Here is a 288358-nt window from a genome sequence, read left to right on the forward strand (position 1 = left end):
AGCCTTTCCCAAAGACTAATGTAATTCTGTGAATAACTCTAAAGACATGAAAACATCCACCCTATTAAAGTATTCACTTCAACTGATGTTTATCAAGTAGCTACTACATACCAGGTTCTGTGCTGGATACCATGAGCAAACATTAAACTCCAGGGTTACCTCAGCCTCAAGAAATTTAGGGTTTCAAAGAAAAGGTGAGTCACATGCAGTTGGAATTACCTTGAATCATAATGTTTTATCAGTGAGAGAAAGAATTTAGATAGATGATGAACAAAATCTTATTTGTACATTATGTAGTTTATCATTAATCTCTTTTTTTAGGAGAAATGTCACCAATACTGGCCAGCTGAGCGTTCGGCGAGATATCAGTATTTTGTTGTAGATCCTATGGCTGAATATAACATGCCACAATATATCCTAAGGGAATTCAAGGTCACAGATGCCAGGGTAAGTTGGCACAATCTTCAGCTCTTAATCATTAGCTAAATTAGTTTAAAATATACTTTGCTGGGAAAGGCATTTGCCAAGTGACCATACTCCCAAAGAGAAAAGAAATCACCCATTTTGGATGACATTATTTTAAAAATATAAGAACAAATTTCCTCTGTCTGGCAAGCCTGCTCAGAAACCCAGATTTGGCTTCCATTCAAACGTAACATCTGGCAATGCAACTTTGGGGATGTGTTGGTGAGTGTTTGTGCTGGGAAGCATTTATGTGATTGGTTGGCTATGCTTACATTCACCTTCTCAGCTCAGTTTTCTTTGGAGGTCTTTTTTTTTTCTTCATTACTTGAGGCTGTAAATATGTTGTTGGTTTGCAAAGCCCTTTAGGTCATGTGGGCTTAGAGGTTAATTTGGTATGATTTTAAAACTGCATAGCAAATGGCATTCCTTACAAGAATCTGACAAGCTTTGCACATTCTAATTTGATTCCTGGCATAGTTTATTCCTCCTTGTGCTAATGTGTCTGTCTATGAGAGCTGTGCACCCATGACCCCAGCTGGCTAATTTTCATTCTGTGTTGCTTATCAAGATTGCCAAGCCCAAGGTTCAGCCCTGATGTAAGATGTTCTATGCATACACTTTAATATCTTTGCCTTTGGCAACTCTCAGACAGTAATGACAAACACATCTTAGGGGCAACTGGATTACATCAAAGTCCTGCTTTACTTTGGGAACTGTCACAGTGGGTGGGTTGAATAAAACTTGACGGTAGAGCCATAGGCTGTATCCATTGTTTTTGCTGGAAAGTAGCTTTCTCTAAACTCATGTTTGTACATTTTCTGCTAATCCCCAAAGGCTGACTCTGGCTATTGACTTAAAGAGAGAGAGAAAGTGGTTAATGAAAGCCTTGGCCCAGGTGACAAGCCTGTTAATCCTAGAAAGTCTAAAATATTAACTACCCTAAAGGTGACTGCACTCAAGATAGCCATTAAGTTCCTAGGTCTCATTTTTTAGTTTTCCAAGCAAGCATGCCTTAGTTATCTGCCATCTTATTTTTGTTTTGGTTCTTTTGAATTTGTTTTTGTTCTTTAAAATATCCTTTCAGCATTTGAAGTTAAGTATGTGAATGCAACTTTTAAGTGCCCTAGAAATAAACTCAACAAGTATTTCTGATGACAGAGACTAAAAGACAAACTCTGCCAGTGTAGGATATCACCTTTACGACACCCAATATTACCAAATTAAAACTGACCATAATAAGCTAAACGCTGAAACTTATTCACATTATATATATATATATTTTTTTTTTAATTTCCCCATGCTTATATCATTTTCTTAGCTACCACAAGCACCTACTGTTTGTGTTCCTGCTGTGCTTCTAATCTAGTTTCCTTGATTTAGAAAGCAACTTGGCACTGGAGACTTAAGTGTTCTTAAACAAATAACCTGTAAATGAAGTCAGGCAGTCATCTCTCCTCTAAAAAGTAGAGTGTGAACACCTGACCTCTTCTTGTGACTAAAAGTAAGATTTCAGAAATGGAATCTCCAGGACTTTTGGATTGAACCAATCTTCATTACCTAGCCTTTGGCTCTCTTTTCTGTGCTTTCCAAACCTTTTCCAGGAGTCAAGCAAAGTAAATCATGCTTCCATAGTAACCATCCAGAAGTTGATTTTAGGGACAGTTATTTCTGTACCTCTGTTTGTCAAAAAAAATGGTGTGATCCTCCTATTTTATCTCCATCCCTAAATGATGTTAGTCAGGAATCTACATTGAGACCCTGAGAGACATTAGGCTAGTTGATAAATGCTAATCTTAAACTGAGCCCACTTACCTTCTTAATGCTAGTGGTTGAGACAGATTGAGTCTCAGACCGTGACGTTGGGAATTTGCATGCCTGTCTCTAAAAAAGATATTGAAAGAGAAAGGATGTTAACAAGGGTGGGGGAAAAAAGGATGATTCCTCTAGTGAAAGAAGCAGTTTGGCTGTCCCTTTTCTCTGATTTGTCAAAGGAGAAATTAGATGGGCATTGTTGTTATCTCTGATTTTGGAAAGAAAAGGTCCCTTTAGCTCTTCCTGTGTTTCAAAAAAAATTCCTGAATCAGAAGTGCCTCAGTTATCTTCTTTTTATACCATTATATTTCCTGAGTTAGAGCAATTTTACATGGTCACTTCAGAAAAGAAAAATTCCTCTTATATCTGTCTTGGTTTGTTTTATTTCTTTTTTTTTCCCCCTGCCCTTTGGGTTGTTTGTGTAAAAGCCTCCTCTGGTGTACTAAATTCCCATGGTCAGCCAGAAAACCTCTTTTTACAGCAGAGGGCATTTATTTCCAAAAAAGTATCTTTGATCTCCTTCAGGGGTGTTTCACTTTCTGCTTCATTATCATCACGTGGCACATGCTGTATGTCCTGGCATGCGTAGATGCTGCATACCTCTGACACATATAGGGCATCTAGGTTAAAAGCAACGAACGGTCTATGTCGATTCCTTTAAATGTCACCATTTGTCATTTGACAATGCCAGAAATAAGCAAGCATGGCAGAGGTGAAGTTATCAAAACCTCTGGGCTAGATGATATGCCCAGATACTCCTTTCAACATGAAGTTATTGTTTCTAAATTAGAGTATCTATGTCCTATTTTAGAAAGAATGGAGACATGATCCATTGGGTCTCAAAAGCATTTGCTAAGAGTCAATAGCTACACAGTTCTAGCAGAAAAGTTAGCTCTTTGACAGGGCATTGTGACAGTGAATACACTCATAATTTAAATAGATATGAACATAGACACTGTTAGTAGCAGATAAGACACACAGAGTTAACTTTCCAATTGAATGATTTCCTAACTTTTTCTACCCATTTCCTTTTTGGCAAACAAACAAACAAACTATGTGTATATATATTATGATTGCTCTTGTGGTCTGCGTGCTTGCTGAATCCTCCTGGCACCCGCTCCTGTGGCCGGGTATGTGGCTTTCCCTCTAAAGGACGGCCAGTCCCGAACAGTGAGGCAGTTCCAGTTCACTGACTGGCCAGAACAAGGAGTGCCAAAGTCTGGAGAAGGATTTATTGACTTCATCGGCCAAGTTCATAAAACAAAGGAGCAGTTTGGTCAAGATGGACCCATTTCAGTCCACTGCAGGTAAGAATCACGAATACCAGCTTTACATTTATGATTAATGCAATGGCCACTTTAAAACTAAGTGTTGTCTGGTTACATTTTATACACATTTCTTGTAGAGAATCTATGTAGCCAAATACATTGTGAAATGTCAAGATTTACTTCTTGTTCTTTCCATAAAATAAAATATTTTAATCCCTAAAATTTACCCCTTGTAAAAAAAACCAAAAATGAATTACCTTTTCTTAAAAAACAAACAAGGAAAACTAGTTTCCTTGTCAGTTTGCCTTACTGAGAACGGTTGGTATATCCCACAGTAATAATTTATTGTGGTAATCATTTTTTTACTTGCTCTGCTTTGAGAGAATTGCACTAATAACTACTTCTCTGTATCTCTTGGGTTTGTCTTCTTGGAAACACTATAAATAGCTATCAAGCTTTAATGACAATACTAATTCTTATCAGTCAATAAGAGATTAGAATGGTACCTCAGTTAAAAATGCAATTTGCTTGAAAATTGTTGCTATGCCAGAAAATGAAGCACCTTCAATTTAATTATTTTCAACAGTTTCTAAAGCATTTTATAATTTAACTCAATGAACTTGATAGAAATACTAAATAAATGGTTTAGTCATTCCACATAACTTTAGTGCTTTAGAAATCACTGTAAAAAAACTTACAATGAAAAGTATACATGTAATTTATTTAAACTAGTATATTTCTGAATTCTAGGAGACTGAAATCTTAGTGTCTACATATTTTTATGGTCAAAGTCTTCAAAATAATGTGAAAGAAAAGATGTATTTTGCTTCAGGGTTTCATTTTTAAAAACCACACTATATTACTTAGTGATACATGGAATTCATGATCACAAATAAACAAATATAAAAGTTGAACTTCAAGACGTGTTCTTGTCCTAATTCTTCTATTGTATAGCACTATGAGAATAGGAAAATTTCTCTAGGCTTTACCTTTTTCCCCTCTGATCCCTAAGATTCTCAGTAATGATATATTATATGAAAATACATTTGTTTTGTACTATTAAAATTTTTTGTACAACCAGGCATCAGTGGCTCATGCCTATAATCCTAGGTACTCTGGAGGCTGAGATCTGAGGATTGGGGTTTAAAGCCATCTTGGGCAGGAAAGTCTGTGAGACTCTTATCTCCAATAAACCACTCAGAAAACTGGAAGTGATACCATGGTTCAAGTGGTAGAGGGCTAGCCTTGAGCTGAAGAGCTGAGGCACAGTGCCTAGGCCCAGAGGTCAAACCCCACAACCACACACACACACACAAAATTACAACCAGAGTCTGCAGGAAGTGACACATGGACTGAAATATTCAGAAACTGGATATTTTGTACTGAGCTAGAAATACTGGTGTTTCTTTGAATTTTGCACATAATATCCCCAAGTGCTTATTTAAGGCTTTTCAATATGACCTGTAAGGAAAAATATATTTTAAGCACCCTGTGTTTAGACAGTCCTATAAGCAGATGTATTGTTATTTTGTATTGTATTGTCATCATTTTGTCATCACAAAATGACTTGAACAGTCTTTACTATAAATGCTGAGATAGCATTCATATATCATAAACATATCTTGAATACTTCTAGGTGTTTTCTGTAGGAAAGTCCTGAAAATATTTATATTGTAACTTATTTATCTTAGTTATATTTATATTTATCATATTTATTTATCTTATTTATATTATAATATGGGACAGTTAAATGCAGAAGTTACTAGGCCAATGCCCGTTCTTTACTTGAAAGTACTTAATAGAAAGCCAAAAACACTTCGTTGGTTACATTTGAATGATCAATCAAAGTGAGATTCTGGAGTGCCTAGCCCATTCAACAAAAAAAGTTGTAAATCACAGTCTTTGAAGACCAGAAGACTTTCAAGGTTAAAAGGACTTTTAAGGTCATCCTCTCCATCTTATCAGAAACTTTGGCTTTCATTGGAGTCCAGCTGTTTTATTAAGGAGTACCCTTGGGTTTCACAGCCTCACTTAATATTTCTCCTTAAACTCTTAGAAATTGAGGTTTATAAAGGGACACACTATTTATATATGCCTGTCAGCTACATCACCAAGTAAATGACTCCATCCATTTTCTACAGCCTGTGCCCAAGCGTTGCACATGCCATTTAATTAGGATCCAAAAATGTAGGGATTTTTCAGATTATGCACTGTTTTTCTCATTACCTAAACCTCCAGATGCTTCCTACTTGAGTGTACAAGAGCTATGAATTAATTTTCTTCTTACTGCTGTGAAGTTTCTGGAATTATCTTAAAATAGTAAAGACAACTGAGAGAAAACCTTGTAAATGTGGTACAAAGACAATTGGAGTTTTACCTGTTGGCCAACCAACAGATAAATGCACAAATCAGTGGCTGGGTTTTTTTAGACTAAAGGTTGCTGTTTTGTAGATTAGAGATTCAGAACCAGTCGAAAGTTATGAGCCTTGTGAAATGAAGCAAGATAGGGCATTTTCACAATCTATAAGTACAGGATATTCACAGACCTTCCTGAACACTAAGTAAAAATCCTCTTATATAAAAAAATCACATTGTGTAGAATTTTACTTTTTTTCTCTTTATATATATATATATATATATATATATATTATTGTAAAGATACTGTACAGAGGGGTTACAGTTACATGAGCAAGGTAATGGGTCCATTTCTTAATGAGCATTGTTACCCCCTCCTTGTTTAAATTTTTATTTTATTGTGAAGATGCTGTACGCAGGGATTACAGTTACATGAGTAAGGCAATGAGTACATTGTTGATCATTGTTACCCCTTCCCTTCTTTGTTGCCCATTATCCCTTCTCTCCCCAAGCCCCCACACTCCTATCCCCCTGTCCCCCTCACTGCCCGAAGTTGTAAAGTTCATTTCCAATATATTGTCCAGTAGGAATCTTTGTTGCAATGGGTCATCCACTGTCCTTGTTTCAGTGTTTTGTTGTTCCCCTTCCTCTTTCCAGATTAGACATATGTATATACAAGATACAGAATATCAAAATTGAGTACAGTGACAATGGTATATGCCATAGTGGAAAGAACATACAAAGGAAACAACAACAAAAAAATAATAAAATCACATAGTACACTTAAAACAATAACAATAAAGACAGACCTCTTATGTTCATATTTTGGTGTTCATTTCACTTAGCATCAACTCTGATAAGATTATCCTATATGGATGCTAATTATTGCAAATAAGGGAACCCATGGAACCTAAATTTCTTTGGGACTGGGTGTTACCCCCTCCTTTATTTTTCCCCTACTATCCCTTTCCTCCCCACCTCCCCAATTTCTCCCTCCCCTGACCCCACCCCTGAATTTTATTTATCTAAACCTGCATCAGTATTTTAACTAAATATTTGCCTTGTTACATACTTCCATGAGGATTTAAATGACAAAACCCCCTACACAGACTAATTACCAAGTGACTAACGCATTACAAGAGTTAAACAGGCCCATTTTGTCCCATCTTACTCTGAATTATTTCTTACTTCCAGCATAGGCAAGGACCAGTTTCAGGATCTCTACTTATAGGAATTTCACCCATACTTATTAACTCACACTTTTAGCCATTTATTTTTATCCCAAGTAGGTTTCTATACCATTTTGGAAAGTCATTGCATTATGTTAGACTGAATCCTAATTATTTATTCTCATATGTTCTCACAACACACTCTCACAAGAGGGAATCAGGTGGTGAACTCAGTTCCACATTAACTTGATAGTGCTGTGGAGAAACCTTGGAGGGAAAAGCTGGTGAAAGCATGTGTAACTCCAATCCAATGGATCAAAACTATGAGCAATCTCATTATTATTTGGCAGTGCGGGCGTTGGAAGAACTGGTGTCTTCATAACACTGAGCATTGTTTTGGAAAGAATGAGATATGAAGGAGTTGTAGACATCTTCCAGACTGTCAAAATGTTAAGAACACAACGACCAGCCATGGTGCAGACAGAGGTGAGAAAAATCTCCATGTTGTTTGTCATCTCATGAGCCTAGATTTCAGCAGAGGGACCAAGAACACACAATACTAGATGCAAAATGCTATGGTAAAAGTAGGAGATTGTTTAATTTATTTTAATCTCATTTGCCTATCTTTATATGGGATGACACTGTCAGCATCTTTAGGCTTGTGGTGATTATGTGTTATTCTGCATTAGATTGAATTTTACTTTGTTACCCCCATTTGACCTGTTAAATGTCAGATTCACATATTTTATTACATATGCATTAATATTGATAGTATACCATTTTATATGCAAGTATATAAAATATGCTTTTGTAAACAAGTATTTAAAAAGCATATTTGGCACATAGTATTCACACATTCTCTTTCTGTATGCCTACAGAAGGATCAACTGTTTTATATTTCATTTCTTGATCACCTATTTTAAATATTTGGATCCCGAATAAATTGAGAGAAAGTACCCTTCCATTGTCCATTCTACTAATTGATATTGAAATTTCTCAGAATGAGTCCAAGATTTAGACAATCTGGTTTATTGATAAATTTGAAGTATAGTATTAAGTGACAGTGTTTAGTTTCCTCAAGCAGCCATCAGGTCCTACAATTTATATGTGTTCTTTAATTAAGCACTCACAATATCTTCTAGACTTGGATTTAAAAATAGTATGTGTTTGGCCTGCAATACTCACAAGATTATGTTAACCTGACAAACTTCACACGTATTCGGAAGAGGGGGGTGACAAAGGGAAGTTGGACATTTAAAAATCTTTTACCCTTAGCCAAGCAACTCATTGTGACAAGATAGGGAAGCAAACACCATTTATTTCACATTACCATTTTTATTGTGGAAAAATGCACATTTAAGCAAAATAGAAACTATCTACTTTCAGCGGCATTGGCTACTAAAGATGTTTCTTTTATGGGGAAAATCCTACTTTTTCTCCTCCCTAAAGTCATCTGTAAATTGTAATTTTTCCTTCTCCCCAACAATGCTCCAACTAATTCTGTCATAACAGTGTTCTTCCTTGTCAGAAAAAGGGCACATATCATGCTGCTGAAGTCTGGTGTGGGCCTTTCTAGAACAGACAATTTGCAATCACACTGAATTAGGCCAAATGGCACAGGTATATTTTTATGTGGGCAGTCAACCTTTTGATGCCATTTTCAGAAATGAAAAGCTTTGAAGTCCCAAGCCCTATGCCCAAGGCTTTGTATGCTTGGTACTCCTCACCAGCTGCCTTTGGACTGCTTCTATCAGAAATGATAGAGAATAACTTGTACTGCAAACAGTAAGGATCATCGCATCAGAATTTGAGGGTTTTTTTTTTTTTTTTAGTTTTGCTGTTCCAATTCAGGTGGCAGTAACACAGAAAACATAAATCCAGATTTCCTTCAGGACAATTTGCATTTAACCCCCTCCAAATTTTTTTATTTGCATTTTTGTTGTAGAAAGGGATTTCATCCTAATATGTCCATCTATGCATGTAATATATTCAAGAGTCCTAATCAAACTCAACCCTCCTCTCACCAATCTCAACAGGCTTCATTGCTCTATTTTCATACATGTACAGGTAGAATTTTGCACCATATTCAACCTCCATCGCCCTCTCTGTTTCCCAGCCTCCCTCTCGTGTCCTTTCCCTGGAAAGGACCTGTTTTATATTTTTGTCTTTCTTTAGTTCAAATGTATAATAATTGTCCAAAGGGTTTCCACAGTGGCATTGGTACACATACATATATAGCATTTTAGTTGAATCAAGTAATTCATCCCTGCTTCTCCCTATCATCATTTTCAGGGAGTTTTGTGTTTCATTCATAGATGCAGCATATTTCATCATTTTCCACCCTCCAACATTCTGTTTTCCCCTCATCTCTATCCTTCAAACAGTAGTTGATGTTTTGTTTGGGCAGTCTTGAGATTGGGACTCTGGGCCTACGCGCTGGCTAGTCAGGCACTCTACTACTTGAGCCAGTCCATTTCAGTTATTTTTCAGATATGGTCATATGTTTCTGGCCCAAGGCTGTTCTCAAAGTACAATTCTACATATCTTCCCCAGTAGCTAGGATTACAGGCATGCATCACTATACCCAAACCCCATTTTTTTTAATGTTAGATTTTCTCAGTTTGCAAACTGAGAAACAGTTATCACAAATATAAAAGATGACCCTAGCACATAAGCGATTAGTATGCTCAGTGATGGGGTGGTAACTGGTTGTTACTACTTGGCAAACAGTGATTCTTCGTCTGGAAGATAATCTTCACTGAAGCTTGTACTACTTGGAGTTAGGAGACTATATTTAGTCAAATTGATTGGTGAAGTTAATAAACACCCCATGTGTCTAATTGTGTTTTTTTTTGTACCCTCACTGATTGGTCATTGGGTTGAATTGATTAAAGAAAGTAATGATTTTCTTCTCTTATATTTGTACTGATTTTTTTTCTTTTTCTATTATGATCTACTCACAGTACTTTGTCCTCTTGTCCCCACGCTCTGTCTCCTGCAGGATCAGTACCAGTTCTGCTATCGAGCCGCACTCGAATACCTGGGCAGCTTTGATCACTATGCAACATAGAAACCCCTGACCCTTTCTGGATTTTTACTACAGGCCCTTCAATATCCACGGAGTCTCTTCTGAGCCATACAGGGCATTTGAGAAGTCCTTCTTAACTTCTAGCTAACAACCACTTAGTGGAACTATTACACACAAAACAAATTTAAAACAAACTCCTCCAACTGGACCAAGCATTCACAGTTTAATAATCTAACCTGGAAAAAAAATAAGGAGAATCCTGACTTACGAGGAATCTGGAGGATTTTATTTACAGATACCTCAAGGATTCAAAATAACAGAAGAACTCACAGCAAAGAACCATCATCCTGTTCAGGATTGCTTGATAAGATACAAAGAGAGATTGGCCAGCGAGTTTCAGTTCACACAGGGGTTCGCTGGTGTGGCTTCTTACAGTAAGATCGACTCTGCTTCTCCATTGCCCTTCCCACCATACTGCTCATAATTACATTTTAGGGGTCAGGGTGGGGAATGTTTAAAACAAAAACGAAAGTCCTTGATTTAGTTTTCTAGTATTGTAAAGATACTGCTGACCTGTGTTTCATTTCTAACTGTGTAAACTTTTTTTTTTTAACAAAATGTATCATTCGATAAAGTGAATTTTAAAATGAGTTACATAACTCTTCATTTTTTTATTTCCAAATTGTAGGGAGTTTTTTTTAAGCTGTAGAACTGTTACCTGTAATATCCTGTAGAAATATCAAAGAATTTGAAAATTTGCACATTTTTGTGCAATACTCTTAATCTACAGTCTCAGATTCAGCAACTGTTACTTTTTAGACTTCTGTTTAGTTCTAACCGATGAGCAATTGCCTATTCTCTTCAAATAATCAAAGCCAAGTTTTGTTGTGGTTTTGGAATCAACAGGGAAGCGCAAAGTATAAAGTTGCTACTTACATATATACATATATATCCATATTTTACATAAGGATGTCTATGTATGTATAGTATCGACACAAAGACAGAGTTAGCTATCATTCAGTTCTTCCATGATTTAGTTTTCTGAAGGGTAGAAAAGCCAATGTAAACATCTTTTTTCAGTTGCTTCTTAATTTTACAACATATTGGTATTTCTTAATATCACAACTTTTATTTTTGAAGGGAAATGAGGAATGCACATCAATGATGGTCAAACCTCACCCCCTATTGTTATACCCAAGATCCGCCCCCCTCCACCCCACCGACCCCAACATATTCACAAATACCATTTTGTTAGCCAGGCTTCCAATGAAGTTCAATATTTCTAACACTCTAGTGCAATAAAGATTATTAAATATCTAAGAGGTGTGCATGTGGGAAAAGGTCAGTGCAAATCCCTTTGGGAGGGGAGAATGTTGTAATATATCAGCTATCAAGTTGTTTTTTAAAAAAAAATTGTATTCAATCGTATATCGTCTATAGTATGTGCTATGAAATTTGCATTTATGATATGTAACAGGGGCAAAGCCAAACTCATGTTACTTCCTTCAGTCAGAAGCATTTTGTGGCATACAGCATTCCTGGGAAGTGCTGTACTTTGTTTTGTTTTAGTTTTAGTTTTGCATTTAGAGTGCCTTATAATTGATGCCTATTTTAATAGACTTTCTTTTTTAGCTTTTGGTTCGTATTTCCATTAGTGTTCGTATCTGTTACTCTTTGAATTAAAGCATTATCTGTTTACCACATGTACAAAAACTCTTTGAATAATATGCATTCCTAGTTTTCAACCAAGTCGGGGATGTTAGCAAATGTACCAGCCCAAAGCACTTGGATAATCAGGGCCCTTCTGTTCCTAATCTCTCAACATCAGGAAAAGAAAAAAATCTATTGATTTATTTATAATCCTTTCCAAATCAGTTCTGGAACATGCAGTAACTGCACCAAACGTACTTTAGTAACAAGCATCACTGGTGACTTTGGGATGTACTGGATAGTCCACAACTAGCTGGAATTTTTCTGAAAGAGGAAACAAATATTATAGACCTCCCCCAAATCTTCCAACAGTATTTTTCTAGGAAGCTGTGGGTGGTGGCATTAGTTGGCCATAGATTCCATAACTTTAGGGAAACCTCAGAAAAATCTTAAGACCAATAAAAGAGTTTCAATACAGTACCATTTGGGTTAGGTTTTAGCTTCCAGGATGTGCTGAATGAATGGATGTTTGTTTTCACTTTTTTTTTTTTAACCCATCAACTGGCGGAGTGAAATCCAAGAGACCAAACACTTGCAAGCATCGTATTTGAGCACTTTTGTAGAAAAAAATAAATAAAAGAAAAAAGAAAAAACTATATATATGTATAATACTTAAAAAAAATAGTATCTAGAAGGCTACCTCAGAATGAGACTCTCTAACCTTCATCAGAACCAGAGAAGAATGTGCACTATGTGGGTCTGTTGTTGTTTTCTTTTAGGTTGTTATCTTTTAAGATTTATCCAAGTGCCAGATTACTCAGTGCTGTAACTTTCCTTTAGTGAAACAAGGGGGAGGGGGGTGTCAGACATCACATCATCCACACACGCCATGCTGCACATGGGGAAATGATGCAGTATCGCACACCAGAACAATTGGCCCATGAGCAATTTGTCTCCCTGAAAAGCAACAACAACAAAAACCAAACCTGCCCCCATGGCAGAAAGAATGAGGGAAAGATGTTCATGAATGGGATACATACCATAGATGAATGAGGCGGAGACTATTCCAGAAATCTGACTGTTCAAGAGCTGTTTCTAGAACTAACTCCCTTACTGTCATTGATGTGCATTCCACTCTGTAACTTTTCTGTATAACCATCCAAGGTTTTAATTTCCCTGGTAAACATCTTTATCTAACATTCTCATCGACTTTCAAGTTTCCAGTTATGTTCATCCTCATAACCAGTACGGTGCTATTATTTACCTATGTATGTGTAGTTATGTATAATTTTGTAATTAGTTACAATGGTAAAAAAAAATCAAAATATATAAAAAGTGATTTGTACAGAACTTTATTTTAGCTCTTTTTTAAAAATTATTTGCATGGTTAGACAATGGCAAGGACAGCCAGGGGAGGAAAGGGCCTCTAGGGAACTTTGCACTTTCTCTACCTTTGTACTATGCACTGCCCTATTGATTCTACACCCAATAATGTTATTACTTGAACCCATCTGTAAGAAACTGCTTCAGAAATTCATTTATGTGTATGTAAATAACACAACACAGAAACAGGAAAGAGAAAAACTATGTGCAGTGATGCACAGAGAAAAGATGTGCATCTGTGTTCATATTTTTCCTGTCCTGTTTCTTTTTGGTTTTTCAGTCCTTCTTAAGTGTTTTTTTTTCTTGTTTGGTTTTTCTTTTTGGATTATTGTTTCATTTGGGTTTATGGGTGCCCTGATACTCCAGCAGAGATCAGAAGGCTACAGGTCCATCCTATCCATCCGTTATGTGGCTTTGCCATCCAAGCTTGGAGTGTCTTTACAAAGATAAAAACAGTTGTGTTCTTTGCTCTCGTTTTGGATGCATAGACTGAAAACTTAAAAAAATAACTTGTAAAATGGCTTGTTAAAAAAATACAATTACCTCTAATTAGTAGTACGCGTAAATGTTTTACAGAATGAAAGGCGTGCTTTTTATTTTCTTACTTCGTTACATTGGTGGCGAAAGAAGTCTGTATGAAAATCAGTTCTTTGCTGACACAAGTTCCATTTGTTACAAATGAATTCTAATAAAAATGTCAGTGTTATGCAGCCCTGGCCTATGCTTTTGTCCACTCAAGCACATAGCTTTTGAACCTATTGAGTGTTCCCTCTTCCCTCTTATGTATCTAGTTAGTTTCTTTTGTACTGGTAGTAAGTCTGTTTACCAAGAGCATGTTATTTGCAAGTGCCTACTTTGAGGTAAGCATTTTCCACTCATAAGCAAACCACAGCTCAGAGAAACAATTTGCAAAGAAATAGGCATTAGTTTCCTTCATGTTAGAAATTATAAATAATGCTCAATTTTGTGGAAGACGCAGCACATCGCAATATATGCACCTTGAATCACCTCTTTGAAAGAGCACACGCACACTAAAAATAGCTTCATGGCGTTGTTACTAAAACCTTTGAGGACATAGTTAAAAAAGTAGTTGACTTATATTATGTATTCAATCATTCAATATTACTGAGTACTAATAAATCAGAATTATTCTAGGTGCTAGGAAAGTGACTGGAACAATTTACAATCTGATGCTATTTGCATAGAGACTACAGTGTGGAGGAAAAGAGATATGGAAGGAATGATGAAGTTATACTTGACAAATACTGTGCAAGAAACCACACACAGTGTGATCAAGGTAGGCCTCTTAACTGTAAATGACAGAAAGTCTGTTTGAATTTGGTCTGGATAAGAAAGATATTTATTTATTTACTATTTATTTATTTATCATTTATTTATTTTTGTCAGTCTTGAGGCCTGAACTCTGGGCCTGAGCGTTGTCCCTCAGCTCTTCAGCTCAAGGGTAGTGACCTACCACTTGATCCACAGCACCACTTCCGGCTTTTTTCTGCTTATGTGGTGCTGAGGAATCGAACCTAGGGTCTCATGCATGGGAGGCAAACACTCTACCACTGAGCCACCTTCCCAGCCAAGAAAGATGTTTTATCAGCTCACAAACAAACAACAAAGAAAATCTGAGAATGGACTCATACTAAAAGAGCAGGAAAACATAATCATCTTTAGAAACATGTATATTCAGGGCTCTGGGGATGACTTGAAGACTTGGACCTCTTTTTTCATCTACTTTCTACTGTTTTCCTGTCTGTTTTATGCTTCTCTTTGTGGTACCTTGAAGCATCAGAATTATAGCACCACATGCCAAATGGAAGATTTTATTTTCCTGATACCACAACCAAAACACCTGAGAGGAAAGCATTCTTGTTGACCTAACTGATCTGACTAGGAATGAGTGATCACCTCAGGAACAAATATAGTTAGGAGAAGGAAATTTACTCACTGAGTAATCAGATCAAGAAGGTTTTAGGTGACTGTCGCTTTGTCCAATAGCAATGTCTTCTGTGAGACCAACAACTAGCTGTAAGTTAAACTAATGAGTTCAGGTATATACAAGTACATCTGTTAGTCATCACCATAGAGAAGGCTTATTGCCATGGAAATTATGATAGAATGAAGCAATCCTTTATTCAAACATTACTTTGAAAGTCCTTATACTGAATAAGCACATAGTCTTTTCCTCCTGTCTGCCTAATTAGACAGAATTAATCTTGCAGATTGGTTACTTGAGTAGACACTTAATTCTTTACATATCTACTCACAAGCAGAAAATGTTATTTAATATTTTAGTAGAAATACTACTAAATATCACTAGGTAATAACCAGTCTAGGGCTCTTTTACTTAATGTTATTCATGTTTAAACTTTTAAGGGAATACTTCTAAAATTGTCATAAAAGAATTTCAAAAAATTATAATTGGAAAAGACAGAGTGTAATGGCATCTCAGCAAAATTCTTCAGGGATCTTTCCATATAGACAGCACAAATAAAAAGCATTCATACCTAAATAGATCTTCCTAAGCGCTAAGGCGATCAGATGTGTGCCCATTCTGCCTGATTTTAGTATATATAAGTGGAAAGACACATAGAAGAAGGCAAAAAGCAAAGAGTTGTCACACTAGGCAGCCCAGAAAAGTGATACATACCTACAACTAGAGGCAGACAAGATATAAGTCCAAGCCCTAGACTGGAAACTCAGTGCTGAACAAAGGCCCACCCTACCTCCAAGCTAATACCCATGGATACAGTCACTGTATCTGTGTAGGGAAGGCAGCTAACTATCTCTATTTCTCCAAGTTTGGGTAGAAAGAGTCAGTATGCTGGGTAGCAGGACAAGAAGGCAAGCACTTAGTCTTAGAGTAAAGTCATAGGTATACTTGGCTCAATTGTAATACCTGATAGAAATTGAAAGCTCTGTACTCTGGTCAGAGCTTACTGATGGTGTGTTTAGGCCAGCCTGGCTTGAAGCAGAGGGTGGGACAGACCTGTGTTTCTGTTGCATCTGCTCCAGCCTTGTAGCAAACATTGGTTAATAGGAGAGTGAAAATCAGGTATGACCCAGATTAACACCAAACTTTGGCCAGGGACTGTTCTACCACCCAATCTTACCCCCCAACCACAGCACACACAGCTATCACCAAGCAAGTGTTCACGGATGAGACTCCAAAAGAGACCCGGCATCAGACATCGGCCAGTGTCCCTGAGATATGGACTTCTATCTTTGTCTGCATCACCATCAGTTGTGGCATGAACCTTCATGTACTCCTGTGACTTTTCAGGTTCTTGCAGCTGTGAGACGCTCAGCTTTTCCTACAAAGGGACAGTTTTCACTAATATTATTTCAGCTTTATATCATGATGCAAAACTCTATTCACTGGCAGTAGGATATAGTAGTAGGCACAAGACTTTGCACTGGAACTTGGTGCTAGGTTGTTACAACTGAATACCAGATAGATCCCAATGGCTTCCATTGCTCAACTAGACTGGAATCTCTGAAAGAGGTCCAGTGTCAGGAGAAGATATGCAGCCCCAGTTGATTGGCTTCTGTTCCAGCTACTATCTATCATTGTAGCTCGCTGCAGTAGTGTTAGGCCATGAGACCACCTCAGGAATGACCACTATTCACAGCACTGGTCTTGATCCTATCCAAGTGTCATACTAGTCTTGGTGGATGATGGGTTCAAGGTGTGAAATGTTAGTTGCATTGGTGGTCACAGATAGGACAAAGGATCCAAGGACTGGTCTATCCATAGTGACCACACAAAACTGATAGGAATGCTGCAGCATCTGACCATAGACTGGTGTGTGTGAAACATCTGGTTCTACCTCAGAGAGAGGCTTGTGAAGACGAACAACTTTATGTAGGTACTCTCCTATTTTCTTCTGAACAATAAATACATCAATAGTCTATTTAGAATAAACCCTGGTTGGTTGCCCACTGTTACTGAAAACACGACAGTATGTAAAAAAAAAAATGGCAGATATGGATAGATGTACCATCCAGTACTAAAACAGGGGAAATGACTAAGGTCTCAGATAAGCAATGTCCAGACAATTTCCTGAAATCAGGACTAAACAAACCAGATTAGAAAGACTGGACTAAATACCTAGTCCTTCAATAGCCATCAGTATCACTGGTCAACAAGTATGAAGAACTATCTGGAAACGATATCACCTCATGCTAAAACTGATCCAGCAACAATCAGTATGGAAAACAACAGCTTTAAGGAAATTCAAGTTTAAAACAAATGTTTCAATACTCTTTTTTTTAAAAGAAACTTTTTAAAACAAATTGACAATCTTTCAAAGTCAAACAGAAATTCTTCTTTTAAATTTTTGTAAAGATACTGTATAGAGGGGTTACAGTGAGGTGTAAGGTGATGGTACATTTCTTGTTGAGCATGGTTACCCCCTCCGTTGTTTTTCTTCTATTATCTCTTCCCTTCTCCACTCCCCCCATTCCTCCATTCCCCTCACCCCAAAGTTGTAAAGTTCATTTCCAATATAGTGCCTGTGAGTATCATTGCTGCAATGGGTCAAACAGAAAATCTTGGGCTGAAAAATATTCTTAGCAAAATGAAAAAAAAATGAGTCATTAAGAGAGCTTCAGCAGAACAGAGAATTGTTGAGCTTAATAACAATGTACTTTAATTGCACAACTAGAAGAACGGGGAAGAAAGATAAAGAGCTCATAGGATCTCTGTGGCAGTATTAGAAGAATAAACATTCAAGTCATCAAGGTTCAAAGACTTGAGAATATCAAAAATGTAGAAAGTTCATTCAGAGGACAAAAAAACAGAAAACATCCAGCACTTAGAGAAAGACACAAATATCTAGGTATAGTACGGTAAAAGTTCACCAATCAATTTAACCCAACCCAGACCACCCAAGATACCTTATAAGAAGACTGTTAGATATTAAAGATTAAAAAGACTTGAAGGTCTGCAAGAGAAGAAAAAAATACAGCACACTCTAGAGGGTATCCCAATTCACCTGAGAAAGACTTTGCAGCAGAAATTTTACAAGCTAGTGATGAGATTTGCAAGGTATTGAAGGGAGAGAAGGGAAAGGAACTTCAACTGAGAATGCAATAGCTAATGATCTACTGCGTACCTGCTTTGCAAGAAATGCTAACAACAATAATAATAATAATAAAAACTCTTCAAACCAAAGAGTTAATGAGTAAGACCAAAAAAAAAAAATCCAAAAAGCACGGGAGGTAGAAAATTCACAGATAAAAGCAATTATACAAATCTCGATTGTAAAGCATTATAAGCTAAGGGAGTAACAGTTGTTAAATTATTTAGTTTGTTCCAAAGTAGCATCTATATTTAATGGACTACAATTTAGATGGTCTGGTAACAATTGTAAATCTAACCTAAGAATGACCAATTGTAATGAAGCAACTGAGTCTTAACCAATCTTTCATGGCAGCAAAACCTCCAGCCAATCAGAGGCCAAAACGTGCCAAAATATGATCATGTCAAGCGAATCAGGTTTTTGTGTCTATCTCTTGTTTTCCTGTGGCTATAAATATCTGCACATGTGGCTCAATGGATTTCAAATGCGGCAAAGTAAACTGTTAATTGGTCTCCATTTGTCTCCTTTCTTTTAATACACTGAGGATTTTAATAATTATTATGACTGAAGGTTTTATATGCAGAGAAATCAATTTTTAAAAAGTGAATAATTCCATACAAACGAGGGATTCAGCTTGAATGGATATTTTGCAGAAAAGATAATGAAAATTGCTCAAACTATATATGAAAATCACTCAATTTTATAAATAATAAGGCATATTAACATACTGACAAGAGAACGAATAGTGAGTGATACTACCTTTTTACTGCCAAGGGCCATTTAGATAATATAGTTCACAAGCCATACAAACTTATCGAAATAGGCAGATGGGCTTTGAGCAACTGTGGAGAAGTCTTATGTATACCTTTTAATGTGTTACATGATTTTGTGGGCCTTATATAAGAAACTTAGGCCAAATGTTCCTCCCCAAACAAACTATAAAAGGTGCTGGTAATTTCTGAATTATATATGGTTCTGTAAGTGTTTAGTTTTTACTCTTCTCTCTCTCCCCTTCTCTCTTCCTCTCCTCCTCTCTCTTCCTGTTCTCCCTATCTTAGTGCTACTTGGATTTGAACTCACGGCCTCACAATTGCTAGGCAAGCATTCTATCCCTCAAGGTACATCCTCTGTCCTAGGTATTTTCTAAAACCAAAAGAACTGGGAAGCTATACTTTTATGCTGGGGCACATTTCCCTGTTATTTATATTCTAATAAAGTTTTAAATTAAAGACTTCTGTGTACACACAGTCAGATATATAAAGCAAATTGGTGTCCAAAATAGGACATGGCCATACATGAGAGAGTGAACATCTGTTTTGCATGATTACTAAGAATGGAAAAAAGCAGAACTGTGCTTAAAATTCTACTTAGGAATATGATAGTCAAAATATGGATGTCCAGCTGAGGATGACGACCATGGCAATGAGTTCCTAGTGGAGCTGCCGGTCTCTTTGGGGCAGCTGGCAAAGAGATAATCACAGAGTTAGACTGAAAATAGTTGATGAAAATAGTTTTTGAAAAGCAACTCTAGTCAGTATTCAGCTGTGTTTGTTAGCGCACAGGATCTAACACAATGTTAGACCACAGGGGATGTGTGAATGGCCCACAACTATAATTATTTCTTGGTGAGTATGAGGGGTTGAGTCCATGATACTCCAGGGTTATACAACTCTGTGAGTGTTTTAAGTCCCTTATATAAATTGTATCATATCTGCATATAATGTATGCATATCTTTAAAGTATCTTTAAATTATTTACCATAGCTAATACAATGTAAGTACTCTATATATTATTTTGTTCAGTGAGTGACAAGAACCTGTACATGTTTAATATAGATGCAACTTTTATATATTTCAAATAATTCCCCCTCCCTCTTCTCTTCTCTTCTCTTTTCTTTCTTTCTTTCTTTCTTTCTTTCTTTCTTTCTTTCTTTCTTTCTTTCTTTCTTTCTTTCTTTCTTTCTTTCTTGTAGTACTTGGGATGGATGGAACATAATGTCTTATACTTTCTGGACTGGTACTCTAACACCTCTACCACTTCAGCCATGCTTCTACCAGCTTTTTTGTTGGTATTTTGGAGATGGAATCTAATGAACGTTTCTGAAAAACCTGTATTTTAGCCATGATCTTCTAGATATCAGCTTCCTAATTAAGATTACAGACACTAGCCATGGGAACCTGGCTTAATTTTTTCAGAAAATTTCAATCTTTAGTTTGTTACATCTGCAGATACGACTTGTGGTGCCTAGGATATTTTTTTTCAAATAATTTCAAGCTCCAGTTGGCTGAGTCTGTAGATATAGTATAGGATTCACAGACAGCAAAGGACAATTGTTCACAAGTGAATGTTCAGGTGGCAAATTATACTCATTTATAACCTGGTAGAGTCATTCAATATTGCTAAAAGTTGTTGCATAAGTTTTTGTCAATAAACTTGGTACAACCAAAATAAATTTGGTCTCCCTAGTACTTCGTATTAACCCTAATTATGCCTACTGGAAACTGGAAATAAACGTAGATGTAGATGAAAGGGAAAGACCTATAATCTAAATTGGATCACAAAGGCTAATCCAAGTATTTGCTTTGAATTGTGATTTCTAGGAAATATCACACAAGGAGAGAATTACTAGACAAAGACTTAAAAAACTGTTTCAAGGAACTGCAGTAAGATGTGGAAAAAGCCAAGAAAACTATATATGAAAACATGGAAGTATCAAGAAATTGACAAGTCTGAAAAGAAACTAAAAGCAAAAAGTACAATAATTGAAATTAAAACTTCAGGTTTTCAAAAGCATGTTTGACTAAACAAAAAAAATATATAGTGATGATGGCTCAAGTTTGTAATTCTGGCTACAAGGGAGGCTGAGAGGATTTGGGTTTAAAACAATCCTAGGCAGAAAAGACTACAAGACTTAGCATCCAAAATAAGAAGCCAAAAAAAGGGAAAATAGATCAGAGGTATGGCTCAGGAGATGAGAATCAGGCAAGCAACATTAGTATTCATGCTCAAACTTGAAGATAAGACAACAGAAAAAATCTTGAAGAACAAAAGAAATAAAGTATTTGTTTTTATAGGCAAGAATATAAAAGTAAACAGAAGTGTGATATGCCAATATACCATCATTCAGACCAACACACATATTTTAGGAATCTATCTCAGTAGCTTTATCTTGAAAGGCAAAAAATTCTAGATTTGGGTATGATTATATGACATATGATTAGATTGCATTATGGATATATTTAGAGTCACTCAACTGGATTCTATATGTCTTTTTTTTTTCCAGGGCTGAGAACTAAACCCAGGGCCTTGCATGTGCCAGGCGGGCGCCCTTCCACTGGGCTAAGCCCCCAGCCCCTCAACTGGATTCTAGATAATAAAGTTGCACATTGGCAAGCCTATGATCCCAGCTACTTAGAAGGCTGAGATCTGAAGTTCACAGTTTAGAGCCAGCCTGAGCAAACAATTCTAAGAGATTCGCATCTTCAATTAACCAGCAAAAAGCCAGAAGTAAAGGTGTGGTTCAAGTGGTAGAGCACCAGCAGAAAAGCCAAGTGAGAGACCCTGAGACCCTCAGTACCAGCCTCAGTTCTAGTACAATACAAACAAACAAATAAAACAAAACAAATGGGTGGGTAATAAATCAAAATCTGTGCCACACATATTTACCATGATTTAATTACCAAAAACTGGAGAGAAAAACCCTATGATGAAGAAATTAAAAAGAGAATTACCCATAGTTACTAAACTAGAAAGGTTGTCAGCAAAGTGGGAAAAGAGCATTACAGTAATATATCAAAGGCCTACCACCCAAGATATACAAGGACATCAAGAAAATAACCCTCCCAAACCTAAGAAACCAATCACTAAATGGGCAAGGGGGCTAAGGAGAGACTTCTCAGAAAAAGAGGTAAGAATGGCAAGAAATATGAGGAAATGCTCGTCATCCCTAGCCACAAAGGAAATGCAAATCAAAACAACTCTGAGATTCCATCTCACCAAAATTAGATTGGCCAACATTGTGAATTTGAACAACAAATACTGGTGGGGATGTAGGGAAAAAAGGAAATGTAATGATGGAAATGTAAAGTAGTACAACCACTCTGGACAGCAGTCTGGAGGTTCCTCAGAAACAAAACATATACCTTCTCTATGATCCAGCCATAACACTCCATAGCATCTACATTGAACATCATGAGTCAGGATATGATAAAGACATCTGCACATCCATACTCATTGCTGCACTATTCACAATAGCCAAGATAGGGAAATAACCCAGATTCCTCCACACCAGATAAGGGTGAATCCAAAAAATGTGGTACCTAACCACAATTTTACACAGCCATTAGAAAAAATAAAATAATGTCATTCTCAGGGAAATGGATGGAACTAGAATAAATCATGCTAAGTGAGGTAAGCTAAGTTCAGAGAGATAAACGGTACATATTTTCTTTCTTATGCAGAAATTAAGTCTAAAATATAATGGGTTATGATCAATTGTACAGGATTCTAGATACTCACAAATGGCCTTATGTATGGTGTACCCAAAAGTACATCTTCGTAAGAGTTGGGGGGAGAGTACAGAACTTGAGGGAAAAGGATGTAAAAGTGCAGTAATGAAGCTCACTCGACATTGATGAAAGTGAACTATACAACTGATGGGTGGAGATGGGAGGGAGGGACTAAGAGAGAGGGAGGGAACAGAAGACACTGTTCAAAAGTAAATGTACTCATTATCTGACTCATGTAATTCTGATCCCTCTGTATATCACCTCTATAATAACAATAAAGTAAATTAATACTAAAAGAGAGTTGAAAAATAAAACAGAAAAAAGAGAACTGCAAAGTAATCTTGCTTTGCTACTCAGATATATATCCAAAGAAATGTGAGTCAACATTCAAGAAAGGTTATCTACATACCAATGTGTAGAGCATCATTTGCAATAACCAAGAAGTGGAACCAGCCTAAATTCTCCATAAATAATGGTTGAATAAAGAAAGTGTGGTACACATATGCAATGGAGTACTATTCAGCAGTAAAAGGAATAAAAATTTCCCATTTGCTGGGAAATGAAGCAAATTGGAGATTATACTGTTGTGATAAGCTAAGTTCAGAAAGACAACTATTACATAGTTCCACTCAGATATAGAATCTAGCCATTAGAAAATAATAGCATGCTACTATTTTGAAAAAGAGATTGATTGGTAGGTAAACTAGCAGTAGTTTAGGGGAGGTGGAGACAGTGGTTATGGGTGAACAAAATAGAAATGCATCATACACAAGAGTATGAATGAATTTCACTAAAATCTCTCCAAAAGGAGGAGGCAAGTGGGAAAAGATATAATAAAGAGCAATTTATGTTAAAAATTTGATAAGAGTACTTTGTATGCCTGCCTGTAAATATAACAATAAAACTACTATTTTATGCTAGTAAAAATAAACATCAAAACAAAACCCTAGTCAAATATATATATATATATATATATATATATATATATGTTCTATTGTTGCCTTCATAACTTCTTATCTAAAATGGTATTTACCCAGTTACTTAATCTTCTGAACTTCATTTTGTCCTATCCAAACAATAAAGATGTTGCACATCTGTGGCTCATGCCTATACTTCTAGCTACTCAGGAGCTGAGATCTGAGGATCACTATTCAGAGCCAGCTTGGCAGGAAAAATCCATGAGATGCTTATCTCCAATGAACTACTCAGAAAATACAGGATATAGAGCTGTGGCTCAAGTGGTAGAGCCTTAGCCATGAACACAAAGAAGCTCAGGAACAGTGCCCCAGCCCTGAGTTCCAGCCCTAGGATTGGCAGGGAGCGGGATGGGGGGTTGGGGGGAAGAAGAGTATGGATAAATTTACCTACCTTTCAGGCTTATCATTTCCAATTAGCAATATTAGCAATAGTTTATAGAATATGCATGATAGTTACTGTCCGTGGTAGATTTGTAGCCATTACTGATAAAATTGATAATTTCTGCTTTCTTATTGGAAAGACACACAGGTCTTAAAGGACAATAGTAAAGAAGGAAAACAACAGGACAAAAAAAATCCTTGTAACAAATTGATATGCACAGTTTGATTCTCTTTTCTGTCTGTGGGAAACTAATTTTTTTTAGCATACAGAGGAAATTGGCATTTCTGTAAAGTCATGTAGAAATTGCTAGACTAATTTCTCTCTTGTTGAATATCAAATTAATTACTGTGAAATAAACTTGGTTGTGTCATATTGATATTTATACAGTGCTGTGTATTGCAGAGTTTTATAGGTATTAATTATTGTCCTTATAGTTGCTCTGGGAAGTGGACCACTCCAACCTTCGTGGAGCATTAACTAGAACTTTGGCACAGATAGATCACCTAACTTGTTAAGGGACACCTACTGAAGAAGACACTGAGGGCTGCAGGCATAATGAGAGAACTAACTGCAAAGAAAAATCCAGACCTCAGGTATCCAGGCTCAGCCTCCACTACTCACTTTGTAATCTATCTTACTCATGTAAAAAGAAAAAAATTATCAGAAAGGTTCATAGAGCTCCTAGAGGCTTGAGTTCTACAATTATCATAGCCTAAAGATTCAGGACTTTGTCATTCAAATGTGTGTTATTGTCATAAAAAAGTGATTCAATGACTCTTCGAAGCATCTCCAGCTCAGAACAACAGGTAGGCATAAATGTAAGACTAACTGGAACAAGGCTACGTGGAATTTTGGAACTGTTTAGCCTTCAAAAATTAGCCTTGTTTAGGAGACATGGCTGTGGCTCAAACAGGTTGTATATTTGGGATCTTTTATTTAATAACTATGTCACTCAAGCCTGTCAAAAAGCAAGATGTTGACTGGATGCCAGTGGCTCATGTCTGTAATCCTAGTTACTCAGGAGGCTGAGATATGAGGATCACAGTTTGAAGTCAGACTGGGCAGGAAAATCTAGGCAACTCTTATCTCCATTAACCACCAAAAAGCCAGAAATGAAGCTGTGGATCAAGTGATGGAGTGCTAGCCTTGTGTACCAAAGCTCAGGGAGAGCATCCAAGCCCAGAGTTTAAGTTCCAGAATCAGCAAAAAAACAAAAACAAAAAGTAAAACAAAAAAATTGCTACATTTAAATATTCAGATTATATGTTGTAAGAGAAAAAAATGAGCTAGAATGATGTCACTGGCTCATTCCTAGAATCCTAGCTACTCAAAAGGCTGAAATTTAGAAGATGTTGTTTGAATACAGCCTGGGTAGAAAAGTCTATGAGATTTCATTTCCAAAATAATAAGAAAAAAGCAGGAGTGGAAGGATGTTTCAAGTGGTAGAGAACCAGTTCTGAACAAGCAAGCTATGCAATTTTGAGGCCCCCAGTTGAAACCCCAGTATCCTAATGAACTAGCTACGGAAAAAAAAAATCTTGATATGTGTCTTCTAAATCCTAGTGAATCTGACAATATAAAATGAGTCAGTAGCTTGTGAGCATACTAAATATTTTAGCTTGCCTCCTTGCCTTCAAAGAATTTCAATGTAACAGGAAAAGTACACAGGACTGGAAATAATATAAGTTTAAGAAACATACAAATAGAACATGATACAAGTTGGGAATATTCAGACTCAGGTCAGAGGGATTATTTTGGTCTATCAAGTTATAAGTCTGTGATTTTAATCTGAGTAGAATTGTCTACTTTGTACACAAATGCTTTGTATTCCAGATTTCTGTAAAGCATAAAGGATAAAGAGAACTTCAATAGATAAGGTACAAGATGAAGGAATTCTGCTGAAGGTTGTATGTAGAGACCAAGCTTTGAAGACAGGAATGTGTTTTGGTTTTTTTTCCATTGTGGGGCCTGAACTCAGGGCCTGGGCGCTGTCCCTGAGCTCTTCAGCTCAAGGCCAGTGCTCTACCGCTTGAGCCAAGGCACCAATTATGGTTTACTGGTGCTTTATTGGAGATAAGCGTCTCACAGACTTTCCTGCCTGGGCTGGCTTTGAACTGTGAACCTCAGATCTCAGCCTCCTGAGTATCTAGGATTACAGGCATGAGCCACCGGCACCAGGCTGTGTCGTCATTCTTTACAAATGGAAACACCAAGCCTGGGTGCCTTCCATCTATTTCTTCAGAAATATTCAATGTCTTTTCCAATTCTTCGATGATCTCTCAACAAGTCAATGTATCCCTTAGCCTTTCCTACTTTGTATCCAGATGATATTTTATGAATTGTCTTTTCTGCTTTTGTGTCTCTCCTGCTTTTCAACAATGATGTTTACCTTTGCATAAATATCTCTTAGGAATCCTCTCTCAAACTCTCCCTCTCTTTATTATATAGATGACTGAAAAACCTACCAAATTAAAGATCCCACAAGAAATGCCAGAAAAATGGTCTCTTTGTAGGAATCAAAGAAATAAAGAAATAACAAATCAGGGATTGTTCAACAGCATCACTAAATTATTTAGAAGTGCACATGGAATGGTTATCAAGTTCTTCTTAAAGTAGGGTCTGTAATATAACTAGCAGCCTATGACCTCCAAAATGTCCTCTGGCTGGACACACCACCAGCCTGTTCTCTGTGGCTCTATCCAGGGTCAGTTCCATTCTCTATGTAGTAGAGAGGGCTTTTGTTTAAACTCTCAGGACATTCTGCAACATATTCTCAGAAGAAATCCAGGCACCAAGCAGTCTTAAGCTTTCCCATTCTCTCCTTGGTTAGAAAGGCCCCTTATATACACCTGTCAGACTACAGGATGATAACCTGGGAATCCAGCATTGCAATGAAGAGGGATCATTTGGCAGTACGGCTATAAATAACGTGTTTTAGAACCCAAAATACATCAGCCTGCTTCTGTCAGCAAAGAATAAGAAAGGAGACTTTATTATTATAGCAAGAAGCAAGCAAACAGGTTTCCATGCTGGTAAATACAGTGCATAATACACTTAATATGCCTTTTGGAGCTGGAGCATAAATCACATGGTTGGCTCTGACTGGCATAGAAAGGGCTTTCCCTTATCACAGCTATTAAAGCTAAAGAGCACACATAGGCAAGCCATCTTTGGGAATAGAAAATTAAACGTGTTATCTTCTATATGTTCTTTGGATGCTTTTATCCTTTGTATAGGTTGGATGCAGACATGGCTTTCTAGTCTTCATTTAATATCTCTGGGAAGAGAAGAAGGCATAAGTGAGTCAGTAAGATCCTGGGCACATCGAAGGGGGGCTTCTGAATAGAAGGGAGATGCATCAGATCGTGCTAGATGACCTAGACGAAAGGATTGCAGCGAATGAGATCTTTCCAAAAAAGACTTAACCTCCAATGGAGGCATTCTAGCAGGAGTTTGATCAGACACTTCGTCTAAAGAATAAGAATATAAACAAGATGCTAAATTGGCTAAGAAGACAGGAAGAGGCTCAGGGTAAGATATTATAGATTAAATATTCACTTATGACCCCTTCCATTCATTTCCCTATTAAATCAATTATGCCCATAAAAGAGCTCATTCCCATTTATTCAGAGAAATACACTCATTTTTTTCTATGATCTCAAATACTTACAAACCTCCCTCATCTATCCATTAGGCAAAATCAAGCTCTTCAGCTGCTCAAGTGCTTGGACTCTTTATAATTTATAGTTCTTTCCTTTGAGGGTGATAATGTATTTTAATGAAATGTGTTTAAATGTTGTATTCAAATGTCAATGTGTGTATTTACAAAATTAAAGGAGTAATAAAACATGAGAAATAGATTTTACATTTCAATAAAAATTATAACTGAGCACCACGGGTTAGACGGGATAACCATTTGACAGTATGCCTACTCTCATGTGCCACAGGAGAAATACAGCAGGGTCAGCCTCAAGATCCCCAAGACCTTCTTTGCAGGAGTTCATCATAGCTTGACACTGGCATTAAGCTCTTCCTGTCCTCATAAAGTACGGATGCTGAATCTAACCAGCACCATCTTGGCCTTGTGATGGATGGTAGGGGATTAGGTTTAACTGGCTCCATCTTGTCTTCATGGTGGAGGAAGGGAAGTCCCATTGCCCAGATAATGTGTTGGAATTCCTAGAGGATGGGATGGGGACTTGGAAAATAGGTTACTTGACCTGCCAGTCCTGGGTCTTGAATTCTCAAGCTCCTTGTGACCCTGTCCCCTTTATTTAGGCCCCGACCAGCTCAGGCACAATTACACCATGCCATGTGTCTCCGTGCTTCTCCTGTCCTGTGTCCTGCCTCCTGGCTTGTCTCCAGTCACCATGGTATCCCACTTCAGCTCTCCAATAAGTTGATCTGGTTTCATGGTATTGTTTTTCTGTTTTTCCTTTCCTCTCCTGCCCTCATGAGTCCCTTTTCTGACAGTGTTCAGTGTATTTGCAGGGTTGTTGGTCTTTGAGATAGGAGTTGCCCCCACCTTTCCAGGATGACCCTCAATTTGACCTCTCAAAATGTGGCTTCTCTCTTTTCTTGCCATACAACACTCATGGTCTGGAAGGTGACCACGTATAGCAAGCAGAGGTGGATAGAGATTAAAGGGTGACATGTGCCAGAATGTAAAAAGCAGAAGAGGGGGTCACTGAGGAGTGAAACAGGAGCAACAGGATCCTGGAATCTTGCAGTGGGGTGAATGAAGGAGGAAATAGGAAAGGGTGATCTGAGGTGATCTACCAGGGAGCAGCTTCTGTTTCCATTAGAAGAGGGATACGTTTCGAGAAGTCTAACTTCTGAGGCATGTTTTTGATTACACTAAAGATACTTGTTAAATAATTGTTTCCTGGGGAAACTTCATCCAGATTAAAGGGTCACTTTATTCTGCTTAAATCCATGTTATGATCACTTAGTGAAGCAGAGGGAACCTCTCCAAGGTTAAGCTCAAATTAGTGATCTGTCTGTCTGTCTGTCTGTCTGTCTGTCTGTCTGTCTGTCTGTCTCTCTCTCTCTCTCTCTGTGTGTGTCTTTCACATACACACAAACACATACACACATATGAGTATATGTTATTAAATATATAAGTAAGGTATTCCTCTCAATCAGGTAGAAATTCAAGGGAACAAGAAAGAAGAAAGTAGACTTCCTCAAATTCTGTTATAATTAGGAAGTAAGGCTGGGAGGAGAGTTCCTTCATGGCAGGGGCTTTATGGTTTGAATCAAAGAATGTGTACCCAGGAATGCTTACCTGCTTGTCTAGATATTGTGTACAAGAAGGATATGGGAGATGGAAGCTGGGTGCCAGTGGTTCATGCCTGTAATCCAAGCTACTCAGGAGGCTGAGATCTGAGGAACATAGATCAAAGCCAAACTAGGGAAGAAAGTCCGTGAGACTCATCTCCAATTAACTACCAGAAAAACGGAAGCGGTGCTGTGGCTCAAGTGCTAGAGCACTAGCCTTGAATTGCTGAGGGACAGCATCCAGACCCAGAGTTCAAGACCCACAATGGTTGGGGAAAAAAATAAAAAGAGGGAGATGGAGAGAAGAGGTTTAAAGGTGGCAGTAGTCAGACACTCCTTGTTACAACTCATTATAATCGACAAGGGTTTCTTTGCATTTGGTTAACTCCCATTTAATTCACGCATAGGTTTAGGAAATCCATCATGTGGATCTTATACAGAAAGAAGTAGAGATTTGCTTTCCAGATTCCAGAAGTCAAATGACCTAGCCATCTTCTTTCTTCATAATCTGGAGGATGACTGAAGACTGGTGACTTGAACTAAGTCAAGCACAGACAATTCATTCTGGGTATGTTAGAGTGATATGCAGTGCTTCCAAAAGCAGGAATGCCAGAAGGGATAACCAGCAACAGTGGCTGTGGTGTGTCTGTGTTTCCCTGCCCCCCCCAAGTGGTAGTACTAGAATTTGAAAACAGGGCCTCATGCTTTCTGGAGAGGAGATGCTCAACCACTTGAGCCATTTTCCACCATTTTTGTTTTACTTTTCAGATAGGGTTAAACTAGATCTTGGGCTTGGATTGGGATTGGCCTGTAATCATGATCCTCTTATCTATATCTCCTACAAAGCTGGGATAATACATGTATGTCACTATGTACAGCTTATTTCTTGAAATGTGTGTTTAATGAATGTTTTCTCAGTATTGATCCTCAGGCCACTTTCCTTAGACTTCATGCCCCCAGAGTAACTGGGATTATAGACATCAGTGGCTGCACCAAGGCTGAGGTCACTAAAGGGCCTGACTTTAGTTCCAGTTCTAGGAGGTAGCTCATCTTGACTTTAATCTCCTTATAAGTATGGCTCACTAATTTTTCCATCTACCTCTGAGCCAAATAACATCTTCCCACAAATTATTTCTACTTGTGTTATCCTAAGTTAATTTCTGTTGTTCACAATGATGAGTCCTGAGAGTGGAATACTGTATAGTTGTATTCATGTTCTCTCTGCCTCCCTCTCTGCCCCCCTCCCTCTCTCTGTGCAAGGCTACCATACCTACAATTATAAGTAGAGATGCAAGAGATATACAACTTAACTTTAACTTTTCAACAAGTCTTTATCATGTTGCTCAGTAACTGTATTGGCTATAGTGATATTTTCTAAAGAGAAGTATAAAAGCAAAGAATTAAAAAAAACTATAAGCCCTTTGCACTCATCAATTATAAAAACAATTTGTTTTGACACAATTGACTTCACACCCAATCTAGTCATAACAATATTTGGAAGATGATGGGTGAAAAAACTTCCTTGTAGGATGCAAGGCACTAGGCTAGTGAATATCCAGATAAGTGTTTATTTAAGCAAGATCAATATTTTGACAATCTAAGATGGAGTTTACAGGTGTCTGTTGAAGGGAATGTCATGAATCTCTCTTACAACATGTCTTTAAGTATTATGTCTTATTGTTATTTCTATATCATATAACCCTGAATCTTGAAGCTTCAATTACGGGAAAAATAACCTTCTGTATTTGTTCCTGGATGTTATATTTACTCTCTGTTTGTTGCTAGATGAACCTATTTGTTAGAATAAGTTTGTTGTAGCAAATTGAATTCAGTCATCTAAGTTGCAAAGTACATATCAGTTCTGTGGTGGTTTTCTTTTTACAAATTATTTCACTAACTCTAAGTACTGTGTTCATAAAAATACCTTGAGTCTCTCCCCTAGTCAAAGAGTATTAGGGTCTTTGTTTAAACTTTATTTCTGCATCTAAGTTTCAGAAAAGTAAGCTTGTAGAATTAAAACAATGCTTGATAGGAAATAGACTCATTACCTTGCTCATGTAACTATAACCCCTATGTACAGTATTTTTACAACAAAAAACATATAAAGAAGGAATTACTTATGAAGGCAATGCGAAGGGCTTTTCATCCACATTGGAAAAAAGAAGTTATTTCTCTCTAGTAATAAGCAGTGCAAAGTTAAATTTATTCATGCATATAGATACAATTGTGGTAGAATTTTCTGAGACTAGAAACTAATATTTCTGAAAATTGTATATTTCAGTAACTTTGTATGACAGATGTTTTTAAAAGTGATACTCCATTGGGCTTTCCTATTGTCATACATATGCTCAAGAAGTCTGAGCAGAGGTGACTTGTGCATGATTCTGCCACAGAAAATGACAGAATGTTCAGAAGACTGAGGCACAACTATAGAATTTAGCAAGTGTTTAGAAATCCTAAACATCAAATGGCATCAGTCTAGAGTTGTTTTTAAAGTAAATTTTAACTTCTACCCCAGCTCCTTGGCAAAGAAGATTCCCACAGCACTGGGGAAGAAGAAGCAAGAAAATGCCAGCAACCCCAATCATAGCCACCAAACTAGAGATTCTAATTGCAGAATTCTATGGTCCTTTTATGTTCTAGTCCAATTTGGACAGCTACAACCCACAGTTCCAGTAAAGTTGTACCAGGTGTCCTCATTCCTGGCACTGCCTGCACTCACCTGGTAGAAACTAAATGTCTTTTCCCAGCTATTCTTATAGGACTGCAGCTGCTAGTACAAAAAGCTCTGACAGCATCCAAGCTTTTCCTTAAGAACAAGGAGGAAGCATCTTCCATTTTCTGCAGCTCTAGAACCATGGCTACAGGTGCCACAAGCTCCCATTCTCACCAGAGCTTGCTCATGTGACCTAGGGACATTCCTCATGGCATCCTGAAGCTTCCATTTTGCACATACCAAATCCATGTGCTCTAGCATAGCCCAAGATGGAATAGTAATGCATAGAGAAGGCCTCCACCATCTCTGATTCAACCAGGAGTGTTGAAATTAGTGTCACTAGCCCAAATGTTACCTGCTGATGCCACCGGAGTCCTAGGGATCCTCTCCTCCAGTGCTCACAGATAAGACCAAAGATACCACATGTCCTCAGCCTTTTGGACCTACAGCTCTATGACTGTTCCAAGCAACTCTACAAACTGTAGCATTAACCATAACCACACCACAGAAATAAGGAAAGTCTCAGTTGTGTTGCACCATCTTGAGTCTGTGGTTTCTGATACCATAGACCCCAGCATCACCTGTACTCATACCATGGGAACTGAGAATGGTCCCATCCCAAGCCATTTCTTCTGTTTACAGAGACCAAAGCATCTCCCATGTTCACCCTGTGAGTAATGGGGAAAGTTTCCTTTATAACTCACAGCCCAAAGATCGTGGCTTAGTAGCTACAACCCTTGGCATTACATGTGCATGTCCTGGGGACAGTTGTTTTTTTTGCTATATCAAATGCCAACAAGACTATGGCAGCTGCTGCTACAAACCTAGCCTTATGAATAGTAAATCCACTGAACAACTGTTTAACTACCTTCATAATCTGTTGCAATCTAGTTCAAAAGGCACTGCTGATATCAATGATGAAAAGACTACAGAGACCACAGTTTTTGCTGTCTTACAACTGACATTCTATATCCCAACTAAATGAACAAATCTTTTCTTAAAAAGTTACTGAAGATAAGATTATAAAAGGATACAGGTTGTCTCATTGTAATAATGAGATGTACAAGACACTATGTTGAAAATGAACTTTACAATGTCGGGGGTATAGGAGGGAGGAGTTGGGGAGGCAGGGAGGGAAGGGATGGTAAAGGAAAAACAAAGGAGGGGGTGACAATGCTGTATAGGAAATGGACTCATTACTTTACTCATGTAACTGTAACCCCTCTGTACAGTATCTTTACAATAAAAATATATATTAAAAACAAAAAAGTCTCCCATCAAAACAAAAAATGCAGCCAGGTTATAGTTCCTAACAACTGTAATCCTACCTACTCAGGAGGCTGCAATCTGAGGATAATGGTTCAAAGCTAGCTTGGGCAAGAAAATCATTAAACTCTTATCTCCAATTAACCAAGAAAAGCCAGAAAGTGGAACTGTGGATCCAGTGGTGGAGTACAAAATTTAAGCACAAAAGCTTAGGGACAATGTTCTGGCCCTGAGTTCAAGTCCCAGGACTGACACAAAAATAAATGTAACTGCAATCCCTCTGTACATCACTTTTACAATAAAATAAAATAAAATAGTTAAATAAATTAAAATTTTCAGGACCTGATGCTTTCACTGTTCATTTCTAGAAAACATTGAATAAAATCAATTCTATTCTCCATAAACCAACTTAGTTCTGGCATAAGAAAGAGACATAAGTCTTTGCAACAGAACAAGGAATCTAGGAGCAAATCCACATATTGATAGTCATCAGAGTCTTGACAAAGATGCCAAAAACATACACTGGAAAATAGATAACCTTTGCAAATATATATATAGTGTTGGGAAAACCATTGACATGCAAAAACATTGAAATTTGACCCTTTAGGGGCTGGGACGGTGGCTCAGTGGTAGAGTGCTTGCCTTGCATGCAAGGGGCCCTGGGTTCAATTCCTCAGCACCACATAAGCAGAAAAAGCCAGAAGTGGTGCTGTGACTCAAGTGGTAGAGCGCTAGCCTTGAGCTGACAAGCTGAAGGACAGTGCCCAAGGCCAGAGTTCAGGCTCTATGTCTGACAAAAGAAAGAGAGAGAGAGGAATTTGACCCTTGTCTCTTAGCCTGTACAAAAATCAAACCAAAATTGATTACTGGAAAACGAAAGGAGCCGGCATGATTTCAATTCCTCCTTTCCAGTTTTCAGATGGTATGCATAGAGAAATCCAAATGTTCTAATAACAGATTACTAGAATTGATGAATTCAGCAAAATGATAGGCTAAAAATATCTTGAACACCTAAGATTCTGAAGATGAAAAGTTTCTGCACAGCAAACAAAATAATCAGCAGAGTAAAGAGATAATCTATAGAATGAGAGAAAGTATTTGTAGTTATGCATTTAATGGATCATGAATGGCCAGAATTTCCTTTAAATTCACTAATATAAAGGAAAAACTTAACAATAAAGAACAAGATATCCAATTAAAACTGGATAGATTATTTCAATAGATGGATTTCAGAAAAAACACTCAGAACGGTCAATAAATATATGAATAAAATGCTCAATATCATTAGCTATCAGGGAAATGCAAATCATGAGATAGCATCTCATTTCATTTAGAATGGCTATCACCAAAAAGACACAAAATAAATGATAGTAGAATTCAGAGAAAAACAATTCTAACTTATACACTGTGGATGGGAATGTAAATTAGCTCAGTCACTGTGGAAATAAATATGGTAGTTCTTCATAAAACTAAAATTAGAACTGCTATACATGATCCATATATCTCACTCTGAAGCAAATTGGGTGAGAACATAAAAGAAAGACCTTCATACTCATTTTTAGTTTGGTCTTATTTGTGATGTCTAAAATATAGAATCAGTCTAGGTCCACACAGCTGATAAAGATTGAAGAAAATATGCATTCTTTTCTTTCAAATATTACTCTACAATGGAGAAATAGTCAGACTTAAGGACAAAGAAATCTTGTCATTTCAGCAAAATAGAAAGTAAAATAACATTCCACAGACACAGAAATACCAGCATTACATGTTCTCCGACAAATGAAGGAAACTAAAAAGTTGACATTAAGTTAGAATAGTGACTACAAGAAACTAGAAAGGATACTCAGGGGAAATTGAGGAAGAAATGGAAAAATGGTTGAATATGACCAATATACATTCTCTGCATAGTTAGAAATATAACATTGAATCCAACTAACAGTTATTATTAATATGTGTTAATTTAAGAAAACATGAACAGGGCTGGAAAGTTGGCTCAGTGGTAGAGCGCTTGCCTTGCATGCCTCACACCACATAAGCAAAAAGAAAAAAGCCAGAAGTGGCGCTGTGGCTCAAGTGGTAGAGCACTAGCCTTGAGCTGAAAAGCTGAGGGACAGCGCTCAGGCCCAGAGTTCAGGCCCCACGACCTGGACCCAAAAAAAAAAACAAAAACAAAGAAAACATGAACAATACCACCTCTGACTATTCCAATGAAAAATGAGTTATAGAACTAAAGAAAAGCCCTGTAACATCCTCTCCCGTAGAAGTTGCTGTCATATTAGATACTATCATCATGACAACATCCTGAGTCTCCATGGAAATATTTCCTCATTGTAATCTGTTCCTCTTGGACATCTCAGACTTTTTAGCACTTCGGTAGGTTATTGTTAACTTCCCTTAAAAATGAGTTGATTAGAAATCTCTTGATTAAGGGGAAAAGATGGAGGGTATAAATATACTTTTACTTAATGTCTAATGACATTTTTCTGAGAACACATATGCCCCAATTATGACTACTATTAATTTCCTGTGGAAGTGTAAGGTAGGTAGTGTGGAAAAACTCTCGAAAGAATACATCAAGGGATGCATTCTTGATTTGAACCTTTTTTCAAAGAATATCTCTTGGAATTTTACTTAGGCATAGGATTCCCTATAAAGGATTCCATGGTTCTATTTGTTAGCCACAGAGCACTGCTACTCTCAGCCTTTCCCAAACTCTTTTAAAAACCACAATATGTTTTCGCACTTCCTCTGAGGTGTATACTCTGCATTTATCTGGAGAAAAAAAAAAGCAAAGCCCTTTGACTAGATTAAATGATGTCCAGAGGCTACAAGCAAGCTTCTGGGATGTTGTCCAAGGTTGGCCTAGTATTCAGGGTTTTTGCCTTGAGGACTGGCAGCAATGTCTCGTCTGTGGAGATAATTGATCCTTAGCCCAGTGAACAGATGTTACTAGAAGGATGACATGTGTGGCAAAGGAAAGCTCCTGGCCTTTGATAGCTTCCATTGTGGTTTCAACAGGAAGCTAAAGAAGTTGGCACTGGCGAGAAGTCATTACCCTATTATTAATACCATCCCTGTGATGAGGAAACGCCCCACTCCCCCCACTTAGCACAATGAAACTTCCACAAGTATGGCCCCATTTCTTTACCCCCAGGAAGCTGGGGAAGATGGAAGAACAAAGGGTGAGGAGGAAGAATCTTAGCTATATGTCATTGTAAGGTTTCTGCTGTGCTGATGAGGAATCCTGCAGCTAGATTTTCCTGTGCTACAGAATAAGTGAGTCTCCCATGCTTGCTATACCTAGTCTGTGGCTCACACAGGGGCCTCCACAGTGTGTAGAGGGCCAGCAGCTACAGCTAAGGGTCAATTACAATAACTAAGCACTCTATCAGAGTAAACTACTTTCACCACTACCTCCGAAAGCTCTCAAGCTTACATTCTTCACTTTCCTCCACTGGGAAGATTGATGCTTTTGTTTTAAATTTTGGAATAACCTCTATTCTCCATATCTAGGTGGCCTGGTTTGATTAGGTACTTCTCTTGAGTTGTTGAAAGTGATTTATCTTGGGAATTATTTAACTAACTTTCCATCATTATGATCGAATACTTGAAAGAAGTCCACTTAATAAATAAAAGATTTATTTTGTTTCAAGATTTCATTCTGTGGTCTGGTAGCAAGGCATTATATCATAATGAAGAGTACATGGTGGTGCAAATCTGCTTATATCATGGGAAGCAAGAAGGAAATGGAGAGAGGAAATGAAAGAGAGGGGAAGAAGGGAAAGAGAGAGGCAGAGAGAGAGAGAGAGTCCCAAAATACCTTTCAAGTCCATGTCCTCACTGAACCAACTTTCCTTCCACTTAAGCCCTACCCCTGGGTATTTCCAACATCTCTAAATAGGGCCACAGGCTAGTGACCAACCATTCAAAACATAGTCTTTGGGAGACAGTTCAGATCCAAATAATACTGGTATATAATCAAGCTAGATCTTGGAGTTCCTTAATACTGGATTGTTTCTACCAAGATTAAGGAAAAGAATCAGCCTTTGTCAAGGGACCTTTCCTACTATATACTGGGAGGCTTTTCTTGGAAAAAGGGATTCATGTGTCATCATCACCATTACCCTCTTACACTGTGGTTTATGTGTCTGCATTGCTGAAAGAACCCTAGGGTGGCATTGGAAAAGATGGTTCCTTCAGTCCTGACATTCCAGCTGTAACAATAGTCCTTGAAGTCATCCAAAGTTCCTAAAATAAATCATTCCTTTTACTATAAGCATACAGAGTTTCTATTTGTCCCACTTGGCTTTTAAAATAATCCAAATAAATTACAACATGTAAGGAGCATAAAATAGACCTGAACCTATGTTCAGTAAATGCTCAGTAGATGTTAGTCATGATAGTTGTTGCTATTGTTGGTAAGGTTAGTGTCAATCATAAATGCTTCTCTGCTGGATTTCATGTCAAATATCATCAGAGATTTTTTCATGGATGTTCTAGCACAAGAACAAGTCCCTCTTACCATGAATGTCTGGCAAGTAGTCAGTCCTCTCTTGAAGATTGCCCTGAAGATAAGGCTTCTGAAGTATTGGGAACTTGCATTTATAGCAGCTTGTGAGCATTTGCTCTGCAGACAGGTCTTTATTACCCATGTATTAGTCTCATTCTTGAATTAGACACAGTCCATGTTTAATCCCCTGACACAAAAATGCTTCTGGGACTCTGTGCTGAACTGGGATCAGTTGGGAAAAGAAAAGTAATTTTTATAATTAGCCCATGCAGAGCGTGATCAAAAGGTTAATGCTCTACTCCCCAAAGCATACAATGCAGATAGAAATGATTATTAGATTCTCTACCCATTTCTCTCTTGCATTAGGCTAAACAACTAAAGGTTTCTGATTTTTTTTAAAAAAAATCAGAATTATTGTTTAATCAATGAAAATACTGGAAGTCATGATCTCTAGGTAGTAGAATGCGAGATCGTTTTTATTTTCTTCCATTTTGTAAACACTTTCTGGGTTATTTTTTAAAACAAGAACATTCACTTTGTTTAACAAGAAAGTCCCTTTCTTCTTTCTACCTAACTACTGTTTAATTGTGTTAGAATAAATTTCATGGTGTTCATAATGACTCCAGAATAAATTAATTAAAATTAAATAAACTACTGTGTGACCTTGATTAAGTTATTTAGCTTCTTGGTGTCTTAATTTTCTCATCTGTAAAAATAAAATAATTCACTTAAAAACCAGTATGAGAAATAAATAGCACATAGTGCAGCTCACAGTTCATGTTCTTTGAATGTTTTAATTTTCTTTTTTTAATAGCCACACACCAGTGGCTCATTCCTATAATCTTAGCTACTGGGGTGGGGGGTGGGGCTGAGATCAGAGGATGGCAGTTTGAAGCCAGCCTGGGCAGGAAAGTCTCTGTGAGAATGGTATCTCCAATTAATTACTCTAAAACTAGAAGTAGCACTGGCTCAAAGTGGTAGAGTGCTAGCTTTGAGCAAAAGAGCTGAGGGACAACAAAGGTCATTGGAGAACATACTTAAGCTATAAGGGCACATAATACAAAGATGCCCATTCTTATGGGAATGAAGATTGTCTTCTTGAGGCCACTGCCAGAAGAATAAAAGGATTTTGCAACACCTGTTTGCCTCATCCCCTGTTCTCTGAAGAGAATGGGAAGTTGTTGTTAAGCCATGTGGATCTGGAGTACTGTGAACAGCACCTGTGCTTGCATAAAGACTAACAATAGACTAGTAAGAAAAATGCTCTACATCAGACAATTTGCTTTATGCCCCGTAGGATTGCGGACCCTGCCCACAAAGGCAGATCAGGAAATGTGTGAGGAGTCACAACTTCTACAAATAACAATAATGATGATAAACATCTCATCAGAACATTTTATTGGGGGCAGTATTGGGGATTAAACTTGAGGCCTTGTGTTTTCTAAGCAGGGGGCTCTACCACTTCAACAATGACTCCAGCTCATTTTTGCTTTCTTTAGTAACCAGATTCATGCTGTGTTTTTTGTTGTTGTTCTTCTTCTTGTTTTACCTACTTTATTCCACGGTTTTCCTACCTATATTTAGCTCACATAGTGGGGATGACAGATATGAACCACTGTGCTGTTTATTATTGAGATGGGGGTCTCTCTAACTTTTTGCCAATGGCTGGCCTTAACCAGAAATCCTTTTCATCTTTACCTCTCAATTAGCAAGGATTTTAGGAAGGGATTACCAGGCCCAATGAATATTTTTGAGTCATTCCTATGTGCCATGCAGATATTGATTGCTGACGCGTACCACAGATTAACAACAAACTTATACAAACTAATACCACATGTAATGGTCTTTGACTATGGAGCCTTCGGGAGATAATTAGGTCAAAAAGCTTGAACAGGATTAGTACACTTTAAAAAAGAGCTCTGAGAACCAGAAAACTCTCTTTTCACTGTGGAGGGTGCAGTAATAAAGCTGCTGTCAGCAGCCCAAGGGGGCATTCCAGAAAAGATGATGCTTCATCCTGGCTCCATCCTTCACAGCTGGGAGTAGAAATACCTGATGTTTGCTAGCTACGTAATCCATGGTACTATGTATAGCAGCTGGAAGAAACTAAGATCAACATTGTACCTTCTTGTAGATCAAAAACCAAAACCAAAACCCCTCAAGTTTTGAAGGAGTAAACGTCTCCTCTAGGATCACACAACTAGTAAAAGTCAGGAATCTGAACCACTGGTGTGAGGGTAGAACTGCATAGACCTGACTGCCTAAAAAAATGGCACTATGTAAGAATCATGAAGGGAGTGTCCCAATTTGGATGAGGGACACAGCCTTTGAACAAAGTAATCAATATACATCTAGTCATTTTACATGATCTGGATAGCTATTTCCAGACATATTGTGAAAGATTATTTTCATGCCATGTTGGCAAAGCATTATTATACTCAGCTATATCCCAATGCTTGTTTTTCAGTGTCTTGGATGACCCCCTGCCCCAGGCTGCCTCTGCGTAATGAAAAATAATCCATTGTAAGGGATCAGCTGGGATCTGCCATCAGGGAAGCCACTTGGATGCAGCAAAGACAAACACAGCAATGGTAGCCACACAGGTGTGTGGGTCCACTCGGAAGTTCCTGTTGCAGATGTAGGGCTCTTCAGAGTCTTCACTGTTCAGGTGGATTGAAGGTGTCATTATGCTCAGGCTTTAACTTGGGAAATTTGCAGTGGAATTGTCATATGATAGAACATCTCACCCTATGCTGGTTCAATGTGTGTGTCATGGGATCATAATCAGCAAGAGTAAAATGTCTTTCTTCCTTCTTTTATAAAAAATAGTATTCCTTTGTAACTTGTCATCGTGTCCTATCAGAAACAAACTCTCATTGTAAAACCTGAAGCTGAAGATGTTACTTATGTAGTGAGGATGATATTATTGTAAAACATTATGGCAAAGAGGGAAGAAAAATCCTCAACTTAGAAACTCTGGGCTGTTCATTACTCCTAAATACACACAGCTGCAGATTGTCATAGAACAAGAAACTTGCCTAACCAAACTTAATGAGGGTGGCATATCTCTGCTGAGATTATGCAGGAGAATCAGTTTGCCTGCTGGGGTGTGAACAGTCATCCAGAAAAGAAGAGACTGACTTAGTTTTGTACATCAAAGAAGACCTAGACCAGAAGGTCCTACTAAAATCCCTCATTACTCAAATGGATATGGATGAAACCTTCTGTGAGAACGGAAGATGTAAAAGACAGGAATGAGTTTTAATTCATGTATTCCACAAACAGGTAAGGAGTTCCAAAGAAGAAATAATAGTAGAGAAAACCCATGTTTTAAGACCTGAGATGATGCTTTTTATCCCATTGAGAATCCACCTTCCAAACCTCAACACCTGGACCAAGTTGATAAGGAGCCATGATAGGCACCCTGGGGTACCAAAATTGGTATTCTATAGAATTTAACAAACACGTGATTAAGAGTTCCTGCTATTTGCCTTAGCAGCATGGAAACTCTGGAAATAACTTCCCTTTTTATGGGAAAACTTTTCCAATGTTGTAACTCCATTGCTTGAGACAGTCAATAAATCAAATGCGAGAAGTAGTTCATAGGACAGCCACAATCTTTCTTGGGTAATTATAAACATAAATTCACCTTCATAGAAGGCTGCCCCTTGTTGAGGAAATGGTATAATTGTGTTAACTTAAAGAGGTACCATGGAGAAAGGCTGATAAATGGGAAAGAAAAATCCTTTCCTTCATTCATACACTGAACAAGAGTATATTGCTTGGCTATTTAGCAGCTTTGTGTGCATGGGCATATTAATCTACTTCTCTGAAATTCAATTTCCTCCCCCCATATAAAGTAGGAAATAATACCTGCTTTACAATATAGCAGATGTTATCATCTTCCATAATGGAGTTCAAGGTAATCTAGATAGACTATCTGACAGAATAGAATGTAGATCTAGGCATTTTCCCATATAGAAAGACATAGCCTCTCACCTTATGATTCAGAGTGAGCAGTTGTCTGTGGCCTTCCAGAACATGTCATAAAGAAGAAATTTCCTTTGAGCTGACTTATGAACATTACAGTGTGAAGTGGAGCCCTCTGCCCTCCACAGGCTTACTATGAAACCTGAAACAGCTCTTTGCACATATAAAAATCACAAGAGACCCCCTAAGAAAATGAGAATAGCAAACCTGTCAGTTAAACAAGAGCGATAGGGCTTCATTTTGAAAAATCTATCAGAGTCAGGTTAATTTTTAATACAACTAGGTCCACCTTTTATAACAGCTATATTTTTCCTTCCAACAATTTATCAATTAAATGAAGTAACTGGGCAAGAGACATCGAGTAACTGGCCAGGGACTTCAAAGTGTGTCTAGCTGAAGTATTCAGAAAATTAATGATAAGCATGTTTTACTTCATTCTTGCATGCAAATAAAAAGATGGCTCTTAGCATAAATTAACTATTATCTCATACAAGCAAAATACTATATGAAAAGAGGACATTATATGATTTCTGTAACCTAGTTTTAAATGGACAAAAATATTTGGTTGAGCACTAGACTTGTCTAATAACAGTGTCAAAATACATAAAGCAAACCTGACAATTCTGCAAAAGGAAATAGATTAATGTACTCTCAGAAATGGATGCATCCAGCAAGTGGAAATTAGGAAGAACTTAACTGAACTCAACGACACCATCACACCATTAACTAGTTAAATAAAATAAGCAATTACATATCACATCATCCAGAATCAGCAGAATAACCATTATTCTAAGGCTTAAATGGAAAGTAATTAAGACAGACCCTATTTTGGGCCATAACAAATGAAGAACATAAAGTATATGGCCTCAGATTATTATGGAAATAAACAAAAATCAATAAGAAAATGATACCTAGAAATTTCCACATTTGGAGATTAAATAGCATGATTCTAAGAAGAACTCTTAAGAAATTCAAAAAATATTTTGGGCTAAATGGAGCTTGAAGCATGACTTGTTAACAATTGTGAAATGTAGAGAATTTGGTGCATAGAGAAAATTTCTGGCATTAAAAGCACATATTAAAAAAAGAAAGATCTGAAAATCAATCATTTGAGCTACTATTAGAAAGTTAGAGAAAAGCACATATTTTCTTTTTAAAAAAGAACAGAAATCAATGAAACTAAAAATAGAAAATAGAAAACTAACATCTGGCTTTTATACAAGCTCAACAATTTTGATAAGCCGCCAGACAGATGAAGGAAAAAAGGAGAGAAGTCACAATGGGAATGATTGTTTATCTACTACAATTGAATCAATAATAAACAACTATCTACAAAAGAAAGCACTAGTGTCTGATGATCTTACTGATGACTTCTACAAAATATTTAAGGAAGAAAGTATACCAACATCTTATGATTTCTTTCTATCTCTCACAGAAAATAGAAACAGAAAAACTCCAAAGTCTTTAACTCATTCTGAGTGCAACATGAACTCTACTGCCAGTACCAATAAATGAAAATTAGGACTTATATCTTTCCTGGACATACATACAAAACAACTAAAAACTATTAAATTAGATACCATAGTATATAAAGAGAACTTTTCACCAAAAGCCAGTGCATACCTATAATCCTAACTACTCAAGAAGCTAATATCTGAGAATCATGCCCTTGAGATGTTAACAATTAACAACCAAAAAGCCAGAAGTGAAACTGTGGCTCAAGTGATAGAGTGCTAGACTTGGCACAAAATTCTCAGAAATAGCCCTCAAGCCCTGAGTTCAAGCCCCAGGGCTGGTGCAAGAAATAGAGGGACACAGAGAAAAAGACAGAGACAGACCAGGGAGAAAGATTTTGCAGTATAACCATGTGGAATTTATCCCAGTGGACAAGGCTAGTTTGACATTTGAAGATAAGTTAACATTATTCATTTCATCAACATGATGAAGAAAAATAATAAACAGGAGTGGGAAAATCATTTGATAATATCCTCCAATCATTTCTGATAAACAAAAAAAAAGTCAGTAAATTTAAGGAGTAACTTCTTTAACTTATTAAACAATAGCTACCTAAACACCAACAGCAACAACAAAATGTGGCTAATATAAGATTAAATGATAAGGAACTTTAGATTCCCAAGAAGACTGGGATAAGGCAATTATATTCGCTACGTGAACTTTAGATTCATATAATGGTGATGGCATGAATATTTTCCTATGAATTTAAAATATTTTGGAGAACATGAAGATCTCCTATCTTTGAAATACTTTTAAATTGTTTGCATTTGTCTGTAGCCCCAACTACTCAAGTGATAGGATGATGGCCTTGATTAAGAAAGCTCAGAGAGGGCTGGAAAGGTGGCTCAGTGGTAGAGAACTTGCCTTGCATGAATGAGGCCCTGGGTTCGATTCCTCAGCACCACATAAGCAAAAAGAAAAAAACCGGAAGTGGCACGATGGCACAAGTGGTAGAGCGCTAGCCTTGAGCTGAAGAGCTGAGGGACAGCGCCCAGGCCCAGAGTTCAGGCCCCACGATTGGACCCCTCCCCCAAAAAATAAAAAGTCAAAAAAAAAAAAAGAAAAGAAAAGAAAGAAAGCTCAGAGAAAGCACAAAGCCCTGAGTTCAAGCCCCAATACAGGCAAAAAAAAAAAAAAAAGTAAAACAAAACAAACCCCAAACCCCAAAAAGTAAAAGAGCAAGACAGGGCAGTTCAGTATTGAAGGAGAATGACAAAGGTGGTAGACAAATACTATGTGGATGTGACTTCAAAGCTTATTATAAAGCTATAGACAGTATGGTACAGTTCAAACAATGAAAAAAATCTCAATGTTCTGTTAATTCATCCCTCTCTGCTCTTATGACTTCACCATGGATTTATTTTTTCCAAGTCTAGGGCTTGAACTCAGGGATTAGGTGGTATCCTTGAGCTTCTTTTGCTCAAGGCTAGTTTACTACCATTTGTGGTAGTGCTCTAGCCACAGCCACAACTCCGCTTACAGCTTTTTCAGTAGTTAATTGAAGATAAGAGTCTCGTAGACTTTCCTGCCAGTGCTGGCTTTGAATTGCAATCCTTAGATTTCAGTCTCCTGATTAGATAAGATTACAGGCATACACACTAAAAACTTTTAGGGCATTAAGACTACTCTATATGATATTGTAATGGTAAATACATGTCATTATACATTTGTCCAATTTCATAGAATGTACAAAGCCAAGAATGCATGTGACTATAAATACCATGTTTGGGTGATAATACCTTATTGTCACAACTTCATCAATTGTAATGAATGCACCATTCTTGTAAGGAATGCCAGTAATGGGGGAGAGGGGGCTGGACATGTCAGAGGCACAGGATATATGGAAATTTTGCATCCTCCTCTAGATTTTACTTTGAACTTAAAGTTTCCCTTGTGGTGTGTGTGTGTGTGTGTGTGTGTGTGTGTGTGTGTGTGTGTGTGTGTGTGTGTGTGTGTGTGTGTGTGTGCACGTATGTGTGTGTACATGTGTGTATGTGTACATGTGCAACTTCTGGAGCTTGAACTTAGGGCTTGAACATGCTTGGCCTTGTCACTCAAGACTGGTGCTCTACTGCTTGAGCCATAGCTCTACTTCTGGCTTTTAGCTGGTTAATTGAAAATTAAGAGACTCATGGACTTTTCTGCCCCGGCTAGACTTAAAACTTGATCTACAAATTTTAGCCCTTTGAGTAGCTAGCATTATAGGCATGAGCCTCTTATGCCTAGCAGTACCTTTTTAAAGTGCCTAAATACTCTTCATGAATGGTCACCTAACATTCAAAATGTATATCAGAAAATTGTTTAAGCAGTCTATCATTCTTCTCTGAGAGAATATGATGAATTAAATTATGCCAGAAGTTTCTGATGGAATTACAAATATTTCTTTGGATCTTCCTAAACAATGCCTGATAAGTAGAGATAGGCAACATACCACAGACATTCCTGTCAGGTTATCTTGTGGTTGGCTAGACGTAGTAAAGCATTTAAACCTCCAAAATAAAATTGTCTTCAATGTGCATTAGCAGAGAAGATTTGAAACAGAGAAAATGCAAAACAGGAAAAGCTTAAAGGAAAAATACCAGAGCATAGTTTAAGAAAAAGCTAAATTCTGCAGCAGAATTAATTTATTATTCGTATTCAGTCAAAACTCAGTGATTATTTCCTTTGTACATACTAGAAAATGATAAAGCATAGAGGAAAGTAGTTTGCTTTTCATATTACCTAAGCTTCAAGGAGAAAACCTACATAAGTAAGCAATCAAGATTACATACAAGCATTAGAAGTTCTGAGGACTACTGGCAATTCCTTTAACCTGTGCCAACAGGATTGCCAAGGATTAGGTGCTAGACAAAGAAGCATATTGTGAAAGTGGATTCTCTTCCCAAAGCCACTGACCTCCCTCAAAACTTTTTCACTTTTTATTCTCCCAACTTCCAAATACAATATCATTATGCCCTTCTCTGTGGATCTGACCATGCCTTGTTTCACTTGGGAAACTTTCAGAATTGAAAATGTGGTCAAAGTACCAAAAAGATTTTTCTACCCCTAAGCCTTCCAAAATGATGAATTACCATGACTAAGGTCTTTTAAGTCCACTACAGCCCAAATTGAAGAGGATATCTGAGGATCTCACACAGCCATGCCTACATCTATTCCACTGAAAGAGCTTTCACATTCTCCCATTTGGAAACAGGAAGAAGTGCTTAATAACCTATGCATTCTTTTCCCTCTCCATGCATACTCAGGGGCTGGATTTCTTAACCCTAAACCAATCAGAGAGACCTGATATGATTTCATGGTCCATATATTGGCTTTCAGTTGTTGGTTAAGCCATTAGTTTTATTCGTTCTGTTCTCTATAGTCATCCTAGAGCACAGCATGGATTTTGACACCTGGAGACAGTAGCTAGTGAAGGAATGTGCTTGAGTAATATCTAGCTAGCATGAACATGGACTCCAGATTGCCTATGATGTCCCGAAGATTTCTCCAGCCCCAATCCTTAAACCATACCATTTGCCTGGGTCATATAGCTGCAACCTCTTACAAAGTTATACCTGTGAAACCCTACAGTCCTTTGTAGAGCAATGAAATGCACAAAAAAAATCATTCTAGTTAAGCCTGAGTTTTCAGACTCATTCTCCACAAATGACTTTAGAGAATTGCTTCCAATTTTTTTTTTATTGTGAAAATACTGTACAGAGGGGTTACAATTACATGTGCAAGCTAATGAGTTCCTTACTTATCAAGCATTGTAGATTCCTCCTTTGTTTCCCCTTCCCATCCCATCCTCTCCCTACCTCGCCACCCAACCCTCCTCCCCCCCCCCAAAGTTGTAAAGTTCGTTTTCGACATAACGACTTGTACATCTCATTGTTGCAATGGGTCCACCTGTATCCCTATTTAAACGATTTGGTTTTTCCCTTCCCCTCCACAAATTATAACAACATCAAACACAGTGAAAGCAGGGGTTATACTGTGGGGGAGGAACATACAAAGCAACAAAGAAATCATCTTATAAATGTGTTAGAAACAATCGCATGAAAGAAAAAAAACATTTGAATACCTATCTTAGGGTTCATTTCCCTAACATCAACTTAACTGACCTTTTCTGCTTGTCTCAGACATATACTAGTTATTGCAAATAAGGGAAACCATGGGACCTATGTTTCTTTGGGCCTGGCTTACTTCACTTAATATAATTTTTTCCAAGTCTTTCCATTTCCTAACAAATGGGGCAATGTCATTCTTTCTGATGGAGGCATAGAATTCCATTGTGTATATATACCACATTTTCTTGATCCATTCATCTACTGAGGGGCATCTGGGTTGGTTCTGGAAAGTAGTATGGAGGTTTCTCAAAAGACTCCACATAGAGCTCCCCTATGACCCAGCAATCCCACTTTTGGGCATTTACCCAAATGTTCACAAAAAGACCACACTAAAGCTACCAGCACGACTATGTTTATTGCAGCATTATTTACCATAGCTAAGATATGGAACCAAATTTGTTGACATGAGAGAAAGTTTATTTGCTATACTTGAAAAGGAATATACTTACCCCTGACTAATGGAAAAAGAAAGCAGAAGGCCTCCCAACAGAAAAAGGTTAGTTCCAAAGCAACTAATGCCTCTTTCAAGTTTTTACGTTTCACTTACCACGCTACTCTGGACACATGTGAATGTGGATATGTACACACACACACACACACACACACACACACACACACACACACACACACACACACACACACACACACACACACAAACACACACACACACACAGCCTTCATGAAACATGTGGCCAAATCTCCTGGGCACTTTTCTCTTGAAGTGGACCATGGAGCAAGAGAGAACAGTCCCGTGAAAAGTCAACAGCTGCATTTGATGGCCTGGCCTAACTTCCTTAGCCAGCTCATCAAGGGTGATTATGTTCTCATTTCCACCCTCAGACTGCAAAAGGAGAAAGGTCAGCTAGTCTGGGATCCCTCATACAGCTGTTACAGATGTTTATGGAAGAATTTAATATGCTGAATCTTTCCCAAAAGTAAAGGGAAAAAAATCCTGTGACTCAGATATTGAGAACTCTGTATTAGTGGTAGTGAGAGAACAGAGTTCTTTGTTAACTGACCCAGAACATTAAATTGATTATGTAATTTAACATCACTGTCCTATTTGATAGCTGCCTATTAATACTGCATCTCCTCCCTTATAGTCAATTGCAAACTCTAGAAATGGAAGAACATATTTATTTAATTCAGAATTTGCAATTTTCTGCCATATGAACTATTAGTAATTTGTAATTTCTTTCTCCAAGGGGAGCCTATTACCCCAGGAGAGATGATGATCCTCTGTATTTGAAATGTGCAGTACATGGCTGCTTTCTCTTCTCATTTCCAGTTGCAGAAGAATATGGGAATTAGAGTGCTTTAACAACAACTCATATTTGGGAGGTGTTTTCTTTTCCTGGGAGTGATTGTGCCTTACCAGACTCTTTGTCCTCTTCCTCAGGGACAATCAGAAGGCAACAAAAATGGAACTACTACCAGCTGATGAACAGAGGGCAAAGAGTTCAAATAAGATATGCAGTTTACCAGTATTATGTGTTAAAAATTTGGTTTCAAAACTGTGTACTCAGTCAAACCAGTTTTCATTGAGATAGTCAAATGATTCCTATGCACACTGAATTTGACAGTCATCCTCCTAGAGATAGGACTCTTAAAAAAACACAAAATAGGAAATAAGAATAATCATAATAAAGGAGAAATCAGGGCAAGGAGAAGATAGAAGAGGTAACACTGATCAATATACCTTGTGCACATAAATTGACACATTGAATTGAACCCCCTTTGGACAGCTATTTAAAGATAATAAAAATAAATTTATTTTTAAAAATAACCATAGATTTATTTTTACAAAGGAGAATTTTCAAATAAATCAACTCTTTGGTATGTCATTCTCAACAGAATTCCTACTCCAGAGATCTTACTTTCCAATCATTTTTCATTCGGAGAATCAATTTGGTATGCAGTTCTTCACCCTGACATACTGTTGTTCCCTCTGGATTCCTATAAATAAAACCCCCAATTCAAACATTTAAGTCTTTCCAAGGATGTCCTGTGTTTAGCAGAGGAGTGTTTAGCTAAATGAGCTGAGTCCATAAAGATAATCTTTGTTCTTACTTTTCATATTTTATGAAAATCCCTCTTGTTTTTGTTCCATTGTGGGCATTATCTTTCCACATTCCATTTCAGCCAGTGATGACGGCTGAGACCTGACCCCAGGGAGAGTTCTCCTAAGAACACATCACCCAGTGATGCTTTCAAAATTCCCAGTAACTGTTGAAAATTCAAAGAGGCCAGGTGCTGGGCAGGAGGATATTTTAGGCTTAGCTGATGGTCCAAATTGGATTACTTCTTCTGCCTATTGAGAATATCCATTAAGAGAGAATACTATATCTTCCTTGGTGCCTTCCCAGCAATGCACTCTGTGAATTCTCATTCTATGTAAGTTTATGTGGCATATTGTGATAATGTTTTTCCATAGAAAGTTCTGCATGTATGTAATCATTTCACTACCAATGTGTAGGATCTGAGGTTCAGAAAGGAGAAACTTGGATCTGGCTCCTCTATTGGTATTTCTTCTTCTGTGGCAAAGAATACAAATACTAGATTAGCAGTGGGATGTGGGAAATTGATGAGTTATACTTAGAAGAAGTGAGGGTAGTCCTAAAGTTTATCAAGCTTAGAGACTAAGGACAGAACATTTAAGACTCCGGTATTAAAGATGATCTTCAGTGAAAGGTAATTTAGTCTCCATTCCTAGGTGTGCTGAGGACTTTTTCTAGAGAGTACAATATTTTTCCTTTACCTTTTATATTCTACCACATATGAGCCACAACTATTTAGTCTAATGATATTCAACCAATTGCCTACCTCTCTGCCTTTCTTTAATTTCCATCATCCTATTTTTGGCTTAGTATTTATGACTTGTTAAATGAAAATAGATTGCATGTTGGTTTCTCTGCCTCTAGAATGACCCCATCCACTCCAAACTGCTGCTGCTTGTAAAACAATCTTTATTAAATTCAGCCTCACACACCTTGGGAGGTTTTCCCATTGTTCAAAGGAAGATGTCTGAACTTTGTAGTCCTTAATCAAGTTCCAAGGTATCTTTTCACACTTATTGCCTAAGAATTCAATGTCCCAGCTTCTCCTCAAAGCTATTCCCTTTCCATTTTTACAATCCTGCTTTTGAATGACCCTCTTGCTCCTCCTAACCTTCTGAGACAAACTACTTTTTGAAATTGACAGGCAAAAATCATTTCTGTTAAATTTCTCTGACTTCTGGATAAAAAGTGAATATTCCCTATTACTATAGCATTTATTTCCTTCTATACTTCAATGTTTTGGTTTGGGTTTTAGTTTAGGTTTGGAGGGTTTTTTGTTTTATGTCAGTATCAGAGTTTGAATTTAGGGTCTCATATCTGTTCATCTTGCTTACATGGCTGACTGTCCATTAGTTGAGCCAGACCTCCAGCTCAGATTTTTGCTGGTTAATTTCAAGATGGAGTCTAGAGGAACATTATGACTGGACTGGCTTTAAAGTATAATCCTCCAGGTTTCAGACTCTTGAGTAGGTAAGCTTACCAGGTGTGAGCCACCCACATCTGGTTTAACACATTTTCTATTAAAGCTTGTTGGTTATCTGTCTGCAGATAGACTGTTGCACTTGTAAGTTAGGAAGGGTCATATGCATTGTGTAAGGTTACTGTCCACCACACTGTCTGAGAAACAGTTCAATATATGTTGGTTTTAAATAAATGAAGGATTCAGGCTCAAAGCAGGCAGCTTCTCTTCACTGCCCGCATAATTGAGTTGTAATTTTCACTTTTTCAGAAAGCCCATAGGATGGAGAAGGGATAGAAAAATCAGGGTAGAAGGCAGTGGAAGTTTTTGAAATACACATGCCCTTCAAAACCTAACTTCATTACTCCCTGCAAGACCCACACAAAGACCTTTCTCTGTTGTCTCCACCTCCTTCCAGCTTCTGGATTTCTTTCATATTCTTATCTCCGTTGCACATGGCTTCTTGGAAGTAGTTTTATTAAAATGAATTTGAGGCAGTTGCTGGTCCATTAGCACCTTCTTGCATCCAGCTGTGTCAGATAAGCAACCAGAGACTTTTATTTTTCTCAATTAGGAAAACTTGGAGCTGCAGAGACAACTGAGAGGATTCAAAGTCTATCCAGGATGAAGTTTCACCACAGCCAAAATGCCACAGTTGCTATGCCTGGGTGGCTAATAGGCATGTAGTTATATCAAGGCTCTGAGCCTAAGCTAAGGAATATTTTTCCTGCTGCAATCAAATGCCCCCAGCAATCCATAGCAGGTTGTTGATGTTGAAGACCACTGAGAGTATTTACCTCCAAATAGAGGTTAAAAGGCAAAGTCGAAAGCTACAGGAGAAAAGTTACAGAAATAGGCCCATATTGATAGTGGTCATTTTGGTCATCCTCTAAGAGGGACAGGATTATTAGGCATACCATCTTCTTCCTTTTGCTGGAGATCATGAGAGCTTCGGTAGTCAGGTTTAAAACAGGAACTGGAGAGGCTCTAATATTTTGCATAATAAAAAGGAACAAAAAGTCCAGGCATTGTGGAACATGCTTGCAATTTTAGCTTTTTTAAAAAGGTTGTGGTTGGACAAAAAAATTAGTTGAGGTTCTATCTCAACTAAGAAGCCAGGGCTGGCAGATCATGTTATACATGTAATCCCCATGACAAGAGGCCATACATAGAAAGATCATACTCTGAATCATACCTTGACAGAAACAGGAACCTAAAAAGTAAAGCAAAACTAGAGCTGGTGGTATGCTTCATTGGTAGAACTCCTGCCTAGCAATTGCAGTCCCTGAGGCCCTGCATTCAAGCTCTAGTACCACTGAAAACAGAGTTCTCTTATAGCAATCCATCAGAGAAAGATGGAGGGAGGAAACAAACAAAACATTAATAGTATAAAACCATGATTTCTATCATAGTGAGAACATGTACAGAAATACATTTCTCACCTCAGATTGAAAATGAAAGAATGAAGAGTTGCCACACACAGATACAAGAGCCAACAACAGAGAAGACAAGAGCAGGGAATCTTGTCTGAAAGGCCCAGCACAGCACATTGAGGTGCATGAAAACCCTCCTTTAATCTGAAGCCATGACAGACAGGATAAATCATCACTGAGATTGGAGAAGCATAGTACAGTGCGGTCCTTTGCATACCTTATAAGGGAAAACAGAAAGAAATGAGATTTTTAACAAGTTTTATTAAGCATTTGGATTATATCACAATATTTCTCTTAAATACAGGTCTATGTCTCAGACAGTGGATATCACTCCCCAGAACCATCTCTTCCATACCAAATCAACAGTGGGCCTTTTGCTGAGAAGCACTCATCAATTGCTGCTCCTGGATTTACTAATTACTGACATACTATTTTTTTTTAATTTACTCTGCTTCTCATGTAGGTGAGATAAACCTGTGTCTCAATTTTTGAAACAAAATCCCCTAGCCCAGGCTGACAATTCAGTGTGAGAAATGTCCTATTCTGACTTGATATTCTCTTGACACCAAGATATACCTATTTATGAGCTAATGTTTTAGTGACACAAGACATTTGCTCAGACCAAAAAGAACCAACTAGTCCAATTCAGTCTTGGTGAGAAGGGAGTCTCTTTTGATTATTGTTGTTGTTGTTGTTGTCAGTGCTCATCTCCAACAGGCCACAGGAACATTAGTCTTTGGGAAATGCTAGATGTCATCACCAAGGCCTTGGACTATGTCATTTTGACATTAGAAGGCTGAATCAGGGTCATCTAGAAACTATGAGGAATGGGCCCCAGATGACAAACATGTAAAAAGGTTAACATGAAGACAAAACTATCATGGAAGCAGAATAAAAAAAAAGTTAATTGGATAAAAGGGAGTTTCATAAGGAGAGGATTGTAAGATCTCAGACAGGATTTGAAGATCAAGAGTACCATTTTAATGTATATGTCATATTTCTCCAGACCTCTCTGGCCTTAGGGCAATTGAGTAATCCTGTGCCAAGTCTGTGATCACTTTGGTTGTTTGTGCTGCTAAGCCCTGTGCCCTCTTTTCCTTCCAGACTTACACACTGAGGCCTGTTGGGGGCCATGCATTCAATCATTCTCCATGTTGCAAGGTGAAAGGGGTCCCCTCTGTTCTCATTAAACTTACATAGGACAGGCTTTGCAGCTATTGGGCTGGTTAGGCCTCCATTTGAACCTAGACACGGTGGATAGGAAAAAGATTCTGTGTATGTTGCACTGACTACAATTCTCCTCAATGCTTAGGAATGCTGAAGATCTGACCTAGAGCCTTACCTTTTTCTGGTCTTCCCTGAGCAGCAACTCTGTTCCTTCTCCAGGTGCTTATATAGTTCTAAACAATTTGTCCTTATCTTTTTTTTTGGGGGGGGGGGTCCGGTCGTGGGGCCTGAACTCTGGGCCTGGGTGCTCTCCCTCAGCGATTCAGCTCAAGACTAGCGCTCTACCACTTGAGCCACAGTGCCACTTCTGGCTTTTTTCTTTTTGCTTATGTGGTGCTGAGGAATTGAACCCAGGGCCTCATGCATGCAAGCCAAGCACTCTACCACTGAGCCACCTTCCCAGCCTTATCTTTTTTAAAGCTGGTCTTAGGAAAGGTAGTGTTGTTCATCCTGTCTCTACACTGGCACATTTGTGTGTGCACATGCACATATGCCTTAATTAACAGAGACAAACATAGGGCTCCAAGCAGGGCAGTTTGTGTGAACCTCCTGGCTTGTGTTCTTTATGTATCATTTTAGTCTAATACCTAGTGTTTTCCTTTCTTTTTCTCCTGGTTATGGATACCTTCTCTGACCACCACCCTTCCTTCTCCTGCTTGGCTCCCAGGCTATGAATCTCAAGCACTTCTAAAGCACATTGAACTTTTTGCCTCTGGCCCTTTACATTTCTGAGTATTTTGGCAAAAAAAAATGTCCAGACCAGCATAGACCACTGGACCAGAACTCCTGGTAGGGCTCAAAATCAGACAGGACCCTAGAGAATATTAAGTGATTGGTGATAGACTGCCAAATGCTGTGCTTAGAAGAGCGTTTTCACCACTCTGAATAAAAGAACAGCCGCCCAAACTCACAGAGCTGAACTTCCACACAGGGGAATCGCTGAAAAATTAAAGTGCCACCATATTGTTTATAGATGACAGTCTCTACCATCCATAACTCGTGACCAAACTCAGAAAATGTCTTTTATTTTTTTTTAAATGCAACACTTATAGTCTGTTGAATTTCTCTTTTCAAATTTGCACTATCACTTCAAAATCATTTCAGGAACAAGAAAATAGGTGAAACCCCATAGACTGCTGACATGCTGTGACAGAAGCAATCTAAGATAAAGGATCTGTGTGTAAAGATGACAGAGAAGAGAGATAGGCCGCAGTTGGAGCAGACACAGAGGGAATATTGAGAACCCAAAACACTGTTAAACATTGTACAATGGCCTCAGAAAACCTAGGAACCACAAACCACAGTAATAGGAGCTTAGGAGAGATTGGCTCGGGATTCAAGCAGCCTATTTAGGAGTCCAGATCTGCCACTGGCCAGCTGTGTGTCCTGACCAAGTGCCTTACCATCTCTGTAACCACATCCTCACCTACAAACTAGGGTGGGAGGGGAAGGATTTTTAATGATAATAAGTGCTACCTTATGAGAATGAGATAGAACTGGATGACTTGGGTAAGTAAGGTACTTGGCCTACTGCTTGCTAGAGGGAAGTATTAAGAAGGTCAGACAAATAAGGGAAAGCATGCTGGGTGGGGGCCGGAGCAGAGACCCAGCACTGGTGATAGAATGGGGAAACCAGAAGCTACCCCAATCCTTAGGGTTTCAATTCCTCATTCCCTTCTCCCTCATTCCCTGTCCAAACTTCTATCAGTAGCACCAACCCCATCATGGGAAAGGCTAGCTACTGAGGTTGGAGCAGCTTGCAGCTCTCAGAAATTCCAAGATACCAAGCTCCTCTTTGCTATTCTGTCCTGTTTTAGGGGCAAGGGTCCTCCTCACACAGAATTAGTTTAGACCTAACTATGCAGATTCTCCAGGGACAGAAACTTCTGGAAAACTCTCGTCAGGGAAAAACTGACTTGTAGCTAGACATTCTATTCAAGGAGCAGCTGAGGAGCTGGCCCCAGCCCTTGTAAACTTTAGAGATTGTGCATGAGGGATACTAATGTAAAACAGCAGACAACATCAGCATAGTGTCTGAGTTGCCTCATGGATAAATGGGAAGCTAAAAACCACACGGGGGATACTATGTCAGAGAAAGATCCAGGTTTTCCAAGCTAGGCAGACACGTTTGGCTTAACGTTCGGCTTTTTATTTGTACCCTGAGCAAAGCTCCTTTCAAAGATGTAAATTACTGCCAGGTGTTAGTGCCTCGTACATGTAATCCTAGATACTCAGGAGGCTGAGATCTGAGGATAGCAGTTTGAAACCAGCCAAGGCAACAAACTCCATGAGATTCTTATCTCCACTTCACCACCAGAAAATTGGAAGTGGCACTGTGGCTCAAAGTGGTAGAGCACTAGCCTTGGGCACAACAGCTCAGGAACAGCACCCAGGTCTTGAGCTCAAGCTCCACAACTAACCACAAAATAATAACAACAGATAATATCACTTTCCTCATGAAGTAAGTGTAAGTTGATTATATAAGGATTAAGTATGCTCATATCAGAAGTGCCCTTGTCTCACATGCTGTTACCATTTTCTTTTCTCCATCTCCAGAATGCTTCCTCTACACCTGCCTTCAAAGGGCATCATTGCTTTGCCCAACAAGATTAAAGTGCACTTTGCCTTTTGGGGGGAGGTGGGCACATTGTAATACTTTATTTTATTTTAATTTTATTTTAAAGGTGTTGTACAGAGGGGTTACAGTTACATAAGTAAGACAGTGAGTACATTTCTTTGTTGAACATTGTTACCCCTTCTCTCATTTTTTTCTCCCTTCCCTCCAATTCCCTCATCCCGGTGCCAAGTTGTAAAGTTCTTTTCCAACATAGTGTCCTGTGAGGATCACTGTTGCATTGGTTCACCCTTTATCCTTTGTCTCACTATTTTCTAGTTCCCCTTCCTGTCCCCAAATCAGATAAACATATATACAAGACATAGGGCATCAAAATAAAAAACAGTAATAACAAGGGATAAACTAAAGGGAAAAAATGAAAAAATAAAAGAACTTCACACAGTATATTAAAAACAACAACAAAAACAACAAAACCTCTTGTTCCCATATCCTGGAATTCATTTCGATTAGCATTATTTTATATGGTCATATGTACGTAACTATTAAGCTATTGTAAGCCTCTGCTAGGATTATCCTAAACATATACTAATTATTAGAAATGAGTTTCCAGCTGGTGGCTCACACCTGGAATCTGAGTTGTTCAGGAGACTATGATCTGAGGATTATGGTTAGAAGCCAGTCCAAGCAGGAAAAAAAATGTGACTTTTGTCTCCAATAAACTACAAAGAAAAAACGAGAAGTAAAGCTGTAGCTCGGTGATAGAGAGCTAGCTTTGAGCTAAAAAGCTCAGGGACAGTGCCTGAGCCATGAGTTCAAGCTCCAGGACTGGCACATACATACACAAGAAGGTAGTTTCCTGCAAAGTAATTTACTAGAGAATTGGTTGAGCCTTGGCTCAATGAGAGAACAAAACTAAGTACCCATAGCTTCAACTCACCCAGATATTGCTGCAGTAAAATTGTCACTTGAGCCCTCAGGCTGCAGGTTTGTGATAGTCATTTGCATGCTGAAGTGGGCCCATTTCTTTTTCTCTGTATTAAATACCCATAGGCAATAATCCTCATTATGGGCCAATGGCTTGGAAAATGTTATTATTAAATCAAAGCCATTTGCAATAAGGGGAAAAATTCATCTACAACTATAAACTCTGTTGCTGATAGCTAAGCATTAAGAAAACAAATGGTCACCCAGTCCCTTTAAGCCCAACACTTATATGCTTAACCATGAGATGAGCTCTCCCAGGCCATGCTGGAATCAGGGAAGCTGACCTGGGATGAAGTTCCCAGAGATGTGGATGACTTCTCCTCAGAGATCAGGCTTGACCCTGAGTCTCTGGGTTGTGACTCTGGTAAATGATGGAGAAGCTCTGACTAAACGAGGACCTAGATGATATTTGTTAGGTTTAATTGTATGTGGTTCTCCTGTGAATTATCTAAGATTGAGCACAGCTTTTGGAGTCAGATACACTAATGTGGTGATTCTAGCTGCACAACTGATTAACAGCCTCCATGTCTACCCTTCCAGTCTGGGACAACGCTTTAGAGAAATTGGATCAGCATGTGTTATCATGTTACAGATTTTGAATCTTAAGAGGAGTCAGCGCCTTGCCTTGACTGGGGCCATGCTGTGCTTACATGTGTTGTGCTTCGGTAGGGGCTGATGAAACTCACTGGAGACATGCTGCTCTTCCTCTGTTGCCCAGTGGTCCAGATGTTCAGCCAGGATTGATCTCTACTGAGTCCTGAGAATCCTAACTATGGCTGATAATTAGAATCTGGGGAGCTAATAGGAACATTGTATCCTTTCCTCAAGTCAATTATCTCAGTATCTCTGGAAATGAAGACTGACTATCTATCTATCTATCTATCTATCTATCTATCTATCTATCTATCTATCTATCTATCTATCTATCTATCTATCTACCTACCTACCTACCTACCTTACCTACCTACCTACCTACCTATGTGTGTCTATCTACCTACATATCAATCAATCTTTCTTAGCTACTAAAAAACTCATATTCTTTTAGAACATTAACTACTATAACCTCACATAGTGCTAAAACTTGTATATTTATATAGGAATTTTAATTATATAATTAACAATAGGTTGCCCTTCCAAGGTAGAAGATCTATAGCACTGAATTAATTCCATTTAACTAGATGTCCTCCACACACACACACACAAAAAAAAAAAAGTGAGAAAAATTCTGGTCATTCCACTTCCCATAAAAGAGGAAACTGGGGTGCTGGAGTAATGCGATTTTTGAATTCTGGGTGGGCAAGTGGGAAGGATAAAACTGCAAAGCATGGATATTTTTCACATGCAACTAATTGTTGCCTGTGTACCATCTGTCAAATAGACACTGCTGCATGCTAGAAATATGTAGCAAACAAGATACATTTTTTCATTGCTAAAAAATTATAATTTAGTTGAAGAGATGACATAAAAAGTGAGTATATGAGTTTATGTGATCTAAGGTATTGTACCTATAAGCAACATTTCTTTTTTAGGTGATGCATGAGAAACTGATCAATGGGCAGCTTAACAAAACTAAAGTCTTCAGGAAAAGAAAGATGAAGATGCTATTTATTTTGAAAATTCTTGTTTTACAGGCCAGAGGACTGATAAGGGCAGTCAGCATTCCTCACACTTATCAAGACATCTTCACTTGTACTTAGTGTTCTCTTGCAACTTTCTTTGTTCTTTTGCAGCTCCTATCTCCCCCCCCCCCGCCCAAATTCATCTCGAGGGCTAATTTTATACTGTTCATTGTCCCCATCACTCTTCCTCATGATGACTGTCAAGTCAGCACTTTTCTTCCCAATGCTGGTCCTCTAGGATGGACACTCCTAGCACCTCCCAGCTATTCTTGCCATGTCACCAGGGTCATACCATATCTGTGCTTGCTTCTTACCTGAATTTCACGTGAGTGGTAGAAGTACTGAAAGGAGGAAATCTGGAAGGTTATGGTCTGAAACCCAAAAGATGCTTCTCTTTATTTTTGACATGCTGATGAATTAGAAGAAATACAAATAATAATATCACTAACAATGACTTGTAAGTTGTTTAATGAGAAATATAAAATGTGGATCCTTAACCTGGAGGTTGTCATCATCTACTTTATTAATCTTGTCATTCTATACAGGACATTACTACGAGCCAAAGAGATTATTAATCAAATTTGAATAGCTCTTAGTTCCCACTTTAGCCAAAAAAGATGGTACTGCTTTTGTTTATATCTTAAGTACTAAATTACTTAAAAACAACAACAGCAACAATAAGTTTCTTTTGCTCTGATATTCCTAGTGCTAAACTGATTGCTGAAGAATGAAGAAGTAGATTTTTCTTATTCCAATCCTCCAAAACCCAGTCATAAGAGCCAATGGAAATGCCTAGCATTAGCAAAAGGCCTTTAAAAATGATAAATGCATATAACTCTGTGCCTAGTGATCAAAGAGAGTTGCCCAAGTCATCTCCAAATCCTTCCTTTGTTGTAAAATAGATTTTTTTCCTAAGGATAGGGGGAGCTCATATTGTTAATAGTCTCTTGCTCTACCCCCCCACTTAAACGCCATGTCCATGGGAAGCTAGAAGGCAAAACAAAGTGGTAGTATCATCCGTTGAATAGGTTGCAGAGCAGAATAGTTATACCACTTAATCAGGGCTTAGTCCCAGTCTTGTGGGAAGTGAGACTACTCCTAATGGGTGCTTCTTGAAATGTTATCACCTTATATATTGTCTTTCTTCTTATTCATTTACAATGAAAAATCTTCTTCTTCTGACTCTAAACTAATTGAGAAATAAGACACAAGGAAGTGACATAAGATTTAAATGTCAGTTTTTAGTACTTTATATTTCTTTTCAAAGTGGACATCCTATTAAGACATTTTTGTTTGTTTGCAAAGTAGAATTCATTGCTATGAGAACTAAATTCCCACTACAACTGAGAACAACGACTTTTTGTCAATTTTTTCCTCTCTCTCTCTGTCTCCTGTGTGTGTCTCAGTCTCTGTCTCTATCTGTCTCTCTGTCTCCTGTGTGTGTCCTGGGCCTTGAACTCAGTGCCTGAATGCTGTCCCTCAGCTGTTTTGCTCAAGTCTACTGCTCACTGAGGCTCAGGAGCCACAGCTCCACTCACTTGAGCCACAGCTCCTTTTTGTGCTTTTTGGTAGCTAATTGGAGATAAGAGTTTCATGAACTTCCCTGTCTACTCTGACTTCAAATCATGATCCTCAGACCTCAGTCTTCTGGGTAGGTAGGATTACAGACATGAGCCACCAGTGTCCAGCTAATCTTTCTAAAGAAATAGGAGTACCCATTTCCACTGCCTATTTTACATTTTCATCTCCATATTTAGATTTTTTGACTATCAAGTTGAAGACAATGGAAAATCAGGACTGTGTAGATGACTCAATGCTTCCAATTTTCTACTTCCTCCTAAAATATTAGATGTTTCTGTGAGTATGCACATTCTATGTACTTCAGTATCTTATAAGGGGCAGCATATTCTTTATATTTCTCATTAAGGTTGCCATGGGAGATCAAGAGCATTCCTGCCAGGTATTGCTCATCTAGGCATATCTCTGAATTTGGCTTGTATATTGAGATTCTTCAATACCAACCACTTTGTAAGCACTCTAGTATTCCTGTTCAGGTGTTATTTCAGACAGAGGATGGTTCAATTAAAACTACAACTGTGAAAAAAATCCAAATATTGAATTAAGACATTTCATTTGTCAAAGGGATTATAGGGTCCCCATCTCTAACAAGTCCTTGAGTAATGAATTCTCTAACCAACCACAGAGCTTCTTTACAAAAGGTTAAGTTCATTCTCCATTACAAAGTCTTGTGAATGGTCCCCAGGGGTGTGTTGATGAAGGAAGAGGAAGTCTGGTTAAACATTAATGATCATAGTGGCCAGTACAATGTCTGCTTCTCTCTGGGAAGGAAAAGATATGATACTGATTAATCAAGAGGTATATGTCCATTGGAGACAAAGAGTGCAGCCACACAGTTCTTCATTGTAAACACAATGGAAAAGGGTGTTTCTCATCTGATATGTGATAGTTTCCTATGCTAGTAACAAATAAATCTACATAACTATAACATACATGTTATAACATATATCTTAACAAATAATAGAACCAGAATTTTAATGTAAGGAGTCTAGAAGATACTTTTCCTTATTTTCCACATCTTTGCATGGAAAAGCTTTTTAGTATGAGCTTTTTCTCCTTCGTCTGCCAGGTTCTTTTTCTGTTGCTTATAATTATAAACACTGTTTAAAAGGAGGAGGCAACAATGCTCAATAGAAAATATACTCATTACCTTACTCATGTAACTGTAACCCCTCTGTACAGTAATTTTACAATAAAAAATGATTGAAAAAATAAGAATAAAAAATTATAAACACTGTTTAGTATATTATTGGTGGTGATAAAGCAAAATAATGACCTAACTAAACTTGCTCCCTAAGTTTACTTTTTGTTGTGGGACTCTTTCATTGTTTAAACAGATGTTTAAGAAAGAATAAGAAAATAAACAATTTTAAGAGTCAGATTTTCAAGACAGGCCAAAATCTGGGAATTCTGAAACAAAATCTTAATATGAAGTCATAACTACTGAAGAAAAAAATCATAATGAGTAAATTAGCAATGACAGGGTGATTACTTCAGGAAAGAGTATTTGAAATGGATAGTTTCATAAAAAAATAAGACTTCATTATGCAAGCATGTGTGCATACACATACTCAGATATATAGCATGTATACTTGCATGGTTTAAAAACAGATAACTTGTAAACAGCTACCCCATACCTTAGCAGTAGCCATAGCAACTGAAACTATTCATTTTTTTGTCTCAAATAATGTGTGCAGGTCTATTTCACTAACAATTCAGAAGAGGACATTGACAAATGATCACTATATTCACCCAGCCATTTTAAATAGGAAGGCATTTGGCTGAATTCTAATTTGACCAATGAATATTTAACTGATAAAGCTGCCAGATAAGATATCAGCCAAAAAAGTAAGAAGAGAAATGAAACTGGAGTTGCTATCATGCAAAAGATCCTTTAATGAAGGACATGAAAGGAATGTTGTAATTCTGGGCTAAAAATCTGTTTGGGAGAAAGAAGAGCAGCTGGCTCACAATTTAGAAACCTTGAAGATTCTGTGACCTCCAAAATGTCTAAGCCACAGAGGGTATTTTCCTACCTTATATAATGTTTTGTTTTTCAAAGAAAAAGGAAAAAATACCTTAGCATATTTTAACTTCAAAGCAACAAACAAAATGAAACATTGGAATAATGGAAAATTCAAAGACTGTCCAAGTCCTAAATTTATCAAATACATCCTCTGCATGTATTACATTGTTTTGAAACATCCTAGACAAAGTTTTTGAATTATTCTGAACCTCTACTGGCCATAGGATATCTATCTGTTCAGTGCTAGCACTGAAGGAAGATCCAAATTCAGATTAATTTTTCAAGAATATTTCATTAGAATATTTAATATTTATTGAGTGTTCATTATTTGTCAAGATCTGTGTTTAGTATGTTGGATCTTTATATTTACATGAAAATTGTCTGTAATAGATCCCATTTTAATTCTATTTGTGAATAATGAGGCAAAACTTTGGAGATGTTGAATATATTGCCAATGTTTGTGCAGTAATTAAATACTGAAGGATTAGAGAGTGGAACCCTGGAGTAGCTCTCCAGAAACACACAGCTGAACAATTATACTCTACCATCTCCTTTTTTTTTCATTTCTCTGATCTTTTTCCTCCTGACTTCTCCTCTCCCTTTTATCAATTGCTTTCATACTTTATATGGAGATAGAAAAATAAACTGAAAGAAGTACTGTTTATAGTATATTTGTATGAAGTTCATAGTTGTGCCTGACACACAACTATTATTTAATGAATGCTGCTGGTAGTAATTATTTAAATAAATGCATATCCATTATATAGGATACTAGGTTTGGTTGCTTAGAATATTTTCTTTGTGTAGGAACTTTAGTGAATGGTCAAATACCAAAATGAAGGTTGCTTGGAAAACATTAACAAGAAGCTAACAATTTAGTAGAAAAACAATGGGCTATCAAGCTAAGAAATATGAGGGCACCCATCCAGGGCTATTCCAATCTAGTGTATTAAGTGACAGAGTGCTTGTGCCTTGATCCTTCTCAAGGTCTCATGACAATGATTACATTGAAACACAGTTGATTCAAAATGCAGAAGAAAACTAAGAGATCAAAATTTGTAGATTTACTTGTCTAGAAGACAACTTCCCTCATTATTATGTTTGGTTAAGATTAAAAACAATTTTTTAGTATCCCAATGATTTCTAAACAATATTAGTCATTAGTAAATGAGTGACCAATAAACACTTAGTTTTGAAGCTAAAACTAAAAAGAAATTTCCTATCTAAAATATTCATGCCCCAAATATTTAATGAGAAGGTAGGTGCTTTTAAATGTGTAGTAAGAAAATAAGAGTGGGGGGGGGGGGTGGAGTTGCAGAAAATGGCCCTGGGTCATTCTCTTTGCAAAGATATTTCTATTGCTGAGACAAAACAGATTTTGATCATTTGGTTGCTATCTTTTCTAATTGGATACTTATGGAAACCTGATAACCACATAATTTTGTTGAAGAAGAGTTGACTTTCTTCCATGATTAGTAACAACTTTTGCTCAAATGCTGCATTTCTTTTCTCTTCAAAAGTTTGCCTCCCACTATTTGTCTTTCTTTAGTCCATGATGGGCTTAACATTGCTTAGTTGCCAAACAGATTGATGATGTCCCCACTCCAGAAAATGTTATTAATTGGTATATAGAATGTAGCTCCCACACACCTTAACATTCTGTAAAGTCCCTTCAGTATTAACAGAGTATACATTAGAATAACAATAAGAGACCACATGAAACTGCCCAGGAAAGAGATTGCCAGTTTAGTTTCAGAGGCAGAATTTTGTGTAAAAAGGCTTAATAGGCAGACTTACTGTGGGATATTCAGGCATAAATGGTGGTCAGTCTGGTTCACTGAAAAGCGATTCTTGAGTAACCAAGACTGTGATTTCTAAAACAAGGATCCAAATGGGGCTTTTGTTGCTGTCTGGTTATTTAGTGCTCTCCACATATGTGGTCTGCTCTTGTGCCCCTAAATCTCCTTAAGAAACAATGTCTTACAGAGTCCCAGTGCTCTGCATTGAGAACTCCACTATTCATCACTGAGGCTTCTGGGGCCCTGGGGATTACAAATCCCCATTTGAAAGTCAGAAGACTGAGCCAAGACTGACAAACATGCCTGAGAGAGTCTTCTAAATCAGGCAAATATATATTTGAAAGTTCCAGAAAACACACCTAAAAAGAAAAGAAAATATACCAGAAATCATAGTTAAAAAGCATAAAAGGAATCTGCATAATTGGAAGGAAAGAAGGAAAGAAGGGATGAAGGAAGGAAGGAAGGAAGGAAGGAAGGAAGGAAGGAAGGAAGGAAGGAAGGAAGGAAGGAAGGAAGGAAGGAAGGAAGGGAAACTAAGGCTTTAAGAACATTGGAATTGAAATAGTAAACAGGTTTATTAGATAACTTTGAGGTTAACTACTAAGCCAACATTGGACACAGTTACCACCATGATACACATTGAAAGTTACTACTCTTCCCAGAGAAACCTAGTGGTCTTAGTATAGATTTGGAGGTCTAAAATTTTTTTTCCGATGAAATTTCAGGATGCTCTCTCTGTAAAATGTGGATAATAATAACTTTTCATTGATACTTATAGGATAATCAGTGTAAAGCTTTAGCAAAGTTTTTGGACATTAAGTGCTCAATAAATAGGTGGATTTAAACAAGTAAATATAGATATATGGCATCTAAATTATTTATTTAAAAGATGTAAATATTGGAAGTAGGGTTTTTTTTTTCTTATTCTCCAAAGTCAGCTCCTATTTTCTTACTTTTACTGTTAAGAGAAAAGTTTTGTCTGTAATGACTTATTTCACTTAAGTAATTCAGCAAGCATTTATTATTAAGTATAACTCATTATTTTAATCTTACCCCCCAGTCTAAAGTTAACTATTATTGAACTAATTTAAATATATCAGCTCCATAACTGACTGGCTTAGACTATTACCAGGAAAACAGCTATATATATGTAAAGGATATATGAACTTGTTCTCAGTATAAGTCACCACCAGCATGTTAGCATGAATGCTATAGTATCTGTGTGTGACCTTCAGAATTTTTTCTGTTTCAGTGACTCCTGAAAAATCAGACTTGTGGTGAATTACATCAGGGAGAAAGTAAAATACTTACCTCTGCCAGAATCTTCTCTCTTCTCCCCAAATAAAAACTATGCATCCATCTTTAAGTGCATGGTCATTCTTGGAATGCTTAATTGCACTTATATTGCCATACACTTTGATGTTTTGTTGGATAGTATACATTATTATTTTTCTACACAATTAAAATGTGTTTTTCTTCTAATGAAAATAAATCGTCAGTCCTGAAGGCAGAAGATAATGCCCATACTTCTTATATGTATCATCCTAAGTAAAATAATATTTAGAAAAATAGCTAGAAATGAGAAACAAATGGCCCTTGATTGATGGATTATAGTGGCTGTTCTCACAGCAAGCATGTCTGCTCTATAGCACTTTCACAATTGAGCATTCATATTTTTTGTGCAATTACTTGATTAATGTCTATCTGACCAGCTGTAGTATAAGTTCTACAATGGTAGTTGCTAGTACTTTTTTAAAGTATTGTATATTAAATAGTATCCTCCCTCAAAATTCCATTTTCTATCAGCAACTTTACTGTGACCTTATTTGGAAAGAGAGTTTTCACAGATACACTCAAAGATTGAGATGAGATCATATCAGACAAACATGGATCCTACATCTAATGAGAGTGTGTTTTTTAAGGAGTAGAACTACACAGAGATAAAGAGCATACACAGAGATGCAGAGACTGAAGGGATGGATCAACAAGCCAGTGAACACCAAGGATGCCTAAGCAACCACCAGAATCTCAGGAGGTAGAAAACGTTGTTGCCTCAAAACTTCCAGAAAGAACTGACTGAACAGATGCTTGGATTTTGGCCTTCTGGTTCTTTGAGCTGTGAAATACTATGCTTCTTTTATTTTAAGCAACTACTTGTTTTAATTTCCTAGGAAGCTATAAGAAGTGAATGTACTGTACTATCTAAACAGTACACATTGCAATAATGGTTAGCAGGTATCTGAGAGAGGAAAGAAGGGGGTCCTAATTCACTGTTTCTATGAAATATAATTTTCAAAACTTGCTTTCTCAGAATGATATAATGGCCAGATTCTCAAGATCATCCCAAAGCAGCTAAGTTAAAAATAAAAATTAAAAAAACCTCAGGGATTACATGCGGGTAAGAATACTGTATTAAGTTGCCTCAGCCCCCAAGAAGGTGGATAAAATGGCAGGAACTCCCAAATACTTCTCAGTCCTAACTCTTAACGGACTTAACTCTCCAATTAAGTGACATTGACTGTCTAGTTGGATTAAAAAGCAAGATCTTCTATCTGCTACTTCAGGAGTCACACCTTGCCCATAAAACAAACACATTTTGAAAGTGAAAGGCTGGAACAAAATCTACCAAGCAAATGGCCTCTATAAAGAGGCAGGAATTGCAATCCTAATATCAGATAAAATAGATTTCAAATTAAAATTAGTGAGAAGAGATAAAGAAAATTGCTACATAGTAATTAAGGGATCTCTCCTTCAGGAGGATATTACAATTATAAATCTCTATTCACCAGACAACAGAGCACCCAAATTTATCCAAGAAACACTATTTTCCCTCAAATCTCACATAGATCCAAAGACATTAATTGTTGAGGATGTTAACACACCACTATCCCCACTAGATAGATCAACTCTGCACAAATGCAACAGAAAAACCACAGATCTAAACAACTGCATAGATCAACTAGATTTAACAGACATCTACCAAATATTTCACCCAGCAGCATCAGAATACACGTTTTTCTCAGCAGCACATGGAACATTTTCCAAAATAGACCACATTTTAGGTCACAAATCAAACTTGTCCAAACTCAGAAACGTTGAAGTTATATCTTGCATTCTCTCAGACCACAAGGGAATAAAATTAGAACTCAACATCAAAAGCCACCAAAGAAAGTCCTGTAACACATGGAGGCTGAACAACACACTGTTGAATCACCAGTGGGTCATGGAAGAGATTAGAAAGGAAATTCAAATGTTCATGATATTCAACAAAAATGAACACATAAATTACCAGCTCCTCTGGGAAACAGCAAAGGCAGTACTCAGAGGCAAGTTTATAGCTCTGAGTTCCTACATCAACAAATTGGAGAGATCTAAAACCAAAACATTAATGAAACATCTGAGCCTTCTTGAAAAAGACCAGCAAGATAAACCCCCAATCAAGTAGATGGAAAGAAATCATTAAAATGAAATCAGAATTAAACAAATTAGAGTACAAAAAAATAGAATCAACAAAACAAAGAGTTGGTTCTTTGAAAAAATTAACAAGATTGACAGACCTTTAGCAAATCTTATCAGAAAAAGAAGAGAACACACCCAAATAAATAAATTCAGAGATGAGAATGTAAACATCACCACAGAAACAACCAAGATTCAGAACATTATAAGGGAATACTTCTCAAACCTTTATGCTAATAAGTTTGAGAACTTCATAAAAATGGACTAGTCTATGTATGAAAAAAGGTCAGATAAGTTGATGTTAGGTGAAATAGACCCTAAGATAAGTATTCAAATTTTTTTTTCTTGCATGTGATTGTTTCTAACATATTTATAAGATGATTTCTTTGTTGCTTTGTATGTCCCTCCTTCACGGTATAACCCCTGCTTTCATTGTATTTGATATTGGTATAATTTATGGAGGGGAAGGGAAAAAATAAATCATTTAAATAGGGATACATTTATCTTGGGGTTGATTTCACCTAACATCAACTTATCGGAACTTTTCTGCTTGTCTCAGACATAGACTAGTTACTGCAAATAAGGGAAACCATGGGACCTATGTTTCTTTGGGCCTGGCTTAATTCACTTAATATAATTTTTTCAAAGTCTTTCCATTTCCTAACAAATGGAGCAATGCCATTCATTCTGATGGAGGCATAGAATTCCCTTGTGTATATATACCATATTTTCTTAATCCATTCATCTACTGATAAGCATCTGGGTTGGTTCCAGATCTTAGCTATGGTAAATAATGCTGCAATAAACATAGTTGTGCTGGTAGCTTTAGTATGGTCTTGTTTGTGATCATTTGGGTAAATGCCCAAAAGTGGAATTGCTGAGTCATAGGGGAGCTCTATGTGGAGTCTTTTGAGGAACCTCCATTCTACTTTCCAAAGTGGTTGAACAAGTTTACACTCCCACCAACAATACAGTAGGGTTTCCCTTCTGGCCACATCCTCTCCAGTATCTGTTGTTATTAGAGTTCTTGATTATAGCCATTCTAACTGGAATGAAGTAGTATCTCAAAGTTGTTTTGATTTGAGTTTCTTTTATGGCTAGGGAGGTTGAGCATTTCTTCATGTGTCTATTGGCTATCCTTCTTTCCTCTTCAGAGAAGTTTCTCTTTAAGTCTTTAGCCCACTTATTTATTGGGCAGTTGTTTCTTTGAGGATTTGTTGTTGGGGGATTTAATTTTTTAATTTCCAGGTATATTTTAGATATGAGACCCTTGTCTGTTGTAGGGCTAGTGAAGATCTTCTCCCAATCCGTGGGCTTTCTATTGATCTTGCTAGCTATGTCCTTTTCCATGCAGAAGCTCTGCAATATCGTGCAATCCCATTTGTCCAACCTTTCTTTGATTTGTTGTGTTTCTGGGTCTCTATTAAGAAAATTTCAGCTTGTGCCAAGGAGACCTAGGGTTTCTCCTATTCCATCCTGTAATGTTTTCAGAGTGTCTGCTTTGACTCTGAGGTCTTTGATCCATTTGGAATTGATTCTGGTGCAGGGTGATATATAAGGATCTAGCTTTAGTTTTCTAAAAATAGTTAACCAATTTTATCAGCACCATTTAATGAAGGGGCTGTCTTTCTTCCATTCTATTTTTTTAGTTCCCTTATCGAAGATTAGATGGCTATAGGTCTGTAGTTCATTTCTGGGTTTTCAATTCTATTCCATTGGTCCTGAGGTCTGTTCTTGTGCCATTACCAAGCTGTTTTGATTACTTACTATGGCTTTGTAGTAGACTTTGAAATTTGGTATTGATATTCCTCCAGCACTGTTCTTTCTGTGAAGGGTTGTTTTTGCTATTTGGGGTCTTATGAATTTTGGGGTCATATGAATTTTTAGATTGTCTCTTCTATTTCCTTGAATAATGAGGTTGGAATATTGATAGGTATCACATTGAATTTTTAGATAGCCTTGGGAAGTATTGCCATTTTCATGATGTTGATCCTTCCAATCCAGGAGCATGGGAGGTTTTGCCACTTTCTAAGTTCTGTTTTGACTTCCTTTTTCAGGTTTTTAAAGTTTTCATCACAGAGGTCCTTCATTTCTTTGGTTAAGTTAATTCCTAGGTATTTTATTTTTTTGTGGGGCTATTACAAATGGAGTTGCTTTCCTGATTCCAGCCACGCTTTTCTCATTGTTGACATACAGAAAAGCCATTGAGTTTTGAGGGTTAATTTTATACCCTGCTACTTTGCCAAAGTTTTGAATCAGTTTTCCTCAGTTTTGCGTAATTTTGGAGTGGACTCTGTGTGATTGTTTAAATACAAAACCATGTCATCTGCAAAGAGGGAGAGTTTTAATTCATCTTTCCCTATTTGTATCCCTTTTATGTTTGCATCTTATCTTATATTTGTAGCTAGGCCTTCTATTACTAGAACAAATGTTTTTTCTTTCTTGTGATTTTTTCTAACATTTATAAGATGATTTCTTTATTGCCTTATATGTCCCTCCCCCAAGATATAACTCCTGCTTTCATGGTATTTTATGTTGGTATAATTTGTGGAGGGGAAGGGAAAAAACAAATCATTTAAATATGGATACAGGTGGATGCATTGCAATAGTGAGATATATAAGTCGTTATATTGAAAAACATAGTATACAACTAATTATGTTAAAAAACGAAGTATACAACTTTGGCTGGGGGGGGGGGTAACGGAGAAGAAGGGGTTGGAAATGGGAAGGGATGGGAAGGGGAAACAAAGGAGAAGGCAACAATGCTTGATCAGAAATGTACTGATTACCTTGCCCATGTAATTGTAACCCCTCTGTACGGTATTTTCACAATGAAAAAAAATTTAGACCCCACTACCATGATCTCTACCATAATATTAATTACCATTATATCCCCATTTGCATGTCTGTACACGGAATAGTTGCATGTAACAATAAAGTTTTTTATTGCAAAAATAAGAATACTATATTATTGTAAGAATACTGTACAGAGGAGTTACAGTTACATGAACAAGGTAATGAGTACATTTCCCATTGAGCATTGTTGCCTCTTCCTTTGTTTTTCCTCTACCATCCCTTCCCTCCCACTTCAACAACTACCCTTTCCCCCTCCTCTTACCCCGCCCCTTCTGCTGAAGTTGTAAAGTTCATTTTCAACATAGTGTTTTGTACATCTCATTGTTACCATGGATCAGCCTGTATCCTCATTTAAGCATTTTATTTTTTCACTTCCCCTCCCTGAGTTAGAGAAGTGTATATACAAGATGCAGGACACCCACCAACATCAAATACAGTGAAAACAAGGGTTATACCATGGGGGAGGAACATACAAAGAAACAAAAAAAATCACATATAAATATGTTAGAAACAATAGCAAGACAGAAAAAAGAATTGTGTGTCCCTACCTTGGGGTTCATTTTGCTTAACATCATCTTATCTGGTCATATGTACATAGCTTTTAACTTTATCTACTTGTCCTACTCATGTACTAGTTTGCAAATAAGGGGAACCTTGGGACCTATGTTTCTTTGGGCTTGGTTTACTTTACTTATTATAATTTTTTTCCAGGTCTTTCCAATTTTAGTATATGTGTTGCCGAAGTGAGCACACAAATAACTTTTGAGCTGTTACTCTTTTTAAAATTATAATTCTTAAGGCTCTTTGAGTTGTATCAAAGACATTTCTCTAGCCCTTGAGGACAATGCACCTGATGGGAGGAAGTGGCCTTCTTGCAGCAGGTGTGAGACTGACCTCTTCATTTCTGCTGGTGGGAATCTCAGAGGCAGAGTGCTCCAGCTGTCACATCCTTCTTTTCCTTGAGGATACATCTGGCTGTTTGACATGACCCCAAATCCTGTCTAGAGGTTAAGTTTCTATTTCCATACTGTTTCCTCAAGAAAACAAAGTCAGAATTAAATAGATGGAGATCCATCCATTCTAAGGACAATTTTCTCCAAAGAGAAATGTATGAATAGCATCAGAAGCAAACGTGCACATTTCAACTTAAGTTCTGTTCTACCACTTAAAAATATGCTTTCTAAAAGCTAGGTCATTGTTTAGGACGAACTGGATGTTTTGTGCTCCATATTCATCCTCTCATTTGTGACTTCTGATCCGACTTGCCAACTCCTCAAATCAAAGCACATACCAGGCTGCAAGCTCAAATTGGCAACGGTACATCAAGCTGTGAGCTTTCTGCTGTGTGTCACCCCCCCCAGGAATTCTCAGAGACCTGCAGTAGTCATTGGTATGAGTTTGAACAGCTCTCTAAAACCCTTGCCAGTATTGGCTACCTTTCCAGGTGTCTTCCTTTCTGGTTTTAATCCTGTTGCTCAGGATGCCGTCTTTCTGCACACCTGAAAGAACAAGCCAAAAGTCAAAAGAAGAATAGGGAAGGTCAATTCAGCTCTGTGACTTTGTACTAAGTCTGGAAGGATTTGTGGGCTTCTCAGGAGGGATTTGTTACAAAATCCAAGTGAATCATGGAGTGGAGGTGGATATTAAGTCAAAGAGGCAGAGGAGGATGAAAGGGCAGTGTCAGGGAACATGTAGAAGCTCATTGAGCTAGCTCAAATAATCAACTATGTGCACTATTAAGCCTCTGGCTTTGAATAATAAGCAAGAGTAGAAATTTAAGACAGAATAAGCAGTAGATACTGGAATTTGAAGCAATCTTTTTCAGTGCTAGAAAATTAAGGTTCAGCCAGGGTCTTCATAATTTTTTTTTTCAAATCAAATGCACTTCCTTGTCACGTTGCCGTGAAATCTCTAGGTTGCCTTTAGCTCTCACTTTCTGTTGCCTTTTCTATATCATGTCTGCCATGAATTATCATCTTTTGTTCTATGAGACATTGTTTCCATATGCCCCTTTCCTAGGTTCTGATTCAAAGGCTCTAGGTCAGACACATAGCTCTGCTAACTCTTTTGACTTTTCAAACATTTGCCGTTGATACCACCTTTTAAAAATCATTCACCCAAGGCAAGAATTTGGAGTTGTCGTTAATTCTTCTCTTTCTTGGCTGTCAAGTTATCAATGCCTTTCCTGTTTCTTCATTATCACAATTATCTCCCTCAACTATAACTTCTTACCTAAACTTCTAATCGAGGTACTACTTGATATTGTCTACAGCAACTGATAAAATTCTTACCATGGGTTTTCCTTTCTTTTGAAAGTATATAATTTGTTTAAAATTTTGACCTACTCAGAATAAAATACCTGTTGACTAAGCACTTAGTATTTCCCAATATAGGTACTGATATCCAATGGAATAATAAGGAATAGGAATTTTGCTGGTCCTGGGGCTTGAAGTCAAGGCCTAGATGCTGTCTCTGAGATTCATTTTCTCAAGGTTAGTACTCTATTATTTGAGCCACAGCATCACTTCTGACTATTTCTGAGTTTAGTGGAAATAAGAGTCTCACAGACTTGCCTGTCCTGGCTGGCTTCAAACTATGATCCACAGATCTCAGCCTCCAGGGTAGCTAGGATTAACAGCATGAGGCAACAGCGCTGGGCTAGGAATTTGCATTCTTAGCCAGCTTCCTTTTAGAAAACTTGTTTATACTGTGGGAAGACAAACACAACTCCTAAATATATGATTTTATTTATTTGGTTGGGGTAAGCAATTGTTCAGGGTTTTGTTTTGTGATTGTGTTGTTCTGGATTAGTTATTTAAAATGTTTCACTTTATACTTCAAACTTTTTTTACATTCTTTATTCCCTATACATTGTTATTAAACATGGAGAATTGATATTAGTCAATTAAAGTGAGGGGTAAGATGATAGCAGGAAATATATGATGGAAAGGTTGAGAATCATTTTATTTTAGAACCAGAAAAAAAAATGGTGGGCTAAAGGCATGGGTCAATCTGCCTACCAAACAGAGATAAAAACCCCAATTCTAGTAAAAAGAAATTAAGAATTTTAGAATTTTAGAACTTTCAGAAATAGAAGGGAAATTATTCTTCACTCATTGAAAAAAAATTGCTTAACTCTCACTAATTTTTTTGTTAAGATATAAATATGATGAGGACCCAACTTCAAAGCAGTATAGGACTGGGTGCTAATGGCTCGCACCTGTAATCCTAACTACTCACAAGGCTGAGACCTGAGGATAACAGTTCAAACCCAGCCCAGTGATACTCTTTTTTTTGGGAGGGGGTCCGGTAGTGGGGCCTGAACTCTGGGCCTGGGGGGCTGTCTTTCAGCTCTTCAGCTCAAGGCTAGCGCTCTACCACTTGAGCCACAGCGCCACTTGCAGCTTTTTTCTTTTTCTGCTTATGTGGTGCTGAGGAATCGAACCCAAGGCCTCATGCGTGCAAGGCAAGCGCTCTACTACTGAGCCACCTTCCCAGCACCTAGGGATACTCTTATCTCCAATGAACCACCAAAAAGCCAAAAGTGGATCTGTGGCTCAAGTGCTAGAAAGCTAGCCTCAAGCACAAATACTCAGAAACAGCACCTAGATCCTGAGTTCAAGCCAAAGGACAGGCACATATACATAAACCATAGTGGGTACTAAGCAGGGAGTAAGTACAAAGAAGTAAAGAGAGAGATAGTGTGCCTATTGAGAATTAAAGTTAAATGTAAAAATATGGTTTGCTTTGATAAAGGAAATCTGAAGATAAGAAACCTGTTATTTGTTTCAGGAGTTCAAGTATCTTGTGTAATTCTCCAAACCTTTTTTACTTGGTCAGCAATCATAATAGCTTTGGTCAGCAATCATAACAGCAGGTGGCTAAAAGGAGTCTCTATTAACTTGTGCTCTAAGTAACTAGGATGTGAAGATTTCCTCTGTTGATGCATGGTTAAGAAACTGTAATCATGAGGTTATGATGATAGGAAAGTCCCAGCCTATTCTGGCCAATATTCTAACCTTGATTATTTAATTCACTATTAGGGATGCAGTAATGATGATGGTGACAACAACTAATGTTAACTGAGAGTTTTCCACATTCCAGGCACCGTGCCTTACAGGTTTCATGCCATTTAACCCTATGGGAATATTATGAGATAAGTGCAATTATAAGGCTCATTCTATAGATAAGACATATAGAATATTTAAATTAAAAGTTGCAGTTTCTTATCAGGATTAAGTTAGAGAGCAGGCTCACATTCAAGCACTCTGATTCCAGAGCTAGCCTGTTTAACCATTAATTGTTTTAAATGGGTCAAAATAAAAATTCGGAGCCAGGCACTGGTGGCTCACACCTTTAATCCTAGGTACTTAGGAGACTGAGATCTGAGGATCTCAGCCAGCCTGGGCAGGAAAGTCCATGAGGCTCTTCCACGTCCAGACATCTATTTCTAGTCCTATACAGCACCATTACTTTCTATGTTCCCTTGCTGTTTATTTCAATCCCAGCAGTCCTACATCATTTTCTGTTTGATGGCTCTTTGGACTCCATTCTATTTGAGGAAGAATTGTCCAGGATGAACTAATGCTTCATTCAGTCTAGGTTCCTTTGTTTATTACTAAGCCCCATCCACTAGTAGAGAGACAACTATTGAATGCAATAAGAATATTTCCTGGGGCTAGGAATGTGGCTTAGTGGTAGATTGCTTACCTAGCCCTAGGTTCAATTCCTCAGTACCACATAAACAAAAAATAACCATAAAATCATACAAAAGAATGTTTCCTTGTCTTCTTTCCAGTTATTTTCCTTTACATATGCCCAGGAGCTTCTCTCCTTGCTGTTATTTCCATGAACTAATGGAGATCAGAGTTTCCAAGTGCCTAGCACTTCCTTCTCCAGATTCTATTTGAAAAGCATGTCAGGCTTTTCCTATGTTTATGAGTTATGAATACATTAAATATTTGATAATGGTAGTAAAAAATTTGGGAATGGATTTTTCTGTAGTCTGGAGTCCTTCAATAACTTTCAAGGAAGGATGACTAATGCTTTTTTTTTAATTCTATAGAAATTCTATAGTCTTACCTAGGCCCTGGTAGCTTACTCTTTGTAATCCTAACTATTCAGGAGGATCCATAAGATGACAGTTGAAAGGAGACCAAACAACCAGCAAATAGCAGGGCTGGAGAGGTGACCCAGATAGTACACACCAGAGGAACAAATGCAAGGAACTGAGTCCAAACATTGGTACAGGGGAAAAAATGATAGTTTTTAGAAAGATGAATATTGCCAGTAATGATAGATTGAGGGACTTAGAAAAGTCTGGAGAGACAACTTTCAAAAAATTTTAAGATCTCAGATATAGGACTGGAAACCAGGAGGAAATCTAACTGAAGAAAAACTTAGGCAAACTCTGAGATCTGTAAGACATTTCAGTTCTTTTATTTATATCACTTTTAAAAGAGAGTAGATGTTATCAAATCCATCTCTATCCATGTCAAATATTGCTCTGTTCAGCAATGCCCTGAGGTCCATTATCTGATCCACTAGGTAAACAATGCCTGATGACTGGTGGAAGTTATGTAAATATAAATTGCTTTATAAATGAAAATAAACACGAGCATATTGACCTCCCAAAATAGAGGAATGAGGCCAGACTATGCTACTCTAGACTAGGAGACGGAAAACACGTGCTCTATTCAGGCTGTGTCTGGCAGCAACATGTTGTCAGTCACAATGAGAAATTCAAAATAAGTTAGTGCTTAAGGATTATTTTATTTTTGTGTATGTCTGTGTGCCAGTACTGGGAAATAGGCATCTAGGAGTCTCTACATTCCTTTACCTTCTTTTGCTCAGTGCTGACACTTTATCACTTAAACCACATATCCATTTATGGCTTTTGGATGGTTGATTGGAGATAAGAGTCTCGCTGAGTCTCTATGATTTTTTTCTGCAGGCTGGCTTTGAACTGGGATCATTGGATCTCAGTCTCCTGGTATCTATCTGGATTTACAGGCATGAACCACTGGTTTCAGGCTAAGTATTGTTTTATTCTTAAGGTTGTATTGAAAAAAAAATAGTCTGGCCGAACAATGCAAACAGTGATGGGTTGTTTTTTTTTCAATTCTGAACTAAGCACTCAACCAATCTGAAATAAACAATCTTTGTTTTCTTCCTTCCCATAGAAATATTTGTTCCTTATAAAAACCATCAAAAGAGACTATATATGGGTTATATGTAAACATAACAATGCTTTGCTAGTATGGCAATTTCAAATAGCCACTTTTCTGCCATTGAAAATCACTGATTATTCAGAGCTAGTTATAGAGAGCAAAATATCTATGTGATTGCATAGTTTCGATTACCATCATCAGAATGCTCTGTACAAAGGCTGATTACCTTCCATTTTGTTAAAACTTCATGTTGAAACTAGGTTAATAAGAGACTTCACAAGGACTTTCTCCTCCTTTTTTATAAAGTTTTTCATGGAACTCAATGAAATAATTAAAATTATTTGATTGTTAAAGAAAGAAATGGCGTATTCAGTTTTGTGATAGTGGAAAATATCTTGTAATTAATGTATTTATTGGATAGGAAAATAGCTGTATGGGAAGCAAATTTTGCTTTTTTATATATAGTCCTTGTCTCAGGGAGACTTGTATCTAACAATTTAGAGCTACTTTCAACTGAAGTTTAATAGTTTTAAGGTTAATTAATAGATTTTTATTACTACTAATAAATTGTAACTATTTGCTTTCAAGGGTAGCTTTGGCTGGTGCATAAGTCATTTGGAGAGACATTTTGTGGTATCAGAAACTTAATATATATATAATATATATATATATATATATATATATATAACTGGCAAAAACTGGAGTGAGGAAAATAAAATGTAGTTGGTATAATATTTTTTGATTCATAGAGAAGCAAGGTGGAGTAAGATGAGAAATAGGAGGTGAAAATTTCACTTCTAATTCCAAATTCAAGAAACCCTACTCTTATGCAGAACATGGTCTTCCTGAACGGAAAATGAGAGCAAGTCTACTTCAAAGGAGCAAGTACAGCACAAATGAAAGACAAAATGCAGAAATGAAAGAGAAAAGTTTTTGTGTTTCAATACTCTCTAATAAACTTTTATAAGCCAGATCATTACAAGCCATTGATCTTGAAGAATATACTTAAACTACTTACTAGTGGGAAGTGAAATAATTGAGATTCAGTAACAAGAGGAAGAACATCTGCTTGATATCATTTTGAAAATGTTGCTTATTGTGCTTTGACTAGTGAAATTAGAGTTCAGAAACCTTTGGAGCTTGGAACTGGGTCAGCATGGTGATTCTACTTCGTCTTCACATAAAGTTTACTTACAAGTACCTGCAAAGCAATACTGTCCACTTGATCGCAGCTACCAGTGAGATCTCTTACATTCTTCCTGTGGCCTACTTATTAACAAATAGTCCCACAGTAATAAAAATCATACCAAACTGCATATTGATGCTCAGGGCAGAAATGCCACTTCTTACTATATAGCTAGTAATTTTAGATGCCTACTCAAATAATAAGAACTATATTTTATAGTCCTATTTCTCATTCTGGGTACAAAGAGGCCCAGAACTCTGTAAATTTGAACACCATGCCAGAACTAAAAAGTACGAGAGTCATTCTTGAATGACAATGAGTGAATGAAGTTTTCCATCTATAAAGATGTGTGAAAAAATTTCAGTTTAATATTCATTTGCTATATCCATAGATTTAAAATATATGTGTGTATTTAGTTTAACCCTCTACTTGTATGAATCTATCCTATGACATAGGAGAAATTACCAAATAAATTAACTTCTAAACATTCACGATAGCCTTATTTATAACTAGTACTAGAAACAGCACAAATATAAATAAATGAATGTTAGAAATTGGATGTTGTGCACTATTATCATAATCCAAATCACAATATGAATAATGAGGAAAAGGCTTATCAAATAGCATTAGGTTAAAACAATAGAAATGTACAGTTACATAACTGGCCTCATTACCATTAGGTAGTATAACTTAAGCAATTGAAAGATGAGTATCTTAATGTTGGCAGTGGCCATGTTTGACAGATGAGGCAAGCAAGGATTAACAAAGATAGTGAAACTACAGTTTTCTTCTTTCAAATTGTCTGCATTTCCAGTATTTGCTACAATGTGCATTCATTTCAATTAAGTTGGAAAAAATATAAACATTTCATTTAGATTTTCACTTGAATCCCTTCCAGTTCTTAGGTGGCAAAAAAGCGGATTTTAAGCTTCAACCCCTGTGCTCAGCCTCCCTCCCAGAGTCTGAATCTTCCCTCACATCCTCCATAAGCAGCTTAGCCTTAAAGCTGGCCCTGAGAGCTTCCTCCCACTCCCAGCCCCACTGCTCATCTCCCATCCTGAATCACATTAGCATCCCTTTTTCCTAGCCTGTGCCCTGCTCCCCAGAGGCCCAGAACTGCCTTTCTTCTCTCCTTTCTTGATTTCCCTTCTGAATCTTCCTGGCATTCTCTGTCCAAGGCCAGATGGCTGGTGTTCTGAAGCATTAACACTTCCCCTGTGCTGACTTAGAGCTGTTTCAAACCCATCACCCACACCTTCATGGTAACCAGGTTTCTACCACAGCAGGTTGCCGGTGGGTTTTTGGCAAGTGTGGCAAGAGTAGGGGCTGGAGAAACTCTCCAACAGGAAATTAGCCACTACACTTGTTTGGTTTTACTTCATTCATGTGGAACAGTTTGGAAGTATAGGAAGTGCTTGTTCTGGAGCTTTTAATGAGAAAATGGTTGTACAGAGCTATCAATTGTGTTCTGCCTGGTTCAGCAATTCAGAACTTGACTAATAGATTTTCAGTTTTTGTCTCAAAAATCAATATGGCAAACTAACCTCCAGATAAAGGATTTCATTGACACTTTTCCCCCCACATCGACTATAGGCAGGGAATGGTTGCCAATTTGCTTTAACTACTAGAGAATCTAGGAAATGTAAAAAGAAATATTAAGTTCTTCAAATAATAGAGAGAGGAAAGTGAGCATCATGCCTTTGGTTTGGCTTCAAATAGTCATGAGTAAATTTCACCTATTTTGGACAAGTCACTGTACATGGAATGGTGAAAGATAAGTATGAGTAAATACAAAATGCAAGGTTTCCAGGAGGTCATGGTGTGATTATGGGGTCTCCTGCATTTGTTCTCTTAAAGGACTGGAATTTGGCTAAGAACCAACAGAAAGTATCTGCTGAAGATATCTAATTGAGCAGTTCAAGGACAAGTGTCCTTTTGTCTTTCGTTTTTGCCAGCTTCAAGCATGGGTAACCTCCACCTCACTGAATTTCTTGAATACTTTCAGATAGCTGAATGTGGAAGTCTATACTCAGTGGGGGAAAGGGGAACTGTCTTTTTCTTGTCTTCCTTTGAAAGCATGAGATCAGGGATCTTTTCTACAGTTCTAGCCAGCATGAGCTGGTTCTCATGTTGGTTCACTGGCACTGCCACGGCTATTGGGCTTTGGTGCTCAAAATCCTCTTCCTTTCATAGATCAAGAGCTTTGGAGGGGAGGAATGCCTCTGAATGAGGACAGGTACAAACACTAGAAACCTCCCAAAGGGTTTGGTTAATTAACCGAAGTCTTTGGTTAATTACGAAATATAACGTAATTTAAAGAGATTAATAACAAGGTTAAAAGTGAATTTCATAATTAGCTAATGAACTCTATACCACCATATTATCTCATGTTAAAAACATTAAATTGCTGGGGATCTTTGGCTCAGGCCTGTAAACCTAGCAACTCGGGAGGTTGCGATCTGAGGATTATGGTTCAAAGCCAGTCTGGACAGGAAAATCCATGAGCCTCTTATCTCCTATAAACTACTCAGAAAAATCCAGAAGTGATGATGTGGTTCAAGTGATAGAGTGCTAGCTTTGATCACAAAGAAGCTCAGGGACAGTGCCTAGGCCCTGAGTTCAAGCCCAGGACTGGCAAAAGAAAAAAAAAAAAGAGACAAATATTAAATCATTAAATGTAAACCTGTAAAATATACTACCATTTTTTAAATGATCTTGTTGTTTTGACATTTTTCTTTCCTTTCATTTGCTTTCATTTGCAAGCTCTGTGGGGAGGTTGGACAAACCAGGGAAACTTCATGTAAAACTAGGCCAACTGGGAATCACTTGGGTTAATAATATGATTTAAACCATAGGAAACACAATAAGTCTACCAACAGAGTCCCAAACAGACCCACAGAGTCTCTGGAAATTATGAAAAGTCTCTAATGGTTTGGTTGCTCACACTGAATTCTGGTGTCATTCTGGCATACTCAGTGAGAAGGAAACACAGATTGAGTTCTTTCATGCCAATAATGAATGTAATGGAAATTGACTTCTTTCCATTCCAGCTGTAGCAGCATGAATAGGTTTTGCTGCCAACAGAAAACTCCATCATGGTTTAGAGTTAAAATATTGGTCAAATCGAAGGGCAGAGGCAATATTTAGTGCAGACACTACAAGTGAAATTGCCAGTGTCTTGCCTGAAGCTTTCTCCCAGTGTCACAAACACCTGCTTAGGGATTGTTTGTCCCATTTAGCTCTTGAACTAATGAGCTATCTATCAACTCCCATTGCTAATATGAACAGCCATCATCTGTACATTTCTTTGCAAAATGTTTTTATTTTTTTTTCTTTTACACTGTCTTTATTTCCCCACAGCCACTCAGTGAGCTAGCTATTATTATCTCTTTTATGCCTGAATAGAAGTCAAATTTGGAGATGCCTGAATAGAAGTCAAATTTGGGTAGCTTGCCTAAATATCATCTACAAAGTGTAACTGGGAGTTGAGGCTACTAAAACTCAAGAATGAACAAAGTTGGGTGAAATACAATTCTGGTCCTGACAGAAAGTCCTTTTATCTAGAAATGTATGGGATGCAGACAAAGCATTTTCTCATGTTCCCTTCATGAGAAAGTACAATGCAGCTAAGAAAAAGAAAAAAACCTAATAATCTAAGCTAGATCTTGTTCTTTTCCAAGGTAGAAGTGAATATCTACCTGGTTATTGAAGCCTGTTGACTGATAATTAGGTACATAATGGATACTAGTCCTTCATGCAGAAAAATTTGGTAAAACATCCCAAATACCCTTTAATCTTGAAGAATAAACATGTTAGTAGCTGTCAAACCCAACCCTACTACAATATCCAACTCTCTTGAGGAAAGGTACCAATTCATGTCAGAAAGTTAAGTTTTCTGAAAAGTGTCCATCTGCCATAGGGTCTTCTGCTCTAAAACAATGGAATAAATAAGTGGTAGCAGAAATTCAAGTAAGAAAGCTTTCCGTGGACAAAATAGTCTTTAGCAATGTCTTCACAACTTAGAAAAGTGCTTAAACACAGGCCTTTTCCTACTTGTATTTGTTTTGTAAAGGAAATAACAACATTCTCTGTTAGTTAAAAAAATTATGCAAGTTAAAGGACATTGAGTTGTATCAGAAGTTTAGGGAGAAAAGCAGTGTAATTTGAGAGTGAATATTATACATATACATGTAAACATTACAATGAAATCATAAATAAGTGGTAGGAAAAAGAGAGAAGTTAAGAATGGACAATGTAGAGTGGTTGAGTCTAATCAAGTATGTGATGTTTGTAAATATAACAGTTCATACCTTCTGAACAAATAATCCATGCACATTAAAAAATGTATGATAGTAAACATAAAAAGGTTTAACTTCCAGATTGGTATTGACATATGAATCTACTTTCACAGCTGTACAAATATTATAAATTTATACTTTGAAAAAATAATAAAGCAAGGAATGATGGAATGATTATGAAATAGTCATTATAATAATATATCTGTTGACATATTTTCAAATTCAAATTTAAGAAGATTAAGTTAAAGTTCAAAATCAATTCGAGCTAACCTGTCAGAGTATTTCTTTCAAGAAATACTAAAATTTTCCTATGATTCAAAGAATGTCAACTTTGAGTCCATTTATCCTTAATGCCTTGACATTAAGGCCAATAGAGAAAATGTCTGTGAAAGTTTCCTAGACTAACAATAGTAAAATAGAAAACATGTGGAACAATGGCCCAGACCAAAAGCTTGTATTTGATATTGCTTGTCCATATTATAGTATTTCTTATGGTTTAAACTCGATTGAAGGGTGAGGAAGGAGACTGATAGAGACACTGTTCCAGGTCAGGACAACTCAGATCCTTCTGCATGGTGGGGAAACTGACATTGGTCAGTCTCCCAGAGGTTCAAAACGAAGCAAAAGGGCAAGAAATGGACATGTGGGGAAAAGGCTTGGGACAACAGAAGGTTTTAATAGCCATCATAGAGTCTACTTCTCTTTTGTCCAATATTCAATCCACTGTTAGTGTGTAGAAGCTATTGCTTCAGGAAATCAATAGAATCTTTATGCTTAAAATTGTTATGATGATTTTGGACTATAGAATAAGCTATAGTCATTTGGCATCAGGGTTGTGACAATAAATGACGAAGACAATGCAAGTGATTCCACTCAGTGCAATACTGTTTATATCTTTTTATATTTTACTGGAATCCAAGCATGATAAAAGGCTGACAGAATTTCTGAATAGCCTAGTTCTTTTCTTTTTCTTTTTACTAAATATATTTATATATAGGAAGGAATTCCCTTCAAACATCCCTTATGCCTTTTTTTTGGTCAGAATTCAATTTTGCAAAGGCAATAAAAGACAATGAGATGTCATTGCGATAAAGTAATAATCACTAAGCATGCTGTCTTTGGAATTTTTAAAATAATAGTTCTTGTGACGAGGTGTCCGATATTTGCAGCATGCCAAATAAAATGTAAATAAGATCTCTTTGTAATAAAAAGGTGACAGGGAAGGAAATTTGAGACAAACTGCCAATAAATACGATGTGTAAAGTTTAAGACCTACAGTGGTGCTGTTATAATTCTGCTCACACAAACACTGCATTCAGTTATTGGTGGACAGTTAATTACTTCTTTTTCCTGTAATACTTTAGGGATGACTATTTTCCCTTCAGTAAAATACACAAGTGGAGAAAAGTCTGAAATTTTACTTTGAAGCAACTTCCTTCTCAAATTTCCCATTCTGTGAGCTCTTCTTTCATATAATTCCTGTTCCCATTTGTTTCCATTTTCTCTGCTAGAAACTTCAACTGTCCTGAATTCTTGAATTTCTACCACATCCTGGACACTGGCTTTAATTAAGGGCTGCTTGTTCATCATGGAAACCTGTTTTCATTTAGAATATGGTATGTTTAGCTATTGTTGTTAAGGTCTCATCCTAGTCTTTATTTCTTCAGAATGCCTCTTCTAACTTCCTGATCTAAGGGGAAGCCATTATTTTCTATAGTTTCTTCTTCTTTTTTCACAGCTATAACTGCTATTTCTTTATGTTTGTTTGATTTTTATCATTCCTGACTTACTGGCAAACTACCTTTTATTTATGTTTGTTTGATTTTCTAAATTTCTTAATGGCAAACTCCCAGATTAGTTCTAAATTCAAAGTGTATTTTCTACTCTATGCATACATAATAGAGACTCAATGAGTATTTGTTTAGTAAATAAACTAGGAATTTTTTGTTCAACATGGGCATTCATGTCTAAAAAAATGAAAACAACAGAAAGATCAAAAGTAAGCTCTCAGACTTCCAAATTCTCCTTATGGTTCTCTCCATCTTGGTAAATGACAACCTATTCCTGCTTTCTTCTTGGTCCTAAACCTCTTGTGTCTTGGTTGACTCTTCTGTTTCTCCCATACTGATATCAGTGAAGGCCCATTAGCTTGGTCTTCAAGATTCTGTTTATCCAAAATTCAATCACATTGATCCAAATTCACTGCTAGCATTTGGCTCAAATGTATTATCTCCTTTGCCTGGGCCAGTTCTTGCCTTCTTGTAACTTTCTCTCACAGTATTTGTTTTTCATGTGTCAGTGTGTTCTTTTGAAAACATGAATCGTCTTGTTATATTATTCCTTTCTCAAACTCCCAAATGGTTGTACATCTCATTCATGGTAAAAGCTCCTGTAATGACATACAAAGCCTTATATAAACTGCTCCATGACAATAGCAACCTTGTACTATTAGGGCCTTTGCCATATCTGCAGTGCACAAAGCAGAAACTCAGTAAATATTTGTTCAATGAATACTTACCAGTCAGAGTCTGTTATTTAAAAGAAAAGTGTTCTCTAACTCTTAAGCAAAAAGAACTCTTCTAATGGGCTTCAATAGCTATAATTACCCTTTAGTTAACTTATACTACTGCGAGTGTTCGATACATAGCATGTCATTATGAACCTTTGTTCCAAGTCTTGCTCTTGAAAATCATGCATAACAATACTTGCATTGTGAAATCAATTTTGACTTGTTAGGGAAATCATTATTGCAATCAATATTAGCTTAAAGAATCATTCAAGGGCATTACCATGTCATAAGGCTGACTATTGTGGTTGACTGAATTTAGAATTAGAAAGAAAAAAGTTCCAATTGGTAATTTACTCTTGTTTTTATGCACTAAAACAACTGCTTAGCTTGGTGAGGAGTTTGTGACATTTTTCAGGTAGTAGAAATTGTAATCTTTGAATTTTTTTGCTGAAGATTTTTCATTTTCATTTTGGTAATCTAAATATATAATTCTATAATGAACCAGATATCAATTATGTGCTTCTTTAAGACAATTTAGTGTTAAACTTAAATTTTTAAAGAGGGAGATAGAGTTAGAGTATATCTCTGAAAGCAATTATGGCATTTTGTTTTTCTGTATATCCAAGTATCTTTGCTTTGCATATGCAAGTAAAATGAGTGAATTATATTGATGATGACTTCAGAAATGATCATGGAATCATTGAAATGAAAAGTTTTGTGGTAAGGTAATGATGTTAGAGATGGTTATTAAAAGTTCAGCTTCTGAAATATTCTGCTTTCCTTAAGCCCATTGACTTTTCTTGTCTTTTTTTTTTTTTTTTTTTTTTTTTTGGTCCTGGGGGCTGAACTCTGGGCCTGAGTGCCCTATACTTGAGCCACAGCACCACTTCCAGTTTTTTTCTGCTTATGTGGTGCTGAGGAATCAAACCCAGGGCCTCATGCATGCAAAGCAAGCACTCTACCACTGAGTCAACTTCTAGCCTCACAATGACTTTTATGCATCCAAGCTTAATGAGCAATGTTTAAGAAAATCTGTTTCTGTTACTGAAGCAGGTGAAGCTTTGCATTTTTGTTAATACTTTATCATTCAACAAATATTTATTCAATACCTAGTATATGGCAAACGATTCTAAGCTTGGATATTTGAGTGTTATTTCGTATTATTTGGTGAAGAGACATTACAGGTCATTCAGAACCAGGTTTGGTGGGAAGACTTGTCCCAAAAAGATTAACAAAGTTTGATGTAAGAAATAATTTTTTTCTTTGAATAAAAGAAACTCAAAGTTGTCAAGTGATTTCCCTAAGGTCCACACTTTCATGTTCTCAGAAACCTGAAGGAACAAAGAAAGAAATTTGTGCCTACACTGTTTTAAATATATTTCCCCACCGCGGGATAAAATTCATGTTCTTAAGTTGAACAAAATTGAGTTATATTGAAAAATCAGGTTATTCATGGTCAGATGGGCTATATCATATCTGAGATTCGTATTCTGTTACAAGCACGTTTTCTTTAGAGGTGGCCAATTTTAGTCTTTTTGTGCTGTTCTGTGCTGTCTTCTACAAGCACTAAGTAGGTTTGGTTAGTTTTATTGATGATTATCATTGGTTCTGTTGTCAGAATAAAAGCTGCTTGAGGGGTCAACTGGCTTGGACAATGATGCCAAAGATTTTCCACAGAGGACAAAAGGCTTCCTTGTTGGGAGAAAGAGTCTGAACACAGGATCCAGAATTTTACAAAAGTATTAAAACTGAGAAAACCAAACTAAAAACTAAAACTAAACTAAAAAAAAACCAACAACAAAAAAAAAAACAAAATGAGGTAAATTTCTTTTAGTTGCTTTCCCCATGTAAACCTGGGAAAGTAGATCCAATATTTTAATTGATTTAGGTGCTGTCATTCACTATCTTTAAAGAAAATTCAAGAAAATAAACCCTTTTTGCTTTTTTAAAAATTGAAATAGTTTCTGTGTCAGGAAATTTAAAGAGAAGATACTCATTCAAGGGTAAAGAAAAAGTCACCCAAGACCAAAGGGGGGAAAAAAGAGTAAAAAAATCAAAGAAATACAACAGTAGAATGAACACTCAATGAAGTTTTGCAACTATTAGAAAATGAAACATTATGATCTCTCTGAAACTAGGTTTCATAGAAACATGCCACATCCATATTCAACATTCGGATAAGCACATTAGATCCTGAGGCATCCTTTAAAGACCCATATGTTTGTTGCAATTGCAATAAACAAAGATAGATTTCCAAAGTCTGCGAATGTTCCATTTCTTTCATCCAAGGAGGAGCCTGCTCAAGCAATAAGTCCCACTTCAAAACACTCTCCCATTCAATAAGGGCCTGGAGCCCATGCTGCTCACCCATAGCAAATGCCTTACACATGAATGGAAGCTGTTAAACTACAGAAAATGGACTCTAAAATAATAAAAATTACTTATCCTTAAAGAGGATTAAACATACTCTCAAAGCTGAGAACACACAGATGAAATTCTACACATTTGCATGCATACATCCAAGTAATAACAATTAAACAAAATGCAGACTATCAGAAACACATCACTGAACAACCTAGGAATTCTGCTGTCAGCTACCATAGTGCAGTGGGAACTTTATATTGTATGCTACCCTTTCTTGACTCCCTGTCTCTAGTGTCCTTCATCAAGCAGTGAACATTCCCCAGGAGCATGTTAGCTGTTTTTGTCTTGGAAAACTACAAACATGATGCAATGAGTGCTGATATCCTAGATTAGGATTTCTAAGATCTCCCTCTGCCTACACATATCACAATGAACTTGAACTTGAATTGTTCCTCAAACTACATAGCTAAGTGAGTTAAAGGAACATCACACTAAAACCTTGAAAGGAAAAATAAATCAACTCAGGAACTTGAAGAAAAGAGTCTAAAAAATAGGTAGTTTGAATTCATTTTCTTGGTCTGTATGTTAATGATTACAACTCTTGTAAAGAAATTTCAAGTTTAAATGACTTGAGACTCATCTGTTGGCTGAAGGAAGTAGGTACTGGGAAGTAGGAACTGGCATCTTTGGTGTGATAGAGAAGGCAGAGGCCCATTGGCCTCAGTGAGATCCTTTCTCCAGTTTCATCGATGATGTTTTCCTTTCTTGGAAGCATTTTTCCTGAGGGGAACAAGATTTTGGCGAAAACTGAAGACACATTAGTATGATCAGATAGCCATTGGTGACAGTAATCTCTCCTTTTATGTGCTGAACAGAACAAGGCACACTTTGAGGCTTCAAGAACTGGTGAACTTCCTATTGTTTCTCCTTTTCAGAGTCAGGAATATATAACTCTTGAATTTTATAATAACTGAAGTTTTTGGTGACTTACCCCACATTTCCAAGGCCAATGAGCTGATGTATAATTTCTGGTCCTTAACGAGTAGGCAGGAATTGGCCAGTGTACATTGATCCATTTCATGCCCATGGCCTTGCCAGAAATCTGGCTGTCGGCCACATGACAGTTCACCATGAGTCAAGCATAAGTCTTTTCACAGATTGGCAGAAGAGCAAGCATGTGCTGGATTTCCTGACCTCAGAAATTCCTCCCAGTACGTATTTAAGTTGCCTTGATTTATTCTCCATATGGCCTGTGTGGTTAACCACGGTTTTGTCTTTTCTTAATAGCACTAAAGCGAGACACATCATGACCCTTCTTCAGGCTCATCAGCCTCTCACTCGGACCTATAATTTATTAAGAACATCCTCTGTGGGGAAGAATGTCTCAGCTATTTGGTAATTGGATATGGAGCTTTTACACACTGTGAGCTATGTGCTTAGAGCCAGATGACAGTTCTGGTAGGTCAGCAAAGCAAGTGGGAATCTGTCTTCTTTTCTGATCCACTGAGCTAGACCAATTGGGTCCCAAGCTAGGGCAAGAAGGGTCCAAGCCTTCTTCCTTTGCATGCCTCCACTTTGTCATAGTGCCTAATAGAAGTGGCTTAGCTATTTGAGCCAAATTGTCTTGGATTTGACTTCAGGTCTATGACTCTACTGGGGTGGTTTTCAACTAAAGTCTATTTGGTCCCCCAGGAGACATTGGCAAAGTCTGGAGTCATTTGTGATTGTAAAGATGGGGCAGTGCTATTGGAAGGAGGCCAGGACTCTGTAACATAACATACAATGCCCAAGAGAGGCCTTCTCAACCACATAAGCAAAGAATTACCAGGTCAGAACATCTGCACTGGTGAGGATGACAAATCCTACTTCATTATGATATGAAGTAGTGATAGATACCAAGCAAGTTTCTAAACATCTTCTAAGATAAAAGATAATTACTGGTCTTAAGTAATGGTAAGTGTTTAAACAAAAGAATACAGAGTACCCATTCTAAGTACAGAACTAAGGCAATTTCCTCGGCCTTCTTATTGGGAGCCCAACATTGAGAAGGTCTCTAGTTCATAAAAACCTGTTCTCAACTTAGCTCAAGCTTTGCATGCTGAATCTCCTCATTATCCTGAGTACTCACACCAATGAGTATTAAGTTTTCACTTCTGTCCCTTCTGCCTGATTGGCCCCAATCCTGAACGAACCTCCATGTGGAATATTGTGATGACTAAAGGCAAGCCTGGATGTTGACCTTGAAACCTTTTATACGGATTTGCCTCACATCTGAAGGGCATGTCTTCATAGGATTATTATTTAACTTTACAGAACAGTGGGTTTCATTATAACTGTTATGTTTGCATATTATATATTTTAATCATCTTCCCCCTAACCTCTGTTCCTCTTCCTCTTGCCCCTTCCTTCCTCCCTCTCATCCTCTGGTTTTCCTCCATTTGAATATCATCTGCTAATACATCAGTGTTTTCACTGTGTCTCCTTCCCCTTATTAATGAAGGAAGGATTTGCTCTCTCGGGAAATGGAGATGGCTGAACACAGGACACAAGACAATGGATGGATGAGATTGAAAACCAATTTTTAGTCACATTTTGTCACAGCCTAGGAGTAAATGGCACTTGTGGGCTGTACTCAGGGACAGAGTAGATAAACAGGAGCTATTGAGGTAGACATTGTGTTGTCAAAAGGATGAGATGGTCTCTGGTCCACACAAGAGGGTGTGATCTACTTGTTTGAATAACTCCATAGACAAGCATGATATTGGAATCTGTTATTCAAAGATAAGCAAGTCTGTTTGGTAAGGAAGGTTGTTTAACTGTGGGACCTTATCTGGGGGAGTAAGATGCAGCCTTGGTCCTTTCAAACTGATTTTTTTCCCAAGTGTCAAGACAGTTCACGGCATCAAACCTTAATTTTAGGCTATAAAACCCAGTCACTTCTGATTTCATTTCCTCAGCTCATATATGTCCCATGGGAAACTGAACTCAGTGACAGAAAGTAAATGAAAGACCATTTATCATTAGAAGCCAGTGGTTTCTAAACTTTTGTTTCTGACCAGGGACACTTTCACTGAATGAGATCTTATCTAGACATAATCACAACAATAAGGAGCCTATTAGCAGACTTAGAGCTAATGGGCCTGAGTCAGGATAAGCATCTAGGCTGCCCACTGTCTTCTCTTCCACTGAGGAAACCTGATTACAAGCCACACAAACAAGAAAACCAAACCCAGAAAAGGAGGAGTAACAAGGAATGACACCACATAGTTCATATCTTCTGGCCTGAGTTTAGATTTCTAAGCTAGAAACAACAAATTCCATGGTGAAAAAGGATAGGGAAGAAAAAAAAAAGTAAGGCCAGTGGATTCCGAAAATACTTGTATGTAATAAAGGAGGATGCACTTGACTAAAGTGAGTACATACCTGGGTTCAATCCCAACCTTCATAAGAAAAACAACACAGAGGAAATGAATATCATGCTTCCTTATATCTTGTCTGTCCAGAAGCTTGAGGTTCAGATCTATTTATTCAGTTGTCCATGTGACACATTTAGAGGAAGCTTCACTGCATCTCAGTCTTATAATTCCAAGAGCTCCAGATTTCTATTATAACTCACCTGCTGCTTAGTTTTTGTGATATAAATTATACCATGTATCAGTTTTCCCCAATCAAATTTATAAAGTTCACCACTGATGCTCCTTGTTCCCTTATTTCCCATCACCAATTAATTATCAGGGCTTTTGAGTCCCCCTTCAATGTCTATCCACAGTCACAACCCTTCTCAACAAACTGTCACCTTCCACCTGTAGTGGCCTCTTGTGTGGTCTCTTTGCTTTCACCTTTGGATCCTATCATACATTTTCTTTACAGGAATCATAGTGATCTTTACAGACATAAATTAAAACTCTTCTACCTAAGAATCTAATTAAGCTCCTTTTTGTGCATAAAATAATATCCAGACCTCCAAGCCCATTGGTGGGGACCCAGCCCAGCTCTCCTAGCTGATGCTTTATTCCTGACCTTCCATTTATTCTGACAATGCCATTTCAGCCACACTGACATTTGTGCTGATGCTACGATATTCCAAAATGGTATTGTTATGTAGGTTCATCCCCTAGAATCTCATGAGGCCCTAGCTTCTTCTTCTTCATTCTTCTCACTCATTCTTCTCATTTATTCATTCATTTAATTACTATTAATTTAAAACTTAAAGATTTAAGGAGCAATGTCCACACTGCTAAACTTGTCATCTGAATTGTGTTCTCTTCAGAAAGGCCCTCCCTGAAGCTGGTCATTACTTCCATCACTTTTCTTCCCTGGGATAGTATTTTGAAATTATTATTTTTGTTACACTTACTACTACATACAATTATATCACATTTCTAAAGTTGGTTTTGTGTTTTAGTTGAATGCATTTTAGTGGTGAAATACACTTCAGAACATCAAAATATATCTTGGGCAACTCAGTGTTGGAGGAAAGAAGAGATTCAATGTTTCAATTATATTTATATAAGTGAACAGAAGTAGATGAACAAAATAAAACATGGATATCTGCATATCAGATTATGATAGTGACATGGTGAATATTTGATGTAGTGGATGAGTTAATTTACTGAGCTAATTGGTTCATGATTCACCATGTTCTACATTATGCACAAACATAAAAATAATAAACTGATAAAGTTAAGGATATATAAAATTAGTGAAGTAAATCCTTAAGCCAGTCATTGAACCAATAGAAAGGACTGGTTTACTCAATTGGTCCTCAGAACTAGTTTCACATCCATGTCATTTGAGAGAGATTTTCACATGTACAGTTTCATCAGCCTATCTTTGGTATCAAAGTATTGTACAAAAGAATGAAATGTTCTCAAAGTCAGCCTCACATAGAAACCATTGACCATGTAACTTGCCCATCCTATGTTTTTTTTGTTTTTTTTTTCTGTCGATCATGGAAGCTGAACTCTGGGCCTGAGCCCTGTCCCTTGAGCTGAAGAGCTTGAACCACAGCGCCCTTTCCAGCTTTTCTCTGCTTTTGTGGTGCTGAAGAATGGAACCCAGGGCCTCATGCATGTGAGGCAAGTACTCTACCACTGAGCCAACTTCCCATCCCCCTATGTATTTCTAAAGGATGAATAGGCAAATAGGTTTCTTCAGGTGTGAGCTTGCATATTGTTTATCTGGAGATTCAGTTTTACCCATGGCTGCATACAAACTTTAAATTTATTAATACAAACAAAATCTAGGTGAGTATAGATCCGTGAAGCCAAAGTGAAATACTATTTACCTCTGTGTTTGCGAGTTTGACTTTTGAAAGCAGCAGCTTCTCATGGCTGAGAGTAGGAAATGTAGGAAGCTCAGTTCCAAGACCCACTTCTTCTTCTACCACGGAAAAGTGACCCCATAGGTCAGTCAGTCCTTGGACAGTACAGGTACCCACTAACTGTGGAAGCTAGCTGATTGGATTACTGTATACTCTGAGATTTGTTAATTGTAGCAATTATCATTATAGCAATGTAATTTGCAAATTGTAGAAAGAAGGAAATGAGTAGGATGAAATCCTTATGATAGGCTTTTTTCTACAATTGGGTGTTTATTCTCTCAAGAGAAGGAGGACAAATACAAAATAAAATTATCCAGCCTACATCAGGCTGGGACATCTTCTGCTAGATGATCTCATGCCCCAGTGGCACTTACTGATTATATTTACAGGATAAAAATGATTTGGAACTCAAAATTCATTGGAGAAGTAAACCCAATTGTCATGCAAACAGCTAATTTCAGTGTCAGGGAAAAAGAATCCTGTCTATTTCCATTTATTGTAGCTCAAGTTTTCTCAACTAAAGATTGGCACAGCAATGCATGGATTTGAGTTTTATAGGGCTGGATGATAATTTTATATTACTATAAAATGAAAAGAAATAAAGATTTTTCCCAAATTACTTAGACATTTTATTTGGAGTCAAATTATGTCCAGTTATACAGCCGTGCTTATAAATCCAGAACATGGTCATGAATCTAAGTACAGTGAGGTAGGAGCTTACTTGCATTAAGTCCTCCTTGAAAATGAATAATGTCCTCAGCCATCAGCTGATCAGCTGAAGCAATTTCTATAGGCCAGCTTAGTTAATGGGAAATATAAATTCTAGCGCCAGACAGCCTGCTTTCCTGTAAATTCATTTTCTTTGAGAAGAACATGGCTAGAAGCTGCAATTCTGCTGCTTCTGTCTAATATAGTCAAATACCTTAAACTTATTTCTCAGGTGACAGGCAGCAAATGAAAACCATCCCTGTGATTCTTCATAGTATTCCTAGCAATAGGACTAGGGAATTGTTTTATCCTTCCAAGGCTTATCTTCTCTTTGATATTCCATCAACAGGATTCCTTCATGTAAAGTAATAGCTTCCTCAAGAAAATTCAACAGCCTCATCCCTTTACTGCTTTGATAGGTTGAAACATAAGACTAATTTACATACTGCTGCATAATTGATAAAAGGGACAGCAGAACAGCTGACAGAAAATATGAATAAATAAAAAGATGACACAAGATATCTCTTCATAGAATACACACAAATTAACTGACAAGAGGAGAACATTAGAATTGACAGGCTAATTTTGGCCCAAATGAAACCCCTTAGCTACTGTGTCAAATTTTCTGAATCAACAGGAAGAGGAAAGATACAACATGCTACAAAGAATTAGATAAGGTGACAAATGCCATAATCACATACCAATGAATTACTGGAGCAGTTCAGAAATAATAATAATCCAGTTCCTTCTTGGATACTTCATGACAGAAGTAGTATATAAGATCCATCGTGAGCTACAGAAAAGATTTGGTTAGATAGAGTCTAAGTGTGGAGAAAGTACTTCAACCTAAAAGCAAAATGATCAAAGGAATAAAATGTTAAGAGTAGAAAGAAGGTTAAAAAATGGTGATTAATCATACCCAAGTGCAATTATTTGTCTTTTACTATCCATTGGATTAACTTGCAGATTTATAGGCATATTCTCATTATTACAAATGAGGGAAACAATATAAGAAAGGGAATTGCAGAAATAGCAGGGCAAAAGGTGAACCAATTCAAAGGTGATACTCAGTAGACACTATGTTGGAAATGAACTTTACAATTTGGGAAGAAAGAAGATTAGGAGGGGGAAAAGTGGGAAAAATGAGGGAAGAAGCAAATGAGGGAGGGGGTAACACTGTTCAAAATGAAATGTACTCATTACCTTACTTATATAACTGTAACCCCTCTGTATACAACCTTTACAATAAAATTTAAATTAAAAAATAGTGAATTGAAATAGTTTCTTAGTTGGGTTTATACATCATGAACAGAAATTCATGAGGTTAGATTCTTGTTTTGGAAAAGGCAACTGCATTCAGATCACTGGGGAAATTGAACAGCAGATTAAGAACTTTGGGAGAAATAAAAAGAAATTGTGAAATTTGGGGGTAGAAGGAAGTGATGTGATTAGGGTTGGAGGAAGATTTAGCTAGCAGCGCCATGGATGGGAACAGAAATGAGAATTAACATAGAAGACTTGCTTGCATTTCTTGATTAGCCATCAGTGACTGAGTATGCTGCCTTTGTATATATAAAATATGAGGTAGAGAAATTAACCACTAACACCTTAGTTTTGTCATCTAAGCAATGAGGAATTAAAGTACCATTCTCTAACCTCAAACAATCATATTTTTATAGAATAGGAAAAGACTGCAAGTATAGAAATTTTCAGCAAAAAGAACAAAATTGAGGGCACTATACTACCTGATTGCTAAATAAACTAAAAAGCTGTAGTAATCAAAACAGCATAAAAACAGACATCTAGGTCATCTCAGTAGAATATAGCCTAGAAATAAATCCACACATTTACAATAAATTGTTTTTGAATAAAGTACCAAAAACTATCAGTAGGGAAAAGACAATGTCTTCCATAAATGATACTGGAATAAATAGATATTACATGCAGATGAATGAAATTAAGCACCAGAAATTATGATACTACTTAAAACATTGAGAAAGTTACATTAGTCGAAGTAGTAACTATTAGGTTGAGTCCCAAAACATAGACAACAAAAGCAAAAATAGGCAAGTAGGATTATATAAAACTAAAAAATTTCTTACAGAAGAAGAAATAATTATTAAACTAAAGAGACAGCTGAAGGAATATGAAAAATATTTGCAAATTACCTAGCTGATAATATTAGAGGGGTTTTTTTTGGTGCCTATCCTGGGGCTTGAACTCAGGACCTGGTTGCTGTCTCTGAGCTTTCTTGTTCAAGGTTAGTACTATATCCCTTGAGCTATAGTGCCACTTCCAACCTTGGGGTAGTTAATTGGGGATAAGAATCTCATGGACTCTCCTGCTTGGGTTGGCTTCAAACTGCAATCCTCAGATCTCAACTTCGTGAGTAGGTAGGATGATAGACATGACTCACCAGTACCTGGCTTCCAATAAAATTTTAATATCCAAAATATATGAGAAACTCAAACTACTCAGTAACACAAAAGCAAATAACTGAATTAAAAATGGGCAATGGAACTGAAAAAAACCTCCCAAGAAAAATACAAATAGTAGGTATATAAAACAATAAACATCACTTAATTATCAGGAAAATGCACATTGTGTTATCACCTGATTCATGTCAGGATGTCTATTAGTAACAAAATAACAGATGATATTGTTGGAGCGAAGGTAGAGAGAAAGGAAACCATTTACACTTTTGGAAGGAATGTAAATTATTTGAATGCATTAGATTAAAAAAAAAGACAGTGAAATTTCTTCAAAGTGTTAACTCTAGACCTGTGACCCAGTAGTTCTGACAATGATCCAGCAATCTCACCCATGCATAGCTATCTAAAGGAAATGATAGCAGAATGTCAAAGAGATATCTGTACTCTTATGTTCTTATAGCATTATTCACAATAGCAAAAATATGGAAACAACCTAAATGTCTATAAACAAATGCATGGATAAAAAAATGTAGTTATTATATGCCCCGTGAAATACTACCTAGCCTTAGGAAAGGCAATCCTGCCATTACAGCAATATAAATAGAGTTGGAATACAGTATATTAAGTAAAATAACATAGGTATTAAACGACATACTATATGGTCTCATCTCATTTGTATGTAGAATTTTAAAAAGTTCCATTCACAAGTAGATCATAGAAAGATGGGTGGAGGTGAGTGGAAGCACTTGGTAGATGTTGGCTAAAGGATATAAAATTTTATTTAAATAAATATTTAAGGTGACTACAAAAGTAACTTGTATTCTTGGAAATGGTTTAGTGAGTAGATAGTAAGCATTCTCAAAACAAAAAAATAAACTGAGAAGTAATCCATGTATCAATGAACTTGATTTAGTCATTCTGCAAAGCATATATATTTCAAAACCTGTGGTATATAATAAATACACGCAATTTTTATTTCTCAAAGTAACTAACTAAAATCTCTGTGAAAGTTATTACAACTTCAAGATTGCATTGGTAGTCCTTTAATTATTAAACTAGTATTATTTTCAGCCATTTAGAAGATATTCATTATATTATAATGTCCTCATAATGAGGTAACACTTCCTGTAGATCCTAATGCTATGATTAAAAGAACTAACCTACATGATAAAAAAAAAACCCTTCCAACCAAAACCAACTTAAACAAACTATAAAACAAAACAAAATATTGGATTTGTTTTGGTCTAATATATCTCTTTTAGTTATCATGGATATTTTGGTTAAACCTCTTTTTTGGATATCTACTTCTTCAAAGGAAACAGGGCAAAACAAAAGCAAACGTGTAATCGATGTTCACATTAGCCTTCTTCGCAACTATCTGTGAGTTTTAGCCAAATATACAGCAATGGAAATTTTAATTTATCTATTGGAACCAGAGAAAGAAATGCCTTTTGTTAGGAAGAATCTTTTGGCCAGCACCCTGGAGAACAAAACAAGCCCTGAGGCTATTGATGAGTGGAAGCCAAGGCCCCAAAGGAATAACAACTTCTCTGCATTAAAAATAAATAAGTAAATAAAATCACGAGGGGAAGAGGAGCAAGGACACATAGAAACATGATGGGAGCTGCCCTAGCTTGTTGGAGCAGCCATTACAAAGTGGCACTGAGTGAGTGAGTTTTGAATGACAGCTATTTATTATCCCACAGTTTTGTCAGGGAAGTAGGCCATCGGAGTGTCATCAGGGTTGGTTTTTCTGAGGGAGAGATGAGGGATGTACTGCACATCTCTCCTTGCTCTGATGATCTTCTGGCATCTTTGGCATTCCTGGACTCTGCCTCATCACTTAATCTTCAATGGAACTGTTCATTTTGTGGCTTTCTGTATCCAAATTTCCTCTTTTTAGGACACCAGTCATATTTGATAAGGGACTCCCCCAACTCTAGTATCTTAATTCTATCTGTGATGATACAATTTCTAAGTTAGGTCACTTCCTGAGGTACCTTGGGAGAAGAGTCTAGCCCATGAATTTGGAATTCATTTCATAAGAGAACATGATACCAAAGTTGTGGAAACAAATAAAAATTTGTAAAATAAAATGTCACAGATATTGGCTAGGCATGGTGGTGGAGTGGGAGTTCAGTAAACATTCTGTTTGAGGCCAGCCACCAGAGTGTGATAAAGGCAGGTGTGAGGGTCATAGTCCCAAGCTACCCTTCCTCTCCTCCTACATCCAGCAAAAAGTGTGAGTGAGATCCTATCTAAAATAACTGCAAAACAAAAGGACTGTGGGTGTGGCTTACTTGGCAGAGCTCTGCCTACCAAGCACAAAGCCCTGATTTCAATCCCCAGTATTAGCAACAGCAACTAAGATGTCACTAAGACAAAATCTTGGGTCATTTCTATGGGAGATCATAACAGACAATGAGTTGGTACATTGAAATAATTTAGGAGGGAAAAATTACATGGGTGCTCAAGGAAACATGAGAAGTGAGTTCCCTGAACTGTGTGTGAGGGTGCGATAGGAAGACTCCCCACTTTCCCTGTGTCTGCACAAGGATTTCAGCATTAAGAAATAAGTGACACATACTTGTCTATGCGCTCAGGAATTGTAACTAATACTTTGTATTCTCTCTCATGTCAATTATGAAGCCTGATAATAGAAACTTAGAAATTTTAGCCCACAAGGAGCCACAGAGAAATCTAGAATAGCATATCCCAAACTGTGACTTGAAGTATTTCTTCAAACTCCTCTGCTATGTGACACTGCTCCATGCTCATTGCTGTGGGTTGGAGAAGCCCAACATCTATCTTTCAAAGATTCACTTGCTGCCACCTTGGTCCCCAGCTTCATGACATGGGAGATGATGGAACTGAAAAAAGGGGGCCTATTGGGAAAGAATTAAGTCATGGAGGCCACTGTTGTTGGAGGCAATGTAGTTCTGGAAGATCTCTGGATAGTTTTAACACAAGACTAGTGGCTTTCCCTTCTTTGGCTTCTGTTTCTAACCCTGTGATCTCTTGCTGTCCTAAACCAAACAAAAGGAGCCATCTGGTCTACAATTAGTGTGAAGTCCACCTTTATTCTTTTGTGTGTAGAAATCCTATTGGTCTAGTAGCATTTATTTTAGGTTGAATTTTCTGTCACTTAATAACCTGGAAGCCTTGTTGAAATCAATTCATCACAAATAGTTTTATATCTGCACTTCCAAATTTGCTCCAGTGATCTATTTGGCTCCTTATGTTAAACACACAACTTACTGTTGTTTTGTAGTAAGAATTAAGATTCAGAAGTGTTCTGCAGTTCTTCTACTTTGCTCTTCTTGGTCTCAATTTCTGGGCTTTCCATGTCTCTTTCATGCCGTGTAAATTTAAGATTATAGATTTAAATATCTATAGAAATCTAGCTGAGATTTAATAGAGATTATGTTAAATCTGAGAATCTTAACATTAATTATTCTAATCCATGTATACAGTGTATCTTTCTAGTTATTGGGTCTTTTATGCTCTTGGATAACATTTGGTTGTTTTAAACATTTGGTTGTTAAATTGATGTCTAAGTATCATATTTCTTTTTATACTATTTTAAGTGGAATTGTTTTCTGACTTTCACCTTTAGAAAGTTTATTGCCAATACAAACTGGTAAAATTGGTTTTTGTATAAGTTATGTCCTGCAATCTTCCTGAACTTATGTACTATCTCTAGGTCTTTTTTTAGTAGATTCCAGGATTATCTGCATGCAAGATCATATTATCTGTGAATAGTGATCATTTTACCTCCTCATTCCAGTCTGAGTGCCCTTTATATTTTTTCATGCTTTGTCACCCTGGCAAAGATCTGCAATGCAATATTAAATAGTGTAAGAAACAAAACAAATCCTCTCTTATTCTCATTCTTTAGGGGAAAGTATTCAGTTTTTACTCCTAAGTATAATGGTACCCGATGTTAGTAGATCAGGAATATTGTGGTTCAAGATTACTTTGGACAAAATGTTTGAGACATTATCTCAAGCAACAGCTTGACACAGTGGCATGTACCTATCATTTAAGCTACGTGGAAGACTGACATTGAGAGGACCATTACAGGCAGGCCAAGGCAAAAAGTTTTGATGAAATTTTTAAAAATCTCAACAGAGAAAGCTGGGCCTGTTGGTGTGTACTTGTCACCTTAATTACAATGTGAAACGTAAATAAGAGATTTGCAATTCAGGGTACCGGGGCAAAATGTGAGGAAAATGTATTTTAAAAATACACAAACATGCCGGGTGCCAGTTGCTCACGACTATAATTCTAGCTACTCAGGAGGCTGAGATCTGAGGATTGCGGCTCAAAGCCTGCCTGGGTATGAAAGTCCCTGAAACTCTTATCTCCAATAAACCACTAGAAAATCGGAGGTGGCGCTGTATCCCAAGTGGTAGAGAGCTAGCCTTGAGCTGAAGTGCTGAGGGACAGTGGTCAGGCCCAGAGTTCAAGCCCCAAAACTGACCAAAAACAAAACAAAACAAAAACAAAAACAAAATCACAAAAAATTTTTGAAAAGTTATATGGAATTCCATGGCTTTGTGTTCACAGAATATCTGGTCCTACCCTTAGTCTCAAAAAGAATGAATCAAACTAGATGCTGGTGGCTCACACCTGTAATCTTAACTACTCAGAAGGCTGAGATCTGAGGATCACAATTCAAAGCCACCTAGGGCAGAAAAGTCTGTGAGACTCTGATCTCCAACAAACTACTCAGAAAAAAGCTGGAAGTGGTGCTGTGGCTTAAGTGGTAGATCAGGAGCCTTGAACAAAAGAAGCTCAGGGACAGAGCCCAGGCCCTGAATTCAAACCTCATGACCAACAAAAATAAATAAATAAATAAATAAGAGTGAATCAATTGAATTCATATTGAGAAAATAAGTTGAACTGTAAAGCTTTCATGTTACCTAATGTTTTATGATTCCTCTTAACCAAGTCCATTACCTCTTTCTTTTACTTTTATCCTGGTCTTTATTCAGAAAGCAAAATATGTTAATAGTGTAATTTCTGTCTCTAATGATGGCTAAAGCCTAGAAGGTTCTTTCACATTGTTCATTATTGAAGCCTGATAAGCTCCAGGTGAGGATGCAGGCCAGTTTGCTCAGAAAGCATTAAGGGGTTAGCTATTAATGAGGAAACTTGCTCATATGGGAGCTCCAAAGAGACCATCTTCCATTAGTTCCTCACAGCCTTCATTAACAATAAGAATTCAATGAACAGAAATTCTTATCAATGACTAACATTAAAACATCATACAGATTATTTTAAATGAATTATATTGAGAAATATATATTCACTTCTATAAGAAGGGGTTCTGTCAGGACTGGCATATCAATAAGACTGCCCAAAGTCAATTGGATAATCTATACACTCCCTGCCACACCACACACACACACACACACACACACACACACACACACACACACACATACACACTCATATACACACACATATACACACTCATATATACAAACACACCATACACACACACACACACACACACACACACACACACACACACACACACATATATATACAAACACACCATACACTCATATACACACACACACACACAGTTGCTCTCATACTCTTGTAGCTCTCATTACTCTACGTATTTCCACTCAGTTCGCTGGTGGACTAGTCTATAAAGAAAAGCCACAATTAGGATACACAAGAAAGGTATGAAATAGTCAGTTAGGCACTGGGACTTTGAAAGAACGACCCTATCCCCCCCCCAACTAAATGTAGGGTTTTCTAAGAGTATTTTACTAAATCATACTATACAACCATGTTTTCTTGTTCTCTGGATTGTTAACTATGTGTGAAATGAAACCATAAAGCAATTTTTGAGAATTATGGTTAAGATGGGCCCAACAAAGTAAGAATTAAGATTCTTAGAAAGGTATTTTAGCAGATACCAAATTTTTACCATAATTTTGTCCAAGATTAGTAATATCACCTAGCCAGAGAGCTTATGTTCATTTAAGATTAGTAGAGCTCTTCAGTCATTAGATAATACAGAAAAGGCAATAGTTTTGAAAAATTAGAATCACTTGCCCTGAACTATTTTTTAAGAGTCTTTTTAAGTAGTTATCTAAAGAGGATCTTAGACCAATACCATAATTACCTAGGGAAAGGTGACTACAAGATTTAAAGTAACTGCAAGATTTAAGAAGACAGCAATCCTCATTTACATCTGATGCACGATGTTATGTTCTTGACTAATCAGCAAAGCACAAAAGGCTACCTTCAAGGCAGGATAGAATATTTCTTCTTTAAAAGATCATGATTTCCTAAGAATCCTTGAGTAGAACTCAGATGGCCTCTGAAATGGGGTAATGAAGGCATCATATTATCACATTACTAATTATAACTAAAATTAAAGTTTTTTAAAATTATGAATTGAAGAAAATATTACACAGAAGTATTAGGAAAAACTTAACTGTGAGCTTTAATGTTAAACATGAATGAGAAAACCCATATAATATATAACACAAATTTAGTTTTAAACACATTTTACTATTTTGCTAGGATTTTTGTAATTACATGTATTTTCTTTTATTAATTCATCAATGTATAGATGAAAAATGGTCCACTGGAATCGCCATACTGCCAAGAGACCCACAGATATATATGGAAGAAATATATGGAAGATATATATGGAAGATATATATATATATATATATATATATATATATATATATATATATATATATATATATATATATGGAAGATATATATGGAAGAATCCCTGGCCTAGAAGGGAAAAGAGGCACCCTCCTGGAAAAAAAGAGGTCTGACATTCACCCCATGTTAAATCATCTGGGATGCATCTCTGTCCTTGTTCTGTCAAACATCTCTCCTTTGACACGTCAGGGGAGGTAACTGGTCTGAACAAGGACTAGCTTCAAGAGGCTGGGACTACTTATTTCAGTGTGAGGGTGGCTTCAGAAGAGAGATAAGAAAACTATGGGCTATGATAAGACCTCTGGGCTCTTTGTTTTATTTTGTTTTGTTTTTACATGTATGCTTCAGCATAAGACTTTCACCAAGAGCCTTTCAACTAACCTGCTCTTGAGGTACAGATACTTCAATATCCACAAGAACATAAAGAGTTACCTTTCTTCACACTGACTACTCAATAGCAAGAAAATGTTTCATAGGACACTTACCTCATTTGCATGGGATACTCTTCCCTAAAAGAGTCTTCATTTTTCATTGACAAAGAATAGATTATTTTGTTATTTCTATGCCAGTCACTGATACAGAGCACTCTGATCCTTACAGCTGGGTCACGTTGATCTTTTCAGGGTAGAGTATAGACTTAGCACGTATCTGTCTTTTTACTTGAAATGTAGCCATTATCATTTTAATTTCAAAAGCACACAATGGTACATTCATTAAGATGTAATAATAAATGTAGGTAAACAACGATGGGGTGTGGCAAATAAATTTTTCTTATATTGCATTATACTTACTTATTTTGGGGCAAACATTTTGATCCTTCAACTTCTAGATGAGAATTAAAATATTAATCAGTGGTGATGGCTGTATAGAGTTGCTATAAAGGTAAATACAATCATCTAAAAGCAAGATGAATCCTTTGAAAATGCTGCTGAGCCTCTCTGATTGTTCCCACTGACTAATGTCTTGTTGACAGAAGGGCTGTCAGAATTAGCTAAACCCCTAACACTCATGACACAATGTTGAGCTAGGATATGCAAGAACTCAACACTGCACAATGTCTCCAAGTTTTTAAGTATCAAAAAGTTCTACAAAGTAAGGGAAGTCTTGACAGTTTTCTATTACACCACAGATCTCAATACTACTAAGGGAAAGAAGAAATCCAAACCTAACAACAAGCTGAGACACAAGATTCTAATAATTTGGAATTTTACATTTTAGAATGAAGGTCAGTATTTTTAGGAAACTCTGAACTACCATGGACCTCAAAACTCTTTTCTCAGAAACAGGAGATAAATTTAAATATGAATGAAAAATATTAATCAATATGTCTACTACTTGAAAACTTCCCTAAAAAGATAAACCAGAGATCTTTTCTTCAAAGTAAATTGGAGAAACAAAATGCAAGTAGAATAGGCAAATAGAAAAGTATAACGAACACCTTGAGAAATTGTTCTGGAGATGATTTGGTGAAGAATGTCTGATGTTTCAGGTCCTTATCTGAAGCTAAGAAATGGATGCACAAGTAGCTGAGGTAAAAGAACCTGTACTGCACCTGGTGGGGGTTAGAGAGAATAAACTTCGGGGAGGGAGGTTGAAGGATCCCACTCTGGACCTCTTTAGTAATGTTTGAGCTATCAGACTTGGCTTTTCCCTTGTCTATTCTCGTTTCTGGATCTCAACATAATACTTTTTCGAACAAGCTGATTCCGAAACAGGTAACCTTTCACAAGTTCAAGTAAGCTCTTATTTATTTATATTTTTCCATAGCTGGCTAACTGGAGAGCCAAAGGGAAAATAATTTATATTTTAGAGATGTATTTTAGAGACATACTTTGGAAGCATTTTTGTGGATATTTTTGGTTCTATGCTTTCCATACTCTTCCTTCTGCCTCATTCGCCCCAAATCCCCACTTTCTTTATCTGCCTTCTTTCCCCATAAAATCTCCTCACTTCTTCCATGCTAGTCTAGATGACATTTTTCTGGAGTTCATTAATCATCCTCAAGTATCTTTAGCAGGTCTCATATAGCCTTGTTCAAAATTTATCTATTGTTTCTATGTGTCTCATACCAGAGTGTGTTGTGAGTTTTACCAAAACCAGCAAGACCTCTTATCCATTTATATACCTAGCTCCTGACAAAGGGCCTGACACATATTAAGTACCCAAATAATGTCCGAAGTCACTAAATAGGAATTGTTAAGATAATAAAATGAAATGTCTTTATTTTCCTAGAATATTCACAATAGCTTTCCAATACCCTTGTCATCTTTCACTCGACAATGAACATCCATCAGACAGATTTTGTGACCTGTTTTTAATGGTCTACAACATGCATTTGTATGGCCTTTCTCCACAAGAGTCCAGAATGAAAAGAAGAATTTCTAATGTTTCAGCTCAAAATGCAACATCAAATACATCTGGCTATTAGTATGCCACTAGGATGATGTAGACTTCTGTATTAATATCATCGTGGTTTTTTTTCCTACTAAGGTCATTGGTATCAATCTCTCAATAAATCAAGTCAATTTTAATATATATCAAAGAGCAAGAATAATAAGAATGAGACACTATCAGCTAATAAAAGCCCCAAATGTGAATTTGAGATAAACCGAGACAAAAAATTTTCAACCAGAAGAAAATTATTTGAAAGGCATTGTTAACTTGATGGAAAAAGAAGTGAACTAAAATTACACCATCTATTATGAAATTTCAAAATCAAATATCGGAGTGGCTTTTCTAGGAAGAGAACTAAAATTTCATCCATCTCCTTATGGAATGGAAGTCACAAGATCTTCCAATCCATTCATGTCAATTACTCCTCTATGCATGTCAGATTAGAAGCAGCCATTAGAAAATGTTGCTGTGTCCCCTATGACCCAGCAATCCCACTTTTGGGCATTTACCCGAATGATTATAAATAAGACCATACTAAAGCTACCAGCACAGCTATGTTTATTGCAGCATTATTTACCATAGCTAAGATATGGAACCAACCCAGATGCCCTTCAGTAGATGAATGGATCAAGAAAATGTGAAATATATACACAATGGAGTTCTATGCCTCCATCAGAAAGAATGACATTGCCCCATTTTTAGGAAATGGAAAGACTTGGAAAAAATATTAAGTGAAGTAAGCCAGGCCCAAAGAAACATAGGTCCCATGGTTTCTTTTATTTGCAATAATTAGTATATGTCTGGGACAAGCAGAAAAGGTCAGATAAGGTGATGTTAAACAAAATGAACCCCCCAAATAGGGACACAAGTGATTTTTTTCTTCCTTGCTATTGTTTCTAACGTATTTATAATGTACCATGTGATTTTTTTTTTGTTGCTTTGTATATCCCTCCCCTGTTTTCTCTGTATTTTATGTTGGTATAATTTAGGGAAGGGAAGGGAAACAATTGTTTCAATAGGGATACAGGTTGGCCCATTGCAACAATGAGATGTACAAGATGCTATGTAGAAAAATGAACTTTACAATTTAGGCAGGAAGAGGTAAGGGGGGGGAGTGTAGCTGAGGAGGTGAGAGAAGGGATAGTAGAGGAAAAGCAAAGGAGGAGGTAACAATGCTGGATAAGAAATGCATTCATTACCTTGCTCATGTGACTGTAACCCCTTTGTACAGTATTTTCACAATAAAAACTTAATTAAAAAAAGAAAATGTTGCTGTGGTTTCAGAAAGGTTAGAGCAAGAAGCTTTGATTTGGGTAGCAGAATCTCCTTAAAGAAAATGATGACAACATGTGGGGATATCATGGTAGCTATTTGAGAAAGAAGATGGAGCCACAGAAAGATGTGAACATTTGACAGTTGTTAATACTCTAAGAGCTAAAGAGTAAATGCTATCCAGGGTCTCTTGACACAATAACCAGCTACTCAACCCTGTTCTCTTTGTTGCCATTTTGAATCTTGCATCTGAGAGGAAACTGCACAAAAGTAAGGCTCTACTTTTTCCTGGTTAAAAAGAAATCATGAAGGTAACATAATAGCAAATCTTTTACTAATCCCTGGAGTCATTTTTACATTGATCTAGAGATTCAACATGTTTCTGCCAGGGAAAGGTAAATAGAAAAATCATAGTCCAGGCCAGTCTAGCCTGGACATGACCCAAGGCCCTATTCAAAAAATAAAACTATATGAACTGAATGGCTTAAGTGGTACAGCCCCTTCCCCTAGCAAGTGCAAGGTTCAAAATTCAAGCCCCAGTACCACCAAAACAAACAAAACAAAGAACAAACAAAGAAAAACAGCTCACATTCAGTTATTCACACTTTACTCTTATGACACACTTCTGATACTAATTCCTTGTGAATTGTTCTCCACCCATCAAACTAGTGATGCTTCATCAGTAAACACTCTCAGGTCTACTTCAATTCAGTTCAGAAGCAATTAGGAGTAAGTGTCAGGTCTGACACATTGAGGACTCATATCAACAAGACTCTCCTCTCCCATTTCAGATGCCAGTCACTAGTTTGGGCCCCTTGCACTGTTGTAAGGTAACTCATTCCAGAAGCCACATTTTAAAATATAGAATACTGGAGTCTTTATATAACAGTTAACAGGCTGCAGGCTGCCAATTGTTACAAAGGCCTGCAGCATGCACAATATACATAACACAGCCAGGAAACATGCTAAAGAGGAAAGAAATAAAAAAAACAATACCAACAAGCCAATTCATCTCCACTGGAAAGCTGAATTGGGACTCCATGATGACTGGAGATGAGCCAGGAGACAGGACACAGGACACAATCACAGAGACACACATGGCATGGAGTCCCGGTGGCTAGGCTGGTCCTGGCCTAAATAGGTTGGTGCAGGGGGCAGATCCTCAGGAAATTCCCAGTCCCAGGAGCTAGGCTGACAAATTCAGTAACCTATTAGCCAATTAAGTGCCTGCCCCTGCCTCCAGGGGTCTGGGTATGTCCATTACCTGGAAGGCAGGTGATGGGGGTGGGAGGGGGGTTCCTTCCTCCAGCAGTAGGCAAGATACCAGATCCTACCATCCACCATGTGCCCAATATGGTGCTGGCCAGACTGGCCTCCTTACTTCAGCACTTCCAACCAGCTGTCTATAAATTGGAGTTCCCACACTGAGCTTCTTCAGTTTCATTCATTTATTTCAGAGCTGTTCTCAGAACTCTTAGAATACTTTTGTTGCTGGTTTATTGTGAAAGATGTCACAAAGGATACAGAAAAGGTGAGGCATGAGGGAAGAGGCATAACAAAGTCTCTATGCCCTGGTGCACCATGCTCCAGGCACTTCCATTTACTAAAGTAATGTAGTTGTGGAGATGGGAGGGAAGGGACGGTGAGGGAAAAACGAAGGAGGAGGCAACAATCTGTGATAAGAAATGCACTCATTACCTTGCTCATGGGATTGTAACCCCTCTGTACAGTATTTTCACAATTAAAACGTATTTTTAAAAAAAGTTAATAAGAACAGCCTTTTCCCCCCGCTCCCCCCCCACTCTCCAGCAATAGTTGAAAATGATAGCATATACATCAATCATCCAGCTACACAAGAAATATAAATAGGAAGATTGCAGTCCAGGCCAGGTAGGATATAAAGGGGTGACTGTATTTCTAAACAACAACAACAAAAACTAAAAGCAAAAAGCGTTTGAGCATGTGGCCCCAATGATATTTATTGATTAGCAAATGTAAGACCCTGAGTTTAAACCCTACTCCTCACCAAAAATATGGTACACAATAGGATGTTGCGATTTTCTTAATTCAATATCTTCCATGGCCCTTATTTTATAAACTATTTATATAAAATGCACTGCAAGCTACTTAAAGCATTTTTTTCCCCTGAAAGTTTAAGTTACCCTAGAAGGCTAGAATAACTGAAAAGGAATGATGCAGCTGGGTTAAAGATTCTCTGTCTAGCTGAATGTCAAAATGACAAAACCTTGGGCTTCTAACTTAACACCAGACGGACCTTATAAATTAGGCTTTGTGCTCCTTTCAGTGATAGAGAATGGAGTAGACAATGAATTGTTAGGAGAGACAGAGAGAAGAAATCCAATTATCACTGTAATATTTCCCTGTTAAGATAACTGTTCTGAGAGATGGATTTACATAGGTTTCTTGTATGTTCTTAGCGTCTAGGGGAATTCACCCTAAGTTTCTTCCTATGTCTAACTTCAAAACCATTTTGTAAGTGTGGGAACTATACAAATATTATTTAAATTAAAATGGCCTGGACCACAGACTGGAGGTTCAAAAGTGATCAGGGTATTGCTGTGTTTCCCAAGTCCTCTGGGATTTTTAGCTTCTCCTCCATGCAAGTTCTCCCCTCCAAAAAATGTCCCCACTCGATTGACCTTGTTTAAACACTCCTCGAGCTTGTGAATGTTTCGTGCTTACTGATGGTTGGATACAAAGAAGAAATGAAAGGGTGGAAGGACATTAGATCAGTAGCTTTATGGTTTTCCACATCTAGAAACAATGTCCTATTTCTACCCTGGAGCAAGGCCCAAGGCCTGAGATAACTAACTGTGCTCTGTGCTCTGTAGTTCATTTGAATTAAGAGTAAACAAAATTATTCTTTAATCTCTTCAGTGAACCGAACCATTTCAAATGGAAATTGGCTGCAACTATTAAAAGAGACAAATGAAACATGAGAAGCAGAGAAGCAAAGACTTATGGTCATCTAATATAGATCCCCAAGGATGCAGCTGAAGATGCCAGAGAGAAATCTAGGAGTGAGAGAGGTTTGTCCTGAAAGTCTACGACAAAAGGATCAGCATTTGAGAATAAACTAACCATTCCTATGCAGATTTGAGACAGCCAATTCATATTGTGTACCTAAAAATAAAAACACAGGAGGTACGTGGGTCAGGCAGACTTGGTGGGAATGGCTGGATGGCTTGCTGCTTGACCATTATTATATTTCCAAGGGCTTCTTTTGCAGCCCTAAGTCATTTTGTCAATCAAAGCATCTTAAGCATTATGAACCTGTTCAGAATTGGTTTACATGTCTATGGACACGTGTTTAAGTATTTCTGTTGAAACAGCCTTATTTTAAAATCTCTAAGCCTATCATTTCCTAGGCATCATTTTAATTATTTAATTTCTATTTTTAAAAACAATATATACTTCAAAGTTTATTGGAGAATATTTGAGCTATGATGTAGCTCATATTAAATACTCTGGGAGATCTTTGTTCTTCTCCACTTTGACTACTAACCCCTAATTGATGAGAGAGTGGTCCCAAGGGGCCACTCAGATTTCTTAATTTTTTTGTAATATGAATTCGAAAATTGAACCATTCTCAGAATAACGTTATGACAGTAAAAGTAACTCACAGACACTGAGAAAAATAAAATAAAACTTTGGTGTGAAAAAAAATAAAAATGGAGCTTTATTACTCTGGATCTAAAGCAGCCAGACAATTGGATTAATTTAGTCAAGCATTAAATCAAGTTAAAAAAAAATCATTAGTGAAACAATTTGCTGAATGATCAGTTGAAATGATGCCATCGAAAGAATTCAAAGCAGAAGGCTGTTGTGAATATCTTGCCTTTATCATTTCTGCTTTCCTCTCTATCCCAGTTGTTCGGTTATAATTTGGGAGAATTTTAAAAAGTGATAAAAACGTAAGCTCATTGTACAGCAAATAAGCAGAACAAAAATATATAAAGTGAAAAAAGGTATCCCATCATACTCTAGAATATTTTTTAGAGGAAACTATAAAATGTTGGCTAATTTTTGAAAGGACATATTGTTCTTCAGTCTACATTTTTTAAATTATTTTACATTTTGGTCATTATTCCAAATTAGTGTGCAACTAATTCCATATTCACTTTATCTGTATAATGTGTAGGCCATTGTTGTATGCCAATCCTGGGACTTGAAATTAGGGCTTGGGTGCTGTACCTGAGCTTTTATTGTTTTCTTTTTTTTGTCAGGCAGGGCTTGAACTCTGGGCCTGGGTGCTGTCCCTCAGCTCTTTAGCTCAAGGGGAGTGCTCTACCACTTGAGCCACAGTGCCACTTCCAATTTTCTGATGGTTAAGTGGAGATAAGAGTCTCACGGACTTTCCTGCCTGGGATGACTTTGAACCATGTTCTTCACAGTTCAGCCTCCTGAGGAGCTAGGATTGCAGGCGTGAGCCACTGGCACCTGGCCAAGAGTATGACATTTTAAAATATGTCTTAACATATCTAACCAATCTCCTGGCCAATGGAGATTTTCTTGATCCTTGATGAAGTTCTACTTAGTCATTCTTGGTTGAGTATATCAGAGGAGAAGTTGGAATATCGCTAAGAAAGCATGACTCTGGGTCCTCAATTACTAGAAAGTCCCAGCCATTTTACAACTACCTTTTTGACTGGTGAAATGATTAATGAGAAAAGCATTATTGGGCAATGTGATTGCAGCCAAGGTACATTTTTGTGAGCTAGCCAGAATTTCTGTGTGCTTGATAATTTTTGGAAACACCTCAAAATGCTGTTAGATTTACTATATGTTATCTTTAGCTCTCACAATGTTGTGGTTCATGATCTGGCTTCTGTCCAGACTCAGTCTCACTCCTTCACACACTGGTTAAACTTTGCTTTTTCTAAGTGCTGGCTGTTAAGCAAAGAGACATCCTTCACTCCTTATTACCACTAAAATTTTCTTCTAGCCTTTATTAAAATATAGTTATTCCTTAGTATTTGTGGGAGATTGGTTTCAGGATCCTTGCAAATAACAAAATTCAATGTTTGTATACAACTTTTGCACACTCACAGTATGCTTTCTAGGTTATTGTGTGTGTGTGTGTGTGTGTGTGTGTGCGTGTGTGTGTGTGTGTGTGAGAGAGAGAGAGAGAGAGAGAGAGAGAGAGAGAGAGAGAGAAGGAGAGAGGGGTGAGAGAAAGAGGTATAAAGAGAGAGAGGGAGAGGGAAAGAAAGAGAGCGAGCAAGCATGCGCACAGACTGGTTTCTGGAGCTTGAACTCAGGCCCTCATTCTCTCACTTGGCTTCTTAGTCAAGCTTGGTACTCTGCCACTTGAGCCACACCTCTACTTCAGTTTTTGTTGTTGTTATGGTTGTTAAATGGAGATAAGAGTCTCATAATTTTGGGGGGGGGGTCTCTCTGGATTCAAGCTGTGATTTTCAGATCTCAGCTTTCTGAGTATGTAAGATTACAGGAGTGAACAACCAGTAACCAGCTTTGAAACAAATGTCAATGCTAGCTAAATTGTTGTATTGTTTAGGGTTTAATGACAAAGAATAAAAGTTCAATACAGGTGCATTTTTTAAAGTACTTTTGACATGTGCTTGCTTAATTCTGTCCGTGTAGAATCCTCCCATATGGAAGGTTACTTCGTTATTATTTTATGTACAAATCTCTTCCTGCTCTCAGCTTACTGAACAAAACTTAATTATTGTCTTCACTTTGTTTCCATTATACTGTGTCCATTTTTCAGGCAAAATACTTTCAATATCATGCTAGATCAGCGTGTTTGATATCTGGGTTCTCTACAGAATAAGATGTTTCAGGATGGAAAATGCCAGGAGAATGTTCAAGCCAATGGCTAGCTCAGAGAAAGGCACAGCTTAGATTTCAGGTGACTGTAAAACCTCCTGCTGGAAATGATAGCAACCTAGAGATCTACTTTTAATCTGGCATAGGCTTTTAATGAGAGAAACAAAAAGGAACTACTTTAATCTGGAAGTATAGGTAGAGGACAGTTTCATATGATGGGTCTTTTCAAATTTGCCTTTTGTGTTGAAGTTACCATCACACTAAGATTAATGTCATCTATCTTTTACTATAAGTATTTTACAGTGCTAAATAATACTAAAAAAGTTTCTGGAGTATTCAGTCCAATATTGTAGTAACTGAAAGTTCCATGTGACTCCTCACATATTTACTTTTCTATTTACTGGCAATTGTGAATGGCATTGCCCATTGTATCTCAGATGTCAGCTTGGCTGGAGGCTATCCAAGAATGTATACTTAAACTGTCAGAAAGTAAAAAGATGACATTGAGCATGACTCATTACTGTGCAATTGATATGAGAGAACATTTCAGGGGAAATCAGCTTTAATCAGTGTCAGTGGATGTCATGTGACTTTCCCCAGCACTGATAATGATGCATCAATTCAGAAATGACAGCTGCCGGACACCAACCATTGTGTCATCTAAGTTTCAAGCTTTAGTCTTTGATTTAATTTGCTTCTCTTCTTGGGGGATCAACTGTGATAACAACATAGACATAAATAAATATCCTTTACAAAACAGGTATGCCACCAGAGTGAATATTATGACCATAAACACTGAATAACAGTATTCATGATGAAAGTTTTTTGCTTCTCACTGCTTAAATAGAAAATGTGAGATTTTTCCCATTTTTCAAGATAGTTCTAAAGGCACACCTTCTTGTTTTCTAGTAGATATATGTTGTACACACTCTGTAAGGTTAACCAACACCATCATCTGCATGGTGCATCTACGAAACCCATGTTGACTGAACTTAATAATTGTATGGTATTTCTCATTGTGAATCAATGAAAGATCAGAAGGTGTTCTGTCATAATAGCTTTCCAGAGGAGTAGACATTACAAGAAACTTCTGGATCCAATCATACCAGAACCCAAACGGCAAATGCTCCCAACACTTTAGGAAAGGTAAAGAAGCTAAAAGAAGACAACTGTGCCCATGGGTGTCCACTTTCCTATCATTGATCCTATCTTTCTGGCATCTTAAAAGAAAGGAGAAAGAGAATTAAAAGATAGCTCTATTTCCACACAAGTTCACCAAAGAACATTGACAGAGAATCTTGAATGACGATGCTGCTACCGTAAGACATTTCCTGTTTAGTTCCTCACACATAAGCACCATTAGCAGTTTCCCAAAAGGAAAAAAGAAAGCTAGATATAGCTATCTACAATATAGTTGTCAATATGTAACCAATTCTTCTGATAGCGCTTCAAAAAGCATAAGAGATAGACCTTATCTCTAGAAATGCCTTTAAGTAAAGGAAGACACAGGAATTTTTGTGATACCATGCCCTTGTTACCTAGCTTACCTAGTATGGAATACTGTTCTCTCATCCCTAAAACTTTCTTTTTAAGGATATGCCTTAATGTCTCTGAGAAATGAATAATCTAAAGGTTCCAATTTACTAGTTATTTTTAAGTCAATATCAGGAGGTCTTCAAAGATCTTCATTTGTGTAGCTGAGGATTTACAGGATCTCTCAGACTGATAAGTCTCTTTTGCTTTCTATGGTCAACTTTGACACACATGCCTTTATTTATTTAAAGCAAGATTTATTAATGGAAAGAAAAAAATGACTTCTAAGTGATTCGATTTTTTTAAGAAGTCATCTTATGAGCTTGATAACTATTAACAAATTATTTTGATATAATAGATTTAATTGCAAATTGGCAAAATTGAATGAGTGATAGGAAGAAGTTAGTAATTATAAGAAAGTTTCTTTTGCTGTAAGAAAATAATTGGTTTGTATTGAGTAGATGGCCTATAAACTTAACATATAATAATTTAAACTAAAATATTTGAACTGGTGGTTCAAAAGTATGCCTAAATTATTGAAAGACAGCCAAATCCCTGTATAGGTCATACAACCAATGGAAAGGTTAATAGCTGACATATGATATCTAATGCTGAAGTTTTTTTTAATGTTCCAGAGGGCAAGAAAAGATCTCACCAGTTAAAGAGCACGAAGTATGGCCACATGATGAAATTTGTACAACACATCCCAGACAACACAAAATCAATGTTCTTTCTGTACATTTTTCTTTATCCTCCCTCCAGTTTGCCAGTCATGAGCATGAAGAACTTTGAAGTCACATTATCACCAGAAATGTTGGGAACAAGATCCTTAAATCATAATGTGAAGTACTTCACATTGACCTAGAATTGGTATCAAACTGTGATGAATGATAAATATCTGTTGTGCTAAATCACTGAAATTTTGCCTTGCTTTGTTTTCACCAGAGCTGTTATTTTTCTTGGTATTATAGGTCAAAGCTCTGTAAAAGTCACTGCTTTGCCTATTAAACTAGAGAAGACAATTTGACACTACCTTGATTTCCAGATTCTTCTCACCCACTAGAAAATAGTTAGCCCAGTAATGGGAAGGTCAAATTTGCCAGGACAGCTGTCCCTTCTTCTTTGATCAGCTGCAAATTTATGAGGAAAAAGGTGCATTTTTATCTTTTTGTATTATACTAAAATTTGGAAAGTTTTGGGTTTAAAAAGTGCTGGGCTTCAGAATGGTAGTTTCTGGAAATATAAAACATCTAGATATGAGTTTTGCCCATATGAATCATCTTTTGCCATACCAAGGTATTTAAGGCATGACTTAATAACAGCAGGGGCATTTGTTAAATATTTCATCAATGGCTTGTGTGATGATTGAAGGATTGACCCCCATCCTATTTTCCAGATCCATACAGATGCCAAGCAAAATCCCAGGTATGTGTGAACTTGTTTGAAGTGCAGGCAGGGAAATCCACTTGAGCCCAGCTGTAAATATCCCATTGTGGCCCCAACTGAAAAGTCCCCACTTCCCTTGACATAGTGACTTTTTTTTTACTAACCTCTGCCTCCTTGCTTGGACCTCCTATAAAAAACCCAGCTCCTATCCCAACTCGTGAGCACAACCTCCAAACCCGAGGGAAGGCCTGTGCCATTCACTGTTGCTGTTCCTCAATAAACAGACCTAACCTGCTGAGATAGAGTCCAGCTTATTCCTTTTCCATTCTCCTCCATTTTCCTAACAATGATTCTACATTGTTTTGCATTATTTGTTCACATCTTCTTCTCCACTGCCTGACCTTGATGTGAAGGGACTAATCTTTTCTGACTCATTTCTTTCAGTTTGTTCCTGTGATTTGCTTTGACTAATATATATTATCAGAAAGAGAGTACCCTACATCTGATCGCAAACTTAAACAGCCTTGAGTGATTTGACTTGATTTAGAGTTGTTTCTCTTTACCATAAGTTTCTCAACAGAGATGTTGTCTGGGGCCATAGTGAAAACCTGAAAAATAAACCAGAGTCTAGTCCCAAATCTTGTAGCAGCACAGTCCCTCTTACAAAATATTTAACAGGTATTTTGCTATCCTTTAGGCAGCTTGATATCCAAAATTAACTATTAAACAGAGTACATAATTTCCATAATTGTGATAGAGACAAAGATGAAACATATAGATAACACAATCATTGAGAGACTAGTGTGATTTCCTTTCATGCTTTCAAGCGAGTATATGTAATATTTGTTTACCCAGTGATTTGTTCATCCTTTCTTTTCTGTTAACTTCTGTACATTTTTCACAATTCATCTCCCTGGTCATCTCTTACAGGAAGACTTCTCTGTACTTTCTTAGTGTTTGGTCATATCCCTATGATTGCATTGACATATAACCTTAGAATCCAATTTTGCTATCCCTTTTTGTCTAGTCACCTATAGTTTTTCTTGTGCTATCAACTCTGTATCTGAATACTTTCATATTTTGATGGTCTTATTTATGTCCTGTTTTGTTCCAATATTTGTATTGATTGATAGCCTAAATTAATGAAAGATCAAGTCAGCACTTTCTTTTTAAAAAAATCAATAATCACAAATAACTTTAAATGAATGAAGCAAAATATAAGTGATACCAAGGAAAAATACTATTAAAAAATATAAACAAGTTGGACATTGGTGGCTCATGCCTGTAATCCTAGCTACCTCTAGGGGTCTAAGATCTGAGGACTGCAGATCAAAGCCAGCTCAGGCCCAAAATTTCATGAGACTCTGATTTCCAATTAACTATCAAAAAGAAAAACGAAATAAAAGCAGCAAAGTGGAGTTATGGCTCAAGTTGTAGAACACTAACCTTGGACACAAAAGTTCAGGGACAGCACCCAGACTTTGAGTTCAAGTCCTCGGACCATCTCTCTCTCCCTCTCTCTCTCTCTCTCTCTCTCTCTCTCTCTCTCTCTCTCTCTCTCTCTCTCTCTCTCTCACACACACACACACACACACACACACACAACTACAAGAAAAACCAAAACCCAAGCATTTTAATTTTCAAGTAAATTATGCAGAATTCTAAGTTAAAAAACTCAATTCAAAATAATGTGAAGTTTTAGAGGACTACAAACTCAGAAAGATCCAAAGAAGAAATGTGTAAATATAATAGAGGGTCCTGGTCAACATGGAGTTAGGGCTCTATGCTTTCTGGGATGAGATCACATCTATACTATGCATCATAGTAACTCATGTTACTTGGGAGAAAGCAGAAGACAGCCAGGGGAAAATGACTAGGAGAGTAAACAGGAAATATTTAAGAATATGTTTAAATATCTATCATGTATCTAAAGGAGTTGAGTTACCCTGTTAGAGTGAAGGGAAGCACTTCGAAGCAAACCCATGCAGAAGGGAGGTTGTGTGTTTATGGAGAAATGTGCTCCAATGACTTGACTTTTTTTTAAGTCTGAGCTTCTTGAGGCAAGTTGTAGAGCTTGGGAAAGACTGAATGATCTTTCACCAAATTCATCATAGAAGAGATTTCTGCATCCAGAAGAAGGCAAATATTGTACACTTAAAGCGTATGTCCCCTCAAATTATTTTATTGAAATCTGATTCCTAATGCAATGGTATTACAAGGTGGAGATTTTGGAGGTGATGAACAAAGGTAGAGCCCTCAAAAAATGGGATTCGTGACTTTAATAGAAAAGACCCAAGAGAAGTTTCTTTTTCCTTTTGTCTTCACTATGTGAAGTTTCAGCAATTTGGTCATCAGCCACCTTTGAACTACAAAACTGTCTGCACCAACTATTGAATCTGTCAACACCTTTTCCTTGGACTTCCAAACCCCCAGAACTGTGAGAAATTAATTTCTATTGTTTATAAACCACTTTGTGAATGATATTCTGTTATAGAGACCCTAATGGACTGACTATACACTAGATAAATTCATTATCCTTTAAAATCTGAATATTCCCCATTAGCTATGGTGACACTGGTAAATCTTATTTCAGTGCAGAAAGTGATTTTATCCTTCTTTTCTGCCATTCTACCTCTTCATCCCCCCTTCTCTTGCACATTGACTCTTCTCTCCTCATTTCCATCTTTTCTTTCTTGTCGATTCTTACTAATAATTACCCACAAATAAGTACTGTGAGTTCAACGGTGAGCATGTTAGGCAAGGTTGCTATTCTTAAAGCTTATCAATCCTGAGAAATGCAGACAAATAAACAAGTAAATATAATACATGTGGTAAAAGTCTATGATGGGGAACTTGGAGAGTTAGCAGGGAGCATTGAGGAAAAATCATTTATCCAGGCAAAGAAAGTTTATGAGAAATAACATCACCTGTGTAGGCTTTTTGATGTAAAGTCAGCACATTGTTGCATTGAAATAGGAGACCTCAGGTTATCTCTATCAACTTATTCCCAAGATGCTACAAGCATTCACCTCTATTTTACATCAGGAAATGTTACTATGAGTGACACATATCATATCCTCTTGTACCTGACAACTGTCTGTCTTGGGCAAGGTGCAAGGGGTGTGTGTGTATGTGTGTGTGAGACAGAGAGAGAGAGAGAGAGAGAGAGAGAGAGAGAGAGAGAGAGAGAGAGAGAGAGAGAGAGAGAGAGAGAGAGAGAGAGAGAGAGAGAGAGAGAGAGAGAGAAAGAGAGAATTGCCTAATCTCTCAGGAGACATTGTCCCTTGTAACGAGATAGATTTTAATTTCAGGGCTAGGTCTTAGCTAGCCTTGAATACAAAATGGCTAACATGATTGCCTACTGAGCCACTGTCAATTCAGATTTGAAACTCATTACTGTAAATTGCTTTGGGATACCTTGAGCATGAAAAATGCAATAAAAAACAGAATCTATTTTTTGCAAAGAGGGTGGTAAAATAGTCTGAACGCTTTTAAAGCTTTCCTTATGGAAGCAAGTAGTGGAAGAGAGTACAGGGACCCTGGCTCTGCCCTTAGGGAGCTTTGATTTTTTTGAAAAGAAGAAAAACAAGTTCAAAATAGTTTACTTTGGTTGCTGAGAGGCAACAAGGAACTAATTAACTGAGCTGGTCACAAAACACTAAATTTTATTATTTGTTGTCTATTAAGATGTTTCTACTAGAAGCAAATGGTGACACACTAATTGTCTCCTATTTGTGTTGACTGTCATGCATCCTATAATGATCATTTGTTTCTACAAAATTGCCGCATGTCAGCCCTTCAACCAAAGAGTCCAGCTAGGCCATGTCCGACCTCCAGTAATCATAATTTGGGTTAATTTTCATTCTTTGTCATTCTGTCAAGGAAAGGCAAGAAATCCAGCCAGCACAACTGGAAATGGCATAAATTTAGTGTTAACATTGTACCACAGCTGTTTTTGTCTCTTTCTTTGCCCCTACCATAGCCTCATATTTTATCCTTCTTTTCCTACATCCTTTTTTGGCCCAACTTACTGTAAACTGACTGTCAGTGACATAATTTAAACACATATTTGAACTGGTCAAGAGACATAAATGTGTTTCAGATGAACAAATTTTTTAATAGGAATTGAGATTGGCCCATGATCTTTCCAAACCAAAATGAATAACTTCATCCAAGAGTTTGATGATCATTTAATGAAGAAAGCAGGAGGAAAGAGCTCAAGAAAACTGAGTTTTGGTTCTGATATCAAGTAGTTGAGAGATCTTCATATGACATTTTCTCATTTTAAAAAATGGTAATCTACAGATTGTCTTAGGCTTCACATTTTCTTTATCTCATGCTTTTGGAGCTCAATTGACTTTTTCTTTCTAATACTTACCACACAGTTGTATTAGAAATAGTTGTGCTATTGAATAGCTGGTTATTGAATCTAGGGGTTAGCATATGCTAAGCCTTTGCACTATGACTGAGCACCACTCCAAACCTCATGTTTTGTATGGTTGCTTGATACTTTGATTAGTGACTTTCTTCTCCACTTATGTTACATAAGAATAGGAATTATAGTTAATTTTGCTCAGTATTTCTTCTTAGTTTCATGCACCAGATCAGCATTAGTATATACTTAGTGTATGTATGTCTTGATAAAAACAAATAGAACAGCAACATTGAGAGAACATTCTATTATTTTATTACTCTTAGACATAGCACTCTCTCAGAACGACTTACTGAATGAGCCATTCTACATGAGATTTTTCTGAATTTCCAGGGTAATTCATCTGTCCTAAATAGTTTATACCATTCTACTTACATTATAATTATTTGTGTAAAGGCTTCTCATCTCACCCAGAATTCTGAAAAAAATGCCTTGATAATCTTACATTGCCTTATATGTAATAAGAATTCAATAAACATATGTTAAGTGTAAGACAGAGTCTGAGTCTTATTTATCATTATATCCAAAGGCAATAGATGCTTTATGGTCTTTATTAAATTAAAGCTGGTGACATTTATTGCAAGTAACAGAAAGTCTTACTCTGGCTGAGTTAATCAATAAAGCTGTAGTTATGATTCATGTAATTGAAAAGTCTGAGGGAGGGGAGGCTTAAATGAGTTAATACTGTTGCTGAAATACAATTTTCAATATCTTCTACCAGCCACAATTTCTAGAATTTTCCTAGAAATCACATTTTTCTAGAATCATATTTAGTTTCCATAAAATGCTTACTGTGTGCTAGGTACTGTTTTCAGTGTCTAAGACATAGAAATTTATATAAACTTCAAAGCAATTGCTTTCTTGCTTTCTTGCTTTCTTGCTTCCTTTCTTTCTTTCTTTCTTTCTTTCTTTCTTTCTTTCTCTCTCTCTTTCTTTCTCTCTTTCTTTCTCTCTTTCTTTCTCTCTTCCTTCCTTCCTTTCTTCCTTCCTTCCTTCCTTCCTTCCTTCCTTCCTTTCTTTCTTTCTTTCTTTCTCTCTTTCTCTCTTTCTCTCTTTCTCTCTTCTCTCTCTTTCTCTCTTTCTCTCTTTCTCTCTTTCTCTCTTTCTCTCTTTCTCTCTTTCTTTCTTTCTTTCTTTCTTTCTTTCTTTTCTTTTTTTTTGTCAGTCCTGTGGCTTGAACTCTGGGCCTGGACGCTATCCCTAAGCTCTTCAGCTCAAGGCTAGCACTCTACCACTTGAGCCACAGTGCCACTTCCGGTTTTCTGGTGGTTAATTGGAGATAAAGGTCTCACAGACTTTCCTGCCCAGGTTGGCTTTGAACCACAATCCTCAGATCTCAGCTTCCTGAGTAGCTAAGATTACAGGTATAAGCCACTAGTGCCCAGCCTTCAAAGCAATATAGAACCATGTGTTGGAATTCTCAAATATCATTTTGAATATGATAATACCTAAGGCCAAACTGATTTAATAAGGTCATACTAAATGGAAAAATTATGATGTAAATCTAGATAACTTTGCCTTTAGAGATTCTACTTCTAACGAATGTGGTTCTTTGTTCAGAATAATAGAAATGAAACATCTTGGATTAGATTGAAAGGAGTAAAATGAAAATATTCTTTGAAGGATCAAGGAATTATATCCTTGTATCTCATTGGCCTGATTACTTACAGTGCTCATTTTGGTCATAAGTTGATTAGAATATGAACATTGGTATAAACATTATGACCAGATACTGGAGTTCAGTGACTGAAATTCTTATGGTCTGACTAAGAAAATGTAGAAAATCAGATTCACTGGTGTATACTCATATTGGTATGAGTTAGGATAAGTTTGTTAGAAAGAAAAGAGCAATTGTCTACTGTGATTTGTAAGCCACAAAGACAATCAGAAATAAAATCATTTGGGTCTTCAAAAGTGTTAGTTAAGTCTATGGACAAATAGGAATATTGGTTTGTGTTCAATAGCTCTTGAACAATTATGTAAACATGACCAGAGAAAGTGTATCTGTATGACATCTAAAATAACCATTACATTGGGTTGGTAGACTAGATAATTAATAGGTTAAACTTTAAAACAAGCTTGTTTTGTACTTTTTACTATAATTGGGCTTTGAACAACCTAACTGGTTCTTGGTTCCACAAAACTTAAAGGGTAAATTTAGAGCTTTGTTCTGAAAACATAATATGGTAAGTAAACAGTCAAATGAGATCTTTTTGGTACCTTCTTCAGTTTGTAAAACTGACAAGAAGTCAACATACATCAGCAGTTAAAAAACAAGATGATTTTCCAGCCAATTTTGGACGTATACTTCTTCATGGGTGACTCTGCTCACATAATCTAGAATAGTTCTGAACTTGCAATATGTTTAATGAAATAAGTAAGGGATCTGGATTAAAGAATAGCTGGCCTGACCCAAAAACCAAATGCTTGTAATTTCTGGGCTAAATAAATTATGAACGACAGCAACATTTTAGAAATTCTGGTGTCAGTGAGCTAACAGACAGCTCCAGACAAAGGCCTCAGAAGAAAAGAACAGTAATAGAAATAATTATCTTTGTACCAGGAAAAAAATAGAACTAAAAGACCATGAGAGTCTAAAGAACAAGTCAACAAAAGAAATTTTCTAGAATTATTTGACCTAATTACAATAGAAGATTTGCCCACTATTTTTATAAATGTCTTAAGGATGTAGCACTCACCACAAAATGAGGTAGTATCATTAATAGGTCATCCAGTGTAAAGCTCAGAGCCAACATGAGCTTAGAGGCTCTGGACAAACGAAGCACAAGGAATAAAATGAACAAATCAGACAGAGAGAAGTAAGATACACTGATGAGAATAGATGTGAAGAAGCAATTGGAGAGTTTGATTTAACAAAAATTAAACTATAATAAAATAAATGTAGAGTCAATGATGAATAAATTTTAACCCTAAGTTGAATATTTCTCATCAGCTTCATTATCCAGTTAATCTTGATTTATTTATCATCTATACAGGTGCTATTCTGAAAGGGCTAAAGGTAATTCTTGCAGAATAATTAACAAAATATATTAATCTTGTCCCTAAATTATTATTGTAAATGAATCAACAATCATTTCCTCAGAGCCCAGATATTTGAAAATTTATAACTTTCTTTAAGAAATGACTTGTGGTAGAATTGATTATTCCAAACATATTTTAAGCTGTGTGTATACCAGAATCATTCTCTGGGAAATATATCTTTTTGAGAAGTCCTTTATCCTGACAGCTGAAAGCATCTGTCTTCTCTGATACCGCTCAGTGCTACCTGCTCAAATCATATTTCCAAGTAATTTGGTTCCCTTACAAATTTGTGATTTTGAAGTTCACTTTCTTCTTTTGTACTTGTAATAGTTACACATCTCTCTTTGATAATACTAAAGTTTTACTGCTCAAAATTGTGCTAATCCCTTAATGTCTTTTCTATTTATCATTTCTATTTATCATTTTAACAATGTTAAAATTTATTTTACCATAGCACCAACATTTTAGGAATATCATATAAATAGAAGCAAATAAGCTGAGCACCAGTGGCTCACATCTGTAATCTTAGCTACTCAGGAGGCTGAGATGTAAGAATCGCTGTTCAAAGCCAGCCTAGGCCAAGAAAGTCTGTGAGACTCTTATCTCCAATTAACTACCAGAAAACCGGAAGTGGCACTGTGGCTCAAGTGGTAGAGCACTAGCCTTGAGTTGAAGAGCTCAGGGACAGTGCCCTGGCCTAGAGTTCAAGCCCCCTAACCTACCCCCTCCGCCACCCCTGCCACCAAAAAAATAGAAGCAAATAGAAGAATATATATAATATTGAAACACATTATATGAAACACATTATATGGATCTGCTATTGAATATAACATTGAAACACATTATATGCACTTGGATCTGCTATTGAATATCACTTTGAGATCCATCCTCATTCATGACATATATTAAATATTTATATTATAAGTAATTATAAATAAATATTTATATTAAATTAATTGACTAAATTACTTTTTATTTATTTACTTTACAGGTTAAGGGGCTTGGTGGGTGCTATCCCTGAGCAGCTCCACTTTTCATATTCTGGTGGTTAATTAGAAATGAGTCTCACCAACTTTCCTACCAGGGCTGGGTTTGAATCTCAATTCTCAGTTCTCAGTCTCCTGAGTATCTAGGATTGCAGGTGTGAGACACCAGTGCCCTGAAGCAGTATGTATTTTATAGTAATCTACTAATGATTTCCCTCTGAGTAAGGTATTACCTATTGATGAATGTTTTATTTATCTCCATGGGTTATTGCTTGTAGATCTGATAAACATATTTATATGCATACGTTTTCATAGATATAAACTTTTATTTTCTTCTAGGTACTATAAATATAGTTGATTTTATATTTTTTCCCAGTCCTGGGACTTGAACTCAGGGCCTGGTCTCTGTTCCTGAGCTTCTTTTCGCTCAAAGCTAGTGCTTTACCACTTTGAGAGTCAGCACTACTTCCGGTTTTCTGGTGGTTAATTGGAGATGAGTCTCACGAACTTTCCTGCCCGGACTGGCTTTAAATCACAATCCTAAGATCTCAGCTTCTTCAGTACCTAGGATAACAGACATGAGCCACTGGTGCCTGACAGTTGAATGTTTTAAAAAAGAAAATAAATGTATGTTTTACTTTATGAGAAACTGCCTTTCCAATTTATCTGTAATATTTTGCAAAACATGAGAATCTTGATTGCTGTATATCATCATAACTTTTGTTAATCACTCTTGTAGTGTTAGCCACTCATTTGCTATTTTAATTTATATCTCACCAATAAAATATTTTGAAGATATTTTTATATATTTTGTTGTGATTTCACCTACCCCATAGTAACTTATGTTCCTATTTTCCAGAAACCACAGTTCCTTGAACTCCATCTGGCTTTCATCCCAAATCATATTTTTCTATTGTTTGCCTTTCTTCCTCTCTTTAGAAGTGAAGAGAAGGTTCTGGACATCCATCATATGGACACATATTAGTCCCTCAATTATGTTCTGGGAACAGATTATTTTCTTTCTCTATTGAACATCACCTGACCAAGTCCTTTCTTTTCTCTTTCCTTGATTTTCTCCTCCTTTTTTATGTCCAGAGTTCATCTCTAAAAGACCACTTAATTCCTCTCTCCACCCAACAAGCTAGATTCCTAGTCCTCTTCATATCCAGACCTTGAGGATTTGTCTAAAGTAATCTCATGATTTTCACACTGTAGACATTTGGGCCAGAAAAGTTTTGCTTACTGAGCATGTTGAGCAGTATTTCTATCCCGTACTTACTGGAGTTAATAGTACTTTCTTATCCTGTCAACCCAAAATATCTCTAGATATTGCCAAATGTCCCCCTGAAGAAAAAAATCATGCCTGGTTGAAAAACCACTGTTCTAAAGTTGCTGGTTCCATTTGTTTGTTTCCTGATTGCTATTCAGACCAGGACAATGCAATTTCTGCTCTGGCAATACTAGGCAATCTGTTCAATTATACACCACCACTATTCTAATGGCCAAACCCAGTGGCCTATTTTCAATTTTATCTTTTTGACATTTGACTTTGTAATTGGCTCCTTCCTCACTGTTTTCCAAGGATTATTTCCCAAGGTTTTTAAAATTTTTTTTAATTGCTGATTCCCCTTTTAGACCTTACTTTAAAATTCCAAACAATGCATCTCTTCTAAAAGGCTCAAGCACATTCATGACTGCAATCAACCGCATACAAATTTAATTCCATCCTAGAATGTTTTCATGAGCAACAGACACACATTTACAACTATAGTTTTATTCTATTTGACAACAAAAAGGCACTTCGAAGCCTGACCTATCCAACTCGACTTCACTCTTTTTAAATAATTTATTGTGTTGTAATTGTAGAGGTGATGTATAGAGGGATTATAACTACATGAGTCAGATAATGACTACATTTCCTTTTGTACAGTGTCTTCTGTTCCCTCACACTATCCTAGTCCCTCCCTCCCATCTCCACCATCTATGTCCAGTGAGCTCCACTACTGCACTTTTTCACCCTTTTTCCCTCAAGTCTGCACCCGCCTCCCATCCTCCTGAAGATATACACTTGAATACACCATACATAAGGAAAAGAAGACAGAATCATCAAAAAAAAAATAAAAAAGAACAGAGCTCTCTTGTTTCCACACCTTGGAGTTTGTTTCAGCATATATATATATATATATATATATATATATATATATTATATTATATATATTTATATTCAGTATATGTTTATATTTTATATAAATATATAATTTTATGTAAATATGAAGAAGAAACACATAGGCATTGTGCCTTTGTGTTTCTCTCTTAAAAGTATCTTCTTTCAGTTTCACAGCACAAGTGTCTAGAATCCTGTATAATTTATCATATCCCAGTGTATTTTAGATCTGATTTCCACATATCAGAGAGAACATGTGCCATTTGTCTCTCTGAGCTTGGCTTACCTCACTTAACATGATTTGTTCTAGTTCTATCCATTTCCCTGTTAATGACATTATTTTATTCTTTCTAATGGCTGTGTAAAATTCCCTTGTGTATAGGTACTGAATCTTTTTGATCCATTCATTTATTGTGGGACATTTGGGCTGTTTCCATATCTTGGCTATTGTAAAAGGTGGGGAAAGGGGAGCTCTATTGCATGGTTGGTGGGAATGTATCCTAGTACAACCACTCTGGACAGCAGTCAGGAGGTTCCTCAAAAAACTTAATATAGGCATTCCCAAGTTCTTAAGCATATATTCTAAAACAAATTCATGTTTAATAAGCCAGTGTACTGAAACATGACCTCCCAGTCGGCACTAAGCTCTAAAGCTACATCTTTATAGTCAATATAAACTCTAATTGAAATCCCATAAGTGAGTGAGTCATCAAATCCTTTGTGTTCTGCATCTAAAATTTAACTCTTTCCATTTATGTGAAAATTTCCCAATTCATACATTCCACTTTTCCCAGGACATATGCAACTTAACTTGTCTCTAATATATCCTATGCATTTTCTGTTATCTTAGTAAAACATTTAATTGATTTTTGTCATTTCTATATACTAAAAAGTATATTTCAGTGTTTCCTACTGTTTGTAGTTGTATTTTCCAAAGTGTGCTTTGAAGAACTTTTAGAGATATAAAAGACAATTTTGGCAGTGTGTACATCTAAGTCTTTTAAAAATAACTGTAATAAAAAATATTGATAATTGATAGTATATGGTAGTGGCAATGTCTGTGCTACCAGTCTAGCAGCACATATCAGATAATTAGCAAACATGAGCATACTAAATTAAATGAATATTTTTAAAATTTTATGAGATTGCTTTCATAATCTGGTCAAATTTCCCTATAGTGAATTCACCAAAAATCTCAGTATCCAGTCTGTAATCAAGGCACACAAGAATTTCTTACTAGAATAAGTATTTTCCTGACATCTTGGTTTTGTTCTTGCTTTTTCCTAGAGTGGTACTTTGGTACATACACTTGATGTATATATTCCAACATCTTTCCAATGAGTCTTCGTGTGCATCTATCTTCAAGAATTTTCCAGACTCCCTTGCAGCTAAAAGTCTCCATGTGGTATAAGAAAAGCTATCTACAAATTCAGTGTGATACCTATTAATATTCCAACCTCATTCTTCAAGGAAATAGAAGAGGCAATCCAAAAATTCATATGGAACAATAAAAGACCCCGGATAGCAAAAACGATCCTTAACAGAAAGAATAGTGCTGGAGGAATATCAATACTAAATTTCAAACTCCACTACAAAGCCCTGGTGATCAAAACAACTTGGTACTGGCACAAGAACAGACTTCAGGACCAATGGAATAGAATTGAAAACCCAGAAATGAACCCACAGACGTATAACCACCTAATATTTGATAAGGGAGCTAAAAAATAGAATGGAAGAAAGACAGCCTCTTCAGTAAATGGTGCTGTCAAAATTGATTAACTACTTGTAGAAAACTAAAGCTAGATCCTTATATATCACCCTGCACCAGAATCAACTCCAAATGGATCAAAGACCTCGGAGTCTAAGCAGACACCCTGAAAACATTACAGAACGGAATAGGAGAAACCATAGACTCCTTGGCACAGGCCCAGATATACAACAAATCAAAGAAAGGTTGGACAAATATGATTGCATGAAATTGCAGAGCTTCTGCATGACAAAGGACATAGCTAGCAAGATCAATAGAAAGCCCACGGATTGGGAGATCTTCACTAGGCATACAACAGACAAGGGTCTCATATCTAAAATATACCTGAAACTCAAAAAATTAAATCCCCCAATAACAAATCCTCAAAGAAACAATTGCCCAATAAATAAGTGGGCGAAAGACTTAAAAATAAACTTCTCTGAAGAAGAAGTAATAAATGGCCAATAGACACATGAAGAAATGTTCAACCTCTCTAGCCATAAAAGAAATGCAAATCAAAACAACATTGAGATACCACCTCACCCCAGTTAGAATGGCTATAATCAAGACCTCTAATAAGCAACAGATGCTGGAGGGGATGTGGCCAGAAGGGAACCCTACTGCATTGTTGGTGGGAGTGTAAACTTGTTCAACCACTTTGGAAAGTAGTATGGAGGTTCCTCAAAAGACTCCACATAGAGCTCCCCTATGACCCAGCAATCCCACTTTTGGGCATTTACCCAAATGTTCACAAACAAGACCATACTAAAGCTACCAGCACAACTATGTTTATTGCAGCATCATTTACCATAGCTAAAATATGGAACCAACCCAGATGCTCCTCAGTAGATGAATGGATTATGAAAATGTGGTATATATACACAATGGAATTCTATGCCTCCATCAGAAAGAATGACATTGCCCCATTTGTTAGGAAATGGAAAGATTTGGAAAAAATTATATTAAGTGAAGTAAGCTAGGCCCAAAGAAACATAAGTCCCATGATTTCCCTTATTTGCAATAACTAGTATATGTCTGAGACAAACAGAAAAGGTCAGATATGGTGATGCTAGGCAAAATAAAGCCCAAGATAATGACACAAGTGGTTTTTCCTTTCTTGCTATTGTTTCTAACGTATTTATAAGGTATCCCGTAATTTTTTTGTTGCTTTGTATGTCCCTCCTCCACAGTATAACCTCTGTTTTCACTCTATTTAATGTTGGTACAATTTGGGGAGGGGAAGGGGAAAAATTGTTTAAATAGAGATACAGGTTGACCTATTGCAACAATGAGATCTAGAAGACACTTTGTCAAAAAATGAACTTTACAATTTAGGAGGGGGAAGGGGGGAGTGTAGTGCAGATGGGAGGGAAAGGATGGTAGGGGAAAAACAAAGGAGGAGGCAACAATGCTGGATAAGAAATGTACTCATTACCTTGCTCATATAACTGTAACCCCTCTGTACAGTATTTTCACAATAAAAAACTTACTTAAAAAAAGAAGAGAAAAGCCAATTGGAAGCACATAAATTAGATTTAGAATGTGATTTTTTATTTGTTTCTTTTGTATGTTATTCCCCATGGTATAACACCTGTTTTCACTGTATTTGATTTCAGTGCCCTGAATCTTGTATATACACTTCTCTAATTTGGGGAGGGGAAGGGAAATAACAAAATGCTGAAATAAGGATATAGGTTGACTAATTGTAACAATCAGATGTACAAGACACTATATTGAAAACTTTAGAACTTCTGAGGGGGCGGGGAGGAGGAGTTGGAGAGGTGGGGAAGGAATGGATGGTAGGGGAAAAATTAAGGAAGGGGTAACAATGCTTGATACCAAGTGTACTCATTACCTTACTCATGTAACTATAATCCCCCTGTACAGCATTTTTACATATAAAAATATATTTGATACTCTATCAACCAATTCCACTGTACTGCTTTGTAAACCTATCATGGAAACTCAGTGTTCCATCATACATTCATTCCCCTGCAAGATTTCCATGAATACCCAATTCTTTACATTTTATGACTTTCTATTTAAACTAGCTAAAATACTATTTGATCAAACAAGGATTTCCTTTCAATTACTCTTCCCAGTTTCATTTTTATTCTAGTTTTCTGTATTTTAAATAACGCATATTTATTATTTTGATAAATAAGAAACTTTTTATATATTCCATTATAAATGGTATATGAATAAAAACACATGAATAAATATAATTATATAATATGACAAAGGCATATTAGAAAATAATAACAACAAAGTGTTTCTGTAGAGGAACTTGAATATCTTCACAACTGACAGAACCTAAAGCTTGTGTTTCTCACTCTAGGTCTTGAACCCAAACTGGAGCTTGTGGTTGGATCTCTACGACAATCCTCCACAACTCTTTTTTTTCAACTCTTTTTAAAATTCATAATTCACAGAATCAGTGGGTGGTCTGTTATTTGCTATATATTCTCAAAGTGTTGATTATGAATTCCTACTTTCTTTCTTTCTCTCTCTCTCTCCCTCTTTCTCTCCCCCCTCCCTCCCTCACTGTCTCCCCAAAAGGAAGACCTATAGGAAACAAAAAACCCAGAAAAATACCTCCCTACTACTTCCCAAATTAGACACAAGGCCTCAATGACACAGGAAAATTTAAAATTATATTTGCATCCAGAGTGAACAGAAAGAGTTTCTATCTTTTCTGGCATATCATACTATTTATTTCAAAGCCTTGGAAAGGAGATGTTTTTATTTTTTTTATGTTAGGTTTTCAGCACAGTTCCACCAATCACTGCCTGTTTGAGTTCTACCTCTTTCTTGATGTTTTAATTTACTGCCAGCAGAGATGCATTTCTTAGCAGCATGCATGTTGAAAGGCTGACCTTGGCTTGGATGCTGCTGCTAATCAGAACTCCCTTGTTTGGTCCTGCATTTTAATTCCTTTCAGCTTTTTATTTATGTTTGTTTATGTTTCCCCTGCTTAGAGTTATCTATGGCTGTGTCTACCTGTCCATAACCCAGGGAATAAAAACTCAAGGAATGGATCTCTCTCTCACCCTCTCGCTCTTTATTTCTCTCTCTCTCTTTCTCTCTCTCCCTCTCTCTCCTCCTCTTTCTCCCCCCTCTAGATATCTATCTTTATATTCATGCACAGTAAATGACTTTTTAAAAGAAATCTGTTTTCCCTCCTAGTCCTCTTTGTTATTTGGGGTTCACTTAGACATTCTATTATTCTAAATGACATCAACTGTGATGTAAATACCTAATATTAATTGAATACTGAATACATTTAAAATGAATCACATGCAAACAAAATCATCTAATTCTTTCACAAGTCCTGTGAGTTAGATCCCAATTTCACAGTTGAAGAAACTAAGGCTTAGGAAAACTAAATAAGATTTCAAATCATTATAAAAGATTCCCATGTTCATATTTATGAACACTGCTATGTCCCAGACCACATCACTTTAGGAGTAAATTTGCTTACAGAACAAGATGAACTATATATCTATTAATTCAGTTGTATCCTTGGAATTATGGATATTTTAGACTCAAGCTAAACTCTAATCACCAGTAGTAGAAGTAGTCGAGAGATTCTTGTGTGCATTGCTCTCTGGGATAATGGGTAGTCTTTGTAATGTTTTTTCCTGTCTTGTTCCTGCTAATGCTATTCTGCACAGGTTGCCTGCTGCTATTTCTTCATAGTCTAATCTCTCCTACTAGATATGGAATCTAGTAGTATGTATTTTGCTCATAAGAGTTCAAGTGAGAACCGGAGGAAAGTGAAGTAGATCCCCCAGGAAGTGCTACTCTTCAGATGGCATCACAAATAATAGTTTAAAGTATGTCAAACCCAGGTGGAGAACCTAGTAGAAGACTAAAGATAGACTCCTAATAGAAATGTGGCTAACAAAGTAAACATCATGGAGCTTTTGCATGAAGGATCCATAATAAAAGACAACGGGATCAAAACTGGAATGAACTCTTCTATCTCAAATGCACTTTCACTTTTTTTTAATTGTGAAAATACTGTACAGAGGGGTTACAATTACATGGGCAAGATAATAAGTACATTTCTAATTAAGTATTGTTGCCTCTTCCTTTGTTTCCCCTTCCCATCCTTTCCCATCTCCATGAAACCCCCCCCCAAAGTTGTAAAGTTCGTTTTTCTACATAATGACTTGTACATCTCATTGTTGCAATGGGTCCACCTGTATCCCTATTTAAATGATTTGCTTTTGCCTTTCCCCTCCACAAATTATACCAACATCAAATACAGTGAGAGCAGGGGTTATACCGTGGGGGGAGGGACATTCAAAACAACAAAGAAATCATCTTATAAATATGTTAGAAACAATCACATGAAAGAAAAAACATTTGATTCCTTAGCTTGGGGTTCATTTCACTTAACATCAACTTACCTGACCTTTTCTGCTTGTCTCAGACATATACTAGTTATTGCAAATAAGGGAAACAAACCAGAATCAGAAATTTACTAATACAATTTCCTCTGTAATACAGAAGGGTTTGAATTTCAGGGAAGGGCTCTATATGAAGATACCAAGTTTAAAACATAGAAAGAAAGACTTTGCTAACTCACAGTATAATGATTTTTCTATACTCCAAGCTGTGAATATATACAAAATGGATGATTACTACATTTCTTTTAAGGTCAATCTAATATAAAAAAGTTGCATATGGGTTATTAATCCTGAACCCCAGTCTCTGTTTCCATAAAATAAAGGGATAACATTAATATACTAGTACTTATTTCAGACATAGTAGCAGATATTGTTATAGAAACTTCACTTTCAATTCAGATGATAGCCATATTAATTATATACGAGGGACTGGGGTTGTGATACAAGTGGTAGATCTCCTTTGAGCAAAGCTGAGGCTCTGAGTTCAAACCCACTATTCCCAATAAATGCATACCTAAGTAAAACAAGGTGACAGAAAATGATGTACTATTTTATCAACATTGTACAAAGTAGTCATCTGAGACATGTAATAATTAAGAAATATTCAGAGTGCAAGACATAGTAGCCTTCACCTAAAATACCAAGTACCTGAGAAGCAGAGATAGCAGGATCCAAATCTAGGGTGGGAAAAGTCAGACGCTGAAAAACACCTAATCTGAAAAAAGACCATAGTAATATTTCAAATAGTGGAGCACCTGCCTAGTAATTGTGAGGCCCTGAGTTCAGAGCTACAAAAGAATCAAACTATTGAAGCAATAGATCTATTTTATGCCAAATGACTAATAATTGAGAAACCTAGGACCCAAACCATAGCAGACTAAGCCCTAAGCCACATATTTTGATATCAAGGATGACCTAGATATCCTATAAGATTTTCCTCATCTAATGTTTGATCAATTGCCTGTCTCCTCCATGGAACATTTACAAATATTAGGATACCATGTCTTTATTCTTGGTGAAGATGACTTGTGTCCCATGAATCCCCTGGCGTCTTCACTTCGGCTTTAAAAAATTCTAATTAAAAATTACATTAATTAGCTAGATGCCAGTGGCTCATGCCTGTAATTCTAGCTGCTCATGAGTCTTGAAGCCAGACCAGGCAGGAAAGTTCATGAGAATATAATTTCTCATTAAGCACTCATTAAACACTAAAAAGTTAGAAGTGGCACTGAGGTTCAAGTAGAGTGCTAGCCTTAAGCAAAAATGCTCAGTGACAGCTCTCAGGCCCTGAGTTCAAGTGCTAAGATCTTCACACACTAAAAGTTCTATGTTCTCTTTATTTATTTGGAGATGGAGTATTCACTGTCAATAGGAATGAAATAGTCAAAAGGTAGCAACAGGGCTGGGAAGGTGGCTCAGTGGTAGAATGCTTGCCTTGCATGCATGAAGCTCTGGGTTCAATTTCTCAGTACCACATAAACAGAAAAAGCTGGAACTGGTGTTATGCTTCAAGTGTTAGAATGCCAGCCTTGAGCACAAAGAGTCTCAGAGACAGCACCCAGGCCCTGAGTTCAAGCCCCAGGACTGCTCCCCCCCCCAAAAAAGATAGTGACAATTAGAGAAAATGGCCCAAACTAAGGCATTATTTAATTAAACTCTACTATAGTCATAAATAGACTGTTCTTACCCATTAATAAAATTGTAATCAATCCTGTTTCTTAAAGCATAAATATTCATGATAAAATACATGAAAAGATAAGAATTAAATATTGAGTACAAATATGATCACAATAATTTAAAACAAATAAACAAAATAAATTGAATTCAGAACAGAAAAAAGACTGGAAGGAAATTAGTTAAAATATTAATAGTGTTAAAATAATGTGTTTAAATAATGCTGCTTATTTTCTTTTAAGAAAATTTTCCAAATTTCTTTCAATGAAGCTTATCTTTTTATCATCATGAAATATAAACCCAATTTTAAAAAATAAATATGCATTAAAAGACTCTTTGAAATTGTTAACAAAATCTTGACTAAATATTTTGTGAATGCCCTAATGACAACACAATATAGCAGAAAAAGATGTGTAAGTAGCAATATAACAAAAAATACTATTTGGAAAGAAAAATTATAAATCAGATGATATGGTTCTTTGGGTTTGCTATTCACTAGTTTGGTAACCTCAAAAAACCATTTAACCTCTCTGAGCCTCAATTTCTTCATCAGAAACGTAGAGATAATAATATTTGCCCTAGAGACTACTGAGAGTTGTCAAGAAGATGAAATGTGTACAGAAATACTTTGGAAGGTTTTGAAGTAACATACAATAGACCTTCTTGAAGAGCCATAGTTAGCTCTTGCAATCTCTGAAAATAATAGAAGAATATAGGAATTTCACGTGATACTTTCCTTAATACTATTACTTTTCAAAGTGCCATGGTTGTTAGTGGATAGTTTTATCTCTGCATGCTACAATTGAAAGCTAGACTTCACAAAGTTCTTAACAATTGGGGATAAATTGAGGAATGAGGGTCATGTGACAATTGTGGGGAAAATTTTATTGAGGAAGACAGACCTAGTGGGTCCTCCAAGGCAAAATGAAACTTTGTGAGACAGCATGTTAGGAAAAGAGGATCATTACATCAGAGAAAATAGCTCTTCTTATGGTTTGTATAAACCTGCCTTTGCAACCATCTTGGAAACAAATCATCTCTGGGCACTGAGCTTAGTACTCTAGGAGCAAGTGCTGAAGACTTTGGGAAGGGTATGGCCAACCCAGACTATGAAAGTTGAAGGTGATCTATAGAGGGGTAAGAATGAACCTGCCTTGACCAGAATGCTCTATGGGGAAAGACAGTAAGAATGAGCATGGCCTGTTCAAGCGATTGCTTGTGATCCTGGGCTCCCAGCATGCAGTTAATTGGGAGCAAGGGAGTGGGAGATAAGCCAGGCAATAATTCCAGCCAGTGTGAAGTGCCTGTATGTCTTTAGAAAACATCCGTGTTTCAATTGGAAGTTGTAGTAACTCAACTAATGCTTTAAAGCTATGCAATTAGTTAATGGAAGATATTTGAATTTATTGGGAGGGTATGCAGAGGCCAGATAGGAAGCTACTTATGGCAAAGGATGCTAAAAATCAGAAAGCATTATCAGAGCAGAAACAAGAACAAAGTGGATAAACATTTAAAAGATAAATGCAAGAAAATAAAACTAGATTATAGTGATAAATTGCTACTATATACCAAGCACTGGGATACTTGCTTTCCAATGGAGTATCTTCTATTCTTAAACCACTGTGAGGAAGGCACATTATTATGGCCATTTTATAGATGAGGGAAAAAAAGGTAAGGATTTTCTGTGGCTACACAGAGGACCCAAAATCAAAGAGGTGCAGTGTGAAACCAGGTTGTGTCATTTTTGTGTTTGTCGTGGAGATAGATTGCTTGATAAAGGCCATGAGAAAGGGAGAGGAGAGACTTATATGGTTCTAGGGTGGGATAGTGGATGAGGAAAAAATGAGTGGTAGAAAATACAAAGAGGATGCTTTTGAGGAGACTGGTAATTTGCAAATACTAGATCTGTTAAATAAAAAATAGATGAATAGTGATTCCAAAAGATAAGAGGAAATGCTAACATAGGACCCCTCCTAAAAAAAAAGAGAGAGACCTGGGTTGGAGATAAATATTTCATTTACTGAGATTTCAAACTGCTACTAGAAGAAAATGTTTACTAAAAACACAACTGTAGGGGAGAGGAGAGTTGGGGGGAAAGGAAAGTGGGAGAAAAACCGGGGGGGGGTGGGTAACAATGTTCAACAAGAAATGTACTCACTACCTTATGTATGTAACTGTAACCCCTCTACACATCACCTTTACAATAATATAAAATTTTTAAAAAACAACTGTACTCATTGAGAGAAGCATACTAATGAAGGAAAGAAGGAGACAGAGAGAGACAGACAGAGAGAGAGAGAGAGAGTCCAAAAGTAGAGAAATTCTGAAAGATGAAGGAAGAATGGAGGAAGGCAAAAAAGGAGAGAAGGAAAATGGGGTGTGGGGGTCGGGAGAGTAGAAGGAAAGAGGAGGGGAAAGAAAGAAGGAGGGAAGGAAGGAGGGAAAGAGGAAAGGAGGAAGGGAGAGATGGAATATATAGAAGGGTGTCACACCATCAACTTAAGAGAAGCAGAGCTACAGTTAGAATGTTCTTGTCAAGCTACATTGAGGCTATTGGACCCAAGGGACACATTTTACCCTCATGAGAAAAGAGGTCTAAAGAAAGGCAGGCTCTGTTGAGAGTATCCCAGTGTGATCTGAAGTTGACAAAGAAAATTGCTGGCTGCCTCTTTGCTTCAGGGATTCCTGATTCCCTGAGATATTTGTTGCAATCTATTATTTTCTCCCCACAAAAGTTTACTGCAGTTCCATTTGAACTCTGTTTGATCAGTTAATAAAGAAATCTAGTGTTTATTCAGAGACTGCTTAAGCCACATCTTGACTTATTGACTGTTCTGGGCTTTGGCAGAGCAAATTACACACCATCCTCATGCAATTGGAATATGTTTCACAAAGACGAGTTACCTCCTCTACTCCCAAGATGCATTCTATCGATTCTTAAAACCAAACACAAGCCCCATGATACCTAAATGAAAACAATGAGAGTAGTCCTCACGTACATGAGCGAGGTATTTTAAACTCTGTTTACCCTTTGTAACGTTGTCCAATGCCAGAGCGATTAATCTGATTTGAATTCTAACCAATCCCAAAGCCTCTCCATCAATTTCAAGTGAGAAGGGCTAGTGAGGGAGCACTTTGCAGCACAAACCTTAATTTTATAATAGAGTTCTTCAGTTCAAATCAGCTTTGAACCCAGCTAATTTAATTGTCTTTGTTATTGATAGCTGCAGAGCTGTAAATAAACAGTTTGGGAAATGTGCTTGCTAGGTTTACTTTCAAAACAGTATTTTGGATGACCCTCCAAGTGGCAAAATTCCCTTTGCTTCCTGCTAGGGTATATGGTTTATTTCATCATTACCAACCCAAGAGGGTCATATAAAGTGTTTATTATGGCTAAATATGAGACCCCAGAGTGGTTTCCAACCCTAGAACACCATGCCCTTGCTCAGATCCTCTAGGGCTGACTCCATAATCACTTTGTAAGGGAAAAAGACATAGAGTTTAGCAAATGTAAACATTCAGTTTGCGAAATCCTTCTGTTTCCTCAGACTCATCCATCTGCCAATACGACAAAAACATGGGCAAAACATGTCTGGGGGGGGAGTGATCTTTGCAGAGATGGTCTTCAAGAGGGGTATTAGGAAAAGGAAATTCCTTTCTTTCCCCCACAATCTCTGAAAACTTGGCGATCCAGTTTCTAGACTGTGGGATACACAGGGGAACATGGCAGCCATGTAAGCTGAAGGAAAGAAAAGACCAGTACCCAAGACCTTGTATTTCCCCAGGGTTGTTTGGGGGTTGTTTTTGTTTGTTTCTGTGTTTGGACTTTACTATGGAGAGTTGAAGAGATTGTGGTTGTTCCCATGTTTTTCTGTTCAAGGTCCCATCTTTCCTTCCTTCCTTCCTTCGTTCCTTCGTTCCTTCCTTCCTTCCTTCCTTCATTCCTTCGTTCCTTCGTTCCTTCGTTCCTTCGTTCCTTCCTTCCTTCCTTCCTTCCCTTCATTCCTCCCTTCCTTCCTTCCCTCCTTCTCTTCTTCCATCCTTCCTTCCCTCCTTCCTTCCTCCCCTTTCCCTCTCTTTCTCCCTCTGTCTTGCTTAATTTCTTCTTTTTATTTCCTTCCTTTCCTCCTACCATCCTTCCTTCCCTCTTTTATTTTCCTCACTCTTCCTTACTTCTTTTTCTCTTTCCTTTCTTTCTTCCCTCCTTCCATTCTTCTCCTCCCTCTCTTCCTTCCCTCTTTGCTATTTAATTTTTCCTCCCATTTTTCTGCCTTATCCATGGATAGACAGGTATTCAAGTGTGTGTATACTCTTAAACCATACACACATATGTACACACACACACACACACACACATATTTATAAATTGGATCCATGTGTACTTTAATGGAAATCAAAGTTGTTATGCTGTGCACTTTTACTTCTTTAACTTAGCACTGTCTCTGTCTCTGTTGCCAGGTGTTCATTTACTTGGTGGTTTCTAAGCGTCCCACTGTAAAACCAGCATATTCTACTTGTATAGTTTCTTGGCTGGAAAATGTGATAACTTCCAACTCCCACCATGTCAAAAGTGACATTGGTAAATATTCCCGTACATATTTTTCTGTGTTTGCTCATTACTTTGTACAACCAGGAGGTGATCACACTTCCTAATACATGCTGTATGGAATCTGGTTTGTTTTGATGAACTTCACCAGGCTGCATATTACTCACACAAATCCTTCTATTCCCACAGGTCCACCAATATTCATCTGGAATGGTAATTTTTTTAAATATATTTTTAAGATTTGTTTTCACATCACTTTGGGATGGTCTCGTACTGTAATCTTCTTACCTACACCTTTTACACAGCTGGAATGACCTATCATGTCTGGCTTATATATTGAGATGACAATCTCACTAATTTTTGGCCCAAGCTGTTATGCAACCATGACCTTTTTGATCTCTATCTTCTAACTAGATGCACCACTATACTTAGCCCCCGGTAAACTTTTTTTTGGGGGTGTCCAGTCATGGGGCCTGAACTCTGGGCCTGGGCACTGTCCTTCAGCTCTTCAGCTCAAGGCTAGTGCTCTACCACTTAAGCCACAGCGCCACTTCTGGCTTTTTTTCTTTTGCTTATGTGGTGCTGGGGAATCGAACCCAGGGCTTCATTCATGCAAGCTAAGTGCTCTGCCACTGAGCCACCTTCCCAGCATCCCCCCCCCCTTAAAGTTTTGATATGACAAATAACTTTCTCCAAAGCTCTGATGTCTATGTTAGTTTAATCTCTGATTTAATCATTGAACAGAAACTTTTCATTTTAATGTGATAGAAGCAAGACTTACTGTTGCCTTTTATATCATTCTACCCTTTCTTATATTTCTTATACTATCTTTCATATCCAGGTTTTAATAAGAAAGGAAAGAAAGGAAGAACAGAGGAGAAAGAGTTGTTCTTCAGGCATATATTCAATTGTGTGTGTGTGTGTGTGTGTGTGTGTGTGTGTGTGTGTGTGATTTTTCTCGCTAAGCTCTCATTCTGCTCCACAATGTCCGTGTACCAGTGTGCTAACAATTTTCACCACTAAGAATTTCTAATACATTTTAGCAATTGACAGGTCCAGTTTCCTGTTTGCCTTGGCTTTTCAAGGTTTTTCCCCTCCATACATACTTAGAATTACCTAATAACCTAATAATGTTGCTTATTAAAACATCATCCTGAAATTTGTTAGGAATTCCATGTAGCAGAAAGATTCATCAGAATGTCTATTATAAAGTTAACCCATTCAGGAATATCAATATCTCCTTTAGATTAGTCTCAAATGTTTTTTTAAAGCAGTGGTTCTCTAATTTTCAACAGAAATTTTGTAGGAAAACAGTTTTCTTTATGTTAATACATAAATCCTTTAAAGATGTTGTTACTGTTTTCCATGGAATCCCATTTGTGTCCTGCTTTTGGTACATTTTCTATTTGTTCTGTTTCAGTGACTCATCATTCCTTAGTGGGTTGCCGTTTATATCTGCAAAACGACACATCAGCACAAAAGTGCTAGTGTTCTCTTTATCTGGTAGATATAAAATATCAGGGACCTCAAATCTGACTGAAGGTCAAACTTTTATACCTGGGTCTAGCCTGGGATTTATAACAGCCATGTTTTTTTTATTACTAAAGAGATGTAAAATTTGTTTTAGGGAGGCTAAAATAGTTTGCAAACATCACCAACTTCAATCTTCACAGTCATCTGAAGAGAGAAAAGTATTTCAGATCCTGTCTTACCTATGTCACCTAAGGCCACATCTTGGCATCATTGGAAGTTCCAGTGAGAGTGATTGCTGAGCCTGTCTGCAATGGAATCAACTCTTCAGGTAGTTCACTGGTTATCCATACTTTGTGGTACACAGGCTCAGCAAATAGGAACTTGTAGCTAACCTTACACTGATGTCCCACTAAGAAAATATGTGTTTCTTTTATATTGTTTCAACTTTTTTTATTGTGAAAATACCGTAGAGAGGGGTTACAATTACATGGGCAAGGTAATGAGTACATTTCTTATCAAACATTGTTGCCTTCTCCTTTGTTTCCCCTTCCCATCCCTTCCCATCTCCCCTCCACCCCCCCTCCCCCTTTCTCCCCATCTTCCCTTCCCCCCCTGCCCCAGCCAAAGTTGTAAAGTTCGTTTTCAACATAAGGTCTTATACATCTCATTGTTGCAATAGGTCTACCTGTATCCCTATTTAAACAATTTGTTTTTTCCCTTCTCCAACAAACCACTTTCCCTCCTTCTTTTTTCTTTCTCCAAATCCATATATAGGAAAAAGTCAATTCAAAGCAAACTGCCAAATATATTTTACAAGCTTCAATATACAACTTAAAATGCCAGACGATGAAACGCCAGCTACAGTGTGTGTTCTTTGGGGCAAAGATTGTAGGTGGAATGTTTTTGCTAGTTTTCAGCCAGCAACTTGTGACTCTTCTGTTACCAAGTATTATTTTACCCTGTAGGGGAAAAATCAAAGGTCTTTGCCTTTGTTGTTTCCTCTTCCTCTTCTTCTTCCTCTTCCTCCTACTTTTTCCTCTTCTTTCTATTTCTTTTTTTCTTTCCACTAGTAATTCTGCTTTCTGTTGTCTTTCATCTTCCTTTTAAAACAAGACAACATAGGCAAAATAGTTGTTTATTTTTATTATGTTTAAGTAGGTTTATAAAGGAGTAGCCATTTGATAAAGCAGTTTATGAAAACAAGTTTATCTTATCTTGATTAATGTTACCACTTTCAAAACTCTCACCCATCCCTTCCTTACCCACTCCTTCCATTGCTCTTCTTCAAGTTTTGTAGGATATTCATTGGATTCTTTTTGGTATATATACACAATGGAATTCTACTCATCTATTAGAAAGAATGATGTTGTACTACTTATAAGGAAATAGAACTATTGGAAAAAATGATAGTAAGTGAAATAAGCTAGACCCAAAAGAAACAAAGGTTGCATGATTTCCCTCATTTGTGGTAGCAAGAATGTATCTATAAATGCATAAATAAATATGGTGGGAAGTATGAAAGCAGTTGCAAATATCTTAAATGAAGTATAATAGACTCTATGGAGAGCTCAAAGGGTGTCACCTTTTAGAAAGACTAGGTCAAAGCCCAATAAAATCATATCTAGAAATGAGTACACAGAATCAGGTATGGGAAGGGGTGGATCAAAGAGGGTGAGAATGTGGAAGGGTGAGGCTGATGAAGATACATTACAGCCATAACCTGTTTTGTTATATGTCAGCTCCTATGCACAACTACTCAAAGACAGTAAAAAATTATAAAAAGGATGAACATGTAAACATTTTATCTTACCAATAATATCAAGAGCAATTCTTGAAGTAGGAAAAGGAAAATATGTCTTCAGAATGTGTTGAAGTTCACTTGGAAATACATTCAAAGAATATATAAAATAACCATGTTTTTGCTTTATTTTTCAAATTAGACCAAGCAGTAGACATACTTCTCAGTGTTTTCTTTGTAAGATGAAACCCTCCTCAACACAAAGCATGATTTGTTACATAAAGCAATGTATACGTTAACTTAGCTCCATCAGGTCATTCTACAGAAGTTTTCCCTTACCCATAAGGACCAAGTTCCCAAGAATTCCAGTGGATACCTGAACAGATACTCCAAGCCTTTAACTACACTCTGTGGCTGTCACTGTTCTACTTTTTGAGGTGAAATAGTAAAACTGACACATTTATTTTTATATTTTCAGTTTCACGAATAGATCTCACTGTGGCTCTTGGTATGTTTCTTTTCTTCCTTTGTATGCCTTCAATTAAAGAAAGCGCTTTGTGGCTTCTCTTGGGCACATTCAAATCACCAGCATCACTATTCTCATGCTTTGGGGATATTATTAGTTAAAACAAGAGTACCTTACTTAAACACATGCACTGTGTCTCATGATGATGCATCTGATAACCAGGATGGTTTCAAAGTGATTAATGACAAGGCAGCACATACTGTGTGAATACAGTGGACACAGGTGTGTTATAGCTTCAAGATGACAGAGTAGGACAGAATGAGATTACCTTGGGCTTCTCAGATTGACATACAATTTAAGGCTTAGGGATTGCTTATTTCTATAATTTTCCATTTAATATTTTCAGGAAATCAAACCCCTGCATGAGTGTGGACAACTTGTCTTTCAAATCATCATGTCCCACATCATAAGTACATACACATTTTTAGCCTCCATATTACTTCTCTGGATTTATAACAACTTAGCTTTGCAGATCCTCTAGTTTCAAACCACTTTATATGATGATGATTAGAAGAAAAAACATGATACAGTAGAAGGTGAGGTTTCTACAATACAGTCTTCAAAATTATGAAAACACAGAGAAAGATTTTTTTTTTGTTTTAGAACTCATTCAGCTGCTAGCTTATATAGTGTGAAGTAAACCTTACAGAGAAAGAACATATGGTTGAATAACTCAATTCTGTAAAATTTAAGTATGTTCTGGAAAAAAATTATGATGAACAAGGCAGATGCCCTCAGTAATATTTTATATGAAGAGAGCATTTAATAAATGGAAGTTATTTTATGAAATAAAGATTGTAAAAGTATCTTCCCATCCCAAGATATGTAAGCTGCCCTATGCCTATGAGGTGGGTGATAGAGTTCAAGAGGCAATGCCAGCAATTTCAAATCAGAAATCAGGAAGATAGTAAACTGCCAGAAATTATGCCAATGCATTTTTAGTGTATGTATAGATCAGATTTCAATTACAGAAAATGCTGAACCTCTTGAGATAACTGCTTTACAAATATGGAACATCTCGAAAAGTAGGCTCCAGGCATGTGCTTATAAATCAAAGCATATCTGCAGAACTGACCCACCAAAGGAGTAGCTACTTTGGCCTCAATAGGAAGGTAGGTAAGTTAATTGACTGGGAAGCAAGCATCGTAATTGCAGTCTCTGGAGCACATTTCTGGCACCATCTGAGAATCAAGAAGCCACTACCCAACATCTGTCTACAAAACTATGAAAATACCAACAAAAATGAGTATCTCATCAAATTCCTTACTTACATAATAATGGGCTGGCCAATAGGACACCTACTTCTGCTGAAAATCCAAACGCTCCCATGGCTTTCTCATCACCACAGCTCTCTCACCTTCATTCTACTTGTGAGTACATATATCCTTTTTGTGGGAACCAAGCACTTGCAGAACCTGAGCTGTAGCTATCCATGCAACAAGGCATAATGCAAGGGAATTAGAATTGAATTGAGTAAATCATTGCCAAATGCCCTAATGGGCATATCACTAGCAATCTGGCAAAACAAATTTATCAGCTTCTCATAAAGTCTGTGAAGTTACTGGTAAAAAAAAAATGGCAGTAGCAGATTAGTTGTTGGTTCAATTTATATTAATCGTATGTGTGAAAGCATTCTAGCACTAATTTTTGTTTTTGCATGTATTATTTTAGACAAGTTAATCTATTTTCAAAAGCTTTCATTGACTCACTCATAACCTTAGTCTCTATTACTTCTTTTTATATCATATTTCTCTTATTTAGCCTCCATAATCCCCATCATGAGTTTACAGGAACCTAACTGTGAAAGTTAGAGAAGACAAATTTCATAAGTATCATCATTTATTCATTTTATTTGTGATACTAGGAATTGAATTCACAGTCTTGCACATGCCATACAAGCATTTTGCCACTAAGCCCTAGCCCTTTATTTATTTTTTATTTATTTTGAGATGATAGGTTTTTCTAAGTTCCCCAGGCTTGCTTTGAACTCAATCCACCTGCCTCAGCCACCAAAGTATATAGGATTACAAGTGTGCACCACTGTGCCCAGCTAAGAATTATTTTTATTAGTAGAGAGCTTTACACATCTAAAAAGATTAGGCCTTGACCTCCACCTCTGTGCTTCCTTTCTTTCTGCTACATGTAGAGGGCTTTTCTCTTAATCTGTTAGAGGTATAAAGGTTGTTCCAACACATTTTTGAAAATGAAAAGTGAAAGGTTGTGTCTAGAAAGACACCTGGGCCACCCACCCAAAGCTTTAAGAAACATGGCTGGAGAGAAAGGAGTTGGATGCGACTCGAGGGAATTCTGCCTGACAGGAGTAAAGGGACAGGATCTGGAAAGAGTAAGATCAACTTTGTCCAGGCCCCAGGATGACCTACGTAAAAAGCCAACTGGAAAACAAGCCAAAGTATTTAAGCCCTAATAATGTCTGCAGAACTTGCCATCATTGCAGGGAGCCCCAGTCATCATACAGGTAGTAGTAGTAGTGCATGGTCACCGAGGTGAAGATCTTCCCCCAGGACATGAGAAACAAGATCACTAACTCTGCATGACTTTGCTGAGCTGTGTATCAACTGCCCTGGGAGAAAAGGTCTCTGTTTTCACAGCCCAGAATGCTCATAGTCCTCAAGTTCTAACATTACCTATTAGTTTGTTGGTTATAAGTTTGGTGTCTATAGAAGCAGATGCATATACAGATGGTCTTCACACTAGTACTTGAGTAGCTCTGGCTGTTAGAGCCACTTTTCTTTATTACACAGTACAGAGAGTATCCTGCACCTGACCGCCTTCACTTCAGAGCAGAAGACACAGAATTAATGATCCTCCCTTGATAGAATAAAGAAACAAAATTCAGAATGATTTTGTGACTAGCCCCAAGTCACATGGCTCATAACTGACAACACAAAATAGAACCAAATATTTTACTCTCAGACCTGCATATTTTCATTGTATTGATTCTGTTGATAGACATCCTTTGTACAGCAGAAAACAACCACAACAGCAGACTATGCAAAATTGAATTCAGCCAAGTGTTACTCTGACTGAAGTGGATTGAATTCTGCAAGTCAATTGTCTTGTTATAAGGTAGAGGAGTTTTGTAACCTTAATTCTGCTTGCCTGGGTAGGGCTGTTTTTTTGTTGTTGTGTGTGTGTGTGTGTGTGTGTGTGTGTGTGTGTGTGTGTGTGTGTGTGTGTGTGTGTGTGTGTGTGTGTGTGTGCTGGTCCTGTAGCTTGAACTCAGGGCTTGGGCGCTGCTCAAGGCTAGCACTCTATCACTTGAGGCACAGCTCCACTTCTAGTTTTCCTGCTTTTTCTGAGTAATTTATTGGAGATAAGGGTCTCACAGACTTTCTTGCCTGGGCTGGCTTCAAATTGTAATTCTCAGATCTCAGCCTCCTGAGTAGCTAGGATTACAGGTATGAGCCACCAGAGCCTAGCTTTGAAGCAATGTTATAGTACAAAATAAAACAAAAAAAACCCACAATTTTTTAGAAAAATATCAACATGAAAGCAATAACTGACATAGTCAATCCAAATAAATGATGAGTTAGTTAACTGTGAAAAAAATCATCAAACCTGGAAAAAATATAGCCAAAGGTATTAGTTGAGGTTGTGAAATCAGATCAATAATCATCACATTTTCTTTTTTCCACCTTTCATATAGCAGAGTTAGCACCGTGCAGGGAAAATAAGAACTTCTGGAATTCTTTATTGATGTTCCTCAGTACATTATGCACCATTTATTAAACTTTACACCAAGGCTGAATTATGAGTTCTGATTTTACTACTTTCCTTTGCCTCTTGTGCTCAAAGATTCATCTGGATAATTTATTTGTTCTTTGTTTGTTTATTCATTCATTCCATACACTTTTAAGCACTTGCTAGATGATGGGTACTGCCTGATTGTTATAATGAAATTTTAACAGCATTTCTGCATGAGCGAAAACTTGACCCTGTGGGACTCTGTATTGGATCCAGAGAAGATGTGGTATTTCTTCCTGGCTCCAGGCAAAGGTTCACAGGAAACTCGAAAGAGAATACTAAAACAAAGATATAATTAAGAACATTGGGTATGATAATCAGGAAAAAAGTCTGGCTGGATCAAGGCAGTATTTTATTATTGTTAAGATATGGAGAACTAAAAGACTGGAAATAACTCAAGCAAATATCCTTCCATGGCTGAAAGTATATACTTACTGTGAAGCATCCATACGCTGAAACTGCACTTAGTAAGAAAGGGCCATCCATTACTGGTATAATGCATCAAGAATGAATGTCAGGGGGCTGGGAAGGTGGCTCAGTCGTAGAGTGCTTTCCTTGCTTGCATGAGGCCCGGGATTTGATTCCTCAGCACCACATAAGCAGAAAAAGCCGGAAGTGGTGCTTTGGCTCAAGTGGTAGAGTGCTAGCCTTGAGCTGAAGAGCTGAGGGACAGTGCCCAGACCCAGAGTTCAGCCCCCACAACCAAAAAAACAAAACAAAAAAACAAAACAAAATGAATAAAGAATGAATATCAGTGAGGTAATTTAGTTGAAATAAAGAAACCAGCCTAAAAATTTTGTATGTGATCTGGGCATGTATTAATGATTGAGTGAGCACTTGCCTGGCATGTTTCAAACCCTGGGTTCAATCCCCAGGACTGCAAATAATAAAGTAAGTACATTAAAAAAAAAAGAAAAGAAATGGAAGCTACATGTCTTATGATTCTTTTTTGTGACATTCTTTCAGAAAGAAAAGTATAAAGAAAGTGGGCAGATCAGAGTTGCTAGGTGGTAGGAAAGAGAAAGGGATGACTCCCAAGGAATAGAAGGGAATTTGGGGAGGTGATTGAACTTTTCTATAGCTTCTTTGTAATAGGCTTACATGATGAAGTGACTGCCAAATCTTAAAGACAGAACTTTAAAGTACATAAATTACACCTAAAAATGATGTTGGGTTTGGGACTTTGATATGTTATATTCAAATCAAATTATTTATTTGTATACTGTGGGCAAATTACTTTGCTTATTCAGGCCTATCTTAGAGGCATCGTTGTAATGGAAGTATCATAATAGTATTTACCTCATTGAGTTGTCATGAAGATTAAGTCAATATCCTAGCACAGTGTCTGATTTGCATTAAGTCATCACAAAGAAAAATCAGGAATTCACACAGTTGTAGTATCCGTCACTGTCTTTTAAAGTATATATGTATGTATGTATATGCTTTGCCAGTGACCCTCCTAATATGCAATCACATCCATACAAGTAGTTCTATAGTAAAATTTCATGTCTAGGCCTTCCTATTTACCATCCAGGACCAAAAATTGGCTACTGTGGACATACCAACAAACCACCTTGCTGCTTTTACCCATACCTGATGCTCCCAATAAATGTTCCATACCCTGCTTTCTCCTTATGACAGTCACATACTGTGCTTGTCAAGACCCAAAAAGAAGAGATGACAGCACACAATTCAATCATCATTCACTACTAAGTTATTCAGAATGCCTGCCTTTTTTCTATTTTTTCTCATCCAAAATATCAGAGAATGTCATTTACTAAGGAGCACATGGAATGATATATGCAACTACTTTCTGTAATAATTTCAAAATATTCCATTATTAAGTTCTGAAAACTCTGCCAAGCAGCATTTATTTGGAAGTTTACAGACTTCAGTTAGTTTGGAGGTCAAAAAAACTGAAATTACTTTCTTCCAATATCAAGGCTAATGGTGAGGAACCATGGCATGAATCCTCTAAAACAATGGATAGTACCCAAATTCTCGACATGGTACACTACTTCATTTTGGAGAGCATTATCATTTCTTTTTCCAACAGATTGCTTTTCTAATTATATTTTGCTTATGTCATTGCCATTATTTTGTATTCTCAGAGAACTCAACAAAGGACAAAGAGGATGTGAGGTAGCAAAATGACTTAGAAGGGTAGTAGATTCATTCTCTGGAATTTAGAAACTCCAATGCACAATTTTACTTGTTCAGATTGCTTAGTGATGCACTCAAAGACAACAGAAAGGTATTCATATCTTAAGCCTAGCCTTATGTTGAAAAAAATCAAATGATTCTGAAGAAATAATAATATTTATACTTTAGTCAGAACAAGCTTCCAAGATGATTATTTTGGGGAATGGGATAGGGAAGAAAAACAAATAGAGCTTTAGGCACTCGTAAGGAGATGAGGATATGTTTTAATGATGCAGAAAGAAAAGGCTTGGGTTACTAAAGCTCAACTTTCCCACTTACAGTTGTCAATACTTTCAACTCTTGCATCACAAAGTGGTATGCTTTTTTTTTAAAAAAAGTACAATTGGAAGGTAGCTGTGTACTGAAATGTTTTTGATCATTTTTTACCACATAAATAATGCTTTTCCTGGGCCTAGCTGCAAAAGAAGTAAGGTCTGGCTTCCAACTAGTTACATACTCACATCTGAAGCTCTAAACACTCTCCGGGGACTTTTGGAGAGCATAAACACATGTGCATGCACGTGCGCGCGCGCGCGCGCGCGCGCACACACACACACACACACACACACACACACACACACCACACACACAAGCTTCTCAGACTTACCTCTTTCATAATACAGCAAATTTGGGCTGGGAAGGTGGCTCAGTGGTAGAGCACTTGCCTTTCATGCATGAGGCCCTGTATTCCATTCCTCAGCACCACATTAGCAGGAAAAAAAAAAAAAAAAGCTGGAAGTGGCGCTGTGGCTCAAGTGGTAGAGCGCTAGCCTTGAGCTGAAGAGCTGAGGGACCGCGCCCAGGCCCAGAGTTCAGGCCCCACGACCAGACCCCCCAAAATAAATAAATAAATAAATACAGCAAAGTTTAATCCACATATTGTCTTTAATCTGTGCTTGATTTAGTGTTTGGGTGGATCACTAAAAAAAGAAATAAATACAGATTATAACAGTGTGCTTTGTTGACCTCACACTTCAGTTTTATTCCAACTATGAGTCGAAGTCCTTATTCCTTGAGAAGAGAGTTTCCTGGCCAAAACTACATTCATGGTTTGCTGAGTGAAGGCAAATAATTTGGAAACACGGTTGCTTGTAAGAATAAGAAGTGAGTGCCCATCCTGTGATATTCTCCCAAAATGGCCAATGATGATTTCTCTTCCTCAATTTCTTTTTCACATATTCCACTCTGCACAGAGTGGAATGCACAGAGCACTGTGAATTTGTCCTCCTCTTAAGCCTTTGTGGAAAGAGCACCTTGTTGTAACCAAGAAAGTTTGGTTACAATAATACTGAGTGCTTCAGAGGTCAGACCTTATGACTGAAAGCCACTGCTTCCTTTCTGTTTTAAAGCCAGTCTACCATGCACAGAGACCAAACCATTATATTAAAGACCTCCATACTGTGAATAGATGGTACATAAAAAGACAGGGTAGAGAATGATCAAGAAACATAAGTGTAAGTGCACACTAGTAAGTGACCTAGATGACCTTACACTAAACAAACTGCCCAGCTGAACCTATTCAACTCTCATAGGATCAATAACAAATCATTGTGGCTATAAACCACTGTGTCTTGGAATGAATGGTATATACAGCAATATGTAACTGAAACATTTTCTTCCCCTCTCATTTTTGCCTCCAACAAAGACTAAAAAAAAAGAAAGTCAAATAGACACACCTGCCAATAATTAATAAGATTGCAAACACATTCATAAGTAATAGTTTATGTTGTCAAGATCTATGTGACTAAATTAATTTAATCTGTCAGTTTAAATTAGGCCATCATAATCAATAATTTTTATAATAAGAACCGCCTCCACATTTATTAAGTTTGGGAGATTCCCTTTCTAGGTGGTATCTCATTCTTTTAATATCAACTGAAGATAGCAATAAAACCAGAAATGCATGTAATTGAGGAATACATCCATCTATTCATTCATGTTGTTTTCTCTGATGCACATTTAAAAAAATTTATGATCTCATTTGGAAAATGTGAAAGAAAAAAATCAATAGAGTAACCATGATTTATAAAGGTGAAACCTTCATGTCATGAATATTTCATCAGGAAAATGTGGAAGCCACAAGATTTTATCTGAGTGGATTTCTCCATCTGATGTGATTAATTCACAGATGAATTGATATCCATTACTAAAGGAGATGATCACTAGATACGTGAGAATGGCATGGGGCTATAAAACAAATACCCATTTCAAAAGGCTCCCGAAGAGTTTGGGAACCATCCAGAGCAAAGGTGATCAAAGCCACTGGTGTGTCATAAAAGGTTACCATTTTCTGCATGTTTTGAAGAGGAACATGGAAGTGACTCAAATCCTACAGTGCAGAACTGGGCTTTCAAAAAAAACTTCCTTTTCTCTCTGAAAAGGACAATGAGATGCTTTGGTTAAAAAACATTTCATAGCTCAGAGATGAACCTCTTTATCAATATTTGTAAAGATTATATAGAGCTCAAGTCCCCCCTCATATTCAATTACTTTAAGCTCCTCTACTCAGTTCAAGAAGCTCTAGAGAAATGCATATATGAGGTGAGGAAGGCAAATTTACAGACTTTTGTGGAGAAAGAGACTGACTACATTCAATAAATTCATAGTCAAGCAATTAGTGATACAACCAATGACACAATAAGCGCCCATCGATCGCCCACAGAGCAGGAAGGCAGCACAAAGAACAAGGTAAATTAGAAGCAGATCAAAAGAGAAGCATATTCAATAAAAACAAAAAATCTCGGGCAGAATGCTGCCAGGGCCAGCTCAGCATTGAGGTAGGCTTCAAATGGAAAACTTGCAAGGGACCGGATCGGCCACGTTATGGGCATACCACCCTCAATACAGTTTTCAAAAGTGACCCACGTGATGTGATTTTATTTGCCAGCTATGGATTTCATTGAAATCCCAAGTTTTCCAAGAGTCATCAGGAAGGACCCAGAAAGGGTCAGAAGTTAATTTAACCGCAGGGGCACTCATTGAGTGTAACATGTTTCCTTATCATGGGTTGAAGGTAGTCTTCTTTGGCTCCAGGTATCAAAGTCTGCACAGGTGTTAGTGACTCCATTAAGGGAACTCTTCAACCAGAAGCTGAAAGCAGTGTGTCTGCACTGGCATCCAATCAGCATCAAGATATGGACAGAAAGTAGGGAATGGATTCTATTATAGAGAAAGAGACAGAGGGCATCATGAGCGTGAAGAAGAAGCACTGATACAGCTTTGCTGATCCTATCTGGCTAGCCACAGAAGGGGAGAGTCAGTGGACAGAGTGTGCTTGTTCAAGTCAGATGTGGATAGTAGAGACATTTAAAAACATGTAGTTTACAAAATTGCTCCTTGCACTTTCTCTCACTTAATATTCATGTCAGATAATATTTATTACATGTATGTCTTCTACCTAGTAAGTAAGCACTCAGTACCTATTTTTTCTAAATGAACAAATGAATACATGTATGCAGGTTTAGAAGTCTTCCAGAAATTAAAAAAACCCTCATATTTTGGTATGAATATTTAGTTTTCCTTTGTTGATTATCCAATATATTATTGCATTGGTTGGATGGAATGGATTGCGTGGTACAGAAAAATATGAAGTGATACAGCAAACAGGAAACAATGACACAGACAGAGAGGAATTTATAACATATTTCTGGAGTTGCACTAATTTTCTGGAGTCCTGAGGATCTCACCTAGATTTTAGACTTAGAATAAAGGGTGAGGAGACAAGAGGGAGTGTTTCTATGTGTCCAAAGCGCTTTCTGAAGATAGTAACTGTAATTCTACTAAGAATGTGTATTTTTAGTGCTGTTATGATATTATTTATTTTATGAGATAAAGAATCCAAGATGCTATATCAAAAAAAAATAACTTTATAATTCAGGTGCTGGGCGGGGGAGGGAGTGTAGTTGTGGAGATGGGAGGGAAGGGATGGTAGGGGTAAAACAAAGGAGGAGACAACAATGCTTGATAAGAAATAAATGTACTCATTACCTTGCTCATGTAACTGTAACCCCTACAGTATTCTCACAATAAAAAACTTATTTTTAAAAAAAGAATCATAGCCTATAAAGCCAAAATGATTTCAATTCATAACATAGTAGAAGAAAATGTTTTAAGGTATTTAGACTAGCACATCATACTTTCAGAAAAAAATTATTAAAATATTCAGAAGTAATAGTGGTCCCATCTGTCTTAATGTTCAATGGACTGATGAGAATTTAAAAGTTCCAATAGTACCCCCTCTCTCTTTCTCTCTTTTTCTCTCTCCCTCTCTCTCTCCTCCGTTTCAATGTCTCTCACACACACACATACACACATACATCAAGAGTACCTTATAAGAAAATCCCTAGGGCCAACCTTCAGACAATCAAGGAATTGAAAACAGCTCACAGCCTTTGAGACGTTTTTCTGCCTCGTTGCTAACCAACCAGACCTAAAGAATGCCGTCCTCCTTTCCCTTGCTGCTATTCATTCATTCAGCAGCACGTTGTCTGAATTCTACTCAAATGGTGAGAGAATTTATGAATAAAATGCTATATATATGCCCACATTTTTGTCATATATATATATATATATATATATATATATTCTACAAACCTCCATACAATAAACTGCTAATTGAAAGACAGCTTGTAGCTAAAGTAGCTAAAATAGACTCAACAAAAACAAAGCCTAATTGCCTTGGCCTCACTCATTTTCCTTATCCTTCTATCTTCCTTGGCTGCTAAAATGGCTCAAGTTGTAAACCTGAATGAGAAGTGTGCAAAATGTCCTCTAAAATGAGACATTGGCAGTTTCAAATTTGTCATCTTAGACATATGGCTTGCTATAACATTTGATTCACCTATCAAAAAGGAAAGATCTATGCTGGATTTTTTTTCCTTTCATTAGTAAAATCCATTTTAAGGTCTCCAGGAGGTAAATTATTTTTAAAATTAGTTTTTATTTTATTAGTCAGGTTGCAGAGTGCCCAAATTGCACTGAAGCCAGTGGCACTTCACTGAGCTTATTAATATTGATACGATCACTTCACGTTCTGTGCTGAGTGACACCACTAACCTTCTGGGATGGCAAGAATTGTTCTTAAAGAGACCACACCATTTTTAACATAGATTCTCAGGTCTTTTCTTTAGACGGTCATGAAAAGGGCAAGTAAAAGGTCTGCATCATTTCTGTGATTAGATTCACTCAATTCACATCTCGTAAAAATGGGCTGTGGTCTCACCATATGCCAGGTGCTGTGGCTGCAAGCAAATTCAAAAAAATATGACTCACCCATCTGAGCAGCTCAGTCTATTCTGTGTCAGGTATTGTGGCTCAGAGTTGCAGAGTATGTGAAATAGTTACAGTATTGTTTTTAGTCAAGGGACTTACTCAGCATTGGAAGAGCTGAAAGAATTATTCCATTATAAAGAGCCCCAAAGGATCAGTAAAGTGAGAGATTATTTTGTTAGAGAGATTGCTTCAGTGTCTAAACAAGGCTTTGAAAGGATGGGTGAATGCTGAGAGACAGGTATCAAAGGTGCTAATAGAGAACAAGGAATAAGGAGATGCTCCCAGGGCAAAAAGAGAGGCAAATCTAACTGGGGTATAGTTAGTGAGTGAAGAGCTATTGGGATATAGTAATAGACAGAAGATTAGGTTGTGTCCTTGTTGCTGAAGCTGGAGTGCCAGTTGGAATAGTCTCAATTAAATTTTCATAGAATACAAAACTTTTCAAGCATACCATTTTTTGTAGGAAAGAGTCAAGTTATATCCCCCCAAATCACATGAAACATAGAGAACATGGAATAGGAGCAACTGTAAAAGTATACCATTTTTTTTTTTATAACAATAGGTTTGTTTTGGTCAGTTGGGCTTGAACACAGGACCTGGGTACAATCTCTGAGTTTTTTTTACTCAGGGCTAGAACTGTACCATGTTGAGCCACAGCAACAGTTCTAGTTTTCTGATGGCTAATTGGAAATAAGAGTTTAATGGATTTTTCCTGCCCAGACTGGCTTTGAGCCGCGATCCTCAGACATTAGCCTCTTGAGTAGCTAGGATTACAGGCATGAGCCACCAATGTATGGTGATGATAGTTTGTGAGACAAAGTTGAATTAATCCTCAAATAGGCAGACATCCTATGTGGGGTCATGGTATTAGTAAACAATTTTGAATCCACTATTTTAGAGTAACTGGAACTCTGATCACCACTTCTGGTATGAACTATGGGTCAAATAATACCCAATAATTAAGGAAAGTTCAAGTCAACATTCTTTTGATGGTAGAAGAGAAGGGGATATTTTACAATATATATTGCACATACAACCAGGAATATAGAATGGAGTATTTTCTTTTGGTGTAATCAGCTATTATTAACAGCGCATTGTATCTTCACCTGTTGGAAATGCCTCAGGATATCGGGTGTCTTCTACAAATAAGACATCAACTTGAAAGAAACTTGGAAAGGCAAAGTTTACTTCTGCAGAAGAGTGTGCTACTAACAAGAAAATAAACATGCAAGCATGCTGGGCAGGCAATCTGCTAAGGTTTTTATCTCTAATGTGTTACTACCCTTGGTTCTGATTGGTCAGAACTTAGGTTCACAATCTTGTGCAAATTGGCTAGTTTGAAAAAGATTAAAAGTTCATCCAAACAATTGAACAAAACAAGGATACCTGGCCAAAGCATGAACTTGTCAGACAAATAAGCCAGTGGTCTCTAGACTTTCTTGCTTTAAGCAGCCTGCTGTAATGTGTAGTAAAAGGAGTTTCCTGACTGCCTTGAACTGGAAGTTTTGTCTGCCCTTTGAAACACACTTTACCCTCCAATTCTTTGTTGGGATGTTACATGATCATCCCCATGGTGACATTGCACAAAGGGAACTCAAGCACTCTTACTTTGGAATAAATGATATATGCAAAGACAAACATACAGGTGATGATAAAAACTGGATGGATACATCCAGGCCAAGTCTAAGCTAAAGGAACCATTTTACTGACATTCAAGAGTAAGACTGTAGATAAGCTAGGGACAGAGTATCAGGAAATTCCACTCATTATCCATCTCTGTTCCCTAAATTTGACTAGGGTTGTAGAGGGCCTATCCACAATCTAGCCATCTTTGTCTTTTCTGTCTTTAGTCTCCTCTCAGGGATTATTCTTCTAAAGGTCTGCCGACCAATCTTCCCCAAGATAAAACATGCACGTCTTTTTCTTTTTCTTTTCTGTCTCGTTATGTATCTCTCTGTCTCTATCTCAGCCTCTGTCTGGCTCTATCTGTCTTGTTTATCTTCCTAAAGGAAGCTGGAATTTTCACTATCATCATAAAATTAGCATGTAAAAGATCTGGCTTTTGTGATTTTACTGTTTAGTTTCTACTCTGATGAAAGCTGGGAAGGCCCAACTCAGAGAGGAATTGGACTGTGTAAGACTAATTAGAGTGGAAGATAAGTGAAACTGAATGAGAAGGTATGATTATAAAATGAAATGGTATGATGGAGATTTGCCTCCCCTCTTTTTTTTGCAGACATAATCATTTGTTTCCTGCCTGCCTGTGGTATGTTTGATGGAATGGATCAAATTTTAATACTATAGCAGATGCCAAATAGCATAGATCAAAAAAATATCTGATATGAGTTGATACAATGTGGACCTCATTTTTATGATGTAATTGTGAGTTATGTGCTATATTCATTGGTAATTAGAGAACAGAACAGATGGAGAAGGTTTAGCTTAAAGTGATGTGTCCATTAAAACAACCGGCACTGCCAAATACCTACTCATGTTCATGAGTACAGCAAATTTGTTGCATTAAAAGGTGATTTCAAAATAAGGACTCATTGTCATTGTGTTGCAGTCATCTACCTAATGATGAGAGTAAAAATCCTGTGTAAATGTCAAATCCACCTATTATTTTGTTTTGGTGTGAAGAGGGTCATCACTGGATATTTGCTGTTCTAGAAATTCAGATACTGGCATTTCAATCTGTTTTCCTATTATTTAGATATTGCTGTAAAAAAATCAAACTAACCCTTAAACAAAAATAGTAACTTTATGGCAATAAATGGGTATCTCTTACTGTACTTAAAATATGAATATTGTATTTTCCTATTTTCACTAGTCATGTTTACCTAGATCTCACATATGCTTTCTTTAATCTTTTTGGATGGCACCTAGGGCCAGGTTTCTACTTGGCTTTAATCTGCATTAACTGAAATGGGAAAATAAGAATTTAGCCACATGCCAATAGATTTTATGCCTGTAATCTTAGCTTTCTGGGAGTCCAGCCTAGGCAGAAAAGCCAACAAAATGCAGTTGCAAAGAAGTGGAGTATTGTAGTGCATGCTTGTAGTCATGGTGCTGAACTGGAAGCCAAAATAGCTAGATTGAGGTCCTACACCTGGGCAGAAAGCAAGGCCCTAACCCACAAATACCCAGTGCTTAAAAAGGCTGAAAGTGTGGTTCATAGGGCATCTGCCTTCTAGCAAGTATAAGGTCCTGAGCTGAATCCCCAGGACAGAGGTGAAGGGAGAGAAAGGTAGGGGAGAATAGGGGAGAAAAAGGGGAGAGAGGAAGCAGAGTAGAGAGGACAGGAACTGAGAGGAGAGTTCAGGTTTCTCATCATTGCTAAGTCACCACAGTTCAAGTTAGAGTGAGGCAGACCCTCTCATACATTAGAGAGTCTAAATGGTGCCCTCTTCAGGGAAGAAATCTGTCGATATTGTATCCAAAGAAAGAATTCATTGCCAGAAATTCAATCCTATAATTCTACTTTAGAAAAATAGTAAAAGTTACAAACACACAGAAGTGTCAGTACAGTCAAAATACTACAAAGCTCTTTGCCTACAAGCAATTATCACATTCAATACATAATAGCTAATAACACAAATTAAGCCAGACTATGGAAAATGCTTTAGAAAATCGTGGCACAGCCACACAAGAAACTGCTGAGTGAAAATTCATTTATGGGAATAGAAAACAGGACAAGAGGAACACTGAAAAATACAAGTGGCCAATAACTCCCAAGTATCTTGGGTATATGGGATATTACCCTAAATACATTATAAGACAGATATTATATTATATGTAATTCACAAATAGGAAGTAGTAGACCTGTTAGAGCTGAGAGGAGCTGGGTTTTGAACTTTGATTTTATAGAACCTGCTTTTAAATTGTACATTACCTCTTTATTGAGCTACTAGCCATGTAGACATAATACTAGAAATTTCAAGTAGTGAAGAAAAACAATATGCAGTTTTCCCCATCAAGGGGTGGCATCTAATTCCCTTCCCTTGAATCCAGGATAGTCTGACACTTGCTTTGAAGACAAAATGTATTGGAAGAAAGCCACTTTGGCTTTTGAGGCAAAGCCTTTTACCTTCCACTTTCTTCTTTCTAGAATAACACTGGCCTTCCCCACTGGAGGATGATAAACCACATGGAGAAAAATTACCCAGTATCAATTGCTAGGCATGGGAGTGAGCCATCTTGGATCTTCCATCTAAACCAACCCAGCAGCTGAGTGCAGCCAGATAGTGAGTCCAGGTGAAGTGAGCATTAAAAATGACCAATGGATAAATATTTTTTAAAAGTAGCAATTTATCATTTTTTGATGAGATAAACATATCAGATAACTGATATGTCCCAAATACTTTCAGATATCTCTTAGAGCGATTATGGGGTAATAATGTGCCACATTCATTTTATATATAAACTAATGAATTCTCAATGTAGGAATTGTTTTACTTGTTTTAGAGGAAATAACTGTTTTGAGACAGCAGTGTGTCATACAATGGCTATTGAAAATATACCTTCCCAAGAGGGCACTAGGTAAATGTCACAAAACACTGTGAGCTGTTGGGAAGTTTGGTGGTTAGGTGAGGAATCTGAAGTGTGCATGATAAAAAAATAAATCAATGCCATGAGTATTTCATCTTTCCATAAGAAGAACACTTGTAACTCAGGATAAACATTAATCTGGCAAGCATACCACATAGCACCCCATCTCTAATTATTGCCTCCATAATTTCATTGTTGGTGCCTCTCTCCTATGAGACAGAAGCTGCAAGCCAACTCTTGTCTGCTTAGACTCTGGCAATTCTGCCTACCTACTGAGTCACCAAAGATCTGAAATTATAATCAAGGCGGGGCAGTTCCACTGTCAACATGAAAACTAGGAAGTGCATATTTTACTAAAGAGTTATGATGAGCCTCAGATGCCAAGTCTGAAAGTCAATTGTCAGCCAAGTGACATTCGTTACTGTGATCATTTCCAGTTCTTGGAGAAGTCTCTTCCTCCTTGGCTTCCAGAAATATTTCTTATGATTTTTTTGTGCCTCTCTGGCCTTTCTTTCTAAGTGCCTATCATTAAGTGTTCTTTAAATGATCATGACACAATTTTGGTCTCCATTCTAATTCTGTGTATCTAATTCTGTGTATTTTGATTACTGATAATCTCTCAACTTTCATGTTGGGATCCTAAGTTACATCCAACTCTTGACTAGTTATCTTCATCAGAAACTTTTCCAACCTCTACAACCTGAATGTAATCCAATGAAATTTTATTTATTTGTTTCCTCCACAGCCCTATCTCCTCCGATTTTTTCATACAGCTTACAGTCTTTTGACCTTCACATTTAACCAAGCTTGCGGTGTTCATTCCTAATATTTCTGGTAAGCATCCATTCCACACACACCCTTATCATGGCACACATGGCTGTCCTTGGGCTGACCCTTGCACACTTCTCTACTTACTCTCTTCCACTGTTGTTCCCTGAATTGTAGATATATTTAATAGATTTCAGATTGGAGAGTGACTCCCACCCTCCTCCTTGGGCGAATGCTCTTTGCTTTTGCCTTTCTCTAGCAGACACCTCCTCATTTCACAAAACTCAGCTCAGAGAGCCTTATTTGAGGAGGCTAGTCTGACCTCCTGTCCCTGCAGCTGTGAAAATTAGGAGTTCTTCCTCCCATAGTGCTGAATGTATGGTTCTACACTGCGTTTACCACACTGCTCATCATCAACTCTTTGCTTGCTTGTCTTGCCCAAAGGACCAGGCTGTTCCTAAGATAAGTGAGTATGTGTTTTATCCAAGGAAGTTTATTATTTCGTTTAATATTTAGCTCCTGGTACACACACATAGCAAGTGCTATTTGTAGACTAAGTGAACATGATAGGTCCATGCAGGGATCTCTGTGGAATTGACTTAGGTACTGGCTCTGTGTTATTCTACAGGATGAGATAAAATACTCAGAGTTTGAACAAAAGACTGAACAAGTTATGGTGTTTACCATGGGGGCAGCATGTTTCAGCATCAGTTAAGTAATAGTTTCTGTACAACCTAGGCAGTTTGGCCAAACAACCATATGACTATGATTTCTGCTTGCACATTCTCAGATGTGACTTAGTGGTCCTGTTTTAGCCCCTGGACACAGGGTCAAGAGCCTCACTACTTTCAACATTCCCTCTTTCAATCACAGTGGCAATACCTACTAGCTTCCACAAAGAGCATTAGAACTTTACACCAACAGAGTTGTCTCTCCTCTTGGCTCTGGCATTCATCACATCTATCCAAGGAAAATTGCTTGTCCTCCCCCCTCCCCCTTCAAATCCCAGGATCCCAGATTTACGCTCTGAGCATCTGTAAGGAATTATCTAGCCTTCACTGGCATGTTGAATGAACCAGCAAATCTGCATATAAAATTGCTTCTTCAAGGCCTACCAGTCATTTTCAGTGATAATAGGTGCCTTTTTTCACTTTATAAACCTTTTCCTTCCTACCAGAATAGCAAAAGCCATTCTCCACTGTCTGTGCCATGTCATGGCCATATCCACTAAGCAAAGAATGATATATTTACAGGCTACATCTGTCTCAAGAATATAGCTCTGTTCTTTCTACTCAAGCCATTTACATTGATTAAAACATCAAACCATCAGTCTATACTGCCTAGGAAGCTAAGATTTGCAAAGCACTAAAACAGGTGTTAGAAGGTATAAACAGGACACATGATCCTGATGGAGCTCAGAATCTCCTTTATAACAAAGAACATATTAAACCTATATAAATAACAAGGGAATGGAGGCTATAATAAACTGTTTGAGACTTTATAAGGTCAAGCATTTACCTAGGCATTTTAAATGTAATTTTCATAACTATTCAATAGGTGAAGTATTATTAGACTTGAATTCTATGTGAGAAAATCAAGAATCAGAATAGAGAAGTAAGTTTCCCAGTGCTATCAAGCCAGTCTGAACCACAACTGAACTGAGGCTTTTTCCTGGTGTGATAGCTATTATATCTTTACTGCTAAAGCCCTAGGAGTTTGGAAGAGGATACAGTTGCGATGGATTAGAGTACTCAGACAATTCTTCACAGAGAAGGGAAAATTGAATCTTGGCCTCAAAAGATTGTCAAGATTTACAGAAATAGAAAATATAAGGATATGAGGACAGAAAATACTTCAGTAGCATACTATTTCAAATTCAGTTTTTGAAATAAAGGAGGGAGATGAAGATAAGTGTTCCATGGCCAGTTAATGCACTCTAAGCATATATCTTCTTTAGAAATAACAAAATTCATCCAAATGTGTGTATTGTTCTCTCCATAGTACCATTAAGGTCACCTGGTCACTCCTTGGGTCCATAAACTGAAGGAATATTTGCAACTCTACTCCACTCTTATTCCACTCTGATTACTCTGCTGGTTCTCTGAGTCTGTCATTTTGATAGCCCCCCCAACACTGTACAGGATTGAGAACAAATGTGTCAGATAACCGTTGCTTGCAGTTTTAAGCAATATAAAAATGAAATTCTCTTGAAATAACATAAGCTGAAGAGATCATCCATTAAATAAATGCAGATACTTCTTTTCCTGACCAATAAGCATGGCATTGAGCTGGAGAAGTCTTTGTTAGTGTGAGTCAATGTTGACTGAATATGAAAAAAGGCTAATATTTAGCTTCAGAGGCTTAGATCTATCAGTAAGAAGACTCAAAAGAGTCCCTGTGGTAACCAAGCTATAGCGTTGTTTGCTTGGGGAAATGAGTTCAGTGGCAATGTCTTCTTGGGTACATCTCTGCAGTGAATCTGACTTTCCTCTCACTAGAGATGGTGGCCAAACTCTACCCTTAGGTAGAGTTTGACTGATCTTTGTGGTAGTAGGGAGAAAATTGATCAAGTGGCTAGGGAATACAGAGAGCAATGAGCAGCATACTGACCCAGGCCTTTGTCTCTCAGGGAATTACTTTTCTTTCTAGAAACAGATTCTTTTCAATCTATCTGAATTGTAGAGAAAATTTGAATTCCAATTTTTTTTCCTTTAGTGAAATTTTTTTATTGTGAAAATACCATACAGAGGGGTTACAATCACATGAGCAAGGTAATGAGTACATTTCTTATCAAGCATTGTTGCCTCCTCCTTTGTTTCCCCTTCCCATCCACTCCCCACCACGCACCAAAGTTGTAAAGTTCATTTTTCGATATAACAACTTGTACATCTCATTGTTGCAATGGGTCCACCTGTATCCCTAGTTAAACGATTTTTTTTCCCTTCCCCTCCACAAGTTATACCAACATCAAATACAGTGAAAGCAGGGGTTATACCGTGGGGGAGGGACATACAAAGCAACAAAGAAATAATCTTATAAATATGTTAGAAACAATCTCAAGAAAGAAAAACCATTTGAGTCCTTATCTTGGGGTTCATTTCACCTAACATCAACTTATCTGACTGTTTCTGCTTGTCTCAGACATACACCAGTTATTGCAAATAAGGGAAACCATGGGACCTATGTTTCTTTGGGCCTGGTTTACTTCACTTAATATAATTTTTTCCAAGTCTTTCCATTTCCTAACAAATGGGGCAATGTCATTCTTTCTGATGGAGGCATAGAATTCCATTGTGTATATATACCATATTTTCTTGATCCACTCATCTACTGAGGGGCATCTGGGTCTGTTCCATATCTTACTTCAGTAATTTTATTTAATTCACTTTCAGAATGATAGGTATATGTGCCAGTTGATGCCTATTCAGAGAAATAGCCATAATCCTGAAATTTAAATATTTTATGTGGCTTGAACCCCAGCCTCATTATTCTGCAGTTATGTTTCCCTCACTCACCTGTATTATGGGTTCTCATCTTTCTCCATGTACTTGAAAGACTTATTTAGAGAAAAGACTACAGGGCCTCTGTTCTCTCATTTATCTAAATGATATATGAGTGACACAGGAGTTTCACCTACCACAAGTACCAACCTGCTTGACTTAATTTTCTGAGTTAAAATAGGCAAATGCCATCCATCACCTTGGCTATTCAGAACCACTCTTTCCATTAGTTCCCTATGAATAGAAATGATCAAATTGACTTAAATGAGATTAAATATTTAGCTGCACACCCAAATACATATTTCCTACTTCCTGGCCTCCTAGCACTTCTTAGAGAAGTAACACATTTGATCCTAATAATCTATACAAGTCACATTTGCATCCACCAGTGAGGCATACTCCCCCTCTCATAATCTACTAGCTGTCCAGTGGCTGGAAAATCATGTTCAAATCTCAGTTTCTTCATAGAGGCTTTACTTCTGGGAAGGGCAGACATGATAATCGGAATTAAAACACCTGAACTTCTTTAAGGAAAAGAATCTTATTATTTCTAGATCTGATTTTTTTCACTTAATATAATTTCTTCCAAGTCTTTCCATTTCCTTATGAATGGTACAATATCATTTGTGCTAATGGATGAATAAAATTCAATTACATGTATATATCACATTTTATTAATTCATCCAGAAAGGGGTATCTGGGCTGATTTCATAGTTTAGAATCTGAATAGTACTGCAATAAACATGATTGTGTTGGTGATTTTACTGTAGCCTTGTTTGTGTTTCATTGGATAGATGCCCAGAAGTAGAATTGGTGGATAATAAGGTAGTGGTAGATAGAATGTGCCTATAAGTCTATAAGTAACTATACTGGGTGGTATGCAAGCAGTTCCAAACAATTAGCTGAATTATAATAGATGTTATGGAGATTTCAGATCGTATAATTTTTTTTTCAACGACTAAGTCGAAGCTCAACAAAATAAGCACCAAGAAATTGGTGTTTGCAAGAGTGTATGTGTGTGTGGGGGGACAAGGAGAAAGAGGTGTACTATGAAGGGGGGAAGAGAATGCAGTCAATAATTCATTGCACATACCATAACACTGAGATATGTAAGGGAAGGGGTGGGTTGAACAGTTTTGAGATTGTTGAAGGGGGTGATACAGATCAAAATGCATTGTATTCATATACTAATGTGTTAAATGACATCTCCCTTGTACAACTTCTAAACCAAAACAGAAATGCATCAAACTCAATTTACGACACTTATATCTTAAAGGAAATTTAAAATCCATGGGATCATATTTATTCAAATCTGCATGATATTCACAATTCCCTGTTCCTGAGACTAGCATGCTTCCCTTTCATAAGTGCTGCCTAGCACAGGTCAATAAATCAGTACTTGAAAAATGGGTTTCTGAAAATCACAGGGTGATGGATGAGCAGAGAAGATGAAAGGCAAGATCATTCCTACCCAAATTTCTGCCGTGCATAGACTTTCATTTTTAACTCCATTTTCCTCCCAAGAGCTTTGTGAAGTTTGAATAGAAATGGGGGAGGTAGAGGTAAAACAGAACTGATTTTAGGTATTTTCACAAAACTGATAAAAGATGTTGGGGAATCACAGAATTGACTGCACACACTTGCTGTTTGCCTGTTTCTAGAAGCTATCAAGCACACAGTCTTGTTCATCAGCATAATCCTTATTCTATGGCCTTTACTGGTCATATGACATCTGAAGCTTGTCTTCTCATCTGTAAAATTGGGTTAGTGTCTTATAGTGCTATGATGAGATTTAAGCAACAGACCATATGTGAACACATTTGTCAGAGTCTCGACACATTCCAAGTACTCAAAAATATGAGTATCTTCTTCTCTGATGCTCAAAAGCAAAGTTTCATGAGGGTGGTCCATCCTACCAAATGAGACCAAAGGCAAATATCAAATTCTTTTCACTGGAATACCAGTATGCTGGCAAATGTGCTGTGTCTGTGCAAGGAGAATGAATTGAAATGGCTCATGCAAATTCTATTGAGATAAAAAAGAATCAAAACTGCAGGCAGGATATACAAAGAAAATGATTTCCTTTAGATCTGAAGCCTGATTTTCTTTCAACACTCTCTGATTTCTTTTAAGCCCTGGGCAGCCAGGCATATGCTTATGTTCTGGCTGCTTGGAAGCGTAATTGGTTTCTCTGGTGACTTGGCATCTTTCTTTGCCCAGATTTCTCCTCTATTCTCATCTTACAGAAGCACTGTCATCCTTCTTTCAAGTGATAGGTGCTTGATACATACTTCCTAGCTGTGATCTGTGGTTAGGCGGCTGGCTTTGCCTCCTTTCTTAACCCATGGGTAGAATATGTTCTTTTTATGATATACGAACTTGATGGCAGAACGTTTGATCTGGTTCTTTTATGGTTTTACTGGGTAATGGGTAAAGGATTAGAAATGCTGTTTGGGGATATAGGAATAGGAACATTTCTTTCGAATTCCATGAAAACAATCTGATTTAGAATATTTTTCTTTGTTCTGTCTAGAGAGTGATACTATGGTTGCAGACTGCTTTGATAAAAATCTTTCTTTAAAATACACTAAAGTGAATTCAAAATTCTATTCTTCTAAAAAGTAAAGTAAGTACTGAGCATTTATACACTTTTCCCAGTTACTGGTTAGAAGAATTCAGCAGGATTTCAATACAATGATTTGCAGATAGTTAAAAGGTACGCAACTTAAGAAATATGTGCTTAGAACGATATTTTGGTTCACAAATTATTGCAGCTCATCTTGAGCACTTCCAGGGCCATCTGGAAAGCTACTGGACTTCTATACTCTTATAATCTGTATCTTGGTTAATATGTTTGTGTTAGTGCTAATAATAAAAAATAATAAATGTAAGGAAATGAAAAGACATGAAAAAATCATATTAAGTTAAGTAAGCCAGACCCAAAGAAACATAGGTTCCATGAGCTCCCTTATTTGTAATAATTAATATATGTCTAGGATAATCCTAGCAGATGAGCAGAATAGCTCACTAGTTATGTACATATGACCATATAAAATGATGCTAATCAAAATGTACTCCAAGATATGGAAACAAGAGGTTTTTATTTTTGTTTTAGTGTATTGTGTGAAGTTATTTCTTTTTTCTTTCATTTCATTTTTGTTTTCTCTTTTCCTTTGGTTTATCCCCTGATGTCACTGTATTTGGTTTTGGCACCTGTGTCTTGTATATATGTTTATCTAATTTGGGGAAGGGTAGGGGAATCACAAAATGGTGAGACAAAGGACAAAGGGTGAATCAATGTAGCAGTGATACTCACAAAATACTATGTTGGAAATGAACTTTACAACTTGGGAGGGGGGAATGGGGAGTAAGGGAAAGTGAAAGAAAAATGAAAGAGGGGATTACAATGTTTAACAAGTAATGTGCTCATTGCGTTACTTATATAACTGTAACCCCTCTGTACAATACCTTTACAATAAATTTTAAAATATGTAACCAATGTCTATGTGCCAGCCTTTGTTCTAAAAGCTTTAAGCAAACTCACTTTGATGAAGGTATCAAAAACTTGGAATAAGTCATTTTCCCAAATTCACACAAGCAACCAGGTCCCAGCATAATTTCTATGATCATCTGTTTTCTGCTGTGCCTAGATATCCTTGAAACAAGAGTAACCTTTTCAGCTTTCTTTTATTACGACAAATTTGTTAATGAAATAACACTATATACATTCAATTTGCAGGTCTACATTGTGGGGCTATTTGTCCGGCTTCCCTGCCCTGCTCTACCCTGCCCTTCCTTTCCTTTCCTTTCCTTTTTCTCTGTTGTACCAATACTAGGGCTTAATCTCAGACTTGCACTACACTTCAGAGAAGAATCTCATGGACTTGCTCCTACCTGGGACTGCTTCAAACTTTGATTCTCAGACCTCACCTTCCTGAGTAACTAGGATTACAAGCATGAACTAGCTTTTTTATTTTGTTTTAATAGACTGATTGCAAAATGGACCCAAATTTTGCACACTTCCCTGCATTCATATCCATCTGCTCTTGTAGATTTTCTCCTATATCCTTCCTCCAAACTGGGTTGGGCCTATGTCTTGCTTTGGTGAATAGAATGTGACATAACTAATGATGGACAAGTTCTTAATCTACCCTTTGAGAGACATTGAACCTTTCTATACTCTAGACATTTTCTAAACCATTCTAACCTCATCTTACCACCATGTGATCAAGCTTGAGACAGCTTGGTGGGAGTTCTTTTTTCTTTTTTATTTTTTTAATTTTTTTGTTGGTCGTGGGGCCTGAACTCTGGGCCTGGGCGCTGTCCCTCAGCTCTTCAGCTCAAGGCTAGTGCCCTACCACTTGAGCCACAGTGCCACTTCTAGCTTTTTTCTGCTTATGTGGTCAGAGGAATCAAACCCAGGGCTTCATGCATGCAAGGCAAGCACTCTACCACTGAGCCAACTTTCCAGTCCTTTTGTTTTGTTTTAAATATAGCATGTCAAATAAAGCTAAGTTATGTTTATATAAAGGCATCCCCATGCCCCTATCTGCCATCAGGAGCAAATCTGGAGCTGAGTCCAGACCTGTTTAGTAGTACATCTTTATTATCTTCCTGCACCACCTGAAATAATAATTTAAGATAACTGAGTTTTGGGATGGTTTGTGATGCAGAAATAGCTAGTATAGTGCTAATCTGGTGGAGGTGTATTTGAGGGTTTTTGTCTGCTTTTAATTCAATAATCCTAGCATATTCAAAATTCATGTAATCAACTTTTCTTGTTGAAAAAAGTAAGCAAAAAATGACTTAATATAATGTTAAAAAGGAAAAAAAAAAACAAGAAGAAAAATCATAAGAGCTTTGTAATACTCACGTTAGCTCCCTTATCCCTATTCCTGACCTGTTATTGTTTTTGTTTAGGTCTGTTGACTGAGAATTTATCAAAGGCTATTTTAAAGGTTAAAAACGATCTGGATTTCTAGGTACAGGAAAATCCTGCTGAATGGATTTACCAGAAGTCCTGGTTTAACACATTCGTAACTAAACCTTTGCACATTTCTTTCTCACCACCTTGGTGCTATTTTTCAGTGATTGTCTGGACACATGACACTTGTTTTTTATTCTCCTATAGGGACCTTATGAATGGATTTGAAATATGATTGCCAACTACGTTTAGCAGGCCTCATAAAAGAAAAGCATTGTGGGACTTATCCATCAACTTAACACTCCCATCCCCCTTAAATCATAGAAATTCTAGAACTGGTATTTATTAGCTTGTTCATTCTGTACATCAATTACCTTAGGCCTTCTATGCAGCAGCTCCATCAAAAGCATTAAATAGTTCCCAGTGGCAAATTCCTGGTTATCTTTAGCTCATGCTGTTAAGTAAGTTTCCACAGTCTTTATAGCTCCAGCTTTTATTGTATTTTTTAAATGACTTGGTTTCAGCTGTTAAAGCTCAAGATGTTGACTTAAAGGAAAAATTCTTGCTGGCATGTGAGTACAGAATTTGACTTTTCAGCTTTAGCCAGGCTAGTAAGTTTGTGGCATCCATGCTAAACTTGAGCACTTGCCAAAAATCTCTTCGCTTGGATTTCTGATGCTAATATATATTACATCTAGGTATCTAATTAGCTGTTTGACCTTCTACCATGCTGGGAGTTTAACCAGGTATCTTGTTTGCCACAACATTCTGATATTTTCATTTTATTATTATTATTATCTATAAGTAGATGTACAAAGAGATTTCAATTGAACATGTCAATTTCATAGTATAGTGCATCTTCTTCAATCTCGCCCCTTACATTGTTCTCCATCTCTCCCAAGCTTACTCATTCCCTTGCTTTAGCATTCTTTTTTTTTTTTATGGAGGGGGGGGTAGTCCAGTCGTGGGGCCTGAACTCTGGGCCTGGTTGCTGTCCCTCAGCTCTTCAGCTCAAGGCTAGCATTCTACCACTTGAGCCACAGCGCCACTTCCGGCTTTTTTTCTTTTTGCTTATGTAGTGCTGGGGAATCGAACCCAGGGCCTCATGCATGCAAGGCAAGCGCTCTACCACTGAGCCACCTTCCCAGACCCTGCTTCAGCATTCTTTACCTGAGGGACTTTCTACTTCACAAGCAAACTTTCTATTTCTTTCAGGTTTGCTTTCTCGGGATTGTTGACTAATGGTGAAATGCCCAACACCCTGGGCCCAATACCTTTTTCACTGTGTCCCAGATACTTTTATTTTTTAGGTTCTTATTTAATCAAGTTGCTGTTATAGGATACTGAACTTCCTCCAATATATCTCGGAGGTTTTGTTTGTTTGTTTGATCAGTTTTTTTTTTTTTTTTGGTTTGGTAGGGTTTTTGTTTTGTTTTGTTTTGCTTTTGTGGTCCTGGGGCTTCACTCAAGGCCCTGTCTCTAAATGTTTTTGCTCAAGGCTAGTGCTCTACCACTTGAGCCACAGCTCCACTTTCCATTCTTTTTGTGGTTAATTGGAGATAGGAGTCCCTCATACATTCCTGCCCAGGTTGGCATTAAACTATAGTGCTCAGATCTCACCCTCCTGAATAGTTAGAATTACCAGCACCTAGCTTGATTTCATAAGGATAAAATATTTATTTAAACACAAATACATATTTATAAAAATAGGAAATATTTCACTAACTATTTTGCATCATATATTCTTATTTTGGCAATATAGTACAATCATATGAAAGAAGTATGCCTTTTTATTCTGCTTCTTTACATTGAATTTTATTTTGTATGTGGTTTTAAATTTTAAACAGTTTCAATTTTAAATACTTTAAAACAAGTGACAGAGATTATACATTCCCATAGCTGTATTATGCATGTAGTTAGGAACACACTCACAATTTCTCTGTGTAGCATAAATTGATCAGTTGCTTCTACTTCATTAAATGAGAAGATTTTAGAAAACTGTACAGTTTTACAAGGAGAGAGGACTTTTCCAGTTAAAATCTGAAGGAGTTCATCACTAGACCTGCCTTACAAGTATTACCAAAAGGAATTCTGCAAACTGGAATGAAAGAATGCTAATTAGTAGCATGAAAGCAAATGGAATATAGAACTGCTAAAGGTGAGTGTAAGTTAGATTCAGAATAATGCAGGATCATTGGAATAATGAGTATGACTCACTCTTCACTCATGTAAAGGCTAAAAGACAATTTTTTTGTTTAAATAACTTTTTATTGTGAAAATACTGTACAGAGGGGTTACAATTACATGAGCAAGGTAACAGGTACATTTCTTTTCTTTTCTTTTTTTTGGGGGGGTCCGGTCGTGGGCCTGAGCTCTGGGCCTGGGCGCTGTCCCTCAGCTCTTCAGCTCAAGGCTAGCATTCTACCACTTGAGCTACAGCACCACTTGCACCTTTTTTCTTTTTGCTTATGTGGTGCTGAGGAATCGAACCCAGGGCCTCTGGCATGCAAGGCAAGCGCTCTACCACTGAGCCACCTTCCCAGCCCCTGGGTACATTTCTTATCAAGAATCTTGCCTCCTCCTTTGTTGTTCTCCTACCATCTCTTCCCTCCCACCTCCACATTCCTCCCACTTCCCCCAACCCTGCCGAAATTGTAAGCTTCCTTTTTTGACATAGCATCTTGTACATTGTTGCAATGGGTCCACCTGTATCCCTATTTAAGCAATTTGTTTTTTCCCTTCCCCTCCCCAAATTATACCAACATCAAATACAGGGAGAACAGAGGTTATACTGTGGGGGAGGGATATACAAAGCAACAAAAAAATCATGTGGTACCCCATGAATATGTTAGAAACAATAGCAAAAGAGGAAAAAAAACACTTGTGTCCTTATCTTGGGGTTCATTTCACTTAATATCACCTTGTCTGACCTTTTTGCTTGTCTCAGACATGTACTAATTATTGCAAATAAGGGAAACCATGGGACCTATGTTTCTTTGGGCCTAGCATACTTCACTTAATATAATTTTTTCCAACTCTTTCCATTTCCTAACAAATAGGGCAATGTTATTCTTTCTGATGGAGGCATAGAATTCCATTGTGTATACATACCACATTTTCTTGATCCATTCATCTAGTGAGAGGCATCTGGGTTGGTTCCATATCTTAGATATAGTAAATAATGCAGCAATAAACAAAGTTGTGCTGGTAGCTTTCGTATGGTCTTGTTTGTGATCATTCGGGTAAATGCCCAAAAAATGGGTTGCTGGGCCATAGGGGAGCTCTATGTAGAGTCTTTTGAGGAACCTCCATACTACTTTCCAAAGTGGTTGAACAAGTTTGCATTCCCACCAACAATGCAGTAGGGTTCCCTTTTGGCCACATCCCCTCCAGTATCTGTTGTTATTAGAGTTCTTGATTGTAGTCATTCTAACTGAGGTGAGGTGATAGCTCAACGTTGTTTTGATTTGCATTTCTTTTATGGCTAGGGAGGTTGAGCATTTCTTCATGTGTCTATTGGCCATCCTTCTTTCCTCTTCAGAGAATTTTCTCTTTAAGTCTTTAGCCCATTTATTTATTGGGCAGTTGTTTCTTTGACGATTTGTTGTTGGGGTATTTAGTTTTTTGAGTCCAGGTATATTTTAGATATGAGACCTTTGTTTGTTGTATAGCTAGTGAAGATCTTCTCCCAATCAGTGGGCTTTCTATTGATCTTGCTAGTTATGTCCTTTGCCAGGCAGAAGCTCTGCAACTTCATGCAATCCCATTTGTCCAATTTTTCTTTGATTTGTTGTGTTTCTGGGTCTCTATTAAGAAAATTTCAGCCTGTGCTAATGAGACCTAGGGTTTCTCCTATTCCGTAAAAAACAAAAATATTAAGAATAAACCTAAGTAACTAAAAGTACTTGTAAATGGACATTATAAAAAGGTAGTTTCAATGGAATAAAGTATTTTTAAATCATTAATGAAAGAAATTAATATCTAGAACTTGTAAAGAACTCAACTCAACAATAGGAAAACAAATAACCCAATTAGAACATGGACAGAGTATAGGTATTTGTCAAACAAAAATACAGAAGAGGTATTTGAATAAAATGTTAAGCATTGCTAATTATCTGGGAAATATAAGTTAAAACCATAATGAGATATCATCTTAGATTGCTAGGGTGACTATTATTAAAAACATGAGAGATTTTAAGTGTTGGTGAAGATGGGAAAAAAGAAGAATTTTGTGTTCTGTTAGTGAGCATATAAATTAATAACACTATCATAGAAAACACATGGACATTCTTAAACAAATTCAGCCTAGAATTATCATGTGATCTAGTAATCCCATTATTTGTTATATAGCCAATAGAAATAAAATGTGTATGTCAAAGAGACATTTGCACTCTCACATTTGCTATGGCCTTATTCACAGTATCCAAGATATGATATCAACCTAAATATTCATCAGTAAATGAGTAAGTATAACATAAAACCCAATGGAATCCTGCCATTTGCAATATTAGGGAGGAATTTGAAGGACATTATGCTCTGTGATATAAGCCAAATACAGAAAGACTCCTAAAGCAGAGGATCTTGCTAGAGTGAGGAGATTGAAGATTGCCTTGTGTCCTAGAGGAGGGAACTGGAAACAAATAGTTGTTGCTTCAAGCTTATAAAGTATTAGTTAGGCAGAATGAGTGAGTTCTGTGCATTTCTCACACAGTGTTCTGACTTGCTCTTTGCTTCTTCTTGAGTCCTTGATATATCCACTTATTCTTAAAAGTCTGAATTTACTTTATATACCCAGAGAGCCGACTTGGTACATCCTCTGTTGCATAATGCCCTTCTCAAAATCTCATCTGTTGTAGAATACTGACAGTTCATCCTTCAATGCTTTTGCCAAGGAGAAATAATTTTGGTGGGATCTGGAAGAACTAACAAAGAAGAAATGGGAAAAGTAGAATTTGAAAACAAAAGTTGAAGACAAATTTGCTGCTTTAATTTCTACTTTACACAGACAAAAATTATATCATTATTCCAAAGTAGGTTTTCTCCACTTGTTTAATGTGGGCTCCTTTTCCATTATTGAACATAAACTTCTATTTATGTAAATATTTGCTATGCCAATTGTGCTCTGAATATAATATTAGGAATAACTAGTCTACTCGAGATATTTTCAGAATTGCTCACAGTTATGATGAGTCAAATCGAAGGTAACAGATGTCAAGTGATTTACCACAGGTCCTGGTGCATAGCATACAAAGTTGTCTGAAGACACCAGTTCTGCATCTTTCATTCTGAGCCACCATGAAAATCTGAGCCCATTCTTTTTACATTTAGGAAACACAATTCTGGTAGCATACACTGCCTGTTAGCTTGTTTTCCTGCTGAACAAATTACTAGCGTGATGTCTACACTTATAGCAGGGGATGCTTTTAAGTTCTCATATACTGTAACAGCTATCACATCTGCAGAAGCTCTTGAATCAGTCTTCTATCTTTCTGGTTTATTGACATTTAAGAACAGATGTGAATTCTTTTTCTGTGTGAAATTTCATGACTGGACTCAGCAATACTTTTGTCTAGGCCTTATAATTTGTCACTCTATCAAGCTATGTTGAATTTCAGGGTTGGAAATTGCTATATATTTCACAAGATTATTCTTGCCAAATTTCAGCTCACTTTTGGTATAGAGAGGGACAACCATGAATAGGAACATAACAGTATGCACCAACATTTAATTTTTAAACCTCACTATATTTCTACCCCTACTATACCCCAAACTACGACTCATGAATTAAATTATATAGTATCAGTTCCTTATTTTGTGTTTACTAAATTTTCTCTTTATAATCAGGTGCCAGTCCCAGGGCTTGAACTCAGGGCTTGGGCACTGTTATTGAGCTTTGGTCCTCAAGGCTACTGCTCTACCACTTGAGCTATAGATCCTCTTCTTTCTTTCTCTTTCCTTCTTTCTTTCTTTCCTTCTTTCTTTCTTTCCTTCTTTCTTTCTTTCTTTCTTTCTTTCTTTCTTTCTTTCTTTCTTTCTTTCTTTCTTTCTTTCTTTCTTTCTTTCTGTCTTTCTGGTTAACTTGAGGTAAGAGTCTCAGATTTTCCTGCCTGGCTGGTTCCAAACCATAATTCTCAGATCACAGCCTCCTGAGTAGCTAGGATTACATGACTGAGTTACCAGTACCCAGACTCATAAATAATTTTAACATGATTAATTCAATATTTAAAGCATTGAAATAAGCATAGAATTTTAAAATGATATTAAATGATAAATACATAGAAAATTGCCTAATTTTTGGTCATTACATAAAATTCTATATGTTGAAACTGATATTATATATACACTACCAACTATATATTGCTCCTAATAATCAATGTACAAGTATTTACGTAAAGGATTATCTATCCTATATTTTTCTGTTTTATTATTAGTTTCCATTAATATCATTATCATCATCCTGGTCATTGTTATTATTGCCATCATCATCATCTTCTTCTTCATGACTAATCCTTAACTTATATATACCAGAAGCTCCTTGAGGACAGAGTCCACATTGCATTCATCTTTCTGCTCCTTATAATGCCAATGAGGCTTTTCATATGGTAGGCATCACTATCATCATTTATCTTTAATATCACCTACGTTATATTGAGCACTAAGAATACAAAATTAGAGTGAGAGGAGATGGCATGAATATCCAGCATCCAAACAATGAAAGTCCTAGCTAAGTATACTGAATAAGAAAATTGGAGAAATTTTGTTCTGTTTGTGAAAACAAATGAAAGAAAGGAATGATGGGAACAGATGTACCAGACATATAATAATGAGGTGGAGTCATAGCTGAAGGAACAAGGATCTCCTGTATTCAGCTTGAAATTCTGTGTGTTGCTACATAGTGGACTTGTCAATTACCCTCATTTCTTTGGTAATGGCAGCTGAATAGTTATTGGTCCCAATGCGGTAGAGAGGTTCTGTGGTAACTGAGAAGGGATGAGTTTTGCATTTGAGTTTTCCTATAAACTCTGGACAACAAGAAGATCTATAACTTGAAATATTTTAAAGGAGGTATCAACATAATCTAAAGGGGTAATATAAAATGTAAGCCCTTAAAAGGAAGAAATCTGGGGTAGGGCTTTGAATCTTTTTTGTAATGTTAACTGGAGTTTTAAACTCAGGCTGGATCTCAAAGAACCAAGAGACTCTGGGATGCATCTGCAATGTAATTTGGAAAAATTGTAAGAATCAAATGAGTTTCCTCCCTGTTAAAGTAATGCTGAATGGGGAAATGCTGAATTTGGAGAGAGTCAAGTATGGACACGCATAAGAAATGGAACTGGAACTCAGGTACAATGGAATTTTACTCATCCGTCTGAAAAACTTACAAAGAAATGGAAGGATTTGCTAAAAAGCTATATGAAGTAAGTCAAGCACAGAGAGAAAAAGGTCACATGTTTTCTGTCACGAGGAAATTAGATCTAATATATAATATTTAAACATATATATGTAAACAGATGTAGGGCCATATGCATATAAACACAAACGTACGGTATGGTATATGCAGGGGAGCATTCCAATAAGGTAACTTGTTTGAACAACATTCATCTTATCTAAAAAAAAGTGAAGAAAAGGAAGCTGGAACTTAAGTGGTCAGACAGGGAAGAGGTAGAGGAAAGAGGTAGATAAATGGAGAGAGGAATTGTGGAATAATCTATTCCTAATGGTAAATATATATATATATGTGTGTGTGTGTGTGTGTGTGTGTGTGTGTGTGTGTGTGTGTGTGTGTGTGTGTGTGTGTGTGTGTGTGTGTGTATGCAAATGAAATTAGGAAAATTGAAGGGATGAGCATGGCTGGAAAAGATGGGGGAAAATGATGTAAGGAGTGACCTTGTTCAAGGTTCCTTGTACTCATAAGCTGACCTGAAACCATTTGTACAACTATTGAAGAATAACTACATAAGCCAGGCTGCCTTTGAACTTCAACTCTCTGATCTCAGCTTCCCAAGTAGCTAGTATTACAGACATGAACTACTGGCACGGGACTAAAATTTGTTTTTGTTTTTTTAAAATCATGCCTAGACATAGATTTTTAATGCTGAGGATATTCCAGTATACTGCTGTTTCCAGCAGTGGGTAAGTTGGAAGGAGCTGACATGAAGAATGAATATTGTAACACTGTTCTTGAGGCTGTGAGGTAGCAAGAACTGTTGCCATATTCTCTAAGACCCCAGCTGTATTTCAGGTGAGTTACATCATAACAATAGGTGTAGACACCCAGAGAGGACTGAGTAACCAAAGAATGTGTGCAGAACCACTGAGTGCACATAGGTATTCTCCTGATGTAAGAATAGTAAGACTACTTAGCATTTATATGGAACTTTTCTATCATTAATTAGTTAATCCACATAACTCCCCCATGAGAAGAGTATTTTTAGTTCTTTCTTTTCCAGATGAGGAACCAAAAGCATAGAGAGGTTAAGTAACTTGCCCAAAGCCAAACATCAAGTCAATAATTAGCAGAGATGTGATGGGGAACACAGAATTCTCACTTCACTTGTTCTGTAAGTGCTATGTGGTCTGTGAGAAAAGATGGTAAAATGAATCAGTGGAAAAGAGAAACTGTTCATTGCAGTTGTTGGCATACATTGTAGCAATAAGACCCTACCAAGGAGAGAGTCTGTTTCAGGAGTTGCTTCTTTTTGTCACTAATAAAACTGCAAACCTGATAGAACTTTCACTCTAACAACATTTGGAGGTTGCTGAGCTGAGGTGCAGGGATTGCCAGGGTGCTGCACCTGCCCAGAGTATGTATAGATCTATCAGACATTATTCCTCAGGGGTTCAGTGTTGCCCTTCATAAGTAAAGGGGGAAGTGTCTATTGGGAGCAAAAAGAAAAATAGAGAATAGAGGCTAAATAGAAGAGGTGGTGAGAGCACATAATGCTGTCTATATTTTTGCATGTGCTGGTCCTCAGCTGCCCCTGAGCTTCTGTGCTCAAGGTTAGCACTCTACCATGGAGCCATACCTCCACTGTGGCTTATGTTGAATTGCAAATAAGAGTTTTATGGATTTTCTTGCCCAGGTTGGCTTTGAACTGTAATCTTCAGATCTCAGCCTGCCTAATAGCTAAGAGTGAGCCACCAGTACCTGGTGCTGCCTACATTATTTTTTCCATTTTAAAATGATCGTTAAGTAGTTGTACAAAAGAATTGCCATTTAACAAAGCAGTTTATGAACACAAAGCATCTTGATCAGTGTCACCCGTTGATCATTCTCTTCCATTTCTACTCAACCTATCATTTCTTGTGATGGAAAGAATCTTAATTATGTAGGCTATTCTGAATTTTCAGTCAAGAATTCAATGTTTGCAGGTTACACCAAAGCCACCAGCATGACCATGTTCATAAAAGCATTGTTTACCATAGCCAAGATATGGAATAAACCCAGATGCCCTCAGTGGATGAATGGATCAAGAAAATCACACCCCCCCACACACACAATGGAATTCTGTGCTTCCATCAGAAAGAAAATGGCATTGCCCCATTCATAAGGAAATGGAAAGATGAAAAAATTATGTTCAGTGAAGTAAGCCAGACTCAAACAAACAGATTGCATGGCTTCCTTCATTTGTAATAACTAGAACAAACCTAGAGATCAACAAGTAAACACATTGGATGGTAAAAGACATACAAATACACTTAGAAATCATAAATCATACAGGACTCTAGACAGTCACACAGTGAGATCAAAGGAGGATATTCTTAGGAAAGGATCACACGGGCTCAATAACTATGTGCACAAGATCATATAAAATGATGCTTATTGAAATAAACTCCAAGAAATAGAAGAGGGTTTTATTACATTGTTTTCAGATCTTCTTTCCTTTTCTTCTTTCCTTTTGATTTTGGCTTATTCTCTTCTGTCTCTGTTTTTTATTTCTGTAGCCTTTGCCTTATGTATAAGATTATCTGTGTTGGGGAGGGGAAAGGGAAGCACAGAAACAGTAGGACAAAGGGTGAACCAATTCAGCAGTGAAACCACTATGTTGGAAAATAACTATACATCTTAGGTGGAAGGGAAGATGGGATGGGAAAATCTGGGAGAGAATTAGGAAGAGGGTGACATTGTTCAAAAGGAAATATACTCACTACCTGACTTATGTAACTATAACCTCTTTGTACATCACTTTTACAAATTATTTACAAAATATAATTATTTTACAAATAATTTACAAAATAATTTACAAGATATTAAAAAAATGTGAGGGAAGGGGTGGGTTGGGAGGTATTGGTGAAAATGTTGAACAGAGTGACATTTATCAAGAGATCAAGATACTTATCTAGTTCCTTTGTCATATCTGGGAGTTGAAAGCTTTAAGCTCCCATAAACATGGTGATAATCAAGGAGGGAAAGCAAGAGTGGTAGAAATACTGGGAAGTTTTGGGTGACTTTAGCCAATAGTTCCCAGAAGTCCAAGGCAAACAATAAGGAAAGGAAGCAAGTGTGCAAGTTGATTGCTCCAAGTCACAGTAAACATGACCTTCTGTTTAGGGGACAAGTCTAATAAGGGCAGAGTTTTTTGGAGTTTCTAATGCAATACTTCCTCTTTCCATTTCTACACATCTGGCTTTCCTTTTGTCTCCCTAAATTAATCATGAACTTTTTCAAATGTCCAAGTGAACAACAATTCCAAAAGCCTTTGACATGGCTAGGGACAGAAAGCTTTAAGCTTTTATAAACATGGTGATATCAAGGAGGGAAAGCATGAGTGGTAGAAAAACTGAGAAGTCTTGGGTGACTTTAGCCAATAGTTCCCAGAAGTGCATGGCAAACAATAAGGAAAGGAAGCAAGTGTGCAAGTTGATTGCTCCAAGTCACAGCTTGTTTGTAAACATGACCTTCTGTTTAGGGGACAAGTCTAATAAGGGAAGGGCTATTTGGAGTTCTTAATGTCACTTCTTCTTTCCATTTTTCCATATCTTGCTTTCATTTTGTCCCCCTAAATTATTCATGAACTTTTTCAAATGTCCAAGTGAACAACAATTCCAAAAGATGGATGATTATGATGCTCTCAAATTATAATTGTATCTGAAGAGATTAAGAAAACATCCAACAATGCATTCTTGCTTAGAAATGCTATTGCAATGTGGATTAAATGCTAATAGGTTTCTCTCTCTTTTGTATCCAAATGTCCCAATTTGGACAAAAAAACTAAATAGTCATTCTACCTATGTTTTGCTTCTTAGAATTACCAGTAAGAAGGAGAAAAGGATTATTGTTTTTGGGGTGAAGAGAGGACAGAAAAAAGTTATATCCATAATTTTACCAAAGAAAGAATCAAGGGTTAGTGATTAAACAACCTGTCCAAGGTCAAACAGCTAATGAGTAGTACTATACACATTGACTATTGGTCATTTAAAAGCAGTTTAATTTAGAAGCTTAGCTTCTAAATTCTTGCAACCACTGTTGCAAGAAACCCTTCATCTGTAAAGAATATTTACCTAGAGAAGGTTACAAAGGACTTGAAGGGGGGGCAGTGGCTCATAGCAATCAGTATTAAAAAAATTATTGTGAAGGTGATGAAGAGGGGTTACAGTTATGTAAGTCAGGTAATGAGTACATTTCATTTTGAACAGTGTCACTCACTTCCTCATTCTCTCACAGTTTTCCCCCTCATCAACATCCCCTGACTACCACATTGTATGGTTCATTTCCAACACAGTGTCTAGTAAAAATCATAATTGAATTGGTTCACCCTCTGGCCCACCATTTCTGCGTTTCCCTTTACCCTCCCCAAATCAGACAAACTTTTATGTAAGACAAGGGCATAGAAGTCAAATACAGGGACAAAAGAGAATGAGCCAAAAAGAGAGAAAAAAAGAAACATAGAATACAATAAAAAAACTTTGTTTCCATATCTTGGAGTTCATTTAAATAAACATAATTTTATATTGTTATAGGCACATAGTAATTGAGCCTTTGTGATCCTCTCCTAAGAATATCCTCCTTTGGTGTCACTGTGTGAATGTTTAGAGTGCTGTTTAATAATGTACAAGTGTAATTATTTGTTTTTTACTACCCACTGGATTAACTTGTAGATTTACAGACATATTCTAATTATTACAAATAAGGGAAACCTGGCAGCTTATTTTCTTTGCGTCTGGGTTACTTCACTTAATATGATTTTTTCCAAGTCTTTCCATTTTCTTACAATGGGGCAATGCCTCTCTTTCTGATGGAATCAGAATCCTATTTGTGTGTGTGTGTGTGTGTGTGTGTGTGTGTGTGTGTGTGTGTGTTGTGTGTGTGTGTGTGTGTGTGTGTGTATCATTTTCTTGATCCATTCATCAATTGAAGGGCATCTTAGTTTTCTTGATAATGGTCATTCTAACTGGAGTGAGGTGGAATCTCAATGTTGTCTTGATTTGCATTTCTTTAAAGAAAATACAAAATTGAATTATACAGGACTCTAGGCATTCACACACAGTACACACAGTGAAACTAAAGGAGGATACACTTGTGGGCAGGGACACAAAGGCTCAACACCTATATGCATCTGATAATATAAAATAACACTTATCAAATGAACTACCAGATATAAAAACAAAAGGTTTCTTTTAAAATCATTGCTGTTTTTGTTTTTTTTGTCTTGTTTGTTCATTGGTATGACTTTAAGAGGGTAAGGGGGAAAACAGAAATGGAGGGACAAAGAGTGAACAAATGCAGCAATGGTACTCACTACAGACTATGTGGAAAATCAATTATACAACTTGTAGGTGGGGACAGGAGAGAAAAACCAGGAAAGAGTGAGAAAAGGGGCGGCATTGTTCAAAAAGAAATTCACTCTTTACCTGACTTCTGTAACTGTAACTCCTCTGTACATCATCTTTACCACAACAATAAAAACATTTTAAAAAGAAAATACCAAACTGTTTTGAGTGGGTTCAAACTGAGTTACAGATTGTGCAAGGCTAAGCTACTAACTGTTGGCTCCCTGTACACAATTTATACGAATTAATTTAAGGGTCTAATAACCTTGAGAAAAATTAAATGATCTGAATCTAACAGTGTCTGAGAGGGAAAATTTAAGTGCTTTCTCTTCAAAGGCTAATGCTTTGATAGTATTTTTACCTATTTATTTTTCATCAAATTGTTTTAGTCAGCTTTCCTTCTGCCATGACAAAATATCTGAGATAAATAATGAAGGGAAAAAATTTATATTAGGTCACAGATGAAACGTTTCAGTCCATGGTTGGCTGACTCTGTTGCTATAGAACTGTATGAAGCAGAACATCATGGCAGAAGTTGAATGTGGAAGAAGAGACTGCTAGACTCATGACAGGCAGGAAACAAGGAGAGAAAGAGTGGGAGTAAGGGTGGGAAGAAGTCAAAGACCAGACCCACCCAGTTATTTACTTCTTCCAACTACTAGCCCATTCAGCTCTGAACTCCACAATGGGATAATCCACTGATGTGATTGGTTGCCTTCATGTTCCAATCATCTGTCAATAGTGCTATAACCTGGGAACAAACCTTCAATACGGGTATCTTCCAGAAACATTCATATCCAAACCACAACATTTATCATCCCTCCAGTTATTTCTGTGTCTCTGATTTTTTTCCCACTGATTGATTTCCATATTGACAGCAAGTTGCTCTGAGTTCTTATGAATGTTGCCTCTGGAAGATGCATGGTTACCTGTCTCCTTTTTTTTACTGTTAAGAGATTTGAAAGACTAGTTGTACCTTCAGTAGTTTTCCCCCTTTCCCTTTCTTTTGTTACTTGGAATAGACCTATAAATTCACTAAAGCCTAATTCTACTAAAATCACTGCAGGCCTCCTGAATCCTAAATCCAGTGATGTTTCTCAAAGCATATATATGCATGCATCCACACATGCATGCATGTGTGTGTATGTATATCTCCAGTGAATTCCATTATCCAAAGTCCTCTCTATATTTGGTTTTAAAAACACCACTACCACCGTCTGTTTTGCTAATTCGTTATCTCCTTCAATGTTGTTTCTCTGTTTTAACTATCAAATGGTTTTATTTACTAGGCTAGGAGGCAATCCTTGGTCTATATCTTCAATGATTTCAATATGAAGTAATCTCATTGAATATCAATGATTCAATATTATTACTGGTCTGTGGACAAAACTGATTTATACCCTTGACTTTTCTTCTAGGTTCCAAGCAAATGTTTTTATCTTTTAGTCCTTTCCATAAAAGTAATCTATTAATATACCCACAATAGAATTCATTATTAAACTTTCTAAGCTGCCTTACTTATGTAGTCTCTAATTTAGAATATTAATACCCACTTACTATAAGAACTAGAAATTTAAGTTTATATCTTGAAACTCAACTTTCTGTCCAATTAATAATCAGGTTTTTAAATCTTCCCCCTGGAAGGAGCCTTATTTTTTCCTCCATTTTGAATATTGTCATACTTCCCAGACAACCTTATTCCAAGCTGACCTTCTTATCACTAATCTCTCCTCCAGTTCCTTCTTATAGTCTATCTTGGATGCATGAGTGGAGATATCATTATCGTGCATAGATTGAATCATCTAATTTCTCTGTTCAATTTTTTTATAACTCCCTATTTTCTTCTTGAAAAAGTCTGAGCTTCTACTTGAGATTTAGATCTTCCCTAATTTTATGGGGAAGGTTCCATTTATTGCATTATCTTTTACTTCTTCTTTCTTCCTCCCTAAGCCAATATTACATCCAATCTTTTTTCATAGTCAGAGCGATCCTTCAAAAATTCTTGCCTAATTATCTGAGGTAAAATAAATGTCTTCTTCTTCCTCTGCATAGCTTTAATGGATTTTTGAGGAACACTAATGGATAATGTTCTTCAGCAGTGTATTTATTGCTTTACTGTATTGTCTGTAACTCCAGCTCCAGGCTTCATACTCATGAAACACAGGGATGTCTGTTTACCATGTTTTCTTGTAATGTATTTCTTAGTATCTTACACACACACACACACACACACACACACACACACACACACACACACACACACACACACACACACACACACACACACACACACACACACACACACCCAGCAATGGTTATTCATATAACGTTTTATTGTTGCTGTCTTTCCAATCCTTTTTACTTTTTGCCAGGCCTGGGGCTTGAACTCAGTGCCTGGATGCTATCCCTGAGCTCCTTTTGCTCAAGGCTAGCACTCTGCCACTCAACCCAGAGATTCTTCTGTGAAGGTAAGAGTCTCACAGACTTTCCTGCCTGGGCTAGCTTCAAAGCCCAACCCACAGATCTCAGCTTTCTGAGTAGCTAGGATTACAGGTGTGAGCCACTATTGCCTGGCTTTCCATTCTTTTTATTCCAATAATCCCAATGTTAGTAAAGGATCCTAATTGCCACCCACTTTAAATCACTTTTCTCTTTCATTGTTATTCTCCACATCAAGGCACCAAATGACCTTGATGCATTTTTGCACCAAATCTACAATTTCCTGCTCATTCTCTACAGGTCATCCAATCTCCAGTTTCAATCTTTCCAACTTTAACTACCTACTAATCTTTATCCCAATTCAACCCCAATTCCTACTTCACCCCCATAATGACTTCTAGTCCCATTTTAATGCCTTTGTTTTGCATCTTTTATTTGGAACATAAAGGTTTCAAATCATGTGAAGCCTCACTCAAATTTCATGTTCCCTATAAAGCAACTCCTGATTTCTATGTACAACTAGTTTACTTAAAATCAGTATTAGAGGTGAATAGTCAACAATTTTCTCATTGCTTCAGGTTTCACATTATCTGATAAACAAGATTAGGAGCATGTGAGCTCCAGACCAATCAGACATACTCTCTGCATGCCTGCTTGCACTTTTAGCACATCCCTGGTCACATACACCTTGCCAAATAATTAATAATGGTTAGAAAATGAAGCTCCTATCCCTAACACAATTGAAAAACATAACTCATATAATATTACAGGATAATGGACACACTGAGTAGCTCTTGGAAAGACTTCCATGAAAGGGAGTGACATGCCTACATCAAGACTCAAGTAAACACAATGTAAGACCAGAGAAGCACCCAGCAGAGTCTGCCCAACTCAGCAAGATGGTTTCTTGTGCCAATCTCATCTACTGATCCCATCAACACTAATTACCATCAACAAATTCTATTAGTTTCCTAAATGTATTTCAAGAGAGAGTGAATTATACTGAGCCACCATCATCGAGTAATAGAGTTATGCTTTCTTCATCAGGCTCCATTCTAGCCAGCCAAGCAGAAAGAACATTTTGCATTAATGTTCTCATAGAACTGTACAGTTCTCACTTTTTAAAACTTTGTTTCTGTGGCCAATTATGTTGGCCTGTAAAAACCCATAACAGGTGTGTTTTTATCTGCTGCCTTTTAAGAGGAATGGGCAGAATATAAAAGGAGAATGTTTCATTTCAAGGAAGAACCAACTTTGATTCTGTAGAGCTTATTAGCTGCAGGTAATAAAGGAAAGGGGTAAGAATGCTGTAATTGCTTCTTTATGCGGTTATGCAGAACATTGTGCCCCTGGGCTATTTAAAAATATTTCTCCAACCTAGAAAGACACTGGCATTCATTCTCCCTTCCTCATAGCTCTTAAGCATGTTACCTTGAAATTTAATATGATTATTAGGATGAGATTAAGCTATAGAAATAAGAAAGGCAAGCATAATGTCTATTTATTTATATTTGGGCAAGTGACATTGATGACAGAGATACTGGCCAGAAGAGAATCACTAATCTGCAAACCGGAAGAAAGCATTTCATTCTATATAGATAAAAGGGAAAGTTTCTAAATGGTTTTAATCGAACACTTTTAATGAAGAAACTTGTCAGATATTAAAACTCAAACAAGAGTCCAATGGACGGGCACAGTTGTAGATCAGGATCAAAGTAGGTAAAAGTAACTTCTCCTTAAGGTAGACATAGTCAGTTGCAAACCTACTTGGTGAAATTTGCTCTGCCTAAATCTGTAATGACTACATTTCTTTCAGCTGTCCACCACTTCCATGTTGTAAGGGATGAACTAGATAGTACATAGTTTTCCCCACAAGCACTCATTTTTCTCCACAAAAGACATCTAGGGCAATGTGTGAAATGTAGTGGGCTTTTTCTGAATTGAGTAGAGATTTCTCTAAGAAACTTATAAAAGAGAAAGTATTAGAACTGATCCTAGGTGACTGTTAGATGAACACCTGAGTGTCCAGATCTTTTCTGAAATTCATCCCTACAGATAAATCCTGCACATTCACGTTTCAGAATACTTCTAAGTAGTAGAGGGAATTTGAAATGATTCAGATCCCTTTCCTTTTTCTATTTTGGGTTGTTGTTACCCTTTTACTTTTCCATCTTAATGAGACTGTTGTCATGGAACAATGATTAAAATGATCTTCATTGAAGAAAGAAGTGAGTGGGAGGTAAGAGATAGCTCCATAAGATCAGCCACTTTAACTGACTAGAACAAGCTTGGTCCCAGATATGGAATTAACAGACATCCTTACCTAGTCTAGATGTTAGTTTTAGACAGATAAAAACCTCCACAAACAGAATTTTTGGCATTTACTCCAATCTGTACTACAGAAAAGAGGGACTAAACTGATAGCTGGGGGAAATTTTTCTTAAAATTGTGAGCTCTTTACAGAACAAAATCATTCCATGTGTAGTTTTGAACCTATGATTACATTTAATGCCTAAAATGGGGACTTCACAAATGCCTCTAATGGTAATGAGAATATGCATGTGTGATACATCATTAATACAAACGACAGATACAACGACTTTTCTGTTTGTCAGTTCCTTATCACTGATAGCTACTTACTCAGGATAAGGAGCTACCTACTGATACTTCTTTCTTCATTCTTAGCTCCTATAACGCAAGATCAGGCTGTGTTTCATTGCTTACCTCAGCTGACAAAGCTTACTATATAACAAAATTTAGAAATAGCTTTAAATGGGCTTTCCTCAATGATGATGTTTGGATTCCCTCTCTCAGTAGGTCTTATTACCCTTTCTAAGAGTTTTTTTCTCATTTACCCCCCACCCCCACATACATATTTTTTCCTCAAAGTCAGTGTCTGTACCTAGTAAGGTCACATGGACCAGGAAGAAGAAGCTCACTTTAAAACAGGAACAGGAAAACTAAGGCTTGCTTATGTCTGGGACATAATTTCTACCAGGGTTTAGACTCAGGGCTCTCTGATTTCTTGGCTTGCTTGCTCAGCTAGTGCTCTATGTTCCCAGCCTGGCTTTTTGTTGGTTATTTTGGAGATGCAATATTGCAGACATTTTGTTTGTTTTTCTGCGTTACTGGGTTGGCTTTGAGTTACAATCTTCTAGACCTCAGTCTTCCAAGTAGCTAAGCCTAAAATTAAAAGCCAAAATAAAAAGAATTCTTCATGACATGGAACACTGAATGTAAAATGTTAGTATTCATGTTCACAAATAAAGATTTATTAGACCAAGCTTTGTTTATTTTGTTACATATTGTTAGACACATTTGTTACATAAAGGTCCAGTGGAGTCGCTTTGACAGACTCCATCTGTCCTGGGAAGCCCAAAAATATTTACTACCTGGTCATTTACTTAAAAAGTTGTATGACTTCTGGTTCAGAGTCTCTATCATTTATCGTTGTAGTGACTTTGGACAATTTACTTAACCTCTCAGTCCCTCTCATTTATAAATACAGAAGAGAAAGTATATGCCTGGCATGCAATAAATGCTCTATGAATATTAACGATGATCAGTATTATTTTTATATTACATTTCCTTACTGCTTCTATATCTTGTACTGTTTTGAACTCCGTTGATGGGGACCTTCAGTGTGGCAAGTATTATACTAACTGCATAATGTTTAACATAGGATTTCTGTCTTTTCTGTACTTAAACCTGAAGAAGCAAAGGTCTGATAAGATTAAATAAATTAATAAAAGGCCCTCAGCAATTATTTTTTTAATTTTTATTTATTTTTTATTGTGAAAATACTGTACAGAGGGGTTACAATTAGATGGGCAAGATAATGAGTACATTTATTATCAAGAGCCCTCAGCAATTATGTAGATTCAAATCCAATTCTGATACTAAACTCCAGGTTCATCTTACCATACTTTTCACTTTTGGTTTTTGTAATGGAACCCTAATTTTCTCCCAAACAAATGTGAGTTAGGATCTCGATTCTTCTGATAGTTATGTCCCCGATACTTCTGATAGTTAAAAGTACATTTACCTTATGGTTGATTCAGTCACCCACTCTATCTCTTACTTCTTAAATGGCTTCTGAGATCTGAGTGTTTTTTTGAACAAAATATGGTGATTGCCACTTGGATTACCATATTGTTTCCCCCTAGTAGTGCAAAGATTTTTGGTATTAAAGGAAGATTTTTCCCCTGTGGTGATACAGATGAGTTAAGATGTCTTATCCTATTCAGGCTCCTAAAATTCAACTACTATGCTGCTATGTGAGCAAGGAAATTCAGTTGAAGTGGCTATGTTCAAACCATAGAACTTTGGCTTTCTAGCTGAGTGACACTGCACAAAGCATTTGTTGCCTATATACCTTGTTTTATTCATCTATAAGCCTACCCTTAACATTTCTGCAGCCTGAGTTGCACACCATAAGTCTGTTTAAAGAACTGTAGCACACAATTGCATCTGATAGCATTCTAGCAAGACAAATTTCATATTTAGAATTCTAAGATTTGAACAAAGCAGGATGGCATGAGGCCAGAAGGTAGCTACCATATATTCATTTCTTTCACTATCCTCTTCCTCTATAGTGTCAGGATTTAATTGCACTTGCAAGTATTACCCAACTGTAAGTCTGAATTCCTTCTGGGACTTTCATAAATAGTTATTTGGTGGCCATGTCTCTGGCTCCATTTAGGTGAGTCCTCTTGGGACTATATATTTTTCCTCCATGCAATGGGCATAACTAAAGATGGGCCTCAGCAAGTCTATTGTCTCTCATTTCCTGACCTAAGAATGGTACTATTTATCTATATATTAGAGATCACAACTGAGTAATCACTTCAGTGAGAATTAGTAAGTTAATCACTTTAAGATGCTTAGAACAACACCCAGTAAATGATAAAAAGTATATCTATAACTGTCTGGTATTATTATCAACTTTATGATTTTAATATCAATCATTGAAAAATAGGATTTCTCTTAGAGTTGGGAGAAAATTTTAATTTGAAAAATAATAAAAAAATATAGGATAAAATGAACTCATGTAAAGCCAATCGTAATTCTTGGCCAAGTCTTCTTTCCAAAACAACTAATTTTAAAAAACGGATGCTATAGGAAGTGCCAAACACTGTAGAATAAATAATATATACTATGGCAATTGAGAGTCTATAGATCATTAAGGTCAGAGTGTCAGTGAACCAATAACAATCAATTGAGATGCAGCGCACACCTTTGGAACAAAGTAATTACAGATTTAGTCATGTTTAGAGATGACAGTATGCCATCCCTTAACCCTTTCTCTACTACCATGCCCATTAGAACATGTCTAGAAGCAAAATGATAACCTTTATGAAATAGAGAATATATGACCAGAGAAATAAGCAAATAACAAAGCAGACAAACAAAAATAAACAAAAGTAATGCTAACATAACTGATGTAGTCTTTTTAGTAAAGTAAGAGTGCTAATAACTGCCATTTCTCATGTGCTTTATATACTTATATATACTTAAATTCTTCATGTAAATAGTACTGATACTACTACTATTAGTATTTTCATTTTACAAATGAGTCATAAAGGTTCAGTGACTCTTCCAGAGGCATACAATCTGTCAGTAAAAGAGTGAGGATCTGAATCCAGCACTATCTGATGACTAATCTGCACTTCTTTTTAAATTTTATTTTATTGTAAAGATGCTGTACAGAGGGGTTACAGTTACATGAGTAAGGTAATGAGTACATTTCTTGTCAAGCATTGTTACCCCCTCCTTTGTTTTTCTCATACTATTCCTTCCCTCCTCTCCTCCCCCACTTTCTCCTCCACCAAGTTGTAAGGTTCATTTCCAACATAGTGTCTTGTGAGTCTCATTGTTGCAATGGGTCATCCTATGCTCTTGTTTCAGAATTTTGTTATTCCCCATTCTCTCCCCAAAGTACACAAATATACATACAAGTTGCAAGGTACCAAATCAAATATAGTGACAACAGGGATATAACATAGGAGGAAGAACATAAAAAGAAACAAAGAAAAAATCACATAGTACATTAAAAACAACAACAAAGAAAAATCTTTTGTGTCCATATCTTGGGGTTCATTTCATTTAGCATCATCTTGTATGGTCATATGTACATAACTTTTGAGCTTTCCTGTTCATCTGATAAGATTATCCTAGATGTATGTTAATTATTGCAAATAAGGAAAATATTTCTTTGGATCTGGCTTACTTCACTTAATAAGATTTTTTCCAAGTCTTTCCATTTCCTAACAAATGGGGCAGTGTCATTCTTTCTGATGAAAGCACAGAATTCCGTTATATATGTATATATACATATGTGTATATACCACATATGTGTATACACCACATATGTGTATACACACATATGTGTATACACCACATTTTCTTGATCCATTCATCTACTGAGGGGCATCTGGGCTGGTTCCATATCTTAGCTGTGGTTAATAATGCTGTGATAAACATAGTTGTACTGGTAGCTTTAGTATGGCCTTGTTTATGATCACTTGGGTAATTGCTGGGTCATAGAGGAGCTCTATGTGTAGTCTTTTGAGAAACCTCCATACTGCTTTCCAGAGTTGTTGGACAAGTTTACACTCCCACCAACAATGCAGTAGGGTTCCTTTCTGGACACTCTCCTCCAGCATCTGTTGTTATTAGAGTTCTTGATTATAGCCATTCTAACTGGGGTGAGGTGGAATTTCAATGTTGTTTTGATTTGTATTTCTTTTATGGCCAGAGAAGTTGTGCATTTCTTCATGTGTCTATTGGCTATTCTTATTTCCTCTTCTCTGCATTTTGTTTTTAAGTTTCTAGTCTCTTAATGCAATGCACAATGTGCTTACAAGAGAGTATTATATATATATATATATATATATATATATATATATATATATATATATATATATGATGTCTAATGACTGTCACTCAATGCAACAATTCCAGTATTGTGACAAATTTCAAGTTGGTTGTGTCTTTCCACTTTCTAATTCCACATTCCCTTTGGGTTAAGTCCCTTCACTAATGTTTCCATCATGTTCTCCAGATTGTCTTACTAATGTTTTATACCAGTGGCACTTCCATAAACATAAAAGATTCCCACCGACAAGTAGATTTTAAAAGACCCTAGTAGAAACCACATTGCTGACTTTATACATTCTATAGGGTTTCCCAGTCCTGGAACACAAAGCTGGTTATTTTCTTTCATTTTGTGGAAATGATAGCCAGACTCAACTCCTTGGACCTGATGCTCTTCCCACAAACCTTTATTTCTTCTGCCCAGCTATGTCCTATTTTATCCCAAGTCTTCAATGTCCCCGACACCTGGCTGCTCACAGAAAAGGAACAGACTCTAGAACATCACTTCCCAAGGTGAAGCATATCCATTTCAGTCTCTAAATAAGGAAACTGCTGGTGCAGAAAATCACTAAACAAAAAAGCATCTCCTTCAAATGCCCCCATGAAAGGACACATTTTCTGGCAGAGGAGTAAGGATGCAAGCAACTATTGCAAAGGAGCACCAGAACAAGGGAAATGTGCTCATACCAAGTTTTGTGCCAGTATTGCAGACTGAGTAGTCATTGTTTGGGAAACTATCCCAGCAAAGAGGCATTGACCATGGAAGAAAAAATCCAGGATTGATTGTGGGGTCTTCAAAGTAGTCCCAAAACAAGTATTTGCACTTATTAACCATAACCTCTGAGCTCCAAAACGCAACACTAGTCAGCATGGGCATAGCAAATGATAGACACTGACCAAGACACGCTATACTCATGAAAGTGACACATTGAACTGAAATCCCTTTGTACGACTATTTAAAGATAAATTTTGAATGTTTTAAAGCAAAAGTTAGAAGGATGGGTTAGGAGCGATGGGTGACAATGTTGTCAGACACCTTCTATTCATAGACTCTTTGGCAGAATGGGAACTCCTTTGTACAGCTACTTAAAGATAATAAAAATTTTTTTAAAGCTTTAGTCAATATTTTCTTTTAGCTAACACAAACCCTTTTTAAAAACAATCACACATAATTTATTTATATGATCAACAAAGTTAAACATCTTTTGATAAGAAATTTCCAAAAATCTGACATATGCTGCTTTTTTTGTTTTCATTCCCATGAAACGTGGATAATACTAGAACTTAATAGTATTTATCAAATACCAGGTGTTTAATAATCACAATTTCTCTGTTATCTAAATACTATTTAATAAAAAGGGGGCTGGGAAGGTGGCTCAGTGGTAGTGTGCTTGCCTTGCATGCATGAGGCCCTGGGTTCAATTCCTTAGCACCACTTAAGCAGAAAAAAGCCAGAAGTGGCATTGTGGTTCAAGTGGTGGAGCACTAGCCTTGAGTTGAAGAGCTGAGGGATAGAGTCCAAGCCCAGAGTTCAGGCCCCATGACCAACCAACCAACCAACCAACCAACCAACAAATAAATAAATAAATAAAAATTTTAAAAAGCAAAAGTTAGTTCTTAACTGGGGCAAAATCACCTCCACATTTTCACAAACACAACCAAGAATATAATGGTTTGATCTCACAGATAAGATTTTTCTAAAGGTTTTCCAGGAGGAAGCTATGTTCTAATGGCAAGAATATTCTAATATTCTAGCTTCATGTAATATACCCCATCACTTCTGTTTGTCTCCTACTATTTTTATAAACCTTGCCAATTCCTTTGAGTTTGTTTCCTCATTGACATAAGGAAGTAATAATATCTATGTCTTCTTCTTCTAAGAAGACTGCAATATTAATGAAAAACTGCAAAACGACTAACAATATCCAAGTCTTTTCTGGCACCATCTAGTCACTTCTGTTTTCTAAGTCTTCTTAGAGGAAGCAATTGCCAATTTCTGTAGTGAAGAGTTAGTCAAGAAGTCTGGACTCAAAACCTGTTTTTCTCCTTGTCCTCTAGCAGTTCTGTAAGCAAGATGTGGTTGTCACCAGTTTTCTCTTAAATTGCCTGTAGGGGTTGTGTTTAATTGACAATGAAACATGAGTAGGTTTGTTAGGGAGGCCAAGCTTCTTTCACACAGGGGGTTTCTAGGATTGCAATCATACCTTGCCTTGACTCTTCAGTGTCCACAGAAAGCAAAGCTATCATCCATCCACATCCCTTTAAGGACCTTCAACAGTATGATTATCCACTGATAAGGAAAACAGTTCTGAATATGGAGGCTGGTGAATGACTGGCATTCTTCAATTCAGTAAAGATGGTGACTTTTCATTCAGAAGATACTGATTTCATTTCTGGCAGTGAAGGATGGGCCATGTCAAACCCAATGTGAATCTACAGTTCTGAGAAGACAGACTCCTCAGAAAAGGAAACTCAGAACAGAACCTGACTTAATCTTTCTGAATCTGTCTTGTCTTTTTTTTTCTCTCTCCCATTTTCTTTTCCCTTGGAGACTGACCTTTGTGGGTTCCTTTCCTCCCTGACCTCCTATAACGTGGTAGGAGGTACAATATGGAGTCAACAGGTAAAATACCAACTGGCTTATATTCAGCGTCTCCTGAGAAAGTGAGTCATGCAAGTCTCAGCTCAGCCAATGATGTAGTAGAGTAATCCTCCAAACTCTGATTTTGTCATTCTCTGATCTGGAATTGGCAATGCTGGGGACTTCCCCTGCTCAGTCACTATGTCCATATTTTCACACTACACTGGGGCAAAATTGAAGAGCTATCAAAGTAAAAATTGATTGTACTGAGGCTGCAACTCAGATTCTTTGTCCTCCAAACAAACAGGAAATAGTTGATCAAATCTAATTAGTTTTCAGCTCAACGAAAGCAATGGAGCTGTACAGGCAAGGGCAAGGATGAATGACTTTGAAGAGAAAGAAAATAGCCCCAATTCAAGAAGCTTCTTTGGTATTTGTTTGTTTGCTTTCAAACTTACAGATTTTGCAAACACTAAGCACATTTTATGCCAGGCACTTCCTCCCTCATTTAAATTCACTAACATTTATATGGAATAAGCTGGCTCACCAAGTTACTTTCTCAAACATTTGAATTTATAGTGAGCATTGGCTGTAGACATGATCAAATAGAATCCTTAGGCTTTACAGGTGAGTAAATTGAGGCCTAGGAGAGTAGAGGGAATTCCAGAAGCTCAGACAGTCCATGACAGAAGTGAGGTTAGACATTTCATTTATGGAGTTCTAAGTCAAGGTACTTCCTATCATGCTAAGTTTGCCAGAAAATCTTGTATAAATTAGCCAAATATTTTAGTGGGAACCGGTGTTACAGTTTCTTTCCAAAGAATGAATGCAACAAAGGCCTCTCGGCAAAAACTCACTGAAACTTAGTATTCCTAACTTTTGTGAGGCCTTAGATCATGGAAAATGCTTCCTCCTGGCCCAGAAGACTTGTGTAATTTTCAAAAGGATAATTGGGTGGTGACTTAATTAAAGCAATCCTGGAAGAAAGAAACTTAGGAAAGTGTGACCACAGATGCCCTTGTGTTGCACAGCTGAAATTCTCCATGAATCTCATAGAGAAAACAGTCTTTCAGTAAGGGCCAGCTGAGCTCAAGTGGTGACCTAAGAGACTGCCTAAAATTCACAGCTTGCAATCCATGGTTGAGCCTTTGAATTTTAAATTCTGTGGTGTGACAATGACATAAAACAAGTTTGTTTGTTTCCTTCTTTCTTAAAAGCCTAATAAAGCCATAGTACAGAATTCATTATCAAATCTTGGCTGGAGTCTTTGATCTGAGTGCTAATGCCTTAAGAGTTCCCTAACCATCAAATATTCACCCTTGTCAGAGCAGTGACCTGAATGGTAAATCACAGAGCTTACAACATTGACAAAACAGGAACAGCTACAGATGCACAGACAGAGACACTATACCATGTGTGTATGTGTGTGTATACACAAACCCACTCCATAGCCTTTAATAATAAGAATCTTTTACCCTCTGTAAAGCCCTAGAAATCTGAACTACTACTGTAGTCCTGTTAACAACCAACTCTGACAAGGGCCTACTCAAAAGAGAGGAAAGTCAATAAAAGTAAAGTGTAAGTGTGTTGTTAATGACAGGTTCTCGCAGGCACTTTCCCCCAAATTATACCATTCCTATTCAAATACCATCTCAAGAGTCTCAGACAGTGTCAAGTGCAATCATTGTTATTGCAGTTGCCAAGGTAATCAATTGAAATCATAATGAAGGGAACAGAAGGAAATCAATAGAGTCTGAAATTACAAATAAAGAGAAGCTATCGTTTAAGAGCATTTGGCTGAAATCTTCCATATTAATGGAGTCAGAAATGGCTGTGTCATTCAGAAGCAGTGTGGTGCATAATTCAGTTGAGTGCATTAGAACACCTAAAAGAGATTGCAACAATTAGGGCTGCCTACCAAGAATCTGTCCACCTTAGAATGCACAGTGCTGAGTTGTTTATTATAGCTCCAGCATGTTTTCATATCTTAAAATTTTCAATCATCTCCCAGGAATACCCTTAAGCAGGAGGGGAGATAAGCTTACTCAAATACATCAAGAATAAGTTGTTAGTCCAGTTTAATTCTGAGGTAGGAGGTATGAGAGGCTAACCACACATTTTACTTTAGAAATATCTTCTTCAAAACCACTATTTATTTGTGACATGGGGTAGGGAAAGCATACAATAATCACAGAAACAGATTCTGGGGAATATAAACAATCTTTCCATTTCACTGTTACTTGTAAGGGTCAAATGAATATTACAGAATTGCAGAATAATTCTCATGATTAATTTAACTAAAGAAGAACTGAGAGCAAGATGACAATAAGGATTGAGAAGCTCCCTTGTTCTTTTATTCAGAAATAGTCCATAAAAAGTAATAAGGAATTATGAACAAGATATGTAGCCTTGAATATATGGATATCATTAGGATCTGGAAATGACCAGCTTAAGGATTTCAGCAGAAATATGTTTATTACATTATTCAATGTTGTATGACAACCTTTCCATATTACATTACACTGCTCTGCAGGCCTTGACTTCCAGGCTTTCTGAGAAATCCCGAACTTTCTACCTCAAGCAGGAATATCTAAGTAACTTGCATGTGTTTGGCACTGTTATTATGAGAACACTGACATTACATGCACATAATTTATATATATTTAACTATATACACTCAGTCAAAAATAAGAAAGGAAATAGAAATAGATAGCAATTAACTCAGTGTGACTGCTAGCCCTTCCACTGGGATCCTGGTCCCAAGAATGGGCCCGAGCTGAGAGCTTACGAGATGTTTGCCCTCAGCATTGTGAGTTCCCATATGCTTCTCAGAGTGAGAGCACTGTAATTTTAGTGTTTATAGATATTTATTTGTCTTCCTACTTAATAAATCATTTATTTTGTACAACATGACCTCTTGAAATACATAGATTCCATAATGCAGTATACAACTAAATATAACAAAACTATTTAAAAAATTATTCATCAACAACACAAACACTGAAAGTTCAAACTGAAGTAATCTAGAACTTATTAAGAGAAATTGTACTTAGCCAGGCACTGGTGGACATGCCTGTAATCCTAGCTGCTTAAGGGGATAAGATATGAGAATTGTGGTTCAAAGCTAGCATGGGCAGGAAAGCTTGTGAGACTCTTATCTCCAATGAATCACCACAAAACCCAAAATGGAGCTGTGACTCAAAAAGTGATAGAGTGCCTCTTCTATTTCCTTGAAGAATGAAGTTGGAATATTCATAGGTATCACACTGAATTTATAAATAGCCTTGGGAAGTATTGCCAATTTCACAATGTTGATCCTTCCAATCCAGGAGCATGGGAGCTTTTTCCACTTTCTAAGTTCCTTTTTTATTTCCTTTTTTCAAGTTTTTAAAGTTTTCATCATAGAGCTCCTTCACTTCTTTGGTTAAGTTAATTCCTAGGTATTTTTTTTTGTGGGTTTATTACGAATGGAGTTGCTTTCCTAATTTCAGCCACACTTTTCTCATTGTTGGCATACAGAAAAGCCGTTGATTTTTTGAGGGTTAATTTTATACCCTGCTACTTTGCCAAAGTTTTGAATCAGCTCAAGTAATTTTGGAGTGGAGTCCGTGTGATTCTTTAAATACAAGATCATGTCATCTGCAAAGAGGGAGAATTTTACTTCATCTTTCCCTATTTGGATCCCTTTTATGTTTGCATTTTGTCTTATTGCTGTAGCTAGGCATTCTAATACTAAATTGAAGAGAAGTGGAGAGAGTGTACATCCTTGTCTCGTTCCTGAGTTAAGAGGAAATGGCTTTAGTTTTTACCATTATGTATAATGCTGGCTGTAGGTTTGTCATATACAGCTTTTACTGTATTGAGGAATGTTCCCTGGATTCCTAATTTTTCTAGAACCTTCATCATAAAGGGTTGTTGGATCTTGTCAAATGCTTTCTCTGCATCTATTGAGATAACCATATGGTTCTTATCCTTGCTCTTCTTGATGTGATGAATTATATTAATTGATTTGTATATATTGAACCAACTTTGTATCTCTGAAATGAATCCTGTTTAATCATGGTGAATGATTTTTTGGATGAATTGTTGAAGTTGATTGGCCAAAATTTTTTTGAGAAGTTTTGCATCAATGTTCATCAAAGAAATGGGTCTATAGTTCTCTTTATTTGACGAGTCCCTGCTTAGTTTTGGGATTAGGATTATGATGGCTTCATGGAATGAGTTTGGTAGTGAACTTTCTCTTTCAATTTCATTGAAGAGTTGGAGGAGTATTGGTGTGAGCTCTGCTTTGAGGCCTTGTAGAATTCCACTGTAAATCCATCTGGTCCTGGGCTTTGCTTAGATGGGAGGTCTCTTATTGCTGTTTCTATTTCAATGCTTGATATGGGCCTATTAAAATGGTTTAAGACACCGAATACCAAAAATGATCCTTAACAGAAAGAACAGTGCTGGAGCAATATCAATTCCAAATTTCAAACTCTACTACAAAGCCATGGTGATCAAAACAACTTGGGACTGGCACAAGAACAGACTTCAGGACCAATGGAATAGAATTGAAAACCCAGAAATGAACCTACAGACCTATAGCCATCTAATCTTTGATAAGGGAGCTAAAAAAATAGAATGGAAGAAAGACAGCCTCTTCAGTAAATGGTGCTGGCAAAATTGGTTAATTACTTATAGAAAACTAAAGCTAAATCCTTATATATCACCCTGCACCAGAATCAACTCTAAATGGATCAAAGACCTCGGAGTCAAAGCAGGCACTCTAAAAACATTAAGGGAATGAATAGGAGAAACCTTAGGTCTCCTTGGCACAGGCTGAATTTTTTTTTAATTGTGAAAATCCCGTACAGAGGGGTTATAATTACATGGGCAAGGGGGCAAGGTAATGAGTACATTTCTTATCAAACATTGTTGCCTCTTCATTTGTTTCCCCTTCCCATCACTTCCCATCTTTCCCCACCCCCTGCCCCAGCCAAAGTTGTAAAGTTTGTTTTTTGACAATAAAGATGCAGAAACACAACAAATCAAAGGTTGGCCAAATGGGATTGGGTGAAATTGCAGAGCTTCTGCATGGCAAAGGACATAGTTAGCAGGATCAATAGAAAGCCCACGGATTAAGAGAAGATCTTTACTAGCCATATAACAGACAAGGGTCTCATATCTAAAATATACCTGGACCTCAAAAAATTAAATCCCCAACAACAAATCCTCAAAGAAACAACTGCCACATAAATAAGTGGGCTAAAGACTTAAAGAGAAACTTCTCTGAAGAGGAAATAAGAATGGCCAATAAACATATGAAGAAATGCTCAACCTCCTTAGCCATAAAAGAAATGCAAATCAAAACAACATTGAGATTCCACCTCACCCCAGTTAGAATGGCTATAATCAAGAATTCTAATAACAACAGATGCTGGGAGAATGTAGACAGAAGGGAACACTACTGCATTGTTTGTGGGAATGTAAACTTGTTCAACCACTTTGGAAAGTTAGTATGGAGGTTCCTCAAAAGACTCCACACTAAAGCTACCAGCACAACTATGTTTATTGCAACATTATTTACCATAGCTAAGATATGGAACCAACCCCGATGCCCCTCTGTAGATGAATGGATCAAGAAAATGTGGTATATATACACAATGGAATTCTATGCCTCCATCAGAAAGAATGACATTGCCCCATTTGTTAGGAAATGGAAAGGCTTGGAAAAAATTATATTAAGTGAAGCAAGCCAGGCCCAAAGAAACATAGGTTCCATGGTTTCCCTTATTTGCAATAACTAGTATATGTCTGAGAGAAGCAGAAATGGTCAGATAAGTTGATGTTAGGCAAAATGAACCCCAAGACAAGGACTCAAATGTTTTTTCTTTCTTGCTATTGTTTCTAACATATTCATATTTCTTTGTTGCATTGTATGTCCCTCCCCCATGGTATAACCCCTGTTTTCATTGTATTTGATGTTGGTATAATTTGTGGAGGGGAAGGGTAAAAACAAATTGTTTAAATAGGGATACAGGTGGACCCATTGCAACAATGAGATGTACAAGATGTTATGTTGATAAACGAACTTTAGAACTTTGGCAGGGGGTGGGGGACGTAGGGTGTGGGGATAAGAAGGGATGGTAAGGGGAAACAAAGGAGGAGGCAACAATGCTTGATAAGAAATGTGCTCTTTACCTTGCCCATTAATTGTAACCCCTCTGTACGGTATTTTCACAATTTAAAAAAAAAAAGTGGTAGAGTGCTAGTCAGAATGAAAAGACTTGGAAAAAATTATATTAAGTGAAATAAGCCAAGCCCAAAGAAACATAGGTCCCATGGTTTCCCTTATTTGCAATAACTAGTATATGTCTGAGTCAAGTGGAAAAGGTCAGATAAGGTGATGTTAGGGAAATGAACCCTAAGATATGTATTCAAATGTTTTTTTTTTCTTTCATGTGATTGTTTCTAACACATTTATAAGATTATTTCTTTGTTGCTTTGTATGTCCCTCCCCCATGGTATAACCCCTGCTTTCACTGTATGTGATGTTGGTATAATTTGTGGAGGGGAAGGGAAAAAACAAATAATTTAAATAGGGATACAGGTGAACCCATTGCAACAATGAGACTTACAAGTCATTATGTCGAAAATGAACTTTACAACCTTGGTGGGGGGGAGGGGAGGAGGGTTGGATGGGGGGGCAGGAGGAGGATGGGATGGGAAGGGGAAACAAAGGAGGAGGCTACAATGCTTGATAAGAAATGTACTCATTATCTTGCCCATGTAATTGTAACCCCTCTGTACAGGATTTTCACAATAAAAAAAAAAGAAATGTACTAAAAAAAAGCACAAAACCTCAAGGACAGCACCCAAGGCCTCAGTTCAAGCCCTATGACTGACAAAACAAAGAAGTGACTATTTTTCCACCATTGCATTTTCTAAAAAAATAAAATTTTGGTTAGTTTTAGGATCTAAACTTTATCCTAAGTGTAAGTTTTTTATTGATAATTTTCCTTCCAAGACTTAGTATTCATTCAATCCATAGTAATCCATACAGGAAAACTTCTCCTCTTTCCTCCTCTACCTCCTCCTATTCTTCTTCTTCTTCTTCTTCTTATTATTATTATTATTATTGTTGTTGTTGTTGTTGTTGTTGTTGTTGTTGTTGTTATTTTAAGTAGATGTACAAGGAATCTTTGGGTAATAGAATGTTGGGTAATATTGCTTTTTTTGTTTGCATCTACTTTTATATAGAACAATAGAAAGTTTAAATTTTATTAATAGAACAAGATGTTCAATAGCTTATTTTTCTTAAAGGAGAAACTTCAGTTGAGTAGTGAGCAAAAATTGAAATGGAATAGATTACTTACCTAAGAGATGTTGATGGGTTTGAGGTAACCCATGTAAAATAAAGCTTGGAGAATGGGTCCTTGAAAGGAAGCTTGAGTTGGCTTAACAGTTCTAAAATAGTATTTATGAAGAATAAATTCTAGAGTTGGTGCCCGGGCAAATACAAGTATCAAGTACTGTACTATCATAAAGCATCACTTAAACCATATTTAACATAGCATTTCCAAATTCATCTGACCATGGAATTACTCTTTCTATGGAATAGTCCACCTGAAGTAATCTGTATACCATAAAACACATTTTGAGAAATGTTTTTACAAGAACCAGCGAATTTTGTGGAAGCTTGTAGTTAGTAGATTTAAACATGTCTAATTGGGTCTAGGAAAAGAGATAATGGAGAAGAAGAAAATGAAGATAAAAAGAATTGTTTCTTTGATCAAGTTACAGAAAAAGCACAAAAGGATGAAATATAAGACTTTCCTATTCAAAAGTAAGATTTCTAAAACAGTAACATCAGGAACATTTTGTAAAATATTTTAACAAGGACCCCAGGAGACATGTTTGTGCATTAGCATTTATGAACATTTCTCAAAAGGAATGGGAGCAGAGGCCTGAAAAATGTGTGGGAAAAGATTTGAAACAGCTGCTATGGGGAATGTGATAGGGAGTTGACAGGGATCATTTGGTACTGATTCTAATCAGTATTTTGGTTTGGTTCTTGTTTAAGTTTCTCAGTGAAATTCAAAACCCAGAAGTAAAGAGACTGAATTATGGCTGTGACCCAAGGTTGTGAACTGACAGAAGAACATGACTGAAGATACATCGAACAAGCGGTTTCAAAGTGATTGAGATGATAGCATTAAAGTAGCTGAGTTAATCTTCATTAGATGATGGAGTAAATCCAGAAAGAGGTTGATGCATAGGGCTCTCATGAAAAACCTTAGGAGAGTATGGGTTGGGCAAAGGGAAAGAGAAGTTCTGAGGCATCAGTCATGAATGTAGAACAGCTTTGGGGCATGGTTTTATTTAATTCTGGGTAGCTGAAGCAGAATTAAAGGCAGATCTCAGAAACTAAAAATCTCATACAGTTGGGGAATTTAGATGTTAGGGCTCTAATTTACTCATCAACCAGTAAATTGAGACAGTTAAACAAATGATCAAGCAATGGGATTGGGGAAAAAAAGAGCTTTTGGTAAGACACAATGCCAGTAACACCATTTTCATACATTGAACCAGACACTTCTTTGCTGTGTACAGCTCTTAGGATGATTTTCCTTATGGAAAAGACATCCAAAAAACTAAAGACAGAGATGAAAGGAAAAGTAGTAGGGAAATTGAGCTTTGGTGGTTCATGCTTGTAATCCTAGCTACTCAGGAAGCTGAGATCTGAGGACCATGGTTCATAGTTAGCACTGGCAGGAAATCCATGAGATTCTAATCACCAATTAACCACTAGCAAACCAGAAGTGAATCTGTGGATCAAAGTGGTAGAGCACTAGCCTTGAGCTAAGGAGCTGAGGGATAGAGCCCAAGCCCTGAGTTCAAGCTCTATGACCACTCCCCCCCAAAAAAAAAGAAAAAAGAAAGAAAAGAAAAGAAGTAGGTACAGGGTAAGAAGAAAAGATATGGGAAATCTTTAGGTCAGAGTTTTCCTGCTATCTACAGAATTGTCATACAGAGTTCTCAGTAGATATGATTCTCATTGCTTCTATCATCCCAGTTTAGGTTGTTAAATGCACTAAAATCCCAAAGAGTATGGTGCATATCTTCTAAATTTTATATGTGGCCTTTAGCAGTTGATTCTGGAGTTTAAGTCATACTGGCTTTTAGAGGTCAGTATGAAAAGTGGCATTGCAGATTACAAGAACAAAATTAGATCCAGGTTTAGGTACAAAATAGATTCCAATTTAGGAAGTAGCAGATAAGACTCAAAGAGAAGTTTCATTGTGGCAAGGAGTTTGGCCATACAAAAAGACGTATAACCAATACCTGTCTATAAAGATATTGCTCCTTTTATTACTTTTGCTGCTAGAACATTGGCTGGACATTTCTAAGTACTTCAGTATAGGTTAACTTTTTCTCATAATCTGTAAAACTGATGGCACTAACACATTCACATTTTGCTGATGAGCAAACTGGGATAGAAATACGTGAGGTATATTTTTCTGAAGCCATGTAGGTAGTAGAAAATATATCCACAAGTTGGGATCTATGTAGTTCTAAGTCAATATTATTAACTACCTCATTTCCCATATTACCTATATGAACATGTAGCTTTCATTTTCATCAGCAGCCTTATCATCACCATCACCATCATTTGTCTATTGACTAATAATTTGTGAAGTATTTCCATCCTGTGATGGAGAACGTTCTTGGAGCTTAAATTAGTACATATAGTCTCAACATCCAATTCTTTTCTCTCTACACTCTTGCTCTTACTGCAAGTGTGCTCTAGATGAGCAATGCCAGCATCACTTGGGAGCTAGTTACAGAATAAAATCTGAATTTCAACAAGTTCCCCACAAGAGTCTATATTAATGCTTGAGAAGTTCTGATCTATGCGATGCTATGTTGCAATGTGTTCCCAGGAAGGGCTATTTCTCAGAAAGAAAAAAAAAGTAAATGTTTTTATTATCAGAATCTTCCTTCACCTCGAATGACCCTACTTTAGCCTTGTGGGAACCAGTATCACTTGAAAGCTGTTGGCAGCTAGTATCAGAAAACCTAAATGTAATAGACTTCATCTATGAGGGCATTAATTATCTTCTGTAGTAGAAAGTTAACAGGATGAAGGCTTGCCCATTCATTTATTATGCCCATGCCATCGCAGATGCCACTTCCTTCCATAAACTTTAACCTCAAGCTGGTTCCCTTGGTCAGAAGACATCTATCATTGTCCCAGGGTTTACCACTTTTCATGGAGCCAAGAAAAGGGGCAAACACTTCCTTGTTTTCTCCACTATTTTCTTTATGTATGAGGACACATCCAAGATAATTCTCCTCATATCTCACCAGAACTAGCCCATTTGTTATCTAAATAAACTATGAAACAGGGGAAAAGGATTATTTGCACTGCTCTATAGTACTATCTGTGTAGCCTGACACCAGAGAATCAATCAGTGTGATCACTTCAGAATCCCACACATCTATTCTGATCCAAGATACTAAATAACTTCAAGTCTGCCACCCTGCTGCCTTGGCTCTCCGCCCTCTTCCCCTTCATGCTTTCAGCGTGCTGTCAAGATACTCTTAACAAATCAGTTCATACAATTTTATTGACCAGCCAGGTTTTACTACCATAACACAGCTGACGAATCCAATTCTAGGTACTGGTCTAGTTATTTTGTCATTCTCCTTTAAGTGAAAAAGCACTAACTGTACTATCTAACTGATAGTACAAAAATTTTGATGCACCATGGAATGTCAAGAACACAGGTCTGAGGGAGAAAGATATAGCTACTAGTCTGAAAAGATGCTGGAGCTACTGCAAGGTGCTTGAATCACTTTTCCAGGTTCTGGTTCCACTCACTGATTTTCAAAGAGTTGGCCTGGGTCACCTTATACTATGAAGACCATAGAACAGTGCACAGGAAAAAAAAATGTTAGAAAGCAAAAGTAGAATGTGATTACTACTGCTCATACTACAGCCCCACTACTCTGGATGTTGAATTTATATTTGTTAAATAAATGGTTGGGCATGTAATTACCTCTTTAGGTAGAAGCATTTGAATTCAACCTCATAAAACATATTTACAGTGATGATTGTGGATAGGTGCCAGGTATCCAGAGGATTCTCCAAAGCTCCATGAATTACTCCAGCCCATTTAAAAACTTGGGAAAGATGTGACATTGATTAAGATACCCTGCATTCATAAGCTATTTTATAAAATGGCAAATCATCTGTACAACTACTTAAAGATAATTTAAAAATAAATTAAAAATACAGTTTATCTAATATTGTTACAAACAAAGAATATCTCATGGCTTACATTGACTTGAACAAGCTGAAATAAATATGAATCATAGAAAGTTAAAAACATGTCTTTCATTTACTTTTTCCACAATAAATACTTATAAAAAGCTGTAATTTTTACAAAAACAAGGTAGGGCAAAGTATAAAGATATAAATTTAACTCTCCTAAAATTTATTTTACCACTCAGATGTGACTACTAATAAAAAAAAATCATGTCACTTAAAGCTGTTGGCTTTGTATACATATGAATTTAGATTCTATACACACAAAGTTGTATAATTAAAATAACATCATATTATAGATGAATGAGTTTTTCAGTAACCAATCAGGTTGTGTCTTTATATTGATCTACATCATCATATTTTATGATAGCTTGGTAGTTCTTTTTGTAGATAGAGAATGGAGGGTTAGCCATTCATCTTCACATGGAATATTAAGCTTTTCTACCTCATATCTTTTCCCCCTCTTCCTCTGAGAAACTTGAATCTATGGCTGTTTTAAGAAGAATGTTTGGGAAAAGGAGAGGAGCTTCAGAAGTCCTGCTTTTCCCCACCTGAATGGCAATGTATGCTGCTGCTGGGGAGATCAGAGGTTCAGGAGCCAGAGAGATGCATGGCATCTGACCAAATAGCATCTATGCAATGGCAATTAAGCAGGGGCCATTATCTGAAGTGCTATTGTGGCTCTGAAGAGCAGTAGAGAAACAAACACATAATGCAGCCGGCCATCAACTTATCAAGCAGAGCATGCTTATTAGAGCACTACAGAAATTAAGTTATTTCAGAAGGAAAAAAAACAACAACAAAAAGACAAAGCAAAACAGAACTCTTCCCTGCTTCTGGCCCCTTCGCTTTAAACACAAAACTCATGCAAATGATTTTCAGACATCTTGCTTTACCTATCAGCACCACGATTCAGCCATAGAGCGAGAGACACAGAGCTTCTCCAGCCTATTTGATTCCTTTGTCTCTGAATTTGGATAATGAGTTGAATCAGTCTCAAATTTTGCAAGAACAGGTTTGCTTACATAATTCAGTGTCTCTAGCATTCTCAATTGTTCCCAGACCAACAAGACTTACCCTTTTTCATTAAAGATCTCAAAGAAACTATACAGACACCAAACTGTACATAGGTACATGTTCTCTTAATCCTTAGACTCCAGATACTTAATTTACATATTTTCTTTTTTTGTTCTTTTTTTTGTAAAAATGCTGTACAGAGGGGTTACAGCTACATGCGCAAGGTAATGAGTTCATTTCCTATTGAACATTTTTGCCTCCTCCTTTGTTTTCCACCTACTACCCCTTCCCTTCCACCTTCCTACCTCCACAACTACAATACTCTCCACCCCCCCACACCCCCCACGCCAGCAGAAATTGTAAAGTTCATTTTCAACATAGTGTTTTGTACATCTCATTGTTACAATGGGTCAACCTGTATCCTTATTTAAGCATGCGTATTTTCTTATATCTTAGGTCTTCTACTTTTCCCTATAGTTAATCAGTTTTTTTCAGACTTCTTTTCCATTTTGGTTACCAGAATATGTCCATCATCCTTAGCTCTTCATGCTTATACTTAACAAAACTTTCCTTTAGAAATTACCATACTAATGAATGCTATGTTTAATGTTATTGCTTGTTTAGACCCCTAAACTCAGTGACTTCAAGTAAAAATTGGATCTGTAGGTCAACTGATTGAGACCAGGATGGTTAGAGCAGTTCAGCATTTGGCTGAAGGTTGGGTTGAAGTCTGTTCCACTTAGACTGTTACACATCCAACCATGTTCTGCTCTTGATGGGCAGCAAGAATGTGACAGGACCAGTAAGAGCTGAAGATGCCTTTTGTAATCCTAGCCTGGAACTGGCACACTGTCACTTCTTCCTCTTTCTGTTGGCCACAGGAAATCACGAAGTCAAAGAAAAAGAGAAACTCTCCTTCTAATGGGCAGAACTACAAGGTCATATGGCAAAGAAAATAGAAGTCTAATCCCAATACAAGGAGTGAATACGGACTAGAGGAGCAATGATCTAACCTACCACACATTCGGAGGTGCTAACAGATTGTTGGCCTTCTTTTTCAAAAAATAAAAAAGAAGCCAACTTTTAGACCAAATTCTAATGCAATTCAAAATATGCCGTTTCAGACAACAGTTTAGTCAAAAATGAGACTATTCTGGAGTCCCTTAATGTACAACACAGACAGCACCTAATCTACTTACACAACTGAACCAAAATGTACAGATTCCATACAGATGAAAAACCATCCCAATGAGAGCCTGAAAGTATTCTCATGTATATTCTTGGATTTGGGATTTTAAATCAAGATTTCTGTTTAAATCTCATTATTTTCTAGCTGCATGGCCATATTCATAAGCTTTAGTTCACTGTAAAGTGTTCATAATAACTACCTTTTGGGAGTGATGAAGGGACAAAGTGTAATATGATATATAAAATTCCTTGATCTAAAACAATACCTGACATATCAAGTGTGTTCTTTCATTTATGTTTTACCTTTTGAGCATCTCAAAGGGGAAGGAAGCTACACTTATTAAATGATTGATGCAAGCCAGGAGTGATGGTACATGCTTGTAATACCAGATATTTGGGAGGCAAAAATAGGAGGAATGCAATTTGAGGATGGCTAGGCAAAGTTAGTATGAGACATAATTTTAAACATACACTGAAAACAATAAGACTAAGATTGTGACTTAAGTGGCAAAGTGCTTGCCTAGCAGCAGGAAGCCCTGAATTCAATAAAATTAGATGAAAAAAAAGTTTGGCACAGAAGTACACAGTGGGCATTCAATTATCTAGTGTACTTTCTGGATTCCGTTGTCATTTTCTCTGAATGTCGCCTTAACAGTGCGTTTGGGCCTCCATAAAAATAGATGCTGGCAGATGGCTTTTAGGTACATATTAGACACTTTATTTCTTGCATCTGAGCTCTGATCTTAGATCTTACAAAAGGAGATGTAGTTTTAAATCTTATCACTAAGGTTTTCTTCTTTATTTTCAAAGCTGCTACCTCTGTACAAATATTTAAAGTAGCTTCCTCCTCAAAAGCAGTAACTCACCATTATTTTTACTTATAACAAATTCTCATAAATGATTCTAAACTTAGTTTGTTCTTTATTCTTATTGCAAATTTCAATGAAAACTCATGGTTTAAATAAGAGGTTTCTAAAGAAGTAGCCTAGTGGAGGGCCTTACGTGGAAGCAGAGCTTAAGAAAACCTTTTTGAATTTGGGAAATGACTGGAATCATAAAAAAACAACAACTGTGTGTAAACCGTGATGTGCAGTACAACAATCTGTATAAATACCATTTTCAGAATTGTTGGGAATCATTCTTTTAAAATTGGGCTTACTCAGAGAAGTAGAAAACTCTACCAGTGTCACAGAGCTAAAAAAAAAAAAAAAAGAGTTAAAACCTAAATGCAAATATTCCCCCTCTGAAGTCCAATCATTTCCTCCAATCTCAGCTACAAATTTCCAGGTGCAAGTTGTTGATTGAATGTTGGGTAGATCATAAAACTACAGAACTGCAAGAAATGACACATATTCTACTTACACCCGTATTAGGAAGGATCTGCCCTTTACTTATCAGCCTGGCTCATTCAGCAGCCAGGAGAGTATGACATCAATAGGGAAAGACAAGCTTGACAGGATGCTGAATTTGATAAAAATCGGTTTGGATAATTTTGTAGGTTTAGAGACTTGAGAAATACCTCCTACAATTTGCTGAGCAAGTTCCTACTCTAATTTTAAAACACAACCATTCTGTGGAATTTGATTCTTCTGTCACAATACATGTACTTTATGCAATGAAGGGAGCCATAAATGTTGTATAAAATAATTTCAGAAGGTTAATTATCATCTACATGCACTGGTATTACTGCCTCTTCCTGAACTCCATGAATCTTAGAGCTAGAATAAAGTCTCAGGTTTTTTTTAAAATCTATTCTTCTGCTTTATAGGCAAACATTCAGACCAATGGGTGACGTAGGTGCTCTGCGTACAGGAAGTTACTAGTAGATCAGAACCTACAACCCTCCATTACCTTTTTCTCAATGTGATCATCCATGGTAAAACAAACAGAACACAATAAAATAAAAGCAAATGAATAAAACTCTTGGTAAATCATGGTCAAAAATTTGAGGAAACAATGTTTTCTTTTTGCCATCTTCAGTATTGCTATATCTTAAATTCTGATTGCTGCTCTACCTTGACATTAAGTAGAATGACTATGCAAGGTACATATAAATGCATCTATATTTATTTTGGTTTCCGTTATAGCTATTACTTGCTTGAAATTATTAGATTGGCCACAGCATGGGCTTATCTTTGTTAATCTCTAACAGCCCCCAACACATTTATGATATTGCTCCTTGCATACTGGGAGCTTGATAAATATTTGTGGTTGCTAGTGAAACTGTCCCTGCTGGTAAACTACTGTTGGAAAAGCCTGAGGTCTATATTAGAGAGAGGCTTTTTTCCTTCTAAACTATCGATTGACTCTTGCATGACATTTAATAAAACCTTTCCATTACCAGTTGCATAACAGCAATTAAAACCCTCATCAAATCTATCTTAACTGCTTAGAGTCTTCCACTGGGGAGCATTTTCCTTGGCAAACATCTGCAATAAAAGGCTATTTAATCTTCATAACTGAAACAGTCAGTTATGCTAATTCGTCTCTTTTATTGTCAGTTTACATTGGAGTCACACACAACTCTGGTCTTCTGGAGAGGCAGAAAAGTGTACAAATCTTCCAGCAAAAAGCAGCCAGTAGTGAGATCCCTGTCATTGAAAGTAATCCAATGTGGCCCAAGTGAGGGTTTGTTGCTAATGCTAGGGCAGAAATTTCTCAGTGGGAGGGAAGTTAAACTAATGTAGATCTATATTGCTTTCAATCATACCCACTCTCTCCAGCCTAAAAATAATGCTCTCAAACACTGCAGATAGCCATTCCATGAGAAAATTCTGAAACCAAGCTTTCTGAGATGGATTAAAAGAAGTGCCATTTATGCACTTAAAGTACTTTAATATTTGCCTTCATGATAATATGGGAGAATACTCATTTGAAAACATATTCACTAAAAACAAGACCAAAAGGAGATACATATATATATATATATGTATATGTATATATATATGTATATGTATATGTATATGTATATGTATATGTATATGTATATGTATATGTATATATTCTGGCTCTTTTGAGTAGCTTATTGGATATGAGTCTCATGGATTTTTTTCCTGCCCAGGCAGGCTTTGAATCACAATGCTCAGATCTCAGCCTCCTGAGTAGGTAGGACTATAAGCATGAGCCACTGGCACTTGGCTTTTAAGGTGTAGCCCAGGCTGGTCTTGAACTCATGATCTTCTTGCCACATCTTAAAACAATAATAGTAGCAGCCCACATGTTGAGCCAGGTATGAGTCATTTGCTGTGTCCTGGACTATAGGATTCCATTGTCAGTTAACACATAGTCCTTCTTGGTGACTGAACATTCACGCACCAACCCTGGCTTAGGTTTTGGGAATAAGTTACATTAAACTAAGAAGTCTTGAAAAATATAAATGGGATGTGGTCTATTCTACATGGCTGTTTAAATTGGAGATAGATTATGTGCAATAGAATTTTAGATGGTTGAGTATGTTTCCATTGTAAAATAGGATTAGTAAAGGAAACGATTAGGAAAGTTCAACGAATTACCCAATATTTCAAACCAACCAAGCATATCTTGTTTTGAAGTTCATAAAAACATTCAAAGAAATCTGAAAGACATAACAGTAAAATAATGATAATGGTCATAGCTTTACATTTGTATCTTTATACGTTCTTTTCCCTAACCTTTTTTATTGTAAAAATACTGTACAGAGGGGTTACAATTACATGGGCAAGATAACGAGTACATTTCTTATCAAGCATTGTAGCCTCCTCCTTTGTTTCCCCTTCCCATCGTTTCCCATCCTCCCTTCCCCCGGCCCCCCAATTTTCCTTCCCCCCCACACCAAAGTTGTAAAGTTTGTTTTTTGACATAACAACTTGTACATCTCATTGTTGCAATGGGTCCACCTGTATCCCTATTTAAACGATTGGTTTTTTTCCCTTCCCCTCCACAAATTATACCGACATCAAACACAATGAAAACAGGGTTATACCATGGGGGAGGGACATACAAAGAAATCATCTTATAAATGTGTAGAAACAATCACATGAAAGAAAAAAAAACATTTGAATACATATCTTAGGGTTCATTTCCCTAACATCAACTTATCTGACCTTTTCTGCTTGACTCAGACATATACTAGTTATTGCAAATAATTCCCTAACCTTGTTTATAAGGAAATGTACCTATAACTTCTTAAACCATAAAGCATGTTATGCCATACAGACACCCTGGCCACTAGGACAGCACAACTTGCTCCCAGTTTATGCAAAGCTACAAACTCCTAATTTTTACAAAGTATTAAATGTCTTTCTACAAAAAAGTTATCCATTATTTCATAAAGATGAATTTAGTCAAATACTAACTCTAGAAGAATTAGTTAAGTATTAATTATCTAACCTTTCAATGACATTACTTTTTATAACATCAATTATAAATTATGACAAAATATCATTTGTATTCATGGATTTTCTATTTGTTAGTTTCCATTGCAGTTAACATCTATAGACCTTTCTCTATTTTCTATAAGAATCTACTTTTACCAGTCTATACAACTAGCTCTATTGCTAATTGTTATCATTCTTGAATATAATATACTTTGTTTTAATATTAAACTACATCATGTCTAGATTGTTTTATCTGAGCATTTGGATTATTGCTATATTTTGGCAAGAATATATAACTGACTAAAAATATTTCCATGCAACCAATGTATTCTTGACTCATTCTTTGGAATATATTTCAATCTAACTTGAAGAATATCTTTTCCTTTGATTTTTACTACATACTGATATACCTCTTCCCAAAAATATTTTGTCAGTTTAGAAATGGTAAGTACAATAATTTTCTCACACCTGCATAATCAATAATTTTTACCAGTTTACCAAATATCTTTTGTTTATTAATTAATGAATTTATTAACTATTAAAAATCTATCTCCTCTCTTTTCTCCCTCAAGTGCAATGTTCCTGATCACTTCTCACTCCTTTCTCTCTTCCTCTTCTCCCTTTGTCTATCTCTCTCTGTATCTCTTTCTCTCTGTCTCTGGCTCTCTCATCATTGCTGTCAAAGTTTATGGTGTTATATGTTGTTATGTAGACATATTTATCCCTGTGGCAGAGCAATCTTTGCCATTTCAATCTTTTCATACAGTTAGGTCAATTTTCTTGAATGATTTCTTGGATTTCACCTTTAATATCTCTATTCTTTCTTCCTAAAACTTCTATTTTTTTGAGTTAGTTCCTACAGATTATTATCCAAACTTGATTGTTTTTCCCTTTTCTTTAGTTATCTTTAAATAGTTGCAAAAAGGTGTTGCCCTTTCACAAAGCAGCTTATACATAACATGTATCTTGATCAGTGTCACCCCTTTCAACATTCTCACCCCCTTTGATTCACTTCTTACTTTTCTTACTTTTGTAGTTGTAGATACTACATTCTACCTCATTGCGTATGTGTGTGTGTGCGCGTGTGTGTATGAATTCTTAACTCCGTCTCTCTACTTCTCCCCTTATATGCAAGTTGAGCCCCTAGACAATTTTGTCAGTTCTCTACCACTTGCTCTTTACTTCTTGTTGGTATAATCTAAGAGATTTTTGCTAACTTTAACTTCTGACTTTTCTATTCAGTTTCACATTTCTTTAGAGTGTTTTTAATTTCCAAGAACTACTTTTTCAGTCCATAAGGAATTTTTATTACAGCCTATACTTTAAATTTCTTCATACTATCTGCTAGTATTTTAGGCATATTGGTAATTGATTTATTTGTCTTATTTATCTTTTAAGTTTTATTCATCCTGCATAATTTGATGTATTTTTATTTAAAATATTTTGACTTCTTCTTTTCATAGTTAGCAGACTTTGTGCCTGTGGTGATTGCTACCTTTCTAATCATACTTAAAAATAGAGTACAAAAAATATTTTACATGAAAGGGTCCTTGACTAATTATGGCCTTAATATAAAGTGACCTGGACATTTAAAAATAGCCCAGTATTTTATAGGAACATAATTTTGTGCCAGTCATTTGCACATCACATCCTGAAGCATCTCTGGAAATTAAGTACATTATGTGGCTGAGTAGTTATGTATTATTTCTCTGCATATTATTCAAAAACATATGAATCCCTTAAGTTTATACAACACTCCTACTCTTAACCTCATCGAATCTTCTAGTCCAAAGATTTCTGTTTTCCTATTTCAGAAGAAGAGGAGGAAGTAACTTAAAAATGTAATTACTTTTTACCTAAACCTTTGATCACTCTTTCTTTGTCTTCCACTCCCATAACCAATTCCTGCCTAATCCTTTAGTTTAGTTTCTAGGATATCTATCATTAGCTTCTCTACTTTTGATTTCTTCTACTTTGGATTTTGTTTTGCTTGGAGTCAGTTATCATTCATCAATAAGCCTACTTTAAAACTAGAATACTGGGTACCTATGTTTTCTTTTTCTTTTACCTGTGTTGTGGCTTCATTACTTTTTTTTTTAGTATAACTATAGTACTGAATGTTTTGAAGAGTGGATATAAATAACCTGCACCAATATATAAGTATTTGCAATAGGCAAGATGGGGTCAATGGAAGAGGAGTAGAGGAATGAAGGGAGAAGAGGGTGGGGGAGGGAAGAATGCAGTGTACAATTCATTGTATATACCACAAAATTAATAAATGTAAGGGAAGGGATGGGTTGAGGTCGGGGGGCTAAGAATTTTGAAGGGTGACACTTATCAAGACATATTGTATTCATATGTTGCTTTGTTAAATGGTACCTCCTTTGTAGCAGTACTTAATGATAATAAAATAAATAGATAAATAAATAGTTGTTTTGTATTTTCAATGTTAAAAAACAAAATACAGCCCAAATTACTCACATCCTCACTGGCAAAATTTTAAGAAATACATAAATATTGTTTAAACATTTTAAAAGAAATATTTCTCATTTTTCCTATTAATAATTACCATTAAAATGTGTTAATATTTGTATTGATGTCTTTTATCTCTCCCAGATTTACTGAATTGAGATAGTCTGGAGAAATGCTAAGGAATTTATATAGTAAATCAGTACACAAAGAGAGAGAGCTATTGTCACTCAATATGCACAATCTTTTCAAGATGCTTGAAAAGAATGGACATTTTTACTAATAATTCTAGTATGCTAGCATACCCATGTTATAAAAAATAATAAAGTATTTCCACCCATATATATACATATATATATATAAACTTGTTACTCTCAATTAGAAGTAAAGATTAAAAAATTCAAAGTGACTATGTGCAAGTTGAATGTAACATTATAACTGAGATTTCAAGTCTTCAAAATAATTATAAGGATATATTATAAAGATATGATGAAAACATGTTTTTCCATATAAGCTACAAAATTAACATTTCAAAAAGATCTATATATTTTTATCTCAGTAAATGATAAAAATCAACAAATAACAACATGACTTTCAGTAATAAATGAGCATGAATCCTAGCTTTTGTTCTTCTCCTCTCCAATTCAAATAAAGGTATAGACAATACCAGAGTACCAAAATCAAATACAGTGACAACAGGGGATATACCATAGGGGGAAGAACATACAAAAGAAACAAAAAAATCACATAGTACAGTAAAAACTACAACACAACAGCATGGTGAGGCAAAGGACGAGGTGGCACCAATGCAGCATCACATATACAAGACACTATGTTAGAAATGATCTGTACAACATGGGGAGAAAAATGAGGGAGGGGGTAAGAATTTGACAAGAAATGTACTTTTTATCTTACTTATGTAATTGTAACCCCTCTGTACATTACCTTGGCAATTTAAAAAAAGGGGGGAAAACAGGGGGGTGGGGGGGAAGACAAGCTTTTGGCCTGAGAGTTAACTACCTAAAATCAACAAATATCCTACTCAATGAGGAAACATTACTGTAGTTTTCTTTCTTTTTTCCAATCTTGGGGCTTGAACCCTTCAGGAACTGGGCACTGTCCCTGAGCTTCATTTGCTCTACCACTGTGGTACTGAGGAATTGAACCCAGGGCTCCATACATGCTAAGCAAGCACTCTAACACTAAGCCACATTCCCAGCCCTCAATGAGGAAACATTAGAATTATTTAAACATGAGAAAAAGATGAGATGTCAGTATTATTTCTAGTATAGCCCTGAAACATTTCACTGATGTAATATAAGAAAAAAAGATAATGGAAGTATAAGTATAGTAGAGAAAGAAACTATCCTGTGAAATTCTACTTAGGAAATCTAAGAGAATTAACTGAAAAGTAATGAGAACCTACTTGTCTGGACACAAAATTAACATTAAAAGTATCAATAGAATTCTTAATACTTACAGTAATTGACTAGAATATAGAGCTGAATGATGAGCAAATGAGAAGCTAGACAGAAGCTCATGATTAAAGAAGCCCTCAAGTCACCAACAAAATGATGAAATAGAAAATTATCTGGAGAATATTATATTTTAAATTTAGTAAAAAGTACATCTAACAAAATGACAGGCAGTGTGTTAACTATACAGCTATAAATTCTGTGGTAAAAGTTATGTAAGGGGCTGGGTAGGTGGCTCAGTGGTAGAGTGCTTGCCTTGTATGCCTGAGGCCCTGGGTTCAATTCCTCAGCACTACATAAGCAAAATGAAAAAAAGCTGGAAGTAGCACTGTGGCTCAAGTGGTAGAGTGCTAGCCTTGAGCTGAAGAGCTGAGGGACAGCGCCCAGGCCCAGAGTTCAGGCCCCACGACCGGACCCCCCCCCAAAAAAAAGTTATGTAAGTAGCTAACAAATACTTATAAAATTATATTTTGTGGGCTGTGGCTATGGCTCCAATAGCAGAGCATGTGCGTAGCAAAGTTTAAACCCTAGTGTCATGAAAAATAAACAAATAACCAATAGATAAAAGTAATTAAGTAAATTTTCATTGTATGTTGGAAATCCAAATCAGATTCCCCCCCTCAGCTGGCTAAATATCTTTTAAAAAATAAATAGTATCCTGTTGTGGTAAGAATAATGAGAACTGAATTCTGATCTATTTTCATGACATGCAGAATTTTAAAACCCATTTAGAAGAATTTGGCACCAATGTGAAAAATTAAAACACATGAAATATTAGCCCAATATTTGCCTACATCTCATAATCTCTTACATAGAAATACACTCACATGAGAACAAAATTCTGTGTTCTGAAATGCTAGTCATTATTTTTAATGACAAAAACATGCTGAAAATATCCTAGGCACTAATGGGAAAGGAAATTTGGAGTGATTTTGTACACTCACAATAAGCATTGTTTTTTTCAGAAGAATGAAGCCTGTTATTATTAGGGAAAGTGTCTTGTGTATCTTATGACAGAAAAAAAAGCAAATTGCAAAACAAAAGCACAATCACTTCTCACAATTGATTGTACAAATGTAAAGCATAATTAAACGATTATATATTAATAAACAAGTGGGTTTTTGTTTGTTTGTTTCTTTTTGTTTTTTTCCAGTCTTGGGAGGTGAACTTTGGGCTTTTGTGCTGTTGTTGAGCCTCTTTGTGTTCAAGGCTAGCACTCCACTACTTGAGCTCCACTTCTAGCATTTTCTTTGTAGTTTATTGGCAATAAGCATCTCACTCACTTTCCTGCCCGGGCTGGCTTTGAACCGCGACCCTCAGATCTCAGCCTCCTGAATAGCTAAGATTACAGGAATGAGCTGTGGGCACCTGGCACAACTTATCTTTAATAAGAGTGTCTGGAAAGACATATTCACTCCAGATTCTTAATGTTATACAAGGTGAGATGCTTCTCATGTAACTTGAAGAATTAGAAATATGTTCATTCTTAGTTTTCCTAAATTCATAGGATTCTATTATAATCAGTGCCTGTAGTTGTTTTCTCTTAATTAAATGGAAAGTTAACAACTGGATTTTACCTTATATGATTGATTTGATAATATCGAAGGAAAAGATTCACACACCACAATGTACTTCCCCTGATTTATCAACTTGACCCTTTTCTGTGTGTTTAGTGCTTACAGTCATATCCTGAGAGAATCATTACCCCATATTTCACCTTATGAACCAGTTAAAGTTTCTCTGTAGCACAAAAAATGAATGGTTACATCCATGTGAGCTGTGAGCTTTTTCTCTGAAGATTTCTAGATAGATCCTGTTCAGAAGCCTTGTCTTAGATGAGGGGAGAGGAGGTGGTCAGTCTGAGGAGTCTTCCTTGGCCTTGCTTCTTGGTATCAAGAAAAGCTGAATCTTCTTTACTTCTTACAAATTAATTTTAAATGTAGGTGTGCAACCACCAGCCTTCTTTCCTTTTTCTTCTTAAGTAGCCTGTAAAATGACATCTAAACAACCAAGATCTGGGTTCTGCTTATATCAAAACAGGAAAATAAAGACGAAAAGAATCCAAACAAAAGAGGAAGATTTTATTAGAAATGTTTGAATTAATGCCCAAAATAAATCAAATAGGTTATTTACACTTTAAGTAATGTGCTGAATGTTTCTCTACTGTAAACCCTTCATGGCAGATCAATACCATTTACAGCACTCACTCGCAGCAAGTAGTAAATGTCTTTTACCTCACCGGTTTCTAACCATTTAACATTGTTAAAAAAGATGGGTAGAAACATCAATGGGGTGATTTCTCTTAAACTGAAAATGGATCCATTAGTCTTGATGACATTCATTGTATGGAAGTAGGAACTACAGAGGGAAAGTGGGAGGGAAATGTCTTCAATAAAATAATTACATTAGTTTTTCAACTTCATGAAAGTTAAGTTGAACTTAGATGCAGCAACTCCTGATGGAAAATAGAAAAATAAGATACATAGTATTTCGAACTAATTTGGTATATATACACCATAGATTGCCTAAAAATTGATTATGCTATAAGTATATCAAGCCCGACAATAATCCTGAACTTTCTATTCTGGACATTAGTCTTGTCAAATATCCTCAACAAGGGTGGAAATTGGTGATCAATGCCATTTAAAAAGGAATAGATATTCATTATTAATAAACATGACAAAGCTGAAATAGGATAATTAAGTAGAAATAAATTAAGTTTTACTTTATTCCAAGGGGAAAATCTGCCAGGATTGATTGCTGCCTTCTTTTAATTAATGTTTTAGTGTAATTCAGAAATAGTAGAAAGATTGAGGACTGGCACATGCTACATAAGGTTCTAATAAGAGAATGGAGATATTTTGGGATTAAAAAAATTGCTCCCCTGCCAAGCTTCACATTCCTTATACTAATCGCTTAATTTTGGCAATGGGTTGTTTATTTGAGTGGATTTTGCTCTTCGGATTTTACTCATTTCTACTCTATACCAGGCTAAAGGAAGGAGTGAGACTTTCACTTTTTGGCACAGGTAAGTTATGATCGAACTGATGCTTCTTTAAGTTCATGAATATGATTAGCTTTCCTGAGCTTTCAGAATAAATGGTCTGAATAATCCTTTGGCAGCCTACCCTCACACCCATCATTATCTCCCTGTCCCTCACCCTGCACAGCAAGGGAGAAGAATTTTATTTCCCAGAATTCTCTTCCTTATATTGTCCTAAGTAAGAGTTAACCAAGAAGAGGCATTTGTAAGAGTCAGAAGGCGTTAGAAAGGGAAGCCCATTTTCTACCTACAGATATATGAGATGGTAGCCTCTTTACAGATAATTCTTAGAAGTTACCCATGTTGCTCATCTATACTGGTCAGCTAATGCAAATTTTTCACAAGTTTAAATATTTGCAGTGGTTTCCAAGTAAGCTGTTAAGAATCTTTTGTTTTAAGGTTGATACCCTCTGGTATTTTCTGAAGCTTATCCTTCTGTGCTTACCAATCATTGATGTCTAAATTCTTTCACTAAAACCCTTTAGATTTATGACACACAGTTTCTTCTATTTTCCTTGCCAAAGTCCCCTGATTGATATAATGCCCCATTTGTTAGGAAATGAAAAGACTTCAAAAAAATTATATGAAGTGAAGTAAGCCAGGCCCAAGGAAACATAGGTCCCATGGTTTCCCTTATTTGCAATAACTAGTATATGTCTGAGACAAACAGAAACGGTCAGACAAGCTGATGTTAAGTGAAATGAACCCTAAGAAAAACTCAAATGGTTTTTCTTTCTTGCTATTGTTTCTAACATATTTATAAGATGATTTCTTCGTTGCTTTGTATGTCCCTCCCCCACGGTATAACCCCTGTTTTCATTGTATTTGATGTTGGTATAATTTGGGGAGGGGAAGGGAAAAAACAAATTGTTTAAATAGGGATACAGGTGGACCCATTGCAACAATGAGATGTACAAGACGTTATGTCAAGAAAACAAACTTTATATCTTTGGCGGGGGAGGGGGAGAGGAGATAAGAGGGCAGGGATGGTAAGGGGAAACAAAAGGAGGAGGCAACAATGCTTGATAAGAAATGTACTCATTACCTTGCTTATGTAATTTTAACGCTTCTGTATGGTATTTTCACAATAAAAAACTTATTAATAGAAAAAGAATAAAAATATCCACTGTTAGAATCATCTATAGGTCATAGGAATTTGTTTCTTCTACCCCCAATTTTGACATGTACCTCACCCAGAACTAAGAGCTGAGCCTTCTCTTGGCTACAAAGCTAGAATTACTAATAATATCATTATTTTAGGTCTTGTTTTTGTTATTCTAAGCATGATATGACACTTTCTGTTGGGATTAATAAAGGTCACATGGTATGGTTCAAAGTGATCATTTCTACTGACTGTCAAAATCACTTCTGTCTTCCAGGCAAAAGGCACAGGTGAATTTAGAATAAGTAAAGGCAAGGGATTATGTGGAGAGAAGATTGAAGAGATGAAAATGATTATCAGAAAAGACTTTTTATTTGTCAATTGTGGGGCTTGAACTGAAGGCCTGGGTGATGTCCCTAAACTTTTCTATTCACTGCTAATGCTCTAACACTTTGAGCCACAGGTCCACTTCCAGCTTTCTGGTGGTTAATTTGAGAAAAAGTTATCATGGACTTTCCTGTACAGAGTTGACTTCAAACCACAATGGCTCAGATCTTAGCCTCCTGAGTAGCCAGATTAAGACATGAACCACCAGTGACCAACTCATCAGGGAAGATTGTAAGGGAGGTGAGGGGCTGATAGGAAAAAAATGAGAGGAGAGAGACAGTGAACAAATGTGTCTGAGATGAGAAGCAGAATGGAAAGCAATATGAATGAGAGAGAACAAGGATGGAAGTATGTGGTCTTAAGTCCATACAAAATTTTATCACTAAAAATCAGTGAAGTTGATTCTCTTCCGTTGAGAGAGTCTGACTAAATGAAACTGGAATCACATTTTATTCATTTGGTCAGGACGTACTTACTGCATATCTTCTGAGCGCCAATAGCTATGATAGATGTCAAGTGTATAAAGACACACAAAATAGTCATGATGTTTTTGGGAAAATATTTCCTAAGAGTGTAATAAAATAGAAGAGTTGAAAATCATCAAGTAACTAAACACAATGAAATGAAACCACACTGTTAATCACTTTTTTTGAGTAGTTGTAAAAATGTGGGTTAGCATAAATGTAACTGCAAATATCAGAATTATAATGAGCATTGAGGTAGAAGGTGTAGCAGGGAAAATGCTTACCCAACGTCTAGCAAAAAAGTCAGGAGTTGAGCCCGAGATTCTAATCTTCAGCTAGGAACAAATCCAATGAGGCTAATTTAGGAATAACTGGGACTAATAGGAATTACTATTTCTGAGTACCGATAGACTTTCTTTAAAACAATCTCTAAATTAGGCACTTTCAAGGGAAAGGGGGACTCATTCATCTGAGATGGTGCGAGATAGAAGTAGAAATAATGAGCAAAGAAATATTAGCATGTTGTAAATAGAGACCAGTCTTGCTTTAACAAAATAGAATTGGCAATGATAATGTAACCTTTTAAAAATAAGAAGAATAATAAGAATACAGATAGGTACTAGACAGTAGCTGCTTGGAAGGTTCAAGCGGGTAGATAAGATTGAGTTAAAGGTCAGCCTGGACAAAGTTAGAAAGGCTATATTACAAAACAAATGTAAATGGCAGAGGGAAAACAAAGGAGGAGGCAACAATGCTCAATAGGAAATGTATTCATTGCCTTGCTCATGTAACTATGACCCCTCTGTACAGCATTTTTTACAATAAAAAATGTACAAAAAAACAAATGAAAGCCAAAATGATGGAGTCTAAATAAATGAAAGAGAAAATATACATAATTGTCAAGTTTCACCACAACCAAATCTTGATTTTGTTTTTGTTTTTCTGTTTTGGAGACCCTAAATAAACCTCTTTTGTCATATTGCATAAATAAGAGAGACACATACCAAAAGGATAAGAATAAAAAAGGGTCCAAACTAGAGAAAACACAAAATAAGAGAATACTATAAATGATCAGTAACCACAATTTTTGAAAACATAGTTTTCAAAAACGCATAGTATTTAAAAGTAATGATTAAAAATGGAAAAAATAGTTTATAGAAATGATTCTAACAGAGTTCCTGAATAATCCTATTATCATTAAAAATGAATGGGTTGTTAAAATTCTTCTTCTGAATTACTAAGCATAGCTAATTCCACACAAGTTGTAAGAAAAATGATAATTTCATATGAACTCGAAAGTTACAGAGAAAGGATGGATGTTCTAAACTCATTTGTTTTTCCTTATTGAAAAGGTGATGATCAGGAGATTACAGTTACATCAGGTAATCAGTACATTTGTTTTTAAACATTGTTACCCCATCCCTCATTTTCTCCTACTTACTCCTCCCTAGTCCTCTCCTCCCCAAATTGTAGAGTTCATTTCCAACATAGTGTCAAGTGAGTATCTGTTTCATTAGTTCATCCTTTGACTTGCTGCTTCTGTGATTTGCTTTCTCTTCCACAGATTGATAAACTTGCATACAAGAAATAAGGTAGAGAAAACTATGAGAAACTCATTTTTGAAGCTACATGTATGGTCAAGGTAGTGTGGTGGTAAAGAACAGGCCAGTAGGGAGTAGGGAGAGAGCATGGGGAATCTCATGCTTCTATTTTTTGGGGGGGCAGGGGTGTCAGTTGTGGGGCTTGAACTCCACCTGGGTGCTATCCCTCACCTCTTCAGCTCAAGGCGAGTGCTCAACCACTTGAGACACAGCACCACTTCTAGTTTTCTGAATGGCTTATTGGATAAGAATCTCACAGTTTCCTGCCTTGGCTGGCTTTGAACCGCAATCCTCAGATCTCAGCCTCCTGAGTAGCTAGGATAACAGGCATGAGCTGCCCAGCCTCATGTTCTTCTCTTTAAGCTGTGAGATAGGAAGGAAGAAAATACCACATGCTTTAGTTCCTTCTTTTCTAGCAATCTGGGGAAAAAAATGACTTCATCATTAGAAATCAATCAGCAAGTGAGATTTAATGTTGAGAGTAGAAAAATACAAGCCAGCAAGCTCTTGCATAAAAATTTTGCCTTCTAAAGAACAAATGTTTCCAACTATACAAACAGAATTGCAGAAGACATGAGCAATTGCCTTATATCTGGTGTACCTAAATGAATGTTGATATAAAAGGAAATTAGCTTTTTCTCTCTGTTGTTTGAAGCATGAAGTTTTTCAGTTCTGCATTACATAGTCAGGCATGTGCAAACACAGAACATTAGAACTGAAGCAATGACTACTTATCTCCTAAGAACCACACAGAAGGACGTGGCTTCACTGTGCTCTCCAAACAGAGAAATACAGTAGGCATAGAGGGTGGGAGTCCTTGGAGAAGTCTATCTAGGAGAAATCTATCTACCCTCTTAAAAACCCTGAGCTATTGAGCTGGTCAGTGCTACAGGATGCTTCAAAGGCAAAATGAAACATTGTGCATTAAGATAAAAGGTTAAAAAAAGGACATGGGAAACAAATAGCAAGCAAGAAAAAATCCACTTGTGTCCCTATCTTGGGGTTCATTTCGCTTAACAGCATCTTATCTGGTCATATGTACATAGCTTTTGACCTTTTCTGCTTCTCCTAGACATATACTAGTTATTGCAAATAAGGGAAACCATTTCTTGCTATTGTTTCTAATGTATTTATGATGTACTATGTGATTTTTTTGGTTTCTTTTTATGTTCCTCCCCCATGGTATAACCCCTGTTTTCACTGTATTTGATGCCAGTGCCCTGCATCTTGTACATACACTTCTCTCATTTGGAAAGAGGAAGGCAAAAATAAAATGTTTAAATAGGGATACCAGCTGACCCATTATAACAATGAAATGTATAAGACACTATGTTGAAAAACAAACTTTACAATTTGGTGGGGGAGGGAGGAGTGTAGTTGTGCAGGTGGGAGGGAAGGGATGGTAGGGGAAAAACAAAGGAGGAGGCAACAATGCTTGATAGGAAATGTACTCATTACCTTGCTCATGTAACTGTAACCCCTCTGTACTATATTTTTTACAATAAAAAAGTATTACATTTTTAAAAAAGGACTTGGGACATAAGTTCACAGCTGAACTGATGGACAAGTTCATAGTTGAACTGATGGCATGGTTGAGAATATTTTAGGGCAGTTCTGAAGTCATTCTTCTGAGTTGGGTAAAGGGGTGTGTGTGTGAGAAAGAGAGTGTGTGTATGTACATACACATGCATGTGAGTATACGTGTAGAATGTTTCAGTGATACACGTTTCCTTATCCAGAGGTTTTGGTGTTCACCTTCTAACAATGGTCACGTAAAACTTAGAAGCTATCCAACCTAGAAAGAGAGAGAGAAAGAAGAGTTTTTTGTTTTTATATAAAATGATGTTAAAAACAGATGTAGATGAAAGTATGCAACTTTAATAATAAGAAAAAGTAAGCATACATTGGTACAATTGTTATTGGAATTCTGAGAAATGACTTAATGAAATGTGGTTTGGAGCATCAGAAATATGAAATGGGAAATGTAAATGTTAAGACAATATTTATTGCTGTTCAGTTGATTTCCTAGGAACTCCTCTCTGGGAGTTCAGTCTGTTCTAGAAGAAGATCAATACTGGCCTCGATCCAATCACTACACAAGCATAGCATTGGCTCTGTCCCTTACCCAGCTGCCAGGAACACATTTTTTTGTCTGGAGCACATAGCACTTGCATCTCAGTGCGCAAACATAGTTGTCTTTCAAAATAGTGACATTCTGGGCAGGAAAGTTATCTACTCAGTTGAATCATGGAGAAGGTCAAATCTTTTCTGACAGAAACAGCTTTTGGGAATGAAGGAGGAAAAAAATAACAGATAAACACTTGAAGGTGTTTGTGGATTTAGGATGGTCCAGGGTGTCATATAATAGTCTCTGTCAATATCTCTTGCTTTGGAGTAAATGTAATAGGTCATTGGACAGGTTTTTGTTTGTATTGCTAGAAAACATCAAAATAAATTGAATACATCAGTCTGTGAAAGCTTTGAGGTGGTAAGTAAGGATAGAATATTCTGATTCTGTTAAAGAATCATCAATCTTTTGTGCATTTCTATGTTGACTAAGTACCTGCTATATAGCAGACTGTACTAAGGGCTGGGAATATAGAAATAAAAAACTGCCTTGAGGAATTTTAGTTTAGTACAATGATATTTCCCTCTTGTTTCTTTTATATTTTATTGTCTTAAGTAGCTGCATAAAGGAGCTGCCATTTAATAAAGCAGTTTATGAATACCATGCATTACGATCAATAAAAACCCCTTTTGACATTCTCTCCCCTCCATTCCCACCCCGCCCCTTCCCCTCACTCTTAATTTTGTGGGATATACATTCACCCCTCTTCTCCTCTTCTTCCATCTAATTCTTTCCCCTTGACCCTACCCTACCCCTTTCAAGTACCTGCTTCCTGGTGTTTATTTTGTTGAACTTTGCCTTTACCTTTCTAAAGAATTACACTATTTGAGTTCTCCCTTGAATCTGCCATGAGTTAAAACATTGTTTTCAGTTGCATACAAAGGAAATAAAACGGGTATTATGGTGTGACAAAAGCAGTCTGACATGTGAACTAAAGCGGAAGAGCTGAGAGGAAGAGATGGATTAATGATGAAAGAATTCCTAGAAAGAAAATAAAAAGGTATTTCAACTAAAAGGTAGAAATGGAGAAAAGACTTAGCTTTGCATCCTTGTAAGCAGTTGTGGCATGAAGAAGTCACCCTTGCAGTAGGCTGGTTACCTCAGCTTTCTACCAACTCCATTCTTAGCATCTCTCACCTTCCTTTAATGGTAGACTTGTTATCCTTTGAACTGAGACTTGCCTTGTGAGGTCACTGGAGAGTGACATACAAACTTTGCTTCCTTCCAGGCAGGTGAACATCACAGCATGGAGAGGTGATGGGTGGTGTAGGTGGGAGCCGTTCTCAACAAAATATCTCACACAAGTTTCTTGAGGTCATTTGATTGAGGATGCCTTAGAAACCAAGTATATCGCTAGACACAGTGATTCTGTATGAATGTACCTGACCAAAAAATAGGATATATAAATTCTACATACATATTGACAAACAATACTTTCTCTCTATATATGATATTTGCCTGTTCCAACATCTCTGCAACTTCTTTATCCCAATGCTACAATTATGATAACAGTTTTTCAAAACAACATTTTTTTTTTGCAAGAATACAGAAGTTGAGCTGGGCAACGATGGCTCACACCTGTAATCCTAGCTACTCAGGTGGCTGAGATCTGAGAATCACAGTTCAAAGCCAGCCCGGGAAGGAAAGGCCATGAGACTCTTATCTCCAATAAACCACCGGAAAACCAGAAGTGGCACTGTGGCTCAAGTGGTAGAGTGTTAGCCTTGAGCTGAAGAGCTGAGGCACAGCACCCAGGCCCAGAGTTCAAGCCCCATGACCGACCAAATAAAAAAAAAAAAAGAATATAGAAATCGAGAGAAATGTGTGTGGTGTGTGTATGTGTGTGTGTGTGTGTGTGTGTGTGTGTGTGTGTGTGTGTGTGTGTGTGTGTGTGTGTGTGTGTGTGTCTATATATTAGGGCAGAACAAGTACATCAGAAAGTAATTTAGACAAAATAATATATTATAAAATAAAAGGGAAAATATAGATATACTTAAGTAAATTTAAAGAAATACCACTTACAGAAAATTTAGGTACTTACCAATATACATATTTGTAAACCTTCCTCATGCATAAATAGAAATAAGCCTGGAAGGAGGACCATATTGTTAACCTTTGCTTTGAGAAATGGAATTGGAGTCAGTGGCTGATTTTCACATTTTACTTCACTCTTTTTGCAGCAAGCATGTAAATAACTTTGTAATATAAGAAGGCATACATATGTAGCATACACATAGATTTAAAAAATAATTATTTTTTAAAAAACACATGTATTAAAAAAATTGTTAACTCCATGGGATTCTTTCTGCCCCTGTACAAATCATTGATGCTGAGAACTAAAAGGAGCCCAAGAGACCACCATCCCAGACAGAGCTGTGTCTGGCCCATCTAACAGATGGTTGCATGTTCTTTCCTTTCTTTTTTCTGGGAAAGAAAAGATTCCCATGGTAGTCTATTCTCGGGTTCAATTATCCTTCCTCTCTTGAAATTTCTGCTTCTGAAGAAATCGATTCCCAAAGCTAAGAGACATTGTTAGTAAAGGATTATTTTTAGTTATTATTCTGAAGCATATGGGTTGAATGATGAAGGGTAAGTCATTCACATACCTGATATGTGTGCCAAGCAAAAATTATCTGTTGAAGGACTTCCAAGTGACCTAGTATAAGTCACAGCATCTGAGATGTTAGTAAATCCTAGAGGAAGAATCTGACAGTGAACTGGACAGGTTTTTAACTATGACTAAAAACAGAGGTCTCCAGAGTCTTGACTTAGTTCTATCATTTATGGAGGTTTGCATATCCTAGCATCCATCAACGGGAAGAAAGGCAGCCAGTTTATATTCATAGGTAAGTAAAGAAAATTTAAAATCCTACAACACAGGAAAGAAACCAGAAATTCCTTCCTATTCGCTAAACGTGTTCTAAAAGAACCGTTCTGAGGTCTTTTACTATAAGTAGGAAATATTCTTGGGGCATTTTCAGCTTAAGACCTACGTGCTCCAAGAAAGCTGTCTCTGGTGAATTTGCCACCATGTACAGAGGAAATAAGGTATAATGAGGAAAAGAGCTGGGCCAGCAGCTCATGTCTATAATCCCAGTTACTCAGGAGGCTGAGATCAGAGGATTGTAGATCAAAGCCAGCCTGGGCAGGAAAGTCCATGAGACTCATGACCAATTACTACCAAAAAGGAGCTGTGGTTCAAAGTAGCAGAGCACTATCCTTGAGCACAAAAGCTCAGGGACAGTGCCCAGGCCCTGAATTCAAGCCCCAGGTATGGCACAGAGATAAATAGATTTGAAAAAATATATATAAAGGAAAAGAAATGGAAAACCATAAAGGTCACTTTTGACTCTGTTTTGATTAAAGAGGTTACACTCATTAAATTGCAAACTCTGGTTATTTTCATAAAAAATGGTAGCACTAGAGATGTCTTTGCAACATGCATTTTTCAGCAGGTAAAAACATCCATGGGGCTTTAGAAATTGGAACTCACACTTGTTCCAAAGAATAAATTATTTAATTCCGTATAAAAATTGGGAAATGTTTGGAAAGTGCTGAGATTATATACCTTCTTCTCATTTCCCTCCATCATTGTAAGCGAAATTAAATTAACATATTTTAGATAAATATTCCATCCAACCCTCATGAACACTTTTCATGTTTCAAATTTGGTGTTATTTTTAAACTGTAATTCATTTTAAAACTCATAAAAATATTTTAAAATAATACATATTAATATGTGAGTTAATGTAATGTTTTACTATATATGTATACTGTATGATGCTTAAATTAAGCTAAACATATATTTTTAGAATACCATTCCCCTTTGTGTGTGTGTGTGTGTGTGTGTGTGTGTGTGTGTGTGTGTGTGTGTGTATGTGTGTGTGTGTGTGTTTATATGTATATATATTACCAGGTTTTGAACTCAGGGCCTTGTGCTTACTTGGCTTGCTTGTTCAGTTGGCACTCCACCACTTGAACTATACCTCAAGCCCATCATTTTCCTGGTTAATTGGAAATAAGAGTCTCATAGACTCTTCACCCTGGTTAGTTTTGAACCTTAATCCACTAATTTGCTAGGATTATGGGCATGGGCCTCCTAACCTATCTACAAGCATCCATTTTCTTATAATGAAAATTTTCCATAGACTTCTTCAGTTTTGAAATACATAGCTCAATTCAATTTATTTTTCACAAATAATACAACGTTTACTTAGTGAAATATAACAACTGTTAGCCTTTATAAGTTTAAGGGGAAATTAGTTTTGTTTTCTTCCCAAATGCTCAGGATCCATACTGTTAGGATCATAGTTTAGTATTATGCATGCCACTCAGCAAAGCAGAAGTTTCATATTTAATGTAAATAAATAAGGATACTGACCACTGCCTAGGCTTTCTATTCTGGTCAGTAGATACATGACAATGTCAAATAATTAGCCAAGAAAGCCTTAGGAGTATCTCTTAGAAAGAACTACTAAAGTCCTCCCAACACTTTTTATTCATGTCTGACTCCTCCCTTCCTTCTCTTTGTTTCTTGATCCAATTGCTCCCAGGGGGGAAGGTGAGGGACAATTTTGCCCTGAGTTTTGTAACTATATTTGGTTGTCACAATTGGGAGCAGCATGTGACTAGTGTCTGATAGGTAGAGGCCAGGGTTGCAGCTGAACAATCTACCGAGTAAACTCCAAAGAATTAATCACCCAGCCGAAATGGCAGTGGTGCTCAGGCTAAAAAAGCCCTGTACTAACAACTGTTTTATTTCTTGAAAAAGCCAAGTCTATTTCACACACTGTTACCTGCTGAAGAAGGACTCCATGCCTGGATTTCCATGTGGCCAGGAGCCTCCCCTCTTCTCTGCTCAAATGTCAGCCCTTGTAGGGTGTTCAGGACACATCTACCCCAGATTCCATGCCCCAGATCCAGTCATGCTTCACCATATCACTGTCTCCTCCATGGTGAAGAGTATGATTCACTTATCATTCCTGGCTACTGCTGTATCTTTCATGAGCAGAATAATGCTTGCCACTTAATGAATTCTCAATAAGTGTATGGAGTATGAGTGAATATATACATGTTTATGTCAAGCAACATTCACACTTGAAATTATTTATACCAACTTTTACCCATAAGTAATTATACACAGCAAATATCTACTAGGCTTTTGGCTAAGGAATATTCACACTCTTCTCAGAGCTTAGTACATATATTCTCATGTAATTCTCACAACTCATTGAGGGGCAGGCAATTTCCATTTAATTGATGAGGAAACAGGGAATTATTTAACTTACCCAGAGCAAATGATTCCTATGGGCATTGGTAGATTCTATCTGAGTAGAGTACATACTCTCAATCAGAAAGATGCTTAAGTTATTTCATTATGAAACATCAACCAAAATTTGACTGAAGGACACATATGGCTTCCCATGGAAGTGGCCCACACCATAGTCATATGAGTGTTATTCCATTAATTTCAATTCAAGAGAGATATTGTAACTGTTTTGTTAGATGCCAATGCTGGGCTTGCTGCTACTGACACTCAGAGATGAATGATCAGACAGATTCCAGCCATTCTCTGACAAATAACACCCATAATACTGGGTGGCCTCAGTATGCTCTTGCAAAATGCAGAGTTGGACAAATAGGATCTTAATCACCACGAACATACAATGTCCATATTGTGTTTGAGTTGGTACAATGGTTTCTATAGAATGCAGCAACTTTAAGTTCTGAAAGAACAGAGTTTGCAGTTAAAAAAAATACTCCCCATGTCTCCAATCCTTCACATACTTTTTAAATTAAGAAACTTCTCTTTCTCTCTCTCTCTTTCAGGCGTTTATAAATACAGTTCACAATTATATTGAATAAAGTCGTAGGCTGTTATTTGGAAACATAAAACAGGCACTCAAACAAATTCACAGCAGGCTAACAATTTTCTTTTTCTTTTAACCTCTTGCAAATGCCAGCTCGCCATTCCCTAAATTGCTCTTTGGAGAGAATAAAGGCACAACAGTTAAAACACACTGTCTGTGAACTTGTAAGTGTGCTGTCAGGAGCACTGTGCTGAAATCCACACAGCCATCCAGCTATCTGGGTTATTTCGTTTTTCATTATAGAACAGAACTGCTTTGAGGGTCTTTGCACTCACCCAGAACACCCAGTTGTCCAAAGAAGATCCAACTGTTACCTTGACCACAGAGAAAATTTTCTAAAATGTTTATGATTACCACATCCTACATAAGGACTCGTGGCATGTATGAAGTAGGTACTTCAACCAAGTATGTATTGTCAAGCTTTCTTCTCCTTTTCATTCCAAACAAAAGAAATAGATAAGTCAAAGCTTTGGAATGTCACCTATGCCCTTTATTACTATTGGATCTTCCCCCTTTTTTGTTTCTTTCTATTTCAAGAAGCAAACTATACAACACATGGTTTTCATCTTAATTTTTTTGACCAGCTATTACTTTTACATACCCTTATTATCCACTCCTCTCCAACATCTTTCATCATTGTCAAGAAGTTGATTATTTGTCAAGTTAGGATGCTTTTCCTACTAATGAATGCAATTTTCCCTGTCCAAAAAGATAAAGAAGGATAAAATTTTCTCTTAGAAAAGAAAGAAAGAAAGAAAGAAAACCCTTCATTTAATAATAATGAACATTTCTGTAGTGCTTCAGTTTTATCTTGAAGATTTTCCTGCACATTGTCTTGTTTGGCAGTCAAAACATATCTCATTTTAGACATGAGGAAATTGATACTCACAAAGGCCAAGGACACATGGTTATATTAGCAGAAATGGAATTCAACTTTAGTTATTCTGGCTCTTTTTCTTGGTAAGGGGGATGAAACTATCTTTCATTTGTTTTAATGGTACCACTTCCTCATTTAGGGGGGATTCTTTGTATCAAATTTTACCAAGTGGTACACATTTCTTAAATTATGCAGATATAATTCTGATGATAATAGAGAACACGTTTGTATATTTCACTCCTCAGAAATTGTGTTCATGTTTTAGCTAACTGTACACGAGTGTTATAAAATGACAATTGGTGAAAAATGACCTTTTTGCTACTACTAGTTAGTCATGTAAACTTGGCAAAACATCTTGAGATACCAGGTTATTACTTGAGAAATGAGGAGGGAAGTTTGGAATCCCTGTTAGTGAGGTGTAAAGCAGAGGTAGAAATCATGTGACCTAGTTTTGGAATTCATTGCTAGTCAATATAAGTAAAGGGCTGTTAAATTTGGTAGAATTTGAATTATGTATATTAGAAGGCCAGAGAGAGGAAACAAAACCACAGGAAATCCACAGAATTCCTGGCTCTTGATTTTTTTTTATCCTGTAGTCATACTCTATCATTTCTCCAAATATCCCTACACAGTCCACTTTAAAAACCTGATTATTAATCATTCTTTCTAGCTAGCTGTTCTCTAAATTGTATTCTGCTCATTATTTCTCTCTTTAAATGTCTTGCCCATTACTTGTCTATAATGAGCTCTCTGCTGCTTACTCAGACTATAGCTTTATGCTGATATTTTCTTTTCTTCATTTCCAAGGTGCAAGCCATTGACTCCCACTTAGAACTAATCTCAGACTGATTTTATTTCCCCATAGATGAGACAAACATAACTTAAAGCCTCACCTAAATGATCTTAAAAGTTTGTTGAAATGATCTTTCTTTTATATTTCATTCTTTAATTCAATCCTTCATCAAATAATATACTATTATTGTTAGGAGACCAGCTCTGCTAATTTTCTTTAATTTAACCTCAGGCAAATCATTGGTCAAACTTAAGCCTCAATTTCTTAAGCTATAAAACTAGAAATGATATAGGAACCTAAAATACAAATAATGCATATAAGTTATTCAACATAATAGAGGCTTTAATAGTAATTGGTCAATAAGTACTGGCTAATATTATGTGATAAATATTTATAAGGCAACTTTCACACACCTGAGTCTGTGATAAACAACTAGGTCATAACTGCAGACAATATGAACAATATTCACTCTGTGCTCTGGAGGAGTTCAGCCTGGAAATACAAGCAGAGATTCAAATAGTGGTATCTCAAGTCCTGTGAGACAAGGGGGGTAATCAGGTCCCCACCATGAAATAAAGAAAGATGAAACCCTCTTGCTTCTATCAGACTCAAGGAAGAAATGATGAAGAAAAAATAGCCCTAACCACCACTACCTGACCATTTTGAAATGTGAAATTATATGGACCTATCATTTCTTTTCATTTTAATTTTTGACTACTTTTATTATCTTTAAGTAGTTGTATAAAAGAGTTGCCATTCAACAAAGCAGTTTATGAATACAACGCCCCTTGATCAATGTCGCCCCTTTCAACCTTCTTTTTTTCTTTTTACATTTGTTTGCCACAGTGATGTACAGAGGGGTTACAATTACATAAGTAAGGTAGTAAGTATACTTCTTGTCAAACTTGTTAACCCTTTCCTCATTTTTCTCCTACTTTCAACCCTTCCTTCCTTTTCTTAACTTTAGGTAATGTATTGGTGTTTTTGCCATTTAACAAAGCAATTGATGTATGCAATGCCTCTTGATCTATGTCATCCTTCCAACATCCTTCGGTCCCCTCCTTCAATCCATCCCTTCCCTGACGTTTCTCAGTTCTGTGGTGTATGCAATGCTTTCCCCCCTGCATTCAATTCCCTTCTCTTCTTCATTCTTCTCCCCTTCTCCCATTTCCACTCCCTGCCCTTGCAAGGACCATTTCCTGGTACTTATTTTGTTAGACTTTGACTTATCCTTTCTAAAGAATTATGTTATGTGTGCTCTCCATAGTCTATTATACTTAAATTAATTCATTTATAAGGGAATACCACTGAGTGTGTTTACCTATAGATTTATAGGCACATTCTAGCTACCACAAATGAGGGAAATGGTGCAACCTGTGTTTCAAGGGTCCGGCTTACTTCATGTAATTTCTAGGCTTGGTTATATCCTACGTTATATTGCTATAGTGTCTTGTGCATACTCACTGCATTTGAATAGCCTTTTCATTCATGGCCATGCTTCATGAAGACAAAGGCAAGAATTTCCTATTACTCATCATTGAACCCCAGTACCCAACACACAGATACTCCATGAATAAACATGGAAAAAATAAAGGAAAGAATAAAGGTAAGAAATCAAGTTTAAGAAAAGTACGGTAGGCCGGGTGCTGGTGGCTCACACCTGTAATCCTAGCTACTTAGGAGACTGAGATCTGAGGATTGAGGTTCAAGGAAAGTCCGTGAGACTCTTATCTCCAGGTAATCACCAGAAAACCAGAAGTGGCTCTGTGGCTCAAGTGGTTGAGCGTTTGCTTTAAGCTGAAGAGTTAAGGGACAGCGCCCAGGCCCAGAGTTCAAGCCCCACAACTGACAAAAAAAAAAAAAAAAAGGAAAAGAAAAAGAAATAAGAAAGCTATGAGAAAGGTCTATCTTGATGCACGTTCTTGCTACAAGAGTACACATTCTTTGAACCAGTGTACACATTTTGATCACCATATGGACAACAGAAATATACAGATTTAGATTGCAAACCCTGTCTAGTCTCAAATTACCCACATTATTATAGTTTAAATAATGCCTGTTGTTTCTTGCAGTCAAGTTTTGTTTGTGTTCAGACTCCATTCCCTCCAAAACATTGTTAGATAATTTAATCTGAGTCTCAGGTTTATTTTTGTTTGTAATGTAGAGGTAGTGACTTTGTGTTACAAGACTGATGAAATGTTAGCATAAAGAAGACAATCTATGGAAAGTGTTATTGTTAAGTACTTTTTGTAGTATCTAAAAGATGAAAAGTTTGTAAAGTTTAAAAACGATTAAGAGGGCACAACAGATGATGCTATTCTTCTGAGCAATGAGGTAACTTTACCAGCAAGAACAAAGATTTTCATCAAAATAGTAATTGTTTATCATTAACACTGATCCATGTAGACATCTAATAAGCTAAAAAAACTTAAAGAATATTTAAGTTTTAATACTAAAGCATTTCTCATCAAAAGACTAAACAGCTAAAATTTATAAACTGAAAATATTCTGAATACATTTTCATACTTAAGGAGTTTAAGCTTTGAGAAAATGATAAGTGGACATGAAACAACTAGAATTAGGGTTGAATTTGATGTTTTCTTTGTAAAAGATGTAAAACTAGTTCCACTGACTGGGGAAAAAATGGCAAAAAATTGTTATAGGTTCAGAAATGTTCCTTATCAAGTTAGCAGTTCATTACTTAGTATATGGATATAAAAGTTGAAACATAATAGAGAATCCATTTTGTATGCACTTTTAGATAGGTGAAGATACTATAATGTCTGAGAATGTCTTAGACTCTTCTGATGATAAACTGGTATCACTGAGGCAGATTAAATTACTAGTAAAAGAACTCAGGGCACATTTAAAGTGTAAATGCCTATTTTCTATACATGGGCTTTGCAGTTGTTGTTTTTGCTGATACCATGACTTGAACTTAGCTGACTTTCTTGGCTGGTGGTCTACAATTTGAACCCTACCTCTAGCTCAATGTTTTCCTGGTTATTTTGTAGATGGAATCTAACAAACTTTTCCACCCACGCTGGCTTTGCACCTCCACCTTCCACGGTTCAGTATTCTGAGTACTAAATCACTGGCACCATGCTTATAGATGCTATTGTATGTCTCAATTAAGGGGGCTTATATTAGATAATCTGGAAAAGGATAGAAAAGCAATAGGACCCTTTGAGTACGTGTTCTTTCTAGAAATGTTCTTACACTTTGTCTACTCTGTAATATTACAGACATTTACAAAGTCTAATATTTAAGTAATGAACTGCATATAATTACATGTCTATGTTATACATACATAGTGTACACATATATTGCATAAAATAATATTGCCTTCATTACAAGCTTCTTTCAACAACCTAGCCAAAAGGTCTTTGTGAGCACAAATAGAATCTTTCACTTCTTTTGTATCTTTAATAATTATTGGTATACTTTAGTGGAAATAAGTATTTGTTATTTGCTAAACAAGTTGGTTTTTTAATATTTTGAAAGTTTTATGATTTTTACATTTCAAAACACAGTCACATTTCAACTTTAGAAAAAAGGATGGATTGTGGGTGAGGTTGGGAAGGGTCTTTATTCATGAGCTTTTTAGCTGACCTTTGGGAAGGAGAAGCGAGAAGTTATAGCTGGAGGTGTAGGGCAGTGGGTCAGGTCAGCAAAGCCTGCGTTCAGTGTGATATAACTACCCTCTATGCTGTCAGCTGCCAAATTAGTCTTCCTCCAGTAATGATCCCCAAGTTAGATTTAGTTAATGAACTGAGAGGAGCGGCAGGTACTTCTGGCCATTAACTGCCTTTCTTTGTAGCTCTGTGAGCTTGCAAGCTTTCTCTCTTCCCAGAGTCTGATGGCAGCCATCTAAGGGCCCTGCTGAGAGGCAGATTGCAGCGAGACAAATGTGTGTGAGGCAGGTTCTTATTTGAGAGCCTTGCCTGAGCCAAGAAGCTCATGCTTTAAGTTTTAATTAAAGACAAACAGAACCAATTTTGGGAAAAGTTTGGGTATCCTGGCCAGGAAGACAGCCATCTACTCTGTGTAGCTGAGGTTATTGTGGCATCATCTCCATGTGAATCTTTGGATGCTAAGGGCAATACAAGTATTAAGACTTAAGAAGTTGGGTGGCAGCCTGATCTCCAAAGAGATTTAATAGCTCAAAATGGTTAAAGGAAAAAAAGAACACATATCAGTATATTTCCCATGCAAACAGAGAAAAAGGCAAAAAACTACCCCCAAACAAAAATCATTCCAACCTACTTGTAAAACTATGGATAGTTTGTTTTAAATAAGATTTATTCCATTACCTAAGGATGAAAGTTGAAATCTATGAATATAAAATGAAACTGTCTAACTCTTACAGACTATGTAAGAGTTTGAGGTTAAAGTCTTTAGATGATTGTAACATTATTATTTATACTGTCCATGATGCATAAATGCAGCCCCAGTCACTTTGTGAGTTATTTCTCTTTTAATTATTATTGTAAAGGAGATGTATTGATGGATTATAGTTATATAAGTCAAATAAAGAGTACGTTTCTTTTTGAACAGCGTCACCTTTTCCCTCATTTTTTCACAGTTACCTCCCAATCTCCCCATAAGTTGTATAGTTCATTTTCAACATAGTATCTAGAGAGTATCACTGCTGCATTTGTCCACCCTTTGTCCCACCATTTCTGTGAGCTCCCTTACCCTCCCCAAAACACAATACAAAATGTACAGAAATCCAAAACAGTGACAAAGGAGAAAAACAAGAAAAAAACTGGAAGCAAAATAATATAAAAACCTATTATTTCCATTTCTTGGAGTTTTTTTGATAAACATCATTTTATGTGACCATATGGCCATAGCTATGGAGCCTTTGTGATCCTCTCCTGAGAATAACTTCCTTTTGTCTCACTGTGTGACTATCTAGAGTCCTGTATAATTTCTCATGTCAAAGTGTATTTTGTTTGTCTTTTACCATCTAGTGTGTTTACTTGTAGATTTATAGGCACTTTCTAGATACAACATATAAGGGTCACGCAACTTACGTTTCTTTGGGTCTGGCTTACCTTGCTTAATATAAATTTTCAAGTCTTTCCATTTCCTTATGAATGGAACAATATCATTGTTTCTGATGAAAGCATAGAATTCACATTTTGTTGATCCATTTGTCTACTGAGGGGCATGGGTTGATTCCATATCTTGATTATGATAAACAGTGCTGCAATAAACATGGTTGTGCTGGTAGCATTAGTGTCTTAGTCACATCTTTTAGTGAAAGCCCTTCCTCAAAATCTGGAGAACTCCTCTCTCTAGACACTCTATAATCCCAAAACCTACTTTTAAATACCTAAGAAAAAATGTGAAATTTATACGTAAAGAAAAAATAAGTCAAGCATGAGAGCCCACAATAGGTAGGTATTAGTCTCTTGAAATTTCATGGTCTCCTAACTGCTTCCAAGAGATAATTTTTTTTTTCAGGCAGGAAAAGAAGTTTATTTACTGAACTGTTGCCCCCCTCCCCCCCATGCATGGTGGAAAAGCATGGCTGAAAAGGAAGGGGCTGGTGGGGGAGAGGGGGGAAGGGGACAACCCAGTCCGGGACCAGGCCTTATCTAGGCCAGGGACAGGAAGAGGTGTGGCCAGGTGGGAGAAAGGTGTGGCCACACTGTATCTGGATGTGACCTCAGGGTCTGGGACCCTCCTAAGGTCAGATGGGAGGCATGTGATCAGAGATGGCCCAGGCTGTGACCTAGCAGGAGGGGAAGGTGACTGCTTCCAGGTCTGCCAGTTACTTAGGTAACTGGGTGGAGACTTAGCCAAGAGGGAGGGAGGTGTCCCTGTGCAGACCTTACATTCCAGCCTTTAGATAATTATGAAAAAGGGTACAGATTCTCTCTGGCAACTTCCTGCTGGCCAGGGGCGTTGACTGTAGGGGTAAAAGGCTGAGAAGTGGCCCCCTCTGGGAGAAGGCAGCAGGCAGCAGTTTTCACTTGGGCATTGAGTCCTTAGATGAAGTCTGGAGAAGGAAAGTCTCTTGGATCAAGTCTGGAGAAGTTTCATGAGGCATTGAGGGACTGAAAAAAAAAATTCTAAAGAGCAAATAAATGGCAAGAGGAAGGACTTGGGGCTGAAAATGTTGGTAGAAATGTCTCCAGCTACTTCTGACATCTGGCGATTAGGTAGAGAAGAAGTTAGGTGACAAAGGCAAGAATATAAATTCCTGTCCAGTTAATAGGTAGACAGGTATGGTCATTAGGTATGGGCAGGCTTCTTACTTCTGTTGACCTCCCAGTTCTGGCTAATTTTGAAAAGGCAGGCACAAAGTTGCTGATGTGATATCATGTCCTCTTACTCCTCTCCATGTTCCCTTGTTCCCCAGACTGGCTGAGTCTAGGTGCTCGTTGCTGGGATAGCTTGTCCCAGTTGGTATTCAAGGAGGTTTGAACTCAAGGCCTGGGTACTGTCCTGAGCACTTCTGCTCAAGGCTAGCACTGAACCACTTTGAGTTATAGAACCACTTGCAGTGTTTGCTGGTTAGAGATAAGGGTCTTGAGCCTTGCTTCCAGCTTGGCTCTTTGCAGGTTATTTGGGAGATGGAGTCTTAGGGATTTTTCAGCCCGGGCTGGCTTTGAACTGTAATCTTTGCCACAAAAGCCCTTTATTATTTCCAATGAAAGCAACAAGGAGATCAAGTAGAATAAGTAGAGCTTACCTGGTTCTTGTCAAGGATTGACCAACAAATATTCTGAAATGACAAAACTTGTTAGACGTGATGAGAATTTTAGCACAGATATAGTATTGATTTCATTCTGGTAATCCTAACAGTGCTTAAGTTAACCAATGTTACAGAAAGAGCCTTAGCTTTTGCAAATCCAAAGCAACCTTTCACCAGCTAATCAGCTGCATGTGATGGAGCCAAGCGAGACTCCAATCTACTTTTACCTGGGTGTAGGTAGTCAGGATGGTCTAGGAAGGAGTGAGGCCTGTCTTCCAGGTTGGAAGAGATGGACTGGATCTGGACTGTATGTAGACTGGCTGGCACTGAACTATGTATTGAAACTGAACAAACTTCAGGAATATCACATAATTTAAGCCAAATAACTTGATTACAATGCCAGATAACAAGTTTATACAGACACAGACATACACATATAGGTGTTCACACACACAATCAAGATGAGGTCAGCAGGAAATTGAGTTGGCACAAAATAGAAGCTGAGTTCCCAGGATGCCAAGATGGCGCATCCACCACATGATCAATGCTAGAGAGAGCTAAAGATTTTGACAGTGAGGGTGCATTGCTTCTAGGACACATGGAGCTTCAGGTTCCACCCCCACTACTAAGGCAGAAGAGGGGTTCCACAGGGGAGGGGGCCTTGCAGGAGAGGCCACAGAGGGGGGCCTCGTATGGGAGTTAGCAAAAGATGGGCTGCCTCATGGGAGAGGCCACAAAACAGAGGGGGCCTTGCTGGGGAGGCCACAAATGGGGGGTGCACCTTGCTTGGGAGGCTGCAAAAGAGGGGAGGGCCCGACAGAGGAGGCCACAAATATTGGGGAGGCTGCAGAAGTAGGTGTGGTACTAAGCTTGGTGGAAGGTTAAGAGTCAGGTAAGAGCCAATCCTTAACCCACCATTTGGCCAAGATGGCAAATTCAAGATGGCGAATTTCTGAAAAAATGCAAAGAAAACCTAAACAAATGGAATCTCTGACAATTTTCAAACCTAGAATGGCTAGCCTTTAAGAGGGAACCTACAGGGGGGTCCCTGGGACCCAGCCTGCATTGCACTCTTCAGGGCACAAGCCAAAATGTTGTAGAAAAGAGAAAGGGAGAGATAGGGAAAGTTGGACATGATTGGCAGAGAGAGAGCAAAGAGAGCCTGAAAGTAAACAGACTTCTGACCATTTACCATTGCAGTGGCAAAAGCTGTCTACATCTGAGAATGGCATAAAAATGAGGTGCTCTGGCTTTCCTGGAAGCGCAGGAGGCATTTCAAAGGGGTTTCATGGCTCAGGCGTGACTCGCGGTACCCCATTAAATGAGTCAGTCTGGTAAGTGAAGGAGAGCTGACCAGGCAGAAGTGGCGGCCTGACTTCCCCCAGAGCCCTCTAGAGAGAAATGGCCAAGCCCCCAAAACCAAGTGTCCTCGGCTCTGGAGGCGACCGGCCTTTTGGCTAAAGGCTGTAGGAGCTCTCTGGCGTGGCACCATGTCTGGACAGAGACTGAGCAACAGAGAACCGTAGAACTTCTCTACTTTCCAGAGTAGAGAAGTGGTGTGGACGTGGATGAGAAGGCCAGCAATGGTATTGGTGAAAAGTCTCGCATGGTGTCTCAAGGCAGCTCAGTTTGCAGAAAAGGGGTGGTTAGGAAATTCTAACATTTCCAACTCAAAAACCCCATCCGAGTCACAACACCATATGTAAAGTATATTAAATAGGTAGGTTTCATTAGGTAGCCCATGAAGAGAACACCACACACTATTCAGGCAGGAAAAGAAGCTGACCCCCGCCATGCATGGTGGAGAAGCACGGCTGAAAAGGAAAGGTGGGGGGGGGAGGAGCAGAATTTTTTAAAAATATTTTTTATTGTAAAAATACTGAAGAGATTTGTTGTGTTTCCGGGTCTCTATTATGAAAATTTCGGCCTGCGCCAAGGAGACCTAGGGTTTCTCCTATTCCATCCTGTAATGTTTTCAGAGTGTCTGCTTTGACTCCGAGGTCTTTGATCCATTTGGAGTTGATTCTGGTGCAGGGTGATATATAAGGATCTAGCTTTAGTTTTCTACAAGTAGTTAACCAATTTTGCCAGCACCATTTACTGAAGAGGCTGTCTTTCTTCCATACTATTTTTTTAGCTCTCTTATCGAAGATTAGATGGCTATAGGTCTGTAGGTTCATTTCTGGGTTTTCAATTCTATTCCATTGGTCCTGAGGTCTGTTCTTGTGCCAGTAAAATCAAAGAAAGGTTGGACAAATGGGATTGCATGAAGTTGCAGAGCTTCTGCATGGCAAAGGACATAGCTAGCAAGATCAATAGAAAGCCCACGTATTGGGAGAAGATCTTCACTAGCCATATAACGGACAAGGGTCTCATATCTAAAATATACTTGGAACTTAAAAAATTAAATCCCCCAACAACAACTCTTCAAGGAAACAACTGCCCAATAAATAAGTGGGTTAAAGACTTAAAGATAAATTTCTCTGAAGAAGAAAGAAGGATGGCCAATAGACACATGAAGAAATGCTCAACCTCCCTAGCCATAAAAGAAATGCAAATCAAAATAACATTGAGATACCACCTCACCCCAGTTAGAATGGCAAAAATCAAGAACTCTAACAACAACAGATGCTGGAGGGGATGTGGACAGAAGGGAACCTTACTGCATTGTTGGTGGGAGTGTAAACTTTCAACCACTTTGGAAAGCAGTATGGAGGTTCCTCAAAAGACTTCACATAGAGCTCCCCTATGACGCAGCAATCCAACTTTTGGGCATTTACCAAATGTTCACAAACAAGACCACACTAATGCTACCAGCACAACTATGTTTATTGCAGCATTATTTACCATAGCTAAGATATGGAACCAACCCAGATGCCCCTCAGTAGATGAATGGATCAAGAAAATGTGGTATATATACACAATGGAATTCTATGACTCCATCAGAAAGAATGACATTGCCCCATTTGTTAGGAAATGGAAAGACTTGGAAAAAATTATATTAAGTGAAGTAAGCCAGGCCCAAAGAAACATAGGTCCCATGGTTTCCCTTATTTGCAATAACTAGTATATGTCTGAGTCAAGCAGAAAAGGTCAGATAATGTGATGTTAGGAAAATGAACCCTAAGATATATATTTAAATGTTTTTTTCTTTCATGCATTTGTTTCTAATGCATTTATAAGATTATCTCTTTGTAGCTTTGCATGTCCATCCCCGACAGTATAACCCCTGCTTTCACTATATTTGATGTCGGTGTAATTTGTGGAGGAGAAGGGGAAAAACCAGTCATTTAAGGATAAAGGTGGACCTGTTGCAACAATGAGATGTACAAGTTGTCATGTCGAAAATGAACTTTACAACTTTGGTGGGGGGGGAGGATTGGGTGGGGAGAGCAGGGGGAGGTTGGGAAGGGATGTGAAGGGTAAACAAAGGAGGAGGCTGCAATGCTTGGTAAGAAATGTACTCATTATCTTGCCCATGTAATTGTAACCCCTCTGTATAGTATGTTCACAAAAAAAAAGATACTGAAGAGAAGGGTTACATTACATGAGTAAGGTAATGAGTACATTTCCTATCCAGTATTGTACATCTCTGTTGTTTTTCCCCTACTACCTCTTCCTTCCCCAACTCCCCATCTCCCCAACTCCTCCTTCCCCACATTGTAAAGTTTGTTTTCAACATAGTGTTGAACATAGTATGTCTCATTGTTACAATGGGTCAACCTGTATCTTTGTTTCCGCATTTTGTTATTTCCTTTCCCCTCCCAAATTAGAAACAGCAGAGAATTCTTTTGAGTGACTTCTTTTTTTATTAATAACTTTTTTATTGTGAAAATACCATACAGAGGGGTTACAATTACATGAGCAAGGTAATGAGTACATTTCTTATCAAGCATTGTTGCTTCCTCCTTTGTTTTTCCCTTACCATCACTGCCCTCCCATCTCCACGACCACACTCCCCCACCCTTTGAGGGAATTCTTATAATCATTCTGAACAGTTTGTTTCTTCTATCTATGCTCTATGGCTCATAGTGTTGGTCTATTGCCATTTCTGACTTAGTGTCTCTTCATTGATTGTTTCTTTTTTCCTCCCATCTAGAGTTAGACTCATTCATGAGTATCTTAAAATGATTCTGGGCACATAAAAATTCATAGACATGATATGGTAAGATATCACCGGCCATTCTGGAAAATGTAGAGCTATTTCAATAAAACACACAGTCAGGAACTCCTTTTCTGCAGGTTATTGGATCCAGTGTTAGTTTATCTTCCTTGCATTCCAAAGACTGACTCTGAGCAGAAACATTTTATCTCTTGGAAGAGTAACACAGCCACTTCTATCAATTGGCAGTTTTCTTTGCTCTTCAAGAAAATCCCCACTACTTCTATTTGCAGATGGGATGATAGGAGCATCAGGAGCCCAAGCTACATTAAACATCATTTTTTTCCAATACATTACTTTCCCTTATCAAGGTACTCTAAGTGTTATTATACAAGCAAAAACTATACACTGACACCTTAGGTGCCAGGTCAGACGTGAATCATAGTCCCACAACATACTAATTGTCAGATACAAACAGGTAATGAATGTGATAAATTAGCTACGTTTCCAGCAAACTTCTTTTCTTTTCCTCCTGATCCCACAATTAGACCTACACTTCCCATCCTTCCATCAGTTAGGTATAGCTACCTGAGTGTCATCTATTTTCTCTACAAAGGAATGAAAGGGAAAATAATGTACATAGCATACAATCCTGTGTTTTCTTTTTCTGTTAACTGACTGGAGAGGTATACAAACTCTTTCCTTCCATCCATATCCCTGAGTTTCTTTCTGGAGGATTGCTTGACCAGGAAAACCATGATGAGCTATTATTTGAATAGTAAACAATGTTATGTTTTGTCAATGCGCTAAACATTTTAAAGTTGTAGTTTATGGGACAGTACTCCCTAAGTATCAAATGCTTTGACTCTCTAAAAGTTCATTAGCAGAAGAAAAAGGATCATATTTCCTATGGTGTTTCTGGAGATGATAAGTAGTATTAAATGCATTTGTCTCTGTGTCTGGCACATTATAGATACTTAAAAATAGAAATATTTATGAAGCTGAAGAATCAAATATCCTTTAGGACCACTAGGTCCTTAATGATGATATTGATTTTCATTTCAGTTTCAGGTCAAGCTGTGTGCTAATTTGGGTGGAGGCATTGAGAAAGCTAGCATTTACCTCTAATAACACACAGAGAATAGAAGCCTTACATGGTTCTCAATCTCTAGTTAATAGAACTTTCAACAGTTATAGCTATCAGACTCTGCTCAGATAACCTCCAGTTAGGGAAGGACCTTGGTATCCAGAGATACAGGTAAATATAAGAGAAATCTTAACAAGAGTATGCAGTTCAAGGTTCATTTATTGAACTTGAGATTCTGTGAGGCTAAAAACCTTCAACCAGCTGGGAGGACCGTCAGCAGGTTGCATGGTATGACCAGCACCTCACCTTGGAAGAATCCTGTCTTTTTCATACTTCATCTGACAATAGCTAGGATCCTCGTATCTAATGCAGAGTTAGCCTTCAAAGTATATTAATTGCCTGAGTGAATAAAAATGGCATAATGTCTTGGTAGAAAACTCTTACAAGTTCACCCTGGGAGAATAGACAGCTCCCACCTCAAGCTAAAAATGCAGTGCCATTTTACAACCAACTCTGGCTACAGGAGGAGTAAACAAGCACAGCTGAATTATCCAAATTATAGATAATCATGTATTTTAAAATTTACAAGCTTAAGCCCAAGCAAGATTGCTCCCAAACCAGCTGAGACATAAAATTTTTTGTTCTATTTGAAATATTTTCAAGGAAGAAGATTCAATGAGCTCCCTCAACAAATGACTCTAATATCTGAACAACTTATCTGATTACCTACTTTCCCTTGAAGCTATTTCTCCTTGTTCTGTCCTTTGTAGTAATAGGAAATAGCTAATAACAACCATCTACACATTCAAAGACCTTTCAAGGTAAATTATAGAAGACACAATTCCCACTTCCATAGAGCATACAATCTGCTAAAGGAAAAGAACAAATGCATTAGCTATGCTTGAGTGAGAGAGAGAGAGAGCTATTTGGGGTAAGGCAGATTAAATGATTCTTTATATATGGCAGCAGACTATGGTGCACTGTGAAGAGATCATTGTTTATCAGTAAAACTACACTACTCCTCAGTCTCTTATAGGGGAGAGGATGACTCGAGTGTCCCAGTTATACCTGAGAGGACAAGGAAATATGTGTAATTTGAGATTCAGTCTTTGAAAAAAGATCACTTCTATCTTATTTAAGCCACTGTAATGTAGTCTCTGCCACAGCAGTGTAACCATATCCAAACTAAATCACATATGTCATAAATATGAACAGTGATATTTAGATATATGTATGATTATATGTATGTATGCAAGAAGAAATTAGTGTGAGGAAAGAAATGACCCGAATTAATGAATATTTATTTGTAAAAGTATCTGTAAGGATGTTTTATAAGCAGATGGTACCAAACATTATTAAACCTCACCTCCCTTTTCAGTTTGTGTCTTAATAAGCAACGGTAGCCTGGAATCTACCAGACTTGAAGTTGCCACTGTCAGCTCACAAAATTAATATTAAGTTTGTGGGGGCAAGGGGCTGGTTTCATTTTTCTGCTTGCTTTTACAAAGTTGGGGCCATAGTCTTAATTTAGTATAAATGATGAGAAACTTGGCCCAGAGTTCCTGATTAACTATCCAGCCTATACAATGGGTGGTCATGTGCTAGGCTTAATGCATCACATTAACATCCAAGGTTTTTTTTTTGAGGGGGAGGGTCCAGTTGTGGGGCCTGAACTCTGGGCCTGGGCGCTGTCCTCAGCTCTTCAACTCGAGGCTAGCACTCTACCACTTGAGCCACAGCGCTACTTCTGGCTTTTTTTTTCTGCTTATGTGGTGCTGAGGAATGGAACCCAGGGCCTCATGCATGCAAGGCAAGTGCTCTATCACTGAGCCACCTTCCCAGCCCCACAAGGTTATTTCTTCAAGAGAAAAGCACATCAATCTCAGAGGACAGAACCAAAATCTGATGATTGGGACCATGTTGTGAGATAAAGTGTAATCCAAAACTTCTCCTGACTGTTTTTAACATGTCTTCAAAGAATATATTTTGAATCAAAATTCAGAAATGGCTACTCTTTTGCAGGAAAGTTGAGAGATTATTTAAAGGAAGACACAACCAGGTGGAATATAGTATCAGCTACCCAGCTTCAATCGAAGTAAGATTTGAGTTTGATATCGAAAATTTGTCCTGGGAAAGAAGCAACCAAAGGTTTACATTTGGTCAGGAGACATGTCTGGCTAGAGTTGGGTGAGAGGAAACTACTTGGCTGTGGAGGAACATATTGAAACTGGATAGGAATAGGGTTGACAACATTCTGGCCCAGCCAGAGCTGACATCCAATCTTGGCATGTTCATTAGTTTCAATCTTTCTTCCTCTAGATAAAATCTAATAAGGGATTTGAGTTTTCCATCTTCTTTTCCCTTTACTAGACCTCTGATGGAGCTATTAATGAGTGTGAAATAGCCAGAGGGCAGGCAGCCTCAGAGAAGAATAGATGAAACAGATGGCAAAACCAATCCACAAACAGGATGAGGCCATCAAAAACCCACTCATCATCACTATTAAACATTCAAGGGGTGGTTTTGCTGCACATTCACTTGACTGTATAATATGAGTCACAGCCTTTCTGGGGCTCAGTTTCAATATCTGTAGAATGTGGAGCTTGGAACCAGCTAAGCAGCTATTAAAAGTACCCCGAGGAGCCCTAGGATTCTGAGATGATCCTTAAAGTCACCTGAAGTAAAAAGAGAAAAATCTCAGGGCTCTATTTTAACTAAGCCAAGCCATATTTGCATATGTATGTGTGTTGTTTTGTTTTGTTTTGTTTTTCAGTGAAGCTGTGGTCATATTTTTTCACTGTAAAAACAACAAAGGACCCATAGCTAAAAAAAAAAATGTTTGTGAATCATTGGGAACGGTAAATCCTAAAGACAACATCAAATCACAAACTGGGTTTCTACAACAAAAAAAGCAGTGTACTTCCAGTCCATAGGGTTTTTTGTTGTTGTTGTTTTTCTGGTCATATTGCTAAGATAGTGTGAGGGGAAAATAAACTTCAAGCATGAAAAGCCCCCCTGTGTAACTAATGTTGGCTAATAAAAAGGAAAGAAAAAAACTCTATGAAAAAAAGAAACTACGAATGACAATATTGTATCATATAGCCATGTTCATAATGTAAATAAATCTGTTGCCTGAATTCCTACCTTTCAGGAGGAAATAATGTTAACATTTAAAGAAGAAATAAAGGCTTGAAAGTGTGAAAAAAAAACAGACAATGGTTATATAGCAATTTAGGATTGACTAGAATAACTTGGTCATGTAATCTACTTAGATATTTCAGACTTATCAGGAACTTGATTTTTAGGGAAAAAATGGGTAAGAAAAATGAGAGAAACAATTGAAAAGGACTGTCATTTGTTCTATTTCCATCTCTCAGAGCTTCTTTTGCTCTTCTCTCCATTTTGCCTCTGTGAAAATTCAATGCCTTGAAGGTTATAAATAGATTTTTGTTGAATTCTGGTACATGCTATTACTTATAATACATTTAAATATAAAGAATGGTGTAATTAAAAATTCATGTCTCTTTTATATATTTACACATTATTTTACATATATTTAATGATGATCTACAATGAACCAGGTAACTTCTTTCTCATATACACAGAGAATGCATGTGTGTTAATATGTATGCATGCATGTGTTTATGTATGTATACAGTATCATGTCTATCCAAATGTGCTCAATATGAGAAAATTTCTAGGTTCTAAAAATATCATAAGCTTATTTCTCAAAAAATCAAACTAAACATTGACAGCAATAAAGAGAAAATTCAACAACTCATTTATGCCTTTCAGATATAATACTCCATTATTTATATTTTCTAGAATTCTATAACTGTTAGGATGTTCATATGAACATACAATTAAAAATGGAAATCTACTGCATATAGCCCTTATGAAATCTGATTGTTTTGTGGAAGTGGTAAATTGTAGGTTTTACCAAAATATATACTCTGTCAGGTCCAATTTGGTCAAGGACATAAAAGTAAAATGGAGAAAATAAGCATATCCCTGGGCATAAAACTCAAGTCAAAATGAGCTGAGAAGGGGAAGTGATAGTGAAAGAAGAGGCACAGTTGTAAGACAAAATCAATACACAAAAATTGGTAATATTACTATACACTAACAAGAAACTATTTGAAAACGTAATCAAGAGAACAGTCCTACTTACAATGGCTTCAAGAAAAATAAAAGTTATACATTTATTACAAAAGGTTAAAGATCTACACACTGACAGCTGTGAAATGTTAACTAAAGAACTGATATACATATGTATATATACAGATATATTGAAATATTTGCATGTTCCTAGATTAGAAAATGTAGTACTTTTCATATGTCTGTACCACCCAAAAACTACATATTCAATGCAATATCCATCAAAATGCCCACAGTATTCTTGACAGAAATAGAAAAAGTGACTCTAAAATTTAAGTGGCTCTATAAAAGTCCCTGTATAGTGAAAGCAAATGAGCAAAAGGAACCAAGTTGAGGATATCATCCTACTAGCTTTCAAAACATATTTGGTATAATAACCCAAACAGCACAATGTTGGCATTAAAATACAAATGTTAATCAGTGGAACAGATTATAAAACCTACAAATAAGTAGTCTATAAAACACATTAATAGTCAACTATTTTCAACAAAGATGTTAAGAACACACAATGGAAAAGCATAGTCTCAATAAAGGGTACAAGGAAAGCTGGATATCACACCAGATATTATGACCAATTAAAAAATGGACTGAAGATTTAACATTAATAAGACACAAAATTATGAGTTTATTAGAAGGAAACAAAAGGTAAAGCTCTATGAAGTTGAATAATTTATACAATGTATTTGTAGATATTACCATCAAAACACAGATAACAAAGCATAAAAGGTCAGATGACATATCAAACTAGTAAACTTCCACACAACAAAGGGAACAATAAAAAAACTGGAGAGAGCTGGGAAGGTGGCTCAGTGGTAGAGTGCTTGCCTCGCATGCATGAGGCCTTGGGTTCGATTCCTCAGCACCACATAAACAGAAAAAAGCTGGGAGTGGCGCTGTGGCTCATGTGGAAGGATATGAGTCTTGAGCTGAAGAGCTGAGGGACAGCGCCCAGGCCCAGAGTTCAGGCCCCACGACTGACAAAAAAAAAAAGAACAACTCAAAAGAAAAAACATGGAGAGACAGTCTGTGGATTGGGTAAAACATTTGCAAGCTGTGTGTTTAATACTGTGGCTTGATAGCAGAAACACAGAATGAAATCAAATAATTCAGTAGCAAGTAAACAAACAGAAGCAGGTAAAAAAGAAAAATGTGTATTGCCTCATGGATGGAGAGAGAGATTAGGTCAATGGCCACAAAATTTCTTAATCTAGAGTAATCAATTCAAGAAACTTATTTTGTATCATAGTGTCTGTAGTTAATAATATATATTTTATTGGATATAAAGTATCCTTTCTATCCGAACTACAGGTATGTGAGGTTATACATATGGTAATTAGTTAGATTAAGTTATTCCATAATGTCTGTATAATTCTTAATTTCACACTGTATGTGAGGAATTCAATTTGATCTGCCAATTTTAAAAGATTTTAAAAAATATAAAGCATAAAAGATTAATATTAATAAATATGTTAGAAGATAAGGTGTGGAGGAAGGAACTTTCAAGTTAAAAAGGAAAATGGATCGCTGAAAAGCTCAGGGGCAGGGAGGATACAGTCCTGTAATTCTGACCCTAATTACCTGAAGCCACAGTACAGGGGGTCCCAAACTCTCACACATTATAGTCACCTGGGGAGATTTTGAAATTCCTGATGCTCAACTTGCACCCCATGCTAATTAAATCAGAATGTTTAGAGGTGGCTGCCAAGTATCAATAATTTTTAAAGATGCCCATGTGATTCCAATGTTCACCAAAAATCTGGAAACCACTGCCTTAGTGTCTCTGAACACATGATTTTCTTTGCCTGAAAGATCTCTTTCCTCTTAAATATCCATATGACTTGATGGCTCACTTCCTACATGGTATTTATCCCATGTAAGGTATTTATTGTCTTAGTATTGTTGAACCACACTGAAGAACAGTTGCTTTCTTTACATGGGCCATGTGTCCTGTTTGCTACTGACCAGTGAGTGCACTCTTACGTTTTCTGAGTCTTATGAATCTGTTTCTCTAAGTTTACATTTTACCCGTACTTTCATTAAAATATTCACCTGTGTTCCCTGGAATGCTAAAGAAGAAAATACATGAATAAAGAAAATACATGAGTAGAAAATAACACTCAAATTGAAGTTTGAGTGTTTCTTATTTCTGAGTTACAGAGATGAATCATGATGTTTATCATGCTCTCTCATCTCAGCACAGTTTGGTACTTGACATACAGCAAATGTAGTGTAATCCATTTAATACTTTTCTTCCCCCTTTTCTCAGCAAGGGTCTGAACAAGTTGTTCTACTGCCGAGCACTGATCAAAATTCCTTGGCCAGCTACCAGGAGTGCTGCAATTAACTATAACATGAGTAAAACTATTTTATGGACCTTAAAGTACATGTGGCTTGACGAAGGGAAAATGTATCTATCTTGCCATGAATTAATCTAATATTAGACCTCTTCACATTGAACACATTTTAAGGTTAGTGGGCACTGTGAAGGGAGAAAAAGCAAATGGGAACATGAAATAGAGTAAACAACCACTTTGGGAGCTCTAGTTCTATTAGTTCATCATCAGACAGTATTTATTCAATATCTCCATGCACAGGACTCTGGACAGAATGCTCTGGGACATAAATAAAGAACAAAGGAATATGTACCCTTTGGCACTCATATATTACAGCAAATGCAGCCTGTATTTCTGCAAATAGTCTGCATTGAAGACTACTAAGGACCATAAGGACCAAATTATAAATGAAATAAAATAATTAACAACGGACCAAATTCACATTATGAAACTCACAGGAATGACAATATAAATATTTTGAGATGTTTATTCCTTTTTTAATTTGTGAAATAGGTCAACACAAGAAATGGGCATAGAATATTTATGCTTACATGGCAAGATCTGGCAACATGTGGAAGAGAGTAGGAGTATATATTCTGTATCTGATATTATATAATTCTAAAAGTCTAGTTTTATGCATATATTACTTTCCTTAATGCTAAATAAGTAGATATGTGCATGCACTAGTCAGCTGTTTTTTTAATCCCACACAGGTCCTTTTAAATCCTCTTTCTTAGCTCTATGTTACACAGGGATGATCTCTAAAAATTCCATTGCCCAGCTTCCCTCCCCAGCCAGTTTTCAGGTAATTTGGAAAGGAAGCCCTGGCCCTGGTAGAAAATAAGAAGCTTCAGAAAAGGGAGTATCCAGGGTGTGCTTTCTTCACTCAGATGGCTTCATCAAAGGTGTTTCATGTCCTCCTGTGTACCAGCTGCCATCACAGCCTGCCTCTGCGTTACAGGGGTAGGTGAAGGGGGAGAGGGAAAGGAGTGGTAAGGAGTGGGGAGATATTGGCACATGAAACAAAAGTTTCAAGTTACAAGAAATAAATTCAAGATGTCTGTTATACCAAATGGTAACTTTAGCTAATAGCAATAATGTACACCTATGTTAAAGTTGCTAAAAGAATAGATTCTAATATACTTTTCACAAAAAAATGATAAACAGGTGAGGTAAGATGTGCTCATTAACTTTGCTTTAGCTATCCTACAAGGCACACACACACACACACACACACACACACACACACACACACACACACACACACACACACACATATTGGTTGTGGGGCCTGAACTCTGGGCCTGGGTGCTGTCCCTCAGTTCTTCAGCTCAAGACTAGTGCTCTACCACTTGAGCCACAGTGCCACTTCCGGCTTTTTTCTTTTTGTTTATGTGGTGCAGAGGAATCGAACCCAGGGCCTCATGCATGCAAGGCAAGCGCTCTACCACTGAGCCATCTTCCCAGCCCAAGGCATACATATTTTAAAATAAAACATAATAATGTGTATGATTTACATGCAATGTCTGTATGTACTAAAAGTGACAGTATTGAAAATTAAATTCAGCTGATCTCAAATGACTTACGCCTGTAATCCTAACTACTCAAGAGGCTGAAATCTGAGGATCACGGTTCAAAGTCAGCCAGACAGGAAAGTCCATGAGACTCTTATCTCCAATAAGCTACCAAAAGAAAAGAGAAGAAGAAAAAAAAAGAAAGGAAAGGAAAAGAGAAGAAAGAAGAGAAAAGAAAAAAAGCCAAAATGAAGTGCAGCTGTAATAGTGTCAAGCAAAAGAAGCTCAGGGACAGTGCCCAGGCCCTGATTTCAAGCTACAGGATCAGCAACAGACACACACACACACACACACACACACACACACACACACACACGTTAAACTCAAGTTAACTCTGATCACACAAGTTTGTGTGTGGGTGTGTGGGGGTGTGTGTACCTGAGATTTTGAACCCAGAACCTTACTTGCTAGGAAGGTGTTCTACCACTTGGGCTATACAACACCCCTACTCACAAAGATGTTAGTCTCATATCTTTTCAAAGCTTTGCTCACACTAGTGATCTCTATTTGAAATCTATGTACAGGACTGCAATCCTCCTATTGATACCTTCTGCCTTGATTGGATAACAAGCACTTGCCATACCTAGATTATTGAGATAAGATCTTGCTAATTGTTTGCCCCGGTTGACATTCAATCACAATCTAGCTCTATCTCCTCCCAAGTCACTGGGATCACCATACCTATAATAAATGCCTTACTTAATGACCGCAGAAAAAATAATTCTGTATAGCAGAATTCTCTATACAAAAATATTTAAATTCCTTTGTATATCATAAAGTCCTACAGGATTTACACACATACCCAACACTTACTCTCATTTCCCTCTTCTTAACTCAGCTTTCTTGAAATGCTTGAAGGCCCAGTAAGCCATGCTATTTATGTATTTGCATGTGTTCAAAGTCCTCCTCATCTTTGCCCTGAGAAAGCCTTACCCACTAACTCAAAACTGAGATCACCTACTTCTTTAGGAGGTCAAAACGAAAATGAAGCCCTCTTTGGTCTTGTATATTATTTTCCATTTCACTTTTGCCCTTATGTGTTGTTATGGTCATTGACTTGTAGATGTTTCTCCTTAGCATAAATCTAGCCTCTATTCTCTTTACCATTTTATCCTAGTACTTGTTAGGACATTGCTTTATATGTATTAACTGACAGAATGAGACATATGGTAATAATTGCTTGGATGTGAATGTCCCTGAAGCTTCTCTAAGTTCTCACATAGAACGAAACAGAACATTCACCAGCTTTTCTATAGCGATTCAATTATTTACCGGAATTGCCAATTTGGAGTGCAGTGTACTCTAGTTGTGAGTCTACTCTCAATTCCTCCTGCCCCTCTATATGGCATATACTCTCTTCTTCCAGCAATTCAGAACATGAAAGGAACTATCTACTATGGTATTAAAAGTTGAAAGAACATAGTCTTGTGTGTGTGCCACTGTGGCTCTGTTAATGGATAATATGCTGTTTTGTAGTCAACTAGTTACACAAAGAAACCATTGAAGAACATCAACAACACTGAATGATCATCACATTGAACCTTCAGCCCTTTACTTCCTTATTGCTGCCTCTAAAACATCCTTTCCCTCCTTTTCCAACTACTCATACAGCAGAGTTGAAATCAAAAGGTCTTCACTTCCATGTCTTTCTGATCTGTCAAAGAGAATAAACAGCTTTCCCTTCTTCCACATAGGTTGCTGTCACCATAGCCATTTGTCATTACTCTGGTCTACCTTGTATGATAATATCAGGTTCTTTCAAATATCTGTCTTCTCAATTTGCTATTTTCTTGAGGACAGAGCACCTGTTTCCTTATCTTATTTTTCCAGAACGTGTCCCTCTGGTTGACAGATAGAATATAGCTAATAACTTTTACCAAGTTAAATTATTTGGAAATCATTGATCAGGGAATTCATACATGGCTTATTTTTGAACAAGTAAATATTTTAGATTATATGAAGGTAATGGAAAGCTAGTAGGGCTCTTAGCAAATTGTAAGATATCCAGTCTTTTAATGTGGCACCTTTTTAAAAAAAAAATTTTTGTCAGTCATGGGGCTTGAACTCTGGGCCTGAAGGCTGTTCCTCAGCTCTTCAGCTCAAGGCAAGCACTCTATCCCTTGAGCCACTGTGTCACTTCTGGTTTTTTGAGTGGTTTATAAGAGAAAAGAGTCTCACAGACTTTCCTGCCCAGGCTGGCTTTGAACCATGATCCTCAGATCTCAGCCTCCTGAATAGCTAGGATTACAGGTGTGAGTCACCAGTGACTGGCAATGTGGCACCTTTGAACTCCTGTTTATCCACTTTTCTGGGCCTTATCCTCTGTTCAACATGACAGTGATGGGTCTCAACCTTCTAAGGTAGCTTACAACAAAGACTATTAAGACTTTTATAAGATTTTATAATGCATTAACCTCCCCCAAGAGAGTTGCATCTAAAGTGGACATTTAACCAGAAAAAAAACACACACACGAGTACAAATAACTCTGGAATGCTAGACACCTTGATGGCTAGTAGGGGAGAATAGTTAATCAGGGTGAATTTCAAAATGCCTTAAAAGCATGCAACACCAGAAGTTGCTGCCTTGCTTTTTTTTTTTTTTTTTTTTTTTTTTTTGTCAGAGATGAGTGTGTTTGGACTTCAGAGTGAATAAAACAAAGATTTCTAAAAACAAACTTTTTATCAGATATGTCAGCATCAAATTTCAACCTCTATCACTGTTGTTTTCTCCAGAAGAGAAAATAATTCTTAACATCACTGAAATGGGACTCCTATTATTTTAATCTAGCACAATTGATGAGAAAAGGAAAAGAATCCAGGAGGTTCCCTATACATGGTCCATTTCACAGCTGCTTTGCTGGCTTCCCTACGGAGCCCTAAAACCGAAGACATAAATGAGGAATGGCTCATATTTATCAGGCAGGCAAGTTAAAATGGAAGGAAAGCAAAATCAAAGAAGTAAGACATGCAGTACATTCTCCAGACATTTTTCTCCCCAGGGACTGTAACATACACTATCCTTTAAAACCTATTTCATTAACCGCAAACATTGTATGTGTACTTGTAAATACCAGTAGTTTTAAACAAATGAAAGTGTCAGAATATATTAGCAAGCTTATTGAACAATTAGCACCATAGCCATGATCTTTTCGTTTCCACCTTAGAAAATAGCCAGTGGCCAAGTAAGGGCTAAGGGAAGACAGTAGAAATCAGACAGATAAAGTAGATGAACCAAGAAGGGTACAAGTCCAATTGTTCTGCTCTTGTAGGTTGTCAGGTGAAATTAAATCCTTTGGTGTTTTGTGTTTAGCAAGCAGTTTCTCCTTGGAATCTTGCTTTGTAGTTGCCTCATCAGATTTTCCCCTTGTATTCCATATGTATAAATCAGAGAGATGAGACAGAAAATTCACCATCTATTACTCTCAGATCATCGGATTTAGGCAAAATAATAATGAAGAAATCAAAATTCGTCTGGTGCTATCAAATCTTCCCATTAATCATGGTCTCTTCCACCTGAAGACTCCCTGGGGAACATGGAATATTTTCCTATGACTTAGATGAAAAAAGATGAAAACACTAAAGATGGAAACACTAAAAGATGAAAACACTAAAAGTATCATCCATGTCAGAGTAATGAGAGTCCAAACTGCTTAATATGTATCTTTATTATCTTTAAGTAGTTTGTATAAAGAAGTTGCCATTCAACAAAGCAGTTTATGAATACACTATATTTTGATTGTCACCCATCTCAACATTCTCTCCCATTCTCCAAACCCTACCCCTTCTTTCAATTTTCTTAATTTTGACACATATGCATTGAATTTATGACTACATTCTCTCCCTATTGTTCTGATTTATCTACCCCCTTCCCATTGGCCATACCCCCACTTTTTTATCGGTCATGGGGCCTGAACTCTGAGTCTGGGCACTGTCCCTCAGCTCTTCAGCTCAAGGCTAGTGCTCTACTACTTGAGCCACAGCACCACTTCTGGACTTTTCTGCTTATGTGGTCCTGAGGACTCGAACCCAGGGCCTCATGCATGTAAGACAAGCACTCTACCACTGAACCAGCTTCCCAGCCCCTACCATATTCCCCTTTCAAGAACCAGCTTCCTGATGGTTATTTTAATTGTGAAAATACCATACAGAAGGGTTAGAATTACATGAGCAAGGTAATGAGTATATTTCTTATCAAGCATTGTTTCCTCCTCCTTTGTTTCCCCTTGCCATCCCTTCTTCCCCCAGCTCCAGCACCAAGGTTGTAAAGTTTGATTTTAGACATAACGTCTTGTACATTTCATTGTTGTAATGGGTCTACCTGTATCCCTATTTAAACAATTTGTTTTTTCCCTTCCCCTTCACAAATTACACCAACATCAAATACAGTGATATAGCATGGGGGAGGGACATACAAAGCAACAAAGAAATATCTTATAAATATGTTAGAAACAATCACAAGAAAGAAAAATCATTTGAGTCCTTATCTTGGGGTTCATTTTGTCTAACATCAACTTATCTGACCTTTTCTGCTTGTCTCAGACATAGACTAGTTATTGCAAATAAGGGAAACCATGGGACCTATGTTCCTTTGGGCTTGGCTTACTTCACTTAATATAATTTTTTCCAAGTCTTTCCATTTCCTAACGAATGGGGCAATGCCATTCTTTCTGATGGAGGCATAGAATTCCATTGTGTATATATACCACATTTTCTTGATCCATTCATCTACTGAGGGGCATCTGGGTTGGTTCCATATCTTAGCTATGGTAAATAATGTTGCAATAAACATAGTTGTGCTGGTAGCTTTAGTATGGTCTTGTTTGTGATCATTTGGGTAAATGCCCAAAAGTGGGATTGCTGGGTCATAGGGGAGCTCTATGTGGAGTCTTTTGAGGAAACTCCATACTACTTTCCAAAGTGGTTGAACAGTTTACACTCCCACCAACAATACAGTAGAGTTCCCTTCTCTCCACATCCCCTCCAGCATCTGTTGTTATTAGAGCTCTTGATTATAGCCATTCTAACTGGAGTGAGGTGGCATCTCAATGTTGTTTTGATTTGCATTGCTTTTATGGCTAGGGAGGTTGAACATTTTTTCATGTGTCTATTGGCCATCCTTGTTTCCTCTTCAGAGAAGTTTCTCTGTAAGTCTCTGTTTATTTTGTTGGACTGTGAGCCTCTCTAAAGAATTAGACTGAGCTCTCCCTTGAGTCTATTATACTTTTGTTAATATATTTGTGTACACTTGGATACCACCCCAAAGTGTTCACATATATTTATAAATGAATTCTAGCTTACATATATAAAAGAAAACACGCATTCTTTGTCTTTTTGGGCCTGACTTATTTCACTTAAAATGATTTTTTCCAGGCAGAAAAAAATGAATTAAGGAGACTAGGACTTCAGATAGCAGAAAGGAAGTGGACAAACATTCTAGGAACCATGTAATTGATGTCCAGATCTTCAGTGACTGAGCCAGTTCAACTGCTAAGAATAGATTAACCAAAATACAAATCTGGAAAGCCATCATGACTTACAAGCCACAGTTGTCTGTGTGACACCAAAAGCACTGGTTTTGTTGTCAGCAAACCTCAGGACTCTTGTCCCTTTGATGTATTTGTGGCCACAGCCTGGATGCAAACAGCACTCCCACAGTCTGCTAATAATGTAAGTGGATTCCATCTTAAAAAGAAAGTAGGCTCAAACAGAGTAAGCAGAATAATTAAAAAGTAATTATTTGGACTTTTAAAGGGAAAAATTAATGAATAAAAATTACTATACTCATGGGTTGAGTATAGTATAGTATTCAAATGTTTTTTTTCTTTCATGCGATTGTTTCTAACACATTTATAAGATTATTTCTTTGTTGCTTTGTATGTCCCTCCTCCACAGTATAACCCCTGCTTTCACTGTATTTGAATGTGAAACAAATATTTATCTACCATTATGCCCTAAGAAAAGAGTTGAATGACTTGGTTAAGGTTTAGATTCTATGATTAGCACTTATTTTACACAACAGAACTAACTTTTTTCTAAATTCAATACGAGATGTTTCCATTATTTTCTTTAAACTTTATATTGAAGAATATGTATCCTACTCATATTGATGAATAGAATTTCCAGATACCATTGGGTTTTTTTTGAACCTCTGATGACTATTTGTTCGTTTGAACCCCAGATGAGTTTTTGTTTGTTTGTTTTTGTGCCAGTCCTGGGACTTGAACTCAAGGCCTGGGTGCCATTCCTGAGCACATATGCTCAAGGCTAGTGCCCTACCACTTGAGCCACAGCTCCATTTCCAGCTTTTTTGGTGGTTAAATGAGATATCAACTTCCCTTTCCGAGCTGACTTTAAACTGTGATCCTCAGCTCTCTGACTCCTGGGCAGCTAGGATTACAGGCATTAGTGAGTGGTATCCAGTGACATTAATGTGTTTTGATATCCTGTAGTTCATCATTCATCCCACATTGAATCCGGATTACAGTTCATCAGGAGTTTAAATATGGTCAAAGTCTCACAAAAGGCCTTCCTAAGATGCTGGGATGAGCCAAGGATGTGATTTTAAGCCTTAAGCCTCCAATTCTTCTCCTTTAAATTAAAAATAAATAAGTAGAAGTTTTTTTTTTTTTTTTTTTTACCATTTTTCTGGTTTTATAAAATTCTTGCATTCTGTCCACCTGTCAGAATTTCACAATCCAAAGATAGACATACAATTGGTGCCCAGTAAACCCGAACAATGCTGAAAGATACAGGCTGTAAATGCAACACCTGCATGCAAGCAGTGTGTATGTGTGTGTGTGTGTGTGTGAGTGTGTGTGTGTGTGTGTGTGTACATGATAGGAAGGTATCAAGAAAATAAACAAAAACAAAACTTAGGAAACAAGGTAGAGATGCTTCCAAGCTTCATGAACCCTGACATCTATTTGGATGCCTGAAGATGTAGTTTTCAGGAATACCCTCAGTGCTGAGGTGGCAATGGGCAATGTTACAGATGATGCTTCACAACAGATGTTTGCAGAGCATGTTTGTAAAACACTTAGCAGAAGAGGAGCAATAGACACAAAATAAATGTATATTCTATATAAAACATGCACTCTAAAACACTCCAAAACTGAACTCCAAGCAACTGAAGACAAAGAGAATTTTTTACACTTTAATTTTCATGTTTAGCATGAAAAAAAATGAAGTGTCATATGCAGTAGCATTGAAGGAACACCAATACTCATGTGTACAAAAAATATATGTATCCATTCTACTGTATTTCTCATGACATGGAGGGTAGACAAAATAGAAAACTAATACGGACAACTCTCACCAAAAACCGCTATGTTGTACCCATTATAAGAGTGGATACCATCCATTTTGTGAACCAAGCTTCTTTCTGACAAAATATACTGACAGATGCCAGGGCTGCCACCAATTCCATCCCACCCCTCCTCCTACCTTTATTCTACCCTAGTAGATATTGGAAGGCTAAGCAAAGAATGCAGAGGTCCCCTTTGTATAGGGATAGCGCAAATTCAATGTATTCATTATCCTAAATTCCTAAGGAGTTGAGGAACAATATCATGTGAGGAAGGCCCCAAGAGAATATCTCCCACAGATAGAGATACTCTGGTGTTTTATTTGGATGTCTGCTTAGCTTCCAGAGTTTCTTGTTGGTATTCATTAGAGCAGAGAAGAGAAGATGTGGACAGGGATGACCACCTTCGGAGAAGCTACATGAGATTCAGCTTCTTAAGGTTCAAAGTCCTCCAGAGGCATGGTTAATGGGATTCATTAATACTTGTAGGCCCCAGGGAAGTTGTTGAAGGTGCACACGATGAGGGAAATTTCACAGAAAATAGTATAAAGAGGCATAGAGACCAGAGGAATGAGGCTGTCAGGTTGGGATTAGCTAACAAATGTGAAAAAAAATTGAAATCAGGCAACCAATGATATGTCTGATTCATAATATGGGTGCCACTCTTTCTGTTACCAGAATTGAGGGTGTTGGTCCCATGGGAATGATCAAAGGCTGTCACCTGATTGATCACTAGTAATGTTCCTGGGAGGAGTTCTCCCCAAGAGAAGAGCCCTCTAACTGGGCCTTAGTATTCAGGAGTTTTTGATGCTGTCCAAATTTGGGACTGAGCATGTCTGATAACAGATGCAATGAGTACTCTAGCATCACAAGTGTTTATGGTGAAAAGTTTATCAAGGCTTGGTTGAAATTCCCCTTTGTTCTGACACCTGGTACATTCTGTCATTCTTGTTGTTTCATTGTTTTATCAATTGAGCCAGAGACATCAAGGTCAGCCTGCTAAATGTGGGTCACTAATGTCACACACATTCAAGAAAGGAGTACATCCTTGAGATAAGTATTTTTCTTAGCAAATACTTTTTTGTGCCCCAAGAAATCATTTTCCCAAAATAATTGTCTCTTTTAAGATTTTCTTGTGTGCTCCCAAGGCATACTAATCAGAGAGACAAGCAGGCAAGGTCAGCAAGAGAGAACTGCTCTTTCCTTCCTCCCAATATTTTAAAATAAAACCTAGCAATTCATGAGAAAATGTACAATTTAATACTAAAAACAGTGCTTCTGTGGTTTTAATGTAACTATTCATTGCTATAAGCATTTGTCTTGGAATTCCTGGCTGTTGTTTTCTGTGCCTTATTTCCCCTGATCTATCCTGCCTAATTTTTACAGAAAGCCCACGAAAGGCAGGTATTTAGAAAAAAATACAGCTGAAAGAAACCTAGAACCAATGACTCAATTAAAAATATTTCTGAGCCAGGCACGGGTGGCTCACATCTTTAATCCTAGCTATTCCACAGGCTGAGATCTGAGAACCATGGTTCAAAGCTATGGGAGTCCTGGTTCTAATTAATTAGCAAAAAGCCAGAAATAGAGGTGTTGCTCAAATGGTAGAATGCTAAGTTTTAGTGAAAAAGCCAAATGAGAGTACAAGGCCTTGAGTTAAGGCTCCAATACTGATACCAAAAAAAAGTTTCTGTCACAATAAAAAAAAGTTTCTGTATACAAGTAACATAAACCTTAACACATTGAGACTAATGGTCTCATATAAATAGAAGTTCTAGAAAGAAATTCTTTATCGTTTCAGTGAAATTCTCTGAGCTTTTCCTCCATGGATGCAAGGTGGCTGTCCAGTCTCCAAGCATTGCTTACACATTTAAGGAAGACAACACAGAGCATGGGAACAAATAGCAAAGTTTTCTTTCAGTGGAGAAATAAAGGTGGTTTCAGGAGATGCAGAGTACATTTTTGCTTTATTCTAACTAGCCAGAATTGGGTTTCTTGGATACTACATCTGCAAGGTAGAAAAGCTTTTACCTTCTTTAACTTTTACAGTAGATGAACAGCTATTCAGTAGCCTCTGAGACTGGAAGTCTCATAGTGGAGATAGGCCTCTCCACCCTCTTGGTGCACCCGTGCCCCAAGCAGGAGAGGCAGAGATGAAGATGAGTAGAGACAGGTGAGAGGGGAAGGGAAGTCCAACTCCTCATCACACATGAACACCTCTGATGCATGCATTTGGCACATGCTGACTGAAGGCAGAAGATGGGAAAGTAGAGTGGAAGAGAAAGGTCTCCAAAGTATACACATACTTTATAAAGTATCATGATGAACAGGACAGTCTTAAAGAACCCAAATGAGACAATTCTGTTCATTGAAAGAAACAAAAGGAAAATAGGATTGGATGAGAAGTTGTTAAAATATTTGTCTACCAGCTAGAAAGAAGTCTTTGACTGAATATACTCGTAACACTTATTAACAGAAAAATAAACAAAAAACCCCAACAAGACATGGACACAAGAGGTTCTTCTTTGTTGTTGTTGTTTTTTAATATACTATGCATTTTTTGTTTCTTTTGTATGTTCTGCCCCCTATGGTATATCTCCTGTTGTCACTGTATTTGATTTTGGTACCTGGTATTGTATATACATTTATTTGAATTAGGGAAGGGAAGGGGAACAACTGAATGGTGAGACAAAGGACAAGAGGGAACCAATGCAACAGAAATATTCACAAGACAATATTTTGGAAATAATCTGAGGGGTTGGAGGAGGAAAAGTAGGAGAAAATTGAGGGAGAGGTAACAAGTTTGACAAGAAATATACTTATTACCTTACTTAGTTAACTGTAACGACTCTGTACATCACCTTGACAATAAAAAAAGAAAACTCAGAGAAAACTTAAAAAAAAGGAACGAGATTGTTCAAGGGAGTGACACACAGCAAGATGCCTTATATTCATATATTACTTCGTTAAATGACACAGCCCTTGCACAACTACTGAAAGATAATAAAAAAAATTTTAATGAAACACCAGGAAGCAAGTACTCAAAAGGTGTGGGATCAAGAGGAAAGGAGTAGAATCCAATGTATATATCCTACAAAATTAAGAAGGTCAAGGGATCAGGTGGGCAGGGAAAGGGTAGGAGAGAATGTTGAAAGGGGTGACACTGATCAAGATATATTGTGCTCATAAACTTCTTTGTTAAATGGCAACTCCTTTGTACAACTACTTACAGGTAATAAAAATGTGGTTGTTTTTTTAAAAAAAATTATATACAACTCATTTGTATGGAAATCCCAAAGTGGATTGCTAATTAATCAAGAACTTTCTTTGTACGGCTTTATTTATCTGGCTAGAGAACAAATAGGATCTCAAATATAGTACAAATAATTCCAAATAGGTTCTTTTAGAAATACTAACTATATATTTTCTATATGATAGATTAAATATCACAGCCAATTGATCTGTTTTCTAAAACTAACTAGGGAAATCTATTCACCTTCAGAATCCAAAATTTCAGCAAATTATTCCATCATTTCCAACTGTGATCCTAATATAACCTTGCATAGCCTTCCTCAAAGAGATAAATAGATCCTTTCAAGTCTAAACTCCTACTCAATAAAAACTCCTACTCGTTTTCTAACGTTTACATTTGCTCCAGTTAATTAAGGGCAGCTAACTACTCTGGAGCCTGGTGCTTTTATGTAACCCATAGAGTCTTGGGAACATTTTTTTAAAAGAGTTTTACTTCTTGCCCAGGCATATACCTGAGCTGCCATCTACCCACTTCAGGTTTCCCTTTGTTACTGAGATCAGAGACCCGTACATAGCATTGTATCCAGATTCCTTCCAGGAAGACAGAGTCTTATGGATTCTCCATTCTGGGTGGCCTGGACCTATGATCTTATGATCTCCCACATAGCTTGGAATGACAGATGTCAGCTACTGTGCCTACTATAGGTTAAAAAGGGGGTTGCAAGCTTTGCAATCCGTGCTGGTTATGAACCATGATCCTCCCATTCTAGATTTTCCAATCTTTTAAAGGAAAATAAATGGAGTACACCTAGATTAGTTGAGATACCTGATATTCAACTCCACACACATTTGTAGAGCTTTGAGCATGTGTAGACATTGAACTATATGCTGGGGACACACAAAGGAAAAATGTATTCCCTTTCCTTGAGACTTTTAAAATTAACTCTGGATATACTAGTTGCAGCATAAGCCAATAATATCTACAATACCTTGTGATTACTATGACAAAGTAATTTATCAAAGACTATGAAATACAATATACCCGTGGAACGTGTATTGTTCATTTACGAAGAAAATAATCAAGGTTTCAGTCAGGGGAGTCCTTCTCTGCATTGGAAAAAAAAAATAGTGTGTCTTTCTAAGCATAAAGGGAAGAAAACCATTTCTCAACCAATGTAGGAAAAGATTCAGTGCTGGCTGTCCCTGCAGAAACCTGAAAAGAAATTTCTTAGCCTGCCTCAGGTGAACCAGCAGGAAATAGCTACACACAGAGCAGCAGATATGGGTGGCCCCTGTGACTGAAGAGAAGCGGCAAGGATGGGAGGCAGTCTCCTCCTCTGCCTCCCAGCAGTACCTCATGGCCTCGTCATGTGCTTAGTCTTCCATTGACAAACAGGAAGAGCTGTCAATTACAGCGTGCCCACAGATCACATGTAACAGTGTGGCACTCAACAACAGAATGGGCACATATTATTCTAACTCTCATAACACACCGTTGTAGAGTAGACATCAGTATTACCTTCATTTCACAGATGAAGAAATCATAGAACAGAGAGAAAATGATCCAGAGATGGTAGATTGAGGGAGGTGAATTCAGTTTTGTCTGACTTCACTACATCTACAATTCCCACTCCACAACATCAAAGAGTAGACCTTACTGATACCTGGGTTCAGCAAGAATTTACATTCTTCCGCGTTCTCCTCTATAGCTCTCCATAGGAATGTAGCGGAATGTCTCCTCCTCTCCCTTGTTCCTATCTAGATGTTCTAGGCTAAAGGTAAAGGCAGTTTTACAGCTGAAACATTGTTTTGGAATAGTAAATCTTTTTTCAATTGTCAGTTAATCCCCTTTCCCTAAATCTCATTTTGCTTTTTCTAGTAAATATTGTTTCTTTGTCCACCCTTGCCAACAAATACAGCTGGCTTTGGCTGTCAGAGACTCAAATTACATGTCTCCTATAGTTTAAACTATATGAGGAAGATAGAAAGCAAGATCTTGAAATGCTTGACTTTTCTTGCATGTTTGGAAGCCAATGAGGATTTAAGAAGAATTGGTATTTTAGTGTGACTTTTATGCAGCTCTTCTTCTAAGTAGAAATGGGGTTCCAAGTGAATGATAAAGTCAGCAAAGAGAATGTTTACTTCCTGTTTTTAGTATCTTACCCCAAACAAGTATGATTTCAAGTCTTTGGAGCCAACAGTCCTCAAACAGGTGTCTGTCCCTGAGCTTCCTCAAGTATTGTTACCAGAAATCTGCAACACCTGAATCAAGTCCTTTGTCTCTATTGTCTAGAAAATGAGCCCAAGGACACAGAAGGAGAGGTAAAACACCAAAGGGTTATGGAAGAAAAAGGTAAGTAGAGCTCCCACTAAACTCTAGGGGTCCCAAGAGAGGACACCACCTGGAGAGCATTGTGCAGGGGTTAATAACATGTGCCCAGAAGAGCTAGGTAACTCTAAAGACCACTGGATAGACTATGGGCCAGATCAGATCCTAGACCCAATCAGAGGGGCCATCCAGCCTGCATGAGATCTCCAAGTTTAGTTCAGACCTTGTGACTGGATGTCCCTTCCAGCACATACCTCCAGGGCCCAAGCCATCTATTCTCATCTATGTCTTCTAGAGGCAATGGTCTGTGATGAAGGATACAGAACCTCCCTGGGAGGGAGGCCTTTATCCTGATTGCCCTGCCAGAGACGTTTTCTGCTCTCCATATGAGAAAAGTATGAAAAGTTAGACTCAATGGTTGAGTTCTAGTGATAACATTCTTTTTCATTATTTTACTTTTCCTTTTTAAAATAATTTTTAACTTTTGTTACTTTTTAACTTTCATGTATCCCTTAGAGTTTAAAGTTCTGTACCAATGAGTGAAGAGAACTGTGCTGCAGGCAGCATAAATTTGCGAGGAGGATCAAATAACTCAATAATATGAAGGGGCTAAGGACTCTTTAAGACATCTTTATAAGGGAAACCATGGGACTTATGTTTCTTTGGGTCTGGCTTACTTCACTTAATATAATTTTTCCAAGTCTTTACATTTCCTAACAAATGGGGCAGTATCATTCTTTCTGCTGGAGGCATAGAATTCCATTATCTGTAATAACTAGTATATGTCTAGGACAAGCAGAAGAGGTCAAAAGCTATATGCATATGACCATATAACCTGATGCTAAGGGAACTGAACCCCAAGATAGGGACACAAGAGATTTCATATTTTTTGCTGTTCTTTTTAACATATTTATAATGTACTATGCAATTTTTTTTGTTTCTTTGTATGTTCTTCTCCCACAGTATAACCCCTGTTGTCACTGTATTTGATTCCTGTGTCCTGCATCTTGTATATACATTTTTTCTAATTTGGGGAGGGGAAGGGAAATAACAAAATGCTAAAATAAGGATACAGGATGACCATTGTAACAACGAGATGTACAAGACACTATGTTGAAAACAAACTTTACAATTTGTGTCGGGGGGGGGGGGGGAGGAGTTAGAGTGGTGGGGCCGGAAGGGATGGTAGGGGAAAATCAAGGGAGGGGGTAACAATGTTCAATAGGAAATGTACTCATTACCTTGCTCATGTAACTGTAACCCCTCTGTACAGTATCTTTACAATAAAAATATATTAAAAAGACATCTTTATGTATGTATAAGGACATATAATACATTATAGATGTTTCAAAGTCTTATTTTTAAAATTTTGACAGATGACTATTTTGGTGAAACCTTCTTCCACAACAAAGAGAACCTGCCCATTACTCCCCAGTTTTATTTGTGCTGCTCCCTTACCTTACATGTTTTGTCCCCACTGAATTGACTTCTTTTCCTTCCTTCCTTCCTTCTCCTTCTTTCCTTCCTTCCTTCTTCCCTCGTTTCTTCCTTCCTCCCATCATTCTTCCTTTTTGTCTTTTGTGACTTTATTTATTTTTCTTATCTTTCAATAGTTGCACAAAAGGGTTTCAATTCAACATGTCAGTTTATATGTACAGTGAATTTTGATCAGATCCATGGCTTCCATCTACCCCTGCTATCATTCTCCCCGGCTTTCATCTCTTCAATTTTCCCAGTTCCATGGTCACATATGCACATTGAGTATTATGACTAAACAACCTTCACTAATCCTTCCTCTCTCCACTCTCCATTTCAATAGATATTCAACTATTAGGCATTGTAACTATTAGGCTGTTCTGGGACTACATTTTTTCCCTTCCCTTTCTGTTTTCAAGTTGAAGCACACGAATCCATTTTAATCCTAAAATGCACAAAATAAAGGTCGTGATGTTAAAGCATCATTTTGCTTTTCACTCTTCAACTCTTGTATCTCTCTTTTCCTATCAGCACCATAGGCTTCTTTCTATTTATTGACATATATGTGTGCTGAGCAAAGAGTGAGTTCACCGACAGTTAGATCAATAAAAAGGGGGCATTTCTAGGTCTTTGTTTCTATTGACAGAACAGTGTCTTGCCTTTGGGCACCTGGCTGATATCACCAGAGACCACAGAGTTTGCTACCTGAACAAACCTAAGTGAGATACTACGTAATCACGGGCTTGTCTAGGCTAAGCTATGGTAACAAATAATCAGAGTTCAGTAGCAAATAGATTCAAGGGGGCTGGAAAACTAGTCTCCTTTCTGAGGAGATTACAAACTGTGATAATGAATTCTGGGAGCTCTCCATCACAATTTTCCAAATCTGTGAAGTGTATAGAAGACCAGATGGTGACCCAGCCTTCTCAAGTCTAGTCTTTCATGAGTATTAAGTTCAGCAAGAGAATCTGACCTCACTTTCACATTTGGGATGAATTTATTGTTGTAACTTTAGTAAATTGTGTGGTTTTTCATGTAGTTGTTATATCATGTGCCACGTCAAATTAAAAGACCAAGTTTTATATATATATATATATATATATACATATATATATACACACATATGTATATATATATATATATATATACATGTTTTGCCTTAAAATTCCTCTTCCCAATTTTTAATCAGTAGGAAGATATGGAAGCAGAAAAGTTATGAATTAACTTGAAGGTAACGTGACATAGTTGAGAAAAATCAACATTTTAAAAGTTAAATTTAAGCTCTAGTACTAATGATAAATGGCAGTAGGCAAAATCATTAACATCATGTTTCTTCTCTGAACTTGCAATGTTTCTATTTATTAAACAAGACTGATAATTATCACTAACTCACCCATACAGTATCAAAGAGCAAATGTCACAGTATGTGTGAAGATGCATTGTAAACTGCAAAGCCCTTAAAACAGTTTAAAAAGGAAGAAAGGAGAATGAATGGTTGCCTAACAAGTAATCAGCCCTGAGTTCAAATGTGAATCAAATGTGTGTGTGTGTATGTGTGTGTGTGTGTGTGTACCCACACACATACATACATGCATTCATTCATACATCCATGAAGGAGAAAGTGAGGCCAAGAAGGCAAGAAAGCAAGAATGAGCAGAATGCTAAAATAACAGAAATCATGAGAAAGTGCATGATTCAGAAGGGAATCATAGTTGGAGTTTGAGACCTAGGCAGCAAGCCTAGATGGAAAGCAGGTAGAGTAGGGACATTAGAAAGGGAAGGAAAAAAAGGGGAGAGAAGGGTAGTTCAGGAGAAGATGGAGATGAAGAGGGGATACAGATATTGTGAGGAAAACATATTAATTTGAAAAGCAGTTTTAAAACTAAAAAGAAAGCTTCTTAAAATGGATCATATTCTTTAGAACAATTTCAGATCTTCAGAAAGGATATAAAGGATATAAAGCTAGCCCTTCACCAAATTTCTCCCATTAATTACATCTTCTGGAATCACAGTACATTTTTCTATGCATGTTTGCACATTGTGTATTAGTCAATTTTTGAAAATTAACTATACTCCAGATAATATTGAATATCCTTTCTTAAAAGTTTTATGTTTATCATAAACGTGATATACGGAGGGAGTACAGGTATGTAAGTCAAGTAAAGAATACATTTCTTTTTGGACAATGTCATCCTTTCCCTTGCTCTTTCCCAGTTTTCCTCTCTCATTCCCACCTACAAGTTGTGTAGTTCATTTCTAACATAGTGTCTAGTGAGTACTACTGCTGCAATTGTTCACCCTTTCAATGTTAAAAACTATCTGTTGACCTTTTAATGGTTGTCAATTTATTTTGAAGCTAGGAAAGTAAACAAAAAATCCAAAGCCTGCTGAAATTCTGATCTTTGTCTCTGTGTATCCTCCTACTTTTTCAGTTAATTTCTAGCTTTCTGACTCAATTTCCAAAAGCATGTTGCTTGGCACACCACAGAAATCTTTCCTTCTCTTTAAGATAACTCATTTATGTTCTGATAAGTTGATGCTTCATAAATAACTCTTCACCTTACTCTTTCTAGGAAGTCCTTCTGAGGTAGTAGGGTAAAGTGCTTGAACCAGCTGGGCCAGAAAAGAGTGTTATGATTTTCTGCAATCATGGGTCATAAAGCAAGAAACAGTTATTTTTTTTTTTTTCAAAATAAGAGTCCTCATGAAAAGGAGGCATTTTGAATTTCCACAACCTATATAACTAGTAGAGGCTTCCTAAGAGAAAGTTTAACAGGGCAGTTCCTTCCGAGTCAGTGGAGATCTACTACTTCTTGGTCTTGGTCAAGTCACTTTCCTTTACTAGACTTCAATTTCCACATACATAAAGCAAAGAAAATAGTCTAGTCCCCTGAGTTTCTCGTAGCACTGAAAATCAGTTTGAGACATTTCCATTTGCCAATATAGTATCATATTATTAAAAGTAAAACAGAATTATGAGCCTGGTAACCCTCTTTTGTTCATGACAACTGAGATATCATACTTGAAGTCTGATCTATTTCAGTCACCTTAAATGGAGGTCTATAGGAAGATTCGGAGAATAGGTATCTTTCTTTAGTAGTCACAATGACTCTTGGCATTATTGGCCCAAGGGAAGTGGGTGAAGGATGGGAAATACATCATAAGAGAAAAGAAGCTTTGTATATTGGAATACTTTTAGATCGACAACAAAGTTGCAAACATTTTGTATAGAATTTTTCTCTTATGCCTCTCACCCTCAATTACACTCCATCAAGAATTTTCCTGTACAGCTGTCATGCAAATACTGAGAAATATTGACGAGAAAATGCTCTAACCTTGAGCTATCCTTAAGACAGATGCTAAATATTTATTTGCAATTTTGCAAGACTCAGGGTCTACTATACAGTGCTGGTTTTTCAGAGGATTATTGTCAGAAATGAAATGCTATTTATGTATACTTTCTTCTTGAGCAAGGAAACAAAAAGGAAGCAAATTTCTGGGAAATGTAAATCTCAATGACAAAAACAAGAATAGCCACAAATATATCTACAGATTTCATGAATGGTTTCTTTTCCTTTGTGTGTGTCAGAGCTATGGCAGAAATAATTATACTCCAGCCTTTGCCAAGTTTCTTAATGTGTATAATTGTTTCAAGTCACTCTCTTAAATTAATAGAATTTGATGAATAAACATCACTAAACATAAAAATGCTTTTTGTTATTTTACATATTTTCCTCTCTGGTATTAATGTGTCTTAAAGAGACCCTAAAAGTTTGCCAAGGGCAGGAGTTCAACATTTCATCATGTGTGATTTGAAAGATGTTGGAAAATTCACTAATTTGCCAACTTCACAAATAAAGTATATATCAGGTAGCGATTTATCTTTCTAGAACACAATGTACTATGGACTGAACTTGTTATGCAAGTGTTCTGTCACTGGAGCCATAACTCCAACCTCTTTTATCACTGGTTGTTTTCAAAGGAGGGTTTCATTTCATGTTGACTATCTTCTTCAATTGCTGGGGATGACAGGCATGAACTACAGCATCCAGTCCTTGTGCAATTTGTGAAATCACAAATGCTCTGGCCACTGACTGAGCAAATTTTTATGTCTGGTCTGGACTCGACCTGCAATGCCCTGATCTCTGCATTCATCTTCCTTTCCCTTTTGGAAAGAAGCAAAAAGACTTGCCATGCTTTCAAGAATATTTGGTAGAAATTTGTCATCATTGGTTTAAATTCATATTTTATAGGGTTATGGAAATAAGGATGCTTGGTTTTCTAAATATTCTTAAAAGTATACTTTACAATGATTTCCTTCTCTGTTTATGATTTTCAAATACAGTTTTGTTTCCAACTCCCAGAAATCCAGATATTTATTTACTTTCTAGCTATTATACCCTTAGAGCTAGACTGGATTTACTTTCTTATAACAGCACAAACTGGTCATCTCATTTCCCTTGCCACTCAAACCTCAACAGATTTCATTTAGGCTCTGATACCTATAAATTTTATAGGAAAAATATGATTAGGATTCTGTTTCCTTGAACCCAAAGTTAACTGTGCTGAGAGAGAGAGAGAGAAAGAGAGAGAGGGAGAGAGAGAGAGAGAGAGAGAGAGAGAGAGAGAGAGAGAGAGAGAGAGAGAGAGAGAGAGAGAGAGAGAGAGGAGAGAGAGAGAGAGAGAGAGAGAGAGAGAGAGAGAGAGAGAGAGAGAGAGAGAGAGAGAGAGAGAGGATACAGAACCTCCACAGAACAACAATAAAAGAGAAAAGTATAAGCTGAAATAAGACTTAAGCTCTGCTGAAATCTTTGGGCATTCTTGGCATGAGTTTTATAGAGTTAATTTATTGATAGATATTGAAAACAGAGAAATCTGAATTTTAAATGTGAATATTAAGTGCTATTGATCCCAGATTATCTTTTGGCTTAGCAGATAGATAAACTATTAGTTCCTACAAGATTAACTTTACTAACAGATGGATTTCCTGCTTGCTCTTACAAAGAATAAGAACCTGTATCAAGGTTCATGCAGGATAGATGTTCTTCTTTAAAGATATTTTTTAAAGATTACATTGTCTTCATGAAGAACAGCAATCAGAAGTTATATATAATGTCCCCAAAAATGTCATGTGCCCACTTTCAGAAACAATTGATGAGTTAAGAAGAAAGCATTCACATTATTGTAATATCTTGACTGAGATTATTGTGTGATTTTTTTTTATAATATGATCTTCTACTGATACCTGGGAATATCTTCAAAACTAGAATGCTCTATGCTGACAGAATCTCAGAGATCACCTTGACTATGTCCTTTACTTTGTATATAAAAGCTGAGGTCCAGGGAATTTCAACCTGATCAAGACCATCAAAAGTGATTTAAAAGATTAATGAAAATGTAAAAAGCAATAGAAGCCCTCTCATAAAACTTTCTGTTTTAAAAAATGTTGTTGTAAGGCAATGTACAGGGGGGCCACAGTTACATTGTCAGGTAATGAGTACATTTCCTTTGAACAGTGTCATCCCTTCTCTTACTGTCTCCCAGTTTTCCCTCTCCCAACTTTTCTCCACACCAAGTTGTGTAGATCATTTCCAACATAGTGTCTAGTGGGTTTCACTGCTCAGTTAGTTCACACTTAGTCCCAACATTTCTGTGCTTCCCCTTCCCCTTCCCAAATCAGATAAACTTATATGAAAGACAGAGGGTACAGAAATCCAAAACAGTGACAGAAGGGAATAAACCAAAAACAAATTGTTTAAATAGGGACACAGGTGGACCCATTGCAACAATGAGATGTACAAGACATTATGTCGAAAAACAAACTTTACAATTTTGGCATGGGGGGGGCAGTGGAGATGGGAAGTGATGGTAAAGGGAAACAAAGGAGGAGGCAACAATGCTTGACAAGAAATGTACTCATTACCTTGCCCATGTAATTGTAACCTCTCTGTATGGTATTTTCACAATAAAAAAAAGAAAAGGAAAGAAGGAAAAAAGAAAAGAACCACAAAAATTAAAAAGAAAAAAAACTTGCTTCCATTTCTTGTAGTTCACTTCGATAATCATTTGTATATGTTATGTATATATATATGTATGTATGTATGTATGTATGTATGTATGTATGTATCTATCTATCTATCTATCTATATATATGTATAAGTATAAGTATATATATATGTATATATATATACATATATATATATATATATATACTTATCGAGCCCTTGTGATCCTCTCCTAAGAATGCACTTCTTTCTTTTCACTGTGTGAATGTTTAGACTGCTTTTTAATTAATCGTGCCCAGGTATAATTATTTGAATTTTATTATCCATTGGGTTTACCTGTAGATTTATAGGCACATTCTAATTATTACAAACGAGGGGCACCATACAGCCTATGTTTCTTTGGTACCATACAGCCTGCGCTTCTTTGGTCTCATAAAACTTTCTGTTATTCTTAATATTTTTATTATCATTTTTTATTGTGAAAATACTGTACAGAGGGGTTACAGTTACATGAGCAAGGTAATGAGTACATTTCTTATCAAGCATTGTTGCCTCCTTCTTTGTTTCCACTTCCTATCCCTTCCCATCTCCCCCCCCTGCCCTCCCTGTCTCCCCTTATTCTTAATATTTTGACTATCTTTATGTAGTTGTATAAAGGAGTTGGCATTTACCAAAACAGTTTATGAATACAGTGAATCTTTACACTGATCAAGAAACTTTCTATTTTTTAGGACAAAACAAAAACACTCTTTATGAAAGAAGTTATAATATTTAATGCCACAAATATATTTTCTGTTCATGGATTTTTGTATAGATACTTAAGATAATGTAGAAGATTATTTCCAATTACTTACCTACTGCTATTGTATATTTTTTTAACTGAGCTGACTTCGTTAATTTGTCTCATATGTAAATCACACATGATTCCAAGATTCTCCCTCTCAGAAGAAGTCTATATGTCCCAAAGGGTCATACCTAAGATTCAAGATTTAAGAGATATCTTCTTGACTGTTGTATAAAGTCAAAGTGTAGACTGGTATTTCGGGTCAAGTTTGTATTTGTATTTTTACTCATCTCACATATATTGTAATAAATGATTTCACAAGTTATATATTAGAAATAGGAAGGGAATTATTCTGATAAGGTATCTCATCTAAGCATTTATAATGTATGAGTTAAGTCATAGGCTTAAATCATACAAATTTCAAAGAATTTCAGCAGTTGTGCCTTTCTCTAGAGGCTAATGCTGCCTACAGACTTAAAAAAAGATCATATTTCTGAGCCTGGAAATGTGACTTGAAAAATAAACAAGTCTATTATAGGAGGGCTTTATTATAGGAGGATAATAATTAAAACTCTTTTAATGTGTTAAGTTCAGAAATAGGAAACCTTTCAACTAGTGGCTCAATGGCATTTCAGGACTTTTTTTTTTTTTGCCCTTGGCCATCAATATGGTGGTCTCTCTTTTGGGTTTGGGTCTTGGATTGAGTGCACAGGTAGTAATATGACAAATAAAACAGTTGAGGCACCGATTAAAATTTCAGTAGCATGATTTGAGCCACTATACCCTAAAAAACTGAGTAGTTATACCATCACCAGAGCAACTGTGAATTTGAGACACATGATACTAATCCAGGAATTAAAAATTCAAGTTTCCTTCCTAGAAGTTGTGCTCACATGGATCTTCTCCTTGTGGCAGAGGCCCAAGTGGTCCAGCCAGTTCTTTAGTAATGACAGACAGGACGTCAGTTGACCTAGGAGTCTTATATTCACACAAGGTAGATGAGGAAACAGGAAAATTAAAAATAAATATTCAAGGGTCAAACTCAGAAATTAAACTCAGAAGTTAGAAAGTAAAAAAATAAAAAATAACAACAGACAAGCTTTCTTTTTACCATCTTCTTTTAGATGTGAAGTTATAAGAATGGGGAAACACACAGGATCTCTCTGCTTCTACCATCTCTGTGATGTGAAAAAGCTGCACACTCTTTGGGTAGACTGACAGAAAATGAGATGGCAAATCTGCCGAAGAAAAGTCCCAAGGCTCACACTTACTGTCCCTGTGGTTGGACAGTAATAAAATCATCCAGATTCATTATCTCTAATAACTAGGGGTTGCCAGACAACACGACACATCTACCCCCCTCCCCGCCCCCGCAGCTTAAAAAGTATAGATAAGAGCCATCATTTTGATTCTTCACTTCCATTTCTTACCTAGGCAAGAAATGTTCTCTTTTTCCCATTTTCCCCTACTTTTTCTTATTTTACTAAAACAAAGCTTCTACTTTTTGAGATTTGACTTTTTGTGAGACTCACTTAACTACTTTCCTTGAGGATCTCAAGTGCCTGGGATTTGTGCAAGGTGGGGAGTTGCTCAGCTCCTTTAGTAACAATGTAGTCAAAGTTACTCATGATTATAGCCATTTACTTGTTAAACCAAGACTGTAACTGCTTATCTCCAATATTTGTTTTGTTCTGTTACCCTACCATTAAATGCCTCTCTGAAGCTCATGCTCAAACACTACAGTGTCTAATAAATTAAAACCTAGTTGGACATAATTCTAGCCCTGCTGAATTTTCTGTAAGAAATTTATCATTAAAATGGGCCTTGTCATTGCTCATCTTGCAAACCTTATTATCCTACCATCTATTAAGTGATTGTGTTTATCTTCTGGATTCTGTTCTACTAATCCATAAAAGGACACACTACTGGGTTTTAAAACATGAAAAGGAAGAAAACAATGAGATACCCTCTAAAAAACAGGGGTACCTATGGTACAGAGCAAGAGGAGAGAATGTAGAGAATGATGATTTCAATGCCGCTTCTTTGGGTTGCTTCACACTGAAATGTTTTGAAATCTGAAATTCTGCTTTGCCATTTTCACCGGCTATTTAAAGCATTCCTTCTGCACACTTGAGATGATAGGGATTTGAAGGAGCCAAGCATTGGCTTACGTTGACTTGGGAGTGAATTCTTGTTTTGCAGTTCTGCTATCATTCTACCAATATCACACTCTCTTGAGGAATGCCAAGAAATTGTGTGGACTTTAAGAACATTTTTTTTCACATTGCTTTTTTATTTTCTTAAAGATCATGTTTGATTTCACTTGCCTCTCATTTTGGAAAACAATGTTTTATAAAAAGCCCCTATTTTTGTAGTTGATGAAAGATTCTCTCTCTCCCTTTCTCTTTTCATTCCTCACCCTTTTATCTTGTTGGGATTTGTGACAATACAGAAGAAAGTACACCAAAGTAAGGCTTCAAGCCAATAAAATGAGAGGCTGGCATTTGTAGTCAAAATTTGAGAACAATTCCAGCCAGTTAGAGTTCTCTGTGAAGAACTCTGCTTGGGTTTCTCTGTTCACAACCATTCCCAGCACTATCCCTTTACCTGTCTACGTAAGAACTGTTTTCTGAAGGCTCTGCTTCTATTTGCACGTTATCCTTAACTGTCAACAACCTTTATCTAGCTTATAGCAGATGTTTACCTTCTTACAAGAAATATGCCTCTAAGGATTGTTATGAAGCTCTCTAGTATGGAAAAGAATCCCTGAGGTGTTTAGCCCTGAATGCTCAGCCCTAAATACCTTCTTTCTTCCTCTGTTTGTCTGTCTTTCTCTCCTGTATTCCCCCCCACACACACATATGCTACACATGAATTTTGATTAATCTCACATTTAATAAAGGGGTTTAGATACCACCAGTTACTTTGAATATTGGCTTTCTTTTCCCATCTAAATGTTAAATCATCAGCTATCTTTCAATATGTATAGACGTGTAGACAATGCAGCTAAAATTACTGTAAATGATATATTTTGCTAAGTATAAATTTGGGTCGTGGTTAGTTTTGTTGGCTGGCTTCTTTGTTTTCCTATTTCTTCAAATAGCTCAAAAACATCTATTGTCTTAACTGTGGCTGTTTTCTAAAGTGAAGCCACAAAAATGATCAAGAAAATGACAATGTTGTGTTGGATTTTTAAAAAAAGTCTTTCATTGACTTCCATATCAACACAGTTAAGTTTGGAAGACAAAGGATGCTTTTAAATGGCCGGCAGCACAAAGCTCCTTTGTATTCTGAATCTTCTCTTCCTCTTACATCAACATCAATGAGTATTTGGTGGGAGAGACTGAAATGTCAGTCTTCCTAAGGAGCAATCAAGTCCAGTTTATTCTTTACTCTGTAATTAAAGCCTGTTTCTGTGAGAAAAGTAAAGCAATACCCCAGCAGCTGGAGATAAACTAGCAGGCTATTTTAATCTACAGCCACCCTTTCAACAATCTGAACCTTTTGAGACTTGCTACAGTTTTGCATTCTTCAGCCAACAGAACAAAGATTCATGGAAGACAATAGTGGATAGTTAAATAGCATTAAAATTAGGTATTTTCCTTTTAAATCTTGTTTTCAAACAAAATGCACTACAAAAGAGCTGGATGAAAATGAAGGCTTTGATGAATGTGTTGCAACCCCTTAAAATGCCCATGTAGTTTGGGGGATTGGGAGGTGCCAATCTGAATTTGAGTGCCTAATTTTACTACAGACTAGAGTGACAGGCAGAAAGGGAGATCATAATGTTAGATATTAGATGTGTGTGTGTGTGTGTGTGTGTGTGTGTGTGTGTGTACTGGTCCTATCTCTTGAACTCAGAGCCGGTGTGCTGACCCTGACCTTTTCTGTGCAAGACTTGAGCCATAGCTTCACTTCAGGGTTCTTTTTTTCTGTAGTTTGGTGGAGATAATGGTCTCACAGACTTCCTGCTCATGCTGGATTTGAACTGTGATCCTCAGATCTCAGCTGTCTGAGTAGTTAGGATTACAGGCAAGAACCACCATCACCCAGCGTGACATGGCTTTTTTTTTTCATGCTGCTCTGAAAGAGGCTGGGCAGCCAGCCTCTGCCTCATCCTTTCCTGGCTTTCTTGGTGTTGGCCCTCTCAGAACTGTAGATGTTATATTCAGCAACCTCCTGCCTGAATCTCAGGCACTTCTTTCTATCCATAGCTTCCTGTTCTTGAAAAGAGGAAAAGTGTAACACTAAAACACCTCCTGGGGCAGAAAAGCAGCTTTTTTGTATCTGACACTGGGATAGTAATTAACCTCATTCAGTTTTTTTTTTTTTGATGATTTACAAAAACCAAAGGTATATTGAAAGGGTTTACCACATATTGAAAGGGTTTACCACCAAACTACAGGCTGTGCCTAAACATACATCGATTAAACCTAGCTGTGACATAGTTAAATACCAACATTTTATAACAGGTATGTCTTTTCTCCTCAGCTTCTGAGTCCTAAAAATGTGCCTTCTGACTAGGAATTAATTGGTCCTTCCTGATAAACGAAAGGATCTATGTAGAATTTCCCAGGAGAAACACCACCTTCACTGTGAGTCTTCACCATGCCAGTCCTTTATTACTATACTCCCCAAAGAGCACAGAAAGCAAGTCACCCATCCAACTCACATATTAAATGAAACATCCTCCTGGACATAAGAAAACAAAGGGGAGGTGAACTAAATTTTAGTTACATCTTATTTAATCTCCTAGATCTCAGATGATATTCTTTGTACCATGTGAAATCAATATAACATACATTGCATGGCCTCCTTTTTCCAATTTCATACGAAGCCTTTCGAATTCAGTGCCCTTTGTACGGCACGGCTGATTGCAGGCCATCTGCACTTCACATGCTCAATAGCTGGTTAAGTCTAGTGTCTGTAGTGAAAAGTTCACCTCTGCTCTTTACTGGCACATCTTCCTACAGACCGAGAGGCGGCGAACACACAGGTGAACAAAGGTCAGACAACATAGGAGAACATGCTCTGATTTTCATGAGAATTGCGGGAGGCTAACCCATACCTATGGAAGCAGTACTTGGTGCTGAAGGGTTAGCCCTTGGTCAATTATTGCCAGTATCTGTATTTTTCTCTCACCCAACCTTCTACATCATCTCAGGCCCAGACAGAAAGCATGTTTTCCAGGTAGCCATATGAGTTTTCCTGCTTCCAGTTAGCTGTTCTGTCTTCCTATGCCAAAAAATTTCAAATAAAACCTACCTAGGACCTCCCCCATCCCCTGCTGGCCTTTCAGTACTGTAAAGCTTTCCCACCCCCTGCTGGCCTTTCAGTCTTTGCCAAATGCAATTGGTGGCAGCTGACTATAAGCCTTGTCAAGCTCTTAATAAATAGCCTCTGCCTGTGGTCATTTGAGAGGTCTTCGGCTATCTCCACATGACTTATGTTTCATTTTGCATGTTGCAGAAATCCTTTTCTAAATTAGAAAACCCATAGATGTGTGCTTCACAGGGAGAGGGTGTAGAACAGTCATGTTTACCTGGAAGATCACTTGATGGAGCTTTTCTTTGAAAAAAAAAAATTACCTTTGTGTAGTAAAAAACAAATATTCACCAAAATAATGGCAGAATGTACCTTGATGCTGTTGGAGATTCAGGAAAAGGTCTTTTCTCATTTGTACTCAGAGAACAAATAACCTCCATCCAACAAGGGGAAAAAAAGCAGGACATATAGATTTTACACAATCTATTTCCCACTCTGTAGCCTGGTGGTGAAAAGACGTTTTACAGCACCCTGATAAAACTGGCCGATGGGTAAGGATTTCAGAAGCAAGCAAGATGTCTGCCTAAAATGTAGGATTAGCACTTAATTTTTGGCTAAAACTAAAGGGAGGAGAATGCTCAAAGGAAAAGCCACTCTGTGGTTACACAAACAGCAAAGTAATATGTATAAATGTTACCAAGAAAACGCAGAATGTTTGCAAGCCCAGCAGTAGAAATGTTATTTTAAGACTCTAATTAAAGGAAAATTTAATTAAGGCAAATAGAAAAAGATGTTTTTGTAGAGTTAAGTAAAAATATAACCACCCTCTTGTTAAAGAGATCTGAGGAAATGTTTTTCCCAAACAGTGACTGTCTGCTTCGCAAGTCACTAAAGCTGATTTAAAAGGACACTAAAGTGACCAAACTGAAAGCCTTTGAGTGTTAAAAACTGCCATTAAATAGGAAGACTTTATTTTAGGAAAAACTAAAATGAAATTCACTTTCATAGCTAGGGAATGGAAATCATGAGGCTTTGTGGAGTATCACATCTCATTATTTGCAAAGGTTTTATGGTCAGAGTCCAGGATTCCCAATCTCTCTGTTTACCACATTATAGCCCTACCCTGACATAAGGAACTCTAGGAATTTGAAAAAGACCGAAATCCTTCCCCACAGTTCAGCACTTCCCGCAGTAATGTGTTTCAAAATTTATATGAAATGTACTATTTTTTCTGACTCCATTAAAGAAAAAAAATCTTCCTCACACAGCAATCCTGCTTTGAGATATTATTGCCTGGAAAGATTCTGTCATTCCTGTCCTCTAAAAGATTCACAATGTGAGCATCAGGTAAGGAAGAAAATCACATTGCCTTACTATGAAGGTGAGCTTGAATTCCTTAATCACTAATTGAGAAACTTAGCCAAATATTAATAGAAATGTCATATCTCTGTTGGACAGGACACAGAGCAGAGGTTTTGATTTGGTCATAACTTACAGCATCCACAGGCCTTCATGTGTGCTATCTTACTCGTGCAGCAAGGGTCTTATCTAGGATGTGAATTTCATTGGAAAGCTGGCTGTCTTGAAAAGGGATGGAGGGAGGAGGAAGAAAAACCAGACTCTGAGGACTAACAGTTTTACTCATGAACAGTTCAGATTAACTCATAAACAACAGGAATGTTTTCATGGGCCGGCCATGGCCCTGTCTGTTGTCTACATTTCTCATATTTTGGCAGTAGTCTGTCCAGCCAGGGTGACCTCCTGCCATAGTTGAGTGGATATTCAAGCCAGTTCTACACACAACCTTCCTCCTATTGGATGGTGTATGAATCAGAGAGCCATTAAAAACATTAAGCATAATACCTTCTCTTTTCTGTTTTAGACCTTTTGGACTCTGCTACTGATATTTATTGAAATGTAAATTGATAATGAGAGTGAGAGAAACCCCTAACCACTCCCATTTTATACTAATGTGAAAGAGACTTCCACAGATTAAGTTTATGAAGATGCATTTTCTTGGTCTCATATTCACATGATCCAAAGTCACTACTGCTACACTGTTTGGAATTGAAGTTGTCATTCATGAAGTCATGATGTTTACCCTTCATTGATATTTCTCTAATCCCATCACATGAAAATCTTCTGGTGACATGCTTATCTTCTCTACTAGGTTATAAGTGGTGGAGGAGATAGACAGCCATACATATACGTCTCTCTATATATGCAGACATGTATATGCATATATACTTATATGTATATGTCTTTAATGTAGTTAGTAGTTTATCTGTATGCTTTTCTATACTAACTCAAAAAAATCCTTACAAATGATTTCCTGTTTCTAATAAGTAAACCAACCGATCATTCCATGTCACAGATAGAAAGACTAAAGCAAAAGGTACTTAAGTAACTAGTGGAAGATTTCACTGCCAGTAAGCTGTCAATCCAAGTCCAACCCAGCATCTTGGCCCCAGACTCTGAGCTGCTAACCACCTACAAATAGTACTCTCTACAAGGGCCAAGCCTCTGTTCTCCTTATTTCTGTGTTCACAGTGTGTAGCATGAGGCCTGGAATGCAAAAATACTGAATAAGTGTTGGTTCAGAGACCCTATGCAGAACTCACCATGCAGGGTGTAGATGCTCAGCTGACGTGATCTTTGAAACTTACCAAAGGCTGAATTCTCTCAAAAGACCAATTCTGGCATTGCCTCTATTATGCCAGCCTAGTCTCCTCTTTCCTTCCAGTGTAGTCCTTCTTGGGATTATAAATACATCAAAAGTGATCATAGCACAATAATCATGGATTTAATTTCTGGTCTATCCTCACTCTGACACTTATGTCCTTCAGTCTTGCTTTTGTTTGTAAATAAAATGTAAGGCCTCTATGTAATAAACAACATAAAGAATAACTAGCTCTTTGTAGTAAATTCTATAGCACAGAGGATGAGTTAGAAGAACCTACCTGTGTCAGTCAGTTTAACTGTGACTCAGTCACAATCTTCAGGAATTTCACTGGTTAAAGAAGTCATTGTGATCACAGTGCAGTGGTATCCCAGATTAATCTTGGCTAGTGTACTAAGTCAGCTCCATTCCCTCATAATATGCTTACCTCATCTAGGCAACTAACGTGTTTCTTATTCTCCTCAATATTCTTATTTTGGAAACCAATCAAAGCCAAGGAACTATGCATATGCTTTCTATGTGTTCCTGGAACAGAACTCAGTGCTAATAGCTTCAATATTGAAAGGCAGCAATTCACTTCCTGGAGCGGATATCCAGGTTGCCTGGAGGTCAAACACTTTTTCTTAATTGAGAGACTCTTCTGGAATGATGAAAGAAGTATTCACAGAAACATGGGCTTTACCCCAGATTCAACAAGTGAATCATGAGCATCCAAACTGAGTTTGGCAGTGAGAATACAATGAATAAGGCAAAACACTGGCTTCAAGAGCTCTTAATCCATTAGGGGAGACAGACTCTATCCATGTGTTAGTTGCTATAAAACACTCCATGCAACATGTTACATGAATAAACACTCATACATATACACACAAGAAAGAAAGAAAGAAAGAAAGAAAGAAAGAAAGAAAGAAAGAAAGAAAGAAAGAAAGAAAGAAGAAGGAAGGAAGGAAGGAAGGAAGGAAGGAAGGAAGGAAGGAAGGAAGGAAGGAAGGAAGGAAGGAAGGAAGGAAGGAAAGAGAAAGAAAGAAAGAAAGAAAGAAAGAAAGAAAGAAAGAAAGAAAGAAAGAAAGAAAGAAAGAAAGGAAGGAAGGAAGGAAGGAAGGAAGGAAGGAAGGAAGGGAGAGAGAGAGAAAGAAAGAAAGAAAGTAAAAAAGAAAGAAAGAAAGAAAGAAAGAAAGAAAGAAAGAAAGAAAGAAAGAAAGAAAGAAAGAAGGAAGGAAGGAAGGAAAGAGAGAAGGAAAGAAGGAAAGCAGGAAAGAAGGAAAGAGAAAGAAAAAAGAATACTTTAGAAGAAACTACTAGTGTGGCTCATGAAGGGTGATTAGGAATTTGGTGCGTGCAAAGGGAAGAAAGGACATATTAGGTAGGTAAAGAAAGTTATTAAAATAACAATGCAGGTACATAGGAGCTGGTTGTCAATTTGTTTGCAGGATGATGATCTGTATGGCCAGAGTAGAGTCTTGGCCTGAGGAAAGTTGAGGCCATGATTTCAGGGCTTATTAAAAAGAAACTGAAAGAATGAGGGACACTGTTGTGAAGTTGTAATTTTACCACTCACTGCTCTGAGACTTTGTGTAGGTGATGCTCTGAGCTTCAGTAGGTTTGTTTTGTTGTTGTTGTTGGTAGTGGTGGTGCTGGTGCTAGTACTGGGGCTTGAACTCTGAGACTTCTAGTCTTGCTTAGCTTTTTCATTCAAATCTAGCACTCTATCATTTAAGCCATACCTCTGCTTCCAGCTTTCTACTGCTTAGTTGGAGATAAGTTCCATAATTTTTCCTGCCCAAGCTAGCTTCAAACTTCCATCCTTATTACTCAGCCTCCTGAGAAGTTAGGATTACAGTTGTGAATCACCAGTACCCATTAAGTTTATTTCATCTTAAAGTTGGAAGATTTTGTTTTTAGTATAGCCACTAATTATCTATGAGATCCAAAAGTCTTATTTGTTCCCTCAGAATCTTTAAGTGAAAGACTAGGGCTAGAAAAGTGGTTTATATCTCTGAGGAAGGCAGAGTTCACTCTGAAGGGAAGTTCCGCAGGCTTCAACCTTCCCCTCTACCAAACAACTTTTTATTGAAGCTATATGTGCATATGTGCATATGTGTGTTTATATATACCTGAATAAATATATACACAATATGCATTGTGTATAACAGTTTGTGTGTTATAGTACTCATATGTATGTCATGGTGTATACAGTGTATGTAAAGCCAATGTTTTACATACATTTTACATACTAAAAATAATTTAAACAAACATTTCATTAATAGAATTTAACATAATCCTATGTAGTAAGAAGAATGCCTCAGGTTCCACACCTGTAAAAAATGGGGAAATGAAAATCAAATATCTAAAGATGAAAGACGTTGAAAAAGTAGCAAGCACACAGTACCCATTGCCATTTTGGCACTCACCTTTTTATGAACCAGAAGCCAAGCTCAGGAAATCATGTATATAGGTATCTTTTCCTATTTGTCCCAGTGCTTAGAACTCTGCAATCACTAAGCAGATGCTCGATGTATTTGATGAATATGTGCATAGGCTACTGTGCACTATTTTCTAGACTAGAGTTTGAAAGATGAACTTAGATAAATAAGATATGCTTGAGTTTGACCCTTATGGATATTAAACATATAAATACAAAAGGTCAATTGGAATTGGTGTTGTTTTCCCTTCTCTTCCTCTCTCCTTTCTGCCGTCCCTTTTTACTTCCTTCTCTCATCTTCCTTCTTTCCTCTCTCCATCTTTTTTCCTTCTCCTTCCCTCTCTTTCCACCCTTCCTTCTCTTCTTCCTCCCTCCCTGCCTTTATCCTTCCCTGTCTCTATTTCTTCTTCCCTCTCTCTCTCTTTCTTTCTTTACTTATTAGGTCACTAGATACAATTTTGCTTGAAGAAATGGTTTCTTCTTTTCTAATAGATTAAAACTTCCAGGAGCAAATGGTCCTGTCTTCAAAGCTGGACATTGTCAGATGTTGCTGATATGTGAGAAAGACTGGAAAGGAGAGGGCTCTCATCAAGTAGTAGGGATCAAGCTGGCTAAAACTTTGGGAAAATGGAACTAGAAAGTAAGCATCAAAATGACCTTTCTCTTACCAACTACATTGCCAGTTTTCCTTCTGTGTTAGCCAAAAGCACTGAGGCAGCATATACATGGATGACCTTGTGTTTAAGGAACTTATCATATATTGGAAAAGAGTATGGGGATCCCATGAATCCACAGCAGCACGGTAGTTCCTTCACCCACACCAGCAGTAATGCATACATCTCCATATGGACAGATAAAATCGAACTTTTCTCCCAAGGTTTAGGAAGTACATGGCTTTAGAACACAGGAGAGAGAAATAACTCTGGGGTGGCAGAAAATCAGCATGGAGCAGTTGGTTAAGTGGCAAGTCTTGCTTTTGGGGGGGCAAAGGACATCCATAGGTACAAGCCAAATGGATTAGCAGAAAACCAGAATTTTAGGAGAAATCAAATAAGCTGGCAAATGTACTCAGAATCTTTCTCTGTTACTCAGAAGCTGGGTATTTTCAGCAGCAGCATTTCTTTGAACTCACAAGGCCATGTAACTAGATCCATTTGTCAATATCTGTACTGCAGTAATCATTTAAACCTACAAGGCAAAGAGAAGCAGAGCCAAGACTCTCAGGGCAGTCATAATTCAGCCACACAGCTCATATGCACTCATTTGCTTTCTAAGAGGATTGTTTATTTTATGGCTTTCACTGTATGTAAGAGTTTTCTTAGAATTAGTTTAAATTGTCCTTAATCAGAAATATGTCATGCAACAGTCTTTTTCTCCAACTGGGTATTTTACCCTATGCCACACAGCCTGTATCATTAAGCCCAAAACTAAAGAACATGAAACAAGGAACATTGTTTTTTCATTCCTTCTGGTTCTATTTTGCTGTGCTTTGCTTTAGGGGAGGGAGAATGCTTGAGGTTCTCAGGGAGTCGTTTGAGTAATGTTATCCATCTAACAATTTGGAAATCTTATCTTCTTTAAACCATGTCATCATGTACTAAAGAAGGTGGGAGCAAATGCCTTTCACTGACATTTTCCCCAGTGCAGAGACTCTGTTGAAACTGTGAGTGGAGAGATTGATGTCTGCTAGTTTGACAGCCATGTTATATTTTCTTGGCCTATGAGATTGAAATCAGATAAGAGCTCCCTACCTAGGAAGGTGTTTTGTTATCTAAATAACTGTACATGAGTAAATCAGATATGGATAAGCTGTTTCCATCATCATGGTGTGTTAGTTGTGACACATGAGGTCCTGCCTTCACCGACCCTGACTGTACCCTATTTTTTTGGTTGTGTGTACTTGTAATGATTGGGCAGGAAATTTGATCTTATTAACTTCTCAACTAATAATGATAAAGGAAAATTTAATAAAAGAAAATGCATCTGCATATGATCTTGGTTAGTAGACAAACCCATTCCTTGATAAGGAAGGATGGTAGAAAGTTACATAGGATTCATGAAATCAACATTGTTTGTTTTGTTTATACTATACAAACCTCAAATTTCAAAATGCCAAGTTAAGGACTACTTTTATTTCTATTTGCCTTCCTGGGTTCTATTGCTATTTACTACTAACAATTGTAGCTTTAGGTTAGCAGGTAGAAAGGGAAGGATAAAATGCACACCTTTTATTGTCATATAATTTTGTAAACTCTGATTGAACTTAATTTTGACAATAGGAATATGTACACCTACAAATAGTTACACATCAATCAGTGTCCATGTCTGCAAACTGGCAGACAGTTTTATTATTTTAAACAAAGAAAAGGAGTATTATCAAAAGGAGCACAGGAAACAAGACTTAAGCACAGCCTATGGCAGAGCTTTGAGTGGCTCTTCCCTTTCATAGCAAACAAGAATCAATCCTACTCCCATAATCCCAGGTAGGGTAGTCCATCAGATAGGGAACTGATCTTGTAACTGCCAGTGCCCTGATATAAAGCTAGGGGACCAAGGAGAAACTTCCCAGTTTAGATTTCACTAGAAAGTACTATGGAATAGTTATGGTATTATCTCTCCAATGAGAAAAGCAACTGTAGACTGTATACCACAATCTACTGAAATGAGGCTTCGCTATAAGCTCTTAATTATTGACATTATCTTAAAATAATAGATTATTAATGGATTGATTTAAAAAACATGAAAACAAACATTTCTGTGTTCTGTATTTGCTTTGGTTTTCAGAAAATGTTATTTTCTCCATTTTTTCCTATGTATTTAATGGAAAAGAAAATTCTAGTGAGTTTTCTTCGTTGACCACAAAGTCAGTGTTATCTCTCAGAACTCTAAGTATTTAAGTGTCTAACTCTTGCCATTTAATTCCAACCTACGTGAATATTATGTTCAGTTTTAATTTTTTTTTGATTTTTTTATTGTTGGTCAAAGGGCTTGAACTCAGAGCCTGAAAGCTGTCCTTGAACTCTTTCACACAAGGCTAACTCACTACCACTTTGATCCACAGCTCCACTTCTGGTTTTCTGGTGATTAATTGAAAATAAGAGTCTCATGGACTTCCTTGCTGGGCTAACTTTGAAATGAGATTTGCAGATGTCAGTCCCTTGAGGACCTACGATTGCAGGTATGAGCCATCAGTTCCCAGTGCCATGTTCATTTTTAAATGGACTACAGTTGCCCCCCTACCAGTACTTGTAAGAAATTGGTTCCAGGAAACCACCGCTAACTCCAACAGATACTAAAGTCTGAGGTTAGTCAAGTACCATAAATAGCATGACATAGTCTTTATATATGATCTACATTTATCTTCTCATATAGGGTAAATATACTTTAATTATTAATTATTTATTATTATATTTAATATAATGTAAATGTTATACTATACCATTGTACCATATTTCTTGGGAAATCATAACAAGAGAAAAACTTTACATCTTCAGTATAGATGCAAATTTTTCTTATTCTGAATAATTCTAATGTATGTTTGATTGGATATGCTTTGGATGTGAACTCTCCCAAGTCAACAAAAGGTTTCGTGGAGATGGTTCAAAAAACCATTACTAGTTTCTTTTCTCTCTGAATGATCTAACATAGAGACTGGAAACACACATCTTTTCTCAGAGGAGTTTGCACGCAATCAGCTATGTACATGCAATTTAGCCAAAAGGGCTGTGAGGGAAGTTTTTGTTTTCCAAAAGTAAAGTACAGAAAAAAAGCAAAGTACAGATAAAACTAAAGCCATGCTTCTCAGATTCCTTTACTGCCTATCTTCTGCACAGAAATGATGCCCAAAACTGAAGTGAAAAGGCCTTTGGGGAGAAGCCAAAGAACAGAGCAGGGGTAGTCTTAACTACTAGATGTGACAGTGTTGAGTGCAGAACAGTTCACATCCAGACTCAGACCTCTTGTCATAGGGTAAAATTACCCCTCCTCTTCTTTGCTTCAAGTCAAGCTTTTCTAAGTGATAATGATGGGGTCAATAACATGAATCCATTTGAAACGGAACACTTGAAAAGAACAAAGAAAATCCTATTGTTGTATTCAATTAGACTAGCAAAATGAGAAGTAGTAAGTATTAATATATACACTCAAAGAGAAAAATAGGGGCTAGGAAGGTGGTTCAGTGGCAGAGTGCTTGCCTCAAAGAGAAAAATAGTGCAGAGATATATAATTAATGTAATTTAGTATAACTGAATTATGTTCACTGAGCAGTGAGAACACATATTAGGATGTAATTAATTTGGGACAATATTTAATAAAATAGAAGAATCTGATTAGGGATTTCATAAGCCGAGTTGTGGTATAATGCTTAAGAGGAAAGAAACATCTAGTATTTTACAGTGTTATGATTTAATGATTTATAACCAATAAGGAGGATAATACTTGTTATACAGGGTTTCATTTTAATACAAGTAATATTAGTTCACCTTAGAAAGTGGTAGGGGCTTAGCAAAAACATGTATATGAGAGAAATGAAACCTCAGAAAGCTTAAATCAGTGTTTTGATTGACATAGTTTTGTACAGGATTAGTTTTAATTGCTAGGGTCTGTCTTCCACCATTCAGATACTTAGAAACATATCTGGTTTGTACATACTCACCCTACCACTTCCTTAGGTTCTATCTATATCTCTATCAACTTGAGGATCAATAACCCCAAGTTCTCTGGATGTGTGAGTGGACAAAAATACCATCATTATTATTTCAACTGAAATGGCTTTTATAACGTTAATCAGAAAGTGTAACAAAATAAAAACTAAGGCCTATATATCCTCATTCCCTCTGCTCTTTCTCAGACAACCTGGACTCCTGTGAGTCCAAGATTGTCTAATAACTAAAAAGCACTTTAATACACACAACTTCTGAGAGATTCAAAATATGAGCTTTTCAGATATAAAATAAAACACTAAGTATTAAATAGATACCTAAGTTAAATGTAAGAATTTATCTGACAGGCCTTGAGGAGAACTGACACATTTCATCTGGTTGTTAGATTTCTCAGAATATCAACAATTGAGCCACCTAGCCCAGATTCGGGAGCCAACCATATTGCAAATAGGAGAAATTTAAATAATGATATGTGAGTAAATCACAACTACAAGATCAATTTAGGGTTTGCTGATGTTGTATTCCAGTTCAGGGCAAAGATTTTGTAAAAGGCCAGATAGTAAATATTGTGGACCTTGTGGGACATATGGTCTCTGTCACAGCTACTCAACTCTGCCTCTGCAGCTGGAAAGCCATCATAGATAATTAACGTAAATGAATGGATGTAGCTCTGCTCCAACAAAACTTTATATGCAAAAGCAACTTGGATTTGGCCCATAGGCTGTAGTTTGCCAATGTCTTCTCTAATTCAGTGAACTAGTTTATTTATTTAACTCTAGCTTATTTTTTCACCCGATTTTTCTTTTCTCTATTCCTGAATTCAAATTGAAGTCTATGAACTCAGAAGCACAGGAAGTAGAACTTTCTTTATCGTGCTAAATTAATTTCTGATCATATGCATAAATGGTGGGACAATGATACTCACTAGACACTATGTTGAAAATGAACTATATAACTTGTCGGGGAGGAGTGTCAGGAGGGAAAAATTGGGAGAAAAAGAAGGAAGTGTTGACATTTTTCAAACATAAATGAAAGAATTACCTGATTCTAACCCCTCTCAAAAATAAATGTACTCATTACCTGACTCTAACCTTTCTGTATATCTCAATAACTATTCTAATAAGCCACTAATTTCCTGCATTCTGGTGACTGGTATAAATTAAATCTGAAACAGTTCAGATTCACTTTAAGTTATTCATAATCAATTAGGAATCATTTTATTGATTTACAAGTTTCCTCTCTCTGTCCAGGATGCTCTCTTCCTTTCTTAAGTCATGTCTATATATTAGAAGCCTTTGGGAATGGCAAGCATCAGTGGGAGGGAGTAATTCACTGTTCTCTGCTTTCTTCACCCACAAGCCTTAATATTCCTGATGCTTTCTGTTTGTGAATCTACTACACACTCCTTGTTTTAATGTAAGTTTTATTATAGCTATAGTATCTCTGTTCTTTAGGTAAGGTAAGGCTAGCAGGTCAGGCAATGACTGTCAGTGAGAAAGGAAATTGCTATACTCACAAATCTCAAGAGGAAGAGGTTCATGGAGACAATGGTAAAGACCAGTGTTGGCCAGGAAGCAGGGGAGGGTAGACACTGTGAGCAAGAGAGAGACCACACTGTGGTTCTCATAAAAAAGAAACAGAGGGGAGGATTGGGTGGGTGGGGGGCAGGGGGAGGATGGGAAGGGATGGGAAGGGGAAACAAAGGAGGAGGTTACAATGCTTGATAAGAAATGTACTCATTATCTTGCCCATGTAATTGTAACCCCTCTGTACAGTATTTTCACAATAATAAATAAATAAATAAAAGAAACAGACAATGTTAGATGTAGTAGGTTTAGGATAGAGTACTTTGCATCATATCTATGCATTTTTGTATGTAAGGTTGTCTCTAGTTACTTAGAACCTGGCCAAGGATCAGGTAGTTAGTGGCCCTACAAAGGAGTTGATTAAGATTACAGGCTGTGGGGCTGGGAATGTGGCTTAGTGGCAGAGTGATTGCCTAGCATACATGAAGTCCTGGGTTTGATTCCTCAGTACCACATAAGCAGAAAAATCTGGAAGTGGCTCTGTGGCTCAAGTGGTAGAGTGCTAGCCTTGAGCAAATGAAGCTAGGGACAGTGCCCAGGCCCTGAATTCAAGCCCCAGGACCGGCAAAAAAAAAAAAAAAAAAAAAAAATTACAGGTAGTGGATTGGCTAATTTGCATTTGAAAAGCCATCTAGACACTGAGATTCTTTATTTTTATTTTTATTTTATTTTTTATTGTGAGTATACCGTACAGAGGAGTTACAATTACATGGGCAAGATAAGGAGCACATTTCTTATCAAGCATTGTTGCCTCCTCTTTGTTTCCCTTTTCCATCCCTTCCCATACTCTCCCCACCCCCCCCCACCAAAGTTGTAAAGTTCGTTTTCAACATAATGACTTGTACATCTCATTGTTGCAATGGGTCCACCTGTATCCATAGTTAAATGATTTGTTTTTTCCCTTCCCCTCCACAAATTATACCAACATCAAATACAGTGAAAGCAGGGGTTATACCATGGGGGAGGGACATACCAGGCAACATAGAAATAATCCTATAAATGTGTTAGAAACAATTGCATGAAAGGAAAAAAAAACATTTGAATACTTATCTTGGGGTTTATTCCCCTAACATCAACTTATCTGACCTTTTCTGCTTGACTCAGACATATACTAGTTATTACAAATAAGGAAAACCATGGGACCTATGTTTCTTTGACCCTGGCTTATTTCACTTAATATAATTTTTTCCAAGTCTTTCCATTTCCTAACAACTGGGGCAATGTCATTCTAGACACTGAGATTGTTCATGAGATGTAGAACTCTTAACCTAGTATGTACAAGGCCGGGGTTTCAAGTTCTTACCACATCAACTGAAAAAAAGAAAGAAAAAAGCAGAGAGAATGGAAAGGATGGAAAGGGAAGGAAAGAATCAAGGAAAGAAGAAGAGAAGAGAGAAGTGGGAAGTAAAGGAATAAAGAAAGCATATGTAAGCTGGTGGGGGATGGGGACAACTCCTGTTGCTCCTATTGTTTCAGCATTTGGGAGACTGAGGCAGGACAGTAAGGTCAAGGTCAGCATAGGCTA

At 37.0% G+C, this 288358-nt stretch overlaps 1 protein-coding gene and 1 long non-coding RNA gene across 43 annotated transcripts in view; one reads left to right on the forward strand and one right to left on the reverse strand.

Moving 5' to 3' along the window:
• The window catches only part of Ptprd (protein tyrosine phosphatase receptor type D), a 2013525-nt gene extending 1999685 nt beyond the window's left edge, over positions 1–13840 (forward strand). For all 42 annotated transcript variants that reach the window (XM_070033182.1, XM_070033181.1, XM_070033197.1 and 39 more), the window contains 4 exons: positions 322–447; positions 3430–3584; positions 7420–7555; positions 10071–13840. In XM_070033182.1, the coding sequence (XP_069889283.1) occupies positions 322–447; positions 3430–3584; positions 7420–7555; positions 10071–10139 (486 nt within the window). In that variant the 3' untranslated portion in view covers positions 10140–13840. The remainder of the gene's footprint in view (positions 1–321; positions 448–3429; positions 3585–7419; positions 7556–10070) is intronic.
• A 46264-nt stretch (positions 13841–60104) lies between these two features.
• Positions 60105–142751, reverse strand: LOC138834572 (uncharacterized). The gene is made up of 3 exons (XR_011374203.1): positions 142651–142751; positions 71982–72044; positions 60105–61169 (listed from the first exon to the last, which is right to left on the reverse strand). It is a non-coding gene; the product is annotated as an uncharacterized lncRNA (long non-coding RNA).
• Positions 142752–288358: the final 145607 nt, after the last annotated feature.

This window comes from Dipodomys merriami, unplaced genomic scaffold, assembly GCF_024711535.1.
Source record: "Dipodomys merriami isolate MVZ:Mamm:240054 unplaced genomic scaffold, mDipMer1.0.p SCAF_22, whole genome shotgun sequence".
Classification (NCBI taxonomy): domain Eukaryota; kingdom Metazoa; phylum Chordata; class Mammalia; order Rodentia; family Heteromyidae; genus Dipodomys; species Dipodomys merriami.